The sequence below is a fragment of the Lithobates pipiens genome, unplaced genomic scaffold, assembly GCF_037356315.1.
Source record: "Lithobates pipiens isolate NorthernLeopardFrog02 unplaced genomic scaffold, aLitPip1_a1.2 Scaffold_19, whole genome shotgun sequence".
Taxonomy (NCBI): Eukaryota; Metazoa; Chordata; class Amphibia; order Anura; family Ranidae; genus Lithobates; species Lithobates pipiens.
In genome coordinates this window covers 454,070,213-454,358,570 of record NW_027507764.1, presented here as the reverse complement: position 1 = coordinate 454,358,570, position 288,358 = coordinate 454,070,213, and positions in this window count along the sequence as shown.

The following is a 288,358-nucleotide window of genomic DNA, read 5'->3' as shown; positions in this document are numbered from 1 at the left end:
AGAGCCACCCTTTGCTGCGATTACAGCTGCAAGTCGCTTGGGGTATGTCTCTATCAGTTTTGCACATCGAGAGACTGAAATTCTTCCTTGCAAAACAGCTCGAGCTCAGTGAGGTTGGATGGAGAGCGTTTGTGAACAGCAGTTTTCAGCTCTTTCCACAGATTCTCGATTGGATTCAGGTCTGGACTTTGACTTGGCCATTCTAACACCTGGATACGTTTATTTGTGAACCATTCCTTTGTAGATTTTGCTGTATGTTTGGGATCATTGTCTTGTTGGAAGATAAATCTCCGTCCCAGTTTCAGGTCTTTTGCAGACTCCAACAGGTTTTCATCCAGAATGGTCCTGTATTTGGCTGCATCCATCTTCCCCTCAATTTTAACCATCTTCCCTGTCCCTGCTGAAGAAAAGCAGGCCCAAACCATGATGCTGCCACCACCATGTTTGACAGTGGTAATGGTGTGTTGAGGGTGATGAGCTGTGTTGCTTTTACGCCAAACATATCGTTTTGCATTGTGGGCAAAAAGTTTGATTTTGGTTTCATCTGACCAGAGCACCTTCTTCCACGTTTGGTGTGTCTCCCAGGTGGCTTGTGGCAAACTTTAGATGAGACTTTTTATGGATATCTTTGAGAAATGGCTTTCTTCTTGCCACTCTTCCATAAAGGCCAGATTTGTGCAGTGTACGACTGATTGTTGTCCTATGGAGAGACTCTCCCACCTCAGCTCTAGTTCTCTGCATTTCATCCAGAGTGATCATGGGCCTCTTGGCTGCATCTCTGATCAGTCTTCTCCTAGTCTGAGCTGAAAGTTTAGAGGGACGGCCAGGTCTTGGTAGATTTGCAGTGGTCTTACACTCGTTCCATTTCAAAATGATTGCTTGCACAGTGCTCCTTGGGATGTTTAAAGATTGGGAAATCTTTTTGTATCCAAATCCGGCTTTAAACTTCTCCACAACAGTATTATGGACCTGCCTGGTGTGTTTCTTGGTCTTCATGATGCTCTCTGCGCTTTCAACAGAACACTGAGACTATCACAGAGCAGGTGCATTTATACAGAGACTTGATTACACACAGGTGGATTCTATTTATCACCATCAGTCATTTAGGACAACATTGGATCATTCAGAGATCCTCGCTGAACTTTTGGAGTGAGTTTGCTGCACTGAAAGTAAAGGGGCTGAATAATTTTGCACGCACCACTTTTCAGTTTTTTATTTGCTAAAAAAGTTTAAAATATCCAATAGATTTCGTTCCACTTCACAATTGTGTCCCACTTGTTGGTGATTCTTCACAAAAAAATTAAAATTTGATATCTTTATGTTTGAAGCCTGAAATGTGGCAAAAGGTTGAAAAGTTCAAGGGGGCCGAATACTTTCGCAAGGCACTGCCACTGGGTTATTTCCAAGTCAAAAGGGTAAGTGAAAACTAGCACAACCCAACTGAACTGGTACAGAAAACAGAACTTTGAAACAATTAGCCTGAGCCAAACTGCAGCTTCAGACTACCTAAATTTAAAAAAAAAAAACAATACCATCTGCTTATTAGGAGCAGGGCGCTACATATATATATATATATATATATATATATATATATATATATATATATATATATATATATATATATATATATATATATGTAGCGCCCTGCTCCTAATAAGCAGATGGTATTGTTTTTTTTTTTTAAATTTAGGTAGTCTGAAGCTGCAGTTTGGCTCAGGCTAATTGTTTCAAAGTTCTGTTTTCTGTACCAGTTCAGTTGGGTTGTGCTAGTTTTCACTTACCCTTTTGACTTGGAAATAACCCAGTGGGAGTGGTTCACCCGCTGTGCATTCTGGGTAGGGTTATTTAAGGTACTGACTCCATTTTGAGGGGTTCTTTTACGGGGTTCGCTATGCCGACCTCATGGCCCTCTTGGCCTGGGGTGTGTGCTGCCTGTTCCTGTGCCTCGGGGGCTGGCTGGCCCGAGGCTTTGCAACTGAGAGAGTAGGCCCAAAAGTCTTGGGGTCTACTGATCCAGGGGTGGTCCTGTGCTGTCTTGCCTACGGGGAGAAGCCAAGCGACTGGGGGATCCAGGGGAGGACTTTTTCAGGAGAGGACCGAGCTCAAGGCTGGTATCTCTGGAGGACCCTGGAGACTCAGTTGGAGGAAGCAACCCGGGTCACTAACCACACAGTATCGCCGGATCGGCTGAAGGAAACTGGTACTGTGTGACAACTCTTTAATATTTCTCAAGAAGTTCATTCAAATTCACAAGTCTGTGGCAGAGACTTTGTTTGAGCATCCCACTGGCTGCTAGGTCAGTGAGAGAGGCCTATCCGGTGATTGCTAGATCCAGTCTGTGGAAGCTGTTTGTCCTCTGGATCAAGAAAATACCTTTAGCCCGCACTTACCAGGTACCTGAACTCCCCTTAACCCTCTATCACTCTATTGTAAAACTTTTTTCCTATCGCAAATAAATCTTGGAAAAAGGACTAAGTGTCATTGCTAACATTCTTTGGGTTCACTTTCCAACGGGACCCCTGAGACAGAAAAGCGAGCAGGTGAGGTAATGGTAAGCCCAATAAAAAAACAGCAGCTCCTTGGGGGGTCAGTGTTACATTGAGTTCACCAGAGCTTCACAGGTTGCCACTGGAGTCCTCTTCCACTCCTCCATGACGACATCACAGAGCTGGTGGATGTTAGAGACCTTGCGGTCCTCCACCTTCCATTTGAGGATGCCCCACAAATGCTCAATAGAATTTAGGTCTGGAGACATGCTTGGCCAATCCATCACCTTTACCTTCAGCTTCTTTAGTAGGCAGAGGTTGTCCTGGAGGTGTGTTTGGTGTCTTTATCATGTTGGAATACTGTCCTGTGGCCCAGTCTCTGAAGGAATGGGATCATGCTCTGCTTCAGTATGTCACATGTTGGTGTTCATGGTTCCCTCAATGAACTGTAGCTCCCCAGTGTCGGCAGCACTCACGCCGCCCCAGAGCAGGACACTCTCACCACCATGCTTGACTGTAGGCAAGACACACTTGTCTTTGTAGCAGACCCCCGAAGGAGCTGCTTTTGATTATTGGTTCAATCCGTTGCTCTGCCTCTCAACCCCAAAGAACTGTCCCAGCCCCTCTGGCACACCTAACAAGGTGATAAATAGAATAACCTGATAATAATACACAACACAGTGCTGTACTTCAAGTTTACGTGGAGTAGAATAAGGTTTAAAGTCAGCCAAGGCCTCTGTAAATAACCCGGACTTGGTTGAAACAGTAAGAAAAAAAAAAGCCAGTAACACTATGCAACAAATAAAAGGGTAAATAGCAATATGCACAGGTTAAGTAGGTTCCCCTAAACAGGCTATTGATGTGTGACAAATGTTATGGGTAAAGGGGAACCCCAGGCTGGCCTATAACACTTCCATTCCAGTACACACAAGGAATAGATTCTAAACAACTGGGAACTTTTTTTTTCTTCTGTACCTGTGTTTACCTGATGTTCCTCTATGTTTTCTGTCTGTGTATTCTGCGGATATGGGCGGGTATTTTGCGGGGCATTCCGTCATTTCCTTTCAGCGGCACTGGCTCCTGGGAGCTTCTGTCATTGTTCCCAGTAGTCATTGCAGAGGCCTGCTGCGAGTTATCACGGGATTTCAAAATCGGAAGTGATGCAATTACGACAGTGCCTTTGTTTTGTACACTTGTTGTGTACACTTGTTATGTACACCATGAACTTTGCGGCGCTCCACGTAGTTACTATTGAGCATGAGTAGGAACGAGCAAGGAATGCTGGTAGCTCAGCATCGATGGAAGAAGGAAGTAAACGCTTGTGGGCTTCAAATGCCAACAAGCAAGATGAAAACAGTCTTCCTTATTTTATCTAAGTTCATCTTTACAATGGAAACGAACATCGGACAAGCTAATTCTCCAAAACAGTGAGTTTTCAAGTGTCAATGTGTGATTGTTTTTTTTTTGCAGTAACAGTAACAGTAACACAGATAGTGAACCTTGGCTATAAGAGTTACCTCAGTAATGTACCCTGAGCAAAGCTTTGCATTTAGTCTCTTCGCTGGATAGCTCTGTGGATAAAAGGTCTCTCAACATAGCAGAGTGATATGGAGCAATGTAAGCAGCTGGTGCTGTGATGTAACTTTCCTTTATGTGTTCCAGATAACAGGGCCTGTACACAGAATTCAAGTGTGGTATCTTACGGAATGCAATAAAGTTCCTGGGCAAAGCCCTCTCACCAATACTTTACACAATCAGCGTTCCTCCACAGAGCAATCGATCAACTCTCCTGGCTGCAGGTGTGTCACAATGGCATTTTGTTTTTCTGAGCTGTTGAAACGTCCCTCCTGTGAAAATTCTCAGTGGCTACAGAGCGTCTTGCTGGAGCATGCAGGGTCTGTTCCTCTGGGCTGGGCTGCAGACTGTGGGGGTTATTTACGAAAGGCAAATCCACTTTGCACTGCAAGTGCACTTGAAAGTGCACTTGCAGTGCACTTGGAAGTGCAGTCGCCCTAAATCTAAGGGGTAGATCTGAAATGAGTGGAAGCTCTGCTGATTTTATCATCCAATCATGTGCAAGCTAAAATTCTGTTTTTTATTTTCCTTGCATGTCTCCCTCGGATCTACAGCGACTTTATTTCCAAATGCACTTTCAGTGTACTTTCAAGTGCACTGAAAGTGCAAATTGGATTTTCCTTTAGTAAATAACCCTCTGTGTGTCACTGGGCAGTCCGCAATCCCCCTCACACACAGCAACAGAGGGGTTGCTATCCTCATGGGATGCAGAAAAACGAGGCTCTGGCCTAGTCCCTCCCTGTCCTTTGTAGTCTCTCCCACAATCCTCCTGACTCTGAGCGATGCATCCTGAGATTTATAGTCTAGTCTCTTAAACAGTCAATCAACTTACCTTGTGTTATGACTTCATATCCCACACTTCTCTACTGCTGCTTCCTGGTGATTGGCTGTCAGTCTCTTCCAATAGGAAGGCTAAAGAGCAAGCAGTTCTGTGTGTGAGAAAGGAGATAGAGGGGTGAAAAAGCCCACGCAGCTGCCAGCAGGCCTGAAGAGGTACCCACTACATATATGTGTGTATATATATATATATATATATATATATATATATATATATATATATATATATATACATACACACACACACACACACACACACACACACACACACACACACACACATATATATATATATATATATATATATATATATATATATATATATATATACTTTGTCATATGCATAGCATGTAAAAAATTCTTATTTGGATGCTGATTTTATCAACAACTGAAAACTGTAATAAAATATGTATATCAGTCTTTCAGTCCACACCAGCACCACTATTTATTCCCATCGGTTTTTATAAATAAATAAAAAAGACTGCATATAAACTGTACAAGTGGCACAATTAACATGATTTTCATGCTAAAATGCACTTATTTTTATATACATTTTATTACAGAGAAAGTGAAAAAGATGAGAAGAATAGAAGTGTCACAAGATTTAATACTGTTGGCCAATTGTATAAAAATTCATTACTGAACCTTTTTCATCTGGTGCAGCTCTCAGCAGCTGAACACATACTTGCTGTATAATATTGACATTCTCTTCATATAATTTAAAATGAAACCTTTTATTAGTCTAGAGGTGCCTGGGGCTGGAAACAATAGTAGCTCAGGGAGAGTAATTATTTCAGTGCTATTGTGTGGGATGTTTAAGCCTTTGATTACTTGCACTATACTTATAACTCACTAACTCTGGTAGGATTAATAATAATATGTAAAACTAATATGAGCATTAATTGTGTTCTTAGAAAATACAGCTTGCATTTGTTATTACAAGAGCTTAATGCAAGTATAATAAAATAATACCCAATTGTGCCTGAGTAGTAATACATATTTTACTGTTTGTAATTTTATCTTTGATGTTTTTTTTTGTATTGATGAGGATAGGGTTGCAGAGCAAGTCTCAATATGTGCATTTTCACTTGATATATTATTTGACATACAGTTAATTTGTTACTGCGTTGCACTTGAGTAAATAACAAATTGAGTAAGACAATTTCATCCACATATACACTTCATTATCAATACAGGTAGTTATATTAAAGCATTTTTTTTTCGTTAAAATAAAACATATGTTTTACATACTATTGTATATATACACATTTTGCTGGGTGATTGTTTCAAATGCCAGCTTCTTAGGGTTAGGTGACGGTTGTAGTGTGAGATAGTGTGAGATTCAGGCTATAACAAGGACATGCACAGAAAAGGCACTCTTCTACTGTGGAGGTCTTCTGTGGCCATTCGATGACGTCACCCGGAGAGCCCGCTCCCATGTAAGAGATGCCACACAGCAAGTGACAACACAGCAGAGGAAGACCGCCACAGAAGAAGAGCGGCTTTTTTTTTATTAGCGGGTAACCGGCGGTGCGGAAGAACACAGCAGGTGGAGAAAGCGGCAGCGGCAGGAGAGATGGCTCTGGGAGAAGACAGCTTGGGGAGAATATGGAGGTGGGAGAGTCAGCAGCAGGAGAAGACAGCTCAGGGAAGAAGACAGCTCAAAGTTATTTTACAACAAAGGACTTGTCAAAAACCAGCTATTTTATTTTACATTTCACTGCTTTTTTTTTGTGAACGGGTAGGGATACGATGTACCCAATACCCATTCTAATAGGGGGGGGCAAGATCTGGGGTTCCCCTTGTTAAAGGGGGCTTCCAGATTCTGATAAACCCCCTGCCCACAGACCAACAACCTCTGGCCAGGGTTGTCGGGAAGAGACCCTTGTCCCCCAACATGGGGACAAGGTGCTTTGGGGGGCATGTGGCCTGGTACGGGTCAGAAGGGGAGGGTGTTTGCTCATCCCCCCCCCCATGCTGACCGCCAGGCTGCATTACACACAATAATATTATTGAATAAGTGTATACCATTACATGCATTTGAAGAGTTAAAATATAGAATAAATAAAACTGATGTGCGTTGGCTAATTATGCTGCTGAGTACATTGCACGTTTCCAGGAGGTGATACTGTCAGTGGGATTTGAACTCAACCCTGAAACCTCAAACCTTTGAAGGTAACAGGGCATACCACTATGCTACAGAGCTGAGCACATACATTAGGAGCCGCGGATATTGTGTTTCCGGCACGATGGGATCATGGTGGAAATCACTGCTGAGGGCTGTAATTCTCATGCTCGCCTCCCCCACGAGATGCCGTGCATCCATAGGAATGTATTGGGGATGGCGAGTGGGAGGAGCTACATAGCTTGTCACTGGCTCCCGCGAAGTTCCCCTTAAAATCCATACCAGACCTGAAGGGTCTGGTATGGATTTTGAGGGGGACCAACACGCCATTTTTTAAAAAAAAATGGCGCGGGGTTCCCCTTAATATCCATACCAGACCTGGAGGGCTTGGTATGGAATTTAAGGGGACCCCCACACATTTTTTTTTTAATTTTGGTTCGGGGTTCCCCTGTGGGGAAATTCTGTGCCGTTTTTATTTATTGAACTCTTATGTGTATTGTCGGACCGACAATTCATTATAGCCTTGAGAAATGTCATTTTGCTGTCAGACTGTTCTAAACACAGGAAACATGCACCCCTTTACAGGCATACTATAGACACCCCCAGGTATGAAAGTTAAAGGAATATTACACTTTTATTGTTTCACTTTAAGAATTATTAAAATCACTGCTCCTGAAAAAACAGCCATTTTTAAAACTTTTTTTTTGCATTGATACATGTCCCCTGGGGCAGGACCCAGGTGCCCAAACACTTTTTATGACAATAACATGCATATAAGCCTTTAAAATTAGCACTTTTTATTATTCATGTTCGTCTTCCATAGACTTTAACAGTGTTTGTGTGTTCGAACACATTTTTTGCCTGTTCGCATGTTGTGGATGCGAACAAAACGGGGGGGGGGGGGGGGGGGTGTTCGGCTCATCTCTATCCATCTCGGCTCATCTCTTCTTACTACAACATTGCACTGGTGACAGTGTTTGCTTCTGACTAGTGGACTCCACCGTGCTGCGCTGGGGTTTTTTATTATAGAAAAATGCATCGAAAAGGGAAGGTGATGCCATTTTACAGAGGACAAACACTGAACAAGTGTCAACCTTACAAAACTCATGCACTTTCCCCCACCCCTCTTGTCTCCTATGGGATAGGGGATATATGAGGATCATTCTATCAGGCGTGACTCTGAGTGATTGTGATCTCCAGGGCCTCTCCTCCAACCCTGTCTACCCTGGCAAGGCTGCATTAATGGGCACTGATGAGCCAGGCAGCAACCAGAAAGTGTTCTTTACCCCTTAAGTTCTGCCCTAAGCCAATGGCCTTTGGCCCACTTAAAATCACCCCTGTCAGTGGCTAAATGAGGGTGTTTGAAGTTGTCATTTACGATTTTGGGAGAAGATGGCCTTGTTGTCTCCCCTGCTGGGGCATGGGTGAGGGTAGCCTCCCTTTGTCCCCACTGCTGGCTGTAGTCTCATTTGATTGTGCTTCCCTATTGAAAGAAGAGTAAAAAAATTGGTAAAAAAAGGGCAAAAAACAAAAAAATATGTTTATATCTGCTTTAAATTATCTTTAAAAAAAAATTCAGACAAAGATTAGAGAAAACATTTCAAATTCTCAAAACCTACTTGGAGAAAGGACATATACAGATAGCTAATTTACACATATACATATTGATTAGATACAAACATTTCTTACTTTTTTGATTATGTGCTGGATAGACTCCATTTGCTCTTGCTTGTGGTGCTTTAGATCAGACAATCGCTTTCGGATTCGGTCCTTCGTTCGCTGCACCAAAAATTCTCCCTCCAAAACGGTAATGACCTTCTCCAAATTGAGGTTCTTTAGTCTGTTGGGCCTTTCGTAGTTGCGCAGGATGCAATCATAGTCGTGCTTCTCAAGGATGCGCACCATCTCCACCATCTAACCTTTGCTCATGGGCGTGGCTTTGGGCCTCCTATAAGCTCCACCACCGCGGAGCTGCATAGAATTAGCAGAATCCAACATGTTGTCCCTCCAGAATGTTCCGCCGTGTGTGTTGCATGCAGAAGAGAGATTGTCACACCCCAGCATCATGACGCACTGAAAGTGGAGTTTGCCGCATGAGCAGTGTATATAAAGCCATAACTTGCGGTCAATGTAATGGCCATAGGAACGATCTGTGAGTGGAGGATGAATGATCGACATTGCCAAAAGGAGAAATAAAATGAGGGTACAACTGTAAGTTTTATCATCAGTGGTTAGTGGCCTATACTGCTTAGATTGAGGTCTATATTGGGCCAGATTATTTATGACTGCCTTAAAAAACGAATTTCCCTCCACCTCCAGTGCGGTTCAGGGCCCATTGGCCCCAGTACAGACACCCCAGGTGGACAAATTTAGACATTCTGTTCAGACAGTAGGGGGAACAGCCATCTGTAACAATTTTAACTACGGGTCGTGCAATTTCAACCAATGCCGCCTGCTCCATGTCTGTATCATATGTCACATTGTGCATCCAAAAATACTATCTCAGGTCAAGCAGCAGAAAAAGTCATGACTAGGCCGAGTAAATGTCCTATGGCGGGGCTCTACCTCACCTCACACCCCACTCCCTCTCTGGCCACCTTCCTTATCCAAGGATTTACAGCAGGGTTTCATACCGGCCCCATCTCTCTGCCCCACACAACTTACAAAGAACTTCCGTTCAGGGGCCACAGATGGACAGGCCATAGACCAGCTGTTACAGGCCGAACTGGACTGAGGCTTCATAATAGACCCCTTTACTTAACCCCCTTTCAACACCTGGAGAGTTGGCCCTATTGGGGTTGTCAAGGGCAAGTTCTCAAATAAAGTTTGTTTGGTATACGACCTGTCTGTGCCTCATTCTTCCCACATTCCCAACCTGAAATCCCTAATTCCTTCAGAAGAGTTCTCCCTGAAGTATGCTTCCATAAACATGGCAATACAGGCCATTATCAAAGCAGGTACAGGTACCTGGCTCTCCAAGGCTGACATTTTGGATGCTTTTAAGCTTCTGCCTATCCACCCTTCCTTCTGGTGTTGGCACAGCATTAAGTGGAAAGAGGTGTACTACTTTGCTACCAAACCAACCTTTGGCTCTAAGAGTAGTCCCTGGCTCTTCGACACTTTTGCACAGTCCCTCTCCTGGATACTTTTGCATCAAGCTCAGTGTCAAGAAGTCATCCATTACTTGGATGACTTCTTGTTAACCACTAGCCGACCGGGCCATAGCCGAAAGATGGCTACATCATGGTCGGCTTATTCTGGGTGCACGTCCGTGGGACGTCCTCCCGGAATGTTGCTCTCATGCACCCCTGTGCACCCCCGTGCACCCCCGCATACATCTGTGACCGCTGAGTCCGGAAGACCCGGAGCATCATGGATCGCTTTAAATGGGCGCTTGTAGCAGCCGTTTACCATGTGATCGCTCTGTCAAATGACCCCGGTTCCTCCCTCCCCTTTCTGTAACAATTTGTACAGTGCGAGGGGAGAGGGGGAGAGATAGTTTTTAGCAGTGCTGTGGGCTGGATCTGTAGTGCCCACAGCACTGCTCTGTGCCCATACTGTGCAATACTCTGCAATAACATCTATATACTGTTCCACATAGTAAGGTACTCTTCCCACATCTATAGGTCCGCTACTGCTGCGGTGTCTAAGTTAAGGATCTGATCGGGGTCCTGTGTCTGGGAGAGAAAGACCAGAAGGCGTGACACAAAAGATCGACCTTGGGGAATGGTTCGCATTGTGAAATTGAGCATTCCCAAGAGAGATTTAAGCTGCTTCTTAGTACACCCCCTTGCACGGGTGTAGTCTCGGAGGGCTGACCTGATACGGGTCCGCTTGTTGAGGGGGAGACTGGCATGCATCAAGCAAACGTCTAGGTTGACTCCGGGGAAGGTGATGGAGTGTGCTGGTCTGTCTACCTTGTGTTCTGCAATGGGAACATTGAGATTCCCAAAGACAACTCTCAATTTGTCGAGGTCTCCTGGGGGCACACCGGACTGTTCAATTAACCACTTGACAACTGGCCACTTAAACCCCCTTCCTAAGCAAACCAATTCTCAGCTTTCGGTGCTCTCACATTTTGAATGATAATTACTCAGTCATGCAACACTGTACCCATATGAATTTTTTGTCAATTTTTTTCATACAAATAGAGCTTTCTTTTGGTGGTATTTAATCACCGCTGTTTTTTTTTTTTTATTGCGAAGTTTCTGCTCAAATTTTCGAGGGAACCGGTCAGGGTAGTGACAGTTCTTCCCTATTGGCTGAAGAGGCCATGGTTCTCGTGGGCAATGAGCCTCAGCGTACGCCCTCCGGTCAAGATTCCAGTATTCCCGCAGCTGCTCTCACAAGGAAAGTTTTTTTCATCCAGCCCCACACAAGCTGAACCGACATGCCTGGATCTTGAACAGAAAAAAAAACAATCCCTAGGATGTTCAGCAGGCGTAATTTCAACCCTATTAAAGGCTACAAATTACATTTACTTAAAGATATGGGATAAGTTCAAACAGTTTGCAGAAGACAGACAGTCTAACCCGGCTAGGCCGTCCACCACAGTAATCTTAAAATTCTTACACTCAGGCTTGGACCTGGGACTCAGCCTAAGCTCACTAAAGGTCTAAGTGACAGCAATTTCGGCGAGTATCCAGAAAAGATGGGCAGAAGATGCACTCATTGTACAGTTTTTTAAGGCAGTCAAGAAGATTCGCCCCCGCTAAAGCATTCCTTTCCAGCCTGGGATCTACCTCTGGTGCTAGAAAGTCTAATGGCTCAACCATTTATTCCATTGGATACCGCTTCACTTTGGAACCTGACCCTGGAAACTGTTTTCTTGGTGGCTATTACTTCAGTAAGAAAAGCCTCAGAGTTTCAAGCGTTGGGGGCAGAAAAAGAGTAAATAGCCTTTTTCCCGGCAGGGTAGAGCTACGAACAGTGCAAGGAAGCGTCCCAAAAGTTTCTTCCCGTGCCACACTCTCTGAAGCCTGGGCAATGCCAAACTTTACAGACCCACACTCTGGGGCACTACAAGAATTGGACATTTCAAAAGTTTTAATAAGGCTACTTACAGGTCACAAGTCCCTTTAGAACCTCGAATAGGCTATTCATACTACCATGGGGTAGGAATAAAGGGAAAGAAGCCACATCTAGGACTATCGATTCTTGGATCTGTAAGTTAATTCAAAAGGGGTATAGGGCGAGAGGGTTGGATCCGCCGGCGGTCAGAGCCCATTCCACAAGAGCTGTCTCATCCTCATGGGCGGCAAGGGCATGCGTATCCTTAGAGACTAGAGACGTCTTCAAATACGTTCATGCGTCACTACAGAATTGACCCAGGAGCACTCACTTCGGTGGAATTTGGAAGAAGGACTATTGAGTCAGCCCTTGCATTTCCTTAAATAAAGTTTTTCTTTGAAGCATTACCCACCCTGGTCTTAGCTATTTATTGTATCACTGGTATGCTGCCATGGAGGCATCAGGAAAATGGAAAATTGTTTCATACTTACTTACTTACCTATCCATGGCCCTCCCTTGGTATTCGATATAATTGGAGAATGCTAGGGGGGGATATGGGGGTCCTTTTTATAAGCTATTAACTATCCTGAGGGGAGGATTCCGGGGAGGAGTTATCACTGGTATGCTGCCATGGATAGGCACCAGGAAAGTAAAATTACAGTAAGTATGAAACAATTTTCAATTTTTTTGACTGGAGCTACACTTTAAAAATGTACTAGTTCAAAATTACAAACAGATTCTACTTAACACAACAAACCTACACAGTCCCTGTCTTGTTTGCACTGCCTGTATACGGCTGTTCTGAGTATATAGGGCCTGGGGGCCCCACGCCTTTCCTTTTTTTAATTTGGGTACGGGGTTCCCCTTAATATCTGTACAAGACCAAAAGGGGCTGGTAATGGGCAGGGGGGGCTACCCATGCCATTTTTTTCTCAATGATTTTCATCCGTATTGCCAGAACCAGACATTACATTAAAACCGCAAACAGTTTTAAATTACTTTTTTTCAGTTAAATGTCATTTTGTGCAGGGACTGTTCTAAACACGGGAAACGCGTGCCACTTCACAAGCATACTATAGACACCCCCCAGGCACGAAATTTAAAGGAATATTTTTCACTTTAATCGTCATTAAAATCAGTGCTCCTGAAAAAACAGACGTTTTTAAAAAAAAATTGGCATTGATCCATGTCCCCTGGGGCAGGAGCCGGGTCCCCAAACCCTTTTTTAGGAGAATATATTGCATATTAGCCATTAAAATTATCACTTTTTATTTCAAATGTTCGAGTCCCATAGACTTCAATGGGGTTCTAAAGTTCGTACAAATTTTTGGTCCGTTCAAAAGTTTTGGTGCGAACCGAACCGGGAGGTGTTCGGCTCATCCCTACTGATGGGTGACGGCTGATGGCTGGCGGTCACTGATGGATGACGAGTGATGGCTGACGGTGACTGATGGGTGATGGCTGACGGTCAATAATGAGTGATGGCTGACGGTCACTGATGGGTGACAGATGATGGTTGATGGTCACTGATGGGTGACAGGTGATGGCTGGTGGCCACTGATGGGTGATGGCTGACAGTCATTGATGGGTGACGGGTGATGGCTGACTGCCACTGATGGGTGATAGGTGATGGGTGACAGATGCACTGCTGACGGTCACTGATGGCAGTCTCTTATGTGACAGGTGCACTTTATGGGGTGACTGTTGGGTGACAGATGACAATGGGGGGGTGATGGGACAAGTGTGGTGTTGGTGCAGACACTACAGAACACAGATCGGTAACTCACTGCTCCTGGCTATTCAGCTAGTTACCACTCTGTATTTACATTTAGTGATCGGCTGCGAAAGGATCACAGCCGATCACGTGGGTAAACAGTTGGCTGTTTACCAGCGTCGGTGATGAGCAGTGTTCCCGGGAACATGCCGCCATGGATGTGCACACGCAGCACTATCGTGCGCATGCGCCATGTACATTGGGGTGGAACCATCTGTGATTGGCTGTGACTTCATCACGGCTGATCACGTAGTAAACAGCCATGCCCAATGGCTGTTCCCCCCCTCAGTGGCGAGCAGTGTCTCTGTGACACGCCGCCACCAAAAGGAAACAGGGATGCACTCACATGATCGTGCACATTCCAGGTTTAAATGGGAGGACGTCATATGACGCCCTCCCGCAATGAGAGCCGCGCCACCTGGCCGTCATATGACAGCTAGCGGTCGGCAAGCAGTTAAAGTGGTTGTATACCCCAATTTTTAAGTTTCCATGTAATCATGTCTCCTCATATGCTTAATGTATTGCAATGTGTTTTTTTCCCCCTCACCTTCTTCCTTACTCTGTGCTCGCTATATTCCTCAGTGTGTACATCGATACACGCATGCGCCGTTCATAGGCAAATTTGGCAAGCCGAGACCCAGACGGAAACATTATTTCTTTATGTTGGGGCTGCGTCATTTCCTGTTGTAGACGCCAGCCCCGACATCTCGCGATGCTTACACAGAATTTTCCTCCACCAAGAGAACGATGGTTACCCTGTGACTCCTACGTCACAGGGTTTAAGGAGACAGATGTCTTGTTACCATAGTAACAATAAACGAAGAAGAGGCTTGAATCTAGTGTTAATGTGCACGCGCAGGATTCCACAGCATTGGAACTAACTGTGGGCAGAAATAGGTATGAAAACAAACGCGGAAGACCACAGTGAAAATGGCGTGGATACAGATCGATACATTTTTATAAATTAACTTCTGTAAAACTATAAGTAACACTAGTTGGGAATAACAATAGCGCTCAATCGATTTAGATATATTTCATATTTACAACCATAGGAATAGTTTAATTTGGACCGGAGGGTCTACAACCACTTTAAGAAACCCTACACGTAGCCGTAGTATTAGCCACTCACTCGTGCCTCTATCATACCAAACATTTCATTATTTTATGTACCTCACTCCGATTCAAATCGGCACGTCAGCATCACACCAGTTCATTCAGGCGTGTCTCACTTGTTTTTCATCTCTATACCATGCTCCACAGACAGGTTTAGTGTCAGACGCAATCACAGCACACCGATTCATGACTTTGTCATGGCTAAATCATTTCAATCATTTCACTCATTTCACTGTCACGTACCGCACTCCGATTAGAATATAGTCGCATCCGTGATGCACGATTCGTCCCGGTGTGCCCCAATTTTTTCATTTCAGTACATGCTCCTAAGTTCGGTTCATTGTCAGTTGCAGTTGCGGCACACCGATTCGTGCCTCTGTCATGGCAAATCATTTCACTCATTTTACTGTCACGTATCACGTTCCAATTCAAATCCAGTCGCATCCGTGATGCATCGATTCGTTCTGGTGGTTCCAGATCATGTCATTAAGAGACTAGGCAGGTGGAAGTCTGCCTCCTTCGCACGGTACATCTCCAATCCTCAGGTGGAAATGGCACAACCATTCACTAAACTTGCTCAGTAAATAAAACGAATGGCACGTACATGCGATCGGAAATTCGGCCAGCAAAAGATCGATGGGAGCTTTTGGTCGGAAAATGCGATAGTGTGTATGCTCCATCTGACTTTTGCTGGTGAAATTTCGGCCAGCAAAAGTTTTAGAGCATGTTCTCAATTTTTCATTCAGAAAAAGTTGCTATCCGAAAATTCGTTCGTGTATATGCAATTCCGACAAGCAAAAACTCATGCATGCTCAGATTCAATTACATGACGGAAGCGATTGCTCTGGTAAAACTATCATTTCTAATGGACATAGTACATTCGTCTCGCTGAATTTGTCTTAATAGTTTTATGCAGCGCATTCTTTTCTTTTTTACAATGCTAGAAGGATGAAGTTGTTTTGCTGCTCATATTCACACAAACTTCTTTCTTCATTATTTCTCCTGATCTCACAAATAATCCTTTTTGTTTTTAAAGCCAGATCTCCATAATAATGTTTGGATTTTTTTTTGTGTTTTTTTTTTTTTATGAAGAACTCCTTTTTTTGTAATATTTTGAAATTATTTTCTTGTCATCTTTATAATTTTTTGAATGTCAAGTTTACACAACAACATTATTATCTTGTCTTTTTAAAGCTCAAGGAGGTTGGTTGATGTCCCTTGTTAATTGGACATTGTATTTTTTAAATGTACCTGTCTACTCACAAACAAACTGCCCTATTTGAAGAAAAAGGCAACGCTGGGGAAACTGATGGAATTTGCAAAGCCTTTCAACCCCAGGGCACACATCAACTATTTTGAAAATAAAATTGGTAGCTTGAGAAGTCCATATAATGGGGAGCACAAACTGGTCTAAAAATAAAGTAGTAGGTATTTCTGTGCTACTATGATATAGGAAGAGATAAACAAGAGATATAAATTGGTTGCAGCAAACCACCGACCGGGGTGCAAACCCCACCCAAAAATAAATCAAGAAAAATCAATATATGGTGTTGTGCTCCAATTATATAAAGTGCTAAGGTGCTAAGGTGCTAAATGTGTAAACAATAGCACAATGAATGATAAAATAAAATCACAGTGCCAAGACAGCTAGATTAATTATGTGCATCAAACTATTAAATTATAACAAATAGTGTGAATCCACTGTGCTAGCATAAATTTAAGTGCATAATTGCCATAAGTATAAATCAACAACACTATAAAATTTGCTGAAAATTAGACATAAAGTGCATACATAACAAAGTGCCACTGCAAAACAAAAATTAAATACAATCCGTGAATAAATTAATAAAACCAGTGTGCAGTATCTTTATAAAGCAAAGAGATATGCTGGTGCTGGTGGTTATATCCAAACAAACGATAATAAAGTGACTGAGTGATCTTGTATCTTCAGTGTGCCCGCAACCAGCAAGTGCAGTGGCTCCTTACCTTACTGCTGTAAGGTAAACAGCATAGAATAGTGTCCAAGGCACTGTATCCTACAGATGGTGGTGCTTTGTCTGTAATCTCAGGGCTGAAAATTTGGCTTCCATTTGTCCTGTCTCTTAAGGCAGTATATCACATGGACCGAAAAAGAAGACGAACAAGGAGCCCCAATAGTGAAGTATGCCAACACAAATTTATTGAACTAATAGGCATATGGTGGTTCTCACATACAACATAATGGAAAAGGTAAAACAAAATGAGCACCACGCTCATGCTCAGGACCTCACTTCTGATGACCATATATTCCTGTGTATTCCTACGCGTATCGTCACCTATCATGTGACTTCATCAGGGAATTGTCAGGAACCATGAAACAGACAGAGACAGAAGTACAATCAAATCACACTTGTTTATTAATAAAAATAAAAAGGTAAATAGAAAAAAGCGTAGTCAAGCATAGCCAGAGTCCAGTAGCCCGATCGGGTAGTGAGCCAGTCCAAAGTTCATTAACCAGATCGGGAGATCAGCCAGGCCAGAAGTCTGGGATCCAAGGAGAGCAACTGCAAGCAAGATAAGAAGCCAGGGAGGATGTCAGCAAGCCAGTCTTAAAACAAACAGCAGGAGATGGTTCCTTGGGATTTGACCAACGTGAAGGCAAAGCAAAAGTGAGATGGAAGGCTTTAAATAGGCAGGTCAGACGAGCATCACCAGGAACAGCTGGTAACTGTGGAAAGAGAAGAGAGCTGGCAATTAGCTGACAGCTGAGTGGCCAGCCCAGAGGAGGAAGGGCTAAGCCAGCCCTGACAGGAATCAAACTGGTCAAGGACTCCCAGAGATCATGAACAGCAGCAGATGACATATATGTCCCCAGGTTGTGGTACTACAACAACTTTCTTGTCTTCCTTGCAGCCTTCCCTGCAGCTTTCCTTGGAGGCTGGGGATCTGGAGGTGAACTTGTGGCAGGAGGAGGAGGGGGAGGAGGGGGAGGAGGAGGAGGATGGGCGAGCATCCTTAATGAGGCCCAGTGCGGCCTCCTCCACATTACTCCCCTTCCTGGTCCTTTTTGTTGGAAGGCGCAGGGGAGGTACCTGGGATTAGGTGAGGCTACAGGGCCCTGCCACCTACTGGTTGACACTTACCCCGCCTCCTCCTGGCTGCCACTTACCCTGCCTCCTCCTGTCTGCCACATTCCAGAGCCTCGTCCTGGCTGAGGTCTCCCTGTGTATGAAAAAGGGACATACTTTTAGTTTTTGGTTCATCAATCACATCCAAATTTCAGCTCATGACTGTTGCAAATTGAATGTTAATAAATAGAAAACACCCCAGCATTTTTCATTCTTGTCACACTCATTTTTGGCCCCTACAGTTAATTGATATGTCAAACACTTTTTGTTAAATCATTCATTTGTTAGCAAGAATAACATCTAGTTAACAACAATCATTTTAGCAGAATAAATATGTTAAAAAATACTATACCTGGCTCCAGCTGGGCTCCTCAACTTCTTCCAGGATGGAAGTCCCAGGTTGGTCCTCGGAAGCCTCAGCTGGAGTTGAGGGAAGGGTGGATGGAAGTGTATAAAGGATTCCCTGGCTTCCATCTGGTCTTCCAGAAACCACATCCTGCTGTAATACCACAAACTGGGTACATACACATCCTCTGCTGCAGCTCCTGATCTCATGGAAGCCTGGACCTTATTAAGTTCCTTCCTGTATGTGCTTCTCAAGCCACCAATTTTCCTCTCCACAAACTCGATGTCTGTGCCAGGGACCTGCGTCTTCACATATTCCTGCAGTTTCTCCAGGGATGCCTTCCTAGCTGGTTTATTTTGATATAAGGGGTTTATAACCTCCCACAAATTTCACATATCCCGGTATTTGTCTATGAAGTGGCTCATGAATTCAGGGTCTTTGAATTGTTTCATATATGCTGCAAGACAAAAAACAAGACAAAAACACTAAATATCAGGCTAAACTCTCCTAATCTTAACCCAATATAGGCTTCAATATAGAATCAGTATAGGCCACTGATGTAACAAAGTTAATATGTTACCTTGGTTAGAACGTTCGTCCTCCTTCCTCAGCACACCGAACATACGTATGACACACGCATATATACACTGCACATACATAAAACTCCATCTCCCGCTCCTGACTTTCTTTCTAGAAGATTCCCCACCCCGTCTCTTTCGTTGCAGAGGGAGAGGAACATAGCAGGGACACAGCAGGTGGTTACTACTACTAGTTGTATAACGTGGAGGAAAGCCCGGAGGTCAAAACGTCCCAATCAGGGAGGAGGTTTAAGGCCTACAATATGTCCTTTGAAGAGATGGAGGAGATGGTCCACATATTGAAGAGGGCCGACTATGATGGCAAGAATGGGCCGTACCCAAACCCCAATCTGCAAAAGGCCAAAATCATTACGAAAGTGGTGAAGAGTCTGTGGCGGAAATTAGGGAACGATCCAAAGAGCAATTAAGGAAACGCTGGTCAGACCTAAAATTAAGGGAGCAGGATCAGTACAGAAGGATAAAGAAAGTGCTTAAAAAAACTAAGTACTTGTTGTGTGTTCCTATTATGATTATTAACTTGCATGCTGCTCCATGTGCTTTTCTTTACTGTTATACAGTTTAAAATGGCTGCTTTCATTTTCGTGGACACAGTAATCATTCGTAGGAAACATTGTTCATTTGCCAACTAAATACAATGTTTTTAGCTGATACAGGGTTAACTACATTTGGTCATGCTAATTTGAATTAAAAGAAGTTTAGGACAGTTTTGTCTAGATGTCTTTGAAACTAGAATGAATTGCAAACTTGATTCAGTTTAATGTAAGGAGAGGACACTCAGCAGTTGTTTACAAACCTGGACTCAGGAGCACTAGTGTGGGACACCAAAGCACATTTTTTAGAGTGACCCACACAGGTGCTTCAGTGGATACTTGGAGTGTCTCCATGTGTGAAACGTCCAAAAAAGGTAAGTATTCCAGCTTGGTTAAGGGAATTAATCATGTCTTCAGTTTGGAACGCTGCCAAAACAGACAATTGTACACCACTTCCAAGCAATGTTTCACGTTCATATTTCTGGCCACAAATATCTGTGTGCGAAGTATACCTTTTGTTTCATTCTCATAGGGGGAAAAGACTTGCTCTGTCGGAGGACAACATGAACCCCCCACCTCCTCAAGAAGAGGAGAAGAGTTTTTTGGTACCTCAGGATGTGGAGGAAGGAGAGGTGGAAGAAGTGCTGGAATTTGGCATCACAACACGTCAGTGTCGGACACCACAGATTCAGGTAATAGATGTTAGCCTGCATATTTTTGCATATTTTTAATACATGGTGTGTATTTTTATTTTAGGTGATGTTCAGGTTGTGGTACCAAAATCCAGTCATTTCACCAGTGACAGTACACAGTGGCTTATCCAGGAAATCATGTCTTGTAGTCAGGATTTGGACCTTATCAAAGAAAAAACCAAGGAGATTGAACAAAGACTGAAGAACATGATTGATGTACTAGGGAGAATCTAAATCCTAAAAAGATTCCTGTTTTTTTTTTTCCTAAAAATATTATATAAAGTTTTAATACAGTTTAAAATTAAAAAATTTAAAATACAATTCCAAATTTGAAAGATGCACACAGTGGTGCTGATTTACGGTTTGCGCCATGAGTTGTGGCGCACACTGATGCACAACGGGTGTTTTTGTATTCACAAAACATTTGTGCCTGTAACACAGTGCAATTCCCCATTTATTATGATATTGCCGGCGCAAGGGAAGCGGTGATTGGTGCGCCGCTATAGACATGGCACCCGGCATCTTCAATTCAGAATTTAAAGAAGGTGAAAGTGTGTGATGTGTGTAAGTATAGTTATAACCTTCCAAGTAACAAATATGCCCAAAATAGAATGGAAAAGTAACTTTCTCTGAACAAGCCTGCTGCGCCTGCAAATACACTTAGAACTGCGCAAGGTCAATTTATGCACTGCACATGCACAAGCGGGATTTGCGCACGTTCCAATTCTTTGGTTCACTGCGCCGGCAAAATCTTAGTAAATGTCAAGCAACGTAAATGCATTTGCATAAGTGGAACGGGCGCACCTGTCAACTTGACTTTTTTTTTTTTGCGCTGGTTCACTTTTATGTTTTTTTTTTAAAGCTATTTGCACACAGGTTATGTTAGCATTAAGAAAAAAAAATTAAGAAAAAAAAAATGTGTGGGGGGTTCCCCGAAATTCCATACCAGGCCCTTCAGGTCTGGTATTGATATTAAGGGGAACCCCGCGCCAAAAAATAAAAATGCCGCGGGGGTCCCCCTCAGGCCTTTCAGATCTGGTATGGATTTTAAGGGGAACCCCAGGCCAAAAAAAAACAAAAAACAGTGTGGGGGCCCCCCTCAAAATCTATACCAGACTCTTATCCAAGCACGCAACCTGGCAGGCTGCAGGAAAAGAGGGGGACAAGAGAGCGCCCCAGCGAACCGTACGTTTTGTGGTGTGGGAGTTCCCCTTAAAATCCATACCAGACCGAAGGGCCTGGTATGCTCTTGGAGGGATAACCCAAGCTGTTTTTTTTTTATTTGCTGTGGAGTTCCCCCCTAAAGATTCATACAAAACACAAAGTGCCTGCATTGTCGGGATCAAAGTCGGACCCCCATTCATTGAAGTCGGATGGATGTCGGACTTCAAGTCGCGGGGCAAAGTCAGATCCAGAGTTGTGCAAAACGGATATAAAAAGACATCCAGGGGGCGTGGCCTACAGAGGAGCCGGATGGTGACATAATCCCAGAGCTCCATCGACACAGGGACTCAGTGGCACACAGCAGCCCATCCAAGGCACCTCTTACCCCCAAATTAATGGCAAACCAGACCAGGACACCACTGGGAACATGCCCAACAAACAGCTCAACGATAGATGTCCTCAGCGTCTGACAGACTTCTTCTCCCTGAAGGACAATGGAGGTAGGCAAGATGGCGCTGAGGCCTACACTCCTCCAGCAGCCTCAGCTCACAAAAATGCCTCAAAAAAGGGCAATCATCCTCCCAAAAGCACATCACCTAATAGCCAACACTCTTATCCTCCCACCCCCTCATCAAATAGCTCAGCCAAGTCCAGACCCAGGCTAGATGGCACCGGATTAAGTCTGGCAATGAGCCCAGCATTAGATTCAGGGGAAGACACAAGGGAAATGCCTGAATCTATCAAATACTTTCCCACACAGAACCAGCCTGTGCTTGATACTGTGTTAAAAGACATGCTACTGTCTCTGAGGAGCACGATCCAACAAGATATGGCCTCATGTATGCACAGAGTCAATAGAGATATCCAGGCAATGGGGGACAGAGTGAACCACATTGATGTTAAGATGGGAGAGTACGCTGACACCATAAATGATCTTGTTGATTTCTATTAGGGATGAGCTCGGTGTTCGACTCGAGCGCATGTTCGACTCGAACATCGGCCATTCGTCTGTTTGGCGAATTCAGAACTTTGTGGACCATTCGCACCAAATTTATGTGGCACGAATAGCCCACAATGCACTACGCCATCGCAGTGCATTGCTGGGTCATGATTGGCCAAGCATGCAATGTGACCTCGTATACTTGGTCAATCACAGCGCCGTCAGCGAGGAGAGCCTTAATTGGCCACAGGCAGGATGCCTGTGGCCAATTATAGCTCAGGGGGTTTAGTACACGCCACACACTATATAAGACCACCAGAGCGGCGGCCTTGTGTAGTGTGTTCCGGCGTGCAGGGAGAGAGCAAGATAGACAGGGACAGTGTTCTTTTCTCAGGCATCTGCAGGAGCTAAAGTGTGAAACCAGCACAGTATACACCTGTATCTACCCTTTTTTGCTGGTGTTCTCTAATACAGGCATCTGCAGGAGTTAGTGGGTGTTGTGTGCCTCCAGCACAGTATACACCTGTAGCTACCCTTTATTGCTGGTGTTCCCTTATACTGGCATCTGCGGGAGTTAGTGGGTGTTGTGTGCCTCCAGCACAGCACAGTATACACCTCTATCTACCCTTTATTGCTGGTGTTCTCTCATACAGGCGTACGCAGGAGTTAGTGGGTGTTGTGTGCCTCCAGCACAACACAGTATACACCTGGTTCTACCCTTTATTGCTGGTGTTCTCTAATACAGGCATCTGCAGGAGTTAAAGTGGGTGTTTTGTGCCTCCAGCACAGTATACACCTGACGATACCTCTTATTGCTGGTGTTGTCTGTTGCATATCTTGCATGTTAGCCTTTAAAATGAGCACTTTGATTCCAAACGTTCGAGCTCCATAGACTTTAATAGGGTTCTAAAGTTCGTACAAATTTTTGGTTCGTTGGAAGGTTCTGGTGCGAACCGAACCGGGGGGGGGGGGGGGGGGGGTGTTCGGCTCATCCCCAATGTCTATGAAAAGGAGGGGGAGAATGAGTGGATCAAGGCAAAATTAGCAGATATTAAAGATAGGTCGAGAAGAAACAACCTGAAAATAAGAGAGATACCAGAATATGTGCAAAAAACCAACTAGGCCCATATGCGGCTACTTTGTTTAAAAACCTCATAGTCTCACTGACTTAGATGTTACTATTGACATGATCCACTGCCTGCCCAAGCCATACCACTTGTCTGATCACATTCTCAGAGATGTTAAGAGGGGCCAGGCGCTACCTTTAGTGACTAGGAAGGGATGTGTGCAAGTATGTGTAAAGACATAAATATGTAACCACACATACAGCACCACCGGCTAGAAATTGCCGATAATTATTGATGGTGGGACCCCTCACCATCCTCTAAATAGATGCAGGAAAGAGGAGTAGGCAGAGCAAGTGACAAGCAAGGCCATATAATTTTGCCCCAATGGTGTATAACAAAGTTCAATATTAATAATTAGTGTATACTACTGTCTACAGTATATTAAAAATAGCCCAAAAAATGGGTGGATATGCCAAGCACATGAGTACATGTATAAACACTAATATCAACTTATATAGCCATGTGCCCAATAAGCAGGTTGATCACAACAACAAATATGTAAACCTAAATGATATTGTGCAAGCTTATAAAGTGCTAGAGATTATATATATATATATATATATATATATATATATATATATATATATATATATATATATATATAACAGGAAGTGCTATGATACACAAAAAAGTGGTAAAAGCCACTGAGTGCAATAAGAGCAAAAATGTGCAAAAGATGCAAAAGTGTGCAAAAATGTGCAAAAGTTGCAAAATGTTGTGCAAGCAACCAAATATTATGATAACAAGTGAGAAAAAACAACAAAACCAAAAATAAGGGTAAAAATAAAAATATAAATAAACTTAATACATAAAGTCCATGGATAAATTCATATATAATCCAAATGAAGTCCTATAAAATGCAGTCCACAACAGGTGAGAGGTGTGTATCCTCAAATTCTTCAGGTAAGTGCTAGTTAAAGTGACTGGTGCTCAGATATATATAATTCAGGTGACTTCCGTGCTCCCCCCTTCAGCTCCCCACTCACCAGAACTTTAAGCCCACGCAGGGCAGTCAGGCCTGTAGGTCTCAGACAGCAGGGACTGGTCCACAGAGGGAAGATCCAAAAGAAGGCAGTTATCCACTCTCTTCTCCTTTCTTGGTGTATAAGGAGGGCTAGTGTTGATAGATTGAAGTGTCCTCAGGAAGAAAAAAGGGGCCTCATAGTGTAGTAATTCCAGGTCTCAAAAGGTTAATTTTTTAAAACCATAAACTTTATTGGTTAGCACACCAGAGGAAAAAAAATTTTTTTAAAAACAAATGACATGACCCCTAGGGGGGTAATATACATAGAAGGTACAGTCCCAGACAAAATAAATGATCAAAGTCTTTTTACAGGGTGATAAAAAATTGACACTGTAAAATTTAGACCATAAAAAATATAAAATAAAAGTAAAAAAAAGAAATAGAAAAAAAGAGGAGGAAAAATGAGAAGGGCGATTGTATTTGCACACCTTCTCTAATAAAAACGTATGTGAGCAGAGGTACTTCTAGATGAAACAGGTATAAGCAGGGGGAGAGGATCCTAGGTACAACTGTCTTTGCTGTGGGGTCACGGTAAGACGACTCCCAGACGTGACAGCCTAAAGGAGAGTCATTAGCTGCCGATCCTTTCGGAGGATAACACCCTCCAGACCGAACTAAGGCTAACAGTCCCGGCAAAAACAATAAACGGCACGCGTACGAGGAGAATTAGCGTGCGCTCCACCCTGCGTTCCACCTAAGCTCAATACAACCCGGAAGTGGTGTGCGTGATACGACAGACGCGTTTCGTCATAGGACGTCTTCAGCGATCGTCGCCTTAGTTCGGTCTGGAGGGTGATATCCTCCGAAAGGATCGGCGGCTAATGACTCTCCTTTAGGCTGTCACGTCTGGGAGTCGTCTTACCGTGACCCCACAGCAAAGACAGTTGTACCTAGGATCCTCTCCCCCTGCTTATACCTGTTTCATCTAGAAGTACCTCTGCTCACATACGTTTTTATTAGAGAAGGTGTGCAAATACAATCTCCCGACTCATTTTTCCTCCTCTTTTTTCTATTTCCTTTTTTTACTTTTATTTTATATTTTTTATGGTCTAAATTTTACAGTGTCAATTTTTTATCACCCTGTAAAAAGACTTTGATCATTTATTTTGTCTGGGACTGTACCTTCTATGTATATTACCCCCCTAGGGGTCATGTCATTTGTTTTAAAAAAAAAAAAAATTTTCCTCTGGTGTGCTAACCAATAAAGTTTATGGTTTTAAAAAAATTTACCTTTTGAGACCTGGAATTACTACACTATGAGGCCCCCTTTTTTCTTCCTGAGGACACTTCAATCTATCAACACTAGCCCTCCTTATACACCAAGAAAGGAGAAGAGAGTGGATAACTGCCTTCGTTTGGATCTTCCCTCTGTGGACCAGTCCCTGCTGTCTGAGACCTACAGGCCTGACTGCCCTGCGTGGGCTTAAAGTTCTGGTGAGTGGGGAGCTGAGGGGGTGAGCACGGAAGTCACCTGAATTATATATATCTGAGCACCAGTCACTTTAACTAGCACTTACCTGAAGAATTTGAGGATACACACCTCTCACCTGTTGTGGACTGCATTTTATAGGACTTCATTTGGATTATATATGAATTTATCCATGGACTTTATGTATTAAGTTTATTTTTACCCTTATTTTTGGTTTTGTTGTTTTTTCTCACTTGTTATCATAATATTTGGTTGCTTGCACAACATTTTGCAACTTTTGCACATTTTTGCACAATTTGGCATCTTTTGCACATTTTTGCTCCTTTTTGCACTCAGTGGCTTTTACCACTTTTTTGTGTATCATAGCACTTCCTGTTATATATATATACCTACATATATATATATATATTTATGGTCGGAGCCCTCCACTCTAAGAGATATGAAAGAACACATAAACACGTCACAAGACTAACAACATAAAATAGACCTGAATTGTGCCCTTGGTCTGCTGTAAGGTAAGCCCTGGTGAGCTGGGCGGTGAGGCCTGGTCTGCTGGGCGATATGCTAAGAGAAGGCCGCATACCTTAAGAAAGTAAATGGATGTTTCTGTAGAGAAACGTGTTTTAAGTGAAGTACTCTGAGAAGGGAAATGGGTGGGTGGGTACCTTGCACTGGAACCGACACAGACCGTTGTGGTTAGTCTGATTATATACCCTCCGGGCTCCTCCCATAATTACGGGCCACCATACTGGCCCTCTTATTTATGGTCGGAGCCCTCCGCTCTAAGAGATATGAAAGAACACATAAACACGTCACAAGACAAACGACATAAAATAGACCTGAATTGTGCCCTTGGTCTGCTGTAAGGTAAGCCCTGGTGAGCTGGGCGGTGAGGCCTGGTCTGCTGGGCGATATGCTAAGAGAAGGCCGCAAAAGACTTGGTTTAGGGAGGTAATTATTAATTTATGTACAACAAGACACTACGGGGCAAAGTTGCTGAAGGCTCAGGACATTTCCACTTGTGGATTGGAGATGTATCGAGTAAAGCAGGTGGATTCCCGCCTGCCCATCTTTGATCGCGTGGACTGGGACCCCGTTTCGTGAGGCTGCTGATGCTGCTCCAATGCAAAATAATGTCCAAGAAAATGACCAAGGTCCTGGCCTAATTTGCTCAAAAGGAACCTGATGTGACTAATGAACTGGTTGCTGCCTGGGGTACTAATCGGGAAGGGTAGTAATGGGCTGTCCTGCAAGGGATCAAACATATGGGCCAAAAATTGATCTAGGATGAACACGGGGCACCAGGCTTTGAGAGTTTGGAAAGGTTTGATGTCAACTCCTGGACCGGACTATTGTGTTTTGGACACCCTGAGGAGCAAGATGAAGTAAGTCTGATGGCGTGTGAGGTGGCGTCTACGTAACACTTTAAAACTGGGATGGTGACAGTTTTCACTGGGGCGTAAGAAGCTGTAGAAAGCCAGGTAGGTGGCTGCTTGAACGACCAGGCTGAATTTAGCCAAAGGTGAATGTGACAGGATGAAAGACACGTCTCGGAATATGGCGCTGGTGACGGGTAGCCGTTTGATACTGATTTGGGGTCATTGCCTGTGAATACCACACAACATGGTCTTGACTGTATGGGCGGCAAACAAGACGGTTTGTTAGGATCTCATAAGGGGATGAAATACTGGATGTCAGCTGAGTGGGGTCTAAGGTATTGTGTGACAATGCCAACTGTGTGTGGTGGCATAATATGAAGACCAGGATGTGATGGAGAACTCTTGGTATTGCTCTGGGGTTTGAGGCTAGTAACCTGACATAGATCCTCTAGGCTGCACGGTAGGCCTTCAGGGTGTTGTGAGATAGTGAAAAATTAATAAGGCAGGTAGCGTCGTGAAAGTGTTGTTTGAATCCGAGGTTAGCTACGACCAGTGTGGGATAAGAGACATGGTCGGGTCGGTTCCAGGTTCCTGCAAAAAATAACGAAGCAAAGTTAACGGGTAGTGCGTCGGCCAGATTATTGCGTTTGTCTGGGATGTGGACGCATAGGACGTTAAATTGGTGCTGTGGGGATAGTGGTACCAGCCCGTGCAGGAAGGCCACGATGGCCGGCTACTAGGACCTCCTTTATTCATAATGCTGGCTGTGGCTTGGTTGTCTGTGGCGAACGTCACTGTTTGTCCTGCCCAGTTGTTGCACCAGACTTGAGCTGCTGCGACAATGGGGTAGAGGTCAAACAAAGAGGAGGACTAACTGAACCCAGGAATCAAGAGGATTTCTGACGGCCATGGCCCTATGAACCCAATTTGGCCAAAAATTGAGGCGAGGACCTGTGGAGGCTGTGGTGACCATGACTACCTGAGATGAAGAGAGAGATGCTGAGGGAATACACACTGGCATGCCATTCCAATTTGTGAGAAATTCGACTCCCATGGGCAGATCTGCTATAGCTGGCACATCTTAATTTAAGGATTTAGTCAGGGTCTTTACCTGGAAGAGAAACACTAAAAGATGGGAGGTAAAGGATCCCCTTGAGTCTGGCTGCTGCCTTGGCTGAAAATGAGCGGTGATAGTCAAAGGATGGGCACCCTGCGTACTTGTGACCTGATGCATGCAGATACGGGTCCAATTCTACCCTCTTGCTGGGGTTGCTCTGCCTAGCATGTCTCTGACTGTCCCCAAGGCCAGCACAAACTCTGTGACAGTGAGCTTGCGATTAAGTAAAGGGTCTCTGGCCTTCAGGATGACGGAGACATCTCCCCGCGAATATGACTTGTTCTAGGCCAAGTTGTGTACTGCTATGAGGAGGGATGCTAAGTTAACGTCGTTGTCATCCAAGATGTCCTCCTAGATGCCCTGCTAGGACAAGGTGTGCAGGGAAGACGATGGTGCAGAAGTTGGGTGTATCTGTAAGTGAAGGTACGGGAATGACGGTGGTGACTGGAGCTGGTAGGGGTACGGCTGGGCGTACCTCCAGGGCTGTCACTCTGCTTGGACTTCGGCGACTGCTGTTGACAGTGTGGTTACCCAGGAGTAGTGATGGACGAACTTCCGACGGGACGTTTCGCGAACGCGAAACGCGAACGGACACAAACGTTCGCGAAAACGACCGTTCGCCGCGGGCTCCATTGACTTCAATGGGAGGCGAATTTCGCAAACCTTTAGGTCGAATTTGCGGCCACGGGGTAATTATTAGGGGGTAGCACGTAGTCCCACCACCTGGACAATAGCATAATACATGTATGAGGTGAATTTGGGATCGATAACTACAAGCATTTTTTTTTTATTTGGGAAATTGTTCTGACAATTCAGGACTATGGAGCTAATGAAGGCAATGGAGGAGAGGGAAGGTCAGGGACCAGGGTAGGCAAACAAGAGGGTGCAGGAGATACAGAGCACTGACAGCAGCACCGTAATACAGAGCACTGACATCAGCACCGTGACATACAGCGCTGACAGCAGCTCCGTGACATACAGCGCTGACAGCAGCTCCGTGACATACAGCGCTGACAGCAGCTCCGTGACATACAGCGCTGACAGCAGCTCCGTGACATACAGCGCTGACAGCAGCTCCGTGACATACAGCGCTGACAGCAGCACCGTGACATACAGCGCTGACAGCAGCTCCGTGACATACAGCGCTGACAGCAGCTCCGTGACATACAGCGCTGACAGCAGCTCCGTGACATACAGCGCTGACAGCAGCTCCGTGACATACAGCGCTGACAGCAGCTCCGTGACATACAGCGCTGACAGCAGCTCCGTGACATACAGCGCTGACAGCAGCACCGTGACATACAGCGCTGACAGCAGCTCCGTGACATACAGCGCTGACAGCAGCTCCGTGACATACAGCGCTGACAGCAGCTCCGTGACATACAGCACTGACAGCAGCTCCGTGACATACAGCGCTGACAGCAGCTCCGTGACATACAGCGCTGACAGCAGCACCGTGACATACAGCGCTGACAGCAGCTCCGTGACATACAGCGCTGACAGCAGCTCCGTGACATACAGCGCTGACAGCAGCTCCGTGACATACAGCGCTGACAGCAGCTCCGTGACATACAGCGCTGACAGCAGCTCCGTGACATACAGCGCTGACAGCAGCTCCGTGACATACAGCGCTGACAGCAGCTCCGTGACATACAGCGCTGACAGCAGCTCCGTGACATACAGCGCTGACAGCAGCTCCGTGACATACAGCGCTGACAGCAGCTCCGTGACATACAGCGCTGACAGCAGCACCGTAAGCAGCCCCAGGAGGAAGTCAGCACAGCACAGGGATGGTGTGATCCCCTCATAATAAGAACCCCCAGGAGGAAGTCAGCACAGCACAGGGATGGTGGGAGCCCCTCATAATAAGAACACCCAGGAGGAAGTCAGCACAGCACAGGGATGGTGGGAACCCCTCATAATAAGCAGCCCCAGTAGAAATATGACACCGCTCAACCTCTTCAAAGAGGAGGGTAGGGGCATATAGTACGGTGTGCTTTTTTGGGTCAGGGAAGTGAGCCAAATGAATTAAGAAGGTCTGTGTGCTTGATTCCAAAAATTGTTTATAGACATATACATGGTCTACTGATCACATGTGTTGAATTCCTCCGAGATCCATGCCTCATTCATTTTTAGAAATGTGAGGTAGTTAACACTGTGGTGAGCTAGGCGAGTACGCTTATCGGTCACAATCCCCCCTGCTGCGCTGAACGTCCTTTCGGACAGGACACTGGATGAGGGGCAAGCCAACAGTTCGATTGCAAATTGGGCAAGCTCTGGCCAGAGGTCAAGCCTGCCCACCCAGTAGTCTAGGGGTTCATCACTCCTCAGAGCGTCCACATCGGCCGTTAACCCAATGTAGTCGGACACCTGACGGTCTAGGCGTTCCCTGATGCTGGATCCGGATGACACCTGTCGATGGGTCGGCTGAAAGAATGACCTCATATCCGAAGTCACCAACACATCTTCAAACCGGCCTCTTCTTGCAGGCGCTGTTGGATTGGTACCCGCAAATCCTTCTCTGGGAGTGGGAATTGCTCCTCTGCCAGCGCACGCAAAAGCAGAATGCAGCATTTCTCGAAGCAAGGCCTGGAAGTGCTGCATTCTGACAGCCCTCTGCGACGGCGGTAACATTTCCGCCATTTTGTGTTTGTACCGGGGGTCTAAGTACGTTGCCACCCAGTACTGGTCCTTGACCCTCATGCTTTTTATACGGGGGTCCCTATTAAAACACTGGAGCATGAAGGCCCCCATTTGCACTAAAGTGGAAGCGGTGTGGTGGCCTGGCTCCTGCTCATCATCCAGGATAATGTCGTCCTCTTCATTCTCCTCTCCCCATCCTCGCACAACAGGGATCCCAGAAAGGTTTAAAGCATGCTCTTCTTGCTCCTGCTCATCCGCCCCGGCACCATCCTCCTCTGACTCCTCATCAGACTCCTGTTGTTGACTTGTCTCAGATAGAGTAGCCCCCCCTGGGAATTCATCCAGCATTGCGACTTCCTCATCTTCCCGCTCCTGCTCCTCCACAGCCTGATCAATGACACGACGCAATGCACGCTCCAGAAAGAAGGCATAAGGTACCATGTCACTGATGGCGCCATGGCTGCGACTGACCAGTTTGGTGATCTCCTCAAATGGCCGCAGAAGTCTGCATGTGTCGCGCATGAGCAGCCACTGGCGCGGTGAAAAAAAACCCAGCTCCCCAGAACCGTTTCTTTCGCAGAGTTCATACAGGTAGACGTTAACTGCACGTTTCTGCTGGAGCAGCCTATCAAGCATATAGAAGGTTGAGTTCCATCGCGTCGGGCAATCGCAAATAAGACGTCTGACCGGCAGATGGTGTCGCCGCTGAATGTCAGCAAGGCGAGCCATGGCCGTGTAAGATCTTCTGAAATGGGCCGAGATTTTCCTTGCCTGCCGCAAGATGTCCTGGACCCCAGGGTATTTGACAAGGAATCGCTGCACGACCAAGTTTAAGACGTGTGCCATGCACGGCACGTGCGTGATTTTGCCCTGTTTCAATGCGCTAAGCAGATTGGCACCGTTGTCACACACCACTTTACCAACTGTCAAATTGAGCGGTGTTAGCCACTCATCTGCCTGTGAACGCAAAGCTGAAAGGAGTGCCGGGCCAGTGTGGCTCTTTGCTTCCAGGCACAACAGACGCAGCACGGCATGGCAACGTCTCACCTGGCATGTGGAATAGGTTCTGGGGAGCTTGGGCGGTGCAGTGGAAGAGACGCTAGCAGCGGAAAAGGAGGAGGCAGCTGAGGAGGAGAGGGAGGAGGATGGAGTAGGAGGAGGAGAAGAAGAGTCAGGCCTGCATGCAATCCGTGGCGGTAAAACCAAATCTACACGGGTGCCACGGGTTACATGCTTGACGGCCGTCAGAAGGTTCACCCAGTGGGCAGTAAAACTGATATACCTTCCCTGCCCGTGTTTGCTAGACCACGTGTCTGTGGTCAGATGTATCTTGGCACCGACACTGTGTGCCAGAGATACATTCACTTGCCGCTGAACATGGCCATATAGCTCTGGGATGCCCTTCTCTGAGAAATACTTCCTTCCTGGGACCTTCCATTGTGGTGTTCCAATGGCCACAAATTTGCGAAAGGCCTCCGAGTCCACCAGTTTATATGGCAGTAGTTGGCGGGCTATGAGTTCTGACAAGCCAGCCGCCAACCGTTGGGCAAGAGGGTTATCCGGCGTCATCATTTTTTTACGCTCAAACATTAGGCCCACGGAAGCCTGCCTTTTTGCAGAAAAATGTGAGCTTGGCGTGATGGAAGGTGGAGTGGAGGACAATTGTGAGGAGAGAGGAGAAGGAGAAGTAGAAGACGAGGCTGGACGGTGAGAGCCTGCAGTGTGGCTTTGTGTGTTCCGTTGCTCCCACTGGGCTCGGTGATGGCTGCTCATGTGCCTTCTTAAGGCGGTCGTCCCTAGGTGAGTATTGGGCTTACCGCGACTAACGCGTTGACTGCAAAGATTGCAGATGGCAACGCTATTGTCAGCAGCGGACACGTTAAAAAAAGCCCACACTGCGGAGCCATGTGCCGGTGTCCTGGGAGCGCCAGATGTGACCGTACATGGTCGATGACTCGCTCCTGATACATTTGCAGTCTGCTTTGTCCCTGCTGTGCAATGTAAGTCATTGCTGCTTCTCCTCCCTATCTGCTGGTCCATATCTCCCTCTGAACTCCCCTCCTCTTCCTCTCTTGTGGGCACCCACGTGACATCACTAGACACGTCATCATCAACGTCACCTTCCCCACCGCTATAAGTAGAGTAGGCAGCAACACCGGGGACCAACCTCCTCCTTGGGCTGATCTGGGTACTGGCGTCAGACTGCTGAGTAGCGCTTGTTGCTACCTCCTCTTCCTGATCCAATACCAAGAGTGGCTGCGCATCAGAAATGTCCTCTTGATATGGATCGGAAAATAATTCCAGTGACTCAAGCGGAAGGTATGTGGTGGTGGTGGTGGTGGTCGTGTTGTTGGTGGTAGTGTCTTTGGGGGTGCACATAGCAGAGAGTGAAGAAGAGGGTGCAGATCGAGAGGATGAGGAGGGTGCAGAAGAGTAAGGCTGAGCGAGCCACTCAACCAAGTCTGGTGCATCCTTTAAAGTAATTGAACGCACCTTCTGCAACTTCCCACTTTGGCTCAAGCCTGTTGCTCCTGCCCTACCCCTACCACCCCTGCGGAAGGGCCTGCCTCTTCCTCTGCATGTCATTTTTTAAATGACCCTGTGACAAAACTCTTAGTCCCTATACCGCTGAAGGACTGCTGCAGTATAGGTGAGCGGTCAGCAGTGGTGCACGTCAACCCTATCTATTGTGGACCGATAGCGGTCCTTACAGAACAGCAGACTGTACCGCACTCAAGCCTATGTACCGTAGCACCCTATACCAAGTTACCAGTCCTTATAAGAACTTTTGTGGACCAAGCAGGTTGTGTATTAGTGTTTAGCAGACTGTACGTCAGTCCCTATACCGCTGAAGGACTGCTGCAGTATAGGGCAGCGGTCAGCAGTGGTGCACGTCAACCCTATCTATTGTGGACCGATAGCGGTCCTTACAGAACAGCAGACTGTACCGCACTCAAGCCTATGTACCGTAGCACCCTATACCAAGTTACCAGTCCTTATAAGAACTTTTGTGGACCAAGCAGGTTGTGTATTAGTGTTTAGCAGACTGTACGTCAGTCCCTATACCGCTGAAGGACTGCTGCAGTATAGGGCAGCGGTCAGCAGTGGTGCACGTCAACCCTATCTATTGTGGACCGATAGCGGTCCTTACAGAACAGCAGACTGTACCGCACTCAAGCCTATGTACCGTAGCACCCTATACCAAGTTACCAGTCCTTATAAGAACTTTTGTGGAACAAGCAGGTTGTGTGTTAGTGATTAGCAGACTGTACGTCAGTCCCTATACCGCTGAAGGACTGCTGCAGTATAGGGCAGCGGTCAGCAGTGGTGCACGTCAACCCTATCTATTGTGGACCGATAGCGGTCCTTACAGAACAGCAGACTGTACCGCACTCAAGCCTATGTACCGTAGCACCCTATACCAAGTTACCAGTCCTTATAAGAACTTTTGTGGACCAAGCAGGTTGTGTATTAGTGTTTAGCAGACTGTACGTCAGTCCCTATACCGCTGAAGGACTGCTGCAGTATAGGGCAGCGGTCAGCAGTGGTGCACGTCAACCCTATCTATTGTGGACCGATAGCGGTCCTTACAGAACAGCAGACTGTACCGCACTCAAGCCTATGTACCGTAGCACCCTATACCAAGTTACCAGTCCTTATAAGAACTTTTGTGGAACAAGCAGGTTGTGTGTTAGTGATTAGCAGACTGTACGTCAGTCCCTATACCGCTGAAGGACTGCTGCAGTATAGGGCAGCGGTCAGCAGTGGTGCACGTCAACCCTATCTATTGTGGACCGATAGCGGTCCTTACAGAACAGCAGACTGTACCGCACTCAAGCCTATGTACCGTAGCACCCTATACCAAGTTACCAGTCCTTATAAGAACTTTTGTGGACCAAGCAGGTTGTGTATTAGTGTTTAGCAGACTGTACGTCAGTCCCTATACCGCTGAAGGACTGCTGCAGTATAGGGCAGCGGTCAGCAGTGGTGCACGTCAACCCTATCTATTGTGGACCGATAGCGGTCCTTACAGAACAGCAGACTGTACCGCACTCAAGCCTATGTACCGTAGCACCCTATACCAAGTTACCAGTCCTTATAAGAACTTTTGTGGAACAAGCAGGTTGTGTGTTAGTGATTAGCAGACTGTACGTCAGTCCCTATACCGCTGAAGGACTGCTGCAGTATAGGGCAGCGGTCAGCAGTGGTGCACGTCAACCCTATCTATTGTGGACCGATAGCGGTCCTTACAGAACAGCAGACTGTACCGCACTCAAGCCTATGTACCGTAGCACCCTATACCAAGTTACCAGTCCTTATAAGAACTTTTGTGGACCAAGCAGGTTGTGTATTAGTGTTTAGCAGACTGTACGTCAGTCCCTATACCGCTGAAGGACTGCTGCAGTATAGGGCAGCGGTCAGCAGTGGTGCACGTCAACCCTATCTATTGTGGACCGATAGCGGTCCTTACAGAACAGCAGACTGTACCGCACTCAAGCCTATGTACCGTAGCACCCTATACCAAGTTACCAGTCCTTATAAGAACTTTTGTGGACCAAGCAGGTTGTGTATTAGTGTTTAGCAGACTGTACGTCAGTCCCTATACCGCTGAAGGACTGCTGCAGTATAGGGCAGCGGTCAGCAGTGGTGCACGTCAACCCTATCTATTGTGGACCGATAGCGGTCCTTACAGAACAGCAGACTGTACCGCACTCAAGCCTATGTACCGTAGCACCCTATACCAAGTTACCAGTCCTTATAAGAACTTTTGTGGAACAAGCAGGTTGTGTGTTAGTGATTAGCAGACTGTACGTCAGTCCCTATACCGCTGAAGGACTGCTGCAGTATAGGGCAGCGGTCAGCAGTGGTGCACGTCAACCCTATCTATTGTGGACCGATAGCGGTCCTTACAGAACAGCAGACTGTACCGCACTCAAGCCTATGTACCGTAGCACCCTATACCAAGTTACCAGTCCTTATAAGAACTTTTGTGGAACAAGTGAGTTGTGAATGTTTAGCAGACTGCAGCAGAAGGGCAGCAGTCAAGTATAATATCCTTTCTATATTTGGAAGAAAGAATATTATACATGTACAAGCCTATTACTGTACCACTGATACCAGTCCTGAAAAGAACCTTTGTGGAACTAATAATAACAGCAAGTCTTTAAAATTACCCTCACTGCCTGACAACACTGCTTCCTTCCTGTCCCTATACAAATTGGCAAAAAAAGAGAACGATTAGTGGTTACTGGAACAGCTCTTTTGTGGACCTTGATAGTAACAGCTAATGATGATGATGATGATGATGATGATGAAAGACTAATCTGGCTGTCCCTGTAGCATACACCGTCCTTTCCCTTTCTCTAAACTAACAAAAGACACTCAGGCTGCTGCAAGAATCAGCAGCACAGCAAACCTATCAACACCTAACACCTATACCAGTCCTGAAAAGAACTTTTGTGTACCAAATAGCTAGTGGTTTATCTCTCCCTACTCCACACAGGAACCTGTCCCTATCTTAACAGAAGAAAGAATGTAAAATGGCCACCGGATCGGGTGTATTTATAGGTTAGGGGGAATGTACAAGTGTCCATGTGCTGTCATGTCTCAATTGGCTGTCCTGTATCACATGATAAACGTGTCACCAAAGGTTAAAGTTCTTGTATACATTAAACACGTAAGTCCGCCGCGGCGAACGACGGAAAAAGGCGTTCGAACGTGCGGACCGCGAATGTCGGAAATTCGCCGCGAAACGACCGCCGGGCGAACCGTTCGGCCATCACTACCCAGGAGTGCAGCTGAGTAGTCGCAAAGAAGATAGACTGAAGTGGTGCCTGGAAGGGCTGCCACTGGCGGTGGGAACAGTAGCCTAAAGGCTTGGTTTCCTGGCTGCGGCAGGGTAGGATTTACTCCTGCGACACCGTTCTGCTATGAGTTTTTTTTTTTATATTGGTCCAAGCTCTTGTGAGACTGTAAACCGCCGCTTGCTGAGCCCGTAAAGGGTGATGGCAGGGCTGAGGCAAAGTCCTCACTGTCTGCCTGCGACATAGCGTCAACTAAAAGCAAGGGGGGGTGCGTATGTTTGAGGTAAGTTGCCAAGGTAGGAGGGGATAGTTGCGTTGGGTAGATAAGATGAAAGGCGGAAGGAAAACAAGAAGAATAGGACAAGGAACGACAGCCATAGTGACAGTTGGTTTGCGCTCGAGCGCTGTTGAGTGTGACTTTAGAAAACTCAAAAGAATGCGTAACAACCGAGGTGAGCCAGGAGGTGACTGGCTAGGTCACCGATAGCTCGGGTGTCAGTCTGTGCTCGGCACAGACTAATGAACCAGAGCGCCCCAGGGCGGACTGGGGTGGGTAGCTGAAGTCTGGTATACTAAGTAGGAATGTTGCGATCTGTAGTTAATTGACGTGGGTTCAGTCTACTAATGCTTGCACAGCCAGCAAGTATGGAGATTAGGCGACTTTGTCTGCGTATTGAAGGCTTGTGCTTCGAAAACAGAGTGAAGTGCACAGAAGTATGTGACAGTTGCTAACGCCTCAGGAGCAGGTCAAATTCTGTATGTGAAGTAAAAATATGTAGTGAAAGAGTGTTTAAGAGAAAGGGGGAATCCCATTGAACTAAACACCTGACTTTATGCACTAGTTGTGAAGTCGACTGGTTGGGGTCGAGAACTGAGTTGACCGGGAGCCTGTAGTAAGGCGACATGAGAATTTTGTTTTGACAAGGGGGATTGCAAAGAGCTCTTTGGGGCAAAGCTGGCCCCCTGGTGAAGATGCAAGCCCTCGACAATGTTTTTTTTTTTGGGAGATACTGTCCAAACCTGGTGCAGGGTGGACTAACTGGTGTTCTAACTGGCCTAAAAAGGGGAAAGTGACAGAGAAAATGATGAGCAGCCGTGTTGCTACTGGAGATGATGAGTGGCAGTTTGAGCCCCTTGCTGAAATGCTTGCAGGGATTGCAAGGAAACGTACATATTTAAATTATGAGGTGAGAATGAATGAATGGATGAATGAGGTGAGCAGCTGTGTTGCTACTGGAGATGAGTGGCCGTATTAAGCTATTGCAGAGATGCTTGCAGCGATTGCAAGAAAGCAGCTTTATTTGAATCTATAAATTAAATTATAATTGTGTAGGAATGAGGAGAGCAGCCGTGTTGCTACTGGAGATGAGTGGCCGTATTGAGCCATTGCATTGATGCTTGCAGCGATTGCAAGGAGCTTTGTTGAAAGGCGAAAGAAAAGGTTATAGAGGAAATGTGATTATGTAGGAATGACCGTGCGCAACACTGAGCAAATTGGTGGAGACTGGAGAGAATTTGTGTATGATCATGTATGGATAGACTGAGAAAGTCAAACGTAAGTACTGCTGAATTCGTACAGTCGATGTGACTAGTTTGAACTGGGTTATAGCTATGGAATAGTCTGCAAAAGATTTGACTCATTTGAGTCGGAGATGCAACAGGATTCGGCTTGGTTGTTAGAGTTGCATTTGGCAAGGACTGGAATCGTTGCGCCGATGCTGCGACTAGACTTGAATCCTCCGTAGATGCGACTGAGAGGTTCGTATATGGGATCCGACCGTATCGCTGAGGATATGGCTGGGTTCAGATTGATTGAATCGTGATGGTGGTTGACGGGGCTGGTGATTGCCAATGATCCGAAACATAGAAGCGAAGTTGCGACTAGATTCAAATCGGCCGTAGATGCGAGGTGACTACAGGGCTCGTATGACAGATCTGCCCGTATTGCCGATGATATGGCTGGGTTTGAATCGACTAAATGGTGATGGTGGTTTGAAGGGGCTTGTGATTGCCGAGGATCCGAAACATAGAAGCGAAGTTGCGACTAGATTCGAATCGGCCGTAGACGCGAGGTGAGTAAGGGGCTTGAATGTCGGATTTGACCGCATCGCCGTGAAGTGAATGGCTCGAGTAAACCCGCGTTGGGTAGAAAGCATGAAATACATGAAAGATGACATAGAAAGACTTGGCGTAAGTGCGACTTTTTGCAAAGCGAACATGATAAACGAACATGATAACGTACCTACTAGAGTTTAGGGGAGCGGTAACAACAAAGTCCTACCTGCAACAGCGAGTGTGTAGCGGACCGAGCGTGGGACAATCGATGAAGATATACGACCGATCTCAAAAGGTACAACTACGTGGACACGCAGTGAGTTGGCAGAGTCAGCCTGTGCAATGCATTTGACACGAATCAGCTTAAAAAATGTATGAGATGAATCTGATATAAATTGGCAGTAAGGAGTATCTGATACGAATTGGTTGTAGAGTGTATGCCATTCCTTACTGTGAAACCAAACACCTATCAACCACCCATCCCCCCAGGCTAGTCAAGTGCAGGAAAGACATCAGGTGGGTTTAAATACACCTCAATCAGCCACAGAAACCCATACAAACAATACCTGTTTATCTCAAAAAAGGATGAGAACAGTGAATCTTATAACTAGTGAAGCCTATGGCGGGTGATATTGGAGAACGACCGACAGCGACTCGGAGGCTTGGATCTATGAATGAATCGTATGTTTGGTAGAAGGAATTTACAAATGTACTATGCCTGTGCCGAAAGATGTCGGGACATGAGTGTCAACAACTCAAAGGTAGGTTTTGTGAAAGGGGTGCAGGATAGTAAGCATGATAAGCCGCAAGTTTGCACATGATATGAAAAGATTCGGATACTACTTATCTGCGACCATGAGCGGGAACCGCCGACGAAGACCATGAATGAAGAGCCGAAGTGCACCTGCGTTTGGACGCACAGATAGTCGACCGTGAGGGAGCTGAGAAGAGTCGGCCCCTTGATGTGCAGTACCTTGCACTGGAACCGACACAGACCATTGTGGTTAGTCTGATTATATACCCTCCGGGCTCCTCCCATAATTACGGGCCACCATACTGGCCCTCTTATATATATATATATATATATATATATATATATATATATCTAGCACTTTATAAGCTTGCACAATATCATTTAGGTTTACATATTTGTTGTTGTGATCAACCTGCTTATTGGGCACATGGCTATATAAGTTGATATTAGTGTTTATACATGTACTCATGTGCTTGGCATATCCACCCATTTTTTGGGCTATTTTTAATATACTGTAGACAGTAGTATACACTAATTATTAATATTGAACTTTGTTATACACCATTGGGGCAAAATTATATGGCCTTGCTTGTCACTTGCTCTGCCTACTCCTCTTTCCTGCATCTATTTAGTGGATGGTGAGGGGTCCCACCATCAACAATTATCGGCAATTTCTAGCCGGTGGTGCTGTATGTGTGGTTACATATTTATGTCTTTACACATACTTGCACACATCCCTTCCTAGTCACTAAAGGTAGCGCCTGGCCCCTCTTAATATAATTATTTGATATTTGCCATTACTTGCGATCCTTCTTAGGACTGCAAGGTATAGGGGTGGCGACACCGTTTTCTAGTGTTCTGTTAGTTTATACTGTGGTCTGCCAGTACCTCTATAGCGCGGTCTGGTTCCGTGAGACCTGTGTTTACTATTCTCAGAGATGTGCTCCTACGCTTACACTTCTTCCATGCAAGATCAAATCCCAACACAGTACCAAAGCTTACAATTTTTTGTGGATTTATCGCAATACATGCTCCAGAAAAGGAAAAATTTGAATACAGTAATCACAGTAATAAAGAACCACAATATTGCATATAGATGGCATACAGAATTTGAATACAGTAACCAAAGTGTTAAAGAACCACAAAATTGCATACAGATGGCATACAGATGGGGATACCCGACAAAAATTGTTGTGACCAGAGAGAATCATACTTATGTGATATCCTCCTTGAATACGGGGATTACTCTCTTGAAGGAATGGGGTGTTCTTCCAGAGCCAGACGGTGAAAACCCCACTACCAGCACACAGTGCCAAATTGAGCATGAGTGTAAGGAAGTTACTGCTAGAAATGCGAAATCGCACTCCTGAATAGGACCGGATGGTTCTATTTTAGCTCCCTAGTCCCTGTGAGAACAAAGCCAGGGACTGTTAGGTTGAACTAATCCCCCCAATATAACCTAGCAGCACTCAGCTGCCCATAGGTGCCCTGCACCTGTTCTTTTAGTTAAACTTGTTATACATGTTTCATTGTTTTTCTCGCTTTCTTTTTTCAGTTTTCTTTTTACTTCTCGGAATGTTGGTGGAACCAAGCCCTTGGAAGGACTACTTTAGAGACTGTTGGAGCTATCCATGAACTGCCACAACAAGACTTTCCCTTGGACTGCCTCCGGAGGTATAGTCAGCAAGCACAATATTCACAGTGAGTATATTGCCAAATTCATTCAATATGGAACTTTATAAATTGTCCAAATTGCAATCATTAATAACAGAAAAAGGTCACAAAACTCAAAGAAGGATCCCTATAGAACCTTAACATGTACACTTCCTACAAGATATGGCACTTAATGTTCTATCAATGCTAAAGGGCTCAACCACCCTGTGAAACATAAATCTCTTTGGAAGGAAGCTCTTCTGCATAACAGTGACATGCTATGTGCGCAAGAGACTCACTTCAGCTCATTGGCTCCACCTAAATGCACGCATAAGAATTTCCCTTTTATCTTCACTGCAAACGCAGACTGTAAAACTAAAGGAGTTCTTATCGCCATTAGAGACACAATAGCGTTCAAGCTCCATGAGGAAATAAAGGACCCACAAGGTAGATTCCTGATACTTATTTGAGAATCAGCAGCGTGACATACAGCAATGACACCTGCACCGTGATAGAGTGATCTGACACCAGCACCGTGATAGAGAGCACTAATATCAGCAGAGTGACATAAAGCACTAACACCAGCACCGTGATATACAGCACTGACAGCAGCACCGTGATAGAGAGCACTGACATCCGCAGCGTGACATACAGCAATGACACCTGCACCGTGATAGAGTGATCTGACACCAGCACCGTGATAGAGAGCACTGACATCAGCAGCGTGACATAAAGCACTAACACCAGCACCGTGATATACAGCACTGACACCAGCACCGTGATAGAGAGCACTGACACCTGCACCGTAAGCAGCCCCAGGAGGAAGTCAGCATAGCACAGGGATGGTGGGAGCCCCTCATAATGAGCATAGCACAGGGATGGTGGGAGCCCCTCATAATGAGCATAGCACAGGGATGGTGGGAGCCCTTCATAATATGCACAGCAGAGGTACAGCCCCAGGAGGAAGTCAGCACAGCACAGGGATGGTGGGAGCCCCTCATAATAAGCAGCCCCAGGAGGATGTCAGCTTAGCACAGGGATGGTGGGAGCCCCTCATAATAAGCAGCCCCAGGAGGAAGTCAGCATAGCACAGGGATGGTGGGAGCCCCTCATAATAAGCAGCCCCAGGAGGATGTCAGCATAGCACAGGGATGGTGGGAGCCCCTCATAATATGCACAGCAGAGGTACAGCCCAAGGAGGAAGTCAGCACAGCACAGGGATGGTGGGAGCTCCTCATAATAAGCAGCCCCCAGTAGAAATATGACACGGCTCAACCTCTTCAAACAGGAGGGTGCAGGCATATAGTACGGTGTGCTTTTTTTGGACAAGGAAGTGAACCAAATGAAGAAAGAAGATCTGTGTGCTCGATTAAAAAAATTGTTTATAGGGGGCGTGGCTTGCCGGCTCGTGCGGATGGTTGACTGACTCTCCAGCTCCGGAGAAACCCAGCCACAGCGACATCCAGAACGGCTCTAGAGAAGGGAAAAACAACCATAGAGCATCCGAAGGTTCTACACAGTGAGCGGTCATGCTCAAGAGAAGAAAGAGATCCTCTTTGCCTAGAAAACTGACGGATTATTTTCCCTCACCTGAAGCACTGAGCAGCCAAAATGGCGGCAGTGGCGCCGGCCGAGATTCCTCAGCGCGGTCCTCCTCCTCACACGCGCTTCAGAGTTCCCTGCTGTCCTCGGGACCCCAGCGTCTACACACCGCACAGGGTGAGTGTTCACCACCTAACTCTCCCACCACTTCCAGCCCTGCTAAGTCCAGGCTCAGGACGGAAGAGCCATTACAGCCTCCCTCAGCTCCCAGCTTGTTCTCCCTCCCCCCACCTCAACAAGCCTCTGTGTTAGAGACTTTCCCTGCCTCAGACCAACCACTGTCAGAAAGCACCATGAAGAACATGCTGCTCTCACTGAGGCAAACACTATATTCTGACATATCCTCAGCAGTCTCATCCCTCTCCATTGTAGTGAATCAACATGACACTGCTATCACACATATAGAGGCTAAATTGGGAGACGTGCTTGCTGCGCACAATGAATTGGTTGACGGCTTTGCAGACCATGAGGATGAACTACAATTAATCAACCTTAAAATCGCAGATTTGGAAGATCGTTCCAGAAGGAACAATATTAAATTTCGCAATGTCCCAGAATCGATCCAACAATCCGAGCTTATACAATTTATACAAGCATTGATGCAGGCTCTTTTACCTGACCTGACTACCCGAGATCTGGAAATCGACAGAGCACACAGACTCCCCAAGCCGTCGCACCTTCCTGACTCTACTCCCAGGGATGTATTGGCGCGCATCCATTTTTTTTCTGTCAAAGACAGAGTCCTAAACGCAGCCAAATGAGCAACAAATCTCCCTGACCCCTTCATCAACATTGCGTTGTATGCGGATCTCTCCGAAGGACGATGGATAATCGCAGACAGCTGGCGACCATCACTAAAGCGCTTCGGAATCATAATATACCCTAAAAATGGGGCTTCCCTACTAAGCTTCTTATCACACATCAAAACAAGACCCATGCAGTGCGTACCCTCCCTATGGGGCTTTCTCTCCTGAAGCAATGGCGCATCATTCCAGAAGACTCACCGAACCCTCCTGCCCAAATGCCGACTCTCATGGAAACCGGAGGAGATCCATCTGCTGGACATCCAGCGTAATTTTTACCCTTCTCTACAAATTCATTATGGCTGGCTAACTGCAGCCTTCCTATCCAGCACTTGCCTGCCTGTTCAGAGATACCTGTCCCACGTTGTGGACGTAAGATCTCTCTACCCCACTTTCTTTTTTGCAGTAGTGTCTGCACATTGAGCTCAGACCCTTTTTTGTTACTGGGCTCTAATTTTTTAATCCCTACCCCTTATCCATACCCAGCACCAGTTACTCTTCTCCCACTTCTCCTAACAAGTTGCATCAGGCACCTACCACTATAACTTACAGCGAACTTCCTGTATAGCCGGACTGGCGAAACAGCCCAACATATCTTACTACTCTGCTTTATTTACGGACGTCCACACTATTCTCCAATCCTAAGAATGGCTTTCAAACTAGTCTCTATCAATGCTAGGGGCTTAAACTCCCCTCAGAAAAGATCTGCACTCATTAAAGAGGCTACCAACCAAAAAGCTGACATCCTCTTAGTGCAAGAGACTCATTTCGCTGCTGCAAAATCTCCTACACTCAAGCTGAAAAACTACGACCAAATTTTCTTAGCCTCAGGGCCCAAGAAGAGAAATGGTGTCCTCACTGCTATACGAAACACTATACAGTTTACGCTACATCAATCAATTGTCGATCCACAAGGCCGATTCCTGATTATCATCTGTGATATTAACCAAATTACCTACACCCTGGTAAATGTATACGGTCCAAATACACATCAGTTACGATTCCACAATCGACTGTACAAAAAAATCATGCAAATTTGAAGGGGGAGGCTCCTCATGGGCGGAGACTTTAACATTGTTGGGGATTCTTCTTTAGACACTACCTCTACGCCCAAAACTCAACGCTCCATCCTAAATCCCTTTCTTCATACAAATGACCTCTACAACCCTTGGAGGTGCCACCACAGCAATGAACGGGACTTCTCCTACTTCTCCTCATCCCAACTTTCCTATTCCAGAATTGACTTCTTTGTTGTTGATAGACTCCCCCTGCAAGATGTGACGAAATCTGAGATTGGCAATATCACGTGGTCGGACCACGCACCTGTCTCCCTTACTGTGGGAAACGGCAGACTTAACACTAATCGGTTGTGGAGACTTGACTCTTCTCTCCTCTCGGATCCCAAGGTTATTCAACTTCTCACTACTGAACACCAACTGTATTTCCAAACCAATGACCAACCGAACACTGATAAGTTTGTACTGTGGTCAGCCTATAAAGCTTACATGTGTGGCATTCTAATTAAGCTACATAGTAATGTTAAATACCAGAGGTCTAAGCAAGTTGACGAGGTCCTCTGCCAAATTACTCTCCTGGAACATCAAAATAAAAAGAACCCCTCCCAAAAATTAACTACTGAGCTCCTAGAACAGAGACAGAAACTCCGATCCCTTTTACTTTCTAAATTCGAGAACAACCTCAAACTGACCAAAGCCAAAAACTACGCCTTAGGCAATAAAGCTGGAGCTCTACTGGCCAGGCAGGTCAAAGCCCAACGCCTTAAAAATAAGATAAGTTCCCTCCGGCACCCTGCCCCCAACACACTCTTGACAAATCCTCAGGATATCGCTAATGCCTTTAGCGACTATTATTCTTCTCTCTACAACCTGTCCAAAGATGCCGATACCCCCCAACCAAATGACCAAATTATCCAAAATTTCCTATCCTCACTTGATCTTCCAGCTATAAATTGCAACCAATTAGAAGAGCTCTCTCGACCATTCTCCCTAGATGAAACTTTAAAGGCCATCAACTCTCTTCCGATTCACAAATCTCCAGGTGAAGATGGATACACTAACGAATTCTATAAATCATTTGTCTCCATTATTGCCCCCCATCTTACGGACCTCTTCAACTCTGCTGCCACCTCTGGTTCTCTACCGATAGATATGCTGCGTTCCACCATCACCACTATCCCCAAACCAGAAAAGGACCACACTTCCACAAAGAATTACAGACCTATCTCTCTCCTCAACACAGATATAAAATTATTTGCCAAAATTATTGCTTCCAGACTTTTAGACTACCTTCCTGACCTTGTACACCCTGATCAAGTTGGCTTTATGCCAGACAGGCAAGCCCCGGATGCCACTAGACGGGTCCTTAACCTGATTCACCAAGCCACCCAAACTCGAACGCCTTCTCTGCTATTGTCGCAGAGAAGGTGTTCGAAAGGGTACATTGGGGTTTCCTCAGAGAGGTACTATCCAAATTCGGCATCACAGGATGGTTCCAAGCGGCCATACTCTCATTGTACTCAAACCCTTCAGCCAGAGTACTGACTAATGGTACTCTTTCTAATCCCTTCAAGATTTCTAATGGTACTCGCCAAGGATGCCCGCTCTCCCCTCTCATCTTTGCCCTGATAATGGAACCTCTTGCGGCAAAGATCAGAGGGGACAAGCGCATCTCAGGAATTATACATAACGACATAGAACATAAAATCAGCCTCTTTGCTGATGATGTCATTTTAATGGTCACGAACCCGACTATCTCCATGCCCGCAATCCAAGACATCATTAGCCAATTTAGCTCTGCCTCCTTTTACAAACTTAAAGCGGAGGTCCACCCTAAAGTGGACCTTCCGCTCATCGGAACCCTCCCCCCCTCCGGCGCCACAATTGGCACCTTTCAGGGGGGAGGGGGGTGCAGATACCTGTACAGTACAGGTATCTGCACCCACTTCCGGGATAGCTCTCTGCGGAAAGGGGCGTAGATTACGCCCCTTTCCGCAAGTGCCTGCCCCTTTCCGCAAGTGCCCCGCTGCCTGCTGGGAAACACACAGATCCCAGAGGCAACGGGGACCATCCTTATTGCGCAGCGCAACTCGCGCATGCGCAGTAGGGAACCGGGAAATGAAGCCGAAAGGCTCCATTTCCTGATTCCCATACCCAAGATGGCGGCGGCAGGACCCGAGAGACGATCTAGAGATCGGCTTCGGGTGCCGACATCGCGGGCGTGCTGGACAGGTAAGTGTCACTATTTTAAAAGTCAGCAGCTGCAGTATTTGTAGCTGCTGGCTTTTAAAAAAAAAAAGAAAACGCGGAGTCCCGGCGGACTCCCGCTTTAACACCTCTAAATCCCTAATACTTCCACTTAATCTCCCACATAGACAACAATCTCTCTTAGAGAGTACTCTCCCCTATTCTTGGACTAAAAACTCCCTCTCATTTTTAGGAATAAACTTAGCCCCTACCCTATCCCAACTTTATGACCTCAACTATCGTGCCTTCCAAAGGCGGCTACCCCAACTGTTAACTCAGCTGCGCATAACTGGTCTCTCCAAACTAGGTCGCATCGCATCTTTTAAAATGCTAATTCTCCCCAAGCTACTTTTTCGGACTGTAATATCACCAATACCCCACTCCTTCTTCACCTCCATTCAAAAACAAATCTCCAGATTTGTTTGGGACACTAAACCACCTAGATGTGCCCAATATATCCTAACCAGGCATCATAAAAAAGGAGGGACCAGCCTTCCTCATATTCAGAACTATTATTACGCCTCCATTCTAGACCAACTATACTATTGGTGGCATCCAAACCCTAATAAGGCTTGGTCTGTTTTAGAATCCTTGTCATTCCATCCAAACACCCTACATGAATCACTGCTCGCTACTTCAGCAGGCTTCCCTCTTCCTTCACTACATAAATCCCCGGCCATAATGGCCTCTTTAATAGTCTGGAAGAAAGTCACCCAGATGAAAATCTTAGATCAACCGTATCACATACTACAATTTCCACTTAGATCGTTAATGTCACAAATACCCAACCTAAATTTAAGCAATTGGTTGAAACGTAAAATATCTACTTTATCAGATCTATACCACGCTAACCACAACTTGAAAACCTTCACTACTCTCCAAAACGAATTTGGCCTTCCCAGCACCGAAACCTTCACATATATTAGGATCACACACCTTCTCCGCCAAGCCAAACTTTCTACAGTAACAACTATCCCTGAGAAATTCCACAACTTTTACGCCAACTCGACATATCCTAAACGTGGTATTTCATTGATGTACTCTATCCTGAATGATAATCGGCCTTATTCGCAAATACCATCTCTATCCAGATGGACGGACGAACTAAACACTAAGATCACATCTGACATGTGGACTCGTGCCTTTAGATTCACTTACACAGCCTCCCACTGCTCTAATCACTGGGAGTCTTATCAAAAAACACTCCATAGATGGTATCTCACACGTTATCGTCTCTCTAAATTTTTCCCAGACCATCCTTCTACCTGTTGGAGGTCATGTGGAAGTACCGGTACCATAGCACACATCCTATGGTTCTGTAAATCTTTGAGCTCCTTCTGGAAACAAATTTTTGCTTTGATATCCAACATAACACAAATCCCAACATCCCCCGACCCTTCATTGGCTCTTCTACACCTTGGCGTTGACAAATTTCCGCCAAACACACGAGTAGTGATCATCCACCTACTTCTTGCAGCGAAATTGAACATAACTAAACTTTGGAAAGCCACTACTTTTCCTTCTCTCACACACACGATTTCTGATTTAAACTTTCAATGTGAGATGGAAAGGCTAGTAGCTCGGAAACACTTAAGTATGAAAAAGTTTTTTTCTGAATGGCGTATTTGGCTTACACACCCGAAATGTACAGTAACTACATAATATTAGTTCCTACTTGCTATTCTTTATCACTATTATTGTGCGACTGATGTACTTTCCTCTGTAACCATCCCCTCTGATGTAACCATTATATTTCCTAACTGGTGCTCTCCTATCTATACCCTCCCCCCCGACTGGAGATATTGCATTACTATTTTATTGTTCTAATATCTAACTCCAATTTTATTTTACTTAGTCTGCATAATGGACTGGTTTTGCGTTACTTTACTCTACTTTGTATGATCTGCATCTGTTTTCTCCAGTCGGAACATCCGATATGCTGTTACAATTGTTTATCTTGTTTCAAACACTGAAAATCAATAAAGAAATATTGAAATATAAAAAAATTGTTTATAGACATATACATGGTCTACTGGTCACATGTGTTGAATTCCTCCGAGATCCATGCCTCATTCATTTTTAGAAATGTGAGGTAGTTAACACTGTCGTGAGCTAGGCGAGTACGCTTATCGGTCACGATCCCCCCTGCTGTGCTGAACGTCCTTTCGGACAGGACACTGGACGAGGGGCAAGCCAACAGTTCGATTGCAAATTGGGCAAGCTCTGGCCAGAGGTCAAGCCTGCCCACCCAGTAGTCCAGGGGTTCATCACTCCTCAGAGCTCCCATCATCGGCCGTTAACCCGATGTAGTCGGACACCTGACGGTCTAGGTGTTCCCTGATGCTGTATCCGGATGACACCAGTCGATGGGTCGGCTGAAAGAATGACCTCATATCCGAAGTCACCAACACATCTTCAAACCGGCCTCTTCTTGCAGGCGCTGTTGGATTGGTACCCGCAACTCCTTCTCTGGGAGTGGGAATTGCTCCTCTGCCAGCGCACACAATAGCAGAATGCAGCATTTCTCGAAGCAAGGCCTGGAAGTGCTCCATTCTGACAGCCCTCTGTGACGGTGGTAACATTTCCGCCATTTTGTGTTTGTACCGGGGGTCTAAGTACATTGCCACCCAGTACTGGTCCTTGACCCTTATGCTTTTTATACGGTGGTCCCTATTAAAACACTGGAGCATGAAGGCCTCCATTTGCACTAAACTGTGGTGGCCTGGCTCCTGCTCATCATCCAGGATAATGTCGTCCTCTTCATTCTCCACTCCCCATCCACGCACAACAACATGGATCCCAGAAAGGTTTAAAGCATGCTCTTCTTGCTCCTCCTCATCCGCCCCGGCACCATCCTCCTCTGACTCCTCTTCAGACTCCTGTTGTTCACTTGTCTCAGATAGAGTAGCCCCCCCGGGTATTCATCCAGCATTGCGACTTCCTCATCTTCCTGCTCCTCCACAGCTTGATCAATGACACGACGCAATGCACACTCCATAAAGAAGGCATAAGGTACCATGTCACTGATGGCGCCATGGCTGCGACTGACCAGTTTGGTGATCTCCTCAAATGGCCGCAGAAGTCTGCATGCGTCGCGCATGAGCAGCCACTGGCGCGGTGAAAAAAAAACAGCTCCCAGAACCTGTTCTGCCACAGAGTTCATACAGGTAGACGTTAACTTCACGTTTCTGCTGGAGCAGCCTATCAAGCATATAGAAGGTTGAGTTCCATCGCGTCGGGCAATCGCAAATAAGACGTCTGACCGGCAGATTGTGTCGCCGCTGAATGTCAGCAAGGCGAGCCATGGCCGTGTAAGATCTTCTGAAATGGGCCGAGATTTTCCTTGCCTGCCGCAAGATGTCCTGGATCCCAGGGTATTTGACAACGAATCGCTGCACGACCAAGTTTAAGACGTGTGCCATACATGGCACGTGCGCCATTTTGCTCTGTTTCAATGCGCTAAGCAGATTGGCACCGTTGTCACACACCACTTTACCAACTGTCAAATTGAGCGGTGTTAGCCACTGATCTGCCTGTGAATGCAAAGCTGAAAAGAGTGCCGGGCCAGTGTGGCTCTTGGCTTCCAGGCACAACAGACGCAGCACGGCATGGCAACGTCTCACCTGGCACGTCGAATAGGTTCTGGGGAGCTTGGGCGGCGCAGTGGAAGAGACGCTAGCAGCGGAAAAGGAGGAGTCAGCCGAGGAGGAGAGGGAGGAGGATGGAGTAGGAGGAGGAGAAGAAGAGCCAGGCCTGCATGCAATCCGTGGCGGTAAAACCAAATCTACACGGGTGCCACGAGTTACATGCTTGATGGCTGTCAGAAGGTTCACCCAGTGGGCAGTAAAAGTGATATACCTTCCCTGCCCGTGTTTGCTAGACCACGTGTCTGTGGTCAGATGTATCTTGGCACTGACACTGTGTGCCAGAGATACATTCACTTGCCGCTGAACATGGCCATATAGCTCTGGGATGCCCTTCTCTGAGAAATACTTCCTTCCTGGGACCTTCCATTGTGGTGTTCCAATGGCCACAAATTTTCGAAAGGCCTCCGAGTCCACCAGTTTATATGGCAGTAGTTGGCGGGCTATCAGTTCTGACAAGCCAGCCGTCAACCGTTGGGCAAGAGGGTTATCCGGCGTCATCATTTTTTTACGCTCGAACATTAGGCCCTTCCGCCTGCCCTTTTGCAGAAAAACGTGAGCTTGGCGTGATGGAAGGTGGAGTGGAGGACAATTTTGAGGAGAGAGGAGAAGGAGAAGTAGAAGACGAGGCTGGACGGTGAGAGCCTGGAGTGTGGCTTTGTGTGTTCCGTTGCTCCCACTGGGCTCGGTGATGGCTGCTCATGTACCTTCTTAAGGCGGTCGTCCCTAGGTGAGTGTTGGGCTTACCGCGACTATAGCGTTGACTGCAAAGATTGCAGATAGCAACGCTATTGTCAGCAGCGGACACGTTAAAAAAAGCCCACAATGCGGAGCCATGTGCCGGTGTCCTGGGAGCGCCAGATGTGACCGTACATGGTCGATGACTCGCTCCTGATATATTTGCAGTCTGCTTTGTCCCTCCTGTGCAATGTAAGTTATTCCTGCTTCTCCTCCCTATCTGCTGGTCCATATCTCCCTCTGAACTCCCCTCCTCTTCCTCTCTTGTGGGCACCCACGTGACATCACTAGACACGTCATCATCGACGTCACCTTCCCCACCGCTATAAGTAGAGATCTCAGAGTAGGCAGCAACACCGGGGACCAACCTCCTCCTTGGGCTGATCTGGGTACTGTCGGCAGACTGCTGAGTGGCGCTTGTTGCTACCTCCTCTTCCTGATCCAATACCAAGAGTGGCTGCGCATCAGAAATGTCTTGATATGGATTGGAAAATAATTCCTGTGACTCAAGCGGAAGGTATGTGGTGGTGGTGGTGTTGTTGGTGGTAGTGTCTTTGGGGGTGCACATAGCAGAGAGTGAAGAAGAGGGTGCAGATGGAGAGGATGAGGAGGGTGCAGAAGAGTAAAGCTGAGTTAGCATCTCAACCAAGTCTGGTGCGTCCTTTAAAGTAATTGAACACACCTCCTGCAACTTCCCACTTTGGCTCAAGCCTGTTGCTCCTGCCCTACCCCTACCACCCCTGCGGAAGGGCCTGCCTCTTCCTCTGCCTGTCATTTTGACCCTGTGACAAAACTCTCAGTCCCTGTACTGATAAAGGACTACTGGAGCAGTAGGGCAGCAGTCAGCAGTAGTGCACCTCAACCCTATGTATTGTGGACCTATACCAGTCCTTAAGGAATAGCAGACTGTACCTCACTCAACCCTATATACTGTAGTACCCTAGACCTTACCAGTCCTTATAAGGACTTTTGTGGAACAAGTAGGTTGTGAATGATTAGCAGACTGTACCTCAGTCCCTATACTGATAAAGGACTACTGCAGCAGTAGGGCAGCAGTCAGCAGTAGTGCACCTCAACCCTATGTATTGTGGACCTATACCAGTCCTTAAGGAATAGCAGACTGTACCTCACTCAACCCTATGTACTGTAGTACCCTATACCTTACCAGTCCTTATAAGGACCTTTGTGGAACAAGTAGGTTGTGAATGATTAGCAGACTGTACCTCAGTCCCTATACTGATAAAGGACTACTGCAGCAGAAGGGCAGCAGTCAAGTATAATATTCTTTCTATATTTGGAAGAAAGAATATTATACGTGTACAAGCCTATTACTATACCAGTCCTGAAAAGAACCTTTGTGGACCTAATAGTAACAGCTACTGATTAAACTGACTGTCCCTCACTGCCTCACACACAGCTTCCTGCCTGTCCCTATTTAAACTGACAAAACAGAGGCTGCTGGAACAATAACTTGAATAGCACTTTTGTGGACCTAATAGTAACAGCTAATGATTAAACTGACTGTCCTTGCAGCACACAGCATCCTGTCCCTTTCTCTACACTGACAAAAGACACTCAGGCTGCTGCAACAATGACTTGAATAGCAGTGCCTCAAACCTATATCCTGAACTACACCTAACACCTATACCATGATACCAGTCCTTAAAAGAACTTTTGTGGACCTAATAGATAGCGATTTGGGTCACTGAAGTCTCTCCCTGCTCCACACAGCAACCTCTCCCTATAGTGACAGAAGAAAGAATGTAAAATGGCCGCCGGATCGGGTCTACTTATATTCATCATAGGTCAAAGTTCTTTTACACAGTAAACACGGAAGTCCGCCGGGCGAACGGCGGCAATAGTCCGCCGATCGAGCGGACGGCGAACAGCCGAAATTCGCAGCGAAATCGACCGCCGGGTGAACCGTTCGGCCATCACTAGCCACTACTATCCAAAATGCTGGGCTACAGAGATCTGTACTGTAGTGTGGGCTCTTTAAAAAATATCTTCTGCCAACAGCACTGTTGGGATGTATGGCTCCTGCTGCCCCAGCCACAACATCTGCAGCTTCTAGTAACAGGAAGTGTCTCACAAAGGTTTTCAAAGATGTAAGATATGTCAACTCAAGAGTGGAAGATGGTCATTGGGCCAAACTGAGTAGGGTAAAGGGAAGGCCGGAAACCGCATCACAATTTTCCTACATCAACCCTACCATCTTCACAGCATTTTTCCCAAGGTAAGTTTCTTTTCTGCAGCTACAGAAGCATTAACTAAGGGGATTTGGCAATTTACAAGGTAATGAAGCTTACACATACTTACATTTGCAAATGTTGTGCAATTAAAGCTTCTGTTTTTAATGCAAATTGTTAGGCAGTATAATTTTTTTGTCGTTGTTGGCTAGCTAATAAGTATGCAAGGAAAACATTTTTTTTTTGTTTTGTGCTGTGCAAGGCCCATTCATGTGCACCTTACTTTAAAAAATAGTTATAAATTGGGATGCTTGCCATTTTTGGTTTTGCTTGCTGAAATTGGAGTGGGGATATATTGAACGCCTTTAGCTGCTATTGTGCTGGTATGTCCCTGTACCTTTATGGGGATGTTTCACCCCTTAAAGACCCCCGTAGTTTTATGTTGATGAAGTGTTGTCCTCTCCTGCAGTCAATTTGTGGCAGATGGGTTATTTTTCTGCTGAAATGGCAGGGATCCCACATTACTGGATTCAAATACAAGGATAAAATCATGATCTACTGTCATTATCCCAGAGGGAACCCAAAATGCAGCTCTTTGAGGAGATGCTACACAAGAACTTCTTTGCTGAATTTCCTAATGGTGGCAAGATCCCCTTTCATGAACAACTTGTCTCCAATCCAATGATCCCTGAAAAGTGAAGAGCAGTGGAAGCATCTGCTTCAACATTTTTTTTTCATTTTTAAGTCATAACTACCAGGCAGCATTCACAGGCAGCTCCTATCCCACTTGATTGCCTACTATAGCAGGTTAAGAACTGATGTGCACACCCCAAGAAGTTAGAACACATGGATCTGTTTACAGGCTGGACCTCTGACTAGAATTTGCACAGAATGTGCTGGAACATCTTGCTTGCCCTGCAGACAGTGTAATGTCAGAGAGGGTCTTCAGCACAGCAGGAGGTCATGAAGACTCGATTTACATAAAAATACAGCTCACAATTTACATATTAACCACCTCAGTACAGTGCAGTTACACCCCCTTCCTGACCAGACCAATTTTCAGCTTTCAGCGCTCTCACACTTTGAATGACAATTACTCAGTCATCCAACACAGTATCCATATCAAACTTGCGTCCTTTTTTCCACACAAATAGAGCTTTCTTTTAGTGGTATTTAATCACTAGTGGGTTTTTTATTTTTTGTGCTATAAATAAAATAAAACGTAAATTTTGTGAAAAAAATGCCTTTTTCTTCGTTTCTGTCATAAATTTTTGCTAATTAGTAATTTTTCTTCATAAATTTTGGCCAAAATTTATACTGCTACATATCTTTGGTAAAAATAACCCACATTAGTATATATTATTTGGTCTTTGTGAAAGTTATAGAGTCTACAATCTATGGTGCCAATCACTGAAAATTCATCACTTCTGATCAGGCCTTCAGTACATCAGGTGTATCTCATTTCTTGAGACTCTAACTAGTCAGGAAAGTACAAATACCCCCCAAATGACCCCTTTTTACAAAGTAGACATCCCAAGGTATTAAGTAAGTAGCATGGTGAGTTTTTTTAAGTTGTAATTTTTTCCCACAATTCTTTGCAAAATGAAGATTTTTTATTTTTTTTTATTTTTTTTTACTAAATTGTCATATTATCAGGTTATTTCTCACACACAGCATATGTATACAACAAATTACCCCCCAAAATACATTCTGCTACTCTTCCCGAGTACGGCGATACCACATGTGTGAGACTTTTACACAGCCTGGCCACATACAGAGCACCAACATCGATGTAGTACCTTCAGACGTTCTACGAGCAAAAATGACGCATCTCATTTCTCAACCACCTATTACACTTTTGAAGGCCCTGGAGTACCAGGACAATGGAATTTCCCATAAAATCACCCCATTTTGGAAAGCTAACACCCCAACGTATAATCTGTGAGGCATAATGAGTCTTTTGAATGGTTAATTTTTTTCCAGAAGTTTTTGGAATATGTGGAAAAAAATTAAAACGCATTTTTTTTTACACAAAATTGTCAATTTATAAGATATTTCTAACACATAGCATGTATATAGCAAAAATTACACCCCAAAATACATTCTGCTACTCCTCCCGAGTATGGCGATACCACATGTGTAGGACTTTTACACAGCCTGGCCACATAGATGGGCCAAACATTGAAGTAGTACGTTCAGGCGTTCTAGGAGCATAAATGACACATCTTATTTCATTCCTACCCATCACACTTTTGAAGGTCCTGGACCACCAGGACAGTGAAATTACCCACAAAATGACCCCATTTTGGAAAGTAAACACCCCAACGTATATTCTATGAGACATGGGCTGCAAATAGGTACTCGGGTACTCTGATGGGCTGGAGATAGGTACTCGGGTACTCAGGTGGACTGTGACAGGTACTCGGGTACTCAGATGGACTGGAACAGGTACTCGGGTACTCTGATTGCCTGGTGACAGGTACTCGGGTACTCTGATTGCCTGGTGACAGGTACTCGAGTACTCTGATGGCCTGGTGACAGGTACTCGGGTACTCTGATGGCCTGGTGACAGGTACTCGGGTACTCTGATGGCCTGGTGACAGGTACTCGGGTACTCTGATGGCCTGGTGACAGGTACTCGGGTACTCTGATGGTTTGGTGACTGGTATTTGGGTACTCTGAAGGGCGGTGACAGGTACTCAGATGAACTGTGACAGGTACTCGGGTACTCAGATGGGCTGTGACAGGTACTCGGTACTCTAATGGACTGTGACAGGTACTCGGTACTCTAATGGACTGTGACAGGTACTCGGTACTCTAATGGACTGTGACAGGTACTCGGTACTCTAATGGGCCGTGACAGGTACTCGGTACTCTAATGGGCCGTGACAGGTACTCGGGTACCCTGATGGGCCGTGACAGGTACTCGGGTACCCTGATGGGCCGTGACAGGTACTCGGGTACCCTGATGGGCCGTGACAGGTACTCGGGTACCCTGATGGGCCGTCACAGGTACTCGGGTACTCTGATGTGCCGTGACAAGTACTCGGGTACTCTGATGTGCCGTGACAGGTACTCGGGTACTCTGATGTGCCGGGACAGGTACTCGGGTACTCTGATGTGCCGGGACAGGTACTCGGGTACTCTGATGGGCCGGGACAGGTACTCGGGTACTCTGATGGGCCGGGACAGGTACTCAGGTACTCAGATGAACTGTGACAGGTACTCGGGTACTCTGATGGGCTGGGACAGGTACTCGGGTACTCTGATGGGCTGGGACAGGTACTCGGGTACTCTGATGGGCTGGGACAGGTACTCGGGTACTCTGATGGGCTGGGACAGGTACTCGGGTACTCTGATGGGCTGGGACAGGTACTCGGGTACTCTGATGGGCTGGGACAGGTACTCGGGTACTCTGATGGGCTGGGACAGGTACTCAAATACTCTGATGGACTGTGACAGGTACTCTGATGGACTGTGATTGACAGGTACTATGAGGGGTGGTGACAGGTCCTCTTTATTGGGGGGGGGGGGGGCAATCAGTATGTTTGGTGTACACTGTATGCGGTAACGAGATGTTACCGCAATCTCCTCCTCACACACGATCGGTGTGTGAGGAGGAGAACCCGGTAACATCCCGTTACCGCGGTTTGTTTACATTTTAGTGATCAGCTGTGAAAGGATCACAGCCGATCACGTGGGTAAACAGCCAGCCAATGGCTGTTTACCAGTGTCGGTGACGAGCAGTGTTCCCGGGGAACACGCCGCCACCGAGTGCACGCGCAGCGCGCTCGCGATCGCGCGCATGCGCCGTGCACGTAGGGGGTGTGACCATCTGTGATCGGCCGTGACTTCAGCACGGCCGATCACGTGGTAAACAGCCATAACGAATGGCTGTTCACCCCCTTCGGTGGCGAGCGGTGTCTCCGTGACACGCCGCCACCGAAGAAACAGGGATGCGCGCGCACGATCGCGCGCATCCCTATTTAAACGGGAGGCCGTCATATGACGGCCTCCCGCCACAATAGCTGCGCCGCCTGGCCGTCATTTGACGGCCGGCGGTCAGCAACTGGTTAATCATGTACACACGCGCAACAAACACATTAATGACTTAGTAGGCTGGGCATATCTCGAGGTTGAGTGAGTGTGAAAATTAAAATATCAACGACACATCCAAAATTGTGATGCCTGAATACAGTGTTGCTGTAACACCACATATGCTTAAAGGCATCTCCCAATGTAATTTAAAGGATTGCAGGTTTTTCTATGTTGACCTTGAAGTCACAACAAAAGAACTGTCTCCTAGCTGTATGGAATTGTTTAATTTATTTTTTGCTTTGGTAAATGTCCCCCAAGACAGTGCCCAGCTCCTGATGCAATTTTATAACAATACCTTGTTATTAGCCTTTGTAGTACGGGTCTATATTCATAATTGATTTACAAAGAACTTGGTATTATGAGTTATTAACTATGATAGTTTTAAGGTGGTTACTTCTATATATGTAAATATGTATGTTTCTGCATACATCAATCTCTCTGAGCTCACAGATGGTCAATTGTCTCAGGACCATTATGGCTAGTCTTTTGTTAGTATCAGATAAAACCAGCTTCTTCGCTCCTTCTTTCAAACCTTTAAATGGTTAGACAATAGAGAATAGCGGGGAACTTCTTCCAGGATATGAATGTGCCTGGACATTGAAGAGACTATCGACTTCCAGAACTTTCTGACGATTTCATAAGTTGCGGGGTTCCCTGGACTGAATGCTGAATTTATCCTGTATTGTATCATCTGTAATACATATTTAATTAAAGCTAAGTAAATCCCCTTTATTACATTCTTTATGTGTTGTGTGGTTTAATCCTTGCATTTACTGACCAAATATCTGAAAGGGTAAATATATGAATGAACCTATGATTAAATGTAACATAGAATTTAACCCCTTATTACATAATGGAGCTGTGAGAAGGATATTTAACCCTTTCAGTGCTGGTTTGAAGTGCAGTAATTCTAGTAATACTGTTATGAATTGTAATGTTTTTTGACAATTGGGAAACTGTATTATTAAGGTTGAATATATATTTATTAGTAAAATACAAAATATAACATTGTGGAAGAAAGGAGGATGAGGGTACAAAATAAAGAGGGTTAAGGGTAAGGGATAAAGGAAGGGGGTGGTGTTCACATGCCATCTCGTGTACCATTAAACATTTAACAATTATACATCTTTATAAAGCTTGTCTGTAGTATATTGCATTCCATATCCATCCACATGGCGCCATCTATCTCCACACCACCTGGGAAATGTGCTCAGTTCGACAAGTAAATCCATAGAGGGAGGTGCAAGACTGATATAGGGTGGGGCAAGGAGGTAAAGATAGGATAGGTTGAAGGAGGGGAATAGGTGGGGGTGGTAAAAAAATGGGCGGGGTACTCAGTATAAGCAGTCCTATAAAAGTTCAGCAGTTATATCCATCCTAAGGTACAATGAGAACCTCAAAGTTTGAGGTTGTGTGATAATCTGTCCCTTGACATTTCATAGTAGTGGGGCCCCTTTCTTATGCAGATATGCTGCCGAGAAAGGGGTCCAACATGGAAAGCAATGCAATTTGTGGCAAAGGTATCATGGAGACACTGTATAAATCATTGTAAATACTAAATACCTTGTCCTAGAAGGGGCGAACCCGGTCACAGTCCCACCACACGTATTTTTACTTTCCCTCTCCTCCGTGACAACGCCAACATCTGTCCGTGGTACCCGGATACATCTTGCTCACCGAGACTGGATCTCTATACCATCGTGCTAGCAATTTGTAGTTTTTCTCTTGTGCGAACCCGGATATGGAAGATTTGTGTGTAATTATAAATGAGGTATTCCATTGTGCCGGAAAGACCTCTAATCCCAGGTCTCTTGACCATTTTTGTGTGAAATTAGGTAGAGTGTTATACGTGTGGGATTGTATGTCCCTGTAAATCAAGGATATCGGATGTTTAGGTGTCTGAGAAAGACCACACATATCCTCAAAGGAAGTGAGAGTTCTATGGGCCTGTCCTGAAAAGTGAAGTGTCTTACAGTATTGTATTAGAGTTAGCATGGAAAGACAGTCTATTGAGGAGGATGAGTGAGCGGTCTGTTGGGGGTAGAATTGGCCTGTGGAGGGCTGGATATATTGTCTGGCTGTGGGTCATTGTTCCCTAGAGTATGGACTGCATTGCCCTCTGGTGTTGTACACTGGGAGCGCTGGGTTGTCAGAGATGTTAGAGGGCTCCGGTCTGTGGAGAGAGAGGGGGCGGAGTGTTTATGGTACCAGATGGACAACGCCGCCACCTTCAGTGGGGATATGTTTTTTATAGATCGGAATTTTCTATTGTACCCCAAAAGAAGAGCCCTAATGCCGCGTGCACACGAGCGGATTGTATGGCATACTTAGTCCGTCATACAATCCAACGGACAGTCCGTCATACTTTCCACTGAACGGACTTGACCACACAAGGATACCCAAACAGTCCGACGAAAGCTTGCGCGATGACGTGTACAGCGTGTACGACGGGACTAGAAATAGGAAGTCCAATACACAGAAAAGCACCTTTCCGCCGTGTAAATCCTTTCTGAGCATGCGCCATTCTTAGTCTGTCGAACTAGCCTACTGACGAGCGGATTGTCCGCTGAAACCAAAGTACGACGGACAGAATTTCCAAAAATCCGAAATACTTAGTACACCAGACTGCACGCTGAAAAAGTCAGCTGAAGCCCACACACGAGCGGACTGTCCGCTGAAATGTGTTTCGGCGGACTAAGTAAGCCATACAGTCCGCCCGTGTGTACGCGGCATAAGGTCCACTTGAGCCATATCCTGTTCTATAGTTGTAGCTGGCTTAGTTAGGGGGTGTGGGAACCACTCAAGGAGCCTCAAGATTACTGTTGATATGTGATATAGTTGGAAGTCTGGGAGGCCTATGCCCCTCTACTTTTAGGAGCACAGAGTATTCTATGTTTAAGTCTAGAGGAGTGGTTTTGCCAGATGTACTTAACCGCTAAGGAGCGAATCATGTGAAAGAAGGTGGTTGGGAGGATTATGGGCAATGTTTGAAACAGATACAGCAACTGCGGGAGGATATCCATTTTAAGAACACACATACGTCCCCAACAGGATAGTTTGAGATGGTGCCATGATTCTGGCGAATGTCGGATTTTCACCAACAAAGGGCCATAATTCAAGGCATAAGTGTCCCATATGTTTCTGGGAATCTCTGTCCCCAAGTATTTAATCGAGTGTGGCTGCCATTGAAATGGGAACCGTTTTTTAAGAAAAGACAATGTGTTTGGGTTCAGGGATTTGTTCAGAGCCTCCGTTTTAGTAATATTTAGTTTGAAATTGCTGTGTGCTCCAAAGCGGTCAAGCTCCTGAAGTAAGGGGGGGATAATAATTTGTGGTTGCGAGTAAGTCGGCTGCGTATAATAGTTTGCAGTGGGCCGAGGGTGTAGGAATCCCATGTATGGTGTTGTTGCTGCGGATAGCTTGAGCGAGATGTTCAACTGTAAGCGCAAATAACAAGGGTGACAATGGAACCCCTGTCTTGTACCGTTTCTGATTTCAAATTGTTCTGAGGTCTCCCCATTGGCCATTACTTTAGCTGAGGGGTTAATGTAAAGGGACATAATTTTAGCCAGCATTTTTGGTCCCAGACCTATCTGGTGAAGTGATGCATAGAGAAAAGGCCAGCTCATTCTATCAAATGCCTTCTCAGCGTCGCATGGTAGAAGGCAGGTGGGTATGTCGTGTTGTTGAGCATAGGAAATGAGATGTAGGGTCTTTGTCGTGTTATCACGGGCTTCTCGATTTGGTATAAAACCCACCTGGTCACCATGAATGAGGGATGGGAGTAATGGAGCTAGGCAGGTGGCTATAATGTTAGAGAATAACTTGAGGTCAACATTCAATAGCGAGATGGGCCTGTAGTTGCTACATAGGGTGGTCTTTTCCTGGCTTGGGTAGCACCACAATCTGTGCTTGGAGGATTTGAGGAGATAAAGGGTGTGTGTCATCTATCTCTTCAAAGGCACAAGCCATTATAGGGGCCAGTTGTGTGAATGTTTTGAAAAATTGAGGGGTATAGCCATCTGGGCCCGGGCTCTTACCAGCTTTAAGTGTCTCGATTGCCATTAAAAAGTCATATGTAAGGATTGGGGATTCTAAGTTTTCAGCTTCTGTAGAGGGGGTGGTCGGGAGAGCTATGTCTTGGATGTATTGATGTAGGTCTGTAGAGACCTGAGCTTGTTGTAAGCCCTTCGCACCACAAGGTGGGAGGTTATAGAGAGTAGAGTAATAATTCCTAAATTCGGCGACTATCTCAGAGTTTTTGTGTTTTTTCTGTTTGGTCGGGGACATTAAATAAGGTATATTTTGTCTTTGTTGTCTGGGGTGTAGAACCCCAGCCAGGTGTTTCCCGTACTTATTTGCTTGTGAATAGTGTATATGGCGGCATTTGTTCTGAGCAGAGAGTGCTTTATCTGTGAAAAGTCGTAGTAGGTCACGGCGAGCATTTGATAGTTCCGCTAATGTTTTTGGGTCAAGGGTTCGCTTGTGTGTTGCCTTCAGTGTAGCTATCAGCCAAAATAGACATTTTCTGCAGCCGTGTTGGCTAAAGATCCCTCTAAGTACGCATTTAAGGGTTTCCCATCGGAGGGGGTGATGTGTGGCTTACCAGTGGAAGAGTCCAATCTCAGTATAAGGGGAGCATTGAGATCTCCTCCAAGGATCAGGTTAGGTGATCTGAAGGTCTTCAAGCGGGTCGCCGCGGAGGAGAGGAAGTGGAGCTGATCCTGGTTTGGGAGATAAACATTAACAATTGTAAAAACAGCCTGTTGGACTGCGCTTTTCAAGAACAGATACCTCCCTAAGGGGTCTATTTCTGAGTCAATAATATCAGGGGAGAAAGAGCTATAAAAAGCAATTGACACTCCTTTTGTTTTAGAAGTGGGATTAGTGCTGTGATACCATTTGGTAAAATGTTTTTCAGGAATCACTAGGATGGAATCCGATCGGAAGTAATAGTATTTGATTTTTAGATTTATGAAAATGATGTAGTATTTGTCTGCGTTTTTCAGGTGTGTTGAATTCTCTACAATTTAGCGAGGATATCTTGAGTTCTAAGGTGGATGCCATAGGGTGGATGTGTAAGAGTTGCGTGTCGGATGATACAGGTATGTGGAGTCTGAGTGTACCGTTGGGAGAAACAGTGCTGAGGTAGGAAAGGGAAGGAAAGAAGGGTAGGAGGGGGAGAGAAACAGGGGGAAAGACAGAGCATTGTATTTAAGTGGTTGCATGTTGCAGTTGGATGCCTCTGTCAGGGGAGCATAGTGTCCAAGGGGAAGGTGCATAGAGGAGCTATAGGGGTATATGTAGAGTTGTGTATAGCAAGGTGTACTGCGATTGTATGTAGAAAAATAGCTGCCTCTAGTGACTGTATAAAAGTAGGGGAGATGGACACTATCTAATAAAACTAAAGTTATCAGCCAGTACAGGGGCAATAAAGCCTCTGCTAGTCCTATGGGTGGGGACGTGGTTGGTCTAACATAGGGCATCCCTCTTCCCGTCTATGATTTAACTAATAGCAATATAATAGCAATATAACCCAAAACTAATTAGGTGGTTTAGAACCACAGCACTAAGTGCCAATTCAAGTAAGAGCTTAAATAACGTATGCACTACTCATGAAAAACTGAGAAAATAATAAAATAGAAAAACATTTCCAACTTCATGAAAAAATGAAGGCATCTGAGGTGCATTGCAAACTAAGTAAAAATGTCAAGCAGAGTCATCAATAGTGATGGCCGAACGGTTCGCCCGGCGGTCGTTTCGCGGCGAATTTCCGACATTCGCGGTCCGCACGTTCGAACGCCTTTTTCCGTCGTTCGCCGCGGCGGACTTACGTGTTTAATGTATACAAGAACTTTAACCTTTGGTGACACGTTTATCATGTGATACAGGACAGCCAATTGAGACATGACAGCACATGGACACTTGTACATTCCCCCTAACCTATAAATACACCCGATCCGGTGGCCATTTTACATTCTTTCTTCTGTTACGATAGGGACAGGTTCCTGTGTGGAGTAGGGAGAGATAAACCACTAGCTATTTGGTACACAAAAGTTCTTTTCAGGACTGGTATAGGTGTTAGGTGTTGATAGGTTTGCTGTGCTGCTGATTCTTGCAGCAGCCTGAGTGTCTTTTGTTAGTTTAGAGAAAGGGAAAGGACGGTGTATGCTACAGGGACAGCCAGATTAGTCTTTCATCATCATCATCATCATCATCATCATTAGCTGTTACTATCAAGGTCCACAAAAGAGCTGTTCCAGTAACCACTAATCGTTCTCTTTTTTTGCCAATTTGTATAGGGACAGGAAGGAAGCAGTGTTGTCAGGCAGTGAGGGTAATTTTAAAGACTTGCTGTTATTATTAGTTCCACAAAGGTTCTTTTCAGGACTGGTATCAGTGGTACAGTAATAGGCTTGTACATGTATAATATTCTTTCTTCCAAATATAGAAAGGATATTATACTTGACTGCTGCCCTTCTGCTGCAGTCTGCTAAACATTCACAACTCACTTGTTCCACAAAAGTTCTTATAAGGACTGGTAACTTGGTATAGGGTGCTACGGTACATAGGCTTGAGTGCGGTACAGTCTGCTGTTCTGTAAGGACCGCTATCGGTCCACAATAGATAGGGTTGACGTGCACCACTGCTGACCGCTCACCTATACTGCAGCAGTCCTTCAGCGGTATAGGGACTGACGTACAGTCTGCTAATCACTAACACACAACCTGCTTGTTCCACAAAAGTTCTTATAAGGACTGGTAACTTGGTATAGGGTGCTACGGTACATAGGCTTGAGTGCGGTACAGTCTGCTGTTCTGTAAGGACCGCTATCGGTCCACAATAGATAGGGTTGACGTGCACCACTGCTGACCGCTGCCCTATACTGCAGCAGTCCTTCAGCGGTATAGGGACTGACGTACAGTCTGCTAAACACTAATACACAACCTGCTTGGTCCACAAAAGTTCTTATAAGGACTGGTAACTTGGTATAGGGTGCTACGGTACATAGGCTTGAGTGCGGTACAGTCTGCTGTTCTGTAAGGACCGCTATCGGTCCACAATAGATAGGGTTGACGTGCACCACTGCTGACCGCTCACCTATACTGCAGCAGTCCTTCAGCGGTATAGGGACTGACGTACAGTCTGCTAATCACTAACACACAACCTGCTTGTTCCACAAAAGTTCTTATAAGGACTGGTAACTTGGTATAGGGTGCTACGGTACATAGGCTTGAGTGCGGTACAGTCTGCTGTTCTGTAAGGACCGCTATCGGTCCACAATAGATAGGGTTGACGTGCACCACTGCTGACCGCTGCCCTATACTGCAGCAGTCCTTCAGCGGTATAGGGACTGACGTACAGTCTGCTAAACACTAATACACAACCTGCTTGGTCCACAAAAGTTCTTATAAGGACTGGTAACTTGGTATAGGGTGCTACGGTACATAGGCTTGAGTGCGGTACAGTCTGCTGTTCTGTAAGGACCGCTATCGGTCCACAATAGATAGGGTTGACGTGCACCACTGCTGACCGCTCACCTATACTGCAGCAGTCCTTCAGCGGTATAGGGACTGACGTACAGTCTGCTAATCACTAACACACAACCTGCTTGTTCCACAAAAGTTCTTATAAGGACTGGTAACTTGGTATAGGGTGCTACGGTACATAGGCTTGAGTGCGGTACAGTCTGCTGTTCTGTAAGGACCGCTATCGGTCCACAATAGATAGGGTTGACGTGCACCACTGCTGACCGCTGCCCTATACTGCAGCAGTCCTTCAGCGGTATAGGGACTGACTTACAGTCTGCTAAACACTAATACACAACCTGCTTGGTCCACAAAAGTTCTTATAAGGACTGGTAACTTGGTATAGGGTGCTACGGTACATAGGCTTGAGTGCGGTACAGTCTGCTGTTCTGTAAGGACCGCTATCGGTCCACAATAGATAGGGTTGACGTGCACCACTGCTGACCGCTGCCCTATACTGCAGCAGTCCTTCAGCGGTATAGGGACTGACGTACAGTCTGCTAATCACTAACACACAACCTGCTTGTTCCACAAAAGTTCTTATAAGGACTGGTAACTTGGTATAGGGTGCTACGGTACATAGGCTTGAGTGCGGTACAGTCTGCTGTTCTGTAAGGACCGCTATCGGTCCACAATAGATAGGGTTGACGTGCACCACTGCTGACCGCTGCCCTATACTGCAGCAGTCCTTCAGCGGTATAGGGACTGACGTACAGTCTGCTAAACACTAATACACAACCTGCTTGGTCCACAAAAGTTCTTATAAGGACTGGTAACTTGGTATAGGGTGCTACGGTACATAGGCTTGAGTGCGGTACAGTCTGCTGTTCTGTAAGGACCGCTATAGGTCCACAATAGATAGGGTTGACGTGCACCACTGCTGACCGCTCACCTATACTGCAGCAGTCCTTCAGCGGTATAGGGACTGACGTACAGTCTGCTAATCACTAACACACAACCTGCTTGTTCCACAAAAGTTCTTATAAGGACTGGTAACTTGGTATAGGGTGCTACGGTACATAGGCTTGAGTGCGGTACAGTCTGCTGTTCTGTAAGGACCGCTATCGGTCCACAATAGATAGGGTTGACGTGCACCACTGCTGACCGCTGCCCTATACTGCAGCAGTCCTTCAGCGGTATAGGGACTGACGTACAGTCTGCTAATCACTAACACACAACCTGCTTGTTCCACAAAAGTTCTTATAAGGACTGGTAACTTGGTATAGGGTGCTACGGTACATAGGCTTGAGTGCGGTACAGTCTGCTGTTCTGTAAGGACCGCTATCGGTCCACAATAGATAGGGTTGACGTGCACCACTGCTGACCGCTGCCCTATACTGCAGCAGTCCTTCAGCGGTATAGGGACTGACGTACAGTCTGCTAAACACTAATACACAACCTGCTTGGTCCACAAAAGTTCTTATAAGGACTGGTAACTTGGTATAGGGTGCTACGGTACATAGGCTTGAGTGCGGTACAGTCTGCTGTTCTGTAAGGACCGCTATAGGTCCACAATAGATAGGGTTGACGTGCACCACTGCTGACCGCTCACCTATACTGCAGCAGTCCTTCAGCGGTATAGGGACTGACGTACAGTCTGCTAATCACTAACACACAACCTGCTTGTTCCACAAAAGTTCTTATAAGGACTGGTAACTTGGTATAGGGTGCTACGGTACATAGGCTTGAGTGCGGTACAGTCTGCTGTTCTGTAAGGACCGCTATCGGTCCACAATAGATAGGGTTGACGTGCACCACTGCTGACCGCTGCCCTATACTGCAGCAGTCCTTCATCGGTATAGGGACTAAGAGTTTTGTCACAGGGTCATTTAAAAAATGACAGGCAGAGGAAGAGGCAGGCCCTTCCGCAGGGGTGGTAGGGGTAGGGCAGGAGCAACAGGCTTGAGCCAAAGTGGGAAGTTGCAGAAGGTGCGTTCAATTACTTTAAAGGATGCACCAGACTTGGTTGAGTGGCTCGCTCAGCCTTACTCTTCTGCACCCTCCTCATCCTCTCGATCTGCACCCTCTTCTTCACTCTCTGCTATGTGCACCCCCAAAGACACTACCACCAACAACACGACCACCACCACCACCACCACATACCTTCCGCTTGAGTCACTGGAATTATTTTCCGATCCATATCAAGAGGACATTTCTGATGCGCAGCCACTCTTGGTATTGGATCAGGAAGAGGAGGTAGCAACAAGCGCTACTCAGCAGTCTGACGCCAGTACCCAGATCAGCCCAAGGAGGAGGTTGGTCCCCGGTGTTGCTGCCTACTCCGAGATCTCTACTTATAGCGGTGGGGAAGGTGACGTTGATGATGACGTGTCTAGTGATGTCACGTGGGTGCCCACAAGAGAGGAAGAGGAGGGGAGTTCAGAGGGAGATATGGACCAGCAGATAGGGAGGAGAAGCAGCAATGACTTACATTGCACAGCAGGGACAAAGCAGACTGCAAATGTATCAGGAGCGAGTCATCGACCATGTACGGTCACATCTGGCGCTCCCAGGACACCGGCACATGGCTCCGCAGTGTGGGCTTTTTTTAACGTGTCCGCTGCTGACAATAGCGTTGCCATCTGCAATCTTTGCAGTCAACGCGTTAGTCGCGGTAAGCCCAATACTCACCTAGGGACGACCGCCTTAAGAAGGCACATGAGCAGCCATCACCGAGCCCAGTGGGAGCAACGGAACACACAAAGCCACACTGCAGGCTCTCACCGTCCAGCCTCGTCTTCTACTTCTCCTTCTCCTCTCTCCTCACAATTGTCCTCCACTCCACCTTCCATCACGCCAAGCTCACATTTTTCTGCAAAAAGGCAGGCTTCCGTGGGCCTAATGTTTGAGCGTAAAAAAATGATGACGCCGGATAACCCTCTTGCCCAACGGTTGGCGGCTGGCTTGTCAGAACTCATAGCCCGCCAACTACTGCCATATAAACTGGTGGACTCGGAGGCCTTTCGCAAATTTGTGGCCATTGGAACACCACAATGGAAGGTCCCAGGAAGGAAGTATTTCTCAGAGAAGGGCATCCCAGAGCTATATGGCCATGTTCAGCGGCAAGTGAATGTATCTCTGGCACACAGTGTCGGTGCCAAGATACATCTGACCACAGACACGTGGTCTAGCAAACACGGGCAGGGAAGGTATATCAGTTTTACTGCCCACTGGGTGAACCTTCTGACGGCCGTCAAGCATGTAACCCGTGGCACCCGTGTAGATTTGGTTTTACCGCCACGGATTGCATGCAGGCCTGACTCTTCTTCTCCTCCTCCTACTCCATCCTCCTCCCTCTCCTCCTCAGCTGCCTCCTCCTTTTCCGCTGCTAGCGTCTCTTCCACTGCACCGCCCAAGCTCCCCAGAACCTATTCCACATGCCAGGTGAGACGTTGCCATGCCGTGCTGCGTCTGTTGTGCCTGGAAGCAAAGAGCCACACTGGCCCGGCACTCCTTTCAGCTTTGCGTTCACAGGCAGATGAGTGGCTAACACCGCTCAATTTGACAGTTGGTAAAGTGGTGTGTGACAACGGTGCCAATCTGCTTAGCGCATTGAAACAGGGCAAAATCACGCACGTGCCGTGCATGGCACACGTCTTAAACTTGGTCGTGCAGCGATTCCTTGTCAAATACCCTGGGGTCCAGGACATCTTGCGGCAGGCAAGGAAAATCTCGGCCCATTTCAGAAGATCTTACACGGCCATGGCTCGCCTTGCTGACATTCAGCGGCGACACCATCTGCCGGTCAGACGTCTTATTTGCGATTGCCCGACGCGATGGAACTCAACCTTCTATATGCTTGATAGGCTGCTCCAGCAGAAACGTGCAGTTAACGTCTACCTGTATGAACTCTGCGAAAGAAACGGTTCTGGGGAGCTGGGTTTTTTTTCACCGCGCCAGTGGCTGCTCATGCGCGACACATGCAGACTTCTGCGGCCATTTGAGGAGATCACCAAACTGGTCAGTCGCAGCCATGGCGCCATCAGTGACATGGTACCTTATGCCTTCTTTCTGGAGCGTGCATTGCGTCGTGTCATTGATCAGGCTGTGGAGGAGCAGGAGCTGGAAGATGAGGAAGTCGCAATGCTGGATGAATTCCCAGGGGGGGCTACTCTATCTGAGACAAGTCAACAACAGGAGTCTGATGAGGAGTCAGAGGAGGATGGTGCCGGGGCGGATGAGCAGGAGCAAGAAGAGCATGCTTTAAACCTTTCTGGGATCCCTGTTGTGCGAGGATGGGGAGAGGAGAATGAAGAGGACGACATTATCCTGGATGATGAGCAGGAGCCAGGCCACCACACCGCTTCCACTTTAGTGCAAATGGGGGCCTTCATGCTCCAGTGTTTTAATAGGGACCCCCGTATAAAAAGCATGAGGGTCAAGGACCAGTACTGGGTGGCAACGTACTTAGACCCCCGGTACAAACACAAAATGGCGGAAATGTTACCGCCGTCGCAGAGGGCTGTCAGAATGCAGCACTTCCAGGCCTTGCTTCGAGAAATGCTGCATTCTGCTTTTGCGTGCGCTGGCAGAGGAGCAATTCCCACTCCCAGAGAAGGATTTGCGGGTACCAATCCAACAGCGCCTGCAAGAAGAGGCCGGTTTGAAGATGTGTTGGTGACTTCGGATATGAGGTCATTCTTTCAGCCGACCCATCGACAGGTGTCATCCGGATCCAGCATCAGGGAACGCCTAGACCGTCAGGTGTCCGACTACATTGGGTTAACGGCCGATGTGGACGCTCTGAGGAGTGATGAACCCCTAGACTACTGGGTGGGCAGGCTTGACCTCTGGCCAGAGCTTGCCCAATTTGCAATCGAACTGTTGGCTTGCCCCTCATCCAGTGTCCTGTCCGAAAGGACGTTCAGCGCAGCAGGGGGGATTGTGACCGATAAGCGTACTCGCCTAGCTCACCACAGTGTTAACTACCTCACATTTCTAAAAATGAATGAGGCATGGATCTCGGAGGAATTCAACACATGTGACCAGTAGACCATGTATATGTCTATAAACTATTTTTTTAATCAAGCACACAGACCTTCTTAATTCATTTGGCTCACTTCCTTGACCCAAAAAAGCACACCGTACTATATGCCCCTACCCTCCTCTTTGAAGAGGTTGAGCGGTGTCATATTTCTACTGGGGCTGCTTATGATATCCCTGTGCTGTGCTGACTTCCTCCTGGGGGTTCTTATTATGAAGGGATCACACTATCCCTGTGCTGTGCTGACTTCCTCCTGGGGGTTCTTATTATGAGGGGATCACACCATCCCTGTGCTGTGCTGACTTCCTCCTGGGGCTGCTTACGGTGCTGCTGTCAGTGCTGTATGTCACGGTGCTGCTGTCAGCGCTGTATGTCACGGTGCTGCTGTCAGCGCTGTATGTCACGGTGCTGCTGTCAGCGCTGTATGTCACGGTGCTGCTGTCAGCGCTGTATGTCACGGTGCTGCTGTCAGCGCTGTATGTCACGGTGCTGCTGTCAGCGCTGTATGTCACGGTGCTGCTGTCAGCGCTGTATGTCACGGTGCTGCTGTCAGCGCTGTATGTCACGGTGCTGCTGTCAGCGCTGTATGTCACGGTGCTGCTGTCAGCGCTGTATGTCACGGTGCTGCTGTCAGCGCTGTATGTCACGGTGCTGCTGTCAGTGCTCTGTATTACGGTGCTGCTGTCAGATGCCTCTATCACGGTGCATGTGTCATTCCGGTATGTCACGCTGCTGGTGATCATCTCCTGCACCCTCTTCTTTGCCTACCCTGGTCCCTGACCTTCCCTCTCCTCCATTGCCTTCATTAGCTCCATAGTCCTGAATTGTTAGAACAATTTCCCAAATAAAATAAAAATGCTTGTAGTTATCGATCCCAAATTCACCTCATACATGTATTATGTCATTGTCCAGATGGTGGGACTACGTTTTACCCCCTAATAATTACCACGTGGCCGCAAATTCGACATGAAGGTTTGCAAAGTTCGCCTCCCATTGAAGTCAATGGGGCCCGCGGCGAACGTTCGGTTTCGCGAACGTTTGGGTCCGTTCGCATTTCGCGTTCGCGAAACGTCCCGTCGGAAGTTCGTCCATCACTAGTCATCAAACTTGTTCCTGAGAATCGTGAACCGAGAAGGTCTAGAAGAGTAGGAACCCACCAGCCAGCGGGGTCTAAGGAGGTTCAGCATGCTGGGGATTTGGAGGTCCGAGATCGGGAGCCTTTCTTCTTGGAGAACATCTGCCATCTGGAAGAGATGGGAAGCCCAGGTGATGCGGGACACAGCAGCCAATCAGGGATCTGAATTTGAGGAAGTTCAAAAGTTCCAAGAAAAGTAGCTAGATCACCTAAAGTGCGGAAAATCGCAGATTTGCCATTTTGAGACGCAGATAGCTGGAACGGAAAACCCCAGAGATATTTAATCTGTTTAGATTGAAGGACATCTGTGAGGGGTTTCAAGGCTTTTCTCATAAGCAGAGTCTGCTTAGAAAGATCAGTCAGCAGCATGATGGGGGTATCATTAAACATGATGGATTCCTGTGAGCGAGCTGCTTGCATGATATCAGACTTTACATTAAAAAAGTGTATGCGACAAATTACATCTCTGGGATAAGCAGTGTTGGGATTGCAGGGCCCCAGTGACCTGTGGATCTGATCGATTTCAAACAGGGTGTCAGCAGCGTTATTCAGCAATTGATTAAAGACTTTGATGGCCGCCCTTGTAAGATCCTTATTTTCAGCGGTTTCTGGAATGCGGATGTTATTGCGTCGACTTCTGTTTTCCTGGTCATCCAAACCATAAAACAGTTGCTGAATTTGGTTAGTGTGCTCATGGATTATGGCCTCATGTTCTGAAATTTTAGATGTGGTTTCTTCCACAGTGTGCTCAATGTCCTCAAATCTGTGGCCAATGTCCTGGCGGAGGTCATTCATTTTCCTTTCATATGATCTCTCCAGCCTGTTAATGTAGGACTCTATGTCCTGTTTAGTGGGTAGGGCTTTAATATAAGTTTCCATGTCCCAACTGCCCTTTTGTGAGTAGTGAGGAGGAGATGGGTTCTCCGGGTGTGTTGGGCTCCTTAGGGGGTCTGATTCAGGGTCCGAGGACCGGGGGAGTGAGCCAGCGAGAGTATCTTTGCTGCCGCCTGTGTCGCGTGTGCGGCAGCCGAGCGGGTTGCCGCCATCATGGGCGTCTGTGCAGCCCTGTGTCTGGCATCTTTTTCTGGGAAATAGCTCCATATTTCCCCTGATTTGGTGGTCCCGGAGATGCGGGGGGTGCTGCTGGGTCCTCTCCGGCTCATACTGGAAGCTGGGGAGGTCTCGGTCCGTGCTGCTGTGAGTGGAATAACTGACGGGAGCGGGAGAAGGTCACTCACGCGTCCTTCTTCGCCATGCACTAGGCCATGCCCCAGGAAACTGTATTAGCTTTGCTTTGGTGGCGTTATAGTGGTTTAGCACGTGGTGTACACATAGTGAAGAAGGAGGATGTTTAACTGGATAAAAAGAGCAAGGGGGAGACAGTTGAAAGAGCCCCATCCCAGAGTGGGCAGATTCTATACATTGGTTTACTCTGGCTCGTGAATTGATCAAGTATCAGGATGCATTTAAAGTAGAAGACCTCCGCCATTGTCTCCTAAATCTTGATTTGTCTCAATATTCAAAATCAGAGCAGAAAGCTGCATTTTTATTATGATGGATATTTTTGCAGGTGCTCGTAGATGAGACAAAAAAGAGGGAGGCTGTTGATGTGGAACTACAGGCAGTAACAGATCAACTTCAAATCCTAAAGGAATGTTTTAGATCTTCTGAAAAACACAAGGAAGAAATGGAAACACAGTTTTCAGAGTAAGTAATGAGAACTGTGAACAAGCAGTGTAGAAAGAAAGGTAGAAGATTACCGAGAAACAATCTTGCAGTGAAAGTACGCACCCTGGTTACCAGGGGAGATTGGGAGGAATTAACATATTGGTCATTATCAGACACACATGAAGAGATAGAAATTGATGAGTTAGAAGAAGGCAAGGCTCGTTCAGTTACGAGAGGTAACTGAACGAGCTACTTCAAGTGGAAGTAATGTTCTTTCATCTGAAGATTCATCACGCCTAGCACAGGCAGCTGAACAACAATATACAGAAGAGACGAGGTCTTACACAGCAGGGTAGATTACGAAGCTAGGACAGAAATTTGCGCAGAGACCCAATGAATTCTTATTGTCATGGGTTTTACGTGTGTGGGACTTGGGAGGGGATGGAATACTTTTGTCTAACAGAGAGGCAGTGGGGTTGGGCAGCATGGCCAAAGACCCCAGAGTAAGACTTTATCTGCGCAGAGCTAGAGACACTAATGTTGTATTCTCCCTATTGCATCTGATAAGAGATTATATAGTCCAAGTTCATGATACTCCTACAGAACTTATGGATTTATCTCCTTGGCTTACAATAGGGAAAGGAATTCACAGGCTACGAGAATATGGGTGTGTAAGTGGATTGATTGCAGACCCTCTAATAGAAACTCCTACTGTGCATGATATTTAGACAGGACCTGATATGGCTTTGTTCATGGCACACATGAGGAATAAATTGCTTGCTAATTCCCTGTCCCATTTAAAGACTCCATTGTTTACAATGTTGAGTGCTATTGATGCAAAGAAGGAGAAGGTTCACGAGGCAGCTGCCTTACTGGGACCATTAGGAGAATTGGAGAGGGTCAGAGACAGGGTTAAACAAAGGAGTGTGGAGGAGAAAGATCCTGTAGAGAGGTTGAAGATTACACAAAAGCAGTTAATTTTAAATCTCATGCAGAGTAATGTACCAATATCAGATATTAATGGCATATGAACAAGCTCTCTATTAAAATTATGGAAAGAATTAAAATCACAAATCTAGCTTGCTTAAGAGGGTGGAAACCAATGATGTGGAGGATGTCCCTGTGTTCCCTTCTGCCCCTTATGTGGATTGAAAGTCAAACCCTTATGGGGTAGCGCCAGAAGAGTTAATGAAACACAAAAAGAAATTTGGGAGCAGAGGAGGGGAAGTGCCCACTCCTCTGGAATGGCAGGAGGGCGGATCCTCTGTGCCACTGGTTTGAGTTAACATGCTGAAATCAGAGGAACGCCACCCATATGTATCAGTTGCAATATATTTGCATGGACAACATAGACGAAAAAGGGCTACTGCATTGTTAGACACAGTAGCTGAAGTGACTTTGTTTTACAGTATCAAAGTAAAAAACATCAGAGCACAGGGTAGTGGCAGTTGAAGGGCTGGGAGGACAACACACATGGGTGCACAAGGTATACTGCAGATTGCAAATTGGAAAAGGCCCCATATTTAAGGCACAAGTTTTAATATCTGAGTTACCTGATAACATACTGGGAATGGATATCTTGAGGGGTCAGACAATCCAAACTGATGCAGGTGTGTTTTCATTTGGTAACTCAGTGCGTTCATTCTTTGTGTCCGCAGTAAAACCTATCATCAGTGGACATGCAAAGTGGATGCCAGTGTACATCCCTCCACCCAAACACCCTGTCAATCTCAAGCAGTACCGTATACCTGGAGGACACCAAGAAGTGACTGACACAATAAAGGCCTTGCTGGATGTAAGAGAATTCAGGCCTGCGGTGAGCCCCTTTAACTTGCCTATTTTTGCTGTAAGGAAACCGGATGGAAATTATAGGATGACTATAGACTATCAAGCACTAAAAAAAGTGTCTCCACCTCTTGCAGCAGCTGTCCCAGATATGGTGTCACTTGTAGAGACTATTTCTCAAACTGCTGGAGAATGGCATGTAGTACTGGATTTAGCAAATGCATTTTCTCCATTTCTATTGATGAGGAATCACAAGATCAGTTTGCTTTTTCTTGGGATGGAACAGTGCACAGCCAATGTTGTCCCTCAGGGCTATTTGCATAGTCCAACAATTTGCCATGGTGTGGTAGCCAGAGATCTGGCTATGTTACCAAAACTGGACTGTAAACTGCATCATTACATTGATGATATCATGCTCTCTGGTAATACAGAAGGACAAGTAAGACAAGACTTGACTACAGTGCAGGCCCATATACAGAAAAGAGGCGGGGCCATTAACCCTACAAAGATCCAAGGACCAGCTACAAGTGTCAAATTTCTAAGAGTGATTTGGTTTGGGCCCATCAAGACTATTCCACAACCTGTATTAGACTCTATTGCAGCACCGAAGCCTCCCAAAAATGTGAAAGAGGCTCAAAGTTTACTCGGGTACTGGGTTTTTTGGAGACCTTTCATTCCTCAATTGGGCCTGATTCTGAGGCCAATCTATAATGTCACTCAGAAAAAGACTGTATTCTTATGGGGACCAGACCAGCAGTTGGCACTAGACACTACCAAAGAGACTGTAACAACACAGCACTCTTTAGGCCTCTTGAAACCAGATCACCCTTTCATCCTAGATGTGACTCCAACTGAACATGGGATGTCGTGGGGTCTGCGGCAGAAAGGCCAAAATCCAAACAGTCCAAACAGTTCATCGCTGCACAGAGAAAGCACAGCCCTTTGGAGAAGCAGTTGCTGGCTGCCTTCACTGCATTACAACATGTGGAAGTAACAACAAAGCAGCAGTTTGTGACAGTGAGGACTGACCTACCCATTTCCGGGTGGGTGAGACAAGAAGGCTTCCAGGCGCACACAAGTGTGGCATAAAAGCAGACACTACAGAAATGGTACTTAAGTGAAAGGGCTAAAATTTAATCTCAGGATCCCAGTCAGATATCACAGCAACTGGCTGGACAGGTGGACTTTGAATCAAAGGTTCCTGAGTTGCCTCCAATGCAAGTGGAAGAATCGCCTTTTTAGGGAAACACCTCTTTTTGTTGAGCTGTCAGATTAAGACAAACAAAATACTCTGTTTACAGATTGATCAGCCAAAATCACCCCTCAGGGTAGAGTAGGGACTGCAGCAGCTTTCCAGCCAGGTACTGAAATGATGATTCACCAAAGTGGTCAGGGTGGATCAAGTCAATATGCTGAGCTCCAAGCTGTATGTATGGTGGTGCAAGATATACCAGGAAATTTGATCATCTATACCGATAGTTGGGCAGTATTTAAAGGACACACTACTCGGCTAAGAGCATGGAAACAAGGCAACTGGCAAGCAAATGGAAAATAACTGTGGGGTGGGCCTTAAATCTGGGAGTTTTTGTGGCAAGAAGGTCACAATCAAATTATTCAAATTGGACATGTCCACGCCCATAGGGGGGATCCTAAAAATGATACAGTTAACGGCCTGGCACAAGTGTCTGTTGCTAACCAAGAGAATGACACTATTCTGGAAATCTTGGGAAAATGGGCACACAGTCAATGTGGACACAGAGGTGCACAAAGCACGTGGCAATGGGCGAAGCAAAAAGGCATACCATTATCTCAGACATAGGCAAAAGACATTGTTGCCCAGTGCCCCCTCTGCCATGAAGCAAAGAAATTACCACAAATGACACCCATGCCAGGAAACATTTACAGAGGTCAGCAACCAGGAAAAGTCTGGCAAGTAGACTTCATAGGTTGCCTGCCGGGAGGAAGAGGTAGATTGAAATATTGTGCCATGGCTGTGGACACATATAGTGGACTTTTGCAAGTTTCTGCTACTAAGCATGCGGATCAGAAGACAACCTTAAAACAAATGCAATTGCTGGCACAGCATTATGGAGTGCCTCAAGAAATCCAATCAGACAATGGCACACATTTTACAGGACAAGCCTTTAAACAATGGGCGGAGGAACATGATGTAAACTGGGCGTTTCACATTCCCTATCTTCCACAAGCAGCAGGTTTAATTGAGAGAATGAATGGTTTTCTTAAATAGCAAATACGGAAATCAACACTTACACACACACTCAGGGGATAAGATAAGGTGATACAAGAAGCAGAGTACATTCTAAACAACAGATTGATAGGACAGAACACTCCTATGCAGCGAATGTCGGGAAGTGGTGTTGAAAGTGCAGGAGAATGGATAGTCACTGTAACTACTAAAGGTCCAACAATTCCTGTAACTCAACCCATACCAGTTACAATGCTCCAAGATGTGGAAGTAAGAGGGGGTGAGGGGGAAGTGAATCCTAGCCCTTACTCCCACATATCAGTACCCACTGGCATTTTACAGTAGATCCCACATGTTATTTACAGTTAATTGCAGACTCTAAATTGACTAAGTGGTGTGAGTGGGATACAGAAGTGAAAAAAGATGCACTGGGAGAACATTGTGTTACTCTAGTACCTTTAGAAATGGGATGTCTGAAAAAGGGACAACAAATAGGACAGATAATAACTATACCTAAACGTCTATGGGTACATGGGAAAATGTATTCTGCCCAATTAGGTACCAAGGTGTAGATAGCCTTAAGTGTAGCTGAGAGGGGAAGAGCTAAAGGAAGGAAGGGAGAAATTGTGGCCTGGGGAAACCGGGGTCCCCAGCTTTAGTTTTAATTGAACTGGAAGACTAACCTATTATGTTCCCATCCACAGATTGTTGCCGTTGCCATGAGGAAAATACTATGGTTTCAGATGATGACTAGCCTCGTTTTCAGTGGAACAGCACAGAAGAACTTCTTCCATGAGATTCTGAAAGCAACAGCTCATGTTTTTAACGTTACAAACTGTTGGGTGTGTGGACAAACACCCCGTGCTGCACCTGAGGGCATACCATTATATGGACTACCAGTTAACATTAGCTGGTTGCCTTTGGATGCTCCTTGGAGAATAGCAATAATGAATAGAGCTATGGATAGTTTGACTAATCCATCATGTAAAAACATGCCAACTAATTTTGGCCCAGAGGGATATTCTATAAAGTTATCCCATAAAGCCACTGGTGTATTGTGTGTACAAAGACCTATTACCAATGACTCATATTCCATAGAATTGGGAAATAGTAACTGTGTTTATGTAGTAACAGATCATTGGAATAATATCTCTATGGTGCAGGTGGTGGGGAGAGGAGAAGTATTTCATTTTGTAGATGGCTACCGCATAGGAGGATCTGCATTTAAAAATGATACACATGTGTGTGTGGCCAAAGATAGTGCTCTTATTAGCTGTGTAAATCTATCTAAAAATCAAACACGAGCAGATAAGTTTTGGCAGTACTGGATTCACCAAACTACTTGTACTCCATTGCCTTATCAATTCTATTTTATATGTGGTCTGAACGCTTATAAATGACTACCACCAAATTGGTCAGGGAGCTGCTATATTGGACATATAGTACCAAAAGTCTGTGTAGTTTTTAATAATCCACCTGGGAGGATAAGGAATTGGAAAAGGAGCATAGGTTCCATAGAAATACAAGATATACCCGAGGGACGGGATATCACTGAAGGAGATAGATTGGCTATGATTATTCTTCCTCAGTATGGAGTGGCTCGGACAGTGCAAATGCTGAGGAGAATGTCTAAAATCATAGAATATGCATTCAACAAAACATTTGATAGTATTGATGCTCTTACAGAAGAGGTTAGGCAAATGAAATTGGTGGTACTACAAAACAGAGCTGCTCTAGATTTTATTCTTGCTGCCAAGGGAAGGGTATGTGCTCTAATTGGGGATGAATGTTGTTCCTATGTTTCAGATAATTGTGAAAACATTGAGTCAGAATTAACAGTGGCCTGCAAAGCTGTTGATAAACTTCATTCTATCTCTAACAATGGAATATTTGCTTAGCTTGGTCAATTGATGCAACAAGTGGTTATGTATATTGCATGGTTTATTTTATTAGCATTAGGAATTTTTATTATAGTGAAGATTATTTTTGTCTGTATTAGTAAATGTTAGACATGTGCACACTGAAATATTTCATTTCGGAATTTCATTTTCGTCCGAAAAATAAATTTATTTAGTTACTCCCAAAATTCGTTTTTATATCTTTTGTTAAAAAATGCATTCATCCGAAAATCAAAAATAATTAAGGTTGAATCTGTCATTGAAGGCTTATGGCGTCTGTCGAATGTTCTAAGAAGATTCGATGGAGCAGCTAAACTGTACGACGCCGCATAGAAATTGTACATTTCGGGTCAAATGTTCAGCCTACAAGCTATAGTAGAATTCTAATGTTTTATGACACTAGTAATAATTATATTTATTAATTATTATTACTAGTCAACCAACATTAGAATTCTTCTATAGCCTATGGGCGAAGCATTTGTCCATAAATGTCTACTCGCGTTGACTGCTTCGTCGAATCTTCATGTCGAATCTTTTCTCTCTATGTCGACTAATCTTGGACTAATAGAGTTAGGTCAGGCACATTCAATCTTTTTTGCTATTGTCTCTATAATGTCAAATCTTTTCTCTCTATGTCAAATCTTTTTTCTCTATGTCGAATATTCTCTCTATGTAGAATAATCTTGGACTAATAGAGCTAAGGTTAGGCACATTCGACCACAGGTTCTATGGACACAGATTGCTATTGTCAGCGTCATGTCAAATGTCCTATCTATATCGAACTGTTGTCACAATGAAAATGAAAATAAAGCATTTGTTTATGTCAGATCTTTCGGTTTTTGGATTCTGCACGTTCATTATAGTTTGTTATAGCGATAACAAAAATACCTGAAATTCGGACGAAAATATATTTGGATGAAAATGAATGCACTTGTCTAGTAAATGTACAACAGCTACTATTTAAGCTTCACCTATACGTAAGTCTATAAATTATGTCTATGGCCTGAGTTCCTTGTGAATCAAGGGGTGGAATATAGTATGGGACTATATTCAGAACTGATTTACAAAGAACTTGGTATTATGAGTTATTAACTATGATAGTTTTATGGTGATTACTTCTATATATGTAAATATGTATGTTTCTGCATACATTGATCTCTCTGAGCTCACAGATGGTCACGTTGTCTCAGGACCATTATGGCTAGTCTTTTGTTAGTACCAGATAAAACCAGCTTCTTTGCACCTTCTTACAAGCCTTTGAAAGGTTAGAGAATAGAGATTAGTGGGGAACTTCTTCCGGTATATGAATGTGCCTGGACATTTAACCCATTTATTACAGCCTTGAAAACAGAAATAATTTAGTCACAAGATTTGCCCTCTATAGACTTTAACAGGGTTCATTGCTAAATTCGGGTTTTGTGGACTTCGACCAGGATTAGATAAACCTCCCATCCATTCCTGACTCAAACCTGTACAGATTTGTTCACCTCTACTTCTGGCCTACATTTATAAACCCCCCTAAAATCAGACAGATATTAAAGATACATTGCTGCAACTCTGTATTCATTAATACATCCTTAAGACCCCTTTCACACTGTGTCACCCATAGCGTCGGCGATAAAACACTGCTATTTTTAGCAGCGTTTTACTGTTGGATTTGCGGCGCATTTCAGCCAATAGCGGGGTGCTTTTAATCCCCACTAGTGGCAAAGAAAGGGTTAAAACCGCCCACAATGCACTGCAATAGTGGTATTTTGCCTGCGGTATAGCCGCACAGTCCCATTAATTTCAATGGACAGGAGCGGTGGAGGAGCGGTAAACACACCGCTCCAAAGAAGCTGCTGGAAGTACTTTTCCTGACGCCCTGCCAGCGCATTGCTCCTGTGTGAAAGCCCTCAGGCTCTCACACTGGAGACAATGGAGCTGCTGTTTGAGGGCAGATTGCAGGTACTAATTTTAATGCTATAGCGCCTGCAAAACACCCTCAGTGTAAAAGGGGGCCTAAATCATTTTTAAAGTAAGCCGTGTAAGTAACTGAACTTGAATGTAAAATGGGAAGGGAGAAGCAGCAAAAGAGCTGCACTGACCTGTGCAAACAAGGAACATGCTGATAGTAGGAGTGACAAAGCAATGAGATCATTAGTGTGTTACTTTTCTTTTTCCTGTACAATCACATGGATAGGGAAATACAAGAGCTGAATGGTAACTTAACTGTAGCAGAGAAAAAATAGGTCTTCTCCCCTGTTAAACTATATCATGCTATGCAGAAATACATGGACAGAAATACAAATCCTTTGACAGGCAAAAATGTCCTTAATATGTATTTAATGTGTGTATTTAGCTGTTTGCTTATATATGGTTCTGCTTTAAACAAGACTCTCATAATACACCAAGGCCCTCTTTACTGAAAAAGCCTAATGTCTACCTTTCCTACTAACTTACCTTACAAGACTACTTCTACTATTACTACTACTTTGATGATTGAAATAATCTGAACACCCTTCACCACATTCATAGTCATAGAATAAATGTGATTTTATTTTTCATTTCCTATTCTCATTTCATCTGAATAATATATGATTTGTATACATATGATTTATTCATGGTGACATAAAAAGGGCCTTTGTAACTAAATTTTCTGGTGGGCTTTTCAACCTACAGCTCTTTATCAGCTTAATACAAGCATGACCTTTGCAGTCTTCAACACATGTTTGCAGTGTCTTCTTAATAGTGAGCTAGTTATTTTCTTGGTTAGGTACATTTGATCTTGGCTAATTGTTCGGTAGCTACCTCTCTTACAATGACCATCTTTTTAATTTTTGAAGCTTCTTAGAATCTTTTATTATGACTTCTATGTTTGGCAGTTCCCTGAATGTGCATTACACATGCAATAGCACATCAACCAGACAGTCTGACTGCATGAATAAATAAACCAGAATGTAGCAAAGAGCTATTTTAAATGCTGGCATCACATTCCATGCATATGTGAAACATCAAAGATGATTAGTACAGACAGGAGATCGGAAAACTGAGAAGGGTTTTAAAAAACTTGATAGGATCTGACTCTTTTTATGTGTGCATATAGTTCTACTGACATCACTTTATTTTAATTTAATATTTTGTTAAAATACACCTTCTATTTGTCAGATTAAATAAGCTTTTAGCTAAAAAATCATGTTTAACACTTTATAAAAAATACTTTGGTATTCAAAAAAAATAATCCATTCTTTATAAAGTTTTGAAAAACTTTGAGGTGATTCATGAGCTGTTGTGTTTTTTTAGACATGATGCCAGTTCTGTTCAGCTTCCTTCAACTAAATCCTAAAGATGTAAATACATCTCAGTGTAACTCTTAAAAAAAGATGGAAAGCCAAGAGAAAGGTTGGCAGTATGATGAATTGAAAGCCATAGTCCACAGGCAAGTCAAAGAATGCTCTATGTACTTATTGACTAGTGAATTGTAAATATGGCCTAATGATCCACATACTGTGACATTTTTTGGGAACTTTGGATCAGTAGAACAAAACATATGGGAACTATCTTTTCCGCTGTAAAAAAATACACACGTACCAAATGTTTCCATTGGATTTTATGCAATACAAAAAAACTTGTTCCTTCCTTAATGTTAGTAAACTGGTGCCTCTTGGTGTCTAGAAGCCTGTTTAATTTCTAGCGCACCCTTGGAGTTCTAAAACCTGATTTGTCTATTACACAAATTTCAACCACAGCTTTAATGATCAAGCTCCACCCCCTGAATCTTTTTTTGATTCATCATGTTCTAAATATGCTACAGATGCAACACTTTACAGGCAGGCTAAGGGGTCCCCCAGACACTATATTGAAAGTAATTTTTCATTTTTATTGTTGCACTTTAAGCATCAATAAAATCACTGCTCCTGAAAAAATAAGAACTTTTTTAAAAATTTTTTGCATTGATACATGTTCCTCAGGGCAGTACCTGGACCCTCATACCCCTTTTATGGCCAATTACTTGCATATAAGCCTTCAAAAAGGGCAGTTGTCTTGTTCGGCTCCCATAGACATCAATGGGGTTCGGCATTCATGTTAGAACTTTTCCCCTGTTTGGGAGTTCTGCTGCAAACTGAACAGGGGGTGGTTTGGCCCATCTCCAGCTGAGAGCAATAGAATGTACTTTTTGAGTTAAGAGTACTCATACATAATTTAATAGAATTGTTTTTTTATGGACACTAATTAGTTACTAGAATCTAATTCTTTGCTTAATTTTACAATATAAAGTTTTGCTTGTGTAATATCTTCATTAGATATTCCAATGAATAGGATTTTTTTTATCCAAAGGTATTTTTTTTGTATCAAAATGGGCATAAAGTACCAATATAAAAGTTGACTAAGATGGGCACACAAGTTGTACATATTCAGTCAAAAGAATAGATAAAACAAGGACTCTGCAATATAGCATATATAGAAGGAATGTATTACACAGACAATTATCAAATTGAAATAAGAAACCTAATCACATACTGTTTGCAGGAATAAGTGCAGGATAATACAGCAAAGTCCATATTATTGGAGTATAATCAGTTAAGAAACTATAAAAACCTAAACTAAAAGTGTCCTCTACCATCTCAAATATAGGGTTATTTGAAACTTAGCAGTACCCTTACACATAACAGATTACAAATAAATGTATAGCACTGCAGTCTGAGTGCACCAAAATTAAACACATAAAAGTTACTGTTCAAAAGCAAGTTTGACAGCAAGTACAAGATCCTGCCTGCTACATACCACAAATTTTCTAAATGATTTTCAGACAACCTCTGTAGATCAGTTTCTAATATTTATTGTTGTATTATAGGCACCCTAACTTGGATCAACACTTTAGCTTATTGGCAGTAAACAATACCTCATTCAAAAAAGTGTGCAATAAATGTTTACTTCTAAAGGCTGAGGAAGATTATGCAAGCATAGTTGAGGACTTAGTTGTGCCAGAGAATCCATGATGCCATGTAAAATTTGTATTATTTGTTTCCAGTGAGCCTGTGTCTCTGGTAAGGATCAGAGCAGGTGGAAAAGGGGATCAGGGGCCCCTTTACACTTAACCCCTTCATGCCTAAGCCTTTTTCTAAAAGTTGTTGCTTACAAGTTAAATCCATATTTTTGCTAGAAAATTACTTAGAACCCCAAAATATTATATATATATATATATATATATATATATATATATATATATATATATTTAGCAGAGACCCTACAGAATAAAATAGTGATTGTCGCAATATTTTATGTCACTCTATACTTGCGCAGCAGACTTTCAAATGCAATTTTTTTTAGAAATACACTTTTATGAATTAATAAAAAAGGGTAAAATTAGTCCAATTTTTTGTATAATGTGAAAGATGATGTTACACCAACTTAATAGATACCTTAACATGTCATGCTTTAAAATTGCGCACACTAGTGGAATGGCGACAAACTACGGTACTTAAAAATCTCCTTGGCGATGCTTTAAAAATGTCTACATGTTACCTGTTTAGAGTTACAGGGGAGGTCTTGTGCTAGAATTATTGCTCTCGCTCTAAAGATCATGGCGATACCTCACATGTGTGGTTTAAACACTGTTTACATTTGCGGGCGTGACTTACGTATGCATTTGCTTCTGTGCGCAAGCACAGAGAGATAGGACACTTAAAATTATTTATTTTTTTACATTTTTTTTTACACTGTACCTCTAAAATAAAAAATCTGATCACTTTTATCGCCCGTCACAAGGAATGTAAACATCCCTTGTGACAGTAATAGGCAGTAAACGAGTACTCTTTATGGAGGGATCTGGGGTTTATAAGACCCCAAATCCTTCCTTTGGACTTAAAAGCATTCAAAAGCCAAGTTTGGCTAATTTGAATACAGTACCGTATATACTCGAGTATAAGCCGAGATTTTCAGCCTCTTTTTTGAGGCTGAAAGTGCCCCCTCGGCTTATACTCGAGTCACCGCTGTCTGACTGCTCGATCAGCGTATCGAGCAGACAGACGGCGGACATTAAAATTCAAAAGCCGCGCCTCCTTCTCCGCCTCCGCCTGTGATAGGCGGAACACTGAATTTCCCAGCAGTCAGTGTTCCGCCTATCACGGACATCCGCTCATTCTCATACTACGGACGACGATGAGAGGATGTCCGTGATAGGCGGAACACAGGCTGCTGGGAAATTGAGTGTTCCGCCTATCACAGGTGGAGGCGGAGGCGCGGCTTTTGAATTGTAGAATGGCCGCCGAGAAGAGCGGCGATCCATCGGCACGACACGGGACGGAGGAGGCACGGGACGGAGGAGGCACGGGACGGAGGAGGCACGGGACGGAGGAGGCACGGGACGGAGGAGGCTCGGGACGGAGGAGGCTCGGGACGGAGGCTCGGGACACAGCTAGGCTGGACACACACACAAGGCTGCACGGACACACACACAGGGATGGATGGATGGACACACACACACACACACACACACACACACACACACAGGGATGGATGGATGGATGGATGGATACACACACACACACACACACACACACACACACAGGGATGGATGGATGGATGGATGGATACACACACACACACACACACACACACACAGGGATGGATGGATGGATGGACACACACACAGGGATGGATGGACGGACACACACACAGGGATGGATGGATGGATGGACACACACACAGGGATGGATGGACGGACACACACACAGGGATGGACGGACACACAGGGATGGACAGCCATGTCTCACCCTCGGCTTATACACAAGTCAATAAGTTTTCCAGTTTTTTGGGGGTAAATTGGGGGCCTCGGCTTATATTCGGGTCGGCCTATACTCGAGTATATACGGTAATTTTTTAAATTTGGCACCTTTAAATCTTCTGTAAACTGCAAGTGATGTCATGACATCGCTTCTGGGTTACTAGATCCGAGACCCGAACAGAGCTGATTCAAGGGGAGGTGTAGTGGGAGGGGGAAAGAATTCTTGTTCACAACAGAAAGAATTTGCAAATCAGATGTGTTTCCATAGAAGATTATGTGCCTTCAATTCGCATGGCAATGCCCAGAAAACGCATACTTTTTTGTGCGAATGCAATGCACATATGTGAACCAGCCTCATTCAAATGAACAGATTTTAGAATGTCCTGCGAATTGTATGTAGTGGAAGCGGCATCCAATTCGCATAGGTGTGAACCCAGGTGTGAATGTTTAAAAAAAAAAAACACATTTACCCCAATTTTTTTGTATAATCTGAAAGATGATGTTAACCTGAGTAAATTGATTTCTAACATGCCACGCTTTAAAATTGAGTCTGCCTGTGGAATGGCCGCAAACTATGGTGTAAATTTCCCATAGGCAATGCTTAAATACCTATACACTCTGGTCTGGTGTTAGAAGTATTGTCCTCATTCTGACATTTACGACAATACCTCACATGTGTGGTACGATTACCATTTACATATGCGTGCGGTGTAATGTATGTGTTCACATTTGCGCGTAAGCACGTGGGGACGGGCGTACTTGACATTTTTTTAATTAATATTTTTATTTTTATACAAACCTTTTTTTTTTACACTTTTTTTGGGGGATTAACGTTATTGCTATCACAAGAGGTGTACAACATCCCTTGTGATAGCATGGACCTTGACAGGTCTTCTTTATGGAGATATCTGGGGTCTATTACACCCAAAAGCTCTCCTCTGGCCTCCAGTGCAGCCAATCAGAAACAGATCAGTCTGATCGGCTTGTTTTCTGGCCAGTAATAGCCAGGTCAACAAAGACGTGGAACTGGAAATTATGACATACTTTTTCGCTTCCGGTTTCACATAGAGGTAGATGCTACATCAGTTCCCCCTTTCTCTGTTCTGTGCAACCATCGCCGCCGGTTGCATCGCTCCTGGGCTCTGTGATCAGAGGGCAGAGCTGGGAAAGGCAGCACCAGGAGGAAGGTTGGACCCCGTTCTGACACTCACAGAAGTTGTTTGAGTGGCTATTCAGCCACTCAAATCACTTCTGCTGGAAAGAGGATAACTGGCAGAAAAATGTCATACCAGGATGATGCCTGTAGGTGCAGGCATCTTCTCAGAATAACCACTGCAACCCAAGGATGTCCATGCTACTGGCAGGAACTAGTTAAAGCATATTAGGTTATAAATAGCTTATATCTTGCTAAGTGAATTGGCTTCAAGTGGATAGGATACAGTATAAATTGGATGAGCTTATCAGTAAGTATCAGTGGCTGTTTAGAACCTCGTCCTGGATCTCATCATTAGTAGAATCCAAATCACTCTAACCATAGCGGCAGCCAAACAATTATCTGAAAGTGCGAGTAATATGGGCCAAGATTGCCTGGTGACTGCATGTCTAAGCTGAAGGTATCAGAAAAGCACAGAATTCAGCAAATTACATTCCTCTTTTAGATTTGAAAATTGAGTTGCACACCAGTTTCCCCGCATTCAGTTCGGATGACAGGATAGTATAACTGGCTCTCAGTGGCGCTTGTTCACACATCTCTGGGGCGGCTGCGGAGAGGTCCTGTGCATCTTTGGCTCAGTTTCAGGTCTGAATTCAGGCAACAATTCAGGCCTGATTCATCCCTGAAACGGAGAACAGGGATGCACTGGACCCCTGTTGTCTTAGGTGTGCACCTAGCCTTTAGCTTTTAAGAAGTCAGATTGCACCTTCAAATCTAAAATTAGTTTCTTCTTTAGAAGACTAAACAAGGAAAAATTTGACACTTTTTTGCTGCATATCTACTATATTAAGCCTGTACAATTTTTGAGCGATTGAACAGGTATTTAACATTCATATACAGCGGAAAAGTATACAGGTTTGCACCACAGGTAGAAAGCCTGTTTGGCAAGTTCTTAGAGCTTAAGCAGGCATTTAGCAGCTGAATCAAAAGAATTGTGACTTTTTTTGGACACTTTGTATAGCAGCATTTTTAATCGGGGGGGGGGGGGGGAGGTGGTGTCACATGCACTAGCAGATTTAGATTCACTAACAAATTGTAGCCAAACTCTAGCTCACACTTTATAAGCAGTTACATCACTTTTTTTTACATTAAAAAAAAAAGTTGGTCATTGTAAGAATCCCTGTCAGTGGTAAATGGTTCGCCCCATCCCTCTAACTGCTACATCTACAAGAGAGCAGGTTATTTTAAAAAACATCAGACTTACTGGCCAGATCGCCAGTTGAAAATAAAAGCAAGCCTAAAAAAAAGAAGACTAATGGGAAAAAATGGGGTGGGGGCACAATTCATTTGGGCCCACTTTTCATGGGTTTGCGGCTGCTTTCCTAATGCTTAAAATGGCAACAGCCTTTTGTTTCAGCATTACTGTATTTTTTTATTGCCCATTTAAGTATGCTCCTTAATATTTAAGGTGGCATTGACTTCTGCCTCAGTTGTACTGTATTATTTCTATTGCCCTTTTAAGACAGCTTCAATTTTTTTTCCAGGACTGTCCTGAATCTGACAATTCCCTATAAAATGGGCTTCTCTTTAGTGGTCTTCCCTCAGAGTGGTTGACACTACAAGGTTTAGCGTACTTATATTCTGCTCATCTGAATAATGAAGACCCTGATCAGAGAAGAAGACTGCTAGAGAAAGCTGAGAACGCTATTGGGAAGGAATAGCTAATACAGTGCCTGGAGAGATCAATGAGGGACAAGACAGCCAGCTCGGGGATGATGCCAATGATGAATAGCACAGAGAAGGAACAGTGGTTAATACCTCACAGCAACAAGCTGAATCTGCCTGAGGAGGAGCCAGACCAAAGCCATCATTGCAGGTCACTGCAGAGTCTCCCTCCCGAGTGTCCTCAGGAGTACCTCTACCTCTAGAGTACCTCTACAGCCATGTCTGGGAGAGAGGAGGTACAGCAGCAGAATCCGAAGGAACAGGTCTCTGTGAGCTAGCAAGGTAAACAAAAGGAGGCAGCCTTTCTCTTCCTCCCCTGTTCGTAGGAGAAGTAAGCGGTCCAGAGCGTAGCTTATTCTCCCTGTTTATATTCCTTCCCCTTTGAACTCTAATCATTACAAGTCCATTTGACACGCTGTAACCCAACCCCCCCCCACCCGCTGGATGAAAATCAGACTTAAGCTTCAATACCTCAAATGATTTCTCCAATTCCTATACTGTAGGTGAGCAAGCTGTTACTGATAACCCTGTTAACATTTATTTTTTATCTAAACTTGTAGATTCTTTATCTAAAATAGCAGAAGCCTTGTCTACTTCCAAAACTGGCTATGCCAGCAATTCCTGCTACTGAGAATATTGCTATTCAGAATTATTCTGCATACGTTTGTTCTAATTTAAACCTGTCTAATCCAGTTGTGCTAGTAAGTAATACCTTCCTTTTCAGTTCCTGAGACTTGTTTAAAGAAAAGGTATCTCCTCTTGGGTGAATATAGGGTAAATATATTGACATCTTGTTACTTTTACAATTTTCTAAGGAATTTACTTTGAAGCAGGAAAACAGGAGTGATGATAAATTAGAGAAAGATCAGCATAGACTCATCGCCAAAACCTACCATAACAGTTGCATGCCTTTTGCATATTTTATAGTATTTATAGTGTCTAGTACCCTAATAAATGTAGTGGTTTATTCCAACATTTGGAGATAGTCTTGGAAGTGTTTAGAACTTTTGTTGTTCTAGATTGGTTTAATTATGACGAGTCTTACCATCAAAAGTTGTCTGTGTACCCAAATTTACAGTGGGGTATGAAGGACGTAGGATTATGGCTGAATCTAATTGTACCTTAATGATCACATTTTGTTAAACAGCCGACCACCAATCCCAATATTGCTTAATAATAATAATAATAATAATAAAAACTCAATAAATATGAGTCATAATGTACATGTAAATAGCATCTTGGAGGTATTGACAGGATTGCTCATTGTGTGGTGGCACTCATTCACTTTCCAAATGGTTTAAGAGATCCACTATGACTACCCCCACACAAAAATATATTTTTCCAAAGGCTTGCATACCTGTGAGGCCGGGAAATATGCATTAACGGTTATGCCTTTATAGAAACAATTAGATGTTTCTTATTCTTACATTTTTTTCTGAATGCTTTCAGCTCTCTATTTATGAAGGCTGTGGTTGTTCTTCAGTTTAAAATCTAAACTTTAGTTTAAAATCAGTTAAAAAGTTTATACACATTGTTAGAGAAAATTTTAAAAAAAATAAATAAAGGAAGGGCATATGGTTCTTTTTTTATTCCCTCCTTTTCAGAATTTTCAGTTATCACCTCTGGAAATAGTCCCCAAAAAAGAGCCAAACACCTTTAAGCTCACCCATCATCTTTCATACCCCAAAGGGGACTTTCTTAATGATCAAATTGATAGCTAATTTTCATCTGTCGGTTATTCAAATTTGATGATGTCATTAGCAAGATAAGAACATTTGGTCCTGCTAAGGCAGTTATCAAATCAGCTTTCCAATTGTTACCTATTGCATATGAATGTTTTATCTCCCTTGGTTTTTACTTGGAATGCCAATTTTTCTGCTCGCTGTCTTGCTCCTATTTTGAAACCTTCATTGTTCATGAATCCAGTTTTGATATACCTGTATATAATAAATAAATATAATATATATTATATAATATTTTATATTATTATATATAAAATATAATAAAATATATTAAATATAATCCATTATTTAGATGAATTTATGTTTTTTGGCCCTCCTCATTCTTCACTTTCACTTTTGTTTTTATTTACCAAGGCTTTTCTTTGTATATCAAATCATTTTGGTGTTCCTTTAGCTTTTGAGAAAACAGTTTTTCCCACTACTTCATTGGAGGTTTTAGGAATAACTATTGACACCTCTTTATTGGAATTCAGACTACCTGAAGTTAAAAAGAGAGAATTAGGTTATTCTGTTCTGTTTTTTCTTTTGCAAAAAAAATGTTGCTAACCACTTCCGCCCCGGAAGGATTTACCCCTTTTGTGACCAGAGCATTTTTGCGATACGGCACTGCGTCACTTTAACTGACAATTGCCCCCAAACAAAATTGACATCCTTTATTTGATCACCTCTGCGGTTTTTATTTTTTGCCCTATAAACAAAAAAAGAGAGCGACACTTTTGAAAAAAAGCAATATTTTTAACTTTTTGCTAAAATAAATATCCCCCAAAAAATTAAAAAAAATTCTTTCTCAGTTTAGGCCAATAAAATCACAATAAGCATACAGTCAGGTCCATAAATATTGGGACATTTACACAATTCTAATCTTTTTGGCTCTATACAGCTCACCGGTGCACTTGCTTCACTGATAGTGACAGCTCTTTGGATCTCATATTGAGAGTTGACAGCAACAGATTCCAAATGCAAATAGCACACTTGAAATCAACTCTGGACCTTTTATATACTCCTTGTAAATGGGATAATGAGGAAATAACACACACCTGGCCATGGAACAGATGAGCAGCCAATTGTCCCATTACTTTAGGTCCCTTAAAAAGTGGGAAGCACATATACAAACTGTTGTAATTCCTACACCGTTCACCTGATTTGGATGTAAATACCCTCAAATTAAAACTGAAAGTCTGCAGTTAAAGCGCACCTTGTTTGTTCCATTTCAGATCCATTGTGGTGGTATATAGAGCCAAAAAGATTAGAATTGTGTAGATGTCCCAATATTTATGGACCTGACTGTATATTTATTTGTTTGCAGAAAAGTTATAGCATCTACAAAATAGAGGATAGATTTATGGCATTTTTATTATTAATTTTTTTATATTAGTAATGACGGTGATCTGTGATTTTTATCATGACTGCGACATTATGACGGACATATCGGACACTTTTGACACTATTTTGGGACCATTGTCATTTATACAGCGGTCAGTGGTATAAAAATACACTGATTACTGTGTAAACTACACTGGCAGGAAAGGGGTTAAACACTAGGGGGCAATCAAGGGGTTAAGTGTGTCCTAGGGAGTGACTATAACTGTGGGAGGATTGCCTCACTAGAACATGACAGGGATGTACCTGTACGCCCATTTGCCTAGCCATGCCATTGCGCCGACGTATATCATTGTGCACTGGTTGGCATGTGGTTAAGAGAACTTCAATCCCTTTTAAGGCTTTTGGCATTTGCCTCCAGGATTCTGTCAGTAATTTTTATTTATTTTTTTACAGACGTCTTTTCCTGACCTTTTCTGGATTGAAATCACCTTTTTTCGCATGTCCAGATGACACAGGATCTTAAGGAAGATCTGATCATCTGGTACCAATTCCTTGATAACTACAATGGTAGGTCCTATTTTCAAAAAGATTTTGTTTTTGACTCAGAATTGCAACTTTATACAGACGCAGGGGGGTCAAAGGGCTTTACAGTAATCTTTGAAACACACTGGTGCTGTGGTGTCTGGCCCTAATTTTGGATAGTTAAAAAAGCTACAAAGTGTATTTTGCTATTGGAGTTTTTTCCAATAATTGTAGCTTTGGAAGTGTGGGGTCATTTATTTTCTAACAAGCGCATTATTGTCCAAACGGATAATAAAGGCGTTATCTTTGCAATAAATTGTTTCATTTCCAAATCAGTCTCTGTTATGAAATTATTGCAATACTTTGTTTTTCTATGCCTAAAACTCAACATTTGGGTAAAAGCAAAGTTTATCCTGGAAAACTGAACAATATTGCAGTTGTTCTGTCTCTCTTACAGATTTTACAGTTCAAGCAGTTGCTCCCAAGTGCATATCTAGACAGTGTTGTATGCCCTGAATAGTGAATATCTATGGGACTTGATATGACCATTGTCAGCAAGGCAATACAAAGTTCTATAGCAGCCAGTATATGGACTGAATACTTAGTCGCATAGGAGAAATGGTTACCGTATATACTCGAGTATAAGCCGAGATTTTCAGCCTCTTTTTTGAGGCTGAAAGTGCCCCCCTCGGCTTATACTCGAGTCATCGCTGTCTGCCTGCTCGATCAGCGTGTCGAGCAGACAGACAGCGGACATTCTACCCTTCAAACGCCGCGCCTCCGCCTCCGCCTTCGCCTGTGATAGGCGGAACACTGAATTTCCCAGCAGCCTGTGTTCCGCCTATCACGGACATCGTCTCATCCTCGTACTACGGACGAGGATGAGACGATGTCCGTGATAGGCGGAACACAGGCTGCTGGGAAATTCAGTGTTCCGCCTATCACAGGCGAAGGCGGAGACGCGGCTTTTGAATTTTAGAATGGCCGCCGAGGCGCCGACGAAGAGCGGCGATCCTGGCAAGGCACGGGACGGAGGCAAGGCAAGGCACGGCACGGGACGGAGGCAAGGCACGACACGGGACGGAGGCAAGGCACGGCACGGGACGGAGGCAAGGAGGCAAGGCACGGCACGGGACGGAGGCAAGGAGGCAAGGCACGGGACGGAGGCTCGGGACACAGGCTCGGGACACAGGTAGGCTGGACACACACACACACACACACACACACACACACACGGACACACACACACAGGGATGGATGGATGGATGGAGACACACACACACAGGGATGGATGGATGGAGACACACACACACAGGGATGGATGGATGGATGGAGACACACACACACAGGGATGGATGGATGGATGGATGGAGACACACACACACAGGGATGGATGGATGGATGGACACACACACACACAGGGATGGATGGACGGACACACAGGGATGGACGGACACACAGGGATGGACGGACACACAGGGATGGACGGACACACACACAGGGATGGACAGGCATGTCTCACCCTCGGCTTATACACGAGTCAATAAGTTTGCCAGTTTTTTTGGGGGTAAATTGGGGGCCTCGGCTTATATTCGGGTCGGCCTATACTCGAGTATATACGGTATATTTTAATATGATTTGTGGCTTTGATCCACATGAGCACACAGTTTTAGCCTATGTTATTTAATGTAGCAAAATCTATTTCATAGTCAGGTGATTAAAATTCTAGTAGGAATTTCATTCTTCTTTAAACTTTGTCATGTTCCCGCTTGTAGCAGCTATTTCTCCATTAAACAAGCATTCAAAGGATATAGAAAGGCCTTCTTGTGGCTGATGATAGGCACCTTATTTCTTTGGATAATATGAAAAGGTGTTTCTCATTTACTCATTTAGTTTGCTTCTCTTCTTATGAAGCCTTGTTATTTAGAATAACTTTTGTTGTGGCCTTCTTTGCAGCATTAAGGCTATCAGAATTGATACCAAAGAACAAAAAAATGGTGGGTCAGGATTGGGTTTTAACGATATAGGTCTTCTACCCTCTAGTTAATATTCTGATCAAAAAAATCCTAAACTGACCAGCTGCATAAAGGTAATTGTCTCAATCTCCAAGCTTGTGCTGACCTTGATATTTGCCCAGTTAAACTGATCTCTGATTTTATTCAATCCAGACCTCTTGGTGTGAATAATTTTTTAATTCATAAAGATTCCTCTCTGGGCAGAAACTATCAATTGAATTCTGTTTAAAAAAAAATGTTTGTGTAAAATTAGGCCTTCAGGGTTTCAAATTGTTATCCTATTCCTTTCTATTAGGCGCAGCCACTGAAGGTGCTATATTGGGCCTTGAAGATTCAATTACAAAAAAGATGGGGAGATGGTATTCTCTGAGATTTAATCTGTATATTTGCCCTAAATTGTGTCTTTGATTTTTCAGATACTACTATTATTTTTTTCTGAAATTATTCCCCGATTGATCTGGTATTCTCCTGATTGAAAACCCTTTGAGAAGATAAGAAAACAAATTATAAGGTCCATCAAGAAAGTCATACCTCTCATCAATGGCTTCTCATTTTCAGAATTTTGAATTAGAATTTCAGACCTGTATAGACAGGATGGTATCCATCTGTCCAAAATTGGTCTCGATATTCTTAATTCAGGATTACAGTCCTGCAAAGAAATGGTCGCGGTTATGGGGAAAGCCAGTCTGTGTCTTGCCGAGCAAGTCCCAGCTAGGTGAGGGACTGTTGTTTAATAATTTTGATTATATTTATGCTTGAGTCATGAGGACTGAGCAGATTTATTGCTTCAAATACAAATCAAACCAATAAAGGGCCGTGGCCATGTTTACGCCATTCTTTTGGTTTGTTTGTCTTGCTTGGAATATTGCAGCCTGCAATCCCATGCAGCAATCACATCTAAGAATTGATAAGCTGCAATATAATAAATATTTTCTTTTGGTTTCAATACCGCTTTAAGGTAATAAACACCTTTTCAGCATACCTACTGTATCAAGTCTATACATTTTTCGAGCAATTAAACAAGTATTTTACATCCATACACCACCAAAATAGCATACAGGTTTACACCACAGCTAGAAAGCATGTGTCATGTACCAGGTGTGAGGGAGAGATGCCGAGGGGGCTCCCCTTGCAGCTAAGTGCAGTGCTTCCCTGAAAGTAGTACAAGGAGAGCAGTGCCCAGAGAAGCACGGTTTCCCAGGTACTGAGATGAAATGAACTGGTCACTGTGATGTAGCAGGAACAGTCTGGATGAACTGTAATGCTGGTGTGCTTGTGGAGTACCAGGTAAGCTTGACAGAGTAGCAACCAGAGACAGAAATGAAAGCCAGATCGGGGGTCATACACGGTAAGATCAGTTAAGATGATGAGATTGAAAAGCTGGGGTCATACACAGGAAGATGGATCTGTAGCAGAGAGTCAATAAGTCAAGCCAAGGTCAGACATGGTGGAGCAAGCCAGAAAAAAGTCAGAAGTACAAGCCAAGGGTAAATCAGGACATCAGGATCACAGGTCAGAGCAAGCCGGGTCCATAACAGCAGTTCAATCAGGATACACAGGAACACAGGATCAAGGAGAAGCTGAAGATAATCCAACAATGAGCAGCTCCAGCGGCAGGCTTAAATAGACCAGGAAGTAGGTCATGTGATCTGTTCCGGTTACAAGGAGGAAGTACTGCCCACATTAGTCAGACTGTGTACCATGGCGGCCATGATTGTCTTGGCTGGAATTGCCAGTAATTCTTCGGCCATTTCCCTGACAGTGCCCCCTCCAAGGGGCAGCCTCCAGATGCCTAAAAAAACCTATTTCTCAGGATGTCTATCCCGGAACTCCTGTAGTAGTCTAGAGGCATGTATGTTACCCGCTGGTTTCCAAGCGGTCTCCTCTGCTTAATACCCTTTCCATTTAATAAGAAATTGGTTTTGCCTACCTCTCTTCCGACAGTCCAGGATAGCTTCTACCTCAAATTCTGGTTCATCATCCACAGAGACTGGAGGAGGTGGCACTTCATCTGTCCCAGGAAAAGGGCTTGGCGTGACTGGTTTAAACAGCGAGACATGAAACACTGGATGAATCATTAACCACTGGTACTGAGGCTTCGGGTATGGTGTTTGGCAGGAATGAAGGATGAACCCCATAGTTCGCCCAAAAAGGTGACTGATTGGTTGCTGCATGAACAGGGTTATTGTATAGAAATTCAGCACATGGAAGTAAGGAAAACCAGTCATATTGGGAAAAAGAACAAAAGCACCTTAGATACTGTTCTGAAATTTGGTTGGTTCTCTTGGTTTGCCCATTACTTTGTGGATGATAGGTGGAGGACAAGCAAACATCTCTTGCCAAACTTCTGCAAAGACGTCTCCAAAATCTTGAGGTAAACTGGACCCCTCTGTCTGAAAACAATGTTATCAGGAAGGCTGTGTAGTCTGGATACCTCTCTAATGAAGATATTTAATGTATCCATAGCAGAAGGTGTGTCTATCATAGGCAGGAAGTGAGCCATTTTAGACAGGCAATTCACTACTACAAAAATAGTTGTGTACCCTTCTGATGGGGGTAAATCTACTATAAAGGCCATTGACATTTTCTTCCATGGCTGCTTCTGGACTGGTAATGGCCTCAACAAACCCCAAGCCTTGGTGTTGGACCCCTTGTTGCGCTGACAGATGGCACAGGACTTCATATACCTCCTACAATCCAATTTCAAGATGGGCCACCAAAAGGACTGCTGAATGAGTTCTGTTGTCTTTCGAACCCCAAAATGCCCAGCAAGTTGATGATCATGGAGGGTCTTTAAAGCCTGTAACCTGTTTTGTTGAGGGACAAAGATCTTATCCTGATGCCACAAGAACCCTTCTTGACTTCATAGAGAGGAAGCCTCTGATTTTGTGCATTGGACGGAGGCTTGTTCAATAGATCCTCTTAAAACATGTTGAAGTAACAAGAAGTTCTGGCTTGGCAGAATTGTGTCAGGTATTGTTACCTCTTGGGTGTCAGGACTGTTCCCGTAGCTACTTCTGAAGCGCCAACCTCCAAAACATAAAGTAAAGCAGTACCAGGGTGCTGGAGAACTGGAGCAGAAGTAAACAGGGATTTTAGTTTTTTAAAGGATGCTTGGGCTTCAGGCGACCACTGAAATTGGTATGCTGGTGGGTGACTTGGGTGACTGGTAAGATGATGGCAGAAAAGTTCTTTATGAATCCTCTGTAGAATTTTGCAAATCCAACAAACCTTTGTACCCCTTTTTATCAACAGGAGCGGGCCATTCCAGATTAGACTTGACTTTTTGTAGATCCATGGCGACTCCTTCTGTAGAAATGATAAGCCCCAACAACTCCATAGACATTGTTTCAAAGTCACACTTTTCGGTTTTTATATATAGTCCATGTTTCTTTAAAGTTGACAACACTTTCTTCACATGTGACCTATGAAGCTGTAGGGTAGCTGAAAAAATGAGAATGTCATCAAGGTAGACAACAGAAATGATCCAGGAACTCCCAAAAGATGTCATTCACCAGGTGCTGGAACGTGGCTGGTGCATTACAGATAACAACAAAGTCTGGGGAATGTCCAGGAAAAAAAACAAAGCATACTTACCACCAGCTCGCAGACAACCAAATCGACCTGGTCTAACAGTATGCATTAAAAACAGGGGTTAAGTCCACACGCGTTTGCAAGCGCATGCGTGAGCCACAGTGCCACGTCACGGCACCCTGGTATCTGTGGTCCTAACACTAAAATATGAGTGTCCCCACAGTGGAGGCACATGTATTCTGATGGATAAATGAAAGCAGGTGGATTGAAGGGGAGCCCACCCCTCCTTAAAAGTACAGGAGCACACCAAACACCCAGCAATAGCACAATGACTGCAAAGGTGTTGGTGCGTTGCTGGACCAATACAAACACACACGTGATAACAAAAGCTTGCCACTGCCCTCATCTATAGCTGGCTAATGATCCAGGAACTCCCAAAAGATGTAATTCACCAGGTGCTGGAACGTGGCTGCTGCATTACAGAGTCTGAATGGCACTACGAGGTATTAAAAGTGCCTGAATCGTGTTCTGAACGGCGTCCTTCATTTGTCACCTTTGCAAATGCAGATCAGGTTGTAGGCACCTCGCAGATCTAGCTTCATGAAGACTCTGCCACTGAAAAAGTTCTGGAATAAGAGGGAGCAGGTAACTGTAATAGTGATTTTGTTCACCTCCCTGTAATCCACACATGGTCTGAGGGTCTTATCTTTTTTTTCCATGAAAAATATGCCAGCTTTGGCAGGAGAGGAAGATGGCTAGATGAATCCCTTTTCCAAGTTCTCATCACGGTACTCCCATATCAGGTGTGAGGCCAAGATGCTGAGAGGGCTCCACTTGTGGCTAAGTGGAGTGCTTCCCTGAAAGTGATACAGGGAGAGCAGTGTCCAGGGAGAGCAGTGCCCAGAGAAGCACGGTTTGCCAGGTACTGAGATGAAATGAACTGGTCACCATGATGTAGCAGGAACAGGCTGGATCAGGGGTCTCAAACTGACGGCCATCCAGCTGTTGTGAAACTACAAGTCCCATGAGGCATTGCAAGGCTAATAGTTACAAACATGAATCCCACAGGCAGAGGCATGGTGGGACTTGTAGTTTCACAACAGCTGGAGGGCCGCTAGTTTGAGACCCCTGGGCTGGATGAACTGTAAAGCTGATGTGCCGACTACCAGGTAAGCTTGAGAGAGTAGCAACTGGAGACAGAAACGAGAGACAGGCCGGGGGTCATAAACAGTAAGATCAGTTCAGATGATGAGGTTGGATTGCCATGGTCATACACAGGAAGATGGATCTGTAGCAGAGTCGATGAACCAAGTCAAGGTCAGACACGGTGGAGCAAGCCAGGGAGAAGTCAGAAGTACAAGCCAAGGGTAAATCAGGAGATCAGGATCACAGGTCAAAGCAAGTCGAGTCAATAACAGAAGTTCAATCAGGATACATCCAGAAATGAGCAGCTCGAGCATCAGGCTTAAATAGACCAGGAAGCAAGTCATGTGATCTGTTCAAGTTACAAGGAGGAAGTATTACCCACATTAGTCACACTGTGCACCATGGCGGCCATAATTGTCTTGGGAGGAATTGCCCATCATTTTTCGGCCATTTCCTTGACAGCCTGTTTGGGTAGGCTGCAATTTCTGAGAACTTTCTGAAATCTCTGAGAAATTAGGCAGGCATTTAGCATTGGTAATAAAAAAAAGCACTAGTGCCTTGAACACAGCTCATAGAAACAGCATACAGGTTTGCACCACAGCTAGATAGCCTGATTGAACAGGCTGACATTTCTGAGAGACAGAATAAGCATTCGGCATCAGGAAATAAACAATTAAACTTAGTAATGTTGCAAAGCTACAGTATGCTTTTTCCATTGTAACAAAGCCATGTGGAGAGTTTGTAATTTCGGAATTAGAGAGCAGACATGCATTTTACACCAAAATATTGTAAAACAGTGTTTTTGTTGTGGACACTGAAGATAAAACAGTACACATATTTGCACCACATCTTTGAAGCCTTCATTGTGAAAGCCACAATTTATAAGGGAAAGAGTAACTTGGCTGGAACTTTCCCCCAAAAAGGTGCTTCCTTTTTCAACCCAAAACCAAAAAATGTAATATATTGCAGCCTAAACATGTGCATCGTTTTCAACCGAATGCATTTTCGTCTGAATTTCAGCTATTTTCGTTTTCGTTTTGACAAACGATAACGAAAGTGCAGAATCCAAAAAACAAAAGATCCGACATAAATAAATGCTTTATTTTCGTTTTCGTTGTTATAACATTTTGTTATAGAATTGGAGATTCGACGTGACTCTGACAATAACAATCTGTGATTATTAAACCTGTGGTCGAATGTGCCTAACCTTACCTCTATTAGTCCAAGATTATATAGAGAATATATTAGACATTCCACAGAGAGAAAAGATTCTAAAGTGCTAATTTTAAAGGCTAATATGCAAGTTACTGTCCTAAAAAGTGTCTGGGGACCTGGGTCCTGCCCCAGGGGACATGTATCAATGCAAAAAAAAGTTTTAAAAACTGCAGTTTTTTTGGGAGTGGTGATTTTAATAATGATTAAAGTGAAACAATAAAAGTATAATATTCCTTTAAATTTCGTACCTGGGGGGTGTCTATAGTATGCCTGTGAAGGGGCACATGTTTCCCGTGCTTAGAACTGTCCCTGCACAAAGTGTCTTTTCTGCAGGAAAAAAAGTATTTTAAAATCACTTGCGGCTATAATGAATTGTCGGCTCCCGTAATACAGACTTTTTTTTCCTGCAGAAATGACACTTTGTGCAGGGACAGTTCTAAGAATGGGAAACATGCGCCCCTTCACAGGCATACTATAGACACCCCCCAGGTACGAAATTTAAAGGAATATTACACTTTTATTGTTTCACTTTAATCATTATTAAAATCACCACTCCCAAAAAAACTGCAGTTTTTAAAACTTTTTTTTCCATTGATACATATCCCCTGGGGCAGGACCCAGGTCCTCAAACACTTTTTAGGACAGTAATTTGCATATTAGCCTTTAAAATGAGCACTTTAGATTTTGAACGTTGGAGTCCCATGGACTTTAATAGGGTTCTAAAGTTCACACAAGTATGCTATATAGAGTTTAGCAGCTCCGTCGAATTTCTTTATATATTCGACAGACACCATAAGCCTTCAAAGACAGATTCGACCGTAATTCATGTGGATTTTCGGACGATTGCAATTTCTGAACGAAAAACGAAATAAATAAAAATGAATTTCGGGAGTAACTAAATGAATGTATTTTTCGGACGAAAACGAAATTCCGAAACAAAATATTTCAGCAGATTTAGATGCACTAACAATTGAAGCCAAACGCCAGATCACACTTTATAAGCATATAAGCATATATCACTTTTGTTTACTGGGATAAATAAAATTTAAAAATAGTAATTTTAGGAATCCCTGTCCGTGGCAAATGGTTTGTCCCATCCTGCTACATCTACAAGAGAGCTTGTTCTTTTGGAAAACAACAGATTTACTGGCCAGATCACCAGGTGAAAATAAAAGATCCTAAAAAAGATGACAAATGCACCCATCTGTAATTGCAATAAGGGAGGTAAAGAATGAGACTGGCCCATTTTAATATAAAGCATCACTGTTAGCCCTCATTACTTCAAAGATCATGTATTCCACATTTTACAGCTGGGGAGCAACATGAGTAAAATACAGTAGTGTGTTGTGTCTTTTTATTCAAAAATGTATTGCTAACGCAGTATTTACGCATGCCCAAAAACTGAACAATTTCTACTTCCATAAAAAATAAAGCCGCGTACACACGGGCGGACTGTATGGCCAACTTAGTCCGTCAGACAATCCGACGGACAGTCCGTCCTACTTTCGAATGAACGGACTTGACCACACACGGATGCAAAACACTCCGTCGAAAGTTTGCGCGATGACGTGTACAGCACATACGACGGGACTAGAAATAGGAAGTCCAATACACAGCAATGCAACCTTTCGCCGTGTAAATCCTTTCTGAGCATGCGCCATACTTAGTCCGTCGAACTAGCTTACTCACGAGCGGATTGTCCGCTGAAACCAAAGTACGACGGACAATATTACGGAAATTCCGAAATACTTAGTCCGCCAGACTGCACGCTGAAAAAGTCCGCTGAAGCCCACACACAAGCGGACTGTCCGCTGAAATGTGTTTCGATGGACTAAGTTGGCCAGACAGTCCGCCCGTGTGTACGCGGCATAACGTTTTGTGTATTTCATGTAGAGACAAAGCACTATAAACTTACATGAAAATTCTTGCAAATGAGAGGATCAACCATGACTAAAAATTGTATGTTTTGTGCTACTCTCACATGGCAGGCAAAAAATTGAGTGATGAGTGTTGGTGGTGTCCAAATACTGTAAGCCCACAGAAAATCTCCTGCAGAATGTAGGATGGACCCTGTATTTATAAACAGTGTTTATAAACATTTACGTATGTGCAACTGTGACACTGCTGTAAAAAATAGGTTTGGGGTGTTGATGCTGCCCAAACAACATAGCTCCACAAAAAAGTTTCTGAAGAGCACAGGATGCTTTAACAAACTTTTACATATGTGCAACTTTGACACGGCTATGAAACAATTTAGTTTTGGGTGTTGGTAATTCCCAAACACCCTATAAATGATTCATGCAGAGCACAGGAAGGTCTAGGTCCCATCCCTACTGTAATTGTAATGTGGATCAAGGGTGGTTGCCAACCAGCAATGGTCTCACTCCTTAATGCAATGAATCCTGGGGTACCTTTGCAGACCCTGAAGCATGGGGAACCCATGTATCACAAATTAATGGAGGCACTGCAATCCAAGTCCTCGTGGTTGCTGAGGTTAACCTCAACTACCTCTCCCCTGTCACATACCACTCCTGGAATTTAGGAGGCATGAAACCCACCCCTGGAAGACTGCTCTGTGTCATCTTCAACCTCAATGTCCCGGGGCAATCATAGTAATCTTCCATCTCTTTGTACTATTCCTGCTGTGGCCTCATAGGAACAGTATGTGGATACAGTGAGCCCTGATAGGCAAGGATGTTCTCCTCTTCTTCCTGCTTCTCTGCCTCAAATGCAAAATGTAGAAGTCATTTATATCTTGTCAAAGCTTTCTATATTTATATAAGCCCCAAACAGTGATGAAAATTTGCATCATTTATATAATCAATTGGCACAACAAGTAATAAGAGACTGATATAGTTAAACGTGTAGTTAAAATTAACAAGGATAAGATGAAATATGCACTAATACTGTTTTTTATTAATTATTGTTTACAGAAAAATTGGGGGTAAACTTGAAAAGCTTAGGTTGCTGCAGTATATATTTCACACTTTATCAATAATGTATTCCCTGTATACCTAAACTGTCTAGACCAGCCTTTCTCAACCTTTTCAACACAGAGGAACCCTTGAAATAGTTCTACGGTCTCGGGGAACCCCTGCTAAAAATTAGAAATCTACAACGCATGATACAATAGTGTAATGGTCAGTAGGAAGAATGGTCCTTACACTTGTGGTCATTGGGAAGAATTACCCCCTTACAGATAGCTAAAAAGATCAATGGTGTCAGTGGGAACTTATCTGAGATGCAGAAATTGCCCAATGCTGAAGGAACCCCTAGCAATCTTTGGAGGAACCTTAGGGTTCCACGGAACCCTGGTTGAATTCTAGAGATCACTGATCTAGACTTATACTATTTTATAGGATTATAATTAGCTAAGACTGTATTGTGTTACTTTGGTTATGCTAAATGTGTATATAATGATAACTCTACAAGACTCTCTAACAAATAAAACTAGAGTATTAAAACATAATGACCAGCACATATTACCAATAGAGAAAAAGTATAACTAGATATCTGTATACTGTATATTCCACAATTTGCAGTAGCAGTTTAGGAAAATGGATGAACAAAACAGAAAAAGAAAATCCTGATCTATAAGATACTCAATATTATAATTCATGCATTTACTCTCAGTGGGAGTACTAAGCCTGGTTGTTAGTGATGGCTACTTTACTCCTAATATTTAAAGCAGAAATTTATAATCTCTTCTATGAAATATGCCAATTGGCTGGTCTCCACGCTAAGCCAATGGCTTCTTTTTTTTCACCTGAAGCAAATATGCAGGGGTTTTGATTTCACTTTTCATGTTTCTTTTGGGTCAGTAACTCAAAGCATTTAAGCTGCTTTCACTCTGCAGCTGCGGCCGCGTTGGTGTTAAAGTGCTACTACTTTTAGCGGCGATTAACCATAGATAGCGGCCCAAGAAAGGGTTAAAAACTCCCCTGTTGCGGCCCTTCCGAGGCTCAGAAGCACTGCACATTCATTCCATTTTGCAGAGGCTGTTGCAGGACTTTTTTTCCCATCCCGCAAGTGCACCACCCCAGTGTAAAAGCACTCTTTCACACTGAGGAGGCAAGAGAAGCCGTTTTCACGCACCTTACAGGTGCTATTTGTAAAGGTAAAACGCTTGAAAACTGCCTCAGTATGAAAGGGGTACTAAGGAAAATAAAACAACCAGAAAAATACAGCACACCAAAGAAACTTATGATGTGATAAAACATAAATGTCATTTATTAAATAGTGGATTAAAAAAAAAGTCAAAGTGAGAGAACAGGTTATTCAGGACTTTAGTTCATCCTGCCTTTTCACAAAATGGATGGAAGTGCAGGACAAAAATATAAAAAAAGATGAAGATATCATGATTTGCAAAAAAAATAGCAAACTAGAGAGAGACATTATGGACTACAGATCGGGCCACATTTTTGAATGGAAAAAGAGAATCATAACCCCTCCAATAAACCATATTCAGCCCCAATCTGGTAATGACCGAGCCCCTACGAATCAAAAAACTGAGGCCCCGCACAATACCTTTAGGAATAGAACCAAAAACAACAAGATGAATAGGAGTAGTAGAGAAAAGAACCTCACTACCACTAAGGGAGCCAAAAAGAACGGTAGGCCCAACCAACCCAAGAGTGGTAAACATGGGTATCAGAAGGAGGCAGGTACTGCCCCCGACCCCTTCTGGGGCCGGAAAGAACATTAAATTACCCATGAGGCCAAAAAGAGCATAGGTCACACTCCTTACACAACAGCTGATTCCCCAACATTTGATACCTCATCTAGCATTCCCATACTCTCCACAGGGCCATTTGAGCAATCTGATGTAAACAATTGCAGATTGCACATTTTCTCTGTAGCCACATTCAACAAATATAGCCCTTTAGCAAATGATTTGGACAGGTACATTAAAGAAGGAGCCCGCCCAAAATCCAGTGAAATGGCATGCGTTCCTAATGAAAGCAAGATTAAAGATAGTACCTCAGAAACACCTCCCAAACTGGAGGAAGGTTTTTTAGTCCTATCTCCAAAGGGAGTTACATTTGTGAAAGAAAAAAGAAAACTAGAAGAGGCTGTAGAAAAGGGCGAAAATACAAGGCAAAACAAAAAGGAATGGGTAGAGATTCAGTAGAACACGGTACTATAAAAATCTTTAATTTGTCATCACACACCCTGACCCCATATGAATTGTCCTTACTGAAAAAAAGGTCTGAGTTTCTCTCCATCCATTGGGCCAAATAAATTTGCCCCTTTTTAAAGATCTGAACAAATTTATTTGGTCCCTCACCTTAAAAAGGTATGTAAAGAAAACTACCAACAATAAAAGAGGTGATCTGATATCGGAAGCCGGCGAAGTAAATACAACCACCACCCCCCAGGATGATATTCTAAGAATCTTGGAAGAGTTGTGGAGTGAAAGCAACATTGTTAGTCAGACACAGTATCCCTTCGTGGAGCCAGCTGTGACACACACTAATCTAAAACCACTTTCAATCCAACTCAGTCCAAAGGACCATACATAGAAAATTTCTATCAAGCTGTTTACTAAGAACTCATTGAGTTATGTAACTCCACCAATAACAGGAAACAGGCAAATCTAGACAGATTAGAACAACAGGCCCTTACAGACCTCACTACAAACAAAGAAATCATGATCAAACAAGCTGACAAAGGGGGTAGCTTGGTCATACAGGATATGGGCGATTACCTCAGTGAAGCCCATCGTCTGTTATCTGACACAACAACATACCAAAAACGTACAACCGATCCCCTTCCAATTTACCAGCGTGATCTGATTATTATGATTGAGAGAGCCCAAAAGGATGGAGTGCGGAATTCAAAAGAAAAAGGGTTTCTTCTCCCAAAAGTATGCAGCACCCCATACTTTTACCATCTTCCCAAGGTTCATAAGTCCCTGACTAACCCTTCAGGGAGACCAATCGTGGCCAGTATTAATAGCTTTACTAGTGGTCTATCGGCCTACATAGACCATATTTTACAGCCTCTTGTTGTACAACTTCCCTCATACATTAAAGACTCAGGCCATGTGATTGAAATCATGGAAAATTATAGATGGTCTGATGATTACATGTGGGCCTCTTTAGATTTTAATTCCCTCTACATCTCCATACCCCATGAGGTTGGGCTTGCCGCAGTACAACATTTTTTGAGCACTAATGAAGATATGAACTCTAAACAGACTGAATTCCTACTATTTAGTATAGAGTTTTGTTTGAGACACAATTATTTTACTTTCTTGGACAAATTTTACCTCCAGCTCCAAGGCACAGCCATGGGAGCCAGTTTTGCTCCAGTATATGCAACTCTTACCATGGGTTTTTGGGAAGAACAAAAGATCTGGAGAAACAACCCTTATTCCAAGTTTATTGTGTTTTATGGTCGATATATAGATGACATTCTGCTCATCTGGAGTGGCAGAGCTGAGACATTCTCCTCCTTTGTCACCTTTTGCAATGACAACCGTATGGGTTTATCCTTTACATCGGTCATAGACCAGAATCATCTGGTCTTCTTGGACCTTGTCTTATCCCAAGATAAACAGAATGTCACCACCAGCAATCAAACCAAACCCACGTCCGGCAACTCCTACCTTCATTATAAGAGCTGTCACCATCCAGTATGGTAGAACAACATCCCCAGTGGTCAATTTCAGAGGTTACGCAGAAACTGCATCTCGACCAATGACTATATTCAACAAGGCCAACACATGGCAAAAAAGTTCAAGGAAAATGGCTACCCAGGGGATCTAATTACACAGGCCTTTACAAAACACACAACTAAGCATTCACCCACCAAAAAGCGTTTCAAGAATTCCACAAACGAGATTACCATAGTCAGGTTAATTTCTACCTTTAATACACAATATAAACATATATCCAAAATAATTTTTAAACATTATAATATTCTAAAGCTTGATCCAATCCTAGCGCCATCTCTCCCGTCTAAACCTCAAATCACCTTTAGACGATCCCGCACAATAAAAAACATCATTGCTCCTAGAAAACTCACCAAATCTAATAGAAACCACAACAAAATATTTTCCGATATTAGGATGTATTTTGACAACAGACACGGGATCTTCCTATGTCGCAAAAGAGGTTGTTTAACTTGCCAATCCATCCCAAACAGTCAATCTACCATCACCACACCTAAGGGCAAAACTTTCGAAATAAAACAATTTATCGCGTGCTCCACGGAGTACGTGATTTATGTCTTACGTTGCACCTGCGGTCTCCTCTACGTAGGTTGCACCATATGGGCCTTACGTGTCAGAGTGGGAGAACACCGCCGCCTGACCAAAAAGGGTTGCATTAAACACAGCTTTCTGTGCCATTTTCGCCAGTTTCATGATAGAGATTTAAAAAAAATTGAGGTCTTTGCAATTGAGGCCACCCCAAATGGAAACCCTAACAGACAACGAAAGGTTTTCACCTTCATTGTCAGAGGGAAACTTTTTGAACATATCTGATGGGTTCCCTTTTGCCGGACGGCCTCAATGAAGAAATTGATGTTCTCAACATAACCACTTGACATATGTCATCCAGATATAACGCTATCCACTGTCTGTGATCCACATTTGATTCTAACATAGCATCCTTTTTAGCAGTAGATAGGTCCGACAGCTGGAGTGTCCTTATCATAGGACTCTCTCTAAAATGAGCCCCACGCACCATACGCGAATGTGGGGCCTTTAATTTATTCTTTCTTTATTTTTAATTATTAATTTTTAATTTTTACGGGCCTTCACCATCATCATTTTATCAATTCATCATCATTCTTAATCTCATCCTCATTTTTATCTTCACTCTTCATCTTTCACTGTTCACCAACTTTTCCCTTCACCATAATTCTTTTTTTATATATATTATATTCTATTTTACCTTATTATATATTTTATATTTTTCATTATTCTTTTTTGATTTTTCACCATTTATTTTCATTCTTATTTATCATTTTATATTTTTTATATATTTTTATTATTTTTCATTTTTATTTTTATTTATTATTTTTTATTTTTTATTTTTATTTTAGTTTATTAGTTCTTTATTTGTCATCTTCATTTTTATGTTTAATTTTCCTTTATATTTTCATTTTTATTTCCACTTTCATCCTTATTCAGCCATTAATCACTTCTTATTATTGCCATGTTATAGTTTCATCCCTATTTTCATTTTCCATTCCCATTGACATTTTCTTTTCTACTACCATCAGCTTTCCTTTTTTCCCCCTTTGCCATCATCTATTTCCATCTGATACCTCATTAGTACCTTTCCATTCATACATACATATTCATGCCCAATGCTTTGAAGTCTCTCACAAGGGGTTAACTAGATTCAGCCCGTTCCCCCCGCCCCCTTGTACAACCCAAAGCTTCTTATTCCCTGGTTGCCGTATGCCGCTTCAGCTTTGAAAAAGCGCATGTGCGCGAAACATGTAAGCGGCCAGTCGGCAAGGCAACCCCCCTCAACACGAAATCTTACACGTAACATCCAGCCACTCTGGCAGGTGGCGTCACACGTCAGGCCCGTGCATTGTGTTCCCAGCCTCTCTCCACGCCGGATGAACACCACCTTGTGCCCTATCACTGGACTTCACTAGCCAGCGTGCACCACATTGTTCCTTCAGAGCCTTAACCAACATATGGGCACGTATCCAGGAGTAGGACACCCCCTACAGGCTAAGAGCAGCGGCGTCTCAGTCTTATCGTCCATCTACTAACAGTGAGTGGTTTTTGGAATACAGTTCCTCATACCTGCACTTTGCAAGCATTCTTCCACCAAGCACCGTCACTTTCCTCCCCTATTTGAGGAATTCATGTGATTACTAATCCCCCGTGCTCCAGCTGGTTGGCGGTAGTGCAGTTGTGTTGCCTTATAACCACATACACAGACTATAGGAGAGGTTTATCACAAAAAATCTGCTATGTAATACTGTGACTCTATGTTACAATTGATTGATTTTTTGCTTTTAAGATCCCAGGAGGATCGGATGTCTTTTGTTTTTTTAATCCACTATTTAATAAATGATGTTTATGTTTTATCACATCATAAGTTTTTTTGGTGCGCTGTATTTTTGCTGGTTGTTTTTGTACCTTATCCCACTAAGTCCAAAGTGTTTAAACAGCGGCACATTGATACGGACTATAGGACATCAATTCAAACAGCTAGTAGTTTTTCACATGGTGCACTACTACCTCCAACGAAAGAAATGTTCATTTGTGCGCTAATAACTCTTTTTGTTTACCTTACTAAGGAAAAGGCTGCCAGTTTACCACTTTCAGACCAGACCAATTTGCTGGTCAAAGACCAGACCACTTTTTGCGATACGGCACTGCGTCGCTTTAACTGACAATTGCGCGGTCATGCGACGTGGCTCCCAAACAAAATTGATGTCCTTTTTTTCCCACAAATAGAGCTTTCTTTTGGTGGTATTTGATCACCCCTGCGGTTTTTATTTTTTGTGCTATAAACAAAAATAGAGCGACAATTTTGAAAAAAACGCATTATTTTTTACTTTTTGTTATAATAAATATCCCCCAAAAATATATAAAAAAAAATTTTTTTCCCTCAGTTTAGGCCGATACGTATTCTTCTACATATTTTTGGTAAAAAAAATCGCAATAAGCGATTATTGATTGGTTTGCGCAAAAGTTATAGCGTTTACAAAATAGGGATAGTTTTATAGCATTTTTATTAATCATTTTTTATTATTTTTTTTTACTAGTAATAGCGGCGATCAGCAATTTTTATTGTGACTGCGACATTGTGGGGGACCCATCGGACATTTTTGACACATTTTTGGGACCATTGTCATTTATACAGTAATCACTGCTATATAAATGCAGTGATTCCTGTGTAAATGACACTGGCAGTGAAGGGGTTAACCAGTGGGTGGAAGTGTAGGGGTTAAGTGTTCCTAGGGGCATGTTACTAACTGTGGGGGGGTTGGGCTTTCATTTAGTGAACACTGATCTCTGCTCCAATCACATGGAGCAGAGATCAGTGTCACTAGTTGCTAGGCAGAATGGAGAAATGTTGTTTACAACAGCACTTCTCCATTCGGCCACTCCGTGAGACGATCGCGGGGATGCCCGCGACGATCGAGTCCACGGGTCCCGCAATCGGACTCACGGGGGTCCCGACCAGCGCGGGAGCGCGCCGCCAGCGGCACGCTCCTGATGGCAGGGCGGCAAATTTAAAGGGACGTACATGTACGCCCATTTGCCTGCCTGTGCCATTCTGTCGACGTACATCGTCGTGCGCTGGTCGGCAAGTGGTTAAGCAGCATTATCAGAAGTCAGCAAAGGCAGCCTGTATGTTACTTGCATAATGTATGGGCTTAAAAGGTTCTATAAAGGTTTCTAGTTAGTTTTATTATTATTACTTATTTATTTATATTTTTTAAACCCCCCAAAATGTATTATATTACAGCTTACCAAATCTTAGATACAGTGGCTGCATTTGTTTTATTTTTCAATTTAAAAAAAAATCATTTCACCTGGTGATCTTGCCAGTAAGTCTGTTATTTTTCGACATCCAATAACAGACAAGCTGTCAAACAAAAGTGGCAGTTAGACGGTTAAGACAAACAATTTAACTCCGACAAGGGTACTTACAGTGGCTGACTTTTATTCATGTATACAAAAACTTTAGCCCAAAAGAAATATAAAAAAAACAAAAAAAAACTGTTGCTGTAACTACCAAAAAATTGTTGGCAGAAGTTCTGCTTTAATTTGTTAGTCAGTTCCATCCAAATCTGTTAGGGCATCTAAAGCCCCATACACACTATCAGATTTTCTGCTGATTTTTCCTTCAGATTTACCAAAACCATATAATATGAGGTCAAACCTTAGCAGTTTCAATTTGTACGCAATCAGGCAGGCCCTTGCACTACATGGTTTTGGTAAATTTGAAGACAAAAATCAGCAGAAAATCTGATAGTGTGTATGGGGCTTAAGACGCGAAGGGGTTAAACAAGCCCTACATCACATAGTTTTTTGTAGCTCTTGTGCTGTTTCCAGGCCAGAGCCCCATTATTGCTACATAACCCCCTTTTGCATTTTACAACATAATTAGCCACTTGTCGTCCATACTATAGCCGATTGATGGCCACAGTGCAGACATGAATTTCTAGGAGGCCGTCATATGACGGCCTACCCTTTGCACGCTCCCTGCACGCGCCCTGTCACTGAGACTCGGGTGAACACAGATCCAAGTAAGGGGCCAAACCCGCCCCCTTACCACGTGATCAGCTGTCAGCCAATGATGTAAACAAAAGCACGGTAATCTTTTTTTTCTCCTCACGCTGACAGTGTGAGGAGTAAAAAAGGCAATTACCAGCTTATCTGCAAGGGACATCGGTCCCAAAGAGGAAGAGGCAATTATACCTCATCTATGCCGAACAGTACCCCCTGCCAGTGCCACCTGCCATTGCACCTACCAGTGCCACCTATCAATGCGCATGAGTGCCACCTATTGATGCCCATGAGTGCCACCTATCAATGCCCACGAATGCCACCTATCAATGCCCACCAGTGGTGCCAATTAGTGCCACCTAGCAGTGCTGCCTATCAGTGTAACCGATCAGTGCCCATTATTGCCACCCATCAGTGCCCATAACTGCCACCTATCAGTGCCCATCAGTGCCGCCTCATCAGTGTACATCAATGAAAGAGAAAAATTACCTGTTTGCAAAATTTTATAACAAAATATAAAAAAAAAAAAAAAATTTGGTATTTAAATTTTTTTTAACAAAAAATAAAAACCACAGAGGTGATCAAATACCACCAAAAGAAATCTATGTTTGTGGGGAAAAAATGCTAAAAATTTAATTTGGGTACAGTGTAGCATGACTGCACAATTGTCATTCAAAGTACATCAGCACTGAAAGCTAAAAACTGGTTTGGACAGGAGGGGAATTTAAGTGTCCAGTAAGCAAGTGGTTAGAGGCCAGTGGGAATGAAAGCCTGGGGGTGTTGGGGGCTGTAACCATTTCAGAAATTCAGTCAGAGTGTAGTATGCAGGATGCCGGCTATTGCCAGCTACTTTGACAACTGTCAAAATCAGATCTTTTCCTGCCACCTATAGGTTATGCACTGCCAAGATGCACTTATAGCTCTGCAGTTGTTTAGTTTACTACCTATGCAGGATGTCAAGATTTTAACATGTAAATGTACTTTCTTGATCATACATCACGGGACACAGGAGCTCATTACATAGTGGGTTATATAGTCACCTCTGGTGATTGGACACTGGTTAACCCCAATTAAGGAGAATTCCTCCCCTATATAACCCCTCCCATATGGGAGGCACCTCAGTTTTTTCGCCAGTGTCTATGGTGGTTGGTCACGTAAAACATGTGCTATGAAGAAAGCGCTGTGCAGGTCCCTGCGGGGCCTAAGGGCTACAACAAACTGGATCCATATCTCGGCCCGGTATTTGACTCCCAAGATGGTATGGTACCCGGGTCTCGTCATCCGAAGAAACGAGGTTTGGCCTGTAAGTCCAGTCCATTGGAAGACTGGGCTCTGGGAAAACCAGACTTGGTGTACTGTTTACACAGAGCGCATGAAAGTTTCTGGCAGAGTCTTTTACAAGGTCCAGGTAGGAGGTTCTTCTGAGAAAGAACCCCAGATAAACCTGAAGGTTGGCTAACTCTTCCCGCCATGATGGGTGGAGGCTGGAATCTGTCTGTTTCAGCAATTCCTGTGGCGAGGACAGGTAAGGGAAGTTAATCCTATATATATATATATTTATATGATGGATTTCTTCATTTTGAGTAGTTGTATGTCTTACCTGGTTTCCACCACTAGAGGCAGTAAGCATCCCAGGGGATTGGATCCAGGCAAACCTTAGACACCTACTCAGCATCAGGTTGTGCAGTATTAAGCATATATATGTTATTGTGAGACTTTTAGCACAACAGTGATTGCACTTTGTATTAGTACCTTTGCTTTGTAGCTTAGGACTGTCTCCTCGTAAGAGGGTCACAGGGGGAGGTAACAAGGGCACTGGTAAATCACCGCCTAGGTCCAGGGGTTCCAAAAATGCCTGTAAGTTACCATCCCCCCTGCAAGACTGGAGCCAGCCTCACAGGACGAGTCAGTGCCCCTGTCAGGATTTGCAGCCTCTCCTAATGTCCCAGCCCCGGTATATGTCACTGAGGACTCCCTTAGGGCTACATTGGAGGGTTTTGAATCATGGATTTTATTTCTGCTTCCCTGAAAGATAGCAGGAAAAGGGGTAGATCCCCTCCCTCTGCTGACATTCCTCTCTCAGATGACACTTCTGACAATGAGGAGAGATCCCTATCTTGGGACAGGGATCTTGAGCAATCGGATGAATCAGAGGAAGAGGAGAGAGTCCCCCCCTCCCAGGCGCTCAGAAAACAGGTGCAGTATTACACTGAATTGGTGCGTACCACATTCAGAATGCCTGCTGCTGAAGTCACTACGTCCTCTGTTTCTTCCCTAGGAGTCAGGAAAGTCCCACAGACTGCTTTTTCCTTCCCAATTCATCCCTTAATGGATAAATTGATGTATGAGGATTGGGGACATCCCGATAAACTGTTTACTCCTCCTAAAAGGTTTTCTATGCATTATCCTCTGGAGGAAAGTTTCACCAAGAAATGGGGGGTCCCATCTGTCGATGCGGCTGTTTCTTGTGTGAATAAAAACCTGACCTGTCCGTTGGATAATGCTCAGGTATTTAAAGATCCAACTGATAAGAGGTTGGAAACATTATTAAAAGCCTCCTTTTCCATGACTGGCGCTGTAGTGCAACCTACAGTCGCAGCCGTGGGGTTGTGTCAGTTCCTCAAGGAACAGGTTAAGCAGATGCTTGGCCTCCTTCCCAGTGAGGAAGTGGAGAATTATGCAGAAATACCTCAAATTCTGTGTTTCATGATTGATGCGATTTTGGATTCTCGTTTGTCTCTCCTGTTGGTACACATGCGAAGGGCCCTAAGGCTAAAGAATTGGGCAGCTGAGCTGTCATGCAAGAAGCATTTGATTGGGTTCCCATTTAAAGGGTAATGTCTGTTTGGAGAAGAATTAGACAAATTCGTCCAAAAGATTTCAGGGGGTAAATCTACTCTCCTTCCAGTCAAAAAGAGCAAACGTCCATCATTTAGGCGTTCGCTCTCTCCCGGAGCATCAAGCTCTAAGCAGTGGCGATGGCCTTCTCAACCCTCCTCTACAGGAAAGGCTCAGGGCCGGGCCCAAGGGCAGAAAAAGACTTGTGGGCGGGAGCCCAAAAGCTTCCTTGTGAAGGGGCGCCCCCGCTCGGCCGAGTGGGGGGAAGGTTTAGGCAGTTTGCGGAAGCCTGGCGGGAAGAGATCCGGGACAAGTGGGTGATCTCTTCGGTATCTCTGGGCTACAAGCTAGAGTTTCAGGAGATTCCACCTTCTCGCTTTCTAAGGTCAAGGATCCCCAGGGATCCAGTAAAGCAAAAAACGCTATTTCTGGCCTTAGATCACTTACTATCCCAAGGGGTGATAGTAGAAATGGACCCAGAAGAACAGGGTTCAGGGTTTTACTCGAATATCTTCACCGTTCCGAAGCCAAATGGAAGTGTCAGACCTATCCTGGATCTCAAGGATCTGAACCGTTTTTTACGCATCCGGGCCTTCCGAATGCAGTCAATTTGCACTGTGGTCTCCTTCCTGCAAGGGGGAGAGTTTATGGCATCAATAGACATCAAGGATGCATATCTCCAATTTTTCCCACACACTAAAGGCATCTAAGGTTCGCGGTAGAGCGGCGCCATTTTCAATTTGTGGCCTTGCCGCTCGGGCTCGCTACGGCCCCTCGAGTCTTCACAAAGATTCTGGACCCTCTCTTGGCAAACCTAAGAGCTCAGGGTATGGCCATCATGGCTTATCTAGACAACTTGTTTCTCATGGAGAAAACAGTAGCGTTCCTGAACCACAGTGTTTCCAGAACACTAGAACACCTGGAACGCCTAGGTTGGATTATAAACCTAGAAAAGTCGTCCCTACAGCCTGCTACCAGGTTGGAATACCTGGGTATGTTTATCGACACCGCTCAGGGCAAGGTGTTTCTTCCAAGGCCAAAAGCCTTGGCCATCGGGGATCTGGTGCGCCTAATTCTGGGCAGGAGATCTTCCCCCATTCGGTTATGCATGAGACTGTTAGGGAAAATGGTCGCCTCCTTCGAGGCTGTTCCATTTGCCCAGTTCCACTCAAGGCCTCTGCAAAGATGCATCCTTGCGGCCTGGAACAGGAAGCCCCAATCCTTGGATCTTTCTATGCGTCTATCCCCAGGGACATGCAGGAGTCTCGTCTGGTGGTTACAAACCGAGAATTTGCTGAAAGGCAAAACCTTTCTTCTTCTTCCATGGAAGGTTATTACGACAGATGCCAGCCTGACAGGCTGGGGAGCAGTGTTAGAGGAGACATGCTCGCAGGGGAACTGGTCTGCGATCGAGAAGCTATTGCCCATAAATGTCTTGGAGATCCGGGCAATTTATATGGCTCTCATAAGGTGGTCTTCCAAACTACGGGGTCTCCCTGTTTGGGTTCAGTCCAACAATGCCACAGTAGTGGCCTATATCAATCACCAGGGCGGTACCAGGAGTCTGGTAGCGCAAAAAGAGGTGAATCGCATACTTGTCTGGGCAGAAAAGCATGTTCCATGCCTTTCTGCAGTCTTCATTCCAGGAGTGGAAAATTGGCAGGCGGATTTTCTGAGCCGCCAGCAGTTGTGCCCAGGAGAATGAGCTCTGCACTCCGACGTGTTTTTGGACATATGTCGCAGGTGGGGTACTCCAGACGTAGATCTGTTTGCGTCCAGGTTCAACAGAAAACTGGAAAAATTCATATCAAGAACAAGAGATACACTTGCTCAGGAGTCAGATGCTCTGACAGTTCCCTGGGATCAGTACAATCTGATTTATGCCTTCCCCCCGTACCCGCTCCTGTCGCGGTTCCTGGGAAGAGTCAAGAGGGAAACAAAGTCGGTTCTTTTGGTAGCCCCGGCTTGGCCCAGGCGACCGTGGTACGCAGAGATCATGAAGTTGGCAGTAGGCAGGCCATGGATCCTTCCTCTCCACCAGATCTGCTCTCACAGGGTCCAATTTACCATCCTGCTTTACACAGTCTGAATTTGACGGTTTGGCTGCTGAGACCCACATTCTGAGAGACCGTGGGCTTTCTGGGACAGTCCTTTCTACTCTGGTTAATGCCAGAAAGCCGGCCTCCAGGCTTATTTACTACAAAATCTGGAGGGCATATGTTTCCTGGTGTGAACTCAGGGAATGGCATCCTAGATAGTATGTCATTAGCAGGATCTTGGCCTTTCTCCAGTCAGGCCTAGAAATGAATTTGGCCGTAAGCACTATCAAGGTGCAGATTTCGGCCTTGTCAGTATTTTTTCAGAAGCCACTTGCATCGCATTCCCTGGTGCGGGCTTTCATCCAGGGGGCTATGCGGATAAGGCCGCCAGTCAAACCTCCAGTATGCCCATGGGATCTAAATTTGGTTCTCTCGGCTTTGCAGGGGCAACCTTTTGAACCTTTGCATCTGGCTTCATTAGTTCTTTTGACCAAAAAATTGGTTTTCTTGGTAGCCATTTCCACGGCTAGAAGAGTGTCAGAACTAGCAGCTCTCTCCAGCAAAGAGCCGTATCTAATTATTCATAAGGACCGGGGTGGTCATGCGCCCCAACAGGTCCTTTCTACCTAAGGTGGTTTCGGGATTCCATTTGAATCAAGATGTAATCCTACCATCCTTTTTTCCGGACCCACAGTCCACAGAAGAAGAATCTTTGCACACTTTGGATGTGGTTAGGGCAATCAGTATCTATCTTCAAGCAACAGCTCAGATAAGGAAAACTGATTGCTTATTTATTTTGCCGGAAGGCCCTAGGAAGGGCCAGGCGGCATCAAAATCCACTCTCTCAAGGTGGATTAGACAGATTATCTCTCAGGCCTATAATTTTAGAGGGAAAATCCCTCCTTTTCAAGTGAAAGCGCACTCTACTAGGACTGTAAGTGCTTCTTGGGCAGTGCATCACCAGGCCTCCCTGGCTCAGATTTGTAAGGCTGCAACTTGGTCATCAGTCCACACATTCACCAGATTCTATCAGGTGGATGTCAGAGGGCAAGAGTATATCGCCTTTGGGCGCAGTGTACTGTAGGCTGCAGTTTAGGTCCTCCGGCCCATGGTGGTCTATAATTATGATCTGTGTCTCCCTCCCCTCAATCTGAGCATTGCTTTGGGACATCCCACTATGTAATGAGCTCCTATGTCCCGTGATGTATGATCAAGAAAATAGGATTTTTATATACAGCTTACCTCTAAAATCCTTTTCTTGAGAGTACATCACGGGACACAGGGCTCCCTATTGCTTTGCTACAAAACTGAGGTGCCTCCCATATGGGAGGGGTTATATAGGGGAGGAATTCTCCCTAATTGGGGTTAACCAGTGTCCAATCACCAGAGGTGACTATATAACCCACTATGTAATGAGCTCCTGTGTCCCGTGATGTACTCTCAAGAAAAGGATTTTACAGGTAAGCTGTATATAAAAATCCTATTATTTTTATTGTTGAATACATATGGATACTAATGAGGTTCCCGTGCTGCTATCTTCTTGTTGATAGAGATACAGATGCTCCAAAAAATATTATTGCTATAATTGCATGTAAATTATTCATGCATCCCCTACTTTTTGTCTGATATTTTTTGCTTTAGTAATATGCTGTTTATTTTTACCTAATAGCGTTTAATAGTATAGGTTCTGAATTATAGAATTTCTCTGAAGAATGAACACATTTCCACTCTAATCCATTTGTCCTTTACAGAAACAGCAGCTCACTTTGAGAAAAATGAATGTCCCAGTGTTGAGTCAGCAAACTTCGGGTTATAGAATTAATATACAATAAATCAGAAGCGTTCATGTATCGCCATGATTTTATGTGTTATGCAACAAAAGATCTAACCTATATTTACCGTAGCAGTGTTCATATATAAAAAATAAACTAAAACAGGTTATCAATCTTGATTTTTGACACATAGGTTTTCTAGCATATACATACTCTAATGGCTCAAGTGCTGTACTGTTTTGATTTTTTGAGCAACTTAACCATTTTTGCTTTCTAAAAAATGTTGTAGTAATTATCAGAAAATTTCTCTATGATGCCTGCTTAGGTGACATTTGCATGAGAAAAATGCAAGGTTTTGCTTTCTGTCTCTTGAATAATAAAAGGTTAGGGATGAGCTTGGTGGCTAATGATTGGCCAAGCATGCATTATGACCCCGCATGCTTGGCCAATCACAGCGCCGGCATCGAGGAGAGCCATAATTGGTCACAGGTAGGATGTCTGTGGTCAATTATGGCTCAGGGGGTTCAGTACACGCTCCACACTATACAAGCCTGCCAGCGCAGTGGCCTTGTGTAGTGTGTTCCGGCGTACAGGGAGAGAGCAGGATAGGCTGGGACAGTGTGTTTTTTCTTGTGAATCTGCAGCTCGTCGCGGCCGTTTACCACGTGATCGCTCCGTCAAATGACGGAGTGATCACTTGTAAACAAACCGGCGTCATGTTATGACGCCGGTTCCTCCCTCCCCTCTCTGTACCGATCAGTACAGCGGAGGGGAAAGAGATCGGTGTCAGCAGCGATGTGGGCTGCATCTGCAGTGCCCACATCGCTGCTCACCGAATTTAACCCCTCAATTCCCTGACAATACTCTGCAATACCAGTGCATACTCTGCAGTACCCTGCCATTACTCTGCAGTACCCCCCATTACTCTGCAGTACCCTGCCTTTACTCTGCAGTACCCCCCATTACTCTGCAGTAACCCCCATTACTCTGCAGTACCCTGCCATTACTCTGCAGTACCCCCCAATACTCTGCAGTACCCGCCATTACTCTGCAGTACCCCGCCATTACTCTGCAGTGCAGTACCCTGCCATTACTCTGCAGTACCCCGCCATTACTCTGCAGTGCAGTACCCTGCCATTACTCTGCAGTACCCTGCCATTACTCTGCAGTACCCTGCCTTTACTCTGCAGTACCCTGCCATTACTCTGTAGTACCCCGCCAATACCCTGCCAATACTCTGCAATACCAGTGCATACTCTGCAGTACCCTGCCATTACTCTGCAGTACCCCCCATTACTCTGCAGTACCCTGCCTTTACTCTGCAGTACCCTGCCTTTACTCTGCAGTACCCTGCCATTACTCTGCAGTACCCCCCATTACTCTGCAGTACCCTGCCTTTACTCTGCAGTACCCCCCATTACTCTGCAGTAACCCCCATTACTCTGCAGTACCCTGCCATTACTCTGCAGTACCCCCCAATACTCTGCAGTACCCGCCATTACTCTGCAGTACCCCGCCATTACTCTGCAGTGCAGTACCCTGCCATTACTCTGCAGTACCCCGCCATTACTCTGCAGTGCAGTACCCTGCCATTACTCTGCAGTACCCTGCCATTACTCTGCAGTACCCTGCCATTACTCTGCAGTACCCTGCCTTTACTCTGCAGTACCCTGCCATTACTCTGTAGTACCCCGCCAATACCCTGCCAATACTCTGCAATACCAGTGCATACTCTGCAGTACCCTGCCATTACTCTGCAGTACCCCCCATTACTCTGCAGTACCCTGCCTTTACTCTGCAGTACCCTGCCTTTACTCTGCAGTACCCTGCCATTACTCTGCAGTACCCCCCATTACTCTGCAGTACCCTGCCTTTACTCTGCAGTACCCCCCATTACTCTGCAGTAACCCCCATTACTCTGCAGTACCCTGCCATTACTCTGCAGTACCCCCCAATACTCTGCAGTACCCGCCATTACTCTGCAGTACCCCGCCATTACTCTGCAGTGCAGTACCCTGCCATTACTCTGCAGTACCCCGCCATTACTCTGCAGTGCAGTACCCTGCCATTACTCTGCAGTACCCTGCCATTACTCTGAAGTACCCTGCCATTACTCTGTAGTACTCCCCAATACTCTGCAGTACCCTGCTATTACTCTGTAGTACCCCGCCAATACCCCGCCAATACTCTGCAATACCCTGCCATAAATTGCCATACCCAGCCATACTCGGAGATACCCAGCCATACTCAGTGATATCCTGAAATACCCAGCCATAGACGCCCCCCACCCCTCACCGCCCTCCGATGCTGTGTTGTGTTCCTCCAGCACAATATACACCTGAAGCTACCCTTTATTGCTAGTGTTCTGTAATACAGGCATCTACAGCAGTTAAATTGGGTGTTTTGTGCCTTCAGCACAATATACACCTGAAGCTACCCGTTATTACTGGTGTTCTGTAATACAGGCATCTGCAGGAGTTAAAGTGAGTGTTGTGTGCCTCAGCACAGTATACACCTGAAGCTACCCTTTATTACTGGTGTTCTGTAATACAGGCATCTGCAGGAGTTAAAGTGGGTGTTGTGTGTCTCCAGCACAGTATAACCTGAAGATACCTCTTATTGCTGGTGTTCTGTAATACAGGCATCTGCAGGAGTTAAAGTGGGTGCTGTGTGCCTCCAGCACAATATACACCTGAAGCTACCCTTTATTACTGGTGTTCTGCAGCTGCTTTGCTAGTACCCTGAGCCTGGGTGAGAGAGGATGAGGAGGATGAGGAGGGCTTGGTCATCCACTCTACCAAGTCTTTGGCATGATGCGGCTCAACGCGTCCAGCTGCTGAAAATAAGGACAAGCGTGTCCCATGGCCACGTGCTGATGACAATGCACCACGTCCATGACCAGCACTGTTGTCTCTAGACACAGAGCCTGCTTGCCCTCTTTTATTGGCCCGTGACTGTCTGCCTCTCCTTGTTGGCCTTCCAGACATAGTAATGGCCTGCAGGGAGATGGGAAAACCAGCAGATGCCTGTATTACAGAACACCAGTAATAAAGGGTAGCTTCATGTGTATATTTTACTGGAGGCACACAACACCCATTGTAAATGCTGAAGATGCATGTATTACAGAACACCAGTAATAAAGGGTAGCTTCAGGTGTATATTGTGCTGGAGGCACACAACACCCCCTGTAAATGCTGCAGATGCAACAATGGCACCAACCTCCTCTCCGCGCTCCTACAGGGACAACTGACCCCTGTGCCCTGTGTGACTCATGTCCTTAACCTGGTAGTGCAGTGGTTCTTGGGCAGGTACCCGGGCTTACAGAATGTCCTGAGGCAGGCCAGGAAAGTCTGTATGCATTTCCGCCAACCATTTAATGCCAGTGCTCGGCTGGCTGAGCTCCAAAAGGAGTTGAACCTGCCCAAGAACCGCCTTATATGTGACATGCCCACCAGGTGAAACTCAACGTTGGCCATGCTGCAGCCACTGCACACACAGCAGAGGGCCATCAATGAGTACCTGTGCGACTACGGCACCAGGACAGTGTCAGGGGAGCTTGGTTTTTTTCATGCCTATGCCAGTGGGGCATGATCAGGGATGCATGCACTGTCCTGTCAATATTTGAGGAGGCCACGAGGATGGTGAGCAGTGACAGTGCATGCATCAGGGACACTGTACCTCTTGTCCACCTGTTAGAGCATACGCTGTGTGGAATAATGCCTTAAATCTCCTCCGGGATCGTGACGTGGTTCCAGGCTTTTGTCATTGCTGCTCTCCTCTGCAGGCACCTGTTGTCTCTCCGCCTGTCAGACTTCACGTACCTGACTGTTGAGCCCAAGATAGCAGAGGAAGGCCTCCCTTACGTGTTTGGTTCGTGGTCCCTGGTAGTATGGACAGAAGGCACGGAAGCACAGATTGGTATGAGAGCCTGGCGGGTTGTTGCAGGAGAAGAGGCCCAAAGGGTCTGATGCAGGGTCGGTGGTCTCCAGGCAGCTGGATGTTGGCAGCAGATGCAGAGCAGGAGCTGGTGAGGCAAGTCCAGTCAGAGGCACGGTCGGCAACAGACAGGCGGTGCAGTACAAGGGATCAGGCAAGTTCAAAGTCCAGGTTACAGGCAGGGTTGGCAACAGGCGGGCAGCGTGGTACAGTGGAGCAGGCAGGTTCAAGGTCACAGACAGGCTGAGGTCAAGGGCAGGCAGCAAACATGACAATTCAAAAGTCAAGCCGAGTAGTCAGGAAATCAGGGCTTCAAACGAGGTAACAGGTACTAGGACACGGGGAGCTGCAGATCGGACAGCACTGAGCACACTGCAGGGACAACCTAAATAGGCTGATTTACGCCAAGCGCCATGCGCGCGCACTGACACGCACAGGTGCACACACACCGGCGCACCCCAGAGCGCCCAGTAGCATGTCCGCTCCGGGCATTTCCCTGAAACCGACATGTGCTCTCCCACTGCGCCAAAATAGAAGGGGCGGGGAATATACTAGATAGAAGGTCAGGGGTGGGCGGATTTTTACGCATGCGCAGTGTATATAAAGTGTAACATGCATGTGTCATACGTATGAACTGTGAGCGGAGGAATGAGTAGCGGAAGCACCGATCATGATAACGAAGGTGCAATTTTTACTTGGGCCTATACTGCTTATAGATTGAGCCCTATATTGGGACAAGATAAGGAGAGTTTAGCCTGACATTAAGGTTTGTCTTGTGTTGTGTCTTGCAGAGAAAATGGATCTATTGAATGATTGGGACCTTATTCCCATATTCATTGATATGTATAGGGAGCTGCCATGTCTGTGGGAGGTAAACCACCCCTTTTATAACAGTAAAAGAAAGAGGCAGGCAGTGCTGGACCAATTTTTGGAAATCGTGAAGCCACAGATCCCCATGGCAAACATCAATTATTTGAAGGCCACAATTGGTGGCATGAGGAGCACATATAATAGGGAGCGCAAGAAGGTCCAGGATTCAAAGAGGTCAGGACCTGCAGCAGATGACATTTATGTCCCCAGGCTGTGGTACTATGACAGACTGCATTTTCTGGCAGACCAGAGGGAACCCAGGCCAGCACTCTCCAGTCTTCCTTCAACACTTCTTTCCACCCCAGCTGAGGCTTCTGACATCCAACCTGGGCCTTCCAGCCAGGAAGATGTGGAGGAGCCCATCTTGAACCAGGTTTTCCATATTTCTTGTCCAAAAATGTATGATGTTAACTAAATGTTATTATTGATCATTAATTTATGATTTAACAAAGTGTTTTACATATCAATAGACAGTAGTGGCCACAAATGATTTGAACAAGAATGAAAAATGCTGGGGTCAGAATGATAGTCTTTTCAAATTGTTAACATTCAATTTGCAACAGTCATGAGCTGAAAATTGTGTGTGATTGATGAATGAAAAACTAAAACTACGCCGCTTTTCATACAAAGGAAAGTCTCAGCCATGAGGAAGCTATGGAAAGTGGCAGCCAGGAGGTGGCCGGGCCCAGTAGCCTACCCGAATCCCAGGTCCCTCCCCTCCGCTTCCAAAAAAAGGCCCAGGAAGAGGAGTAACCTGGAGGAGGCTGCACTTGGGCTATTTTGGAAGGCTACTGCTGCCCTCAAACCCCCCCCCCCCCCCCCAAAATTCAAGAGGACTATGCCTGCATGGCAGCCTGAAAAATGCAGGAAATGGAGGAGAGCCAAAGGCTCTTCTGTGAGGAAGTCATTTTACAAGCCCTAAATAATAGGGTTGAGGGGTGAACTCACAAGCCAAAGCAAGGTTTGTGAGTTCAACCATCGTCCTCCTCCTCCTCCACCTCCTGCCACAACTCCAACACCAGAGCCATAGCCTGGAAGCAAGCATGTAAGGAAGACAAGAGAGTGATGGCCTGGGTTTAGTCTGGTCTGACAAAAGATACAGGCTGTTGTATGACCACAGCCTGGGGACATATATGTCATTTGCTGCTGTTCCTGATCTCTTGGAGTCCTGGACTGGATTGTGCTCACTATTATATGGACTCCTCATGCTATCAATTTTGGATGTAAAATAGTTGTGTGCCCTGGGGTACAAAGGCTTCGCCAATTTCACCAGTTTATCCAGTGTGGCCTTCCTCTTTATTTGGTTATGACCAAAAATAAATGGCTATTTTTTAATAGCCATTTATTATTGGTAAATTATTATTATTGTTGGTTAAAAAATACTTGGCTATGCATTTTACTGATTGGTTGCTAGAGATTACAGCAGATTACTACTGTTCATTATTGGTTTCTACAGGTTAATGCACATCATTACTACTCACTGAGCAGTGGAGCAATCCCAAATGATTGAGCAAGTAAAGCGGCACATTAATACACATATTACAGGAGAGGGTCAGAGAGTGCAGATATACTGCAGGGGAGCATCCAAGACTGCAAACATACTGCAGGAGAGGGTCATAGAATGTGGACATACTGCGGGGGACAAATCCGAGACTGCGGACATGCTACAGGAGACAAATCTGAGACTGCGGACATGCTACAGGAGACAAATCTGAGACTGCGGACATGCTACAGGAGACAATACTGAGACTGTGGACATGCTACAGGAGACAATACTGAGACTGCGGACATGCTACAGGAGACAATCAGAGACTCTTGATGTACTACAGGAGACAATCAGAGACTGTGGACATGCTACAGGAGACAATCAGAGACTGCCAACATGCTACGGGAGACAATCAGACTGCAGACATGCTGCAGGAAGCAATCAGAGACTGCGGACATACTACAGGAGACAATGAGAGACTGCAGACATTATATAAGAGATGTTCGGAGAACTTTCAGCAATGCACAGCTTTCCAGTTGAATAACACAGCTCAGGGTTTCAGCAATCCAGGCATTATATGGGTGTTATGGGTATTTTAAGGACGTACCTGGCCAGCCAAGCTCACTACATACATTCAGAGGTCCATGAGCGGGGCTTCTACTCTCTGCTCTCATTTCAACTGCTCCACCCTGAGCTTACAGACTGCATGGGGCAGGGTTAGAGCATCAGTGGGGCTCCTGGCCCTGCCCCCAGACCACTGTATTCCCCAGCCAGTATAGAGGAGTCGGGGCTGGGAGCTCCACTGATGCTACCACTCTGATCACTGCTCTCACTACAGCCACTCTGATCAGAGAATACAGGCTGCATGGGGCAGGCTCAGAGCATCAGTGGAGCTTTGGGCCCCACCCCTCTCTTCTGGCTAGTTTGGGAATACAGCCTCCCGTGTCCTTTGTGAGATCTGCAAAGCTGTCATCAGGGCCCCAATTCGCAGTTAGCGCGGGCCCCCCAACAAAGATTAGGCCTAGGGCAGGTGCCCCGTTTGCCCTGTGCTAAAGGTGGCCCTGGGTTCATCTCGATCCCAAGCTGGACCTGAACCGGAATCTCTTCCCGTATATATAGAGCAGGTAAAATAAGTATTCAACACGCCACTGTTTGTCTAGGTAAATATATTTCTAAAGGTGCTATTCACTTGAAATGTTTACCAGATGTCAATAACAACCCATCCCATCCATACATACAAGAAACCAAAAAAGAATAATTTCAAAAATTAAGTTATGTGTACTATAATGGAATGACTCAGGGAAAAAGTATTGAACACGCTAAATTAAATTTAATACTTGGTACAAAATCCTTTGTTGGTAATTACAGCTTCAAAACGCCTCCTGTATGGAGAAACTAATCGGCTCAGGTGTGAGTTTGGGCCATTCTTCCACACAGATAGTATTCAAATATTAAAGGTTCAGTGGGTCTCTTCTATGACATCTGATCTTTAGTTCTTTCCATAGATTTTCTATTGGATTCAAGTCAGGTGATTTACTGGGCCATTCTAGCAGCTTTATTTTCTTTCTTTGAAACCAATTGAGAGTTTCCTTGGATTCATGATTGGAATCATGTCTTGGTACATTTTTCCATTCATTCTTCCTTCAATGAGATGAAGTTTGCCAGTACCGTATGCTGAAAAACAGCCCCAAACCATGATGTTCTCACCTCCACACTTCACTGTTGGTATGGGGGGGTGTTTGTTGGGGTGATGTGCAATGCCATTTGACCTCCAAACATGGCGTGTATTATGGTATCCAAAGAATTCAATTTTGATCTCATCTGACCAGACTATATTCTCCCAGTATTTCACAGGCTTGTCTAAATGTTGTGCAGCAAACTTTACATGAGCTTCAACATGCTATTTCTTTAGCAATGGAGTCTTCTTTAGTGAGTGCACTTATTGTTTTATTTGAAACAATTATACCTGCTAATTCTAGGTCTTTCTGAAGCTTTTCACAAGTGGTCCTTGGCTCTTGGACAACTTTTCTGATAATTCTTTTCACTCCTCTGTCAGAAAACTTGTGAGGGGGCGCACGCGCAGCTTCGAACGGGATGGACGCCTGAAACTTTAGCTCCGCTCCGTCCGGGACTTTTGTTCTGCTCCGAGGGCCATAAGCACCGCACACAGCATCTACTTTATCACCCCTCGAGCCGCGGAACCTCGGTGCATGCCGGCGAAGAAGAAAAAAGCACGGGGCCTCGCTCAAAAGACGCTCACACATTACCTCCTCTGTTCGCAGGAACAGCCCAGCATGGCGACAGGAGAAGTCTCTCCCCGGGTCCCGTCACCTCACCACGTCCTCCGTGGCCTCCCTCTCTCACTCCTACTTCTAATTGTGAGTACCCTGGCTCTCTCTCCAAAGCTGATCTCGAAGACAGCCTAGAGACTATGTATAATAGACTAGCATCTAAATTTCAATCTGAATTGCATAAAACCTCTCATGCCCTGTCACAGGAGATCTCAGTCCTGGGAGCCAGAATGGAGAGATTGGAGACAAAACATGATGAGTTAGCCATTGCACATAATGACCTCAGCAGGGAGCATGAAGCATTGTCTTCTGCATTTAAACTGATTCAAACACAAATCGAAGACCTTGACAACAGAAACAGGCGCAATAATCTGCGCCTCCGTGGAATTCCTGAGTCTGAGACTGAGCTCATTCCTGCGGTCATTAGACTGTTTAAATCCCTGCTTCCAGACCATGACTCAAACATGTTTAAATGTGACCGCATTCACAGAGCTCTCCATCCCAAACCTCCAGAGGACAAACCCCCTAGGGATGTCATCCTTTGTATGAAGGACTTTCTGGTCAAGGAGGAAATCCTGAGAGCTGCCCACAACAAGCAGAGGATAACCCTCGATGACCAATACATCCAGATTTACACAGATATCGCTCCGGCGACTATGGAGAGGAGAAGGGGCCTGAAAGAGATCACCACCGTATTACAAACAGCCCGTATCAGGTACCGGTGGGGATTTCCTTTTCGACTAGTGATCCCCCACAATGGCACGACCTATTCCGCCACCATGGTCCTGGAAGGACAGGAGATCCTGGTAAAGCTCGGCCTTCTGGATGCTGCTGCAATTCGCAGGCTGCCCTCCACCCCTAGAGCTACACCTATATGGCAAACACCCCCGACCAGGAGAGACAGACGTAGGATCCGGTATGATGTGGGTGATCGTGTAGAAGACAGCCCTCGTTAACGGTTCCATATCCCGGCTCATCTCAGGTTTGGTATGCGGCTAGCACAGACTTCCCAGAGGAAAATGAAACCCTGTTTTTCTCAGGATAAACTCCTTTTTTCTTATTTTTTCTTTTTTTTTTAGTATGCACTTTTTGCTCTCCCCTCTGGGTTTTCGCCTGTCCCTAGGAGCTGCGCCATGGCTCCCCCCCCCCAGTGGTTGGTTGCTTCTCTGGTGGGTAATGTCTACCATTGCGCAGCCTTACTGGGTACGAGACCTGGTTGTCTCGGTCTATGACTTTTTCTGGGAATGTTCTCCCACGAGTTCCTGTTTTTCCCACTAATGTCGATCCCCAAGGATGTGTTAGAGACTGGGATTGTTTTTTTCAGTTATTATTTTTCTTCTACCACTTTTTCTGGTTCTTTTTCAGGTTGGTCGATCATTTTGCAAACTATATGATACTACTGCTGTATGGGTTCTAGCTATGTTATTTGTCTTTGAACTATTCCTACCTTTAGTGTTACTGGTCTGCTCCCAGATCCTGTTGACCTTAGGGAGGGGTATGTCGGCCCCCCTTACAAATTTGGCTTTAAAGTATAGTTGTATTATTTCTCCCTTTCCCCTTTTCTTCACTGGGTCTAAGCCCCCAACTATCTCCCCGTTATATTACTCGCCATGGCAATAACCTGTATTTCACACAATGTTAAGGGATTCAACTCCCCCACCAAACGGAGTAAGGCCTCCGCCTTTTATAAACAGCTTGGAGCTAAGATTCTCTTACTCCAAGAAACATATTTTTCCCACTCTTCCCACCCCAAATTTCTTCATAAGAATTTCCCTCAAGCCTTTTACTCACTCCACCCAACCAAGGCCAGGGGCGCCGCCATACTCCTCCACTCCTCCTTCCTGATGGAGGTTAAACAAATGTTCAGAGATACTGAAAGTCGCTATGCGATTGTTAAAGGGATTGTTCACAACAGGGAGCTCACTATTGCCAGTATTTATGCACCCAACGACTGCCCGGCCACTTTTTTTAGGTCATTTTTTGAGAAACTGGCTCACTACCACTCCCCCCATGTGATCATAGGTGGGGACTTTAACTCAGTGGCTAACGCCAACTTAGACCGTTCATCAGCCACGGTTGCCTCTCGGGCATTCCCAAAATCTCTCACCAACGGCTTACAAGATCTCCAACTCACTGACACCTGGAGGGCACATAATATGGGTTGCAAGGAATTCACCTTTTTTTCCCACCCTCACAACAGTTATGCGAGGCTGGACTAAATATAGACATCCCAATCGTACTTGCAAATTCATTAGATGCCTCTATCCATCCCTGTGTATGGTCAGATCATCAGGCCACATCCTTTACCACAGGGTTTATTAGACTTGCCCCTACGCCCCATTCCTGGAGATTGAATGAATCCATTCTCTCAGATCCTGCAATTGACTCCCAAATAGCTCAATCTATAGAAGAATATTTTACTCTTAATGCCCAGCCAGATATGCAGCCTTCACTTCTCTGGATGGCTCATAAAGCCGTCATTAGAGGTAAAATCATACGTTTATCCACCCCCCGTAACAGGAACAACAAACTTAGAATAGTGGAGTTAACCAAGGAGCTCTACAGTTTATATAAAAATACACCTCTGTTACATCTAGATTCCACGAGACATGCTATTGAACAAAAACGTTTGGAACTTGACTCCCACTTATCAGCTAAGGTGGAAAAGGCACTCCGATGGACTAAGGCCCGCTACTTATTATTTAACAACTCAGCTTCGACAATTTTTGCCAGAAGGCTGTCAAATTCGAGTCGCCATCCTCATCTATATAGACTGTCTAACAAAGAAGGATTAGTGTCCTCGCACCCCAAGGAGGTACTTAAAATATTTGAACAATTTTACACCAAACTTTTGGCATCTCCTCACACTCCCCCCTCCCCAGAGGATTTAACATGGCTCCATAACATCCCCATCCCGGCCCTCTCCACCTCACAAATTGATGAACTTAATGCCCCTATCACAATTCCTGAAATTTTAGGTGTAATTAAATCCTTTAAAACAGGTTCTGCCCCAGGCCCTGATGGCTTCTCGGCCTTGTATTACAAAAAATACTCCATGATCTTGGCCCCAAGAATGGCCCACCTTTTCAATTCAGTCCTACTAGGCAATCACTTCCCTGAGGAAATGTTATTGGCCAACATGTCCCTAATCCCAAAACCAAAGAAGAATCACACTTTGTCCCAAAATTATAGGCCCTGTCACGGTCGTTCCACCACCCCGGTCACCCAAATAAGACTTACCCGCAGGTTCCCGGTACGAGGGGATCGTCGGTGCCTTCGGACGCGGGTTGGCGCTAACGAACGCACGCGAGTGCACATAGTCCCCAACAGGCGCACGCGGGTGCGCGTTGACACGAGCGGGGGCACGTGCGCGACGAGCCGAACGGGCGTACGCGGGTACGCGGGGTCACGAACGGGAGCACGGTCACCCGCGGGGGTACGTAGACGTACCGTGCGACCGTTCTTGGCGCCCAGTTGCCTACTTAAGGGACCTGCTCCTGCTCCTCTGTGCTGTCCCGTCTGCAGCGTTCCCGTGACTCCTGCTATCTGTTCCGGTGTGTTTGTTCCTGATTCTGTACCCGGCCTGTTCCTGGACTTTGCCTGTTTGCCGCCTGCCTCCGACCCTTTGCCTGATTGACCACGCTTCTGCCTTCTGCCTTGTACCTCTGCTGCCCGATTGTTGCCGACCCAGCTCGTTCCTGACTACTTCTGCCAGTCTGCCTACGGACCTGCTCTGACTACTACTTCCGCAGCTCCTGCCTGTTCGCCTGTGCCAGCCGTCCAGCAGTTCCTGTCCAGCATCCTGCGCTGGTTGCACCTTCCGCTCCGGTCCACCATCTGCTCCGGTCTCTTCTACCAGCTGACCAGTCTGGCACTTGTGCCCTCCGGACTCCTGAATCCCTGTTCCCATCTCCAGGGGCTCTCGAGCCGGGGCTTACGAGGCGCCGCTCCCTGCACGCTTGGGCTCTCCAACCAGGTACGTGACAGTACGGGACAGCCATGTCCGAGCCCTCGCAGGGAGCGTCTCCGATGGATGAACTGTGCCACCATCTAGCCGGCCTCACCCAGGCCGTGAAGAACCTGCAAGAGGGTTATGGTCGTTTGGAGGAACGGGTTCAAGCCCTATCTGCCGCAGCTCCAGTTGCCTCCGGATCTCCAGGTCCCCCTTCAGTGGTCATGTTGCCGCCAGAGCCAAGGGTCCCTACACCAGACCGTTTTTCCGGTAACCGGAATAAGTTTAGAGCCTTCCGGAATTCCTGCGAGCTCTTCTTCGCCCTTCAGCCCCGGACCTTTTCTCTTGAGGCTACGAAAGTAGGGTTCGTTATCTCCTTACTTACCGACGAACCCCAGGCCTGGGCACATCGCCTCCTTGAACGAAAAGACCCCTGTCTGGACTCCTTAGATGTCTTCTTCCAAGCCATGTCTCGTCTTTATGAGGACCCCCAGCTCGCAGCCACCACAGAAGCGGCTTTGCATGCACTCCAGCAAGGTCGCAGGCCAGGCGCTGGAGCGCCGACACAGAGTGGAACAGCTCAGCTCTCCGTTACCAGTTCTGCATGGGACTCTCGGAGGCTTTGAAGGACGAACTGGCCCGTGTAGGAACTCCTGAGACCCTGGAAGCGCTCATCGACCTCTCTGTCCAGATCGATAGGCGGTTAAGAGAGCGTCGTCTGGAGCGCTCTTCTTCCACCTCTCGCCCAGTCTGGATGATGCCACGGGTTCCAAGTGCCAATCCACCGGTTCTTCCTGGTCCTTCTTCTCCGGATTTATCGGAACCCATGCAGCTGGGATTACTACGTTCACCTCTGACCCCCGAAGAGCGCCAACGCCGAAGATCTGGTAACCTGTGCCTCTACTGCGGAGGATCTGGACATTATGTTCGCACTTGCCCCGCCAAGTCGCGTAAGTGCCTGCTTATACCTCCCGCCTCTCCTCCTACTCCGCCTAGTACCAGTACCATCTCTCACCTGGCTGTGCCTCTTCTTTTACAGTTCTCCGGCAAGACTATCCGCGTCAACGCGATCATTGACTCTGGGGCCTGTAGCGGTTTTATGGACCTATCCTTCGCCCTGAGAAACAACATTCCCCTTCGGCCCAGGGCCAAGGAACTTCCAATCTATTTGGCCGACGGTTCCTCTCTGAAATCCGGACCTGTAACCCAGGAAACATCTCCCCTTCTTGTCACCATCACGGGGGACCACCAGGAGCACCTGTGTCTGGACATTATCGAGTCTCCTCTCTTTCCCATAATTCTTGGCATACCCTGGTTGAAGGCCCACAATCCCCTGATAAACTGGTTCACTGGAAAGATCGAGTTTCCATCTGCCTATTGTCATCAGTATTGCCTTCCAGCCATCAAGACGGACCCTCCTTCCCTGCTCTGCTTGGAGACAGACACCGAAACCCGACTGGCAGTGCCCGAAGTCTATCACCAATTTTTGGATGTTTTTAGTAAGAAGGGCGCAGAGACTCTACCTCCCCACAGAGTATATGATTGCCCGATAGACTTGCTTCCGGGAGCGGAGATTCCCTTCGGGAGAATCTTTCCCCTATCTGAGACCGAGCTGGGAGCTCTAAAGACCTACCTGGATGATAATTTAAAGAAGGGCTTTATCCAACCTTCCACTTCCCCGGCAGGTGCAGGGATTTTCTTCGTCCAGAAGAAGGATCACTCCCTACGACCATGTGTAGACTACCGGGCACTCAATAAGGTTACTGTGAAAAACCGCTACCCTCTACCGTTGGTGCCTGAATTGTTCCAGAGACTGGGGTCGGCTAGGGTGTTCTCCAAGCTGGATCTGCGGGGCGCCTACAACCTGGTCCGTATCCGCAAAGGCGATGAGTGGAAGACCGCCTTTCGTACCCGCTTCGGGCATTATGAGTATCTCGTCATGCCCTTTGGACTCTGTAATGCCCCTGCTACATTCCAGCATTTCGTCAATGATGTCTTCAGAGAGTACTTAGACCTGTTTGTTGTTATATACCTTGACGATATACTAATCTTTTCTTCCTCCTTAGCCGAACACCGGGAGCATGTGAAGATTGTCCTGGCTCGTCTCCGTCTCCATGGCCTGTACGCCAAACCGGAGAAGTGCGTCTTCGAGCAACAGAGCATTCAATTCTTGGGCTTGATCATTTCCGTAAAAGGAATAGAAATGGATCCCCAGAAAGTCTCAGCCATCCTAGACTGGCCTGCTCCCTCGGACCGGAAAGGGGTCCAACGGTTCGTGGGATTTGCCAATTTCTATAGAAAGTTTATCAGAGGATTTTCATCCATTATCTCCCCCATCACGGAGCTGACCAAACAGGGTCAAAGATTCCTGTGGACTCCCAAGGCGCAAGAAGCCTTTGAAACCCTGAAGAAACTATTTGTTTCAGCTTCGATCCTGAGACACCCCGACGCCACGCTGCCCTATATCCTGGAGGTAGATGCCTCGGAAGTAGCCGTTGGGGCGGTATTATCCCAGAGACAGGGGCCTAAGTCACTTTTGTACCCAGTGGCCTTTTTCTCCCGTAAGCTCTCAGAAGCTGAGCGGAACTACGACGTCGGAGACCGGGAATTACTGGCAATCAAGGCGGCGTTGGAGGAATGGCGCTACCTCCTTGAAGGTGCTTCCCACCCGATCCTGGTTTATACGGACCACAAGAACCTGGAGTATCTTAAATCTGCCAAACGACTGAAGCCAAGACAGGCCCGGTGGGCACTTTTCTTTTCCAGGTTCGTGTTCCATATCACGTACAGGCCCGGGTCGAAGAACGTGAAGCCCGATGCTCTTTCCCGGATGTACAATGAGCCAGTGTTATCTCCTACGCCAGACACCATTCTTCCCCCAGGAAACTTTCTCCTGCTCCAAGAAGATCTCTTGTCCCGAATTAAACAGGCCTCCAGTGATCCGGCTCTATCTTCTGACACCTCTTTAACCTCCAAGGACGGTCTTCTCTGGCACCAGGATAGAATCTTTGTCCCCCAGGAGTTACGTACTGCGGTCCTCAGCTCCTGCCACGACCACCCATTGGCCGGTCACTTTGGGGCATTCAAAACCTTAGACTTACTTCAACGCACGTTTTGGTGGCCCCAGATGAAGAAACACTGCAGGGAATATGTAGAAGCGTGTACCACCTGCATTAGGAATAAGGGGAGTAAGTCGAAGGTTTGGGGCTTGCTGAGGCCATTACCCATCCCGGATAGGCTGTGGAAGATGATATCCATGGATTTTATCGTGGAACTGCCCCCCTCTGAAGACTTTTCCTCGATTCTGGTGGTGGTGGACAGATTTACTAAAATGGCTCACTTCTTACCCATGAAGGGGACTCCATCGGCCACAGAGATGGCCAGGACTTTTATTAAAGAAGTAGTAAGGCTCCACGGCATTCCTGCTGACATCACCTCTGACAGGGGAGTTCAATTCACGTCCAGGTTTTGGAAGGCTCTCTGTGGGGCCCTGAAAATTGAGCTTCGCCTATCTTCGGCCTACCACCCTCAAACCAACGGCCAGACCGAGAGAACCAACCAAACGCTGGAGCAGTATCTGCGTTGCTTCTCTTCCTTCTCCCAGGACGATTGGGTATCGCTTCTACCTTTAGCGGAATTTGCATATAATAATTCCGTCCATTCGGCCACCAAGCAGTCCCCCTTCTTTGCAAACTTCGGTTTCCACCCACTTTTTCTGCCCGGTAATCTTCCTGAGTGTTCAGTACCGGCGGTCCAGGAGGACCTTAACTTCTTCAGGAATAATAACAGGATCCTTCAAGAAACGCTGGCTAAAACCCAGGAACACTATAAGGAAGTCTTCGATAGGAAGAGAAGGGGCGAACTTAACCTCCAGGTCGGGGACCAGGTCTGGCTGTCTACGTTAAACTTGAAGTTGGCCTGCCCTTCCAGGAAGCTGGGTCCGAAGTTTGTGGGTCCATTCCCCATTCTGAGGAAACTAAATGAAGTAGCCTTTGAGCTGAAACTCCCGGGGTCATTCCGGATCCACCCGGTTTTTCATGTTTCATTGCTCAAGCCTGCGGTTCCGGACCCCTTTGCCGACCGGAGTACCAACCCCCCAGAACCCGTGATGATTGATGGGGAATTGGAATTTGAGGTTGAAGCTATCTTGGATTGCAGGAGGAGACGTAACCAGACCCAGTTTCTGGTTAAATGGAGGGGATATGGCCCTGAGGAGAATTCATGGGAACCGGAGTCCAACCTGCATGCCGAAAGACTAATCCATGCCTTCAAAAGAACTCACCCGGATAAGATGGCACAGTTGGGCATCCAGAGGTTGCCCCTTGGGGGAGGGCAATGTCACGGTCGTTCCACCACCCCGGTCACCCAAGTAAGACTTACCCGCAGGTTCCCGGTACGAGGGGATCGTCGGTGCCTTCGGAAGCGGGTTGGCGCTAACGAACGCACGCGAGTGCACATAGTCCCCAACAGGCGCACGCGGGTGCGCGTTGACACGAGCGGGCGCACGCGGGTGCGCGATGAGCCGAACGGGCGTACGCGGGTACGCGGGGTCACGAACGGGAGCACGGTCACCCGCGGGGGTACGTAGACGTACCGTGCGACCGTTCTTGGCGCCCAGTTGCCTACTTAAGGGACCTGCTCCTGCTCCTCTGTGCTGTCCCGTCTGCAGCGTTCCCGTGACTCCTGCTATCTGTTCCTGTGTGTTTGTTCCTGATTCTGTACCCGGCCTGTTCCTGGACTTTGCCTGTTTGCCGCCTGCCTCCGACCCTTTGCCTGATTGACCGCACTTCTGCCTTCTGCCTTGTACCTCTGCTGCCCGATTGTTGCCGACCCAGCTCGTTCCTGACTACTTCTGCCAGTCTGCCTACGGACCTGCTCTGACTACTACTTCCGCAGCTCCTGCCTGTTCGCCTGTGCCAGCCGTCCAGCAGTTCCTGTCCAGCATCCTGCGCTGGTTGCACCTTCCTCTCCGGTCCACCATCTGCTCCGGTCTCTTCTACCAGCTGACCAGTCTGGCACTTGTGCCCTCCGGACTCCTGAATCCCTGTTCCCATCTCCAGGGGCTCTCGAGCCGGGGCTTACGAGGCGCCGCTCCCTGCACGCTTGGGCTCTCCAACCAGGTACGTGACAGGCCCATTTCGGTCATGAATAACTATATAAAAATCTTTAGTAGAGTCTTAGCAGACAGACTGGCCAAGTTCATCCCCTCCTTGATATCCCCCTTCCAATGAGGGTTCATTCCACATCGCCTAATAACTGACAATATACGCTTAGCAACTGATATTATTCAGGATGCTAATCTACTTTCCCGCAAACTCCTTTTGCTAAGCCTCGACATACAGAAGGCGTTTGATAGCGTCTCATGGGACTATATTAACACTCTTCTACCGCGTTTGGGCTTTCATGGAGAGTTTCTAGTAGGTTTCCAGGCTCTTTATCGTAACCCTAAGACCCATATTAAGCTCCCTGGTTGTTGCTCTGAGTTTTTTCCAATAGGTAGAGGCACCAGACAGGGGTGTCCCCTCTCCCCCTTAATTTTTGCCTTAGCCCTTGAGCCCCTCGCGATTGCCCTTTTGAGAAATCCTGACGTCACTGGATACACTAAAGTCAATGCAACGTACAAATTTTGCATGTATGCAGATGACGTCTTGATGTTCTTGACTAACCCCCATATTTCGCTCCCCAACCTTTTTGGGACACTATCGAGTTTTGCGAAGGTCTCTGGTCTTTCTATCAATGTCTCCAAATCTGTTGCCCTCCCTGTAGGTTACTCTCCCACTGACCTAGCCTTCATTAAACGTAATTACTCCTTTACATGGGCTACTTCACACCTGTCCTATCTAGGAGTGAACCTGCCCGGAGACTTTCACAAACTCTTTAGTGTCAACTATCCCTCACTGATTACGAAATTGAAAAGTACGCTTAAGAACTGGCTTCCTTTACATATTCCCTTTATCGGTAGAATCACTGCCCTCAAGATGGTCATTCTCCCCAGGCTGTTATATTTGTTTCGCTCCCTACCAGTCAAACTCTCTAAATCCTTTCTACTCAACCTCCAATCCCATTTTAATAAATTTATTTGGAACAATAAATCCCCCAGATTCGCTAAGGAAGTTCTATACCGCTCTATGAGACAAGGAGGTCTGGGTGTCCCTCAAATTTGGTTGTATTATCTGGCGTGCAGATTCACACAGCAAGCACAGTGGTCGATCCTCAACTCAAGGGTACCCTGGGTACGATTTGAAAGTGACTCAATAACATCTTTTTATCTCCCTGGACTTATGTGGTCCACTCATCAACCACACACTGCACTACGCACAATGAACGATATAGTGGCAGATAGTTTGCAGTCATGGCACCGCTACAAAAGCAAATACAATCTTACTTCTGAGAGTTCTATGGGCGCCTCTTACTTGGGTGATCCTAGATTCCCCCCCAGCGTATTTTCACCCTGAGGCGTTCCAAATATGGGTTCACTGCAAGCTTACCCAGTTAAGGGATTTTGTGACGGGTTCTGGATTTATCCCTTTCTCGATATTACAGACCCAGCACCAAATCCCTGAAGCGGAATATTACAGATATCTGCAAATTCGTCACTTCTTCCTTTCCCGCTACAGAATTCAGACCCCAGACCAGGTTACCCTCTTCGAGGACTTATGCTTCAACTACCCACGCCAAGAAGGGCTTATTTCCCTGGTCTACAAATCCCTTGAAGGATTAACGGACTCCCACGCACTGAAATATAGATCCCAATGGGAACGAGAACTGGAATTGGGAACTGACGTGATAGATTGGGAGGAAAATTGGAATAATATGTCTAAATGCACCAGATCTTTAACAATTAGGGAAACTGCCATTAAAGTAATGACCAGATGGTATTACACCCCAGTACATTTGCACAAAATTTATGCTCATACTTCCCCTAACTGTTTTAGAGGCTGCAACCACCCAGGCACCTTTGCCCACATTTTTGGGGAGAGTGAGCTGATTCAACCAATTTGGCAGGAGGTGTGGAAAATGTTAGACAAGCTAGCTGGCCGTGCATTATCCTTAACTTATCAACACTGCCTTCTCTTCCAAACCCCCCCTGACACACCTAAGCCGCTGGTGAGGCTGGTTCACTCCATCTGTGTATCTATGCTTTGGACAATAGCACTACACTGGAAATCCCCATTGGTCCCACTAGCTCAGGTTCTCTCACGCACAGATCATGTGATGCTAACAGAAAAGATTTTCCATACCCTGCATGACACGACTCATACATATGACCTAAAGTGGAATCCCTGGTTTCTATTCAGACTACAAAAATGACCAAACCTCATGTCTTTTGTTGTATGTTTTAATTTTCCCCCCTTTTCCCTTTTCTCACCAACTTTGGATTGATGTAAGAAAAGTATCAATGTTTGTTACCATTGTAAGGTCCTTGAAGTGATATAGTCTGTCTACCAGCTTATTACAACCTTGTAATCCAGTTCATTACCATATAGATGTCATCTGATCCTTTTTGAGGATACTGTTTTCTGTTCATTACTTTAATAAACTTTTTTGAAAACAAAAAAGAAAACTTGCGAGGAGCACCTGGTAGTGGCCGGTTTATGGTGAAATTATTTCATTTTGTTTCCAGCATGCTCCCAGAACAGAGACTGGGGTCTCACTAAGAGCCCCGGGTCCTGTTCTAATGATTGGGAAGTGTAACGGCCGGTTCTGGGTCACCTGATCGCTGTGGCAGCCTCTGATTGGCTATCAAAGTGGTCAGTCACTATGAAGCCCTCCCCCATGTTTTCTGTCTCTGTGAATGGATGAGTGTGATATATTGTAATGTTCTATGTCCTTGCAGAGATAGAAAAAAAGTGTGTGAAGAAAAAAAAAACCTAAATCAAGGTTTGATCAAGGTCAGGGTAAGTATTTTTTGGACAGGGTTTTTATTTTTTTTAATTAGTATTAGTGCCACTCAGGCCGCGTACACACGCGGGGACTGTTCGCTCAACTTTGTTCGTCAAACAGTTACAGCGGACAGTCCGCTCAAAATTAGCATGGACGGACTTGCCCACACACGACGAACGAACAGTCCGCTGAAACCGTGCGCGATGACGTGAACGGCACGTACGACGGGACTAGAAAACGACGTCCTATACACTGCAATGCAACCTTCGGCGTGTAAATTCTTTCTGAGCATGCGCGAGACTTAGTTTGACGAACAAGCTTACACACGGGCGGACTGTCCGCTCAAACCAAGTTTCAGCGGACAGTTTTTCGGAATTTCCGAAAAACTTTGTTCGTCAGACTGTCCGCTGAAACTGTCCGCTGAAGCCCACACACGCGCGGACTGTCCGCCGAAACACTGTTCAGCGGACAAAGTTGAGCGAACAGTCCCCGCGTGTGTACGCGGCCTTAGAGTCAGTGTGTTATAGGTGGGATTAAAAAAAAAGCAGAGCAAAAAAAATTGTTTCTGGGCTGTACTACGGGTACAAGCAACATACACATATGTGGTATTGTTGCGATCATCAGGAGCAGGAGAATTTATTTTAAACTGTTGTTCTTTGGTGGTATATTATGGTAGTAGCCAGAAATATACAGTTGAACATAGATAAATTATTTTTCTTTATTATTTTGAGCCAGTTTTCCTTTGATAATAAAGAAAAAAAATCAAGAGATCTCCATTACCATTTAACACCAAAAAAAAGCCAAATTTGTCCTGAAAAAAAACCAAGGCATAAACCAACTGCATGCACAAAGTAGTTGTGATGATATGTACAGTTTTACTAACACATATCACTAACAAGGGGCAGGGTTGCTTTCTAATTACTGATATATTTCAGCTGGTATCTTGGCTTCCCATGCCTTTTTTTGCACCTCTCTTTCTTCATGTGTTCATTACTTTTTCCATGTGACATTCCATTTTATTACACATAACCTAATTTCTGAAATTATTCGTTGGTTTCTTTGTATGTATGGATTGTATAGGTTGTTACCAATATGTGATGAAAATGTCATGTCAAAAACACTATTAAAAATATATTTACCTAAAAAAATAGTGATGTGTTCAATACTTAATTTACCAGATGTAAATATATTTATATTTATTTCGGAAACCACCTATAGTTTCCATTTCATTCTTCCACACTGAAGGAAAACAAAATCTTTGAAATGCTATGATGACAACCCATTTTACTTTTTGATCTACTGTATGTTAGTTGTTTTTTAAGTTATCTTAGTCAATTACAATTATTATATCCTACTGAATGTACTATGTTTAGATTATAAAATGCAAACTGTTAAGTTATTGCTATTAGCATCAATTGCAGGTTACGTTCTCAACTCATTTTTTTTATAACATCTGTGTTATTTTCTGTCATTATTACTTAATAGTGTTTCATCGAAATATATCTTTTTTGAATGAAAGTGACTGGCATTCATTTGAACCTAATTAAATTAGCTTGAATATTTTTATATTGCATTCAAGTGTGAAGTCAAATGACATACAGATGTTTTCTTGGCGCGTTTTCCAATACCTTTCTAAACAGTTTTTATGTCTTTAGTAAAACTTTTCCTTTCCACAAGCTAATATTTAACACTGTCAGCAATCTGTGTTTTAAACTATTTATGACTGGTGAAAAGAATAATCTACAAGCCAGATTGTGTTCTCGTTCTCCTATCCATATACTTTAATAGTTTTCCTTTTATAATTTAAAAAGTTAATCTTATCATGAAACACAAGAGTGAGTTTATATGAGATAAAAATCACACATAAGTATTGTGAAGTTACTTGCTACATATTCTTCCCATTACATCTGGCAGTTTCATTAATCATACTGAACATTTTACTATTAGAAGTTGCTAAGGAGATGAAATCTCATATTTTTTTTCTTTCTTCAGTTGATAACTGTGTGTTTTTAGCATAGAGATAAAATGCAATCCCAGTGTGAAAAAGTCCCCAGAGAATTCTTGCATATTGTCAGCTACAAAATTCTATTCCATTTGCAATGCAAAAGACTCAGGAAAATACATAATTTCCTCTTCCTTTTCAGCACAGTATAGGATTAAGTAAAACACATATGTTTGGATAATGCTGTAGAGGTCATTTAGACATAAGTGCCTGCAGACATAAGTCATGTTTTACTACTACGAGTATTTCTGAGTACATACTGAAATGATTAGGTGTGAATGAACCTATTCAGAAAAAAGCCATAGCCTTTATAATTACATTTATAACTTGTCTAATTGTTACAAACATTACTTGAAAGATTGACATGCACTTTTATCAGTTTAGTATTTCTTATATTTTTTTTTCTATATAAAAAAATAAAAAAGTTCATTTGATAATACATCAGAAATAAATGCACTTACCATTGTTATTAAAGTTAAAAATTAAAATCATTTATTACAATTATAAATATTATCAAAGCTGGATTTAAAAAATCCAGTTGTAGATTACACTTAAATTATACAGTGTAAACCCAATCACTAAAATATCATATAGGCAGTAATATTTGCATGCAATTTCAAATGTAATTGCAAACCAGCCATACAAACTCCTTCAGTTGGCATCCTTGGGAGGATCTTCAGTTAAGAAACTTTGCAACAAATTTAGAAAGAATAATTTGCTTATGAAAACTGTATACAGTGGGATCAATTTACTAAAGCTGGAAAATGCAACATTGGGTGCATTTCTCCATAGAAACCAGCTTCCATTTTTTTGTCAAAGCTTAATTGAACAAGTTGAAGTTGGAAGCTGATTGGCTACCATGCACAGCTGCACCTGACTTTGCAATCTCCAGCTTTAGTAAATCAACCCTATTGAGCTATGATACCAGAAACTCTACTATTTTTGCTTTTGGGTGGAGTGATGTAGGGTTCATGAAGAAACTTTAAAGGACTCATGGTGATCTATCCAATTACTTATAGTATAAGTTAAAATCAATAAGTGGTGCTGCGCTCCAAGTGATAAAAAAACAAATAAAGTGCTAAGTGACTACTATAAAGTGTAAAGTATTCAGAATAATGAACTCAAAATATATCCAAGCTAATACACTAAAAAGCACAATATAATTCCAAAATAATAGTAGACAATCTTAAATGCTATCTTAAAATTAAAAGTGCTAGTGCCAAAAAAAGTCCAAAGTGAGTATGAAACTTCAAACAGATGCTGGTAAATACAGTGTAAAGTGCTGAATTCCAACTGACATACTGTGTTGATGTGGTGGTGTGAATAAGTGGTCTTTTTTTTCAGTGCAATCTCACCTCTTAGTGTAATTAATTTATTATTATTTATTTATTTTGAGCATTCAGCACTTTAGATCATCTACTATGTGTATTAACTTGAATATTTTTTGAGTTCATTATTCTGAACACTTTACACTTTATAGTAGCCACTTAGCACTTTGTTTTGTACTGTATATGTTTAAAAAAAACTTCTCACCCCTATTAGCTGTGATTCTACCTGATTTGAGATGTTGGCATCAATCCTTTACTTGGTTTGGCAGAAACAATATTTTAAAAATGAATATTCTCTTTGTGCTCCTGTGCTGGTGTACTACGAACGCTCCCAGTCCATATTCCTGGGGCTTTTTTATGCTCTGTTAAGGATGAGTTAATTAATTTCCTCTGGTCTTCATGGGGCTAGGAGGATTTCATATCAAATATTGTTACTCCCTAAGGTGTGGGGGTTTTCTGACCCCTTTAAATATCATCAAGCAGTGCATATGAGTATTGTCCTTCATTAGATTAAACACAGTGCTCTAAATGACTGGGTTGGTTTGGAAAAGGGCATGGCCTCTCATTCCTTACTGACCTTATATTGCCAGTTTTCATTGCTCCCTTTTGAGGTAAAGGCACATCTACTAATTGTCACTCTCCTGGTATGTCTCTAGTCGTTGGTTCTTCTGGCTTTGCTCCTAGTCTCTAGGATCTATGTTTCAAGACATTTTGACCTCTAATCAATTCCGGCTTCTGAATTTTGTGGACAAACCTAAATGCAAATCTATCTCAGACAGTAAATCCATGATAAATCTCCTGTTACCATTTTAGCTGGCACTCCATCGTAAACATTTTCTCTTTTCCATTAAGTTGCTTACAATTGATGTAGGGCAATACTTACCTTTTAAACACTTCTGCTCTGATGTGCCCCCTCTCCAACATCCTATCAGAGTCCTATAAGCTTCTCCTGAGTCCCGTTATGGATTTTATTTTTTGGGGGAAAGTGGGAATTTGACCTTGGCCTCACTTTGTCAAATGCACAGAAGAATCATATTTTTTTTTTTCCACACAAATTAACTATGGCAAACAGGTTTCAAGAGGCTAGTTACATGTTACTAACCAGGTGGTACAGGGTGCCCACCTTTTTAAATAAAATGTTACCTTCTGATTTACCGATGTGCTGGAGATGTCTGTGGGAATCAGTGCCTGTTAATATGCCCATTGCAAAAAGGTGCAGAAGGTGGTTCTGAGCTTTAGAACATCCAGCTATAAAATTGTCCTGAGGTGTTTTTTTACACTTGGCTGTACTACCTAAGCGCCACTATTAAAAAAAATTGCTTCTAGCACACCTAATCAATGTGTTCAGGCTTTTTATACCTCAATACTGGAAATATACAGAGCTCCCCTCACTTGGATACTGGTTTTCTGTTATTGACGAGACGCAGAGGATAGAGGAGCTTACAACAGCTATTAAGCGAAAAAAGGAACAGCAGCAGAAAACTTTTTTTTTTTTTTTACTATACGGATACAATTAATCTGAATACAATTTATTTAAATGGTGAGAGAGCTCAACCAGTAATAGGGTGTTATTTGTCAGTTGGGACGGGATACCTTCAAAGCAAATAAATCACCGGAATATAGGAAAGAGGATTTGGGATAAAGAGATCAAGAAAGCAATAATGAGAATCCACCATGGTATATCATTGGAAATATCTAACAAGCTTTATTGATCTTTAAATAGTATGTTTAAAACCACTAAAAAAGGACAGAAATAGCATTAATGTGGAGTAATTTACCCAAATACCCAACAATAAAAAGAAACACACACATACAATTGGACAACGTTGTCACAAAATGGCATCACAACATGAATCCCTATGCACACTGCACATGCACACCCAGTACACAATGTTATTCTATGTCTATGGTGCTGCTTTGGTATTAAGCCAAGACTATTATATATATATATATATATATATATATATATATATATATATATATATATATATATATATATATATATATCACTTGGATAATATGGAGCCTAGATATGCCAGTGTGCTCATAGGTAGATATCCATTAAAGACTAAATATTGGGACCAGTGTCCGTTAGTTGATGGGAAGCCTGGAGAGTTAATAAATTAGAGTTGGAACAAAAAGATAGAGTAGTTGTTGTAGGCTGATCGAATGTTATGCATAGATAAGTGTCCTGGATCTAGGATATAGTAGTAGCTGTAGGCTGATCGAATGTTAAGCATATATAAGCGTCCCAGATCTAAGACAAACCAATCAGAAAATCAGATGAACAAGTTCTTTAAGCACAGTAATTCATGCAGTACTGCAAGTATAATTAGGCACATTAACACAGCTGATAGGTGCACGGTATATTTGAATGTATTTCAGTGTTCATTTCATATGTAATGCCGCGTACACACGGGCGGACTGTATGGCCTACTTAGTCCGTCGAAACACATTTCAGCGGACAGTCTGCTCGTGTGTGGGCTTCAGCGGACTTTTTCAGCGTGCAGTCTGGCGTACTAAGTATTTCGGATTTTTCTAAATTCTGTCCGTCATACTTTGGTTTCAGCGGACAATCCGCTCGTGAGTAGGCTAGTTCGACGGACTAAGAATGGCGCATGCTCAGAAAGGATTTACACGGCGGAAGGGTGCATTGCTGTGTATTGGACTTCCTATTTCTAGTCCCGTCGTACGTGCTGTACACGTCATCGCGCAAGCTTTCGATGGACTGTTTGTGCATCCGTGTGTGGTCAAGTCCGTTCATTCGAAAGTATGACGGACTGTCCTAAAATATATAATGTGGAAAATGGACCCTCGCGCCACTAAGTGCTAAACGTGAAATAAATCTATGGGCAAGAAAATGGAAAATATTACAAAGTATAATGAAACAACCTGTGGGATGAAGAAAGTGCAAGTGCTGCTAAATAATACAGAAAGCAGCGGGACAAAAATAGTAAACACAAACTATCACATAAATAAATAAAAATAAAGAGTCCTGCGCAAATCGTGCCACTGAAAAAATGGATGATATATATAAATGTGAAAAACAAGAGTCAATGGAAAACTCATATAAATAAATACACCAATAAGTGTAGGTGTATGGTGAAAAAACTTGAGAAAGAACAGGACCAAATGTTCCAAAATATCAGGCTCTCAGAACTCTCACCTCAAAGAAGGAATAATCAGGCAAAATAAAGATGATCCCAAAAAACTTCTCCTTTACTTCTCTGTGCACAATAACCAAGTGGTATAGACTTCTGCCACTAGAGGGCCAATTCAACCTCTTGTATGTAATACTGCAGCATTTGTATCCTCGTGGTATAAAACTTAAAGAGAACACAGAGGGGAGGAGGGAAGGGAGAGAGAGAGGGGACTCCAATAGTGTAGTGGTTTCAATAACTAAATAAGTTTATTAAGAGAAAGCAATAGACTCTCACATTTAAAAAGAAAGTTCAAACAGATAGAGATCTGGCGTGTACCGCCAGTCTTACGTTAGTTCCGGTTTGTCCTACGGCCACTCCCTACGCGTTACGTCACCACGTGACTTCTTCATGGGGATCCCCATGAAGAAGTCACGTGGTGACGTAACGCGTAGGGAGTGGCCGTAGGACAAACCGGAACTAACGTAAGACTGGCGGTACACGCCAGATCTCTATCTGTTTGAACTTTCTTTTTAAATGTGAGAGTCTATTGCTTTCTCTTAATAAACTTATTTAGTTATTGAAACCACTACACTATTGGAGTCCCCTCTCTCTCTCCCTTCCCTCCTCCCCTCTGTGTTCTCTTTAAGTTTTATACCACGAGGATACAAATGCTGCAGTATTACATACAAGAGGTTGAATTGGCCCTCTAGTGGCAGAAGTCTATACCACTTGGTTTTTGTGCACAGAGAAGTAAAGGAGAAGTTTATTGGGATCATCTTTATTTTGCCTGATTATTCCTTCTTTGAGGTGAGAGTTCTGAGAGCCTGATATTTTGGAACATTTGGTCCTGTTCTTTCTCAAGTTTTTTCACCATACACCTACACTTATTGGTGTATTTATTTATATGAGTTTTCCATTGACTCTTGTTTTTCACATTTTATATATATCATCCATTTTTTCAGTGGCACGATTTGCGCAGGACTCTTTATTTTTATTTATGACGGACTGTCCGTCGGATTGTATGACGGACTAAGTAGGCCATACAGTCCGCCCGTGTGTACGCGGCTTAAGGGGGAATGGTTATGGGGGGGGACGGCAAACGCATGATACGGCCCCGGAGGCTCTCACCACTCCATTATCGTGTCTGAGGCCGTCTCCATTCAGTCCAGTCTGTGCTTCCCCAAGAATCACTGAGATGAAGGTGAATGTTGCTGCATTCGTTGACATTTAAAAAGTGTCCATGCAAGGCTGTGCTATCCTTATCCGTAGTGTGCTGATTGTGCATAGGAGTTGTCAAATTAGCTGACTGGGGAGTGAACTACGGTGGCTCGTGAGTTCAGTAATTAGCAGACTTGTCCATAAAAAGCAGAGGAAGATGACGGTGCGGTGAAGACACACAAAATTGCTGCGGCTTATGGCAGAGCATGATGCTAGTCTGGAGCTACCTCCGTCGATGCATTTCGCACACACCCGTGCACTTTTTCAAGTCTTTTTTCAAGGCTTTTTAAAGATCAATAAAGCTTGTTAGATATTTACAATGATATACCGTGGTGGATTCTCCTTATTGCTTTCTTGGGATATCTCTTTATCCCAAATCCCCTTTCCTATATTCCAGTGTTTCTTTTTTTTAATGCCTGCTCATTCTCCCAGGCATTTTACACTCATCTGGGGCAATAATTCCTAGCCAGTCTGGTTTATGCAGGTTCAGGAACCTTATGGGAGATAGTTCACAGTGGATTCCCCTCCTCTAACCTTCCCTCATCCCTCCTTTTGTTCTCATCCATCCATACTAGTGTAAGGTTTCATTGTATTTTGTTGCTTTTACTTTTGTGTGGACAAGGGGTTAGCCTACCAACACATCCCCCCACTTTTTGATAAATAACATTTTTTTTGAGTCCTTCATGGTAGTTGACCAGTAGGGGATTCCCTTGACTTCACCACAGGTAATCTCTGGTTGTGCAAACAGTCATAAATAGCTGCAGCTGCCACGCCCATAAGGTGCATTGACAAGTTGCATGGCCACCAACAACCTGTCATTGCACTGTATGGGCTCAGTAGCCAATACTAACTGTGCACAGATGTCATTCCCAGCCACAGGAATCAGTGGAATCTTGCTGCTGGGATTTACAATGTGGCTAAACACCCATATAAATGCAGCTTTGAGGCCCATTCGAGTGGTGAGGATTTTTTCAATGTCATTTTCCTTGGAAATGGTTCAGATAAAGTAAATACAGTTTCCATGAGTTAAGTAAAAATGTGTTCCTTTAAAAAATCAACCTCACTGTACTAACCTAAATTCTTTCCTAAATGTAGATAATACTATTATTATTATTATACACGATTTATATAGCACCAATAGTTTACGCAGTGCTTTACAATGTATGGGGGGGACAACACAATTACAGTACAGTTTGATACAAAAGGTACAGGAGGGCCCTGCTTGTAGAGCTTACATTCTAAAAGGGAGGGGGTAGTACAAAGCATAATAGCTGCAGAGAATGATTTGATGGGCGTGGCTCGGGGACAGTTAGGTGGGTGTGGGAAAAGCTTCCCTGAATAAATTAGTTTTCAGGGATCTCCTAAAGGTGGACAGGGGACAGGGTAGGGGCTGATCGGACAGACTGGAGCAGGGAGTTCCAGAGGAAGGGAGAGGCTCTGGAGGAGTCTTGAAGGCGAGCATGGGAGGAGGTAACAAGGGAGCTAGAGAGCAGGAGGTCCTGGGAGGAGCGGAGGGGACGAATTGGGCGATATCTGCAGATGAGGTTGGTGATGTAGATGGGGATGATGTTGTGAATTGCCTTGTATGTTATGGTTAGCATTTTAAATTTTCCACGGTGGGGTAGGGGGAGCCAGTGAAGGGATTGGCAGAGAGGAGCAGCAGTCACTGATCGATTAGTGAGGTGTATTAGTCTAGCAGCAGAATTCATAAAAGACTGAAGGGGGGATAATATAACTGTGTACTAACGTTTATAGGTAAAGTTGATCCAGGGAATATTCTATTGCCTCTCCGGGGATGAGGAAGGGAATTTTTTTCCTTTGCTGTAGCAAATTGTATCATACTTTGCTGGGATTTTTCACCTTCCTCTGGATCAACTGGGGGCAAAGGATTGTGTATATGGGATTGCATGATTTTTTTTATTGGTTGATAGGCTTGTGTCTTTTTTCAACCTGACTAACTATGTAACTAAATAAACAATGGTGGGTATCAGAATATCACCAGACATTTGGATTCTTCCTGATCACCAGTATATTTAGAATGTTACTACTTAGGGACCAATAACAATATGTCTGTTGCTTCTAAAAACTATACATGATTGAACACATGTAATTTTTATTATTGTACTATTTAACCACTTACAGACCGGACCATTTTGCAGGTCAAAGACCAGACCACTTTTTGCGATTTGGCACTGCGTCGCTTTAACTGACAATTGCGCGGTCGTGCGACGTGGCTCCCAAACAAAATTGGCATCATTTTTTTCACACAAATAGTGCTTTCTTTTGGTGGTATTTGATCACCCCTGCGGTTTTAATTTTTTGCGCTATAAACAAAAATAGAGCGACAATTTTGAAAAAAACGCATTATTTTTTACTTTTTGTTACAGTAAATATCCCCCAAAAATATATATAAAACATTTTTTTCCCTCAGTTTAGGCCGATACGTATTCTTCTACATATTTTTGGTTAAAAAAAATCGCAATAAGTGATTATTGATTGGTTTGCGCAAAAGTTATAGCGTTTACAAAATAGGGATAGTTTTATGGCATTTTTATTAATAATATTTTTTTTTTTACTAGTAATGGCGGCGATCAGCGATTTTTATTGTGCCTGCGACATTGCGGCAGACACATCGGACATTTTTGACACATTTTTGGGACCATTGTAATTTATACAGTAATCACTGCTATGCAATGCAGTGATTCCTGTGTAAATGACACTGGCAGTGAAGTGGTTAACCAGTGGGTGGCAGTGTAGGGGTTAAGTGTTCCTAGGGGTGTGTTACTAACTGTGGGGGGGCTGGGCTTTCATTTAGTGAACACTGATCTCTGCTCCAATCACATGGAGCAGAGATCAGCGTCACTAGTTGCTAGGCAGAATGGGTAAATGCTGTTTACACGGCATTTCCTCCATTCAGCCGTCCCGTGAGACGATCGCTGGTATGCCCGCAGCAATCGAGTCCGCGGGACCCGTGACAGGACTCATGGGGGCCCTGACCGGCACGCGAGCGCACTCGCGATGGCAGGGCGGCATTGAAGATTGGACGTACCTGTACGCCAATATGCCTGCCTGTGCCATTCTGCCGATGTACATCGGCGTGCGCTGGTCGAGAACCGGTTAATAAATCTTAAATGCTTTGTTCAGGTGCTCTTTAAGGTGTGTGTATCAGTATAAAGCACGATTTTACTTTATCTATGCTTGCCAACACTTAAAAATCCTAAGGCCTCATGCACACAGGGCATTATATAAAATGAGCTGCAAAGCCACTACCAACACCAGGAAAAAGTGGCTGCAAAAATGCGCTTTTAGTAGCTTTTTGCATTGGCATTAATGAGCATTTAGCCGCATTAGCTTTTAGCAGCTCTCTGCTTCTATTCAGAATCAATGGTTCCCTATGAGAGCCGTCTTAACTGATTGAATCTTCAGCCCATTGATTTGTATAGAAGTCGCAACCAAGATCCGACTTGTGGTGTGACTTCTGCTCTTAGATTCTCGAAGGAGAACCCACGGCAAAAAATTAAATTCAATTATGAAATGGTGTGGGGTTTGTTAGGCCCTTTTGAGTCTGATAAGGGATCTTTGATCTTGAAATGGAAACCCCACACCTAAAGAAAATCCGAGCATGCAGCCTAGCAGGTCTTGTCCCCATGTTATTAAGGACAAGGGCCTCTTCCCAAAAATCCTGGGCGGTGGTTGTGGGAGTCTGTGGGCAGGAGGTTTATTGGAATCTGGAAGCCCCTTTTAACAAGGGGGCCCACTCTCTGCCAGTTCTTATATAGCCATGAGGTGTGGCCATCCATTGGCGTCACCATGATACCCTGCCCCTTGTGACATCATGGGAGATGGCATTGGAGGAGGATCTGGTCAGCAGTGGAGAAGAGAGCAGTGGTGGACAAGACAACAGCGGCAGAGAAGACCAGGGGAATAACACGGGAGGAAAATTTAAAAAAAAAAGGACTTGTCAAAATCGTCTCTTGTTTTTATTCACAACATACTGCCTTTTTTGGGGGTGAATGGGTAGGAGTACAATGTACACCATACTCACTCAGAGGGGGGATGGGATCTGGGGCCCCCCTTGTTAAAGAGGGCTTCCAGATTCCGATAAGCCCCCCCTGCCTTCAGACCCTCACCACCACCTCCCAGGGATGTTGGGAAGAGACCCTTTTCCCCACCAACATAGGGATAAGGTGCTTTGAGGTGGGGGGGCACAGACCCCCCCGCCTCAAAGCACCCAGCCCCTTATGTTGAGGGCGTGTGGCCTGGTATAGTCCAGGAGGGGTGGGGTGCTCACCCCCCTTTTCCTGACCTTCCAAAAGCTGCATACTCGGATATGGGTCTGGTATAGATTTAGGGGGGACCCCACACCATTTTTTTTATTTTGGCATGGGTTCCCCTTTAAGATCTTCAAAGCACAAGTCGCACCACAATTCAGATCATGATGATCTGACTTGGATGCAACTTCCATTCAAATAAATGGACTGAAAGTCAGATCAGTTAAGACAGCTCTCATAGGGAACCATTCATTTTGAAATGTCAAAAAAACAAAAAAAACGCTTGAAGCATTTTAACCACGTAAGCCCCGGACCAATTGTCAGCCTAAGGACCAGAGGTCTTTTTACAATTTTGCACTGCACTGCTTTAACTGGTAATTGCGCGGTCATGCAATGTTGTACCCAACCGCAATTTGCGTCCTTTTCTTCCCACAAATAGAGCTTTCCTTTGATGGTATTTGATTGCCTCTGCGATTTTTATTTTTTATGATATAAATTGGTAAAAGACCAAAAATTTTGAAAAAAAATATATTTTCAAATTTTTGTTATAAGAAAAATCGAATAAACTCAATTTTAGTCATACATTTAGGCCAAAATGAATTCAGCCACATGTCTTTAGTAAAAAAAATGTCAATAAGCATATATTTATTGGTTTACGCAAAAGTCATAGTGTCTACATTTTCTGGAATTTACACAGCTTTTAATTTATGACTGCCTATCTCATTTCTTGAGGTGCTAAAATGGCAGGGCAGTACAAACCCCCCAAATGACCCCATTTTGGAAAGTAGACACCCCAAGAAAATTGCTGAGAGGCACGTTGAGCCCATTGAATATATTTTTTTGTCCCAGGTGATAGAATAATGACAAATTATATATACATGCTCACACATGCCATGGTTATATGTGGAATTGCACCCCAAAATACATTTTGCTGCTTCTCCTGAGTATGGGGATACCACATGTGTGGGACTTTTTGGGAGCCTAGCCGCGTACTGCCCCCCGAAAACCAATCACCGCCTTCAGAATTTCTAATGTCACGTACACACCAATCGTGTTTGGGCTCCAGCGGACTTTTTCATCGTAAAGTCTGGCGGACTTAGAAAGTAGTTTTGACTCAAAATTTGTCTGCCGGACTTGGCTTTCAGCAGACAATCCATTCGTCAGTGTGCTAGTCCAGCGGACTAAGAATGATGCATGCTCTGAAGCAAGTACGAGAAGGAAGCTATTGGCTACTGGCTATTGAACTTAAAATGTCAAAATAGCACAAAATCCCCCCAAATGACCCCATTTTGGAAAGTAGACACCTCAAGCTATTTGCTGAGATGCATGTTGAGTCCATGGAATATTTTATATTTTGCCACAAGTTGCGGGAATATTACAAACTTTTTTTTATGTTGCACAAAGTTGTCACTAAATGATATATTGCTCACACATGCTATGGGCATATGTGAAATTACACCCCAAAATACATTCCGCGGGATCTCCTGATGGGGATACCACATGTGTGGGACTTTTTGGGAGCCTAGCTGCGTACGGGGCCCCCGAAAACCAAGCACCGCCTTCAGGATTTCTAAGGGCATTCATTTTTTATTTCACTCCTCACTACCTATCACTACCTATCACAGTTTTGAAGGCCATAAAATGCCAAGAATGCACAAACCCCCCCAAATGACCCCATTTTGGAAAGTAGACACCCCAAGCTATTTGCTGAGAGGCATGTTGAGCCCATTGAATATATTATTTTTGTCCCAAGTGATTGAATAATGACAACAAAAAAACTAAAAATGTTTTTTTTACAAAAAGTTGTCACTAAATGATATATTGCTCACACATGCCATGGTTATATGTGGAATTGCATCCCAAAATAAATTTTGCTGCTTCTCCTGAGTATGGGGATACCACATGTGTGGGACTTTTTGGGAGCCTAGCCGCGTACGGGACCCCAAAAACCAAGCACCACCTGCAGGCTTTCTAAGGGCATTAATTTTTTATTTCACTGAGCCTGAATCTGACAGATGAGTGACTTCCTCTTCACTATCTGTCATGCTCAGAAACGTGTAGGCCTCTTCACTAGTGTACCTTCGCTTTGCCATTTTGGGCTCTAAATTTAGTGGTACACTAGTGAGTTTCACAGGTAAAAAAGCACCTAGGCTGTCAGCGACTGTATAAAACGCTACCAAAAAAACTGTTAGCGATCGCAGGGATCAGGTCTGACTCTGCAAACGCTGCAGTTATGTGTTTAGTGTTTTGTAAGTGACAGTGATCGATCGATACTGCACTTGGGTGAGCTGGGCTGGGCTGGGCTGGGCGGAGGGGTAAAACGCAGGTGCTAGCAGGTATCTGGACTGATCCCGCTAACAATGCATTTTTTGGAACCCTAAACTGCTGGAGACACTAATATAGATCTGATCAGATCAGATATTGATCTGTTCAGATACTATACCACTAAGGGAGGTGTATGCTTTGTGCGTGGGTGTTAGCGTTACTGGCACTAACCTAGCACTGCCTGGGGCGACACAGACCCTATCTGACCCTAAAACCTAATTGATATCACCCGCCGGGTGATCAGGGGGTTAAACCTTTATTGGGTAATAAATGGCGGGCGCCCTGATGCTATAAAAAGCAAACTAACTAACCAGCGTCACCCGTAACACTTATACGGTGATCACTGGTGATAGGGGGCTACCCTGGACCTTAAGGTGCCTAACACTAACTGCCCTGACACTTTTTACAGTCACAACCGACACTAAATGCAGTGATCAGTAAATAAATGATCACTGCAATCAGTGACACTGTGACTGGGGGCAATTGGGGGGGTGATCAGGGGGTGACTGGGGTGAAAAGTGTGCTTATGTGTACCTACGTGTCCGTGGACTGTTGGTGCACTTACTATGATGTCTTCTCTCCTCGCCGTCCAGTCAAAAAGACCGCCATGAGGAGAGTGACATCACTTCCTCCTGCCTGTGTTTACACTACACAGGCAGGGGAAGCTTCTCATTCGCCAGGAGCGATCGCAAGGGGATGGCCAGAAACCAAAGGCCGTCCCCTCATCACGGATCGCTCCTGAAGTGAAATGGACCACCGCAGCCAGAAGGTGGGGGGTCCTATCGGACCCCCCACCCGCTGGAAGGCAGGCACGTACGGGTACGTGCTTGTGCCTGTCCGTGCCATTGTGCCAACGTATAATTACATGCGGCGGTCCTTAACTGGTTAATATATGAATCAGATATTTTTACAGCTGTAACGCTGATCTTCAGAACACACTGGCCCTGGGTTTGTTTTGCAGCTTGAAAACGCCTATGGCACTTACAGCTCCAAAAAGCCTGTATGTGCATGAGGCAAAAAAATAAAGTCTGATGCTGGTAAAAGGAGCTGTAAAAACACCCTGTGTGCATGGGGCCTAAAAGTAAAGCTAAAAATTTCACCTATGTCTGAATCGGCACCACACTTTTGCAAAAATTATGTTGTAATTGAATGCATGTTGCCATTTGCACCCCATATATGCATTGTCTGTGACAATTCTTGTTGTTGTTTGTTTTTAGAAATTAAATTCTTTGATTCCAAACTTGAACCATTTCATCAATTCCTAATTGATGCAAAACAGACAATAATAGTTCTCATCAAGGCAGTAACTAAATTGTACAAATAATACTGAACAGTAGTTAAACTATAAAGGACTAATAAAACACATCATTAATTATTTTTAAAATATGAATCCTGTGTACATATGAATGCAGATTATAAGTTTTTCTTATACCTTCGACTGTCACAAAACAATATTATAGAGCAAAAGCTAATCAACTATTTATTAGCCGTGTTCAGAAAAATTTCAGTGAGAAACAGGGACATATTAGTAAATTTATTTTTATTTTAATCAGATTTAGTTTATTTCAGTCTTTGTAATATTTTTTGTAATATTTTTAAACCTATTTTCTGTCATGAAGCATGTTGTGTGAAAGGAATCTCATTATTTTTTAATGTATGGCTATTTATTAATGCATTGTTTATACAACACACTGTGGTTTTCTGGAATTGATGAATATATTTCCATTCACAGGAGACCATGAATTCCCTTAAGGAAAGCCTTTATATTTTGCATCTTTCAGTTCAAAATGTGTTACCTATTTCTTTGTAGTGTTTGCATTTTCTATTCTTCCAATTCATTTATTTCAAGAAACATTTTTCATTTTGTATTCTGTGATTTAATTGCTATTATAGTTATAAATTCAGCTGCCCTCATTAAATCTTATTTTATTATATATTTTAGAAACAACATAAAGGGAATTGATCTATGGTTTATTTATAATTTTACTAATTGTTTTTAAATAGAGAAAAAAATATATTTTTACCTACAAAAAGAAATATACATTTTATTTTAAAAAATGTATACTATTGTATTATGACATACATTATAGTTATTAGTAATTCGATTGTAACATGTACTGCAACCCATTGTTTTTGACAAATTAGTAATACATACCATGTAACTAGGGATGGCCATACATACAATTTTCTTATTCAACTTCCTTTAGATTTACCTTCAACTATGTAGTACAAGGGCCTGCCTGATTGCATACAAATTGAAAGTGTTTAAGTTTAGGTTTGACCTCATATTATATGTTTTTTGTAAATTTAAAGGAAACTTGTACAAGACAATTGTGTAACGTATGGCCAGCCTTAGCTTTCTGATTACATACTAATCGGGATGATTTGTCTTTCAGCAGTAGCTGAGTGCTTGAAAGAGGACTCCTCTGGCTTGACTGTGGGAACATTCTGTTGGGTTGGAGCAGAAGAACCCATCCTTGCCTTTTTTAGGGAATATATTTTATTTTTGTGGTTGTTTTAAGATCTGGAAAACTGGATGGCTGGATAACTGGATGGGTGTGCTAGGTGGCTAGATGACTTGATGGCTAGATAGCTGGATGGCTAGATAAATAGACAGCTGAATGGCTAGATAGCTTGACATCAATATTATCATTCAAGGCAAAAGATGCAACAAGGTTTCTGCGAGTTGTTTTTATAGGGCACAAGATAATTCCTTAATTAGTTAAGGTCTGAGATTGGTTATTTAGGCTGTGGGTAGATTTTATCATTTCCACCTGTGGAAATGAACTGAAACAAAGGGTTTTGCATTATGCAAATAAAAAAGAAGAAATCATTCTTTGGCCAAAATAAATTTGCTTAGATGTCCTAGCCTTTTTTTTCTGGGAAATGTGAAATTGTGTGTGCATGTACATGATAACGTACCCAGCACCTACTTAAAGTGATTGTGAATGATCACCTTGTAAAACAACCCATTCAGTTTGAAATGGAATTGAAAGTCAAAACATTTTTGTATAGATATAAAAAAAACATTATAAAACCTTGTTTCCCTTTATTATCATTGTTCTCAGCTGCATAAGAGATGGGGGAAGGAGAAGCTGCAGGGCAGACACTGAGCTTGCCAGTGAATGTCTCAGCAGCGGGGGGGGGGGGGGGGGGTGTCCTCATTGGAGGAGAGTACACTGAGTTCCCAGCATAGCTAGAGAACTGACCATGGTGTGCTTGCCTGCTTAGCGTGGTCAGTTTTTAATAGTAAAGCAAGGGGACTACCAGGAGGAACACAAGGGATTTCACATAAAGGAAGTGATACAAAGTACATGGTACAGCATGGTAGCTCACAATGGAGGATGAACGTTTGTTTTTTGTCCTAGCAGGGCTTGCAGAAGCCATTACAGCCCTGGTCATAGAAGAGAAGGTGGAGAGCAATGCCCCCTCTCCCCACCTCAGAACCCACCAATCATGGTTGTTTCCAGAGATAACTTGTTTGGATACTATGCAGGATACAGTGGCCGAATTATAGGGGTCGCTGAGATTGCCATGGCAACCGAGCCCCTTGCTGCAGGGGGCCCTTGAGGGCCCCCTGTACTCTTCGATTAGAAAGAACGGCAGGGGCAGCTGAGAGGAGCTCCTCAATCGTCAGCTGATTCCGAACTGTAATCGGCACTGTGCAGGGAGCTTCTCACATTAGCCTAAAGTGAAAGCAGTGTGTGCTGTGCTCTTTGTCTCCCCTACAGTGCAGTACCTGGCAGGAAGAGCTAAGGTAAAGGACTGCCATTTTTTTTATAAGACTATCTATCTACTGTATGTGTGTTTATATGTGTGTGTGTGTGTGTGTGTATGCATGTGCGTGTGCATGTATGTGTGCATGCGTGTGTATGCTTGCGTGTGTGTGTGCATGTATATGTATGTGTGCATGCATGTGTGTGTGTGCATGCATGTGTGTGTGTGTGTATGTGTGTGCATGAATGTATGTGTGTGTGTGTGCGTGCATGTATGTGTGTGTGTGTGCGTGTGCGTGTGTGCATGCCTGTATGAGTGTGTGCATGTATGCATATAGGCATGCATATGTATGTGAATGTGCATGTGTTTATCAGTGGTGATGCGTCCATAAGGGCGCACAGGTGCCGCCCCCTCTCTCCAGCCACTCCCTCTTTGACCAATGGATAGGTACACTGGCAGCATTTTATGGGCACAGTGGTGACATTTGATGGCACAGTGGTGGCATTTGATGGGCACAGTGGTGGCATTTTATGGCACAGTGGCTGCAATTGATGAGCACAGTGGCTTCAATTGATAGGTTTTTTTTTCAGAACTTTTCAGTTTGCTTGCGCCCCCCTAAAAATTTTGAGCACCAGCCGCCACTGGTTTATAGCAAGCATATGTGTGTGTGTGTGTGTATATATATATATATATATATATATATATATGTATATGTGTATATATGTATGTATGTATATGTGTGTGTTTTTTTTCATATATGTGTGTGTATGTTTATATATATGTGTGTGTGTGTGTTTATATGTATGTATGCACATTTTATGTAAAATGCTGTTCCTCCAAAAAGTGATCCATGCTCAAATCACTTTTCAGAGGCATTTGACAGCCGGTAGAGAGGCAATATGTTGCCTACTGACCATCTCTTTTAACCCCTTAAATGCATCATCACTATGCTGCAACTGCATGCAATGCACACAGTTGCAGGGAGGTTGCAGTGCAGCCCCATTCACCCCATTCATACTTCAAGGGTGCCCTGACTGGAAAAAGATTGTGAAACACTGACATAGAGGAACTCATCTCTCCATTTTCCTTCTGCAGCCGCTGAATGCCTGTGGGTGGGAGAGGAGGAGAAGCAAGGGGAAATGGAGAAATCATTCCTTTATATGCAGCCACCCACGTGTGACCGGACCCTGGTGTTCCGCCATCGGGCTCAGAGAAAAGATCTTTGTCCGGAGGTCAGTTGGGCCCTCCATGGTTTCTTGCATCGGGGCCCTGAGGGTTCTAGTTATGCCACTGGCAGGATAACATTATCCATCACAGATTCTGTCTGAGAAGAGCATCTATTTTGCACCTGTATAGGCTTATAGATGAAAAAGATAACAACCAGCATTCCACTCAGCCATGCATTTCCAGGGATGGGGGGGTTGTTAGTGATCCTTTGTATTTTGGGCTGTTGCTCCTTCAAGACTGCCTCTGGCTGAGCCAGCCCAGAATGTGTTGGGTGTTGATGCAGGTCATTGATGCTGTTATTCACCTTGTGCCCCAATATGTCTACATTCCACAAATACAGCATCAGTGGACAGACCTCAAGATGAGTTTTTCTAACAGCAAGCTCACTTCCCAAATGTTCTGGAGGCAATATATTGCACTTTGAGGCCACCTAGACACAGTGATGTCAGTGTCTGCTCCTCCAAGCAATACCACTCTCTAAATGTGCAACTAGTGTATGACACCAGAAAGCATATCTGCATGGACGGTTTTCCAGGGTCATGTCATTATGCCTTCATCTTTCATCAGCTCTTTTCCAAAACTTTGAGTAAGGACTAATGCTTTCTGTCAGGCTTATTGGTAAAAAGAAATGTGGCTACTTTAATACAATAAAGAGGAATATTGTGGCAAATTTATTTATGGCCGAATATTGAAATAGAAATAACAAGGGAACAAAAATTCACTTGTCACCTTACAGAATGCATACTAACTTAGGAAAAAAAATCTGAAGCCATTTTAATAATGATTAAACCTGACCAAACATCTGACCATAATGTCCAGAAAATCTACAGTCAATTTTTCGGAGGGGATGTTATGATTTACCAATAATGTGTTAAAAATAATCACCTTTTTTGTTTCCTTTCCAAGCGGATGCAGGCTATCCACAACTTGTGTGGCTCATGGCTCCTATCAGACACTAATGAGCTGCATTAGAATATGCTTCTCTGCCTGGCCCAGCCTTGGGTTAAGCTTATCCACTGAAGGCTTCCAGGATTATTCTGGCTGGATTTGTATTTCATAACATTTGTATTCTGCAGCACGATTCCTTGGAGCTGACTGAGGATGTGCTTGCTGCCTGTCCCCACAGGGTAGAGATTGGCTAGCCTAACAGGCCACAGGACCGAGGCTTGCTAGGGTGAAGCTGATTGCTAGCTTCTTCATACATAAATACTGATTTTAAGCAGCTTAGGTTAAACATTATCAAACACCAAAAACCTTTGACCTAGCTAGGTTGAAAATACTTCATTTTTGTCTTTTTACATTCTAACAGGTTATTCTCTCTAACTCTAGGGTGTTGATTTACTAAACGGAAATTCACTCTGCACTACAAGTGCACTGCCAGTGTACTTGAAAGTACACTTGTAAGTGCAGTCGCTGTAGATCGCTGTAGGTCTGAGGGGAAGCTCTGCTGATTTTATCATCCAATCATGTACAAGCAAAAATGCTTTTTTTTATTTTTTTGCATATACCACTCAGATCTACAGTGACTGTAATTGCAGTGCACTTGTATTGCAAAGTGGATTTGCCTTTCGTTAATAACCCCCGCGGTTTCTCCCTCTCTCTCTCTAGCTCTAATTTTCTCTCCCACACTCTCTCTTGTTCTCATTCCCCCTCTCTCATTGCTAAAACACTAATGCCACGTACACACGACCGGACTGAACTCCGAAGGAGTTCCCGCCGGAGTTCCCATCGGAGTTCCAACAGAGTTCCGTGGAAACGGACTTGCCTACACACGATCACAACAAAGTCCGCCCGTCTGGTACGCGGTGACGTACACCAGGTCTGACGGAAGTTCAATACCAAGTGTGCCACCCTTTGGGCTCCTTCTGCTAATTTTGTGTTTACCTCGTGTTAGCAGCAGTTTGGTGAGAGACGATTCGCGCTTTTCAGACTCGTATTTTTCAGAACGTTTAACTGCTTTTCAGTTTGTGCTTGTGAGGTTTGTATCTGTTTTTTAGTGCGTGTAGTCAGGTCGTCTCCGTATTTTGCAGTGCGATCTGCTGCGCTCGTTGCTGACTTTCAGCTCGCTCTTCACAGGCCTTGCTGTTCTTCAGTGACTTCTGTTAAGTTCGTTCTGACAAGCCGACCGTTTTGAAGCCATGTTGCGTGTACGTACTCGTCGTCGAGTTCGTGCTTTGCTTGTGCTTGGTGTTGTAGTTCATTCTTCAACCCAAGACCAGTCCGTGAACAGGGTGGGGAGGAGTTCATGGACGAAGAATTGGTTACTCCAGCGTGACCAGTTCTCTCACATGCCTTTGCTTCGTGAGATCCGGGAGAATAATCCTGATGATTTCAGGAATTATCTCCGGATGACGGACCCCATTTTTCACCGTCTGCTGGCTTTGCTGACCACTTATATCACCAGGCAGGATACCTGCATGCGGCAAGCCATCACTCCGGAGCAGAGGTTCATCGCCACGTTGCGCTATTTGGCGACAGGGAGAAGCCTTCAGGACCTCAAGTTCTCCACAGGCATCTCCCCCCAGGCTCCGTGGATCATTATTCCAGAGACCTGTTCTGCCATCATACAGGTCCTGCAGGAGGACTATATTAAGGTAAGATTTATCATTTAACATCACATTTTATTGTCTTTAACCACTTGGGTACCGCGCTATTGCCGAATGACGGCATTAGCGCGGACCTAGATTTCCGGGACTACGTCTATTGACGTCGTCCCGGTTACGAGCGGCCTGTGCGCCCCCTGAGGGGCGCGCGCGGCGCGCTCTGTGATCGGCGAGTCCGTGAGACTCGCCTGATCACCGATCCGTGTAAGGGGTCGATCCCGACCCCTTATCACGTGATCAGCTGTCAGCCAATGACAGCTGATCATGTGATAGAACGGAGCCGGTAATCGGCTATTATTCCTCCTCGCGCTGACAGCGCGAGGAGAAAAAAAAAAAGCCGATCACCGGCGGCCGTGATCGGGACATCAGTCCCGATCACGGCCAGCAATGCAAGGCACCACATGCCACCTGCCAGTGCCCACCTGCCTCCCGCAGTGCCATCCTGAAGAATAACTAAAAGTAAAAGTAAGTGCCCCCCGTCTGTGCCCATAGTGCCCACAGTGCCACCCACAGTGCCACCCACAGTGCCACCCCACAGTGCCACCCACAGTGCCACCCAATCTGCCTCAAAGGTGCTGCACCCCAGTGCCGCCCATCAGTGCCCAGCAGTGCCGCCCATCAGTGCCCAGCAGTGCCGCCCATCAGTGCCCAGCAGTGCCGCCCATCAGTGCCCAGCAGTGCCACCTATCAGAGCCACCTATCAGTGCCACCTATCAGTGCCCATCAGTCCCATCTATCTGTGGTACCTATCAGTGCCCATCCGTGCCACCCATCCGTGCCACTTATCCGTGCCACCCATCCGTGCCATCTTATCTGTGCCCATCTTTGCCCATCAGTGCCGCCTTATCTGTGCCCATCGGTGCCGCCTTATCTGTGCCTATCAGTGCCCACCAATGCAGCCTATCAGTGCCCACCAATGCAGCCCATCAGTGCCCACCAATGCAGCCTATCAGTGCCGCCTTATCAGCGCACTTCAATGAAGGAGAAAAATGACCCGTTTGCAAAATTTTATAACAAACTATTAAAACATGATTTTTTTTTTTTGCATCTTTTTTTGTTTGTTTAGCAAAAAATAAAACTCCGAGCTGTAACTAAATACCACCAAAAGAAAGCTCTATTTGTGGGAAAAAAATGATAAAAATTTCATTTGGGTACAGTGTTGTATGCCCGCGCAATTGTCATTCAAAGTGCATCAGCGCTGAAAGCTGAAAATTGGTCTGGGACTGAGGGGGGTTTAAGTGCCCAGTAAGCAAGTGGTTAATGTTTGCTAATGTCTTGTATTTCTTTCCTCAATCTCTAATTACCATGATTGCAATATGCTGTGAATGTCCCCTTTGTCCTCATCCATGCTGTAATCTTTTAATGCTCCTTTTTTGTCTTTCATACATATTTGCCTTCAATAAACCTCACCAACATGCTATGGTAGGCCCATATCCACCTAGTCTAGTCACTTAAAATGTCTTTTGTCAGCTCCATTGTATTGCTTTATCCTAAAACCAAACATTTAATATTATTCCAAATGGTCTGTGTGTCCTTAACTGAATCCCCCCCCCTTAATAGTATCCCAAATGGTCTGTGTGTCCTTAACTGGATCCCCCCCCCCCCCTTAATATAATTCCAAATAGTCTGTGTGTCCTTAAATTAATGTGGAATTATATATTGTATTTTTAACCCACTTCAACCCTGGAATGATTTTCCCCCTTCCTGACCATCAGCAATTTTTGTGATTTGGCAGTGCGTTGCTTGAATTGACAATTGTGCGTCCTTGTAACATGGCTCCTCTAGTAAATTATCATCATTTTATTAGCAGAAATAGAGGTTTTATTTGGTTGTCTTTGATCACCTCTGCTTTTTAGTTTTTTGCGATTAACCACCAACAAAACCAAACCGCATTTTAAAAAATATGCATTATTTTTCAGTTTTCGCTATAAGAAATATACCCCCAAAAATATATTAACCAGAATTTTTTGAACATCATTTTATGCTGATACATATTCTTAAACAAATTTGTTGATAAAATGAATCGCAATAAGCGTTTATTGATTGGTTTGTGCAAAAGTTCTAGCGTATACAAAATATGGTCTAGTTTGATGGCATTTTTAATCTTCCAATTTTTGGAAATAGTAATGGCGGTGATAACCGATTTTTTTTTTTATTGTGACTGCCACATTATGGTGGACACATCGGACAATTTCCATACATTTTTGGGACCATTGTCATTAATACAGTGATCAATGCTCTAAAATTGTATTGATTACTGTAAAAATGTCACATGCAGTGAAGGTGTTAACCACAAGGGGGCGGAGGAATGGTTAAGTGTGTTCTGGAGGAGTGTTTATAACTGTCTGGGGGATGGGCTAGCAGTGACATGACCCTGATCACTGCTCCCAATGACAGGGAGCAGACGATCGGTGTCCTGTCACTAGGCAGAAGCGGGAGATGCTGTTTACATCGGCATCTCCCCGTTCTTCAGCTCCGTGACAACAATTGTGTGTATCCCAGCGACGATCGAGTCCGCGTGTTCCACAGCATGGTCACGGAGCTTGCGGCAGGTGTGCGTGCCTTTCCAAGTAATGTATGGCGACGTTAATTTGCCGAGCCGAGCCATTATGCCAACATATATTTGCCAACAGCAATTGCCAAGTGGTTAAATAAGCTTTTATTAAAAAGGTTAGACTGATGTTGTTAAAGAATGTTTTTGTTGTAATGTACAATGTTTAATGTGCAAAAGTACTTATTTTGTTTTTTTATGCTTTGCCCCCCCCAGTTTCCTTCATCGCCACAGGAATGGCAGACTGTGGCATCCCATTTTGCCACCCGTTGGGACTTTCCCAACTGCGGTGGGGCGATAGATGGAAAGCACGTCCACATCATGCCACCACCCCATTCGGGGTCATACTATTACAACTATAAGGGGTTTCACAGTATTGTGTTAATGGCGGTGGTGCCGGCACAATATGAATTTATGTATGTGGACATGGGGAAGAATGGGAGTATGTCAGATGGAGGAGTCTTCGCCCAGACGGAGTTCTACCAGCGTCTACAGACAGGTGGCCTGGGATTGCCACCTGATACAGATAATGTGGAAGGACTCCCCTTCGTCTTCATAGCTGATGAAGCTTTCAGTCTGGACGAGCACATGATGAGGCCATTCCCCCAAAGAACCCTCACCCCGGAGAGGAGGGTTTTCAACTACCGGCTGGCCAGAGCGAGAAGAGTTGTTGAAAATGCCTTTGGAATAACGGACAGCCGGTTCCGCGTTTTTCTAACGCCCATACACATGGCGGAATACAAACTTAATCATCTTGTCCTTACATGTTGCATCTTGCACAACTATTTAAATAAGAACTCTTCAAATTATCTATCTTCATTTGGGCCTGAGGCTGGACTTGTTCCCGAAAATATGACAGGCCTGGATACTGGCCGTACTGGCTTGGCCCCCCAAAGTGCCCGTGAGGTTCGGGAAAAATATGTGACTTATTTTAACGGTAGGGGGGCCATTGCAATGCCACACAATGTTTAATTTAATAAATTAAAATAATAAAAGAAGATAAAATCAGGAAATGTTTTTCTTGCTTGCTTTTTGTTTGGGCTGTCTATGTTATTCTAGTGCACTTGTAGTGCCAAGTGTATTTTCATTAATTAAATAAGGCCCATTGTCACTGGAAACACAAAATCACTTTTCCAAAACTGGTATTGAGCATTGAAAGAAGACGCCACGCATTGTTGATTATTCCAATTTTTAATTTGGCCACATTCACATGTGCCTTTTAATATTTATATGTAAAATATATATTTTTGTCTTAAATTTTTTTTTGATTTTAAAAACATTTTCTTTGACATTTTTTTTTTTTTATTAACTTTTTTATATATTTTTTTTTTTAATTTTTTTTCGCTTTTTCGTTAAAATTTAGAAAAATGGAACAACAATCAGCCCCAATATTTATAAGTTTGGAAGTTCCAATCTTAATAAAAACAACGGAAATGAAGAACATGATCGATATTCTGGAGAAACGGATTATATTCTCCCCAAAATATTGATCATGTTCTTCATTTCCTGCTGCATATTGTCAAGCTGATTCTTCATGAGATCCAGGCTAGTTCGCATGGCATCTATTTCCCCATTCCAGCCCATTATCTGGCCAATCAGTCTTTGTGCGCTGTCACTGGAAAACGGGGCCCTTTCCACAACCAGAACATCACCTACAATAGATGATAAAAAATGTTGTAAAAAATATGCAGTCATACATGGATTAAACCAAGCTGGGGTGTCAGACACTCACCTGGTGGGGTGCCCATCTCCCCTACTTCCTCCACCTCTCCTTCCTCCACATCCTCGGGGGGGGGGGGGGGGGGGGGGGCACTGGTGCTTGGAAATGTGTCCCTTTCCCCAACCAGAACATCACCTAAAATAGATGTAAAAACATGTGTTTCGAAATATGCAGGTATACATCGATTACCTGAAGCTGTGGTGTCAGACACTCACCTGGTGGGGTGCCCATCTCCTCTCCTTCCTCCACCTCTCCTTCCTCCACATGCACATCCACGGGGGGGATGGGGCTAACCTCACATTCATGCTGGCAAGGGCGGCGGTCCCTGGGATCCTGCTTTGTGAGTCTTTTCTCCCCTATGAGAATTTAACAAAACAAAAAGGTATACTTAGCACACAGATATTTGAGGCCAGAACTAGGAAGATGAAACATTGCTTAGAAGTGTTGTACAATTGTCTGTTTAAGAAGAGATGCAAAAGTTGAAGACATGATAAATAAATTCACTTTGCAAACAACTACAATACTTACCTTTTTGGGCCAAGTTTCACAGATGCTCCCCCCCCCCCCCCCCCCCCAAGTATACCAAGGAACTTCTGTGTGGTTTACCTTAATAAATGTTCTCTGGTGTCCCACACTTTTGCTCATGAGTGCAGATGTGTTAACCAGCTGCCAAGTGTCCTCTCCTTCAATTTCACTGAATGTTCTTTTCTAGTCATTGTAGTTTGAAACACATCTAAACAACAATGCCCTAATCTTTTTTTTATTAAGACGAATTACACCGAAAAAAAAATGATGATTAAACCCTGTATCATAAACGATGTTTCACACGAACAACGAACGAGGGTTTGTTATGAACGATACGATTACTGTATCCACCAACATGAAAGCACCAATTTTACATTGTACAAAGGTAAAGAAAAGCATATGGATCAGTATGCAATAATCATAATAGGAACACACGACAAGTACTTACTTTTTTTAAGAACTTTCTTTATCCTTCTGTACTGATCCGGCTCCCTCAATTTAAGGTCGGACCACCGTTTCCTCAATTGGACTTTTGACCGTCGTACCCCAAAAAGATTGTGCAGGGTCTTTACAACTTTGGCCATGATTCTGGCCTTGCGCAAGTTCGGATGGGTGTATGGTCCATGCTTCCCATCATAATCCTTACTTCGCAAGATTGCCACCATCTCCACCATCTCTTCAAAGGCCATATTGGAGGCCTTAAATCTCCTCTTCCCGGATTGGGACGTTTGTGGCTCCGGGGATTCGTGACTACTGGAGTCATTTATATGAAGCACCTGTTGTGTTTCCGCCATGTTTCTCCTACTGCGCACCGTAGAGAAAAAGGGGCGGGAAATATTCTTGGAAAAGAACGTCATGGGCGGGCAACGCAGGCGTGGTTTTACGCGTGCGCACTGTATATAACGCCAACATGCACATGTCGTACGTGCTTACGTATGTTATGTGCGCACAAAAGGGCGGGAAAAAAGACTTGACCAAAAGAACGTCATGGGCGGGCAACGCAGGCGTGGTTTTACGTGTGCGCACTGTATATAACGCCAACATGCAAATGTCGTACATGCTTACGTACGTTATGTGCGCACAAAAGGGCGGTAAAAAAGACTTGACCAAAAGAACGTCATGGGCGGGCAACGCAGGCGTGGTTTTACGCGTGCACACTGTATATAACGCCAACATGCACATGTCGTACGTGCTTACGTACGTTATGTGTGCACAAAAGGGCGGGAAAAAAGACTTGACCAAAAGAACGTCATGGGCGGGCAACGCAGGCGTGGTTTTACGCGTGCGCACTGTATATAACGCCAACATGCAAATGTCGTACATGCTTACGTACGTTATGTGCGCACAAAAGGGCGGTAAAAAAGACTTGACCAAAAGAACGTCATGGGCGGGCAACGCAGGCGTGGTTTTACGCGTGCACACTGTATATAACGCCAACATGCACATGTCGTACGTGCTTACGTACGTTATGTGTGCACAAAAGGGCGGGAAAAAAGACTTGACCAAAAGAACGTCATGGGCGGGCAACGCAGGCATGGTTTTACGCGTGCGCACTGTATATAACGCCAACATGCACATGTTGTACGTGCTTGGAGAAAATAGGAACGGAAGTTGTGAGCAAGGAAAACGAAGGTAAGTTAAAAAAAAAAAATCAGTGGCATATACTGCTCATAGATTGAGGTCTATATTGGGCTAAGATTAGGAGAGCCTGGGCTAACATTATTGTTTTTGGCTTGTGTATGGTCTTTCAGAAAAATGAATACCGTATATACTCGAGTATAAGCCGAGATTTTCAGCCTCTTTTTTGAGGCTGAAAGTGCCCCCCTCGGCTTATACTCGAGTCATCGCTGTCTGCCCGCTCGATCAGCGTGTCGAGCAGACAGACAGCGGCCATTCTATGATTCAAAAGCCGCGCCTCCGGCTCCGCCTTCGCCTGTGATAGGCGGAACACTGAATTTCCCAGCAGCCTGTGTTCCGCCTATCACGGGCGTCGTCTCATCCTCGTACTACGGACGAGGATGATACGACGTCCGTGATAGGAGGAACACAGGCTGCTGGGAAATTCAGTGTTCCGCCTATCACAGGCGAAGGAGGAGGCGCGGCTTTTGAATTTTACAATGGCCGCCGACGAAGAGGGCACGGGACGGAGGCAAGGCAAGGCACGGCACGGCACGGGACGGGACGGGACGGGACGAAGGCAAGGCAAGGCACGACGGCAAGGCACGACACGGGACGGAGGCTCGGGACAAAGGCTCGGGACACAGGTAGGCTGGACACACACACACACACACACACACACACGGATGGAGACACACACACACGGATGGATGGATGGATGGATGGAGACACACACAGGGATGGATGGATACACACACACACAGGGATGGATGGATGGATGGAGACACACACACACAGGGATGGATGGATGGATGGATGGAGACACACACACACAGGGATGGATGGATGGATGGATGGATGGAGACACACACACACAGGGATGGATGGATGGATGGATGGAGACACACACACACAGGGATGGATGGATGGATGGACACACACACACACAGGGATGGATGGACGGACACACAGGGATGGACGGACACACAGGGATGGACGGACACACAGGGATGGACGGACACACACACAGGGATGGACAGGCATGTCTCACCCTCGGCTTATACACGAGTCAATAAGTTTGCCAGTTTTTTTGGGGGTAAATTGGGGGCCTCGGCTTATATTCGGGTCGGCCTATACTCGAGTATATACGGTAAGACATTTAAAGATCCAGAATTCTTGAGCCTATTTATAGATAAGTACAAGGAGCTGAAAAATCTGTGGCAAGTAAAGCACAGTGCTTACTATAATAAACAAGTAAGGAAGGCAACGCTGAAGAGACTTCTGGCATTTGTGCAGACTTGGATCCCAGAGGCAAACGTGGACTTTCTGGAAAAGAAAATTGACATATTGAGAAATATGTACAGAAAGGAGCAGAATAAAATCCTTCAATCCATCAGATCAGGAGCATCCGCAGATGCTGTACATGTACCCAGGCTGTGGTACTTTGACAAACTACGTTTTCTTGGCGACCAGAGTAAGGCCAGGGAATCGCTTTCAACCCTTCCCTCCACCCTTCCCTGCAGCATTCCCTCCACCCTTCCCTCCACCCCAGCAGAGGCTGATGAGCAACCTGGGCCTTCCATCCTGGAAGAAGCAGATGCACCCAGCTTGAGCCAGGTTTATTGTTACAATAAATATTTATTGTCATAATATTAATGATGTTAACTAGATGTTATAATTTAAACAATATTATTGATGTTACAAAAAAAAAGATTTTGACATATCAATTTACAGTAGTGGCCAAAAATGTTTGTCACCAGCAGAAACAATAAATACTGGGGTCAGAATGATACTCTTTTATATGTATTAACAGAATTTTAAAGTCAGGAGCTGAAAAATGTTTATGATTGATGAACAAAAAACTAAAACTATGTCCCTTTTTTATACACAGGTTGAGCTCAGCCAGGAGGAAGTTGTTGAAAGTGGCAGGCAGGAGGAGGCTGGGCTCACTGTCAGCCAGGAGGTGGCCGGGCCCAGTAGGAGCCTCACCCAGTCGCAGGTGCCTCCCCTCTGTCTTCAGGCAAAAAGGCCCAAGAAGGGGATGGTCACACAGGAGGAATCACTGCGCCTCATTAGAGAGGCTACAAATGTCTTAAGGAGCCCCCCCGAAGCTGAAGAGGCCTATGGCTGCTATATAGCCAGCCGGTTGCAGCAATTAGAGAAGGGCCAACGCCTCCAATGTGAGCGAATCATTTTCTCGGCCTTGCAGAAGGGGCTGAGTGGCGAGTTAACTGCTACAAGCGAAATCGTGGATCAAGTTCCTCCTGTTCCTCCTCCTCCTCCTGCCACAAGTACACCACCAGAGACACAGCCTCAGAGGAAGGCTGCAGAGAAGTCTGCAGGGAAGGGTGCAGTGAAGGGTGGAGCGAAGAGAAGAAAGTGATGATCTGGCTTCAGTCTGGTCTGACCAAAGACGCAGCCTGTTGTACCACAGCCTGGGGACATATATACCATCTGCTGCTGCTCTTGATCTCTGGGATTCATGGATCAGATTGTGCTCCCCATTATATGTACTTCTCAATATCCCAATTTTCTTTTCCACAGACTTTAATGTTTGCCCTGGGGCCAAAAGGCTCACAAGTTTCTCCAGTGTTGCCTTCATCTTTATTTTTTGAACCAGAATAAATGGATATTTTATTTTGAAAATATACTTGCCTATGTGTTTTTAGTCAAATACATTCCTAAAAGATAATGTGAAATGAACAAGGGACACCAACCTCCTTGAGGTTCCAAAAAAATAAAATAAAATGTTATTGTGGTAACTTGTCACCAGAATAAAAATAAAAAGGTTATTGTGGTAATGACACACACAAAATAAAAAAGGTTATTGTGGTAATGACACACACAAAATAAAAAGGTTATTGTGGTAATGACACACACGAAAAAAAAAAAAAAGTTTTTTGGTGTTAACTTGACAGAATAATTAAATATGGAGATCACTAGAAAATAATTTGGAAATCATTATACTAAAAATATGGATGAAAAAAAAAAAAAAAAAAAAGAGGACTACCAAAAAATATTTTAAAATACATTATTACTGAGATGGGGCTTTAAACTAAAAACAATATCATTCATGAGATGAGGAGAAAAAATCCAGAAATGTGTTTGTGAGAACTCTGTGTGAGTGAATATGAGCAGCAAAGCAACTTCGTTCTTCTAGCATTATAAAGAAGATGCGCTGCATTTAAACGAGCACAGAATTTGAAGCATGGCGAATGTGCTACTTCCAATACGAACTGGAGTTTTACAAGACCGAGCACTTCCGTCTCGTACTTGCTTCAGAGCATGCGTCGTTTTTGGTCTGCCGGAACAGCATACAGACGAGCGGAATTCTACATCGGAACTGGGTCCGGCGGAGTTCCGTTGGAAAAATTTGAAACATGTTCCATTTCTAAAGTCTGTCAGACTTTTGCAAATCAAAAGTCCGCTGCAGCCCACACACGATCGAATAGTCTGCCGGAATTGTTCCATCGGACCTTTGATGTTGAAAAGTCCGGTCGTGTGTACGTGGCATTAGGGGTTTTGTATACATTGGATTGTGTTGGGGAGGAGCCCTATGACCTTATTTAGGGGTACAGGGTAGTATAAATAAAATTGGAGTTAATTCCTAGAATATGTATCTGTGAGGACCTGGGGTGGGAACAGGAAGTAGTGAAACTAGAAAAAAGGTTCACATCCTGTTCACTGCTGGCTAGGAATAAACAAGTTCTCTACAAGATTCTTTTGACGACTCTTCATTTCTTCCACAAAATCTACATGGTGACAGAAGTGAGATTGCTGAAACATCATGGCTCACGTGACTCTACGTGACATACAATGCCTAATCTTTGATAATGATATTGCTAACGACTGGCTAAAATTCAAAAGAGAATGGGATGTGAATAGCAAAGCAGCACTCTCAAACAAGTCAAAAAAGGTACAAGCTTACAAGTTTCTCAATTTTGCTGGTTCAGGTGCAGTAGATAAATATGAGTCATTTTATTTTCATGACAATGAGAACAGAGAGGAGACTGATGTCTTAATCAAGAAATTTGATTAGATATACTTACCACAACGTAATGTGATAATAGACAGACATGCATTTAACTTGATGCTCAGAAACCTGAAGAAGAAATACAATCATATGAAACCACACTCAGACTGCTGGCTAAAAAAAAATATATATATTTTGGTGCACTAAAAGATGAACTGATACGTGACAGAATTGTATGTGGTATCCATACAGTTTGTGCTCAGTTGTTCAGGGAGAAAGATTTAACAAGAATCAGCCATCAGAATATGTATGTTGTTTGAACATTCTTATGATCCACTAAGGAACTAAAAAGAGAGGCAGAAGTGTTTGTGGTGCAACAGAACAAAAAGCAATGTTACAATTGTGGTAGTGATCACGATACTGAGTGCAATAAGTTTCCGGCTTTTAACAAAAGGTGTAACTCATGCAACAAATTAAATCATTTTGCTAAATATTGTAGGTCCAAGGCTCAAAATAGAGCTGTGTGGATGACACCATCTAGTGACATTAACCACTTGCTTACTGGGCACTTAAACCCCCCTCCTGCCCAAACCAATTTTCAGCTTTCAGCACTGACGCACTTTGAATGACAATTGTGCAGTCATACAACACTGTACCCAAATTACATTTTTATCATTTTTCCCCACAAATAGAGCTTTCTTTTGGTGGTATTTAATCACAGCTGGGGGTTTTTATTTTTTGCTAAACAAACAAAAATGTTGGAAAATTTTGAAAAAAAAAATAATGTTTAATAGCTTGTTATAACATTTTGGAAACTTTGGTAATTTTTCTGCTTCAATGATATGATAAGGCAGCACTGGTGGGCACTTATAGGCTGCACTGATGGGCACAGTTAAGGCGGCACTGATGGGGACAGATAAGTCGGTACTGATGGGCACAGATAAGTCGGTACTGATGGGCACAGATTAGGCGGCACTGATGGCTACTGATAAGATGGCACTGATGGGCCCTGATGGGTGGCATGGATGGGTGGCACAGATGGGTGGCATGGATGGGCACTGATGGGTACCACTGATAGATGGCACAGATGGGCACTGATAGGTGGCACTGATGGGCACTGGTAGGTTACACTGATGGGCACTGGTAGGTGACACTGATAGGCACTGATAGGTGGCACTGATGTGCAGCACTGTTCAGTCCAGAAGTTAATGCAGTACAACGGGGCGTGGCTTGGATGGATGACAGCACACTAGGTGAGCTCCGTCAGACACACGGCCCAACGGCCTGAACACCCACCGCACAGCCGTCAATGCTGGGCAAAAAACACTGCAGCGCAGCACCCTCTCGCCCCTGTCGTGGCCAGCCCTCCGCGGCAGCGAGAAACATCTCGGAGCTGTTTAAACATAGCTCAGCCATCAGGAGCAGCGCGGCCGAATCCAAGATGGCGCCGACACCCCACCATGAGGTGGAACCCAGCGGAGACTCGGACTCAGCCACGGAGGCCCCAGGTAGGGGGAAAACTAAGTCAAACAAACCCCTGACATATGCAGATATGTCCTGCTTCACAGCGGACATTAAATCTACCTTCTCAGCCGCAATCACTGACCTGAAAACGAACCTGGGGGTTCTTACTGAGAAGCTGGCAGCCACAGAGCATGCAGGCAGGCAGAGGGACAAGGCCCCTCATAGATTGGATGAATTTGCAGTTGCACATGCACAGCATTTTATTGAAATGAACGGACACTTGGAAGATCTTGACAACAGAGGCAGAAGGAACAACATCAGGGTGCGGGGTATACCCGAATCTGTGGACACTGACCAAATAGCCCCCACACTACAGAGTGTGTTCAATAGCCTCCTAGACAGGCAAGAGAATACAGAGATAGTTTGTCCGGGCGCACAGGGCCCTCAGACCGAGGGGTTTGGACACTGCACCGCCCAGGGATGTGATTTGTTGTCTTCAAAACTTTCAGTTGAAGGAGGACATAATGCGAAGGGCACGGAGAAATGACAGGATTTTCTTTAATGGTGAGACCATCATGTTTTTCCAGGACTTGTCGCAGATCACTCTCGGAAATCGCAGAGCTTTACGTCCACTACTTGAGCAACTGAGAGAAAAGGACTTAAAATACACGTGGCGTTTTCCCTTTGCACTTATTGTGTCAGCTAATGGCCGCCAACATGTCCTGCGATCCCCACTAGATCTGCCTGTCTTCTGCGCAAATTTGGGTCTGGACGTTGTGGAGTTACCGGACTGGTATGCAGAGTTTGCCCTACCCCCTAAAAGCAAAAGCCAAACTCGCTCACCATTCTCTACCCCTGAGAAGCCCAGCAACAAGAAACTGAAATATGGCAAAGCTGGAGGCTCAAAAGCTTGCACACCAAACCAGAGAGGTACTCCAGAGAGGGATAGGTCAGTTGACTAATGTTTGTCGGGCTCCCAGCAACACCGCCTCCAGCATTTGAAACTTTTAACAAGCATGGAAGCGTTCAACGTTGAATTGACTGCCCCACAGTGGTGACCGGCAGCCTTTACCCCCTTTTACCTCTCTCTAGAGGTTACCCAGCCTATCACTACATCCTCGCGGACGGCTCCAGTAGGCTTCGCCTTCACACACCGGGGCAACCTGCTTCTATCCATCTGCACATGGAGTTACTACTCTACACCCCAATCCGGCAAGCTGGATGGTTCCCCATGGGACTGAGATGGTTCATCACATAGGGGGTTACCGTATACACTTTAGTAAAGACATCATAAGTGCACTATATTGACTCGGGCTACTGCTCAGCCTTTAAACACTCAGTTTATTTGGGATGTGGTTGGACAGGCATCCACTGGTGCCTAGGGTGTTCGGAAGGATGGGGCGCCGCCATGATGCTTGGAAGGCAGTGGTTGCTGCAGGGTTTAATATGTTTAATATGTTCATTTTGTTTACTTTGTTTGCAGTGTTACATATGTTCTACAAATCAGGTGGAGGCCAGGATCCGGCGTCTCACGGGTGTGGGGCGTAGGATCTCGCTCTCTTAGAGTTCATTAGTGCACATGTCTAATAAGAATTCTATATTTGGGCCGTGTGTCGAGTGAAGATGTCTTGCAATAGTAACAGACCTATTTACAGTGCGTAGGTCTTAGTATTAGTCTTAATACACTTACAGAGTTGCCGTCTCCCTATCTCCCCCACAAGGTGCTCTGGTTCTTCCAGGGCCACCACATTGCTACTAGATAGGGATCTATCTAGTGATAATACTCTTTATCTCTTTATCCTAGCCTCAAATCTCTAATTCCTTAGGGGCTTTGGGTCAACCTCTTGGGTATATTGCTTCAGATTGTCTACTGTTTTGTTCGCACTTTAACCATTACCCTCTGGTACATCTACTTTTCTTTCCTTATACAGAGTCCTCGGGGACCTTAAGCCTCCTGAGCACGCATCATGGCCTATGGTTCCCTGGGCAGCGAACCCACTGTAATCTCACACAATGTAAGGGGACTGAATTTTCCTTAAAAAAACGCACCACGCTATTGAGAGAAATCAAGAAGGGTAAGCCACATTTTGTGTTACTGCAAGAGACACACTTCAAAACCCATAGTGTGCCTAGACTCACTGACTCGACCTACACTAGGGCTTTCCACTCCACGAACAACCTAGCTAAGTCCAAAGGGGTCTCAATTCTAATCCATAAGAACGCACCTTTCAAACTGGTTGAACAATTGGTTGACACAGAAGGGCGATACATATTCCTTAAAGGGAAGTATGGCGGAGTACCCATTACTATAGCAAACGCATATTTCCCAAATAAGGCTCACTTAACATTTAGTAAGCACTTAGTCCATCAATTACTGGGTTTTTCAACAGGTTGTCTGGTTCTGGGCGGGGATTTCAATATACCTTTGAGTCCCCTACTGGACACCTCCACGGGCAAAACCAGTGTGTGATATAAAACCTTTAAAACATATTAAAAAACTCCTAAAATCCCTGCAACTGGTGGATACCTGGAGATTTCGTAACCCGAACGGTCGCGACTATACATTCTATTCCGCCCCACACAGAAAACACATTGGATTAGACTACCTATTTGTATCCCGGAATGACCTAGCCAAACTAACAGATGCCCGCATAGGACTGCAAACGATCTCAGACCATGCGCCCATCGCTCTTACCCTGAACGTGACCAGATCACCCCCAAAGGCCCAATTCTGGAGACTGAATTCCTCCTTACTAACCGACCAGGCGCTACTGCCTAAATTAAAAGAATGTATCGCACATTTCTTTGCGCACAACAACACTCCAGATGTAGACCCTCTGGTTATCTGGGAGGCTCATAAGTGTACGTTGAGAGGAGTGTTGATGAAAATGGGGGCCCAACGTAAAAGGCAGGAGAGACAGGAAATACTAGCACTGACAGACCGCATTAACAAACTAGAGACATTTCATAAACAGTCTCTTTCAATAGACTCAGCAAAAGAACTACTGGACCTGAGGAAAACACTCCAACAGATTTTTGAAACTAAATCCAAATGCTTCTTATTCTTTAGAAAAATAATTTATTATGAGTCAGGGAACAAGACGGGCAGGACGTTAGCCAGAGCTCTCAAAGAGCAGAACTATAGCAACACCATACTAGGCATCAAACAGACAAACGGCTCACGAGACATTACCACAGAAGCCATAGCAGGCCATTTACATACCTATTATTCCAACCTTTATAACCTCCCACAACATAGACAACCTGAAATGGTGGGTGACAGAGCCCAGATCATCAAAGACTTTCTTAATAAGAGTGGTCTCCCCTCCCTTGATAATTTAGAAGCCAATTCCTTAGAACAACTGATAGGAGTGCAGGAGATCAACTCACTGAAATTGGGCAAAAGCCCGGGACCGGACGGTTATACTGCGATCTATTACAAGACCTTTCTTGACCTCTTAGAATGTCCCCTGGGGAGGGCCTTGAACTCCTTGCCCCAGTCCAAAGAAACGTCGCCAGAATGGCTTGCGGCCTTCATAATGGTCTTGCCGAAACAAGGGAAGGACCCCTCAGGATGTGCAAGCTACCGGCCAATTTCGCTTTTAAACCTAGATTTGAAAATCTTCGCTAAAATACTGGCAGACAGACTAAAACCATTCTTGCCTAAATTGAAAGGACAGGTGGGCTTTATGCCTGGGCGGGAAGCCAAGGATAACATTATCAAGTCCCTGCTGCTGATTCACGTGGCGGAATAGGGCGCTGTCGAGGGCCTTCTCCTGTCCACGGATGTGGAGAAGGCCTTTGACAGGGTGGCATGGGATTACATGCTAGCCGCGTGCAGGCATGTGGGCCTGGGCACAAATATGCTGGCGTGGATCTCGGCTCTCTACCAGAGTCCCACAGCAAAACTGAAAATAAATGGCACACTTTCCGAGAGGGTCCGTATTACTAATGGAACGAGGCAAGGGTGCCCTTTGTCTCCACTATTATTCATCTTGACCTTGGAACCGTTTATCAGGATGATCAATTCGGATCCTTCCATATGTGGTTTCAGGGTGGCGGGCAGGGAGTTCAAGGTCGCAGCCTATGCAGATGACTTGCTTTTTTTCCTGACCTCCCCACACACTTCTCTCCCTAATCTGACAAAAGCTTTTAAACAATACAAGTACATATCCAACCTAAAAATAAATTATACGAAATCCAAGGCTATGAATGTGACATTACCGACCCATACTCTTAACCTGATGAAAACCAACTCCCCCTTCAGATGGGAACCCCATTCCCTGAACTACTTGGGAATTAAATTGACTCCACGGGTCTCACATGTCTACGAGCAAAACTTTACGCTAATACTCAAGTCCATCGAACAAGACCTTAACAAATGGCATGCAGGAAACTTCTCATGGTTCGGTCGTGCAGCGATCATTAAAATGACCATTCTCCCCAGGCTTCATTACTTAATCCGCACACTCCCCATTAAGATTCCGAGACGAATGTTTCATGCCCTTCGTTCAATGATCATGAAGTTCATTTGGGCACATAAAAAACCAAGAATCAAGTACGAATCTTTAATTGGGTCAAAGGAGCTTGGGGGAATGGGAATACCAGACTTTCGCAATTATTACGTGGCTTTACATGTGGCAAGGATCATAGATTGGCATTGCCACGGTGACACTAAAGACTGGGTTGCTTTGGAAACATCGATCAAGTCAATTCTATTGACTTTTGCCCCCTGGGTGCCCTGGGCGGCATATCCAGATGACCTGAAGCGTCACCCCCTAACTGGGACGACGCTTAAACTGATACAAGGTCTTCCCAAACAGACTGAAATTACGTCAAATAGAGGACCTCTGACCCCACTACAGGGCAACCCAGACTTTATACCGGGGCTCGGAAACACACAGCTCAGAACTACCAACAGGGACAGACCCTTATTAGCCAGGGACTGTTATACACACGCCAAGTTGAAAGACCTTCCCGAGCTGAAAGGGATATCGGGTTGCCCGAGTTGATATTCTGGACCTATCTCCAATTGCGGAGCTACCTCCAAAAGCACGGGAAGCTGGGTGAATTTTCTAGACGCTTGACAGGCTTCGAGTCGGTGTGTCTTTCTGGTACACAAATAACCAGGGCTACCTCAATAGCTTATGAGTGGTTGCAGAAAGCTAAACAACCAACAGGTGATGGACTCAGGAGGCGGTGGTCAGAGGGTTTACAGGTAACAATCAGTGTAAAACAATGGAAGAATGCTTGTGTTTTAGCTCATAAGTGCTCAATTAGCACTAAGATTCAAGAATCGGCTTATAAACTGCTGACACAATGATATCTGACGCCCAAAAAGCTACATAAATGGAGTCTGCAGGTCTCCGAGCTGTGTTGGAGGTGTCAGGGAGATGTGGGTTCTTTACTGCACATTTGGTGGCATTGCCCGCTGATTATTCCCTTTTGGGACTCGGTATAGAAGCTCATCAAAACCATAACAGAAACCACTTTGACCCTGGATGCCGCTGGCTGCTTGCTGCATATATCCAACTGGTCCTTGAAAAAATACAAGCACTCTCTCACCATACACTTACTAAATGCAGCCAAGTCATTGATTCCAGTTCACTGGAAGTCCTCACTGGCTCCGTCCATAAGGGACTGGCTCCATAGAGTTGCTAAAATTTCCGAAATGAAAAATACAAGGGCACAAGCTAATGAAAAGGTGGAGAGTTTCTTGGGAACCTGGCAACCATGGATTATATTCAAACACTCTGAGGCCTTCACAGATTTTGTTATGGGCTGAGTCGGAGCAGTACACCAGCCCAACGGCTCCCCCCACATTTCTGGAAGTTGCATGGTAGCAAAGCCTTTGGTTATGCGGGTTGACCCTTAACCTCTCTTTTCCTTTCTACTCTCACTTCCCCCCCTACCACCTATCTGCTCTCTCCAATCTCTCTCACCCTCCCCATGGTCCTGATCCCCCCTTCACTCTCTACTACTTATTCTCTCTATAAATCTCTCTTGAGGCTCTCTTATTCCCCAAATTCCTATCCTACACAATGGGGACCAGTAATTCGGTTAATCTTACTTGAGGTATTCAAATTCCGTTTTCTAATCCTATTCAGTTGTATTGTCATGGGATCTTGGACTAGCAACTTGAGGGAAAAATATTTTGTTAAGTTGACATCCAACCATATTTTGTCACTCTCTGCTCGTGCTCATAGTATTATGTATTTGTGGTTGCGTGGATAACGTTCATTTGAATATGACTGTACAAACATGGATCACATTGTGTTTCTTTCTTCTATTGTATTGTCTTTTGCTTCAATAAACTCTTTAATGATAAAAAAAAATGCAGTACAACAACCGGCTCCTGAGATGACTGCTTACAAGGACTTATTTCGGACTGACACTGTTGGTAAGCTTCCAGTCACATATCTCTTGCGATTAGATGAAACGGTACAGCCTACTGTGTGTGCCTCTTGAAGGATCCCACTGTCTATAAAAGGCAAAGTCTTGCAAGATTTGGAGATGACTAGACTAGACTAGGCATCATTGCACCAGTGCAGGAGGCTACCCCCTGAGTGTCTGCCATGCCAAGGGAGCAGTAGTCAAGGAAGATGACACTGTCTGCATATTCATTGATCCTGTTACCTCAATAAGGCTCTCCTGAGGCCTTATCACCCAATAAAAACTGTAGAGCAAGTAATCACTGATATGCCAAAGGCAAAGGTCCTTGACATTCTTTTTTTGTTCCAATAAAAAAAAAATGTAAAATATAAATGTAAGCCACGTCAATAGTGTGTAAGTACTACAACAAAGAAGAAACAGGAAATGCACATTACAGATATGATATCTGGACAGCAATAATATATAACATCAAAAGGAGCATACGCTGATACATAATTGGGATAAGTCCCGGCGTACAAGTTTTCAATCAAAACCTTCAGGATATGTAACTGAAGCCTCATTCCTGTGTTAAAAAAAGGAAATATTGATCAATAAACCTGAACGGATCAATGTTCAGATTTGTTTGAGCTTGAGAAGTATCAAGCTTCAGCAGATGAGGTCCTAAAGTGGGGGGGGGGGGGGGGTAAACTAGAGGGAAATGTAGTAGAGAAGAGAAGGTGAAAGAGAAAGTGTAAGGAGGTCGAGGGGGGTAAAAGAGAGTTAGGAGTAGAGGAAGAAGATATTACTCCACAGCCTTCACTGCAGACATAAATATGTTTTCTAGTTATTATTCTTATATATCAACTAGGGGATATTTAAATGCATTCAAGTTACAGAACCTATATTTATGTTCAAAAGGCTCCATCAATCTGAATCCAACCTGACTAGCCCCTTTTATGAAAGGGGGGGGGGGGCATTGACAACAGCAAGATGTATGACATTAGGGGGGGGATCTTGGTCTATGATACTTAGTTACTTATGGAGACGTACTTGTCTGGTTTATTCAAATTATCTGCTGAATATGAATATGCCCCTGTTAAAGACATACTTTGTCGAAACGCGTCGGGCTTGCATCTGGCACCCCACATTGCTTTTATTCTGTTTTTTGTGATCACATGTCATAACTTTTGTCCATTTTTATGACCTTTTAAATAAAACCTAATGGTTATTTTTTGACCTGCACAATTTGGAGCTTTCTTTTTTCTTTATTATATTTTTGTGAACCCTCTCCTATATTTGGGGCTGGAACCCCAAACGGGCCACATCTGATCCGGACAACCTGAGGAATACTCAGAGAGATGTCCTCCATGGGCTTCCATCGTTTGAAGTCTCCCCAGCATCCGGTTTGACTATCTTCAATTCATCATTTGGTTCCATGTTTGGATCCCAAGCGTTTCTGACTCAACTGTCGTAAGACTGATGAGTCCACCTTCTCTGGTAAGAGTATTCTAGATCACTTCAGACAAGTTGATACATCTGGTTATACTTGATCAGTGAAACTCCTATTCTTTATTGAAGAAGATCTACCACAACATTTGTGCACTAGTTTATTCAAGTGGACTTTGTCTACCGTGTTTCACTTGTTTTAAGTTTTCACGATTCTTTATATATTGTCAGGCTAGGTGCAGATAACAAGTAACAGTTCAGGTGTGCTGATTATACAAAGAGTTCAAAGCACATACCATGAGCAGGTCTAGGCAGAGCAGGTCAGCTGGGACTTGTAGTACACCGCTGCAGACAAAGGTAGATGATTGCTGGACCTTGTAGTTCACTGCTGTAGGTGAGGATAGATGATTGCTGGACCTTGTAGTTCACTGCTGTAGATGAGGATAGATGATTGCTGGACCTTGTAGTTCACCGCTGCAGATGAGGGTACTAGTAGAATCAGGCAAAGCGTAGTCTAGGCAAGCTGGGTCATACACAGGCAGATCGGAATCCAAACGGTACAGAATCAGAAGCAAGTAAGAAGGGTCAAACAAGCCGGGTCAAACACGAAGGTCACAGAGCAAATATCAGCTGGATCAAACACAAGTGAACTCTAACACGAGCACTGACTGAATGCTGATACAGGCGATTTAAACGTGAGCTGGCCAATCACTGTTGTTTCCCAGACACAGGCTGTGTCAGGTGAGTTGTGCTGGGTCCTAAAGGGATTCTAGTACTGACAGTACCCCCCCTTTCTCGAGGGGTTGCTCCTGCACCCCCAGGCTTACTTGGATAACGGAGATGGAACTTCTTCTTAAGTCGATCAGCATGAAGATCACGAGCTGGTACCCAAGATCGATCCTCTGGGCCAAACCCTTTCCAATGAACAAGATATTGTAAGGAATTGCGCACTCGTCTGGAATCAAGAATAAATGCCACTTCATATTCTTGACTGTCCAACACATCCACAGGTTCTGGTTCATTTACTAGGAGGCTGGAATGAACAGGTTTCAACAATGAAACATGAAAGACATTTGGAATGCGCATGGATGGGGACAGTTTTAATCTGTAGGACACAGGATTAACAATCTCCGAGATTTCATAAGGCCCGATGAATTTTGGGCCAAGCTTTTTAGATGGAACATGCAGGGACAGATTCCGAGATGATAACCACACTTTGTCACCAACTTTATATTCTGGTGCCTTTAAGCGCTTCTTGTCAGCAGTTTTCCTAAAAGCCTGCACAGAGCGGGAAATAGCATGATTTACATCGGACCAGATTTTGGAGAAATGTTCAATCGTGGTGTTGGCATCTGGAACATCAGAGGGCGGAAGATCAAAGGAGCACACACGAGGATGCAACCCGTAAACACAAAAGAAAGGAGAGGTCCCTGTAGATGTGCTGGCACAATTATTAAAGGCAAACTCTGCCCATGGAAGGATGTTGACCCACTCCACCTCATCTTTGGCCATCAGACAACGTACCATCTTCTCTAGAGTCTAATTAGTCCTTTCTGTTTGGCCAATAGTCTCAGGATGATATGCTGAAGAATATGATAATTTAATCCCCAGCTGAGAGCGAAGGGCCTTCCAAAACTGGGCTATAAACTGAGAGCCACGGTCAGAGACAATGTTAACTGGTGCCCCATGGAGCCTGAAAATGTGCTTAATGAATAAAGATGCCAGTTCTTTAGCAGATGGAAGCTTCGGAAGCGGAACAAAGTGGGCCATCTTACTGAACCTGTCTACCACCACCCAGATCGTGGAACATCCCTGGGACAGAGGCAAGTCTGTGATAAAGTCCATAGATAAATGGGTCCAGGGACAGGTAGGTATTGGTAGAGGACGAAGGAGACCGGGGGGCTTAGAGGTACTGCTCTTGCTTCTGGCGCAAACTTCACAGGCCTGGACAAAGGCTAACACATCCTGCCTAAGCGATGGCCACCAGAGGTTGTGAGAGACAATCTCAAAAGTTTGTCTAAACCCTGGATGTGCTGCAGGTTTTGATGCATGTACTTGTTGCAATACCTGCAAACGAAGAGCCAGGGGCACAAAGAGCATACCAGAGGTAGTGGAGGGAGGGGCTTCAGCCTGTGCTGGTAACAAGGCCTCAGAGATGTCAGTCTGGGTAAAAGCCAAAATCCTATCCTCAGAGATAATGGGTTGAGGAGGAAGAGGAGGAGGAGACTCTGATAAAAAGCTGCGAGACAAGGCATCGGCCTTAATGTTTTTTGGACCTGGTAAATAAGAAATTGTAAAGTCAAATCTGGAGAAGAACAATGACCACCTGGCTTGACGCGAGTTCAGTCTTTTAGCAGAACGGATATATTCAAGGTTTTTGTGGTCAGTCAGAACTATGAATGGATAGCGGGCTCCCTCCAGCCAATGTCTCCACTCCTCTAAAGCTAGCTTTATGGCTAAAAGTTCTCTGTTGCCTATATCGTAATTGCGCTCTGCTGGGGAATATTTACGGGACAAGAAGGCACAAGGGTGGATGGCAGCGCTTACAGGATCTTTTTGTGACAAAAGCGCCCCCACTCCTACTTCAGATGCATCTACCTCTACAATAAAAGGTAGCTCAGGAACAGGATGGCGTAGAATTGGTGCAGAGGTAAAGGCTTTCTTTAACTGGGTGAAGGCTGCCTGGGCTTCAGTAGTCCATTTAAATGTACTAGGAGTCTTCCTGGTGAGAGAGGTGATGGGATGTGCAATGGTGGCAAAGTTCTTAATGAATTTTCGATAGAAATTTGCAAAGCCCAGGAAGCGTTGAACTGCCTTCAGGTCTGAAGGTGGTGCCCAGTCTAAAATGGCTTGAACCTTGGCTGGGTCCATGGTGAGGCCTGTGTCAGAAATTAGGTAACCCAGGAAAGGTACTTGTTTAACATGGAAAATACATTTTTCAGGCTTTACAAAAAGGGAGTGAGTCTTTAGTCGGGCTAATACCGAGCAGACATGCTTCTGATGTGTTTCAAGATTGGGAGAGTAAATCAAAATATCGTCTAAATAAACAAGCATGAAGCGACCCATCATGTCACGGAAAATGTCATTCATGAAGTTCTGAAAGATGGCTGGTGCATTCCTGAGGCCGAAGGGCATGACAAGACATTCGTAATGACCATCCTTGGTGTTAAAGGCCGTCTTCCATTCATCGCCTGCACGGATTCGCACCAGATTATAGGCTCCCCTTAAATCCAGTTTGGAGAAGATTTTGGCTCCCTGGATTTGAGAGAACAACTCTGTGATGAGAGGGAGAGGATACCGATTGGGAACGGTTATTTTATTTAGACCTCTGTAATCAACACAAAGTCGCAGTCCTCCATCCTTCTTCGGGACAAAGAAGCATCCTGCTCCTGCGGGAGAAGTGGAGGGACGGATGAAACCCTTAGCTAGGTTTTCCTGGATGTATTCTTGCAAAGCAAGATTCTCTGGTTCAGACAGTGGAAAGACTCTCCCTCGAGGAGGTGTAGTGTCAGGCAAGAGGTCAATGGGACAATCATAACTGCGATGAGGAGGTAAAGTGTCAGCAATTCCTTTAGAAAACACATCCCGAAAGTCCTTATAACAAAGTGGAATCTGTTCTATTCCCACTTGACAGGTATCAAGTCAAACAAGGTGTTGGATGCAGCTCTTTTTACACTGATTGGACCAAGCCAGAATATCTCCTGTTGGCCAGTCAATTACAGGATTGTGCTTCTGAAGCCAAGGAAGGCCTAGGATCAAAGGAGTGGATGGAGAGTCAATGACAAGACAAGAAATCTTCTCCCAATGCAAAGCCCCTAATTGTAACTGGAAAGGGTTGGTGGATTCAAGCACTAGGTCTTGTGAGAGAGGCCGATTATCCACGGAAATCAGGCGGACTGGACAATCTAGAGCATGAGTTTCCAGGGACAAAGAGGTGATCAGGGTTTTATCAATAAAATTCTCGGCTGCTCCAGAATCCACCAAGGCCAGCAGTTCATGAGCCCCTGTCCCAAAGTGAATGACAGCGGGTAAAAGTATACGATTGTCCCCCTGGGGAGATGAGAGTAGACCTAAGGTGACCTCCCCGCAATCACCTAGGTCCTGGCGTTTCCTGGACGTGTAGGGCACGAACGGAGCATATGACCCTTGAGGCCACAGTATAAGCAGAGTCCCATATTACGCCTGCGTTTGTGTTCCTGGGCAGATAACCGGGTGGAGCCTAACTGCATAGGTTCTTCCTCAGATTTGGCACTGGAAGCGGAATAATCAGGTGGTAAGGAAGGTATATAGTTTGTCACAGCCATTGTTTGTTCTCGCCTTCTCTCTCACTGGCGGCGGTCAATTCTAATAGCTAGACACATAGCCTCCTCCAGTGAGGCTGGGTAGGAGAAGTTGACCAGAGCGTCTTTAATAGCATCTGAAAAGCCAATTCTAAACTGGCTGCGGAGAGCTGCATCATTCCAGCCAGATTCCGGGGCCCACCTGCGAAACTCTGAGCAATACATTTCAGCTGTGGTAGTTCCTTGTTTTAAGTTACGCAGGGTCGATTCTGCAGTAGCAGCACGATCTGGATCATCATATAGCAACCCAAGGGCTTCAAAGAAGGCATCTACTGTTAGTAAGGCTGGATGGTTAGGTTCCAGGTTAAAGGCCCAAGCCTGGGGGTCACCCTGAAGTAGAGAGATAATGATTTGAACCCTCTGAGTTTCAGGGCCAGACGAGGATGGCCTCAACTTGAAATATAATTTGCAGCTGTTTTTAAAGTTGCAAAACGCTTTACGGTCACCAGAAAACCGGTCGGGCAAAGGAATTTTTGGTTCAGATGGAGTTTTAGTAATGGTGGTAGTAGAAGGAGATTGCACCTTGGTGAGCTCTGTGGCCATTTCCTGAACTTGATGTGATAAACGGCAAAGTTCTTGTGTAAACAACTGAGCCTGTTCAGGATTCATGATAGGTTTCCCTGTATGTATTGGCTCGTGTTAATGTCAGGGTAGGTGCAGATAGCAAGTAACAGTTCAGGTGTGCTGATTATACAAAGAGTTCAAAGCACATACCATGAGCAGGTCTAGGCAGAGCAGGTCAGCTGGGACTTGTAGTACACCGCTGCAGACGAAGGTAGATGATTGCTGGACCTTGTAGTTCACTGCTGTAGGTGAGGATAGATGATTGCTGGACCTTGTAGTTCACTGCTGTAGATGAGGATAGATGATTGCTGGACCTTGTAGTTCACCGCTGCAGATGAGGGTACTAGTAGAATCAGGCAAAGCGTAGTCTAGGCAAGCTGGGTCATACACAGGCAGATCAGAATCCAAACGGTACAGAATCAGAAGCAAGTAAGAAGGGTCAAACAAGCCGGGTCAAACACGAAGGTCACAGAGCAAATATCAGCTGGATCAAACACGAGTGAACTCTAACACGAGCACTGACTGAATGCTGATACAGGTGATTTAAACGTGAGCTGGCCAATCACTGTTGTTTCCCAGACACAGGCTGTGTCAGGTGAGTTGTGCTGGGTCCTAAAGGGATTCTAGTACTGACATATATTTATATTTTGTTCTTTCACAATTCTATTTATATAGATTTGTTATACAATTCAGCGCTACACTATTTGTTGTTTTATATTTGTTGGACTTTGTTTTGTTTGAAGTGTTGGCAGCTGTTTTTTCACTTTTTTTTTGTGTTGGTTTAGCATAGCGCGGTGTTTTCCCCCCCTTTTTTATTCACATTATCAACATGTATTGAACCCTTAGTTAGGAAATGGGTCCAGCAGGCCCAGGTGCGTGAAAATTTGGAAGGGGAATCGTGTGCTATACAGATCAACTCTTATATCTCTTTTTTATGTTTGTGTTGATTTGCCCTGTTGCGGTCAGTTGCTGCATCAGTGGCAGAATGTATGTTATTTGATGTGCCCTTTTGTGGCCTGTTGCCGCATTTGGAAGTTTGCCCCTGTGTGGGAAATGTTTGGCCCCTGCATGGGCAATTCTGCATGCCAAAGAAAAACTCAATTAAAAAAAGATAAAAAAAAAAATCTCTGCAATTTTACCTATGCACTTGAGCCATTCAGGTATGGACGGAACATGAGAGGAGCTCCAGTGTAAAGAAAAGCAAAGTTTAGTGGCATTAATCATGTGTATAACCAATGATTTGCGTTAGGACTGGATAGGAAGAGCTGGAAGGAAGAGTGGTGGAGAAGGAACTGAGCTAGGGTACCTTCAAAGGACATTGTGGTAACTTGTGGAGTTATATCATGCACCTCAGTCCAAAACAATTGAAGTGAAGGCAGGAGCATGCCCGGTTCCTTAGAGCATCTCCAGCACATATTGGAAGTTTCTGGATGATATTTGTGAAGTATTCCTGGGGTTCAGTACCATCTCGTTAATATATTGTAACTGTTTTTTTGAATTGACACGTTTGTGGACCCCTTAAGTGTAGCAATGTAAATATGTTCCCAATGCTCACTTGATAATTTGAGTGGTAAATATTTTTCCCAGGCTTGACAAGCTTTCCCTGAGTTAGGTAGTTTAGAAGCAAATAGCATATCATGGACATCTGAAATTACATGTCTTTAGAATAAGGATTGGGAACATAATGATTCAAAAGGAGTGAATTCTTGAGATTGTCAGGAAAAGTTTCACATGCTGGTGGCACTGTCAGATCTTTTGGCTGCAGTACTGATGTCCACCAGCGGGTGTCTCCTAGCAATCTGGAGTCCCCATCATCTCCTGCAATCAGGCATCACCTGAGACTGGTTGCAGGAGATTGTATTTATACCCAGCAAGCACTCACACACTTGCCTTGGTATTGTCCTTGAGCCCTGACCTTTGATCCTGTGAACCTGAACCTGTTCCTCCTGAAATCCTGTTATCCTGTACCCCTGCCCTGCAGCCTTATCCCTTCTACCTTCTACCTGTCCTGTCTTGCTCCTTGCCCCCATCTGCTGATCTCCCGTATATATGACCCTGGCCTGGCTACCATTATGATTCTGGTATTCCCATCTGCTGTATATACTAATTTAGATTGTTGTTCTTTGTGAATCACTGTTTGGTTGTTTGATTTATTTTACACTGTTTGGTATTGGAGGTACGTTGATATCTGTGTTGACGTATCCTAATAAAACTAAATTACTTTTTCACCTTACATACGTTTTGGTTCACTCTGTTGCAGTCCACACAGTTCTGGTCACACCTGTTTATGACAGAGATACTGAAGAGGAGCGGTCAATATCTTGAAGAAAGTGGCATATTTGCATGTACGTCCAGAAAGGAAATGGGTTTCTTATCATATGGGGGGACAGAGTGCTGAGGTCTAAAATTGGACCATCCTGGAAGACTTGGTGAGCTTGGATAGTAGGGTGGGGCCAGATGTTAGCTACGAACTGAGTGGATTGTCCATGAGAGAAGGCTGGGTTAAGTTTGATGGGTGTCAGTGGTTTGGGTGAAGAGGATAGGGGATGTTTCATGCAAACCTCTCTAAAACTACACAGGCTAGGGCTAATGAGGGGGTGTTCAAGGTGTATGTTTGGGATGTGGCGTGGAACTATCCAGAGAAGTGAACTCAGAGGGAGGGAGGAGAAAGAATTTTCAAGGCTCACCCAATTTTTAATCTGTTCATGTGTTTACCGGTCAATAACAGACAAGTGACAAGCCCAGTAACAATTTTGGATGTCAGGTAAGCCAATCACACCCTTCAGTTTGGGTCTTGTTAACTGTAACTGATTCTCAAGTGTTTCTGATTCCATAGAATTGTACGCAAGCTTGCTTATATGCTCGGAAGAAGATTGGGGGAGGCCTAATAGGGACTGTCTGTAAAACATATAAGATTCATGGAAGAATATTCATTTTTAGTACCACTGCACCTCCAAAACAGGAGTAACGAGGTTTGTCCCATTTGCACGGGTTGTAGACCGAAGGATTGGTAGGTAGTTTTTTGAGTATAAATTTGACAGTCGTGCAGGTAGTTGAATACCTAAGTATTTGATCGCATCTGATTTCCACTGAAATAGGAAATTGTTTTGGCATTGCACAACTAAATTTGCTGGGAGGGAAATATTGAGAGTAGGCGATTTAGCAAAATTTATTTTCAGATTTGACAGATATTGGAACAATTTCAAAATCTTTTAGAGGGTTTGGAAGTGTAATATTAGCTTCCCTTAAGAAGAGCAAAATATAATCGGCAAAACCTGACAGTTTATAGGTGCGTGTCGTGACAGTCAAGCCTTTAAGCTATTGTGTAGGTGACAAAGCAATGGTTCTAAACTAAGCACAAATAGGATCGATGAGAGTGGGCAGCCCTGTCTCATACCATTATGGATGGACAAGGCATTTGACAGGTTGCCATTGATACGCACTCTAGCAGTTGGTGTTGTATACAAGGACATAATGAAGCCTGTCAAATATCTTCTCCACATCCAAGGATAAGAAGAAGCCGACATGCTTGAGCCAGTGATGATCAGGGCTTTGATAGTGTTGTCTCTGGCTTCTCAGCCTGGGACAAAGCCAACTTGATCCTTTAACAGACAACTGGACAAAACTTAGGCAAACAATTTTATAGCTACGTTTAGTAGGGAAATTGGCATGTAATTGGCTACTGACGTGTCATCTTTACCTTCTTTCGGGATGACCATGATATGCGATTCGAGCAATCTATGGAAGTGAGGTGGGGGAGAGGGAGTTGAACGCACATAGGTACGGGGCCGTAAGTATCTCTTGAAAGGTTTTGAAGTATGCTGCCGAAAACCCATCCGGACTAGGGCTTTTGCTTGTTTTGAGTTGCTTGATTGCTTGTTTAAATTCTTCTTCTGAGATGGAGGTTTCTAATTGACGTGCATCGGCTCTGGAGATGGGTTTGGAGCAGTATTTGTTTAAAAAGTTTTTAATGCATGTGGCTCGGGATTGGTTCCCATCAGGTGAATTGGGCTGTTGAGGTAAATTATATAGCTCTGAGTAGAAGTGTTCAAAATGAGATGCAATGTCAGTGGTCTTTATGTGAATTTGGCCAAGTGAATCTTTGATGAGATGTATTGTAGTGCTCACTTTTTTTGCTTGGATAGCTCTTGCTAGAAATATTCCACATTTATTACTATGCTCAAAGAATTTTTTTTTTTAAAAGAGCAAATTTGCGGCAAACTTTATGGCTTAATTCCTCACATAACAGTGTTCTAGCCTGAAGGAGGTCCTGGTATGTTTGCTGAGCTTGTGACTGTGGACTAGCTCTAGGGATCTTATTTTTTGCAGAAAGTCAGAAAGTGTAGTTTGTTGTGACAACATTTTGGTGACAAATTTTGGTAAAAAGCATTTGTTCTGGAAAGGACAAAGGGAGGATGATCAGGTGATGATCTGAAAGAAAAATTTGCTCGATAGTTACAGCTGTAAGAAAGGGAAGGTCTTTCTGGGATAGGAATAGATAGTTAAGTCTTGAATACCTATTGTGAGGGGCCGAAAAAAAAATGTAGTCCTTATCACTGGGATGTAGGGCACGCCAGGTGTCATGTAAAAGAAGGTGTTGTAAATGCATTTTAACCACTTAAGCCCCGGACCATTTTGCAGGCAAAAGACCAGAGCACTTTTTGCGATTCAGCACTGCGCCACTTTAACGGACAATTGAGCGGTCGTGCGATGTGGCTCCCAAGCAAAATGTACATCCCTTTTTCCCCACAAATAGAGCTTTCTTTTGGTGGTATTTGATCACCCCTGCAGTTTTTATTTTTTGTGCTATAAACAAAAAAAGAGCGTCAATTTTGAAAAAAAAAGCATTATTTTTTACATTTTGCTATAATAAATAAAATATCCCCCAAAAATATATAATAATTTTTTTTACTAGTAATGGAGGTGATCAGCAATTTTTATCATGACTGCGACATTATGGCGGGCACATTGGATATTTTTGACACATTTTTGGGACCATTGTCATTTATACAGCAATCAGTGCTATACAAATGCACTGATTCCTGTGTAAATGACACTGGTAGTGAAGGGGTTAACCACTAGGTGGCAGTGTAGAGGTTAAATGAGCCCTGGGGAGTGTTTCTAACTGTTGGGGGTGTGGCTGTGTATGACACGTCACTGATCTCTGTTCCAATCACAGGGAGCAGAGATCAGTGACACTGTCACTAGGCAGAACGGGGAGATGCTTGTTTACCTTAGCATCTCCCCATTCTTCCTCCCCGTGAGACGATCGTGGGTAACCCCGCGGCAATCGAGTCCACGGGACCTGTGATCGGACTCACGGGTCCCGCTGATTGCCTGTCCATGCCATTCTGCTGATGTACATTGGCATGCGACAGTCCGCATGTCGTTAATTTGGCAAAGAGCTTTATACTGAAGGGAAGAGGAACAGGTGGATGTATCAAGCAATGGATGTAGGGTGAGTTTAAAATCACCTCCCAGTATGACTAGTCCCATTTGAAATCCTACAAGAAGTTGTGCAATCTTTCTGAAAAATCTGATCTGGGCCGTATTAGGGCTGTAAATGTTAGCAATGGTTACAGGCCTCCCTTGGAGACTTCCACTAATGAACACATACAGTAGCTATCCTCCACATCAATAAGGGAATCTGTAAGTTGCCAACTGAGATGCTTAAAAAGGAGTATCGAAACCTTTAGCTTTGTAAAGGGGATTTGTAGCATGGTAGAACGTTGGGTAAAAGTGGTTATATAGCTTGGGGGTGGCGGCCACGAGAAAATGCATTTCCTGAAGATCTGCTTTGAGGTTGCGCATCATAGCTAAAATGTGACTCCTTTTCTCAGGAATATTTAGGCCTTTAACGTTTAATGACACTAACTTAAGGCCGAGGCATTTCACAGTAGGGTTAGGGGAGGTCATACTTTCAGTATGCTGAGGAGAGGGATGAAAATTGGGCTCAAAAATTAGTTTCAGGTAAAGCAGGGGGGTACCCAGGAGGGCAGCAGCATCAAAGGGAACAGAATAAGAGCTTAAATGTGTCTGTGGAGTGATGGAGGCTGAGGAGGGGGAGGGACAAAAGGGGAGTAAGAGGCAAGGAAGAGGGGAAAAAAGTGGGGTAAGAAGAGGAGGAGAGGAGAGGGAAGTGGGCAGGAGAGGAGGAGGGGAGGGGCACTAAGGGGGAGAGTGGGTAAGAAGGAAGGGAAGGTATAGGATAAGGAAATGTATTTCAAAGGGAGGAATAGACAAGCTAGCCTACCCTATAGGGAGGAACAGGATCCAAAATGGGTCAGCAGGAGAAGTGTCAAACCTGCTGTGTAGAGGCGTGGGAGGTGATGGTCGAGTATAAGTGATTATCTCCAATTCACCTGAGGTCAAAAGGGAGCTAAAGGAGAGATAAACATGTACAGGGTAAAATAAAGAAAGCACATATGCGTCTGATGGGGATTTCGCTGTATGAAAAGAAAAAAGCTTATGAATGTTTGAATATTTAGAATTGGTAGGAATGAGCCTTCAGTTATTTGTATATGTTGCTATAAAATATACATAATACCACATTGATAACATTTCTAAAGGATATAGAGGAGCAGGCATCAAGAGAAGTTTCTCATAATCTCTTAACACAGTACAACAAGGAACCAACATTAACTCAGTGATAATATCAACCCACGCATAAACTGTATTCTATTGTGAACATTTATATTCAACATTTTCTGTGCCATTAGATGTGCCCAAATCGCATGTGGGAGGTATGAAGAGGGAAATTATCACTGTGAAACCAATCAGATGATTTCCATTATGAGGCCGATAAGTGGCTCATCTTGTATACCATGTATGTGGAAGTGTCGAGTCTGCATGTGTGGGTCAGGCACACACCGCATAGCACATAGCAGACTATCTGGCGGACTTAGTCTGGCGGACTTTCCACCGGACTGTCCGCCGGACTTTCCGAACGAGCTACTTGCCCACACACGGCACTTTTTTCAGCGGACTAATACGGCATACTAAGTCCACCGGACTATCCGCCGTACATTTTCAGCGCGTCTCCAGGTAGCCGAGGCCAGCGAAGGAGGCGTCGCTGGCACCGTCACCTGGTATGGACTTAAAGGGGAAGCCCTACGCCGAAAAATCTGCGTTGGGGTGCCTCCCAGGTCCATATCAGACCCTTATCCGAGCACGCTACCCGGCCGGCCAGGAAAGGGGGTGGGGACGAGCGAGCGCCCCCCCCTCCTGAGCCGTAACCAGGCCGCGTGCCCTCAACATGGGGAGGTGCCTTGGGGAAGGGGGGGCCGCGCGGGCCCCCCACCCCAAAGCACCTTGTGCCCATATTGATGAGGACAAGGGCCTCTTCCCAAACAACCCTGGCCATTGGTTGTCGGGGTCTGCGGGCGGGGGGCTTATCGGAATCCAGGAGCCCCCGGATACCGGAACCCCGCCCTATGTGAATGAGTATGGGGTACAATGTACCCCTACTCATTCACCTGTGAAAAAAAGTAAAAAAAAACCACAACACACAAGGGTTGAAATAGTTTATTGCACAGCTCTGGGGGTCTTCTTCTGTCTTCGGGGGTCTTCTCGCTGGACTCCTCCCGCTATCTTCTGCTCTTTTGCTAGCTCTTTCACTAGCGGAGGAGCCCGGCTTTCTTCTTCGCCGCCACCCTCTTCTTCCAACTTTGGGGGTCTTGTCCCTCTCTTCAGGGGTCTTGTCCCCCTCTTCGGTTGTTCTTGGCGGGCCACCGTGCCTTCTTCTAGCTCTTTTACAAGCGGTGGCCTGGTCTTCTGTCGCCGCTGTCGCTGTATTCTGTTCTTCTCTTCTTCTGTTCTTCTCTTCTGGAGATGTTGCCTCGTCGCTGCCTCCGGTCACAATGGCAGGGACGCGGCACGCAGCGACTTATATAAGGACATCACCGGATGATGTCCCCGCCCATTATGATGTCACAGTCCCAGAGGATGCTGGTGTTCTATAGTAAAGGCATCTGCAGGAGTTAGTGGGTGTTGTGCCTCCAGCACAGTATACACCTGTATCTACCATTTATTGCTGGTGTTCTATAATAAAGTCATCTGCAGGAGTTAGTGGGTGTTGTGTGCCTCCAGCACAGCACATTATACATCTGTATCTACCCTTTATTTCTGGTGTTCTCTAATCCAGGCATCTGCAGGAGTTAAAGTGGGTATTGTGTGTCTCCAGCACAGCATACTCCTGTATCTACCCTTTTTTGCTGGTTTTATCTAATACAGGCATCTGCAGGAGTTAGTGGGTGTTGTGTGCCTCCAGCACAGCACAGTATACACCTGTATCTACCCTTTTTTGCTGGTGTTTTCTAATACAGCATCTGCAGGAGTTAGTGGGTGCCGTGTGCCTCCAGCACAGAATACACCTGTAGCTACCCTTTTTTGCTGGTGTTCTCTAATACAGGCATCTGCAAGAGTTAGTGGGTGTTGTGTGCCTCCAGCACAGCACAGAATACACCTGTATCTACCCTTTATTGCTGGTGTTCTCTAAAACAGGCATCTGCAGAAGTTAGTGTGTGTTGTGTGCCTCTAGCACAGTATACACCTGTATCTACCTTTTTTTGCTGGTGTTCTCTAATACAGGCATCTGCAGGAGTTAGTGGCTGTTGAGTGCATCCAGCACAGCACAGTATACACCTGTATCTACCCTTTTTGCTGGTGTTCTCTAATACAGGCATCTGCAGGAGTTAAAGTGGGTGTTGTGTGTCTCCAGCACAGTATACACCTGTAGCTACCCTTTTTTTGCTGGTGTTCTCTAATACAGGCATCTGCAGAAGTTAGTGGCTGTTGAGTGCCTCCAAGCCCAGCACAGTATACACCTGTATCTACCCTTTATTGCTGGTGTTCTCTAAAACAGGCATCTGCAGAAGTTAGTGTGTGTTGTGTGCCTCTAGCACAGTATACACCTGTATCTACCTTTTTTTGCTGGTGTTCTCTAATACAGGCATCTGCAGGAGTTAGTGGCTGTTGAGTGCATCCAGCACAGCACAGTATACACCTGTATCTACCATTTTTTGCTGGTGTTCTCTAATACAGGCATCTGCAGGAGTTAAAGTGGGTGTTGTGTGTCTCCAGCACAGTATACACCTGTAGCTACCCTTTTTTGCTGGTGTTCTCTAAAACAGGCATCTGCAGGAGTTAGTGGGTGTAGTGTTCCTCCAGCACAGCACAATATATACCTGTATCTATCCTTTTTGCTGGTGTTCTCTAAAACAGGGATCTGCAGGAGTTAGTGGGTGTTGTGTGCCTCCAGCACAGTATACACCTGTATCTACCCTTTTTTGCTGGTGTTCTCTAAAACAGGCATCTGCAGGAGTTAGTGGGTGTAGTGTTCCTCCAGCACAGCACAATATATACCTGTATCTACCCTTTTTTGCTGGTGTTCTCTAAAACAGGGATCTGCAGGAGTTAGTGGGTGTTGTGTGCCTCCAGCACAGTATACACCTGTATCTACCCTTTTTTGCTGGTGTTCTCTAAAACAGGGATCTGCAGGAGTTAGTGGGTGTTGTGGGCCTCCAGCACAGTATACACCTGTATCTACCCTTTTTTGCTGGTGTTCTCTAATACAGGCATCTGCAGCCTTTACAGTGGGTATTGTGTGCCTCCAGCACAATATAAACTACCCATTTGCTGGTTTTCCAATCTCGCTGCAGGCCATTACTATGTCTGGAAGGCCAACAAGGAGAGGCAAACAGTCACGAGCCAATAAAAGAGGGCAAGCAGGCTCAGTGTCTAGAGACACCAGTGCTGGTCATGGATGCGGTGCATCGTCATCAGCACGTGGCCATGGGACACGCTTGTGCTTATTTTCGACAGCTGGACGTGTTGAGCCGCATCATGCCGAAGACTTGGTAGAGTGGATGACCAAGCCCTCTTCATCCTCCTCATCCTCTCACCCAGACTCAGGGTACTAGCAAAGCAGCTGCCAACACGTCCTCTTCCCTCATCTCAATGTCATCAGTCACTCCTTCCCTAGACCTACCATGTCCTCCCCGAAATGTTTGGACACAGTGTTGGGTACATGCTCCAGGAGGAAGCCCAGTGTTTTGAGGGCTCTGATGATGATACCCAGCTAGAGGAAGGCAGTAGCATGAGCGCAGAGAGAGGGGATACTCAAAAAGGACAGCAATCTGGCAGTCATGTTCCACCCAGCTGCAGCATACTGCCAGGTTTGCTCCAGTGATGAAGAGGGAGGGGATGATGAGGTCACTGACTCTACGTGGGTGCCTTATAGGAGAGAGGAGGAGGAACATCTCCAACAAGGCAGGATGCCCTCCGGGGGCCAGCTTAGGGGCAGCACACCGACTGAATCACACCGCAGAGCTCTGCCTGTGCAGGGCGCTGCCTCTGCGTGTTGTTTCAAAAGTTATTTGGTGTGGGCCTTTTTTGAGACCAGTGCATCAGATCGCACAGCTGTTATTTGCAACATATGTCTCAAGCGTATCTCTCGTGGCGAAAACATCTGCCGCTTGGGTACCACATGCTTGACCAGACATATGTTGACCCGCCATGTAGGTCATTGGCAAGCGTACCTTAAAGACCCACACCAAAGAACAAAGCGGACCTCTCCTTGCTCCTCATCAGCTGGGATCTCCAACCCCACTAGACCTTCAGTCCTCTCTGAAACCTGCACTGAGAGGAATGAAGTTGTAGAATTAGGTGTGTCACAGCCAAATACTTGCAGGCACTCTGTTAGCAGTACACCCAAGTCTGATTGTAGCAGGCAAATTTCTCTGCCCCAGCTGCTGAACCGTCGAAAAAAGTTCAGTCCCAGCCATCCACATGCCCAGCGGTTGAATGCTAGCTTGGCTAAATTGCTAGCACTTCAACTGCTGCCTTTTCAGTTGGTACACTCGGCCCCCTTCCGTGAGTTTGTGCAATGTGCGGTTCCTCAGTGGCAGGTCCCCAAACGCCACTTTTTCTCACGGAAGGCGATTCCGGCTCTCTATCCGCATGTGGAAGGCAATGTCCATGCCTCGCAGTGGTAAGGTGCATATTACTAGTGATGGACGAACTTCCGATGGGACGTTTCGCGAACGCGGACCACGAACGCGGCCGATAGTTCGAGAACCATAACGTTAGCGGCGGGCCCCATTGACTTCAATGGGAGGTGAACTTTGCAAACCTACAGGTCAAATTTGCAGCCACAAAATAATTAATAGCTGTGCAAACATAGTCCCACCACATGGCCAATGACATAGCACATGTATGAGGTGAATCTGGGATCGACAACTACAAGCATTCTTTTTTTATATGTGAAATGGTTGTGACAATTCAGGACTGTGAAGCGCATGAAGGCAATGGAGGAGAGGGAAGGTCAGGGTAGGCAAAGAAGAGGGTGCAGGAGATGATCACCAGCAGCGTGACATACAGCAATGACACCTGCACCGTGATAGAGAGCACTGACATCAGCAGCGTGACATACAGCAATGACACCTGCACCATGATAGAGTGATCTGACACCAGCACCGTGATAGAGAGCACTGACATAAGGAGCGTGACATAAAGCACTAACACCAGCACCGTGATATACAGCACTGACAGCAGCACAGTGATAGAGAGCACTGACATCAGCAGCGTGACATACAGCAATGACACCTGCACCATGATAGAGTGATCTGACACCTGCACCATGATAGAGTGATCTGACACCAGCACCGTGATAGAGAGCACTGACATAAGGAGCGTGACATAAAGCACTAACACCAGCACCATGATATACAGCACTGACAGCAGCACCGTGATAGAGAGCACTGACATCAGCAGCGTGACATACAGCAATGACACCTGCACCATGATAGAGTGATCTGACACCAGCACCGTGATAGAGAGCACTGACATCAGCAGCGTGACATAAAGCACTAACACCAGCACCGTGATATACAGCACTGACAGCAGCACCGTGATAGAGAGCACTGACATCAGCAGCGTGACATACAGCAATGACACCTGCACCGTGATAGAGTGATCTGACACCATCACCGTGATAGAAATTACTGACATAACCAGCGTGACATAAAGCACTAACACCAGCAACCTGATATACAGCACTGACAGAAGCACCGTGATAGAGAGCACTGACATCAGCAGCGTGACATACAGCAATGACACCTGCACCATGATAGAGTGATCTGACAACAGCACCATGATAGAGAGCACTGACATCAGCAGCGTGACATAAAGCACTAACACCAGCACCGTGATATACAGCACTAACAGCAGCACTGTGATAGAGAGCACTGACATCAGCAGCGTGACATAAAGCACTCACACCAGCACCGTGATATACAGCACTGACACCTGCACCGTAAGCAGCCCCAGGAGGAAGTCAGCATAGCACAGGGATGGTGGGAGCCCTTCATAGTAAGCAGCCCCAGGAGGAAGTCAGCACAGCACAGGGATGGTGGGAGCCCCTCATAATGAGCATAGCACAGGGATGGTGGGAGCCCCTCATAATATGCACAGCAGAGGTACAGCCCCAGGAGGAAGTCAGCACAGCACAGGGATGGTGGGAGCCCCTCATAATATGCACAGCAGAGGTACAGCCCCAGGAGGAAGTCAGCACAGCACAGGGATGGTGGGAGCCCCTCATAATAAGAAGCCCCAGTAGAAATATGGCACCGCTCAACCTCTTTAAACAGGAGGGTACGGGCATATAGTACGTGTGCTTTTTTTGGACAAGGAAGTGAGCCAAATGAAGAAAGAAGGTCTGTGTGCTCGATTAAAAAAATTGTTTATAGACATATACATGGTCTACTGGTCACATGTGTTGAATTCCTCCGAGATCCATGCCTCATTAATTTTTAGAAATGTGAGGTAGTTAACACTGTCGTGAGCTAGGTGAGTACGCTTATCGGTCACGATCCCCCCTGCTGCGCTGAACGTCCTTTCGGACAGGACACTGGATGAGGGGCAAGCCAACAGTTCGATTGCAAATTGGACAAGCTCTGGCCAGAGGTCAAGCCTGCCCACCCAGTAGTCCAGGGGTTCATCACTCCTCAGAACGTCCACATCGGCCGTTAACCCGATGTAGTCGGACACCTGACGGTCTAGGCGTTCCCTGATGCTGGATCCGGATGACACCTGTCGATGGGTCGGCTGAAAGAATGACCTCATATCCGAAGTCACCAACACATCTTCAAACTGGCCTCTTCTTGCAGGCGATGTTGGATTGGTACCCGCAACTCCCTCTCTGGGAGTGGGAATTGCTCCTCTGTCAGCGCAAGCAAAAGCAGAATGCAGAATTTCTCGAAGCAAGGCCTGGAAGTGCTCCATTCTGACAGCCCTCTGTGACGGCGGTAACATTTCCGCCATTCTTGTTTGTACCGGGGGTCTAAGTACGTTGCCACCCAGTACTGGTCCTTGACCCTTATGCTTTTTATATGGGGGTCCCTATTAAAACACACCAAGATTTTCCTTGCCTGCCGCAAGATGTCCTGGACCCCAGGGTATTTGACAACGAATCGCTGCATGACCAAGTTTAAGACGTGTGCCATGCATGGCACGTGCGTAATTTTGCCCTGTTTCAATGCGCTAAGCAGATTGGCACCGTTGTCACACACCACTTTACCAACTGTCAAATTGAGCGGTGTTAGCCACTGATCTGCCTGTGAACGCAAAGCTGAAAGGAGTACCGGGCCAGTGTGGCTCTTGGCTTCCAGGCACAACAGACGCAGCACGGCATGGCAACGTCTCACCTGGCATGTCGAATAGGTTCTGGGGAGCTTGGGCGGCGCAGCGGAAGAGACGCTAGCAGCGGAAAAAGAGGAGTCAGCCGAGGAGGAGAGGGAGGAGGATGGAGGAGGAGGAGAAGAAGAGCCAGGCCTGCATGCAATCCGTGGCAGTAAAACCAAATCTACACGGGTGCCATGGGTTACATGCACGACGGCCGTCAGAAGGCTCACACAGTGGGCAGTAAAAGTGATATACCTTCCCTGCCTGTGTTTGCTAGACCACGTGTCTGTGGTCAGATGTATCTTAGCACCGACACTGTGTGCCAGAAATACATTCACTTGCCGCTGAACATGGCCATATAGCTCTGGGATGCCCTTCTGTGAGAAATACTTCCTTCCTGGGACCTTCCATTGTGGTGTTCCAATGGCCACAAATTTTCGAAAGGCCTCCAAGTCCACCAGTTTATATGGCAGTAGTTGGCGGGCTATCAGTTCTGACAAGCCAGCCGTCAACCGTTGGGCAACAGGGTTATCCGGCGTCATCATTTTTTTACGCTCGAACATTAGGCCCACGGAAGCCTGCCTTTTTGCAGAAAAACGTGAGATTGGTGTGATGGAAGGTGGAGTGGAGGACAATTGTGAGGAGAGAGGAGAAGGAGAAGTAGAAGACGAGGCTGGACGGTGAGAGCCTGGAGTGTGGCTTTGTGTGTTCCTTTGCTCCCACTGGGCTCGGTGATGGCTGCTCATGTGCCTTCTTAAGGCGGTCGTCCCTAGGTGAGTGTTGGGCTTACCGCGACTAATGCGTTGACTGCAAAGATTGCAGATGGCAATGCTATTGTCAGCAGCGGACACGTTAAAAAAAGCCCACACTGCGGAGCCATGTGCCAGTGTCCTGGGAGCGCCAGATGTGACCGTACATGGTCGATGACTCGCTCCTGATACATTTGCAGTCTGCTTTGTCCCTCCTGTGCAATGTAAGTTATTCCTGCTTCTCCTCCCTATCTGCTGGTCCATATCTCCCTCTGAACTCCCCTCCTCTTCCTCTCTTGTGGGCACCCACGTGACATCACTAGACACGTCATCATCGACGTCACCTTCCACACCGCTATAAGTAGAGATCTCGGAGTAGGCAGCAACATCGGGGGCCAACCTCCTCCTTGGGCTGATCTGGGTACTGTCGTCAGACTGCTGAGTAGCGGTTGTTGCTACCTCCTCTTCCTGATCCAATACCAAGAGTGGCTGCGCATCAGAAATGTCTTGATATGGATCGGAAAATAATTCCTGTGACTCAAGCGGAAGGTATGTGGTGGTGGTGTTGGTGGTAGTGTCTTTGGGGGTGCACATAGCAGAGAGTGAAGAAGAGGGTGCAGATCGAGAGGATGAGGAGGGTGCAGAAGAGTAAGGCTGAGTGAGCCACTTAACCGAGTCTGGTGTGTCCTTTAAAGTAATTGAACGCACCTTCTGCAACTTCCCACTTTGGCTCAAGCCTGTTGCTCCTGCCCTACCCCTACCACCCCTGCGGAAGGGCCTGCCTCTTCCTCTGCCTGTCATTTTTTAAATGACCCTGTGACAAAACTCTCAGTCCCTATACTGATAAAGGACTGCTGCAGTATAGGGCAGCGGTCAGCAGTAGTGCACCTCGACCCTATGTATTGTGGACCTATACCAGTCCTTAAGGAATAGCAGACTGTACCTCACTCAACCCTATGTACTGTAGCACCCTAGACCTTACCAGTCCTTATAAGGACCTTTGTGGAACAAGAAGGTTGTGAATGATTAGCAGACTGCAGCAGAAGGGCAGCAGTCAAGTATAATATTCTTTCTATATTTGGAAGAAGGGATATTATACGTGTACAAGCCTATTACCATACCAGTCCTGAAAAGAACCTTTGTGGACCTAATAGTAACAGCTACTGATTAAACTGACTGTCCCTCACTGCCTCACACACAGCTTCCTGCCTGTATCTATTTAAACTGACAAAACACAGGCTGCTGGAACAATAACTTGAATAGCACTTTTGTGGACCTAATAGTAACAGCTAATGATTAAACTGACTGTCCCTGCAGCACACAGCGTCCTGTCCCTTTCTCTACACTGACAAAAGACACTCAGGCTTCTGCAACAATCACTAGCACAGCACTGCCTCAAACCTATATCCTGAACTATACCTAACACCTATACCATGATACCAGTCCTTAAAAGAACTTTTGTGGACCTAATAGATAGCGATTTGGGTCACTGAAGTCTCTCCCTGCTCCACACAGCAACCTCTCCCTATAGTGACAGAAGAAAGAATGTAAAATGGCCGCCGGATCGGGTCTATTTATAAGTTAGGGGGAATGTCCAAGTGTCCATGTGCTGTAATGTCTCAATTGGCTGTCCTGTACCCCATGATGGATGTGTCATCATAGGTCAAAGTTCTTTTACGCAGTAAACACGGAAGTCCGCCGGGCGAACGGCTCCAATAGTCCGCTGATCGGGTGGACGGCGAACAGCCGAAATTCGCCGCGAAACGACCACCGGGCGAACCGTTTGGCCATCACTACATATTACCGCTGACTCATGGTCCAGCAGGCTTGGACAGGGACATTACCTATCTTTCATGGCCAATTGGGTCACTCTTCTGGCAGCTGGGAAGGATGCAGGACAAGGTACAGTAGGGTTGGAGGTTGTTCTGCCACTACACCTCCAAAATGCTACTACTAGTTGTAACACACCTCTCTCCTCCACCCCCTCCTCTTCTTCTTCCTCCATGGCCTCTTCCAGTGCTCTCTCCTCGGAACCAGCGGTGCTCTGTAGGCATTCAATGGGCTACGCAAGTATGCAGGCAAAAAGAAGCCATGCCGTGCTTGCGCTAGTTTGTTTGGGGGACAGGAGCCACACTGGGGCAGATATTTTGTCAGCTCTGCAGGGGCAGGCCAAGAGGTAGTTGACGCCACACCAGCTTAAGCCAGGAATGGTGCTTTGCGACAATGGCACCAACCTCCTCTCTGCCCTCCAACAGGGACAACTGACCTATGTGCCCTGTGTGGCTAAAGTCCTTAACCTGGTGGTGCAGCGGTTCTTGGGCAGGTGCCCAGGATTACAGGATGTCCTGAGGCAGGCCAGGAAAGTCTGTGTGCATCTCCACCAATCATTTAATGCCAGTGCTCTGCTGGCTGAGCTCCAAAAAGGAGTGGAACCTGCCCAAGAACCGCCTTATATGTGACATGCCCACCAGGTGTAACTCAACGTTGGCCATGCTGCAGTGGCTGCACACGCAGCAGAGGGCCATCAATGAGTATCTGTGCGACTACGGTACCAGGACACCACCAGGAGCTCGTTTTTTTCACCACACTAGTGGGGCATTATCATGGATGCATGCACTGTCCTGTCACCATTTGAGGAGGCCACGATGATTGTGTGCAGTGACAGTACATGCATCAGTGACACTGTACCTCTTGTCCATCTGTTGGAGCATACGCTGCATGGAATAATGGACAGGGCACTTGAGGCAGAACAGAGGCAGGAAGAGGAGGACTTCCTTGTCTCTCAAGGCCCCCTTTATCCAAACAGTGTTCCTGCTGTCCCACCCATCACACGGGAAGAGGAGGAGGAGGAGGCATGTGCCAGCATGGAGGTGGAACCTGGCACTCAGCATCAGCAGCAGCAGTCTTTTAAGGATGATTTACAGTCCCAAGAAACACGTGGACTTGTACGTGGCTGGGAGGAGGTGGCTGTGGATCATGTTGTCCTTAGTGACCCAGAGGACTCCGGACCAAATGCCTCAGCTAAATTATGCTGCATGGCCTCCCTGATCCTGCAAAGCCTGCGGAAGGATCCTCCTAGTCTTCGGATCAAGGAGAGGGACCCTTACTGGCTGGCCACTCTCCTTGATCCACGGTACAAGGGTAAGGTTGAAGACCTTATCTTGCCGTCGCAGAGGGAGGGTCAGAAACCATGAATCAGACTGAGACAGAAGTACAATCAAATCACACTTGTTTATTAATAAAAATAAATAGGTAAATAGAAAAAGTGTAGTCAAGCATGGCCAGAGTCCAGTAACCAGATCGGGTAGTCAGCCAGGCCAGAAGTCAGGGATCCAAGTAGAGCAACAGCAAGCAGGATAAGGAGCCAGAAGGGATGTCAGCAAGCCAGTCTTTAAACAAACCACAGGAGATGGTTTCTATTGATGTGAACAAGGCGAAGGCAGAGGTGAAGTGAGCTGGAAGGCTTTAAGTAGGCAGGTCAGATGAGCAGCATCAAGAACAGCTGGTAAATGTGGAGAGAGAAGGGAGCTGGCAAATAGCCGACAGCTGAGCGGTCAGCCCAGAGAAGGAAGGGCTAAGCCAGCCCTGACAGTACCCACTCCTCAATGACCCCTCTCCCTCAGAGGGCCACCGGGCTTGAGGGGAAACCGTCTATGGAACTCGCGGAGGAGGACAGGGGCATGTACGTCAGAGGATAAAACCCAGGAGAGTTCCTCCGGACCGTACCCCTTCCAATGCACCAGGTACTGTATGCGCCCACGGAACCTACAGGAGTCAACAATGGATTGTAAAAAGAAAAAAAGAGAGATTGTGCTATGGATAAAGCAGTAGTATGAGCTGCCTCTACCTAATATAACCACCCAATGGGTGGAAATAAATATGAAGAAAAGAGAGAGTAGATGTGGTGCTATACTCAGAACTTATTGTAAAAAATGAATTACAAAAATATTACCAAAAAAATTAAGTTAAAAAATGTAATAAAGACAGGGGTCATAAATGTTATCACCGTGCTTAAAGATCTAATGTGGTACTGGTGAACTACCAAGACATCTATAAAAGTGAATCCCTTGTATATGTGTGGCCTTATGTGAAAAAGTGCGACAAATATATAATATCACAATAGTGTAAATTATAATGCCAGTAATCGCAAAGTGAAAAAATGTTAAAAATTATGACCTAATATTCAATTATACCATGTGCCAAACTGAAGGAAAAAAATAAATAAAACACACACCTAATGTGCTGCTATTCCTACCTAAATCAATATATAAAATTCATACAGGATTTGCTTAAACGAATAATTGAGCGATATATATATATATATATATATATATATATGAAAAAATATATAAACATAATGTGACACTCAAACTGAATGTGACAGTCAGATTATGTAGTAAAAAGTTCCACTTAAAGTAGAAAAACGTGACTGGTGCAGAAAGATTATTTATGTTTTTCTTCAGAAAACCAAACCTTCTGCCGGTGCGCTTTTCAGTGAATAGTAATGTGATTACTAGACTTGTGCACAACGGAAAATTTTGTTTAGTTTCGGTTCGTTGTCATTCGTAAAATACATCATTTCGTTCTATTATATTCGTTATGTTACGTTAATAAGTTTTCGGATAATTCGTTATTATTCGTAGAGTGTCGCATTCATTCGTTCGTATTCGTTGAATAGGGTGAGGACGTGGCACCGAGGTGGTAAATCGGTTACAGACCAATGGTTTCAATAAGGAGACATGAAACACATTTGAGATGCGCATACTAGGAGGAAGATCAAACACGTAAGCCACTGGGTTAATCCTGCGAAGGATACAGAAAGGCCCAATAAACCGAGGTGCAAACTTCAGTGAGGGAACACGAAGCCGGAGGTTGCGAGATGACAGCCAGACCCTGTCCCCAACCTGGTAGGAAGGCGCAGGCGGGCATCTGCGGACAACATGGAGTCTGTACCTATCATTAGCATGATGCAAAGCCTCCTGGACTTTTACCCAAGTGGAACGAAGACCACGGAGATGCTCCTCTAACGCAGGAATACTCTGCGGAACAAATGAGTCAGACAACATGGAAGGTTGGAAACCATAATTCGCTATTAAAGGAGACAATCGGGAGGCAGAATTCAAGGCACTGTTGTGAGCAAACTCTGCCCAAGGTAATAGATCAGACCAGTTGTTATGATGGTCAGAAATATAGCAATGGAGGAATTGCTCCAAGGACTGATGGCCCCATTAGACTGCGGGTGATACGCAGAAGAGAACGCAAGCTGGATTCCCAACTGTGCGCAAAAGGCTCGGCAGAACCAGGAGACAAACTGACTGCCCCTATCCGAGACAATCAACTTGGGTAGCCCATGTAAGCGAAAGATGGAAGCCAGTTCCTTAGAGGTGGGCAACTTCTTAAGTGGAATACAATGACACATCTTAGAGAACCGGTCAACCACCATAAGGATAACAGTGTTGCCTTGGGAGTTGGGAAACTCCACAATGAAATCCATAGACAGGTGAGTCCAGGGCCTCTCTCCATTGGGTATGGGTTGTAGGAGACCCACTGGAGGGTGTTGTGGAGTATTACTCTGAGCACACACGGGACAGGCAGCTACGAAGGCAGTAAAATCATCCCGTAAGACTAGGCCACCAGAATTGTTGGGAAGTGGCCCAAATGAGTTGATTCTTCCCAGGATGGCCAGCTGCCTTGGGAGAATGGTAAGTCTGGAGCACAGCAGTACGGAGACTCTCTGGGACAAAGCAGCGGTCACAAGGTTTATCAAGAGGAGCATGGACCTGAGCAGCAAGAATTTTGTCACCCAAAGGAGAAGTAAGACTGGTGCAAACCATAGCCAAGATACAATCTGGAGGAATCATAGGAACTGGAACCGACTCTGACTTGGAAGTGGAGGAAAATTGTTGTGACAAGGCATCAGCCCTTACATTCTTAGTACCGGGTAAGAATGAGACAATGTAATTAAAGCTCAACAAGAAAAGAGCCCATCGCGCCCTTCTGGGGGAGAGTCGCTTAGCCTCAGACAAGAATGTAAGATTCTTATGGTCAGTAAGAATAAGAACAGGCACAGTGCTATCTTCAAGGAGATGTCTCCATTCTTTCAGGGCTAAAATTATCGCCAACAGCTCTCTATCATCAATCTCATAATTGCACTCAGCAGGTGACAATTTTTTGGAAAAGTAGCCACAAGGATGCATAGCGCTCTCAGAGTTAGGACGTTGAGACAGAAGGGCGCCAACTCGTCTCAGAAGTATCAACTTCTAGGATAAAAGGCAACGTAGGATCAGGATGTGCCAACACATGAGCAGAAGCAAAGGCAGCCTCGAGAGGCTTAAAGGCCTTAATGGACTCCGGAGACCAACTCTGTGGGTTACCGTCCTTTCTGATCATATCAGTCAGGGGCTTGACCAGAGACGAGAAGTTACAAATAAACTTCTGATAGTAGTTGGCAAAGGCCAGGAAATGCTGCAGAGGACGTAAACCCATGGGCCAAGGCCACTGCAGGACTGCTGAAAGTTTCTCTGGGTCCATCGAAAAACCATCAGTGAAAATGACATAGCCCAGGAATGTAACCTGTTCACGATGGAACTCGCACTTCTCCAGTTTACAAAAGAGATTGTTCTCTCTTAGTTTCTGAAGCACACGACAGACATCTGTGTGGTGGCTCTCTAGGGATTCGGAAAATATGAGGATATCATCGAGCTAAACCACCACACACAACTGCAACAAATGTCGGAGGATATCGTTAATATTCCTGGAAAACTGCCGGGGCGTTACAAAGGCCAAAAGGTATTACCAGGTATTCATAATGGCCTATTCTGGTTTTAAACACAGTTTTCCACTCGTCACCCTCCTTAATGCGCACGAGATTGTATGCCCCTCTCAAGTCAAGCTTCGTGAAAACCGTTGCTCCCTTGAGGCGGTCAAATAACTCTGTAATCAATGGAATCGGGTAGGCATTCTTAATTGTGACACGATTGAGACCCCTATAATCTATACAAGGTCTCAGTTCACCACTCTTCTTTTTCACAAAGAAGAAACCAGCACCAGCAGGAGACAAGGATTTGCGGATGAAACCTTGAGAAAGTGCATCAGCAACATACTCCTCCATGGCCTTATCCTCCAAGACCGACAAAGGGTAAACCTGGCCACGAGGAGGTATGGTACCAGGTTGAAGGTTAATTGCGCAATCATAAGACCGGTGTGGAGGCAAACTACCGGCTTGACCTTTATCAAAGACATCGCTAAAATCACGGTACTCCTCTGGCAGGGAGGGAAGTGAAGAGGTGCACAGGACCTTGGATACCTTCAGGAAGCATGTCTCACTGCATTGTGGTGACCAGGAGAGAACCTCAGCACAGAGCCAATCAAAAGAGGGGTTGTGCCTCTGTAACCAAGGATAACCAATAACCAGCAGAAACCTGGGTGAGGAAATAACTTGGAATTGGATTATCTCATGGTGAAGAGCCCCTACGGCCATGGACAACGGAACCGTCTCATGAGTCACATGGGCAGGCTGTAAAGGTCTCCCGTCAAGAGCCTCAATGGCAAGTGGAGTTTCACGCAGCTGCAGCGGAATCAAGTGCTGCAAAACAAATGCAGCATCAATGAACAGGCCTGCAGCCCCAGAGTTGATTAAAGCCTGTATCTCGATGGACGACTCAGCCCAAGAAAGGGTAACCAAAACCAGGGGCTTATCCTTCAGAATAACTAGGGATGAAACAATGCCACCCAAGGTCTGTCCATGACAGGACCTCAAGGTTCGGGTGTTCCCTGGACGGGTAGGACAAGACTTCAAAAAGTGACCCGCCTGGCCACAATAAAGGCACAATCTCTCCCTCCTCCTAAAGGCTCTCTCATCCGCAGAGAGACGCGTGAAGCCCAGGTGCATGGGTTCATCTTCACTGACCAACTCGGTACCAGGAGGCATGGGAGGTGAGGGAGGCATGGGTGGGACTACAAAGCTCGGAGGCAAACATACAGGAGGCTTCCGCAAGCGCTCCTTAAGAGAAAGTCTTTCTCTGAGTCTGGAGTCAATGAGGATGGCAAACGAGATCAAGCTCTCCAGCTCAGTGGGTATATCACGGGCTGCTATCATCCTTGATGGAATCTGACAGACCATGAGAAAAAGCAGCCACGAGTGCCTCATTGTTCCAGGCAACCTCTGCTGCCAGAGTACGGAATTCAATGGCGTAGTCGAAAACAGTTCTCGTACTCTGTTTGATGGACATGAGGCACTTTGCAGCAGAAGCGGAGCATGCAGGAACGTCAAATACCCTTTTAAAGGAGGCCACAAACTGAGAATAACTCAAGACAACAGGTTTTTGCGTCTCCCATAGAGGGTTAGCCCAGGCCAAGGCTCTCCGAGAAAGCAAAGATATCATGAAACCTACTTTGCTTCTGTCCATGGGAAACACCTGGGGCAGCATCTCGAAGTATATCTCAATCTGATTGAGAAACCCTCTGCATTGAACTGGATCGCCCCCAAATCGATGGGGAAGCAGAGCAGAAGCAGACATACCTCTTATCGAGGTAATACTCGAGGTGGGTGCCTGCACAGAGACTGATGCAGCAGCAGGGACAGCCTGCGACTCAGGTTGTACCGGAGCAGCCACCGTGGGTGATTCCAGGTGAGCCGTGCAACTCAGGAGCGTTTGTAACACTAAGGCAAACTGATCCATGCGGTGATCTTGCTCATCCAATCTGGAAAAAATATTACCAACAAGTGGATTGACTGTATCTTCTGAATTCATGGCCTTCGCCTTCTGTCAGAAACCATGAATCAGACTGAGACAAAAGTACAATTAAGTAACCAGATCGGGTAGTCAGCCAGGCCAGAAGTCAGGGATCCAAGTAGAGCAACAGCAAGCAGGATAAGGAGCCAGAAGGGATGTCAGCAAGCCAGTCTTTAAACAAACCGCAGGAGATGGTTTCTAGTGATGTGACCAAGGCGAAGGCAGAGGTGAAGTGCTGGAAGGCTTTAAGTAGGCAGGTCATACGAGCATCATCAGGAACAGCTGGTAACTGTGGAGAGAGAAGGGAGCTGGCAACTAGAAGACAGCTGAGCGGCCAGCCCAGAGAAGGAAGGGCTAAGCCAGCCCTGACAGGGAGCAGAGGATGAAACATCTCCGGGAGGCCTTGCAGAAAGGTCTGTGCAACGCATTCCCAGAGACTGGGAGGTTACAAACTCCTCGTCCTGGACAATGTTTTACTGAGGCTTGACCGATGCGTTCAGACAATTTTTTAATCCGCAGCCCTAAGGTATGATCGGTTCCAGCAACCATCGCCAGCGTCTGATTTACATGGTGCAGGAATACCTAGGGGCAAGGTCAGACTTGGACACCTTTCCCACCGAAAATCCTCTGGCTTACTGGGTCTTGAGGATGGATCACTGGCCAGAGCTTGCACAGTATGCAATTGAGCTACTGGCCTGTCCTGCATCCAGCGTTCTTTCGGAATGCACCTTTAGGGCTGCTGGTGGCTTTGTAACTGATCACAGGGTGCGCCTGTCCACCGACTCGATTGATCAACTGACCTTCATAAAGATGAATCAGTCTTGGATCACCACCAGGTACCGAGCACCTGAAGCTGATGTAACCGAATATTTTTTTTTTTTTATTTCACATCCCTTCAAGACTGCCTATGCTGATGCTGAGTGACTATCCTCTTCCTCCTCAATGATCCTGCTGATATCTTGGAAGAACATTTTTGGTTCTGGGTGATGCCACCAGCCCAATTTTTCAGCTCCTGTTTAACAGGGGTGTGTAATTACAATTTTTGATGCAATGCTTTGCAGCAGGGATCATTCCTGCACTCCCACTAGAGTATATGGGAGAGGTTGAAGTGTCGTGGCACCAGAGCCAGTGCCTAATGCCCAATTTGTTAGCCCCTGTTTAACAGGGGCATGTAATACAATTTTTGATGCAATGCTTTGCAGCAGGGCTCATTCCTGCACTCCAACTAGAGTATATGGGAGAGGTTGCAGTGTCGTGGCACCAGCACCAGTGCCTAAGGGCATGTAATACAATTTTTGATATAATATTTTACAGTAGGGCCCATTCCTGCGCCCACCGAGAGTAACTGTGAGGACTTATAGTGTTTTGGCACCAGCACCACCACCACCAAAACCACCAAAGGCCCAATTTTTCTACCACTGTTCAACAATGGCATGTAATTGCAATTCTTGATATAATCATTCACAGCAGGGCGCTCCAGCGCCCACCAAGAGTCACTTTGAGGGCTTACAGTGTTAACTTGTGGCAACACCAACACCTTAGGGCCACATTTCTGCAGAGCATATAGGGCAGGCCCCTACTTTCAAATATCCAACTTACAAACGTCTCCTACTTGCAAACAGAAGGAGACCACAGGAAGTGAGATGAAAAAAGACAGACGGCCAAAAAAAATTATACAGGGTTGATAAACCTTCCCTATGTTTTCCAAAAAGCTTAAAAATTGATTTTTTTGACTGGAGCTACACTTTAAAAATGTACCAGTTCAAAATTACAAACAGATTCTACTTAAAACAACAAACCTACACAGTCCCTGTCTTGTTTGCACCGCCTGTATACTGCTGTTCTGAGTATATAGGGCCTGGGGGCCCCACGCCTTTCCTTTTTATTAATTTGGGTACGGGGTTCCCCTTAATATCCGTACAAGACCCAAAGGGGTTGGAAATGGGCAGGGGGGGCTACCCATACCGTTTTTCTCAATGATTTTCATCAGTATTGCTGGAACCAGATGTTACATTAACCACTTGCCGACCGCCGCACGACGATGTACGTCGACAGAATGGCACGGGCAGGCATATGGGCGTACTCGTACGTCCCTGCCTTCCCGCGGGTGGGGGGCCCGATCGGGCCCCCCCGTGCCTGCGGCGGTCGGTATTCGTTCGGGAGCGATCCGGGATGAGGGCGGCCATTCATTCATGGCCACCCCCTCGCGATCGCTCCCGACGAATGAAAATGCTCCGTGACATCACTTCCTCTCCTGTAATGTAAACACAGGAGAGGAAGTGATGTAATCTCTCCTCCGTGTCGGTATTTTTTGTTCCGACACCGAGGAGAGAGGATCGGTGAGTTGCACCAACACGACACTACACAGTAGAACATGCCAGGCACACTCACACCCCCCCGATCACCCCCCCAATTACCCCTGCCCCCCAGTCACAGTGACACCAATGTAATTTTTTATTTTTTATTTTTTTTGCATTGGTGTCATTTGTGACTGTAATAACTGTTAGGGCAGTTAGGGTTAGCCCCCCTTTAGTTCTAATGTACCCCCCTAACCCCCCCAATAAAGGTTTAACCCCGTGATCACCTCCCGTCGCCAGTGTCACTAAGGCTGGGTTCACATTGCAGCGGTTTATGAGAACGAATGTGATTTGCACCGCACTGCAGTGCAAATCACATCCGATCTCTGTGCGATTCGAGTTCAGCCATACAGATAGTATGGCTGAATTTGCGCCGCACCCGCCGCAAATTCGCACGGGACCCTTTTTTTGGTCCGCAGCAGAATCGGATCGCATGGGTGTTCACACCATGCGATCCGAGTTTGCAGATCGCACTGCGATATGCGAACTGATCTGGGGGTGTCATTAACATTTCACTGACACTCCCAGCAGTTCGCATAGGGCAGTGTGAACTGCCGCCGGGAGGCATGCGATGCGGGAACCCGCCGCGGATTCGTGGCGTTCCCGCATCGCTCCAGTGTGAACCCAGCCTAATAAGCGATCATTTTTCTGATCGCTGTATTAGTGTCACAGGTGACGCTAGTTAGGCAGGTAGGTATTTAGGTTCGCCGCAGCTTTTTATAGCGCCAGGGACCCCCATGTACTACCGCATAAAGCCCCCTGATTGCCCCCTAGTTAACCCTTTCACCAGTGATCACCATATAACTGTTACAGGTGACGCTGGTTGGTTAGTTATTTTTTTTTATAGTTTCAGGGCACCCGCCATTTATTACCTAATAAAGGTTTAACCCCCTGATCACCCGGCGGGTGTCATTTGTGACTAATAACTGTTAGGGCAGTTAGGGTTAGCCCCCTTTAGTTCTAAGGTACCCCCCTAACCCCCCCAATAAAGGTTTAACCCTGTGATCACCCCCCGTCGCCAGTGTCACTAAGGCTGGGTTCACATTGCAGCGGTTTATGAGAACGGATGTGATTCGCACCGCACTGCAGTGCAAATCACATCCGATCTCTGTGCGATTCGAGTTCAGCCATACAGATAGTATGGCTGAATTCGACCGCACCCACCGCACCCGCCGCAAATTCGCACGGGACCCTTTTTTTGGTCCGCAGCAGAATCGGATCGCATGGGTGTTCACACCATGCGATCCGAGTTTGCAGATCGCACTGCGATATGCGAACTGATCTGGGGGTGTCATTAACATTTCACTGACACTCCCAGCAGTTCGTATAGGGCAGTGTGAACTGCTGCCGGGAGGCATGCGATGCGGGAACCCGCCGCGGATTCGTGGCGTTCCCGCATCGCTCCAGTGTGAACCCAGCCTAATAAGCGATCGTTTTTCTGATCGCTGTATTAGTGTCACAGGTGACGCTAGTTAGGCAGGTATGTATTTAGGTTTGCCGCAGCTTTTTATAGCGCCAGGGACCCCCATATACTACCGCATAAAGCCCCCTGATTGCCCCCTAGTTAACCCTTTCACCAGTGATCACCATATAACTGTTACAGGTGACGCTGGTTGGTTAGTTATTTTTTTATAGTTTCAGGGCACCTGCCATTTATTACCTAGTCTCACTAGTGTACCCCTAAATTTAGGGGTGTCTACTTTCCAAAATGGGGTCATTTGGGGGGGGGGGGTTTGTGCCATCTTGGCATTTTATGGCCTTCAAAACTGTAACGCCCTTAGAAAGCCTGAAGGCGGTGCTTGGTTTTCGGGGCCCCGTACGCGGCTAGGCTCCCAAAAAGTCCCACATATGTGGTATCCCCGTACTCAGGAGAAGCAGCAGAATTTATTTTGGGGTGTCATTTCACATATGCCCATGGCATGCGTGAGCAATATATAATGTAGTGACAACTTTGTGAAAAAAAAAAAAAAAAAGTTTGTAATTTTTCCGCAACTTGTGGCAAAATATAAAATATTCCATGGACTCAACATGCCTCTCAGCAAATAGCTTGGGGTGTCTACTTTCTAAAATGGGGTCATTTGTGGGGGTTTTGTGCCATCTTGGCATTTTATGGCCTTCAAAACTGTAATAGGTAGTGAGGAGTGAAGTCAAATATTTACGCCCTTAGAAAACCTGAAGGCGGTTCTTGGCTTTCGGGGCCCCGTACGCGGCTAGGCTCCCAAAAAATCCCACACATGTGGTATCCCCGTACTCAGGAGAAGCAGCAGAATTTATTTTGGGGTGTCATTTCACATATGCCCATGGCATGTGTGAGCAATATATCATTTAGTGACAACTTTGGGAAAAAAAATAAAAAAAATTAAAGTTTGTAATTTTCCCGAAACTTGTGGCAAAATATAAAATATTCCATGGACTCAACATGCCTCTCAGCAAATAGCTTGGGGTGTCTACTTTCTAAAATGGGGTCATTTGTGGGGGTTTTGTGCCATCTTGGCATTTTATGGCCTTCAAAACTGTAATAGGTAGTGAGAAGTGAACTCAAAAATTTACGCCCTTAGAAAGCCTGAAGGCGGTGCTTGGTTTTCGGGGCCCCGTACGCGGCTAGGCTCCCAAAAAGTCCCACATATGTGGTATCCCCGTACTCAGGAGAAGCAGCAGAATTTATTTTGGGGTGTCATTTCACATATGCCCATAGCATGTGTGAGCAATATATCATTTAGTGACAACTTTGTGTAAAAAAAAAAAAAATTTTTTTTTTGTCATTATTCAATCGCTTGAGGCAAAAAAATAAAATATTCAATGGGCTCAACATGCCACTTATCAATTTCCTTAGGGGGTCTACTTTCCAAAATGGGGTCATTTGGGGGGGTTTTGTACTGCCCTGCCATTTTAGCACCTCAAGAAATGAGATAGGCAGTCGTAAACTAAAAGCTGCGTAAATTCCAGAAAACTTACCTTAGTTTGTAGATGTGACAACTTTTGCGCAAACCAATAAATATACAGTTATTGACTTTTTTTTACCAAAGACATGTGGCTGAATACATTTTGGCCTAAATGTATGACTAAAATTGAGTTTATTGGATTTTTCTAATAACAAAAAGTAGAAAATATCATTTTTTTTCAAAATTTGCGGTCTTTTTACGTTTATATCGCAAAAAATAAAAATCGCAGAGGCAATCAAATACCATCAAAAGAAAGCTCTATTTGTGGGAAGAAAAGGACGCAAATTTTGTTTGGGTACAACATTGCATGACCGTGCAATTACCAGTTAAAGCAGCGCAGTGCCAAATTGTAAAAAGACCTCTGGTCATTGACCAGCAAAATGGTCCGGTCTGAAAGTGGTTAAAACCGCAAGCAGTTTTAAATGACTTTTTTTCCGTTAAATGTCATTTTGTGCAGGGACTGTTCTAAACACGGGAAACACGTGGCACTTAACGGACATACTATGGACACCCCCCAGGCACAATATTTAAAGGAATATTTCACTTTTTTTTCACTTTAATCGTCATTATAATCAGTGCTCCCGAAAAAATTGAAATTTTTAAAGACATTTTAGGCATTGACCCATGTCCCCTGGGGAAGGAGCCTGGTCCACGTAAGGAGGAAAAAAGTGCATAAATGTAAATAAATGAATGAAAAATGGGCTAGCTGCACACCCCTAAGTATTCGAGAGAGAATAAAAAAAATAAGAGTTCCCCTTGGGGTTTTCAGGCAGCAACAAGAAGCAGAGATAAATCCGTGAAAAGTTATATTTATTTTATTATTTCAACGGCTTATTTGCCATCATAGATTTAAAAATACAGGCTCTGGTATATAATATTATAGCATATCAGTGGATAAACAGTATATGCAACATTTAATACAAAATAGGTTACAGGAACAATTTACAAGTACAGCACTTTTTCAAAAGTTGCAAAATAGCACCCGGGCTGCCCCAATGCATTTTGACCTTCAGGGAGTCAGGGTCTTCTTCAGGGGGTAAAAAGCAACAAAGCCCTGGCGAAAGGAGTAGTTATATTGTATATTCTGCAGGTAATCAAAGAAAAAAAGGCTTTTAATATAATAGGTTTTAACCGAAAAATTAATGCAATATCAAAACTTATTTCGATAATATTTACCAGTTCCACCGAACCAATGCTTTTCAACCAGAGACTTCTAATAAAATCTGAAAAACGGAACAGTGCCTTCCCTCAAAGGGTCATCCTGGATCCGCTGCCCTACTATTTTGACCCACCTCAACCACCCACCAAGATGGGCACAGGGGGGGGGGGGAGGGGGGACAAAAGAAGGGGAGAAAAAAAGGCGGAACACGACTTCACGGGGCATCAAACGCTAGCTTACAAGAATTGACAGTGTCTGGAATTTCCCCAGGGTGATCAGAGGAACAGAGGAGGAGGTTCTTGGCACACCCAAGGTGGCCACACCTAAAAATAATGAAATACAATATGATATGATATGGAGCAAATACATCACAAAAAATGTATATTATAACTAGTTGTTTGACTGGAGTATTGCGTATATTGTGTTAATCTACAAAAGCATAGATAAATGGGAATAGTGAAATGAGAGGAAATGCCACTTTGTTTCCCAAGTAATGTTTAAACAAATAATAAACAGGTGTGATATTCCATATTGTGACAATCGGTATTATGCTGAATAATGTGAATGTAGTTGACAATAATAATAATAATAATAATAATAATAATAAACTAGTGATGCAAATAAACCAAAAATGTGTGACTGTGTAAAAGAAAAGAAAAAAGAAAAAAAAAAAAAACATAAATGTGTGTATTGAATCAATGACCCCATAAACATGTGGTGATGCCTAAAAAAGTGATAGTATGAATAGTGATAAAAAATATATTAAGAGCATCAGTGAATAATAATGTATTACCTGTGTATTGTATCTGCCGCACTTATATTGTAGTCTGCAGATAAGTAAATAGCCCCTTAAAACGAATAGTGAAAAGCCCCCAGTGCCTCAACGGCCCTAAAGCTAAATCAAAAGTGATAAAGTTACCAAACTTCATATTGTATCAATAAAAAGATGCAGCGAAAAGAGATATCTCTCTTCAGCATACTCCATACCTGTTTCAATGATCTGTTTGAGTGGTGTTCCAGGACTCAAATGAAAAGGTCCTGGCTAATACACCTTATTTATAGCACTTACTTGTTTGTTAGATTAGATACAGGTGGGATTCTCCTCCTATTTATGGGTGTGTCAGCTCTCCACCCATCTGCTGCTCTCAACCATCAGAGCCATATTTATGGCTCCTGTCAATTCCTCGGCGTTCCGGAAGGCACATAATGCCTGGGAATTCCCGTCGCCTCCGATGCAACCCGCATGACGTCGCGATGATACGCACACGCCTGCGCAGTGCAGAACCCCCCATAGGACCCGGGGAGAGCCCGCGCAGGCGCACTACGCAGACCGCGACGTCCGGCGGCGATCACGGAATGCCGCCGGCATGGGATTTACCACCCCCAGCCTAGGGAAATCAGGGACGGTAAGCAATAAAAAAATGCTCCAACGTCCCCTCCCCGTGCTGGGAAGCCAGCGAAACCCCCGACATGGTCCAACCCCAATCAGAACAACAGATCCATAAACGCCCAAGGGGAATTACATAAAGTGACAGTACATCAATAATACAATATAGCTATCGCTAGTGATAAATAGTATTGTCGGAATAATAAATACCATCATTATTGTTTCACTGCTTCATGCTATGGTATAGATTAATAATAATTTGGTTATGATCCTGGGAGAGAGGGGAACGAAGGGTAGGGAGAGGGCCAGGACAAAGGATGAGAGGGGGGAAGGGAGGGGAGAAAGGGAAAGCAGATTCACTACTCCCATTTATCTATGCTTTTGTAGATTAACACAATATACGCAATACTCCAGTCAAACAACTAGTTATAATATAAATTTTTTGTGATGTATTTGCTCCATATCATATCATATTGTATTTCATTATTTTTAGGTGTGGCCACCTTGGGTGTGCCAAGAACCTCCTCCTCTGTTCCTCTGATCACCCTGGGGAAACTCCAGACACTGTCAATTCTTGTAAGCTAGCGTTTGATGCCCCCGTGAAGTTGTGTTCTGCCTTTTTTCTCCCCTTCTTTTGTCCCCCCTCCCCCCCCCTTGTGTCCATCTTGGTGGGTGGTTGAGGTGGGTCAAAATAGTGGGGCAGCGGATCCAGGATGACCCTTTGAGGGAAGGCACTGTTCCGTTTTTCATATTTTATTAGAAGTCTCTGGTTGAAAAGCATTGGTTCGGTGGAACTGGTAAATATTATCGAAATAAGTTTTGATATTACATTAATTTTTCGGTTAAAACCTATTATATTGAAAGTCTTTTTTTCTTTGATTACCTGCAGAATATACAATATAACTACTCCTTTCGCCAGGGCTTTGTTGCTTTTTACCCCCTGAAGAAGACCCTGACTCCCTGAAGGTCGAAATGCATTGGGGCAGCCCGGGTGCTATTTTGCAACTTTTGAAAAAGTGCTGTACTTGTAAATTGTTCCTGTAACCTATTTTGTTTTAAATGTTGCATATACTGTTTATCCACTGATATGCTATAATATTATATACCAGAGCCTGTATTTTTAAATCTATGATGGCAAATAAGCCGTTGAATCAATAAAATAAATATAACTTTTCACGGGTTTATCTCTGCTTCTTTTTGCTGCCTGAAAACCCCAAGGGGAACTCTTCTTTTTTTATTCTCTCTAGGAGCCTGGTCCAAACCCTTTTTAGGACAATATCTAGCATATTAGCCATTAAAATTAGCACTTTTTATTTCAAATGTTCGAGTCCCATAGACTTCAATGGGGTTCTAAAGTTTACACGAATTTCCGGTCTGTTCGAAAGTTCTGGTGCGAACCGAACCGAGGGTGTTCGGCCCATCCCTGGTCACTAACACACTGGGTCACTCTGAACCGATTGTTAATGCGAGCATAGCGAGCACATCACTTATTTCATCTTCATCCTCCCAGGCAAGCACTTGTAATGACGCATACACACGATCAAACAATCGGGTGGAAAATCCCCCCGTGTGTAGCCTCCGGCGTCCTTTTTTTACCCAAAAGTACGGCAGACTTAGAAAGTAGTTTTGCACTCCAATCTTCCCGCCGGACTTGCATTTCGGTGGACAATCCGACCGTGCGTATGCCAGTCCGCCGTACTTTCAAAATGAACGGACTTTTCCCGCCCGGAGAAAAGTCTGCTCATTTTGAGCATTTCTCCAAGTAGGTGGGGCCTACGAAGGATGCGTCGCTAGCCCCGCCACCTGGTATGGACTTAAAGGGAAACCCCAACGCCGAAAAAATCGGTGTGGGGGTTCCCTCCAGGTCCACATCAGACCCTTGTCCGAGCACGCTACCCAGCCGGCCAGGAAAGGGGGGGGACGAGCGAGCGCCCCACCCTCCTGAGCCGTACCAGGCCGCGTGCCCTCAACATAGGGGGGCTTGGGAAAGGGGTGGCCGCTTGGACCCCCACCCCAAAGCACCTTGTCCCCATGTTGATGAGGACAAGGGCCTCTTCCCGACAACCCTGGCCGTTGGTTGTCGGGGTCTGCGGGCGGGGGGCTTATCGGAATCCGTGAGCCCCCTTTAATAAGGGGGCCCCCGGATACCGGCCCACCCACCCTATGTGAATGAGTATGGGGTACAATGTACCCCTACCCATTCACCTGTAAAATAAAGTAAAAAAAACACAACACACAAGATAAAATAGTTTATTGCACAGCTCCGGGGGTCTTCCGTCTTCGGGGGTCTTCTCGCCGGACTCCTCCGCTATCTTCTTCTAGCTCTTTTACTAGCGGAGGAGCCCGGCTTTCTTCCTCGCTGCCGCCCTCTTCTTCCGACTTCTTGTCCCCCTCTTCGGTTCTTCTGCCGGGCCACCGCGCCTTCTTATAGCTCTTTTACAGGCAGTGGCCCGGTCTTCTGTCGCCGCTGTCATCGCCACCTTCTGTTCTTCTGTTCTTCTCTTCAGATGTTGCCTCGTCACTCCCTCTGCTCACAATGACGGGGACCGTGCGCACGGCGACTTATATAGGGACATCACCGGATGATATCCCCCCTATTATGATGTCACAGTCCCAGCATCCTCTGGGACTGTGACACCATAATGGGCGGGGACATCATACGGTGATGTCCCTATATAAATCGCCTTGCGTCGCGTCGGAGCCATTGTGAGCAGAGGATGCGACGAGGCAACATCTGAAGAGAAGAACAGAAGAACAGAAGAACAGAAGGTGGCGGTGACAACGACGACAGCGGCGAGAGAAGACCGGACCACCGCCTGTAAAAGAGCTATAAGAAGACGCAGTGGCCCGGCAGAAGAACCGAAGAGGGGGAGAAGACCCCTGAAGTCGGAAGAAGAGGGCGGCGGCGAGGAAGAAAGCCGGAGTTGGGGTTCCCCTTTAAGTCCATACCAGGTGGTGGGGCCAGTGACGTCTCCTTTGCGGGCCCCGCCTACCTGGATACGCGCTCAAAATGAGCAGACTTTCCTCCGCGTGTGTGGGCGAGTCCGTTCATTTCAAAAGTACGGTGGATAGTACGGCGGACTTAGTACGCCGTCCTAGTCCGCTGAAATAGTGCCGTGTGTGGGCAAGTAGCCCGTTCGGAAAGTCCAGCGGACTAAGTCTGCCGGATAGTCGGCTGCGTGTGTATGCGGCATAATGGTAATCAGTCGGATTTTCATCCAGCACCGATCTTTACACAGCTGGTACACGATATGAGAAAAACTCAAATGTCAGAGGTGATATCGCAGAAACAACACAGAGGTTTGAAGTAATCAATTTGTCAGACATCCCTTTAACAATTGGTCAAGTTTCTGTCTTGGATGTAGGTTTAACCTTTTGTCCAACACAGAAAATTGATCAATTTGAATTAATTAAAGATTTAAATCTTTTTGCACGAAAATTAATGTTGCGTATTCTATATGACAAACCTGAAGCCCCCAGTCAGGCCCGATCCTTAAGTGATCCCACTTGGAAGTATCTAAGTATTGATGATATCAAGGCCCTTGAGAACTTGATGGAATTGTGGGATGAAGGCCATATTGATGAAACAGAATATATTGAGGCAGAACTTCTTCATTCTGATATGTTGGGTGCAACAGAAAAACAAGCATCATTCCCTATAATTTCAAAACCAAGAGATTATAAACGAAAATCAAAGACCTTCCCCATGCTACAAGGTAACCCCAATGTTTGGGCCTTTATCAAGGTCACTGAGGAAATTCAAAGCATGAGATGGAAAAACCCTATTCATTCCAATTTAACAAATGCCCAGAAAGAAGCCCTAACCTCCTTACAGACAGAAACCCTTCTAGTGATAAAACCATCAGACAAAGGGGGAAACCTCGTAGTAATGAATAGACAACAATATGAAATGATGGTTATGAAGCTGTTACAAAATAAAGAATGGTATAAAAAGGTATCTGAAAGCCATGTGAAACACATGACAATCAGATATAAACATTTAATTTCTATGGCCTTCCATGAGGGTTTAATAAACAAAAAAAGTGGGAATTCCTTAATGTTGAATCCCCCAAAACACCCACACTAAACGCCCTTCCAAAAATCCATAAGGATTCAAAGAATCCTCCAGGATGGCCTATAGTGTCAGGCAATGGATGCCTAACTGAAAGGGCAAGCTAATTAATAGACAATTTCCTCTGACCTTATGTTGAGGGATTGTCGTCATACCTTCAAAGCACTAGTGACCTCCTTAGAGCACTAGATGGAGTCACAATGCCAGAGGGAGCTTGGTTGGTGGCTTTAGACGTGGGGGCCCTCTACAACTCCATCCCCCATGACAAGGGGGTGGAGGTGGTAGAGGGCTTCATTATGGCAAATGACAGGGTGCCAAGGCCTTATAATAAATTCATTTTGAATCTCTTGTATTTTATTCTAACAAATGATATTTTTCTGTTTAATCGCTCCCACTACCTCCAGATGCAGGGGGTAGCCATGGGGACCAAGTGTGCCCCCATGTATGCCCATCTGCATCTGGGGGGTGGCAGCTTGACCTGTTTTCAAGGGAGGATTTACACATTTTTCTTGATTGTATACCACTTTGTAAAAGATACATCGATGATGTTGTTTTTGTATGGACAGGGAGTAGAGAGGATTTAACATTATTCTTCAATAAATTGATACCTAATCAATATGATCTCTCATTTACAATGGAAGCTAATCAACACAGATTGGCTTTTTTAGATATAGAAATTTTTGGAGATCAAGATGGCTTAGTTGGAACTACTCTATTCTGTAAACCATCTGCAGGTAACTCTTTATTACACGCCCGTATATGTAAACGATGTTAAAATCACACATGCGTGGTATTGCCGCGATCGTCAGAGCGAGAGCAATAATTCTAGCACTAGACCTCCTCTGTAACGCTAACCTGGTAACCGTAAAAAACTTTAAAGCGTCGCCTATTGAGATTTTTAGGTACCGTACTTAGTCGTCATTCCACGAGTGCGTGCAATTATAAAGTGTGACATGTTTGGTATCTATTTACTTGGCGTAACATTATCTTTCACATTATGCAAAAAAATTGGGCTAATTTTACTGTTTCTTTTTTTTTAATTCATGAAAGAGTCCCTTTTCCCAAAAAGTTGCGTTTAAAACACCACTGCGCAAATACCGTGTGACATAAAATATTGCAACAATCGCAGTTTTATTCTCTAGATTCTCTGCTAAAAAATATATATATAATGTTTGGGGGTTCCAAGTAATTTTCTAGCAAAAAATATGGATTTAACTTGTAAACACCAAATGCTAAAAATAGGCTTAGTCATGAAAGGGATAAACAAGGCCATAAACTGTTTGTTGTGGATGCTCTTTCATGTGCACCAGAATAGACAGAAAATGCAGCGCCCAGTGGGACCAGCAATATAAATGGATTGTAAATAAAGTGAAAAATCAAGTTCATTTATTGGATGCACATAAAAATAAAAAGCAACAGCTGGCAATAAAATAATAAAATCAAACTAATTAAAAAAGAATCATTGTCAGAACTGAAGTACTCTAAATAGTAATAAAAACCTTACCGCCATAACACCAAATTGTAAGGGGTTAATGTCAGCAAGTATGCTTTATGTAGCATTCCTCAATAGTGGACCCTGTGGATGGAGTATGGACAAAGTGGAATAGGAGAGACACCACTCTCTGCAGTGCAACAGGTGGCTAGATGTACTTAGGATCCACCCAGCATTTGCCTTCTCCAAATTTACTGCTTTGACTGTGGTTCCTGGCTCTTGGATTCACTGTGTATCTTTTACAGGGCGTGCCTGAAAGCAAAGTCTTAGCTCACCTGATCAGCCAGCCTGACTGTGGGGATTCCATGATGTGTTCTAACGGTCATATCCTGGTCACAAAGAGTCCAGCAATCTACATCTAGCCACCTGTTGCACTGCAGAGAGTGGTGTCTCTCCTATTCCGCTTTGTGCATACTCCATCCACAGGGTCCGCTATTGAGGATCAATACATAAAGCATAATTGCTGACATTAACCCCTTACAATTTTGAGTTATCGAGGTATCGTTTTTATTACTATTTGGAGTACTTCAGTTCTGACAATGATTCTTTTTTAATTATTTTGATTTTATTCTTTTATTGCCAGCTGTTGTTTTTTATGTGTATGTGCATCCAATCAGTGAATTTGATTGTTCGCGTTATATACAATCCATTTATATTGCTGGTCCCATTGAGCGCTGCATTTTCTGTCTATTCTGTTGCTTACTTCCTTCCGGGAGTTAGCAGATGCACTGGGTTCTAGCCATTTCTTTTAACCACTTGACCACTGGGCACTTAAACACCCTTAATAACCAAACCAATTTTCAGCTTTTGGTGCTCTCACATTTTGAATGACAATTACTCAGTCATGCAACACTGGACCTATATGAAATTTTTGTCCTTTTTTTCACACAAATTGAGCTTTCTTTTGGTGGTATTTAATCACCGCTCGGTTTTTTATTTTTTGTGCTATAAAAGAAAAAATACAAAAAATTCTGTAAAAAAATGAATTTTTCTTTGTTTCTGTTATAAAATTTAGCAGATTAGTCATTTTTTCTTCATACATTTTGGCCAAAATGTATACTGCTACATATTTTTGGTAAAAATAAGTACAAATTGGTGGATATTATTTGGTCTTTGTGAAAGTTATAGAGTCCACAAGCTATGGTGCCAATAGCTGAAAATTGATCACACCTGAAGTACTGATGGCCTATTTCAATTCTTGAGACCCTAGCATGCCAGAAAAGTACAAATACCCCCCAAATGACCCCTTTTTGGAAAGAAGACATTCCAAAGTATTTAGTAAGAGGCATGATGAGTTTTTTAAAGTTGTAATTTTTTCCCACAATTCTTTGCAAATCAAGATTTTTTTTCCTTTTTTTTCACAAAATTGTCATATTATCAGTTTATTTCTCACACACAGCATATGCATACCACAAATTACACCCCAAAACACATTCTGCTATTACTCCCGAGTACGGTGATACCACATGTGTGAGACTTTTACACAGTATGGCCACATACAGAGGCCCAACATGCAGGGAGCGCCATCAGGCGTTCTGGAGCACCCAGGACAATTCTGATATTTCTCTCCTACATGTAAAAATCATCATTTATTTGCTAGAAAATTACATAGAATCCCAAAACATTATATATGTTTTTTTAGCATATACCCTGGAGAATACAATGGTGGTTGTTGCAACTTTTTATCTCGCACGATATTTGCGCAGCAATTTTTCAAATGCTTTTTTTTGAAAAAAAAAACAGTTTTGTGCTTAAAAAAAAACACAGTAAAGTTAGCCCAATTTTTGCATAATGTGAAAGATGAAGTTATGCTGAGTAAATAGATACCTAACATGTCACTCTTCCAAATTGCACACACTCGTGGAATGGCGCCAAACGTCGCTACTTAAAAATCCCCATAGGCGACGATTTAATTTTTTTTTACTGGTTATATGTTTTGAGTTACAGAGAAGGTCTAGGGCTAGAATTATTGCTCTCGCTCTAACGTTCGCAGCGATACTTCACATGTGTGGTTTGAACATCGTTTTCATATGTGGGCGGGACTTACGTATGCGTTCGCTTCTGCATGCGAGCACATAGGGACAGGGGCGCTTTAAAAAATATATATATTTTATTGTTCATTTTACTTTATTTATTTTAGTTTGACATTTTTTTCCCCAAAAATACATTTCAGATCACTTTTATTCCTATTACAAGGAATGTAAACATCCCTTGTAATAGGAATGTGGTATGACAGGTCCTCTTTACAGTGAGATATGGGGTCAATAAGACCCCGCATCTCACCTCTAAGCTGGGAAGCCTGAAAAAAAAAAAGTTTCCTTCTTTGATCATATTGGCGAGTCGGTAGAAGCACCGGAGGGCGGCGGGAGGGGGGGATGTCTATGGCTGGGTATTGCAGGGTATCACTGACTGTGGCTGAGTATGGCTGGGTATCTCCGAGTATGGCTGGGTATCTCAGAGTATGGCGTTGCAGAGTATTGCGTTGCAGAGTATTGCAGGATATTGGCGGGTGTTGCAGAGCATTGCAGAGTGTTGCAGGGTATTGGTGGGTGTTGCAGAGCATTTCAGAGTGTTGCAGGGTATTTGCGGGTGTTGCAGAGCATTGCAGAGTGTTGCAGGTTATTGGCGGGTGTTGCAGAGCATTGCAGAGTGTTGCAGGGTATTGGTGGGTGTTGCAGACATTGCAGAGTATTGCAGGGTATTGGCAGGTGTTGCAGAGCATTGCAGAGTGTTGGAGGGTATTGGCGGGTGTTGCAGAGTGTTGCAGGGTATTGGCGGGTGTTGCAGAGCATTGCAGAGTGTTGCAGGGTATTGGCGGGTGTTGCATGTGTGAGGGGTTAGCTCGGCAGCGGGTGTGTGTGACCCCCTGGATGGGTTCACAACACAAAATCGGGCACAGCAGACAGCTTTGTAGGTGCAAAAAAACAAAAGAAGCGGTTTATTTATGCTACATGCAGTGATACATATAACAGCCAAACAAAAATAAAACATGAAAATAAATCCTGGTCAGCTCGACCTCTAACTACACACTTAGATTCCCTGTCTAACAACTGAGTGCAGCCTTGTGCTGCACCAGTCCCTGTCCCTGTTGTAGAGGTTTGCCACACAGGCGTTAACTCACCGCACAGAACAGGTGTCACACTCCCCAGTCTATACAACACAAAACTGGTTCCAGGATGGAGCATCTCCCTAAGCATGCTGGGGTTTTTTGTAGAGGTCTTAATGAGCCCATTTACTTCAGCTGGGCTCATTAACTCTTCCCCTCTAGTTGTACAAGTCTGCATAAAGCCTGAATCTAGGGCACACATATTTCCCATCCTGGATACAACCAGGTGACTTTACCTGCCTGCTGCCACATATGGTATTGGCGGGTGTTGCAGAGCATTGCAGAGTGTTGCAGGGTATTGGCGGGTGTTGCAGAGCATTGCAGTGTTGCAGGGTATTGGCGGGTGTTGCAGAGTGTTGCAGGGTATTGGCGGGTGTTGCAGAGCATTGCAGAGTGTTGCAGGGTATTGGCGGGTGTTGCAGGGTATTGGCGGGTGTTGCAGAGTGTTGCAGGGTATTGCAGAGTGTTGCAGAGTGTTGCAGAGTGTTGCAGAGTTTTGGCAGGCAATTGAGGGGTTAAATTTCGGTGAGCAGTGATGTGGGCATTGCAGATGCAGCCCACAGCCCTGCTGACACCCATCTCTTCCCCCTCCGCTGTACCGATCGGTACAGAGAGGGGGAGGGAGGAACCGGCGTCATAACATGACGCCGGTTTGTTTACAAGTGACCACTCCGTCATTTGACGGAGCGAACACGTGGTAAATGACCGCGATGAGTGGCCGTTTACCGTGATCCGTGATGCGCCGGGTCCTGTGGACCCGGCGGTCACGGATGCTCTCGAGTGCGCGCCCCAGGGGGGCGCACGAGAGCGGAATTCTGGGAGGACATCATATGACGGACTCCCAGAGTTAAAGAACCGCCCTGTAGCCATCATTCGGCTATGGGCCGGTTGTTAAGTGGTTAAACATCATCATGGTATGACAATGCTTTTCAATATGTGTCAGTTTTAGCGCATAAGGACCTATTGTGTGTTTTTTCTGTTTCACGTGCACACCTCCCTACTTCTGGTAACTCTGAAGCTATTGAGGATTATGATGTGTAGGCTCTGGATGGGTTATTTTGTCATTCAGAAGGACTCGGGAACTAAAGCAAGAAACACAGGTGGTTGTTACTTGATCTGAAAGAGTGTTTAAACCCAATCCAAAGTTCCAAGACTTTATCACACACTGGCTCTTACCCAATATTTTGTTTTATATTGTAGTTTGTTATTGTTGCTTACTATGCTGCACTCCTTATTGGTTCTATATTGCACTTCATTTATATATACATATATTTTTTATAAAAAGGGGAAAGATGTAAAATATGTGGGTAGGGAGGGGTTGTTTTGAAATGAAGAAAAAGCAGTGTTAACGTTGGTTTCTAATTTTCGTGTTAGGCTAATGCGTTCTCTTTTAATCAGTGCCATTTGTCGTTGGATTAATCCTGTACCACTGGCTTATGCGATTCCCATAAGATAAGTGGAGAAACCTCTTGGTTAGTGTTATATTCTAGATAGTCTTTAATACCTTGTTCAGTATTTTGACATTGTAAAGGGTTTTTAAGTATGATGTCAGGGAGGTACCATGTTGAGTCATAGGCTTTAGGGATGGTAGAGGATATTGTGGTGTATACTGAATTGTGGTCTGACCAGGGGATGGGGATTGTGTTGGATGTAAGAATTTCCGGTATCATAGCTGTGGTTAGAAAAATGTGGTCTATACGCGTGAATATCTTATGTGGGTGTGAATAGTAGGTAAAGCTTCTTTTGGATGAATTACATTCTCTCCAGGAGTCTACTAGATTATATCAAGAGAGTAGTTTAGAAAATGATTGACTGCTTGAGATGCGAGAGGGCTATAAGGTGATTTGTCTAGAAATGGGAGGAGGACCTGGTTGGAGTCAGTACATATGATGACCGTACCCATTTTGCAATAAGTGTGAACAAAATTGGGTTGGTTGTCTATTAGGAGTGAAATGGATATTTTATAGATAGGCAACTCCTATCCTCATATTGATTAGTGGTTCCAAATTAATAATAACTACTGCAGTAGGGAAGAGACACAAAAGATACGCTCAGCATCTTTCCAAATAACTGTTCTTTATTATGACACATTTGAAGGTTTTTATACACATGATTATGTAGGTATCACATTAATATTACAATTGTACGTTTATGGTAACAAGGGGCGTTACATAGGCAGGCTAATTCTAATCAGGACTTGAAAGAATGCAAAACACGTACTGAAAACATTATTAGTGCCATGTGCACAGTGAGGCCATCGTGCAATACATATAAAATAGAATACAATTATATACAGAACTTACAAATTTCCATTACAGAAGTGTAGTATGATACTATCGTTACTGCACTATCCATAATGTGACCAGTGATAATGAATTAACGCCCCTCTAGGTCTTTAATTTCTGATTAGATTAGGAACACAGGTAGATCTATGGAAGGCTATAAGGGTTCCTCTATTTTTGACGCTGGCCGAGGCTGTAAAGACTTGAGGGTAAAAAGGACTCTATATTTAGGAGTAGAATTTTCTGTAAAGTGAGTTTCTTGTAGGCATATTATATGAGCCTTCTTAGCTTGAAAATAACTAAATGCTTTTTTTCTTTTTTGTGGTATGTTGATTCCCTGAACATTCAGAATGTTTAAGGGTGCCATAATAAATGATTCGAAAGATAATGCTCACCATTGTCTGTTAGTGTCTGGCTGGATGAATCAACCTGTGTGGAGCCAAAGAGGGGATGGGGAAGAGGGACTAAAGCTGTTAGCAGTATAGATAGATAGAGAAAAATAAAAAGGATAAAGTTAGACAAGATGCATAAAAGCATGTAATGAAAAGTAAGGTTTACTCGTGATGGGGGGAATAGGCCACCATCAGACAAGGAGGGTCAATTGGGGCACACTGAACTTCAGTGTGAGGTGGAAAAGCCCTATTAATATTATTTAAAAGAAAACAAGAAACAAGAAAATACAGAATGATTTGATGTAAAATTAAACAAATAAATCCCACTTGGTGTTGGGTTATATTATTCCTAGAATAGATGGCATAATATGAATCTCAATTAAGGTAACCATCTAATAAAATTAGAATATACTAGATCAGAACAGAACCTAGATCTCATAGTAAATCTTAATAACTTTGTAAAATAAGAAGACCAGTCAGTAACCTTAGAAGATGAGTTTAAAGATAAATAAAATAAAATAAAATAATACTAAAATAATAATACCTACAATGTTGTCTTTAAAAGTCTAATCACATGAGGGGGAAGGGGGGAAGGGAGACCAAATATATTAGAACAGAGCTGAACAAAAATCTCTTATTTAATCTTATTAATAACTTAGTAAAATGAAAAGACTGGTCAGCGACCTTGGATGATGGCTCTTTTCATTTTTCATTATTATTTTTCCCCCTTTTCTTTTCTTTTTTCTTTTATTTTCCCTATTGCTATCCCTTTCTCTCCTCCCCCTTTTTTCCCCCTTTTTTCTTTCCTTTTTTTTCTTTTTTGTTTATTCCCTTCCCCCACCCCCGAAGTAAAATATAATAGAATAAAATCAAATAAGACCTTCCAATTAGTCTTGAAATGATTGGTAACACGAAAAAAAAATTGTAATATAAGGGGGGAATGGGGGAAAGGGTGATCAAATAAATGTAAACATAACATTAAACAAAATAAACGTTCATTTAGATGATCATTTTCATAATTGAGCCTACTTATATGTTGCTCTACACATATATGAATATACTTAAATATATAATCATGTTCTATATCATAACAAGTAGACTCAGATTAGGCGTTGCTATATTATGTTTTGAATTTAGGAAGTCAAATGAGTTTTCATCTAGGTTGCAAAGATAATGGGTATGCGAAAAGGTGAATAATGGGTGGGTAAGTTATGATTTAAATATAATAGAAAGTCAGTGGAACAGCTTAAATTGTTCAGTCCATGGTTTCTTCAATTTGCTGTGGAGGGGAATCCAAATGACTTCTTTTATGAGAATGGGAATTATTTGCGTTGTTTTCACAAAGATTGGAGGATTTTTGTGAAGAAGATGATGACGCTGATCTTCTGCATGGGGGAATCAGGATCAGAAATGGTATCCATTAAATTCAGATTTTTTAGAGTTTGCTGTAGTTCTGCCTCTGATCTGCAGATGAATTTTGAGCCTTTGCATGTGAATCATAATGAAAAGGGGAAACCCCATTGGTAATTTTTGTGATAAATTAGTAATATCAGTAGTAGGGATTTCATTGCTCGACATTTGTTTATAGTGAGTTGGGAAAGATCAGCAAATAGTTGGTACTTCTGTCCTTGAAAAGATAGTTAATTTCTTTCTCTTGCTGCTGCTAGCAGATTCTCCTTAGTGCGATAAAAGTGAAACTTCACGATTATATCGCGTGAGGGACCTTCTGCTTTTTTAGGTGCAAGAGTGCGATGGATTCTATCCATTTCAAAACATTCTGCTGACAATGTAGTTAGAAGTTCCTGAAATAAGGCAGTAATGGTAGTTTGCAGGTTGGGACCCCCGTGAGTCTGGTCGCGGGACCCGGGGACTCGATCGCCGTGGGCATACCCGCGATCATCTCACGGAGCGGCCAAATGAAGAAATGCCGTTGTAAACAGCATTTCTCCATTCTGCCTAGCAACTAGTGACGCTGATCTCTGCTCCATGTGATTGGAGCAGAGATCAGTGTTCACTTAATGAAAGCCCAACCCCCCCACAGTTAGTAACACACCCCTAGGAACACTTAACCCCTACACTGCCACCCACTGGTTAACCCCTTCACTGCCAGTGTCATTTACACAGGAATCACTGCATTTATGTAGCAGTGATTACTGTATAAATGACAATGGTCCCAAAAATGTGTCAAAAATGTCAGATGGGTCCCCCACAATGTCGCAGTCACAATAAAAATCGCTGATTACTAGTAAAAAAAAAAAATAATAAAAAATTATTAATAAAAATGCTATAAAACTATCCCTATTTTGTAAACGCTATAACTTTTGTACAAACCAATCACCCTTAACTGACAATTGCGTGGTCGTGTGACGTGGCTCCCAAACAAAATTTACGTCCTTTTTTTCCCACAAATAGAGCTTTCTTTTGGTGGTATTTGATCACTCCTGCGGTTTTTATTTTTTGCGCTATAAACAAAAATAGAGCGACAATTTTGAAAAAAACGCATTATTTTTTACTTTTTGTTATAATAAATATCCCCCAAAAATATATAAAAAAACATTTTTTTCCCTCAATTTAGGCCGATACGTATTCTTCTACATATTTTTGGTAAAAAAAATCGCAATAAGCGATTATTGATTGGTTTGCGCAAAAGTTATAGAGTTTACAAAATAGGGATAGTTTTATAGCATTTTTATTAATAATTTTTTTTTTTTTTTTTACTAGTAATGGCGGCGATCTGCGATTTTTATTGTGACTGCGACATTGTCGGGGACCCATCGGACATTTTTGACACATTTTTGGGACCATTGTCATTTATACAGTAATCACTGCTAAATAAATGCAGTGATTCCTGTGTAAATGACACTGGCAGTGAAAGGGTTAACCAGTGGGTGGCAGTGTAGGGGTTAAGTGTTCCTAGGGGTGTGTTACTAACTGTGGGGGGGTTGGGCTTTCATTTAGTGTACACTGATCTCTGCTCCAATCACATGGAGCAGAGATCAGCATCACTAGTTGCTAGGCAGAATGGAAAAATGTTGTTTACACAGCATTTCCTCCATTCGGCCGCTCCGTGAGACGATCGCGGGGATGCCCGCGACCGGACTCACGGGGGTCCCGACCAGCACGGGAGCGCTCCGCCGGCGGCGCGCTCCCGATGGCAGGGCGGCATCGAATATTGGACGTACCTGTACGCCAATATGCCTGCCCGTGCCATTCTGTCGACGTACATCGTCGTGCGCTGGTCGGGAAGTGGTTAAAAATATATATTTTTATCCATTACAATTAAAGCATTTGAATAAATAGTACCCCTGACTGTGATTCTAAGAGGGAAACAAACCAAATAAAGAGATACTTTAATTTAGTCATTTTTGCAGTGTCTGGTGTGGATCCAGGTGACTTTTCCCTAAATGTTTGTAAACTGTACATGAAATTGACGCTGTATTGTGTCTCCAATCATTTCCTTATATTTAAATGTCTCTGAACAATCCATAAGTCACCTGGCTTTAGATTATGAGATCCTTTATGAGTTAGGATCTGGAATTGGGGAGAAAACACATAAATGAGTTTGTCAAAAACCTTAAGAGATCAGCAACATTTTCTGTGAGATCCAAGTGGAGGCCTTCAGCTTCTAAGAAAAATATAAGCAAGAGACTCCAATATCTCTTTAGGGGTTTAAATAAAATATTAGAAGACATTCAGGCTATAGTTTTCTAGTTTCTGACATCCCCTTAGCTACTCTACTTTTTCCACTACATTGTAGACGGTAAGGGTGTAAAATAAAACCTCAACCCTCCTTGTAAGAACTCCCATAAAATGAGTTACTCTATTACTCTATCTAGCTTTAGCTTTCTGCACTTAAGGAGAGAGCCTTTGGTTGTTTCCATGTTAATAGTATTGCCTTAAGGGCATAAAAGATCAGCAGAGCCTATAAGAGATTTAGTTGCTGTGCAGTGCGCCAGAGTGCCCACCAGGCCTAACAAACAAACCAATATGGTCTGTGGGATTGGAATTGTTAATAGCGAGGTTATAAACTGCACTACATCCTCACAGAAAGAGCGCAGTTTGGGACAGGACCATAACATATGACAGAAGATTACATCTAGATTACCACACTTCAAACAGATAGGGTAGGATACAGCTGTTGCACAGCTGAATAAAATGTAGATCACCTGATGTAGAAGCCTAAATTGTATTAAGCAGTCATTTATCACTACTAATTGAAGAAAGGGGTATTCCCACGTGTCTTCCCAATCTTCCGTATCTAGTTCAAGGAAGTCTACCCACCACTTGGCATGTAGAGTTTGAATACCAAAATGTATTGATGGCAGAAGTGCCTTATATATGGTATATAAGTCCAATTTATAAACATTTGATTGTAGAAATGAACATCATCTCTCTTATGGCAAAAAATTGCGGAATATTAATCTGATTCTTCTAGTATTAACACCACAGTGAGTTCAACAAAACAAAAAAGAGAAAACCCAGCGCTATTTCAAAAATGAAAAAAGTGAGGAAAAGTAGTGGAACTACAAAATTACTGTGAGGAGCACAGCCCAGCTGCTAGCACACAAACAAACCAAGTTCACATTAACATATATAAATGAGTGCAGCGCTCAAACGCTGCACTAATTTATATATACCACAGTGAGTTCGTTCAACAAAGTGTGCCACCACCTTTAGTAAAACTCGCTTACCAGATGGCAAGCAAAACCAGGCATGTGGCTATAGCCCAGCCAAGGCCTTTGCTTGCACAGAAGATCATGGAAATAAGCTCTGGACGGTTGGTTGCATAGATATATCAAAACACCGATGACACCGCTCAATCCAGGACCATTAATTCAGCAACCCACTCAGCAGGAAACCCAGAAAGAGAGAACTACCATAGTGTAATATTGCCTAACTGGATATTTATCAATGCAAAAGATGTAGGGTGTGCTCTCTGAGTAGCTGTGTCCATAGAAGAACCACCAAGTTTGTATGTACAAGCACTCAGACGCAGCACACAACAGTGGGAGTAGTTTATTTACGTTTTCCATCAGATTTTCAGACGCACAAAGTTTGAGAGCAGGATCTAAAATTTTCCCACAACAAAATCCGATCGTTTAAATTCCGATCCTGTGTAGACAATTCTGATGGACAAAGTGCCACGCATGCTCAGAATAGACTAAGAGACGAAAGCTATTGGCTACTGGCCTCTTTATAGTCCCGTCATACGTATTCTACATCACCGCGTTCTGAACGATCGGATTTTCCGACAACTTTTGCGACTGTGTGTATGCAAGACAAGTTTGGGCCAACACCCGTCAGAAAAAATCCGACAAATTTTGTTGTCGGAATGTCCGACCGTCTGTATGGGGCATAATGCCCTATACACACGGTACAGAGGCTAGTAGCCAATAGCTTTCGTCTCTTAGTCTATTCTGAGCATGCGTGGCACTTTGTCCATCAGAATTGTCTACACACCATCAGAATTTAAATGATCGGATTCTGTTGTAGGAAAATTTTAGATCCTGCTCTCAAACTTTGTGCTCTCAAAAAACTTTAAAACAGTTGGCTGCGGGTGGCATCTATCCTAAGAGGGTGTGTGTCTGTGTGTCAAAATCCAACGGAAAAAGACAGATGGAGCCTACACACAATCGGATTTTCTGACAACATGATCCGATCGCACATTTTCCATCAGAAAATCCCACTGTGTGTATGGGGCATTAGAGTTGTACATAAACAACAATACAAATTTATATTTTGTGATCCTTTCATTGGACAAATATTAAGCTTGTTTCTTTGCAATATTTGCTGCACAGAATGTGGGACCATTAAATAATTGACCAAAATAATGTCTGTAACTTTGTCTAGTAGCACCTTGCATGCAGTTACTACTCTGATATAGCTGGGTAAACCCTTCATTACTGGGTCCAGCTTGTATGAAATATATCTCAACAGCTTTTTTTTTTCTATCATGCTCTTTGTGTAAGAACTTCAGTTTCATGTTTTAAAAAGACAACCTTTCCCTGCCAATATTATTATTTGTCTTTGCTTGCTCTGTTGTTAGTTTTAGCAAGTTCTTGATGTCACAACAGAATATTTTGTAACAATTATGTGCGGTCATGCAGAGATATCCATAAATCCAAGGTTTTCTTCAGCTTACCATTGCACTTACAAGGAAAAGACACATCATTTCACAATCCACACATTCTGCTTTGGATTTCAAAACTAAAAATAAATAAAAGCAAAAAGTACCAACAATCTGTATATGTAAGAACAGAAAAATCTGTGTGTGTGTGTGTGTCACATAATGGAACGCACATCAAGTTATTATCAGACCTTCATATTTCATTTCAAGGTTATTTTGTATCCCGTCTATCTAGGCTCTGTTAAGTATTATACAGTATAACCACCTAATTTTAATTTACAGTAACCCCATATTACAAATTTTCCCAATAACCTGTTCTTCATTTCAACCAAAGGCTGTCCAAACCAATTAAAATATATCTAAATCATTAGATAAAATTGTTTACATCATATCGGAAATGAAGGATGTGATGCACACCGCACTGCAGTGCAAATCTCATGCGATCTCTGTGAGATGCAATTTCAGACATACAGATAGTATGGTTAAATTCGCATTGCATTCGGACTAAACAGGTGATATCGGTGGTTTATGCTTCTTAAGGGGGTAGTGTCCCAGTAACTTCTAAAACACTTAAGAGCACTAGACATTGTGCACATTTAAAAAAGAGTGTATTTTAAGACGTTTTTTTTTATAAATCTGAAGTTTTTATGCATGTTGCACAATGATGGTTCTTTCTATGTCTTTTTGAGCACCTGATATCCCAATTAAGAGGAATTGATTTATGAAGAGTTTTGGTCATTTGAGCTGTTATCCTTCAGAGTCTTTCTTCATAAGAATCTGCAGCCATTACTTTTACTGGTCCCAGGATAAAGGGCAAATGCGCTTTTGACCTATTAACATACAGGTCAATGAATGGAGGGGAGCTGTTACGATTAATAGTGGTGGAGTCACAATAAAAAGGAAGATTGCACAGTTTTGAACTGCAATTTACATATATGCATGGAGTCAGAAAAAAAGATATACACATTGAAGTTTTTGTTTGGACTGGTGTTTCATAAATCGTTTTAACAAATTTATGATCTATAGAGTACACAAGGGGGTTGCACCATCCCTGTTTGGTTATCTATTCCTTTGATTATATTGATTGCTTACAAATACTAATGTTCACTTGGGAAATATTATATTAATACACCCTCCAGAGGGGGTGCTATCACTAAGGGGTCACCATTATGTAGAGTTTGTTTCACTTCAAAATATTTAAAATATAATTTCTTTCACATTTAGGCATTTTCTGCAGCCCTACAATTTTTTCTTTGATAAACTTGATTCAGGTGTGGGGACACATATCATTATTGGCAGCTACCTACAGGGTAATCAAGAGATTAGATTGAGGTGATTGCGTGGTTAACTTATAAAATGAATCTTAGTTTAATGGAAGACCTAACATATATGGCTAGGGGTTCAAGCTGGTTTGAGTTTAAAACTATAACTGTACTTTGATATAATTCAGACCTCTAATGGTTTTTCATTTTTAATGGATTTCAATCTTGAATGTTAATGAGGTTAATTTTTGACTAAGCATATAGTAATAGTATAAGCATATAGTAATAGTATTATTATTCACGTTTTATATAGAGCCAACATTTTACACAGCACTTTACAATGTATAGGGGGGACAGCACAATTACAGTACAGTTCAATATAGAATGGGCTGGAGGGCCCTGCTTGTACATTTTACATTCTAAAGGGAGGGGGTGGTGGTACAAAAGGTACTAGATGAATAGATGCAGGGAACGATTTGATATGGGGTAGCTCGGGCACAGTTGTTAGGTGGGTGTTGGATAGGCTTCCCTGAATAAGTGAGTTTTCAGGGATCTCCTAAAGGTGCACAGATTAGGGGCTAATCGGATATACCGGGGAAAGGAATTCCAGAGGATGGGAGAGGCTCTGGAGAAATCCTGAAGGCGAGCATGAGAGGAGGTAACAAGGGAGCTAGAGAACAGGAGGCCCTGAGTGATATCTGCAGATGAGGTTGGTGATGTAGGTGGGGGCGATGTTGTGGATGGCCTTGTATGTTTGTTGTTTGTAATATCTTATGTTTCTTTTCATTTTTTAATTTCATACATTATGTTTTGTATTGATTTCTATTTGAATTCACTAAAAAGTACACTTGCTTTTTAACAATTACAGCATATAGCTTTTTAAATCATTATCTTTCCAGCTGACACCGCTAATTGCGGCTCAAAGTGGGTTAATTGTATCCTCTATATAAATGTGATGTGACTGTTAGAGGATCAGCTGATGAAGAAGGCGAGGTCGGCTCCAGCACGTGGATCCCTCAATAGAGACTTTCCGGCGGTCCTCCTGTGCTCCCGTGACTGCATGTGGAAGCTCCCACCCGCTCTTACACTCTGCAAGTGCTCCAACATTTTTCATGCAAGTTTTTAGTGTTGCTTTATACTTATATACTCAATAAATTCTAGACATGTGCATTCATTTTGGTCCGAATGCATTTTGGTCCGAATTTCGGGTATTTTCGTTATCATTTGAACAAATGATAAGGAACGTGCAGAATCCGAAAACCGAAAGATCATACATAAACAAATGCTTAATTTTCATGTAATTGTGACAACGGTTTGATATAGAGAGGAGATTTGACATGACGCTGACAATAGCAGTCTGTGTCCATCGAAACTGTGGTCGAATGTGCCTAACCTTAGCTCTATTAGTCCAAGATTATTTGACATAGAGAGAAAAGATTTGACTTGAAGATTCGACAAAGCAGTCGCTGCGAGTGGACATTGATGGTCAAATGCTCCGCCCATGGGCTATAGAAGAATTCTAATGTTGGTTGACTGATTAATAAATATAATTATTACTAGTGTCATACAACATTAGAATTCTACTATAGCTTGTAGGTGGAACATTCGACTGGAAATGTACGATTGCAGTGTTGTACAGTTTAGCTGATCTGTCGAATCTTCCGCCTACAAGCTATTCCGTTGAATCTTCTTAGAACAATCGACAAACACAATTTTTAATGAAACAAAATAAATAAAAACAAATTTCGCGAGTAACTAAATACATTTATTTTTTGTACGAAAACAAAATTCTGAAACAAAATATTTCAGTGTGCACATGTCTAGTCATCACTTCACTCATTCACAGGTATAGGCTCATTTCATTAATTCAACACATTCATTTCATATGGTTTTATTTTCCTACCCTTGCAGAGCAGTGTGGACGATTAAGCATACACCAGATTCATATGGTCATGACATGGTCACCTGGTCTTCACCTGGTTGTTGTCTCTGGTCTGGATGGGACTCCTCACCTCAGCCCCGGGGGAGATGATCATCCTTGCCCCTCTTCTCTTGGATTTAAGGTTGGGCGTCACCATTTGGCCATACTGTAAGTTACACACCTTTATTTTGAGAGATTGTTCTCCGTTTAAAGGATATCACTGATTTAATTTCAGAGCATTTTACTCCTGATGATTGGCGCGAGCCATGAAACGTGCGTCGAGTTACATCAAACTGATGCTTAGAAAGGATATCACTGATTTAATTTCAGAGCATTTCACTCCTGATGATTGGCGCGAGCCATGAAACGTGCGTCGAGTTACATCAAACTGATGCTTAGACAATTTTGGCTCAGCATGAAAAATTGATTATGTTCATTGAACTTTTATGAATGGATGAGTGTCATGTTGTAACTATTTGTAACTTTTTTTTTTATCTTTTTTTTTTTTACAATTTTTTTTGCCACCTCAGCGAAGTTTTGAGAAACTTGGATCAGCTTATCCGTTCATTTTAGTCCTTTCTCTTTTTCACATCATTGTGGCATTTATCATTATTTTTACATACTTATACGATTTATTAGACACTTTTTTTTTTTTTTTAATTTACCTTATAACAAACATTTTCCTCAAGTATTACATTACCTTTACTACTCCCGTCCTCCCCCCTTCCCTCTTTCTTCCCTTCCCAACCACCATAAAAAAGATCTCCACTCTTCCTTACTAACATTATCCTATCTCCTTAGACTTTCCACATAACATTTTTTTAAACTCTCTCCATGACTCCCATTTTTCCTTCAACCCCATACTCTTTTCTTTGATTTTGCATCTCAGACATTCCATCTTATATACTCCTTCAACTTCATCTATCCACTTCCATATTTGTGGGCTTTCAGTTTCCTCTCACTTTTTCGGTATAAACCTCTTAGCCGCATTTAGCAGGTGTGGTGTCAGTGACTTCCTATACTGTTCTACTCCTTGTTCAGTTCCATGTAGTAGAATCGCCCATGGATCTTCTATCATATCTTCTCCAGTAATTTCTGTTATTCATTTTAAGATCTCCTGCCAGTACTTTTTTATTTTGGGACAATTCCACCATATGTGGGCCGTTGTCCTGATTTCCTTACATCCTCTCCAGCACTCTGGAGTTTTACCAGGTTGGATTTACTCATTTTATCTGGGGTAGCATACCATCTACTTAAACATTTGTAATTAATTTCCGCATTCTTCACATCTATTGCTGAATTATGTGTTAATTTAAATATTTTTTCAATATTATTCTTATCTCCCAGTGCTCCTAATTCCCCTTCCTACTTCATAATATATGGCAGGATCTCCAATTCCTCCATCTTCAATACTAGTTTATATAACTTTGATAGTGTGCCTTTTGTATCTTTGGCTGTCATCACCCGTTCCAACTGGGTCAAATCTCCACTTGATCTTATTGATTGTGGGAGATTTTTAACAAAGTGGCTCAATTGGAGGTATCGCCATTCATCTATAACCAATAGTTCCCTGTTACATTTTAGTTCTTGAGGTGTCACTATATTCCCCTTATCCATTATGCATCCTAATTGTGCCGTGTCTCTCTTTATCCAGTTTCCTCCTATTTTTATTTTCCCTGATGCAAAATAATCATTTTCTTTTAACACTATCAACGGTGAGTTATATTCCCCATTTAGTTTTTTATATATCTTATCCCATATTTTGAATGTGTTCCATGTCAACTCCTGTGTATTCTCATCTAAGTTTCTGTACTGTGGCGGGTTCCATATCTTGTTCCCCAATCTTGCTTTACTAAGTCCATTTTCCAACTCCACCCATCTTTTTTCTTTTTTATCCCTAACTCATTCTGCTGCCCTTGACAAAGCTATAGCTTCATAGTATTTCTGGATATCTGGGACTGAAAGTCCATCCTTTTTTTCTCTTGTTTTAATACCTGAAAAGATACTCTAGGCTTTTTATTTTGCCACACAAAATTCATCACTATTGATTTCAGTTTTCTGAGATATACTTGGGGTAAGGCTATCGGTATCATCTGGAACTTATATGTAATCTTAGGGAGCAATGTAATTTTCATTGTGTTAATTCGCCCTATCCATGATATTGGCCTATACTTCAGGTTTCTACATTCTATTTTTATTTCATCCAATAGGGGTATATAATTCATTTTATATATTTTTTCCATGGAGTTTGCTAATTTTATTCCCAGATACTTGAGTTCTTTTTGCCAAGGGAAATTAAATTCACCCTGCAATGTTCTTTCCTCTGACTTACTTAAGTTTATGTTTAGAATCTCTGATTTTCCTGGGTTTATTTTGAGGTTTGAACTTTTGTCACTATAATGCTTATTATGTTTTATCTCACTCTGTGTAACTATTACATATTTATGCAAATGTATTACATTATACTGTGTCCTGTATGTCAGATTGACACCCTCTATAATGTGATTTGTTATTACTAAATATTTTTATAAATGAATTGAATAAGGTATGCATTCAGTGACTGGCCTCATATAAAGTCCCATTTCTTTCCTCCTTTTGTTGTAAAGCTGTGGGACGCCTGGGGCAGCATCTCAAAATATATCTCAACCTAGTTGAGAAACCCTCTGCATTGGACTGGATCGCCCCCAAATGGCTGGGGAAGCAGAGCGGAACCAGATATGCCTCTTACAGAGGTAATATTCAAGGTGGGTACCTGCACAGAGACTGGAGTAGCAGCAGGGTCAGCCTGCAACATAGGTTGTACTGGGGCGGCCACAGCGGGAGATTCCAGGTAAGCCGTTCGACTCAGGAGAGTTTGTATCACCATGGCAAACTGATTCATGCGGTGATCCAGTTCATCCAATCTGGAAAAAATATTACCAACAATTGGATTGACTGCATCTTCTGAATTCATTGCCTTTGCCTACTGTCAGAAACCATGAAATCAGGCAGAGACAGGAGTACAGTTCAATCACACCTTGTTTAATAATAAAAGTAAAAAGAACAAACGTAGTTAGAACATAGCCAAAGTTCAGTAACTGGAACGGAAAGTCAGCCAAGCCAGAAGTCAGGGATCAATGTAGTGGAACAGCAAGCAGGATCTGGAGCCATTAGGGATGTCAGCACAGCAAGTTGCAGGCAATGTGTGTATATCTAAAAACTTCTGCGCTCTATGGAAAAATGGGAAGTAACTAGTGGAAAAAAGCAGCAATCACTAAATGAGTTGTCTCTCACTACTGGAAAATAAAATAAAGAATGTGATGCGCTAATTTCAAACCATAAAATGATCGTAGTAAGCCACAAATATGCAATTATACAATACTACAAAGTGCAACTGTGCATAAATTAGTCAAATGATGCTTCTGTGCATATATAAAAGTGATAGCTAGTGCATAAACCATAAGGTGACTCTATGTGCAAACAAACGCAAATTTGTCATATAGACCAAAATACATATATGAAGTGTGTACACTTATTGCAAAATGTATATAGTGAAGCAAAGACAAGTTCGGGGTATACGTTGAAGTGATAGCTAGTGCAAGGACCATAAAGTGACTAAATGTGCAAAAAACGCAAATTTGTCATACAAAACCTAAAAAACGAAAACATATAAAGAGTGGATATACTTAAAAAGTGTATAAAATGAAGCAAAACCAGGTACTAAAATAACAGAAAAATATAAAATGTTCAATTCAAGTGACCAGCGTGATTGAAGATAAAATGTCCCATACACAGTCAGATCATGCAATTCGGTAAATGCACTAAGTAAAACGTGCAGCGTGCTGGGCAATCAATCCATCCGTGATGATCCGTGCAATAGAGTGCAAATATTATGCAATTACCTCACTGCTGTGAGTAAACAGCAATATAAATGATGAACACCAGGATGATTGCAGAAAACGGCTGGGTAACACAATCTTTAGGAGACTTCTCTAACTTCCTCGTGAATGGCAGGTAAACTCAAAGGAATAGATTAAAAGAGACCGCCATAGTGTAGTATTTAAAACATCTAAGTTTCATTAAACAAGTTTTTGAAAAAACTTGTTTAATGAAACTTAGATGTTTTAAATACTACACTATGGCGGTCTCTTTTAATCTATTCCTTTGAGTTTACCTGCCATTCACGAGGAAGTTAGAGAAGTCTCCTAAAGATTGTGTTACCCAGCCGTTTTCTGCAATCATCCTGGTGTTCATCATTTATATTGCTGTTTACTCACAGCAGTGAGGTAATTGCATAATATTTGCACTCTATTGCACGGATCATCACGGATGGATTGATTGCCCAGCACGCTGCACGTTTTACTTAGTGCATTTACCGAATTGCATGATCTGACTGTGTATGGGACATCTTATCTTCAATCACGCTGGTCACTTGAATTGAACATTTTATATTTTTCTGTTATTTTAGTACCTGGTTTTGCTTCATTTTATACACTTTTTAAGTATATCCACTCTTTATATGTTTTCGTTTTTTAGGTTTTGTATGACAAATTTGCGTTTTTTGCACATTTAGTCACTTTATGGTCCTTGCACTAGCTATCACTTCAACGTATACCCCGAACTTGTCTTTGCTTCACTATATACATTTTGCAATAAGTGTACACACTTCATATATGTATTTTGGTCTATATGACAAATTTGCGTTTGTTTGCACATAGAGTCACCTTATGGTTTATGCACTAGCTATCACTTTTATATATGCACAGAAGCATCATTTGACTAATTTATGCACAGTTGCACTTTGTAGTATTGTATAATTGCATATTTGTGGCTTACTACGATCATTTTATGGTTTGAAATTAGTGCATCACATTCTTTATTTTAAGTTGCAGGCAATAGTGTCTGTGATGTTGACCAATGCGAAGGCAGAGCCCCTCTGGATTGGACGGCTTAAGTAGGCAGGACTGACGAGCAGGATATCATCAACAGCTGAGTAACTGTGGAGAGATAGGAGCCAACAGATGAGCGGCCAGCTCAGTGTATTAAGGGCTGGGGGGGGGGGGAGAGACATGCAAGGAAAATAAAAAGAAGCATTTTAGCTTGCACATGATTGGATGATAAAACCAGCAGAGCATCCCCTCATTTCAGATCTACCCCTCAGATTTTCAGCGACTGGACTTCTAATTGCATTTGTAGTGCAAAGTGGATTTGCCTTTCGTAAATAACCCCCATTGTCTTTATATACCAGAATCTACTTGAATAGAAGCCCCCAGGTTGGTTTATGAATAGACTTGCTGGGCATTTCAAGGTTTCTAAGACAGAAGAACATTTATCATGTTCCTTTCAGTGGCCCAGTTACAAGAAGGGGTGCTAGAAGGACACTACAAGCTTTTCTTAAACACTGGGTACCATCCTGTTTTTATTACTGATCTCCAATTTAGATTTAAATTCCTGCTGTTACTGACAGATTAACTTCTTTACAGGAAATTCTGTAGAAATTGGTTGATACTTTGAAGGAGCCTCAGTAATATCACAAAAAGGCTGCTGACATACATTGCAGATCACGCCTTATTTTTCTTGCATGTGACAAAGTTTTGTTATCTACCAAGAATTTGAAGGTTCTGTTTTATCTGCTAATTTGCAGATTTCTACTCTAATCAATACAGTCAACTTTCAATTTAAACTTCCGTACAGTATGAGGATTCTTCCTGTTTTTCACATGCCTTTATATTTCTTTCTTTAGGAGAATTCTCCCATCCCCTCCACCCATCGAGGTACAGGAGAAGTAAATATTTGTGTTTGAAAAAAATGCTTGATTTCAGGATCTTTAGGAACAAATCACAATTTCTGGTTCAGTGGGAAGGATAGTGACCAAATGGAAATTCTTGGAATCCTGTTACCCATTCATGCCCCCATATTGAGTAGAGACTTCTATCTGAGGTTTCCTCACAAACATTGCCCTAAGATGTCCAGGATCTTGGAAGGAGGGGTGTACTGTCAGGGCCTGGGTCTAAACCTGCATCCACTGCAGTGTCTGACTGTGGATTGCCTAACTGTGACATCTCCCTGAATAAATCCTTAGACAACTTTATCGGGTGTCTTGTTTCTATTGAACCTTGAACCCTTTGCTCCTTGCACAAACTTCCTGATGTGTCTCTGCATTTCATGTTTTCCAGATTATTGTGCTCCTTGTATACCTGCTGCTGTCCCTGTCTTTGCTGCCACTTGTTACTGTTCCTTGGCTTGTTCATTGACTATGCTTCTATTAGATTGCATCCAACTACTACTTGTTACTGACCTTTGGCTTGTTTACTGACTATGCTTCTGCTTGATTCCTACCTGCTTTATCTACTACTGGACTTTGACTTACTCACCTCCTGGTGGGATGATCCTGAAGACCTTAACCTGGTACTAACACACAGCAAAACCCATCTGCACCATCAGGAGCTTTAGTGCTTAGAACTCATGCTTCAGGTGATCTACTAGGGGGTTCTGTTTGTGCTTTTCCTGCTGACTACCTGTGAACCCGTCTCCTGCTACAGCCACTGGTCTCTGAGCCTGACCTGAGACCATGACACTAAGATCAGGGCCTGGTATAGATGAAGGGAATGCCTAGCTGTTTTTTTTACAAACAGAATAAAGCGACTTGGAAATGTAGTTTAGTGGCTTACATACATCCTACAGGTGGATTACGTCACAGGTACTTTTAGGGTATTCCCCAAGCATGTTACCCTCACATATACTGAGTAAAGGGACTAGCCTCAGGTGACACACAGAGATGAAACAAATCCTCCTACATAAATTGTACCTATTTATCTGTATTTATCTCTTCTTTACATGTACTTAAAATCCAGAATTGAAATAGCTTGTCTAAGCTGACAGTAAAAAAGAGGGAGGAGAGCTGAAGTTACACTCAGCAGAGCTCAGTGAGGAGAGCTCTGACAGCTGATTGGAGGGAAAGGACCCTTCACACAGCACACAGGAATGGAGATGATGCTGTCAATCAGCTGGAGATCTCTCCCCTGTCATCTTTTTTATCTTATGCCATGTACGCACGATCGGAATTTTGGTTGGAAAAAGCTATGATGGTTTTTCCGTTGGAATTCCGCTTAAGCTTGTCTTGCATATACATGGTCACACCAAATTCCAACTGTCAAGAATGCGGTGACATACTACACATACGACGGGACTAGAAAAAGGAAGTTCAATAGCCACTGCGCCCCCCTTTGTGCTCCTTCTGCTAATCTCGTGTTTATCTTGTGTTAGTAGAAGTTTGGTGAGAGACAATTCGCTCTTTTCAGACTTGTGATTTTTTTTTTTTCCTTAATAAATTTTCTATTCAAGTTTCCATTATACAATACACAATCAGGATTGGATGTACAGCAGTAGGTAACGTACATTGGTAATACTTATAGTAAATCAAGTCAACAAAAGCGGGATTGCTAAGATAACTCAAGAAATGGTAACATGTGAGTATACATTTGAGGATGTGATTGTACGCCTTGCTAATAGAGAAAAGCAACAAAAAGAACAGACTTCGAACAAAAGAGAAGACAATAAAACAATAACTTATTCCACATGCAGAAGGATGTTAGGAAGTCGAGATAAGTGTCGACCGCTATGTAAATTATAAGAGCGGAAATACTGAAGGACACACACAGTGGCAGAATCAACACCTCTATGAAATAAAGTAGAATCACGGGTCCAGCTGGAAGGCAAGTCGTGTGGAAGACTGGGTCAGTACCGTCTGCTAAGTTCGTCTACTACATCAGAGAGAGAGAGGATGTTCCACCCGAGCACCCCCTGAGGGATCTATTCTGTGCTCGAGCAAATCCATCCCCCCCTCCGCCTATGGTTGGCGTTAGAACTCATTTCAAAGATTAAGGGGGGAATAGTGGGGTCAGTTTAGGGGAGCTGATCCAGTCCTTCCATTGTTGACAGTTAGAAAGAAGTCGGGTTTTGGGGCCCCGTCTGAGTGCGAGTACTGTTTCATGAATGTAATGTGCGTGGGTAGTGTGAATTACTTCCATTAGGGTAGGTGGATCAGTGTCCTTCCACTTTCGTGCTACATTCAAACGAGCTGCTAGGAGTATGTGGATTATGACATTTCTGGTCGGGTTAGGGAATTGATCAACAGTCAAGGATAGAAGGGCGAGGTGGGGAGATTCTGTGGCTGATTGTTTGGTAACATCAGTGATCAGATTGAATACTGAGTGCCAGTAACCCATGAGTTTGGGGCAGTTCCAAAAGATGTGCAGTAGGTTTCCGTGATGGCCACACTTCCGCCAACATGTACCGTCGTTAGTCAGGTCAAATTTGGAGATTATGTCGGGGGTCAAATACCAACGGTACGTCAGTTTATACGTTAATTCCCATAGGGAAGCGCAACATGTAGCTTTATAGGTAGATTGGTAGGCCTGTTCCCATTGTTCCAATGTGAATTTGCGGTCTAGAACTGTTTCCCAGTGTAGATTGGCTGCTGAGCGTGTAAACGTGGAGTAATTTGTAGAATAGAGAAATACCTTTTTGGCGAACCAGGGAGGATTTGAAGAAGAGCCAAGCTTCGTGGGGGAGTGTGCACTTCCATGTGTTAAGGGAAGCGAGGCAGTGTTTGGTGCGTAAATATAAGAAGATATCAGAGTTTGGTAGCATGTATTCTTTTTGAAGTGTCGGAAACGATTTTACGGCCTCGTTATCAATTAGATCTGATAGTGAAGTTATGCCCTTTGATTTCCAACGATCGAATGATGTTGATTGCATCAGTAAATGCAGGGTCTCTATAGGAATAGGGACTGTCACCCCCTTAGATTGGGCGGATAGCGGTTGGAGAAACCGCGTCCACGTTTTAATAGTTGCCACTATGGTCGGGGATAGTTTACTAGGGGGTTTTGCTCCTAGGATTGTTGCAAATAGCCAGAAGGATAAGTTTCCCCCTGGGATTAGGGATGTTTCCATTTTTCCCCATATGGTGAAATTAGGAGAGATTGGGGACCATGCCTTGGTTTGTGTGAGAATGGAAGCCATGTAGTAGTCTTGGAAGTCTATATAGCCAGTGCCGCCAGCCATTCGATGTTTAATTAGTTGGGCGTGTCTGCATCTAGTTTTCTTACCTTGCCAAATAAATTTTGATAGAATTGACTGGAGAGATTTGAAGTAGCTAAGGGGAAGTGGGATGGGTAGGGTTCGGAATAGGTATAGTATTTGGGGAAGGTGCAACATTTTAAACGCCGCTAAACGTCCCGTCCAAGAGAATTCGAAGGACGCTAGCCTGGTGAGGTCGTTTTGTAGCTTTGTGCGTATCGGTATATAATTAGCTGCAAACAGAGATTTCGTGGTTTTAGTTAGTTGGATACCTAGATAAGTTATGCTATTCTCCGCCCATGAGAAAGGAAAGCGTTCTTTAAGTCGAGCGCTCGTGGACGTGTCTAGTCCTAAGTCTAATATAAATGATTTGGATTTGTTTATTTTGTAGAATGAAACAGAACTAAACCAGGCGAGCGTCTTCTGGATTGCGGGGAGGGAACCTTCAGGATCAGTGATCATTAGGATCACGTCGTCCGCAAACAGACACATTTTGTGGTCTATACCAGCGAGGGGGATACCAGTGATGTCGGGATTGGATCTTATTTTTTCAGCCAGGGGTTCCATGACTAGATTGAAAATTATAGGCGAGAGGGGACAGCCCTGCCGTGTGCCGTTCGAAATATGAAAGGGTGAGGACAGAGCGTCTGCTGAGAACACTCGGGCCGAGGGAGAAGAGTATAAGGCCATGATAGCATCATGTATGGGTCCAATGATTCCAAATTTGTTTAGTACTTCCGACAGGTAACCCCAGTGGACCCTGTCAAATGCCTTTTCGGCGTCGAGGGACAGGAGAATCGAGGGGAGTTTAGTCGATTCGGCATGATGGATGATATTTAGTAGTCGTCTAGTGGCATCTGAGGTTTGGCGTCCTTTGGTAAATCCCGATTGGTCCAGGGAAATTAGGGAGGGTATAATGTCTTCCAATCTATTGGCTATCAATTTCGCATAAATTTTTAAGTCAAGGTTCAGTAGTGAAATGGGGCGGAAGTTTTTAGGGGATGTAGGATCTTTACCAGGTTTGGGTAGAGTTACTACCATGGCAGTAAGCATCTCTGTCGGGAAGGAGGCGGTTGCGGTTGCTAGATTGAATGTTTGGGACAAAGTGGGGCTAGGATGTCCTTGAATTGTTTGTAGTATTCCCCAGTGAAGCCGTCCGGGCCTGGGGATTTGGAGCAAGGAAGCTTATTTATTACTGATACAATCACGGCGATCGTAAAGGGTGCATTTAAATCTGAGAGCTGTTCCTGAGATATAGACGGGAGGGATAGGTCTTTTAGGAAAGTTTGGATTAATTCAGGGGAAGGTTGGGTGGTATTTGGGTCCCCTTTAAGGTTGTAAAGGTCTCGATAATATGCGCTAAAGGCATCAGCTATGGATTGCGGTTTAAGGAGCTTTTCGTTGGTGTGTGGGTGATAGAGGAACGGGATTTTTGTTTTGTTCCTATGTCCTTTAACTTTAAGTGACATCATTTTACCTGCTTTGTTACCTATGGAGTATGATGTGGCCTTGAGTAGTTTGTAAAATTTTTCATGTCTCTCTAGGAGAAGTGACCTCAACTCGTTGCGTAGGGTAAAAATCTTAGCTTGAAGGTACTGGGAGGGGTTAGATTTATTGAGGGCTTCAGTGGTGGCGATGTCAGTCGTGAGTTTGTCCAGTCTCTGGGTTCTTTGTTTTTTGGCTCTAGCGCCCATTTGGAGGAACACTCCTCTCATGACTGCCTTGTGGGCATTCCACACCACCGCCGGGTCGGATACCGAAGATTGGTTAATTAGAAAGTATTCTTCCAAGTGTTGTTTGATAGGGATAATTGTTCACTCTCCATATAAAGGAGTCTGGTTGATGGGTATCATCAGAGATGTTGATGTTGATGGGGGCATGATCCGACCAGGTGGCGGTGTGGATGCTGGAACCCAAAGTGCTCTGAAGTATTAGTTTGTCTGCTAAAAACAAGTCGATACGTGAGTAGGTGTTGTGACGCGGCGAGAGGAACGTAAAGTCCCTCTCACTCGCATGACAACACCTCCATACATCATATAAATCGTTAGATGCAATAAAAGACTCTAAAGGAGAGGCAAATCTTTTAGACCCTGCAGTGGAGTCCATAGTAAAGTTTGGTACTAGATTAAAGTCTCCGCAAAGCAACAGGAGTTTTCGCACTCTCTTCAATGTTTTCTTAAGGAAGCGCATTTGACCTTGGTTAGGAGCATAAACGGTAACAAGGGTGTAATGTACCTGGTTGATTGTACAGTTCAAAATAATATATCGACCGTCCGGGTCGGCAATAAATTCCTGTAAGGTAAACAGTACAGTATTCTTTACAGCTATCAGAACTCCGCGCTTCTTCTGAGGGGAAGAGGAGTGAAAGGTATGTGGGAACATTCTGTGTTGACAGTTAGGAGTGGCGTCTGCGGCAAAATGGGTTTCCTGGACACATAGGACATCACAGTTATGTGCCAGTGCTGATTTCCAAAGGGAGTTACGCTTCGCAGGGTGGTTGAGCCCATTCGCGTTAAGGGAGAGGATAGTGATTCCCATGGTGTGCTGGTAGAAAGTATAAAAGCAGAGTGAGTACTTACAGTGGTTGAAAGTCCCGACTTAGATCTCAGGATACCAGCCGGAACAGGTGAACCTTGTAAGGACCAAAATCGGAAGTCCAGGTAAGACGAGAGAGAAGAAAACGGTGTTACAGAGATAATGAGAAGATCCGTTAAGCTTCTTGGGAGACAAATTTCTGTAGATTGAGGCTGTGTGTGTCTAACACTTTTGGGAGACTCGGTATAGCGGCAGCTATGAGCTGAAGGTAACAAATCAGAAAACAAAAAGAACAACAAAGTATAACAAAGTATAAGAGAGAACAAAAAAAAAAAAAAACACGAGTATGTCAGTAAGTAACCGCTCTTACGAGCAACTGACTAAGTTGTGGGGAAAAGTTCAACAGACAGGTGTGTAGTCGCAACTCCAGACCGGACTAAGATGTTTGTTAAGCATTGTAGTACGGGCCGAACGTTCATCTATGGGTGTTCTTGAGTTTCTCCCGGGAGGGGCCAAAGGTAAACGGATTGTGCTGACCGTCAGGACCCAGTGGACGTTGTGGGGGATCAGGTAGAATTCCCCATGCGTGGAGGAGCTTCAAGCCCCCCTCCAAGGTGGAGATGGTGTGCGGAATGCCATTATGGGTGGCCAAGATGGTTGCTGGATGGCATTTGCAGCGTATACTGTGACAGGTCTGCGTATAGTTGGATATTGGAGTATGGTGCAGGTAGAGGAGAATGCTCCCTAGCCTTCTGGAGTATTTGTTCTTTCGCCTGAAAGAAGTGAACCCGTAGTAGCACGTCTCGGGGTATATCCGCCTCAAGATGGCGTGGTTTTGGTAATCTGTGTATTCGATCAATAGTGAGCTCAATAGGGGTGAGTTCGGGAATCATACTGGAGAACATAGTAGTCGCAAAGTTATGCAGCTCTGTGGGCTGAATGGACTCTGGGATACCGCGTATTTTGACGTTATTTCTTCGGGAGCGGTCCTCGAGGTCCGCGAGTTTAGCGTTGATCCAAAGAGTTTCATCTCTTTGTTCAGAATATGCGTCTACTAAATCATTGACCGTGTCAGTACATTCTCCCATTTTGTTCTCCATGAACTGCATTCTATTGTCCATGTGTTTCAATTCCAAGGAGAATCTATTGATCAGGGATGACAAATTGGACATAAGTGACGATTGCAAGGACAAGAGCATATCCTTCATCGTTGTATCAAGCACAGGTTGTCCCGCAGTTGGGAACTGTGCTATTGATGATTGCAAGTCAGATATAACAGATTCGTTATGGAGGCCTGTACTCACTGTGTCTGAGGCTTGGTTGTTAGGATCCATCCGCATCCTCGATTTTACTGGGCTCTGGGAGGCTCTGGGAGGCCGGAGTTGAAGGAGACGTATCAGGCGAGTAAGCTGTATGCAGATCCGCTTGTATGTCCCGAGGATGAGCGTCGGGGAGATCCGTGTAGCTCAGTGAGGTCCGCGCTGTGCCGGCGGCGCCATCTTGGGCCTTGCGGCGGGGCTGGAAGGAGAAGGACTCCAGTCTCTTCGGACCTCTTTCCTGGATCCGTTTGCGGGACATCGTTGTGGCGGTAGATCGGGAGGATCACGCAGGGCACTTTAGGGCTGATAACGGCGGAAAGAGCTCCCGTTCGTCGCTGTTTGTCCGGTCTGGATAGCGGAGCTCTCTGCTCAGGCGTCCATCACTGTGCGCGCGCAAGCCACGCCCCCCCAGACTTGTGATTTTTCACATAGTTTTACTGCTGTTCAGTTTGTGCTTGTGTCACGTACCTGGTGATGGAGCCCAGAAATCAGTGTGGCCCCTCGTATGCCTCTGGCTCGAGAGCCCCTGGTAGAGGAGACAGGGACTCAAGAGTGCAAAAGAGTGCAAAGGAGCACAAGTGCCTGACAGGTGGCAGGTGCTTGGGCTAGTCCGGACCTCTGAAGTGGCTGAAGAGAGACTGACAGGAACAGCGGGTTAGAACAGATCACTGGAACATAGCAGACAGCCGGGAGGAGTTCTGTGGCACAGCTGGAGCAACAGGTAGCACGGAAGTGTTCTATAGATCGGCAGGAACATTGGAACAGCAGGCTGCAAGGAGGTGCACTTGTAGCTAGGCAGGAACATTGGAACAACAAGCGGTAAGGAGGTGCTCTGTAGCTTAGCAGGGACTCTGGAACAGCAGGCAGTGAGGAGGTGTTCTGTAGTTCGGCAGGGACACTGGAACAGCAGGCTGCAAGGCGGGGCTCTGTAGCCTGGCAGGAACACTGGAACAGAAGGCTGTGGGGAGATGTTCTGTAGTTCAGCAGGAACACTGGCACAGCAGACAGCGAGGGGGTGTTCTGTAGTTCAGCAGGAACACTTGGCAAAATCAGGCAGGCCGGGTCAAACACTGGTGGGCAGAGCAGGTACCAGATGGAAGCAATAGAGTAGTCGGGTGCAGGCTGGGTCGGTAACAAGCGGGCAACGATCAAACCAAAGAGAGAGGCAAAAGAGTAGACTGGCAGCAAACAGGAGTAGTCAGGAACAGGCCAGGTAGACAGGAATCAAGTAAGTAGGTAACGAGTATCAAGGGTCTCAGAGAACGCTGTAGACAGCAAGAAGGCATGGTGACAGTCTCCTTTAAATAAGCTTCTTAGCATCAAGTGCTGTCACATGGCGGGTCTGCGTGCACCCGGGCACACTCGTGCGCACCCACACACACTTGCAAGCACCCGTTCGCACTATTGCGCACCTGCGGGGGGGGGGGGGGGTCTGATAAGTGGACCTTATACTTTTGGCTTTAAATACTTTTAAAATAAATGTTATACTGATGTTGGCCAAGAATGTTTGCGTCTAATCTGCTTCCGATATTTATGTGCAAAATTACTTTTTTTTTTCTTGTTTGACCCCACAGTTTCCTTCAACGACACAGGAATGGCAGACTGTAGCCTCCCACTTTACTCATTATTGGGACTATCCCAACTGTGGAGGGGCAATCGATGGGAAGCACGTCCACATCATCCCACCACCCCACTCGGGGTCATACTATTTTAACAATAAGGGGTTTCATAGTATTGTGTTAATGGCGGTGGTGTCTGTATCTGCCCAAAACATTGTATTTAGTTGGCAAACGAACAATGTTTCTTGCAACTGATTACTGTGCCCACGAACATGAAAGTAGCCATTTTAAACTGTACAACAGTAAAGAAAAGCACATGGATCAGCATGCAAGTAATAATACTAATAGGGACACATGACAACTACTTACTTTTTAGAAGAACTCTCTTGATCCTTCTGTACTGATCCTGCTCCCTCAATTTCAGGTCTGACCAGAGTTTCCTCACTTGCTCCTTGGATCGTTGTATCCCAAAATTCCAGCGCAGACTCTTCACAACTTTAGTCATGATTTTGGGCTTTCTCACATTTGGGTTTAGGTATGGTCCATCAAAGTCGGCCCACTTCAATATGTCGACCATCTCCACCATCTCACCAAAGGACATATTGGAGGCCTTAAATCTTCTCCTGGATCGGGACGTTTCTTGCTCTGGGCTTTCCTGCTCGTTACTGCTATTAACCACCTGCTGTGTCGCCACCATGTTCCTCTCCCACTGCGATGAAAGAGAAGGGGCGGGGAATATTCTAGAAAGAACATCAGGGGTGGCGACGAAGGCGGAGTTTCACACATGCACAGTGTATATAAAGCTAACATGCTTGTGTCGTACGTACGATCTGTGAGTGGAGAAAGCATTGAACATTATAACAAAGGTAACATTTTAACTTGGGACATCAGTGGCCTATACTGATTCGAGATTAGGGCCTATATTGGGATAAGATTAGGAGAGTTTATCCTGTTATTAGTGTTTTGATCTTGTGTTTTGTGTTTCAGCAAATATAAAACAATTCAAAGACACTGAATTCATGGGCCAGTTCATCGACAAATACAGGGATATGTGAAATGTGTGGGAGGTTAAAAACCCCTTATATTGCAATAAACCAGCTAAGAAGGCATCACTGGAGAAAATGCTGCAATTTGTGAAGACGCAGGTCCCCGACGCAGACATTGAGTTTGTGGAGAAGAAAATTGGTAGCTTGAGAAGCACGTATAGGAAGGAGCTTAATAAGGTCCAGGCTTCCATGAGATCAGGAGCAGCAGCAGAGTATGTGTATGTACCCAGTCTGCGGTACTACAACAGGATGTGGTTTCTGGAAGACCAGATTGAAGGCAGGGAATCACTTTCTACACTTCCATCCACCATTTCCACAACCCCAGCTGAGGCTTCTGAGGACTAACCTGGGCCTTCCTTCCTGGAAGAAGTTGAGTAGCCCAGCTGGAGCCAGGTATAGCATTTTTTAACATATGTATTGTCCGAAAATGATTGTTGTTAACTAGATGTTATTATTGATAACAAATGAATGATTTAACAAAAAGTGGTTGACATATTAATAGACAGGAGTGGCCAAAAATGATTGTGAATTAAAAATTCTGGGGTCAGAATGATAGTGTTTTCTATTTATTAACATTCAATTTGCAACAATCATGAGCTGAAAATTGTGTGTGATTGATGAACCAAAAATTAAAACGATGTCCCTTTTTCATACACAGGAAGACCTTAGCCAGGACGAGGCTCTGGAATGTGGCAGACAGGAGGAGGCTGGGGTAAGTTTCAGCCAGGAGTTGGCGGGGCACTGTAGCCTCACCCAATCCCAGGTGCCTCCCCTCCGCCTTACAACAAAAAGGCCCAGGAAGGGGAGTAACGTGGAGCAGGCAGCACTGGGCCCCATTAAGGACGTTAATGTAGCCCTGAAATGTCCCCCCAATGCTGAAGAGGCCTATGGCTGCTATGTAGCTGCAAAATTGCTGCAAATGGAGGAGAGCCAACGCCTCAGGTGTGAGAAATTTCTTTTTGAGGCCATTCAGAAGGGGTTGAGTGGCCAAATGAGTGAAAACATGCACTTATGTGTGCTCGCCCATCCTCCTCCTGCCATAAGTCCACCTCCAGAGCCACAGCCTCCAAGGAAGGCTGCAGGGAAGCATGGAGGGAAGGCTGCAGGGAAGACAAAGTGATGGCCTGGGTTCAGTCTGGTCCCACAGAAGACGCATGCTGTTGTAGTACCACAGCCTGGGGACATAGATGTCATCTTCTGCTGTTCCTGATCTCTGGGAGTCCTGGACCAGATTGTGCTCCCCATTATATGGACTTCTCAAGCTACCAATTTGTATTTCAAAATAGTTGATGTGTGCCCTTGGGTACAAAGGCTTTGTAAATTCAAGCAGTTTCTCCAGCATTGCCTTCCTCTTCCTTTTGTCATCAACCAGAATAAATTGATTTTTTTATATGAAAATACTTGCCTATGTGTTTTTCCTCAAATAGGATAGTTTGTTTGTGAGTAGGCAGGTACATTTCAAAAATACAAGGTCAAATTAACAAGGGTCACCAACACCAACCTTCTTGAACTTTAAAAATAATAAGATAATAATAATAAGATAATAATGTTGTTGTGGAAACTTGACATAAAAAAATTATGGAGATGACTAGAAACTAATTTAAAAAGAATTAATAATTAAAAAAAAGAGTTCTTGATTAAAAAAAATAAAATAAATGACAATAAAAAATAATTCTAAACATTATTATGGAGATCTGGCTTTAAAAAAAAAAGATTATTCACGAGATCACGAGAAATAATAAAGAAATAAGTTTGTGAGAACTCTATGTGAATATGAGCAGCAAAACAATTTCATTCTTCTAGCAATAAAAAGAAGAAAAGAATGTGCTGCATTAAACTATTTAAAACATTTCAGTGTGACGAATGTGCCATCTCCTTTTACGAACGGTAGTTTTACCAGACCAAGCACTTCAGATTCTCGTACTTGAATCTGAGCATGCAGGAGTTTTTGCTCATCTGAATAGCATACACACGAACGCATTTTCAGATAGGAACTTTTTCTGACTGAAAAATTGAGAACCTGCTCTCAATCCTTTGCTGGCAGAAATGCCACCAGCAAAAGTCAGATAGAGCATACACATGGTCGCATTTTCTGACCAAAACATCAGATCAGTCTTTTGCTGACGGCATTTCCGATCGTGTGTACGTGGCATTAGTGTCAGGAAAACTTGTCAGAAATGACTCATGCTAATAACAAAGGAATGAAACAGCAGACAGAAATAGCACTTAGTGCTCTTAACCACTTGCCGACCGCCGCACGACGATATACGTCGACAGAATGGCACGGGCAGGCATATGGGCGTACCTGTACGTCCCTGCCTTCCCGCAGGTGGGGGGCCTGATCGGGCCCCCCCCGGTGCCAGCGGCGGTCGGTATCTGTGCAGGAGCGATCCGGGATGAGGGGGCGGCCATTCATTCATGGCCACCCCCTCACGATCGCTCCTGACGAATGGAAGTGAAGCATTGCATCACTTCCTCTCCTGTAATGTAAACACAGGCAGAGGAAGTGATGTAATCTCTCCTCCGTGTCGGTATTTTTCGTTCCGGCACCGAGGAGAGAGGATCGGTGAGTTGCACCAACACGACACTACACAGTAGAACATGCCAGGCACACTCACACCCCCCCTTCACCCCCCGATCACCCCCCAATTACCCCTGCCCCCCAAGTCACAGTGACACCAATTGCATTTTTTTTTTTTTTTTTGCATTGGTGTCATTTGTGACTGTAATAACTGTTAGGGCAGTTAGGGTTAGCCCCCTTTAGTTCTAATGTACCCCCCTAACCCCCCCCAATAAAGGTTTAACCCCGTGATCACCCCCCGTCGCCAGTGTCACTAAGGCTGGGTTCACATTGCAGCGGTTTATGAGAACGGATGTGATTCGCACCGCACTGCAGTGCAAATCACATCCGATCTCTGTGCGATTCGAGTTCAGCCATACAGATAGTATGACTGAATTCGCGCCGCACCCGCCGCAAATTCGCACGGGACCCTTTTTTTGGTCCGCAGCAGAATCGGATCGCATGGGTGTTCACACCATGCGATCCGAGTTTGCAGATCGCACTGCGATATGCGAACTGATCTGGGGGTGTCATTAACATTTCACTGACACTCCCAGCAGTTCGCATAGGGCAGTGTGAACTGCCGCCGGGAGGCATGCGATGCAGGAACCCGCCGCGGATTCGTGGCGTTCCCGCATCGTTTCAGTGTGAACCCAGCCTAATAAGCGATCGTTTTTCTGATCGCTGTATTAATGTCACAGGTGACGCTAGTTAGGCAGGTAGGTATTTAGGTTTGCCGCAGCTTTTTATAGCGCCAGGGACCCCCATATACTACCGCATAAAGCCCCTTGATTGCCCCCTAGTTAACCCTTTCACCAGTGATCACCATATAACTGTTACAGGTGACGCTGGTTGGTTAGTTATTTTTTTATAGTTTCAGGGCACCCGCCATTTATTACCTAATAAAGGTTTAACCCCCTGATCACCCGGCGGGTGTCATTTGTGACTGTAATAACTGTTAGGGCAGTTAGGGTTAGCCCCCTTTAGTTCTAAGGTACCCCCCTAACCCCCCCAATAAAGGTTTAACCCCGTGATCACCCCCCGTCGCCAGTGTCACTAAGGCTGGGTTCACATTGCAGCGGTTTATGAGAACGGATGTGATTCGCACCGCACTGCAGTGCAAATCACATCCGATCTCTGTGCGATTCGAGTTCAGCCATACAGATAGTATGGCTGAATTCACGTCGCACCCGCCGCAAACTCGCACAGGACCCTTTTTTTGGTCCGCAGCAGAATCGGATCGCATGGGTGTTCACACCATGCGATCCGAGTTTGCAGATCGCACTGCGATATGCGAACTGATCTGGGGGTGTCATTAACATTTCACTGACACTCCCAGCAGTTCGTATAGGGCAGTGTGAACTGCCGCCGGGAGGCATGCGATGCGGGAACCCGCCGCGGATTCATGGCGTTCCTGCATCGCTCCAGTGTGAACCCAGCCTAATAAGCGATCGTTTTTCTGATCGCTGTATTAGTGTCACAGGTGACGCTAGTTAGGCAGGTAGGTATTTAGGTTCGCCGCAGCTTTTTATAGCGCCAGGGACCCCCATATACTACCGCATAAAGCCCCCTGATTGCCCACTAGTTAACCCTTTCACCAGTGATCACCATATAACTGTTACAGGTGACGCTGGTTGGTTAGTTATTTTTTTATAGTTTCAGGGCACCCGCCATTTATTACCTAGTCTCACTAGTGTACCCCTAAATTTAGGGGTGTCGACTTTCCAAAATGGGGTCATTTGGGGGGGGGTTTGTGCCATCTTGGCATTTTATGGCCTTCAAAACTGTAACGCCCTTAGAAAGCCTGAAGGCGGTGCTTGGTTTTCGGGGCCCCGTACGCGGCTAGGCTCCCAAAAAGTCCCACATATGTGGTATCCCCGTACTCAGGAGAAGCAGTAGAATTTATTTTGGGGTGTCATTTCACATATGCCCATGGCATGCGTGAGCAATATATAATTTAGTGACAACTTTGTGAAAAAAAAAAAAAAAAAGTTTGTAAATTTCCCGCAACTTGTGGCAAAATATAAAATATTCCATGGACTCAACATGCCTCTCAGCAAATAGCTTGGGGTGTCTACTTTCTAAAATGGGGTCATTTGTGGGGGTTTTGTGCCATCTTGGCATTTTATGGCCTTCAAAACTGTAATAGGTAGTGAGGAGTGAAGTAAAAAATTTACGCCCTTAGAAAGCCTGAAGGCGGTGCTTGGTTTTCAGGGCCCCGTACGCGGCTAGGCTCCCAAAAAGTCCCACATATGTGGTATCCCCGTACTCAGGAGAAGCAGCAGAACTTATTTTGGGGTGTCATTTCACATATGCCCATAGCATGTGTGAGCAATATATCATTTAGTGACAACTTTGTGAAAAAAAAATAAAAAAAAATAAAAGTTTGTAATTTTCCCGCAACTTGTGCCAAATATAAAATATTCCATGGACTCAACATGCCTCTCAGCAAATAGCTTGGGGTGTCTACTTTCTAAAATGGGGTCATTTGTGGTTTTTTTTTTTGCCATATTGGCATTTTATGGCCTTCAAAACTGTGATAGGTAGTGAGGAGTGAAATTACAAATGTATGCCCTTAGAAATCCTGAAGGCGGTGCTTGGCTTTCGGGGCCCCGTACGCGGCTAGGCTTCCAAAAAGTCGACCACATGTGGTATCCCTGTACTCAGGAGAAGCAGCAGAATGTATTTTGGGGTACAATTCCACATTTAACCATGGCATGTGTGAGCAATATATCATTTAGTGACAACAATTATTCAATCGCTTGAGGCAAAAAAATAAAATATTCAATGGGCTCAACATGCCTCTTATCAATTTCCTTAGGGTATCTACTTTCCAAAATGGGGTCATTTGGGGGGGTTTTGTACTGCCCTGCCATTTTAGCACCTCAAGAAATGAGATAGGCAGTCATAAACTAAAAGCTGCATAAATTCCAGAAAACGTACCTTAGTTTGTAGATGTGACAACTTTTGCGCAAACCAATAAATATACAGTTATTGACTTTTTTTTTACCAAAAACATGTGGCTGAATACATTTTGGCCTAAATGTATGACTAAAATTGAGTTTATTGGATTTTTCTAATAACAAAAAGTAGAAAATATCATTTTTTTTCAAAATTTGTGGTCTTTTTATGTTTATATCGCAAAAAATAAAAATCGCAGAGTCAGTCAAATACCTTTAAAAGAAAGCTCTATTTGTGGGAAAAAAAGGACACAAATTTTGTTTGGGTACAACATTGCATGACTGCGCAATTACCAGTTAAAGCAGCGCAGTGCCAAATTGTAAAAAGACCTCTGGTCATTGACCAGCAAAATGGTCCGGTCTGAAAGTGGTTAATTGAGACAACTACACATTATAGAAAGATATGTTTGTTTATATTTCCTGTCTAAAGTTTACAACCACTTTAAAGGATTTGTGTATTTATTTTGTACTTATTAAAATAGCTGCTTTCTGCTGAATGGAATAAAAAAATGTATTGGTAAATGTCCTTAACAGCAGTGACTTGATCCCTAGGTCCTTTGTTTTGATTCTAGGTTGAAAAAAACAAACAAACACAAGAAAAAGCCAGCAGGGAAATGTCATTTATCTGCAAATTATATATTTTTTCTTTCTAAATGCCACAGGCAGATTTAAGGCATCTTCAAGCATGTTATTCAAAGGAATTCTGCATTTTTAAAGCCTTTTTAAAAGAGCTGCTCACAGATTTTTTTTTAGTTTGTTGCATTGTCTAGCTTCCCATGCCCTTTCTTTGACAATACATTGGATATAATTAATTTTCAAGATCCCCCCCCCCCCCCTTGACTTCAATAAGGTTCACATTATAGGCTATGTTTGCCTTTTGTGCAAATAAAACATGCATTTATATTTGCAGAAAAAAATGTGCATTTATTTATTTTTATTTTGAAAAAAAGCCTTCAGAGCATTACAACCACAATCATTGTGTTACAGGTGCATTGCCAGGCTTCTGCAGACTCTTCCACCAGCTCTATGTCCATACAGAGGTATTAACTCTTAGTTGGACTGCACTGCCCCTGTGTTCCATTGAGAATTACAAGTCCTTCTGCTGTGGTGGCAGATGGGAATTAAAGTTTATTCACAAGATAGCTCTGAAGCACACACTGACCAGTGTACACTCTGGTGCTAACTTCTGACAGATATTTCCACAGGGACAGAGTGATCCCTTGGGTGTTTGCACCCAGCTGTGTTTGGGGTCACTAGACACATTTGTTTTGGTATCTGCAGTTTGTTAGGGTTGTAGTTCATTCATTCACAGATCTCTGTGAATGGAGGGTGCTACTATGCAGGTGGGGCTCCACACAGCCACACAAATTTTAGATTTGACAGCTGCTGAAGGGGATAAAAACCCCACATTCTGTCAGAGGGGGCTTTTGTGGGTCTACCAGGCATCATCTTACATGTTGCATCAAACAGAGAGCAAGAGTGAATACTGCTTTTGGGAAAAAAAAATTGTTATGTCCATGAAAAGACCCTTGGATCCTAAGAACAAACAGTAGCCTTTTCTTCAAGTTGAGATGAAACTTTACCCCTTCTTGGCATTAGATCCCTCTGAAAAACATTGGCACCTTATTTAACCTCTTCCTGTCCAGCCCAAGGCTACAGACCCTATTGAAGGAGCCCTGGGCAGCTCTGCCACCTATCAAAGCATATGTACAGCTCATGCGCATTAAATCCCACCCGCTTTGCCACCACAAGTTGTGTTGGTCAGCAACCTGATAAATAAGCAATTGAAAAAGGACTTTAATAGCATTATTTATTATAGTATTATTGTTATTATTTTAATGAAAGCTGCAGATTTAAGAATGATTTTTGAGTTGAAGTCAACATTTTAAAGCTCATATGAGATTATAGTGAATGGGTTTACATACAGTACGCTTTGGGCTCATTTGCACGTGACTTCAACACAAATGAAAGTGCCTACAGATTTTACATGCTTTTTTGATGTGCTTTTAATGCTTCTGTAATGCTTCTATGGTGTTTAGGTGGTGTTCGTGGTGCTTTTTTGAAGCTTTAATGAAGCTTAACAGATGCCCTGTGTGTGTTGATATCTTATACCTGCAATTTTTTCAAAAAAAAAACTAAGCTAAAGCTAAATAAAAGCCTTTTAAATGCTTCAGGTGCTTCAAAGCGAGCATTGTCATAGACTTCTATGGAGGCTTTGAAGACGCTTTGAAGAACCACTAAAGAGACATGGGGTATATTTTTGGAAACCAAGCAAAGCAAAGCAAATGCAAAGTGTGAACAGGACTGTAAGCTAACCATTTTATATAGTGACAGGTGCTTTGACTGGCATTCAGAGAACTTTAAAGAAGCTTTTCCGAAGACAAGTTTTGAAACAAGTGTAAATGAGCCCTTTAAATTTTATTTAACATATTTTACAGTATATTTATTATTTCAGCTATCTATAATCACTTTAATCTACAATATCTTTCAGTGATACAAAGGTATTCCAAAATAACTAAGAATGTTTTTTCCAACTGACTTTGAATCTAATGACATATTTAGAATTCTTAATATGACAATCACCTTCATCATAAAGATAGTTCTTGGTAATATTGCAAAACATTATATGGATTGTTCTCGACATTGTTCAATGATGCATTAACCACATTTCATATGACTACTAGTATGTGTTGTCCTGTTAATCACTGGGTCATTAACCTTAGCAATGTCAATATCGTTTTGCTACCTTTTTGAACATATCATTTCTGCCTTGGGTAAGAAGATAATACGTTTTCAGATGGGGAAATAACTTATTGCATTATTAGGATCACAAGTACTGTATCCAGATTCAAATTTACAAAATGCTTTGGGCTCAAAAGAATTGACCTTCCTATAAATGTATTTCTGTAAATTATAAACTGGCTAGTGAGCATACCCCCAAAAAGAGTGAGAAAAAGGGACACATGTGTTTTAAATTATGCAGGTGAAAGAAAAAGGTGAAGGTTGAAAATAATACACACATGGTAATTATATGGCACTGAGACACATTACTCTCTGGCTGTACAATATATTGTTTCATGATGTTCAGCTCTTTCCAATCCATGTTTTATGCATGTGACCCAATTCAAAATTGCATTCAAAAATACATTTTTCTGACACTCATTCTGATCACTTATATGCTTTCTGAACTATGATATTACATTTTTAATATAAATTACAGGAAAAAGATTCAAACCTCCTGGACAACACCTAGGTAAATGCATTATTAAAAACTCAATACATCCGTCACAAACTGGACTACATAATGGGGGTCATTTACTATAGCACCAGGAAGTACTGGGCACTAATACATATAATAGCACCATTTTAGGATATTAAGATTTCAAAATCAACAAACAAATTCAACAAAGCAAATAAAAAGAATTTCTATTAGTGGCGAATATATGTTAGTAAATTCAGAAATCAGTGCTAATTAGCGATTCTGCTTATATGCAAATGCAAATTTCTACTAAGTTATTATATAGCACTGCACTGCAACCATGATACATGTATGTGAAAGAAACATTTTTATGTGGGATGCGTGGATCTATTGCATCTACCTCATGTGCATCTATTGATGTATATTGCAATTTAGTATTACAATTTTTTTTCCATCTTTTGCTAATGAATGCAGTTATGTATGATTATTACATAGTAATATCTGCTATTCTGTAAAGTTACATGTATTGAACATTTAGGTTACCTATTTGTTTTATGTTGCTTTTGTATGTTTTTATTTTTTATTTAGGTGACTATAAAGTGGTAATTATTGATGTTCATTCTATAATCATACTACACTATTATGGAGGTCTCAGCATACGTAGAACAATGGCTTGGTGGTCTGCTCTGATATCTCCTCAGCACTCACAGAATGAGTTCAAATCCCAGCCAACCTACCATCCACCAGCTGTGTTTATTTTTTCAGTGCACAAGCAAATTAAAATAAATAAACAAAGAAATGTCCCCAGAGGATACCTTATTAGGACGAAACGTTGGGACGGGCTCTGCTGATGCCACTGCATTACTTGGTTTTATCCATTTGCTTTTAATGTCTTCTCAAAGGTGAGTCACCATTTTATAATTTTTTCAATAAATGTTTTACATTTAAAACTGAATCAAACTATGTGGCCCCATGTTTCTCCTTTTGCCATATGTCATATTGTCATTGTCATATGAACCACTTATGAATTTCAGTCATTATACCTATAGTGGATACCTATTGATGTCACTACTTTAACTGATCCCTACCAGACTGGTCTATATTGGAAGCCATGGTTGCCGTATCTTTCCTTGGGTGTGTTACACCAAAAGCTTTGTTGACCCATCAGACATACACCTAGCTGGGTTCAACTGTCCAGTAAGCCTCTTTCCTTATGGTGGTGGATTATCTTCAGACAACCAGTTCACCCAGATTCACAGTCACATTATTCTTTGCCATATTATATGGACTATATGCACTTTATATGCACTAACACTGTTGGTTTGCTTACATTTTTCATTATTGTTGGGCAATCTTAATTTTTTGTATATTTATCTACACATTTATATACTGTATTCATTTTTATTGGAAATAATCTCATTGTTTATTTCATCTTTCATCAGCGCTGTACTATATTACTTTATTCATTCACTCATCTACAGATGATCTGATGTGCTGGCAGCTATCACTATTTGTATAAGACAGCACGTTTTTTTCCACATATTTTTTATAAACAAAGAAATGTAAACTGCCCATTAGCTAGTGTGTGACTGTGTGATGTTTGGAATTCCACACCATAATATTATTGAATACTTACATACCATTGCATGCATTTGAAGAGTTAATATAATAGAATCAGCCAAATTAAAGTACATTGGCCAATTGGCATACGCCTATTTTCAGCATATGCTGCTTTGGCTAAACAGCATTTGCCTTTTTTCCCCAATGCACCGCTTTAGTTTCTCCCTGTGGGATTTCAACTCCTTAACCCTTCAAAGCCTGAGTTTTAGCAAGGTAGAAGTGCCTATTGGATTTAGCTCAATTGTACATGGAAAATACATTTACTAGTGTTTGATGTTTCTTCTCACTGAGCTGTCTTCACCCCAAGCCATCTCTCATGCTGCCCCATCTTCTCCCACTGCTGTGTTCTTCCGCGCAGCCGGTTACCCGCTAATAAAAAACAAGCCACTCTTTTTCTGTGGCGGTCTTCTGTGGCCATACGATGATGTCACCCAGAGAGCATGGCTCATAGCTATGTAAGAGACACCACACAGCGGGTGACAACACAGCAGAAGAAGACCACTACAGAAGAAGAGCAGCTTTTTTTTATTAGCGAGTGACTAGCGGCGTGGAAGAATACAGCAGATGGAGAAAGTGGTGGCGGCAGGAGAGATGGCTCTGGGAGAAGACAGCTCGGGGAGAAGATGGCGATGGGAGAGACAGTGGCAGGAGAAGATGGCTCAGGGAAGAAGACAGCTCGGAGCTATTTTACAATAAAGGACTTGTAAAAAAATGCTTTTTTTGTACATTTCACTGCATTTTTTTGATGAATGGGTAGGATTACTATGTACCCTTACCCATTCACATAGGGGGGGCAGAATCTGGGAGCCTCCTTGTTAAAGGAGGCTTCCAGATTCTCATAAACTCCCTGCCCGCAGACCAACAACCACCAGGCAGGGTTGTCAGGAAGAGGCCCTTGTCCCCATCAACATAGGGACAAGGTGCTTTGGGGGGACCCCAAAGCACCCTCCCCATGTTGAGGGGATATGGCCTGGTGTGTTTCAGAATGGGAGGGTGCTCGCTCATCCCCCCATCCTGACCTCCAAGCTGCATGCTCGGATAAGGGTCTGGTATGGATTTTGGGGGACCCCGTGTCAATTTATTTTACATTTTGGTGTGGGCCTGGTGTGTACTGGGGGGGCCTATAACAATTTTTCCTTGATTTTTGGAATTCCACATCATAATATTATTGAATAAGTACGTAGCATTGCATGCATTTGAAGAGGTTAAATATAGAATATATTAATAGTAAAAAGGTCAAGTCTGAGCATGTAGGCCCTTTACAAAATAATCTGGAGTGGGTGACTGGGGACAAAGAGAAGGCTAATTTATTAAATACTTTCTTCAGCTCTGTGTATACAAAGGAGCATAGGGGAGCTCATATCCATAAAGGGGGTGGTAGTGACACAGCCCCAAATCCACAATGGCTCAAAAGTGATATGGTCTAGAAATATTTAGCCAGAATAAAGGTGGATAAAGCATCTGGACCTGATGGCATCCACCCATGGATCCCAAAAGAATTGAGCTTTGTAATTTCAAAGCCATTGTATCTAATTTTTAGGGACTCATTAATGACAGCAATAGTACCACTGGATTGGCGCAGGGCCAATGTGTTGCCTATATTTAAAAAAGGAACAAAGTCTTTACCAAGTAACTATAGACCTGTTAGTTTAACTTCTATAGTTGGGAAGATACTGGAGAGATTAATAAAAGACCACATAGAGGGGTTCTTGCAGTAAAAAAAATAGTTTAAGCAACAGACAGCATGGATTCATGAAAGACAGAAGTTTTCAGACAAACCTGATTTTTTTTTATGAGGAGGTAAGTAAAACTTTGGACAGAGGGGTAGCGGTGGACGTGGTATACTTGGACTTTGCAAAAGCTGCACACACGGCTCATATGTAAGGTAAAGTCTACAGGTTTGGAAATATCAGTTTGTAAATGGATAGAAAACTGACTAAAAGACAGAATTCAGAGAGTAGTGGTTAATGATTATTACTCTGAATGGTCTAAGGTTATCAGTGATGTACCCCAAGGTTCAGTGCTGGGACCCTTACTTTTTAACATCTTTATAAATTATATTGGGTCTGGGATCAGAAGTAAAATTTCCGTCTTTGCAGATGACACCAAGCTATGCAATGGAATAACGTCCTTACAGGATGTCTCCAATTTACAAGCCGACCTCAGTGCTCTATCTAATTGGGCGACTATGTGGCAGATGAGGTTTAATGTTGATAAATGTAAAGTTATGCACTTGGGGCCTAAGAATATGCATGCATCATACATACTAGAGGGAGTACAACTGGGGATATCCATAGTGGAGAAGAATCTGGGGGTTTTGGTAGATCGTAAGCTCAATAATGGCATGCAATGCCAAGATGTGGTTTCCAAAGTGAGCAAAGTCCTTTCTTGTATTAAGAGGCTCTGTGTCTCACGCATGTGTTTGCAAATGCGTGCGGACTAAACCCCTGTTTTTAACACATAATGTTATGCCGCGCACACACGATCGGAATTCTGGCCAGAAAAAGACCGATGAGAGCTTTTCACCGGAAAATACGACTGTGTGTATGCTCCATCGGAATTTAGCTGTCCAAATTTCCGCCAGCCAAAAATTGATAGCATGTTCTCAATTTTCCCGACGGAAAAACTTTCTATCAGTAATTCCGATTGTGTGTATGCAATTCCGACATGCCAAAAAATCATGCATGCTCAGAATCCAGTACAAGACGGAACCGCTCGGTCTGGTAAAACTAGCGTTCGTAATGGAGATAGCAGATTCGTCACACTGAAAATTTTTAAAGTGTTCAATGCCGTACATTCTCTTCTTTACATAATGCTAGAAGAATTAAGTTGTTTTGCTGCTCATATTCACACAGAGTTATCACAAACTTCTTTCTTTATTATTTCTAGCTATGTCCTGAATAATCTTTATTTTAATTTAAGCCAGATCTACATAATATATATGTTTTTTTTGTAATGTCCTTTTTTTTCATTAATATAAATTTTTGGATTATTGTATTATTTTCTCGTGCTCTCCTTTTTATTTTTTTATGTCACATTTCCACAGCACCATTATTATGTTGTATTTGTAAACCTGTTTGTTGTCGGTGTATTTTTGAAATGTACCTGCGTACTCACCCAAAAATGTCATATTTGCTATTTGAAGTAAAACACATAAGCAAGTATTTCCTTGAAAAAAATATATCACTATTTATTTTACATCATAAAAACAAAATAAAGATGAAGGCAACGCTGGAGAAAGTGCTTGAATGGATGGGGGAGCGCACACAGGTGGTCGTCATCAGTTATTTCACCACTCAACCCCTTGTGGATGGTTGTAAAAATAATCTTTTCACATTTGCGCCGTTGGCCCTCCTCCATTTGCTGTAAATTGGAGGCTATGTAGATGCCATAGGCCTCTACAGCATCGAAGGGGGATTTCAGGGCGTCATTAGCCTCCTTGATGAGGGCCAGTGCTGCCTCCTCTGTTTTAGTCCCCTTCCTGGGCTTTTTGTAAGGAAGGACGAGGGGTGGCACCTGAGACTGGGTGTTACTGGGCCCTGCCACCTCCTGGCTGTCACCTTCCCCCGCCTCCTCCTGTGTGCCACTTGCCAGAGCCTTGTCCTGGCTGAGGGCTTCCTGTGTATGAAAAAGGGACAGAGTTTTAGTTTTTTGTTCATCAAACACACACAATTTTCAGCTCATGACTGTTGCAAATTTAATGTTACTAAATAGAAAGGACTATCATTCTGAGCCCAGCATTTTTCATTCTTACCCCAATCATTTTTGGCCACTACTGTCTATTGATATGTGAAACACTTTTTGTTAAATCATTCATTTCTTATCATTAATAACATCTAATTAACAATCATCATTTTCACATAAAAAATATGTATAAAAATCCTATACCTGGCTCCAACTGGGCTCCTCAATCTCCTCCTGGATGCCTCAGCTGGGGTTGAGGGAAGGCTGGATGGAAGGCTGGAGGGAAGGGGTGCTGGAAGAGTCGAAAGTGATTCCCTGGTCTCAATCTGGTCATCAAGAAAGCGCATCCTGTTATAGTACCACAGACTAGGTACCTTATCTGCTGCTGCTTCTGACCTCAGGGATTGCTGGACCTTCTGATACTCCTTCCTATAGGTGCTTCTCAAGCTACCAATTTTTGTTTCCAGAGACCTCATGTCTGCATTGGGGGCCCGGGTCTTTACAAATTCAAGCAGCTTCTCCAGCGTTGCCCTAGCTGCTTTGTTATGATATAAGGGGTTTTTCACCTCCCATAGATTTCTCATATCTCTGTATTTATCCAGGAATTTGCCCAGGAATTCTTGATCTTTAAATGGATACATATTCTCTGCAAGACCAAACAAAAGACCAAAAAACTCATCTCAGGATAATCTTAAAAGCCAATATAGGCATCAATCTAGATTCAGTATAGTTCACACATGTCACCAAAGTTAAAATCTTACCTTCGGTCTAACGTTCGTTGCTTCCATTCCCCCTTCCTCTGCACACAGAACTTAGTTACGACACACACGTGTTTAAGCTTGATATACACTGCGCATGCGTGAAACTCCGCCCGCGTCACCCGCCCGCATCACCCGCCCCTGACGTTCTTTCTAGAACATTCCCCGCACACAGAACGTAGTTACGACACACACGTGTTTAAGCCTAATATACACTGCACATGCGTGAAACTCCGCCCGCGTCACCCGCCCCTGGCGTTCTTTCTAGAATATTCCCCGCCCCGTCTCTTTTGTCGCAGTGGGAGAGGAACATGGCGGAGACACACCAGGTGCATACTAATAATAGCAGTAACGAGGAGGAGGAGGAAAGCCCGGAAGCAGGAACGTCCCGATCCCGGAGGAGAGTTAAGGCCACAAATATGTCCTTTGCTGAGATGTTGGAGATGGTCGTCATCTTGAGGAAGAACGACTATGACGGGAATTATGGTCCATACCCAAACCCAAATCTGAGAAAGGCCAAGATCATGACTAAAATTGTGAAGAGTCTGTACAGGAATTTTGGGGTATGATGATCCAAGGATCAATTGAGGAAACGCTGGTCGGATCTCAAATTAAGGGAGCAGGATCAGTATAGAAAGATCAAGAAAGTTCTTTGAAAAAGTAAGTATTTGTCATGTGTTCCTATTATTATTAATATTGCATGCTGCGCCATGTGTTTTTCTTTATGGTGTTGTACATTTAAAAATGTCTTTCATGTTCATCCGCACAGTAAGCGGTCGTAGTAAACATCGTTTGTTTCCTAAATAAATATGCTGTTTTCCCAGATCCCTGATTAAATACATTTGTTCGTGTTATTTTTGAATTTAATAAAAGAGGTTTAGGACATTGTTGTCTAGATGTGTTTGAACCTAGAAGGAACAGCAAACTAGATTCAGTGTATTGTATGGAGATGACAGTCAGCACCTGTCTACACATCTGGACTCAGGTGCACTAGTGTGGGACACCAGAACAAACTTTTTAGGGTGTCAAACACAGGTAGTCCATTGTATACTTGGAGGCCCATAAAAGTGAAGTATTCCAGCTTTAGTAGGGCATAAATCATGTCTTCAGCTTGTAATTCTGACCAAACAGACAATTGTACCCCACTTCCAAGAAAAGTTTATCATTCATATTTGTTGCCTCAAATATCTGTGTGCTAAGTATACCTTTTGTTTCATTCTCATAGGGGAGCAAAGAATCTGGAGATATCAGGTCACCAGGGACCCCTCACCTCCTGAACAAGGGGAACAGAGGTCACAAGCTGAGGATGTGGAGGAAGGAGAGGTGCTTGAGACAGAGACCACAACAGGTGAGTGTCTGACACCCCAGCTTCAGGTAATAAGAGATGTATGCTTGCATATTTCTAATACATGGTGTGTTTTTTTGAGTTTTAGGTGATGTACAGGTTGTGGAAGAACAATCATCAGCTAATTTGACCAGTGACAGCGCCCAAAGGCTAATCCAGGACATCCTGTGGTGCAGTCAGGATTTACATGTTATAAAACAGAAAACTATGGATATTGAAGTAAAACTTAACAACATGATTGATGTCCTAGGAAGAAGTTAATTTTACCAAAAATTGGCACTATTTTGCACCAACATTTTTTAAATAAAAAAAAAGCCTAATTTTGAAGATGCACACACAGAGGCGTAACTAGAAACCTCAGGGCCCCGATGCAAGAAATCAGGAAGGGCCCCCCCCCCCCGAAAAGCATGATTTTGATACTATATTTTTTTCCACTGTAGAACAAAGTAAAACATTTCTGTGCAGCCTGTGTCCCGAGTGAAACCTGTGTCACCAGTGCAGTGGTGGTACTGGAGGGGGGTGGCGGTGGTACTGGAGGGGGATGGTGGTCCTGGAGGTGGGTGGCGGTGGTGGTACTGGAGGGGGATGGTGGTCCTGGAGAGGGGTGGCAGTGGTACTGGAGGTGGTGGTACTGGAGGTGGGTGGTGGTGGTGGTACTGGAGGGGGGCTGGTGGTGGCACTGGAGGTGGGTGGCGGTGGTGGTACTGGAGGGGGATAGTGGTCCTGGATAGGGGTGGCGGTGGTACTGGAGGGGGATGGTGGTCCTGGAGAGGGGTGGCGGTGGTACTGGAGGTGGGTGGCGGTGGTGGTACTGAAGGGGGGTAGCGGTCCTGGAGAGGGGTGGCGTTGGTACCGGAGGTGGGTGGCGGTGGTACTGGAGGGTGGGTGGTGGTACTGGAGGAGGGTGGCGATGGTACTGGAGAGGCATGGTGGTCCTGGAGAGGGGTGGCGGTGGTACTGGAGGTGGGTGACATGGTGGTGGTACTGGAGAGGGGGTGGCGGTGGTACTGGAGGGGGGGTGGCAGTGGTCCTGGAGGTGGGTGGTGGTGGCACAGTCTGGAGGGGGGATGGTGGCATTGGAGGGAGGGGTGGCGGCAGTCTGGAGGGGTGGTGGTGGCACAGTCTGGAGGGGTGGTGGTGGTGGCACAGTCTGGAGGGGTGGTGGCAGTCTGGAGGGAGGGTGGTGGGCTGGTGGCACTGGAGGGGGGATGGTGGCATTGGAGGGAGGGGTGGCACTGGAGGGCGGTGGTGGAACAGTCTGGAGGGGGGGTGGTGGAACAGTCTGGAGGGGGGGTGATGGTGGCACAGTCTGGAGGAGTGGTGGTGGTGGCACAGTCTGGAGGAGTGGTGGTGGTGGCACAGTCTGGAGGAGTGGTGGTGGTGGCACAGTCTGGAGGGGGGGTGGTGGTGGCACAGTCTGGAGGGGGGGTGGTGGTGGCACAGTCTGGAGGGGGGGTGGTGGTGGCACAGTCTGGAGGGGGGGGATGGTGGCATTGGAGGGAGGGGTGGCGGCAGTCTGGAGGGGTGGTGGCACAGTCTGGAGGGGTGGTGGTGGTGGCAGTCTGGAGGGGTGGTGGTGGTGGCGGCACAGTCTGGAGGGGTCTGGAGGGGTGGTGGCACAGTCTGGAGGGGTGGTGGTGGCACTCGAGGGGTGGTGGTGGCACTAGAGGGGGCAGGTGGCACAGTCTGGAGGGGGGATGGTGGCATTGGAGGGAGGGGTGGCACTGGAGGGCAGTGGTGGCAGTCTGGAGGGGTGGTGGTGGTGGCACAGGCTGGAGGGGTGGTGGTGATGGCACAGTCTGGAGGGGTGGTGGTGGTACTGGAGGGCGGGTGGTGGCACTGGAGGGGTGGTGGCACAGTCTGAAGGGGTGGTGGTGGCACTGGAGGGGGGGTGGTGGGCTAGTGGCACTCGAGGGGTGGTGGTGGCACTAGAGGGGGCTGGTGGCACAGTCTGGAGGGGTGGTGAAGGCACTAGAGGGGGGGTGGTGGTGGCACTGGCACAGTCCGGGGGGGTGGTGGCACAGTCTGGAGGGGTGGTGGTGGCAGTCTGGAGGGGGGGCGGTGGGCTGGTGGTACTGGAGGGGGGGTGGTGGCACTGGAGAGGGGATGGTGGCATTGGAGGGAGGGGTGGCACTGGAGGGCAGTGGTGGCAGTCTGGAGGGGGGATGGTGGTGGCACAGTCTGGAGGGGGGGTGGTGGCACTGGAGGGGGGATGGTGGCATTGGAGGGAGGGGTGGTGGGGGCACTGGAGGGGGGGGGGGTGGCACAGTCTGGAGGGGTGGTGGTGGTACTGGAGGGGGATGGTGGTCCTGGAGAGGGGTGGCAGTGGTACTGGAGGTGGTGGTACTGGAGGTGGGTGGTGGTGGTGGCACTGGAGGGGGGGTGGTGGGGGCACTGGAGGGGGGGGTGGCACAGTCTGGAGGGGTGGTGGTGGCACAGGAGGGGGGGGTGGGCTGGTGGCACTATGGTGGCACTGGAGGGGTGGTGGTGGCATTGGAGGGAGGGGTGGCACTGGAGGGGCGGTGGTGGCAGTCTGGAGGGGAAGTGGTGGAACAGTCCGGAGGGGGGTGGTGGAACAGTCTGGAGGGGTGGTGATGGCACTGGAGGGCGGGTGGCACAGTCTGGAGGGGTGGTGGTGGCACTGGAGGGGGTGGTGGGCTGGTGGCACTGGAGAGGGGGTGGTGGCACTGGAGGGAGGTGGTGGCACAGTCTGGAGGGGGATGGGGTGTAACAGCCTGGGGGGGGGTGAGGTGGAACAGCCTGGGGGGGGGATGGGGTGGAACAGCCTGGGGGGGGGATGGGGTGGAACAGTCTGGGGGGGGTGGGGTGGAACAGTCTGGGGGGGGGGGTGGGGTGGAACAGTCTGGAGGGGGATGGGTGGAACAGTCTGGAGGGGGATGGGGTGGAACAGTCTGGGGGGGTGGGGTGGAACAGTCTGGGGGGGGGGATGGGGTGGAACAGTCTGGAGGGGGATGGGGTGGAACAGTCTGGGGGGGGGGGATGGGGTGGAACAGTCTGGGGGGGATGGGGTGGAACAGTCTGGGGGGGGATGGGGTGGAACAGTCTGGGGGGGATGGGGTGGAACAGTCTGGGGGGGATGGGGTGGAACAGTCTGGAGGAGGATGGGGTGGAACAGTCTGGAGGGGGATGGGGTGGAACAGTCTGGGGGGGGGGGATGGGGTGGAACAGTCTGGGGGGGATGGGGTGGAACAGTCTGGGGGGGGGGGGTGGAACAGTCTGGAGGGGGATGGGTGGAACAGTCTGGAGGGGGATGGGGTGGAACAGTCTGGTGGGGGGATGGGGTGGAACAGTCTGGGGGGGATGGGGTGGAACAGTCTGGAGGGGGATGGGGTGGAACAGTCTGGAGGGGGATGGGGTGGAACAGTCTGGGGGGGGATGGGGTGGAACAGTCTGGAGGGGGATGGGGTGGAACAGTCTGGGGGGGGATGGGGTGGAACAGTCTGGGGGGGGGGGGGGGTGGAACAGTCTGGGAGGGTGGGGTGGAACAGTCTGGGGGGGGGTGGGGTGGAACAGTCTGGAGGGGGATGGGTGGAACAGTCTGGAGGGGGATGGGGTGGAACAGTCTGGGGGGATGGGGTGGAACAGTCTGGGGGGGATGGGGTGGAACAGTCTGGGGGGGATGGGGTGGAACAGTCTGGGGGGGATGGGGTGGAACAGTCTGGGGGGGGGGGATGGGGTGGAACAGTCTGGGGGGGGGTGGGGTGGAACAGTCTGGGGGGGGGGGATGGGGTGGAACAGTCTGGGGGGGGTGGTGGGCTGCTGGCACTGAAGGGGTGGTGGTGGCACTGGAGGGGCACTGGAGGGGTGGTGGTGGCACTGGAGGGGCACTGGAGGGCAGGTGGTGCTGTGGTGGCACTGGAGGGGGGTTGCGGGCTGGCACAATCTGGAGGGGGGATGGCGACTTACCGCCAATCAATCGATGATGATCGATTCCCCCTCCTCAGAATCCTGCAGACTGCAGAGTGACACAAAGGTCCTCCAAGAAGCGTGCCTCCGCTCCTCCAGGAAAGCCTTGCTTCAGAGAGCTCCTCCCCCGCCTTCACTGAATTGGCTGTTTTTTTTGTGTTCGCCCCGCCTCCCTTACAGTCGCTCTGGATAGGCGGGGGCGGAGCCAACGGAGCACTTCTCTCACGCTGGTGAAGGAAGCCCCCCCCCCCTCTCACCACGGCATGACAAGCGACAATGAATAACACCACACACGCACACCCCCGGCCGGACAGTCAGGTGGGCCCCTCGGGCATCGGGCGTCGGGCGGGCTGCCGGTGGGCCCCCTGAAGTGGCAGAGAATTACAGGGCCCAGTCGCACTGATAATTCCGCCACTGTGCACACAGTATGTCAAGATGTGCTATCTACCATCAGGGGGATAGCAATGTATGCGTTTTGGGCCTGTAACCCCTTCCTCAAAACTCAAGTAGGTGAGAGGACCCCCAAAACACGTCCATTTCTCCCCCATGATGGGAGATAGCACATGTTGACATTAGGCATGGGATCAGAATGCAAATCCCCACTTTGACTCCCAATTTGTGTGCATCTTCAAAATTAGGCTTTTACAGGGGTGACTTCACCCCATCTGTGGAAGGCAAGATCCACATATTTTGGACAATATAATGTGTGATCTTGCCATTTAAGTTTGTAGCTTAACTTTGTAAGTTCCATAGTCGTGTATGTTCTGTTTTGAAACATGGCTGTTTATGTAACCTTAAACCCAAAAAATATGTAGCTAACTCAAAATGTTATATTTTTTTACCAAAAAAATTTTTTAAAACACACATGTGAATGTGTACGGAGTAAAATAATTTGTACTCAACCATATGTGGCTTCTTCTTTCAATAATCAATAAAAAAAATTGTGTTTAAATTGGTGTTTACAGTGTCAATGGGTTTAGATAATAATGTACAAACCACTTGGTACTGCAAGTGCACTAGGAGACAGAAAAAAGAAACACAAGCAGGAATTCAAAAATCCAAATTTTTCCAGCATTAAATGTAAAATGTAATGGCCCCCCGCCCCGAAAAATATTCCAAATAATTTTTGCGCACTTCACGGGCACTTTGGGTGGGGCAAGCCAGGACGGGCCACTTCCAGGGATGTCATTAATTGTGGAAGTCCAGCGTCAGGCCCAACTGTCACCACATAATTTGGGTTGTTTCTTTTCATAAAGTTATGCAGGATGCAACAGGATAAAATTATGGTATTCAGTTTGTATTCCGCCATATTAATGGCCATTTGAAACAGGCGGAACTGGCTGGCCAGAATCCCGAACACGTTCTCCACAACTCTTCTGGCTCCGGCCAGCCGGAAATTAACCACTTGCTTACTGGGCACTTAAACCCCCCCTCCTGCCCAGACCAATTTTCAGCTTTCAGCGCTGATGCACTTTGAATGACAATTGCGCGGCCATATAACACTGTACCCAAATGACATTTTTATCATTTTTTTTCTCACAAATAGAGCTTTCTTTTGGTGGTATTTAATTACAGCTGGGAGTTGTATTTTTTGCTAAACAAACAAAAATAAATGCAAAAAAAAAAAATCATGTTTAATAGTTTGTTATAAAATTTTGCAAACAGGTCATTTTTCTCCTTCATTGAAATGCGCTGATGAGGCGGCACTGGTGGGCACTGATAGGCTGCACTGGTGGGCACTGATAGGCACAGTTAAGGCGGCACTAATAGGCACAGATAAGGTGGCACCGATAGGCACAGATAAGGCAGTACTGATGGGCACAGATAAGGCGGCACTGATGGGTGGCACGGATGGGTGGCACGGATGGGTGGCACGGATGGGTGGCACTAAGGGGCACTGATAGGTACCACTGATAGATGGGACTGATGGGCACTGATAGGTGGCACTGCTGGGCACTGATGGGCACTGGTAGATGACACTGATGGGCATGGATATGTGGTACTGGGGTGCAGCACTGTTGTTGAGGCAGATTGTGGACACTGACAGGTGGCACTGTGGGCACTGATAGGTGGCACTGTGGATACTGATGGGTGGTACTGTGGGGCACTGATGGGTGGCACTGTGGGCACTGATGGGTGGCACTGATGAGGGGGCACTTTTTTATTATTTGGGTGGCACTGGCAGGGGGCAGGTGGGCACTGATAATAGCCGATTACCAGCTCTGTTGTGTCACATGATCAGCTGTCATTGGCTGACAGCTGATCACATGGTAAGGGGTCGGAATCGACCCCTTGCTCCGATCTGTGATCAGGCGAGTCTCATAGACTCGCTGATCACAGAGCGTGCCGCTCACGCCCCTAAGGGGGCGCGCAAGCCGCTCGTGCACGGGACGACGTCAATAGAAGTCGTCCCGGCAAAGCAGGTCCGCGCTGTAGCTGTCATTCGGCTATAGCATGGATCTCAAGCGGTTAAAAACCCTCTTCTCAGGGGTGAGGGTCCTCTGGGGGAATGGCCTCATGATATAGTTTCCCAGACTGAAAGCCTCATCTGCTATGAACACAAATGGCAGTCCTTCAACGTTCTCCTCCGGGGGTGGCAATCCCAAGCCACCACTCTCGAGACGTCGGTAAAACTCGGTAAAACTCGGGTAAATACTCCTCCATCTGACATCCGGCCATTCCTCCCCACGTCCACATATATAAACTCATATGTCGCCGACACCACCTCCATCAACACGATACTATGAAACCCCTTATAGTTAAAATAGTATGACCCCGAATAGGGTGGTGGGACGATGCGGATGTGCTTCCCATTGATTGCCCCTCTGCAGTTAGGAAAATCCCACCGCTGAGCAAAGTGGGGGGCCACAGTCTGCCATTCCTGTGGCGTTGAAGGAGACTGTGGAGTCAAACAAAAAAATATAATTAGTTATTTTGCACAAAAACATTACAAGCAGATTATACACAAACATTGTTGGCCAACATCAGTATAACATTTCTTAGAAAGAGTATTTAAAGGCTAAAATATAAGGTCCACTTATCAGATTCATCACCCCCTCTGATGGCCCCTTGTAAATACCCTCTTCACTACGTAATGGAGTAATAACAAAGTAATGTGTGGCCAGCCCCTTCTTAATTACACTATTGGCAGCCCACCGGACAGGTAATAAGAAGTGTCATAAAAAAAATGTATAAATGGAAGCACATTTGTAGATTCTGCAATTACCTAATAAGATAATAATAAGAGAATAAAAATGTGTACAGTAGCATTTGAAAGTATTGAGGCAGGCCCTTGCACTACATGCAAGGGCCTGCCTCAATACTAACAATAGTAACATGGGCTACTCTAGAGCCCAATCTCTCAATTTTCAACTTCTCCATAATTAACTAGTCCTACCCGAGCTATAATATACTATATATAACAAACTCAAACATTGAACATTCTCCTCTCTTCCATACCAGGGCTCGTATTTTAAGCTCATATGCACTAAGAAATGGGGAAAACGGTGTTTAACCACCTGAGATTACTTAAATGTAAAAAAGGGAGTGCATAAGGAATACTGACTTTGAGCTGGCTGCACACCCCAAATACATACGACATTGAATACAAAGTTCATATGAAGAGATGACAAAAATAATAATAATAACTTGTTTTTCTCGCAATTATACAGTTGTATTCTTATATTTTTATCACCGTTAATGGCACATTCTTAATATTGGGCACTCTTTTAAATATTAGTATTTACCATTACTCACTTCTATTGTGCACATTAGTTTATCACAAGTATTGTTTAGTTTATATGCACCTTTTCCTCACTCAGTCAGATGCACAGCATACTACATCTTTCTTATCACAGGACTATTCAGTCCCTTCATCACCCTTCTTTCCTTATAACAATGTTTTTTTGACTAATGGAAAATCACAAATATATACAACCCTAAGGATATACGGTATTAAATGTGATTACGTAATATATATAGACAAATACATTTATATTCACTATTTCCTATAGAGAAAGTGTTGAATATATGACTTAAAAGTAATTTTGACATATTACTACTCTCAGGTGCAGCTAAAAAGTGGGAGATACTGGTCTCCCCTGCTTCCCCCGGAGAACTCTAATGCGCTGTCATCGCTTGTAAGCCTATGTTTCTTATACGCCTCTGTGAAGCCCCCCCCCATTTCCTTTTTCCCTTCCCCCTCTCCCCCTTCCCCCCATTTTGGTGGGAGGGATGAGCGGGAGGAAATATCACTGTGGCAAACCAAGGATCTCCCTCAGGGAGAAAATATAGTCTTTTTAATTCGTCATAGTCAAAGTCTCTGGTTCAAGCGCATGCGATTGGTGCAAACGGTAAATACTGTATGAGATTTATATAAACAATAACTATTAACCACTTCAATACAGGGCATTTATACACCTTCCTTACCAGACCAATTTTTAGCTTTCAGCGCTCTCACACTTTGAATGCCAGTTACTCAGTCATGCAACACTGTACCCAAACAAAATTTTTATCATTTTTTTTCATACAAATAGAGCTTTCTTTTGGTGGTATTTAATCACCACTGGGTTTTTTATTTTTTGCGACATAAGTGAAAAAAGAGCGAACATTTTGAAAAAAAACACTTTTTTTTTAGTTTCTATGATAACATTTTGCAAATAAGTCATTTTTGTTCATAAATTTGTGCCAAAATGTATACGGCTACATCTCTTTGGTAAAAATAAACCAAATTAGTGGATATTATTTAGTCTCTTTGAAAGTTATAGAGTCTACAAGCTATGGTGCAAAATTGAAAATTGAACACATCTGATCACACCTGATGTACTGATGGCCTATCTCATTTCTTGAGGCTCTGAAATGCCAGGAAAGTAAAAATACCCCCGAAATGACCCCTTTTTGAAAAGTAGACAGTCCAAGATATTTAGTAAGAGGCATGGTGAGTTTTTTTGAAGTTGTAATTTTTTCCCACAATTCTTGGGAAAAAGAAGAATGTTTTTTTTTATTTTTTTTTATTTTTACAAAATTGTCATAATAACAAGTTATTTCTCATACACAGCATATGCATACTTCCAATTACACCCCAAAATACATTCTGCAACTCTTCCGAGTATGGCGATTAAGGATGAGCCGAACACCCCCCTGTTCGGTTCGCACCAGAACCTGCGAACAGACCTAAACTTCATGTGAACATTAGAACCCTATTAAAGTCTATGGGACTCGAACGTTCACAATCTAAAGTGCTAATTTTAAAGGCTAATATGCAAGTTACTGTCCTAAAAAGTGTTTGGGGAACCGGGTCCTGCCCCAGGGGACATGGATCAATGCAAAAAATAGTTTTAAAAGCGGACGTTTTTTCAGGAGCAGTGATTTTAATAATGATTAAAGTGAAACAATTAAAGTGTAATATTCCTTTAAATTTCGTACCTGGGGGGGTGTCTATAGTATTCATGTGAAGGGGCGCATGTTTCCCGTGCTTAGAACTGTCCCTGCACAAAGTGTCATTTCGCAAGGAAAAAAAATCTTTTAAAATAATTTTCCATTTTCGGCTCCCGTAATACAGAGAACACTCAATGAGCCGACAATTCATTCATTGATAAAAAAAATAAAAAATAAATAAATAAAAAGCGTGGGGGTTCCCCTAAAATCAATTACCAGGCCCTTCAGGTCTGGTATGGATATTAAGGGGAACTCAGCATCAAATAAAAAAAAAAAATTGACGCGGGGTTCCCCTAAAAATCCATACCAGACCCTTTATCCGAGCACGCAACCTGGCAGGCCGCAGGAAAAGGGGGGGCGAGAGAGCGACCCCCCCTGAACCGTACCAGGCTCCATGCACTCAACATTGGGAGGATGCTTTGGGGGTCTGTGACCCCTCAAAGCACCATGTCTGCATGTTGATGTGGAGAAGGGCCTCATCCCACACAACCCTGGCCGGTGGTTGTGGGGGTCTGCGGGCGGGGGGCTTATCAGAATCTGGAAGCCCCCTTTAACAAGGGGACCAGCAGATCCCTACAAAAGTACCCCTACCATTTCACAAAGAAAGTGTAAAAATGGTTAAATAAGACAAACATACTTTTGAAAAATTCCTTTATTACAAATAAAAAAATTTAAAAAAAGATTCCAGCGGTGGTAATCCACTCTTGCTATCCAGCGACGAATGATCATCTCTCCGGGGTCCAGCGATGGCTGATCTGATCCAGCGACGGGTGATTTTCAGTTCAGCGCTGTCCATACATCCGTCTTCTGTCTCCACTGCGGAGACACTGCGGGGATCCCAGCGCTGATGTTTCTTATATTAGTTTCCCAGACTGAAAGCCTCATCTGCTATGAACACAAATGGCAGTCCTTCAACGTTCTCCTCCGGGGGTGGCAATCCCAAGCCACCACTCTTGAGACGTCGGTAAAACTCGGTAAAACTCGGGTAAATACTCCTCCATCTGACATCCGGGCATTCCTCCCCACGTCCACATATATAAACTCATATGTCGCCGACACCACCTCCATCAACACGATACTATGAAACCCCTTATAGTTAAAATAGTATGACCCCGAATAGGGTGGTGGGATGATGCGGATGTGCTTCCCATCGATTGCCCCTCTGCAGTTAGGAAAATCCCACCGCTGAGCAAAGTGGGGGGCCACAGTCTGCCATTCCTGTGGCGTTGAAGGAGACTGTGGAGTCAAACAAAAAAATATAATTAGTAATTTTGCACAAAAACATTACAAGCAGATTATACACAAACATTGTTGGCCAACATCAGTATAACATTTCTTAGAAAGAGTATTTAAAGGCTAAAATATAAGGTCCACTTATCAGATTCATCACCCCCTCTGATGGCCCCTTGTAAATACCCTCTTCACTACGTAATGGAGTAATAACAAAGTAATGTGTGGCCAGCCCCTTCTTAATTACACTATTGGCAGCCCACCGGACAGGTAATAAGAAGTGTCATAAAAAAAATGTATAAATGGAAGCACATTTGTAGATTCTGCAATTACCTAACAAGATAATAATAAGAGAATAAAAATGTGTACAGTAGCATTTGAAAGTATTGAGGCAGGCCCTTGCACTACATGCAAGGGCCTGCCTCAATACTAACAATAGTAACATGGGCTACTCTAGAGCCCAATCTCTCAATTTTCAACTTCTCCATAATTAACTAGTCCTACCCGAGCTATAATATACTATATATAACAAACTCAAACATTGAACATTCTCCTCTCTTCCATACCAGGGCTCGTATTTTAAGCTCATATGCACTAAGAAATGGGGAAAACGGTGTTTAACCACCTGAGATTACTTAAATGTAAAAAAGGGAGTGCATAAGGAATACTGACTTTGAGCTGGCTGCACACCCCAAATACCGTATATACTCGAGTATAGGCCGACCCGAATATAAGCCGAGGCCCCCAATTTACCCCCAAAAAAACTGGCAAACTTATTGACTCGTGTATAAGCCGAGGGTAAGACATGCCTGTCCATCCCTGTGTGTGTGTCCGTCCATCCCTGTGTGTCCGTCCATCCCTGTGTGTCCGTCCATCCATCCCTGTGTGTGTGTGTCCATCCATCCATCCATCCCTGTGTGTGTGTGTCTCCATCCATCCATCCATCCATCCCTGTGTGTGTGTGTCTCCATCCATCCATCCATCCCTGTGTGTGTGTGTGTGTGTGTGTGTGTGTGTGTGTGTGTGTGTCCAGCCTACCTGTGTCCCGAGCCTTTGTCCCGAGCCTCCGTCCCGTGCCTTGCCTCCTTGCCTCCGTGCCTCGCCGCCGTGCCTTGCCTCCGTCCCGTCCCGTCCCGTCCCGTCCCGTCCCGTGCCGTGCCTTGCCTTGCCTCCGTCCCGTGCCCTCTTCGTCGGCGCCTCGGCGGCCATTGTAAAATTCAAAAGCTGCGCCGCCGCCTTCGCCTGTGATAGGCGGAACACTGAATTTCCCAGCAGCCTGTGTTCCGCCTATCACGTACATCGTATCATCCTCGTCCGTAGTACGAGGATGATACGATGTCCGTGATAGGCGGAACACAGGCTGCTGGGAAATTCAGTGTTCCGCCTATCAAAGGCGAAGGCGGAGCCGGAGGCGCGGCTTTTGAATTATAGAATGGCCGCTGTCTGTCTGCTCGACACGCTGATCGAGCGGGCAGACAGCGATGACTCGAGTATAAGCCGAGGGGGGCACTTTCAGCCTCAAAAAAGAGGCTGAAAATCTCGGCTTATACTCGAGTATATACGGTACATACGACATTGAATACAAAGTTCATATGAAGAGATGACAAAAATAATAATAATAACTTATTTTTCTCGCAATTATACAGTTGTATTCTTATATTTTTATCACCGTTAATGGCACATTCTTAATATTGGGCACTCTTTTAAATATTAGTATTTACCATTACTCACTTCTATTGTGCACATTAGTTTATCACAAGTATTGTTTAGTTTTATATGCACCTTTTCCTCACTCAGTCAGATGCACAGCATACTACATCTTTCTTATCACGGGACTATTCAGTCCCTTCATCACCCTTCTTTCCTTATAACAATGTTTTTTTGACTAATGGAAAATCACAAATATATACAACCCTAAGGATATACGGTATTAAATGTGATTACGTAATATATATAGACAAATACATTTATATTCACTATTTCCTATAGAGAAAGTGTTGAATATATGACTTAAAAGTAATTTTGACATATTACTACTCTCAGGTGCAGCTAAAAAGTGGGCGATACTGGTCTCCCCTGCTTCCCCCGGAGAACTCTAATGCGCTGTCATCGCTTGTAAGCCTATGTTTCTTATACGCCTCTGTGAAGCCCCCCCCCATTTCCTTTTTCCCTTCCCCCTCTCCCCCTTCCCCCCATTTTGGTGGGAGGGATGAGCGGGAGGAAATATCACTGTGGCAAACCAAGGATCACCCTCAGGGAGAAAATATAGTCTTTTTAATTCGTCATAGTCAAAGTCTCTGGTTCAAGCGCATGCGATTGGTGCAAACGGTAAATACTGTATGAGATTTATATAAACAATAACTATTAACCACTTCAATACAGGGCATTTATACACCTTCCTTACCAGACCAATTTTTAGCTTTCAGCGCTCTCACACTTTGAATGCCAGTTACTCAGTCATGCAAAATTTTTATCATTTTTTTTCATACAAATAGAGCTTTCTTTTGGTGGTATTTAATCACCACTGGGTTTTTTATTTTTTGCGACATAAGTGAAAAAAGAGCGAACATTTTGAAAAAAAACACTTTTTTTTTAGTTTCTATGATAACATTTTGCAAATAAGTCATTTTTGTTCATAAATTTGTGCCAAAATGTATACGGCTACATCTCTTTGGTAAAAATAAACCAAATTAGTGGATATTATTTAGTCTCTTTGAAAGTTATAGAGTCTACAAGCTATGGTGCAAAATTGAAAATTGAACACATCTGATCACACCTGATGTACTGATGGCCTATCTCATTTCTTGAGGCTCTGAAATGCCAGGAAAGTACAAATACCCCCGAAATGACCCCTTTTTGAAAAGTAGACAGTCCAAGATATTTAGTAAGAGGCATGGTGAGTTTTTTGAAGTTGTAATTTTTTCCCACAATTCTTGGGAAAAAGAAGAATGTTTTTTTTTATTTTTACAAAATTGTCATAATAACAAGTTATTTCTCATACACAGCATATGCATACTTCCAATTACACCCCAAAATACATTCTGCAACTCTTCCGAGTATGGCGATTAAGGATGAGCCGAACACCCCCCTGTTCGGTTCGCACCAGAACCTGCGAACAGACCTAAACTTCATGTGAACATTAGAACCCTATTAAAGTCTATGGGACTCGAACGTTCACAATCTAAAGTGCTAATTTTAAAGGCTAATATGCAAGTTACTGTCCTAAAAAGTGTTTGGGGACCCGGGTCCTGCCCCAGGGGACATGGATCAATGCAAAAAATAGTTTTAAAAGCGGACGTTTTTTCAGGAGCAGTGATTTTAATAATGATTAAAGTGAAACAATTAAAGTGTAATATTCCTTTAAATTTCGTACCTGGGGGGGTGTCTATAGTATTCATGTGAAGGGGCGCATGTTTCCCGTGCTTAGAACTGTCCCTGCACAAAGTGTCATTTCGCAAGGAAAAAAAATCTTTTAAAATAATTTTCCATTTTCGGCTCCCGTAATACAGAGAACACTCAATGAGCCGACAATTCATTCATTGATAAAAAAAATTAAAAAAAATAAATAAAAAGCGTGGGGGTTCCCCTAAAATCAATTACCAGGCCCTTCAGGTCTGGTATGGATATTAAGGGGAACTCAGCATCAAATTAAAAAAAAAAATTGACGCGGGGTTCCCCAAAAAATCCATACCAGACCCTTTATCCGAGCACGCAACCTGGCAGGCCGCAGGAAAAGGGGGGGCGAGAGAGCGACCCCCCCTGAACCGTACCAGGCCACATGCACTCAACATTGGGAGGATGCTTTGGGGGTCTGTGACCCCTCAAAGCACCATGTCCGCATGTTGATGTGGAGAAGGGCCTCATCCCACACAACCCTGGCCGGTGGTTGTGGGGGTCTGCGGGCGGGGGGCTTATCAGAATCTGGAAGCCCCCTTTAACAAGGGGACCAGCAGATCCCTACAAAAGTACCCCTACCATTTCACAAAGAAAGTGTAAAAATGGTTAAATAAGACAAACATACTTTTGAAAAATTCCTTTATTACAAATAAAAATTTTTTAAAAAAGATTCCAGCGGTGGTAATCCACTCTTGCTATCCAGCGACGAATGATCATCTCTCCGGGGTCCAGCGATGGCTGATCTGATCCAGCGACGGGTGATTTTCAGTTCAGCGCTGTCCATACATCCGTCTTCTGTCTCCACTGCGGAGACACTGCGGGGATCCCAGCGCTGATGTTTCTTATATTAGGAGGGCGGGACCACCCGTCACCTGACCCCACCCCCTCTGATGCTGATGAGGGAAGCCATGGGGTTCCCCAGTGATGTATGGGTGACCCCGCCCCCTCTAATGTAACACACCTGCGGGGTCACCCATACGTCACTGGGGAACCCCATGGCTTCCCTCATCAGCATCAGAGGGGGCGGGGTCAGGTGATGGGTGGCCCCACCCTCCTAATATAAGAAACGTCAGCGCTGGGATCCCCGCAGTGTCTCCGCAGTGGAGACAGAAGACGGATGTATGGACAGCGCTGGACTGAAAATCACCCGTCGCTGGATCAGATCAGCCATCGCTGGACCCCGGAGAGATGATCATCCGTCGCGTGGATCCGTCGAGTGGATTACCACCGCTGGAATCTTTTTTTATTTTTTTTATTTTTAATAAAGGAATTTTTCAAAAGTGTGTTTGTCTTATTTAACCATTTTTACACTTTGTTTGTGAAATGGTAGAGGTACTTTTGTACCCCCTTACCATTTCAAACAGGGGGGTGGGATCTGGGGGTCCCCTTGTTAAAGGGGGCTTCCAGATTCTGATAAGCCCCCCGCCCGCAGACCCCCACAACCACCGGCCAGGGTTGTGGGGATGAGACCCTTCTCCACATCAACATGGGGACATGGTGCTTTGAGGGGTCACAGACCCCAAAAGCATCCTCCCAATGTTGAGGGCATGTGGCCTGGTACAGTTCAGGAAGGGGGTCGCTCTCTCATCCCCCCCTCTTTTCCTGCGGCCTGCCAGGTTGCGTGCTCGGATAAAGGGTCTGGTATGGATATTTAGGGGGACCACCGCGTCAATTTTTTTTTATTTGACATGGGGTTCCCCTTAATATCCATACCAGACCTGAAGGGCCTGGTAATTGAATTTAGGGGAACCCCCATGCTTTTTTTTTTTCATGAATGAATGAATGAATTGTCGGCTAATACAAAGATCACTCATTGAGTGTTCTCTGTATTACGGGAGCCGACAATGGAAAGTGATTTTAAAAGACTTTTTTTCCTTGCGAAATGACACTTTGTGCAGGGACAGTTCTAAGCACGGGAAACATGCGCCCCTTCACAGGCATACTATAGACACCCCCCAGGTACGAAATTTAAAGAAATATTACACTTTTATTGTTTCACTTTAATCATTATTAAAATCACTGCTCCTGAAAAAACTGCAGTTTTTAAAACTTTCTTTTGCATTTATCCATGTCCCCTGGGGCAGGACCCAGGTCCCCAAACACATTTTAGGACAGTAACTTGCATATTAGCCTTTAAAATTAGCACTTTAGATTTCTCCCATAGACTTGTATAGGGTGTTCCGGCTTTTCGAATTTGCCGCGAACAGCCCAAATTGTTCACTGTTCGCTGGAACAGGCTAACAGGCAATGTTCGAGTTGAACATGAGTTCAACTCGAACTTGAAGCTCATCCCTAATGGCGATACCACATGTGTGGGACTTTTACACAGGCTGGCCACACAGAGAGGCCTAGCATGCAGGGAGCATCGTAAGGGGTTCTAGGAGCATAAATGACACCTCTAATATCCTAATGACCTATTACATTTGTGAAGGCCCTGGAGCACCAGGACAATGGAATTACCCACAAAATAACCCCATTTTGGAAAGCAGACACCCCAACGTATATTCTGTGAGACACAATGAGTCTTTTGAACAGTTAATTTTTTTCCACAAGTCTTCGGAAAACGTGGAAAGAAAATGAAAACATATTTTTTTTTACACAAAGTGGTCAGTTTATAACATATTTCTAACTCAAAGCATGTACATTATTTAGCATGTACAAAAATTACACCCCAAAATACATTCTGCTACTCATCCTGAGTATGGTGATACCACATGTGTGTGACTTTTACACAGCGTGTCCACATACAGAGGCCCAACATGCAGGGAGCACCATCAGGTGTTCTAGGAGCATAAATGACACCTCTAATTTCCTAGCGACCTATTACATTTATGAAGGCCCTGGAGCACCAGGACAATGGAATTACCCATGAAATGACCCCATTTTGGAAAACAAACACCCCAAAGTATATTCTATGAAGCATTATGAGTCTTTTGAACGGTTAATTTTTTTACACAAGTCTTCAGAAAACGTGGAAAGAAAATTAAAATCTTTTTTTTTACACAAAGTTGTCCATTTATAAGATATTTCTAACACATAGCATGTATATAACAAAAATTACACCCCAAAACACATTCTGCTACTCCTCCTGAGTATTGTGATACCACATGTGTGAGACTTTTACACAGCCTGGCCATATACAGAGATCCAACATGGAAGTGGTACATTCAGGCGTTCTTGGAGCATAAATTACACATCTCATTTCGTTCCTACCTATCACAAAAGTTTGAAGGTCCTGGAGCACCAGGACAATGGAATTACCCACAAAATTACCCCATTTTGGAAAGAAAACACCCCAATGTGTATTCTACGAGGCATGGGCTGCAAATAAATACTCGGGTACTCTGACGGGCTGGTGACAGGTACTCGGGTACTCCGACGAGCTGGTAACAGGTACTTGGGTACTCCGATGGGCTGGTGACAGGTACTCAGGTACTCTGACGGGCTGGAGACAGGTACTCGGATACTCCGATAGGCTGGTGACAGGTACTTGGGTACTCCGACGGGCTGGTGACAGGTACTCGGGTACTCCAACGGGCTGGTGACAGGCATTTGGGTACTCAGATGAACTGTGACAGGTACTCAGATAGATTGTGACAGGTACTCAGATGAACTGTGACAGGTACTCAGGTACTCAGATGGGCTGTGACAGGTACTCAGGTACTCGGGTATTCAGATGGACTGTGACAGGTACTCAGGTTCTCGGGTACTCAGATGAGCTGTGACGGGTACTCAGGTACTCGGGTACTCAGCTGGGCTGTGACAGGTACTCACGTACTCAGATGGGCTGTGACAGGTACTCGGGTACTCAGATGGGCTGTGACGGGTACTCAGATGGGTTGTGACAGGTACTCAGATGGGCTGTGACAGGTACTCAGGTACTCGGGTATTTAGATGGGCTGGTGACAGGTACACGGGTACTCAGATGGGCTGGGACAGGTACTCAGGTACTCAGATGGGCTGGGACAGGTACTCGGGTACTCAGATGGACTGTGACAGGTACTCGGGTACTCAGATGGGCTGACAGCTACTCGGGTACTCAGATGGGCTGACAGGTACTCGGGTACTCAGATGGGCTGGGACAGGTACTCGGGTACTCAGATAGATTGTGACAGGTACTCAGATGAACTGTGACAGGTACTCAGATGGACTGTGACAGGTACTCAGGAACTCGGGTACTCAGATGGGCTGTGACGGGTACTCAGGTACTCGGGTACTCAGCTGGGTTGTGACAGGTACTCGCGTACTCATATGGGCTGTGACAGGTACTCGGGTACTCAGATGGGCTGACAGGTACTCGGGTACTCAGATGGGCTGACAGGTACTCGGGTACTCAGATGGGCTAGGACAGGTACTCGGGTACTCAGATGGGCTGGGACAGGTACTCAGGTACTCGGGTACTCAGATGGGTTGTGACAGGTACTCAGATGGGCTGTGACAGGTACTCAGGTACTCGGGTATTTAGATGGGCTGGTGACAGGTACACGGGTACTCAGATGGGCTGGGACAGGTACTCAGGTACTCAGATGGGCTGGGACAGGTACTCGGGTACTCAGATGGACTGTGACAGGTACTCGGGTACTCAGATGGGCTGACAGCTACTCGGGTACTCAGATGGGCTGACAGGTACTCGGGTACTCAGATGGGCTGGGACAGGTACTCGGGTACTCAGATAGATTGTGACAGGTACTCAGATGAACTGTGACAGGTACTCAGATGGACTGTGACAGGTACTCAGGAACTCGGGTACTCAGATGGGCTGTGACGGGTACTCAGGTACTCGGGTACTCAGCTGGGTTGTGACAGGTACTCGCGTACTCATATGGGCTGTGACAGGTACTCGGGTACTCAGATGGGCTGACAGGTACTCGGGTACTCAGATGGGCTGACAGGTACTCGGGTACTCAGATGGGCTAGGACAGGTACTCGGGTACTCAGATGGGCTGGGACAGGTACTCAGGTACTCGGGTACTCAGATGGGCTGGGACAGGTACTCGGGTACTTAGATGGACTGGAACAGGTACTCGGGTACTCAGATGGGCTGACAGGTACTCAGGTACTCGGGTACTCAGATGGGCTGACAGGTACTCGGGTACTCAGATGGGCTGACAGGTACTCGGGTACTCAGATGGGCTGTGATGGGATGTGACAGGTACTTTGATGGGTGGTGACAGGTCCTCTTTATTGGGGGGGTAATCAGTGTGTGATTTGTGTACACTAGGTGGTAACGAGATGTTCCCGCTATCTTCTCCTCATACATGATCAGTGTGTGAGGCGGAGAACCCGGTAACATCTCGTTACCGTGGTTTGTTTACATTCTGTGACCGGCTGTGATTGGACACAGCCGGTCACATGGTAAAGAGCCAATTTCATTGGCTCTTTACTGAGATCGGGGTTGGTCTGTGTCAGGGTGACAAGCCGCATCCCTGATCGGCGCTCTGCCAGGCGCCCTAGGCGAGTGCACGAGCACTGTAATGGCGCAGTACATGTGGCCGGCTGTGATTGGACATGGCCGGTCACATGTATCGGGGGGTGTGGATGGAGATGGAAACCACACAGATCGGGGATGGGCTGTGTCAGAGGGACACACCTAATTCACAATCGCCACGCTGCGGGCCCACGGGGGCCCCTGGGGGCCCGCAGGAGCGGCGAAATACCGAGGCCGTCATATGACATACACCCACGATGGTAGATCCCATCTGTGGCCGTCATATGACTATGGCCCGGTATTGAATTGGTTAAACTAATTTCTTTATATATTTTGATTTTTTTTTCTTTTGATATCCCCCAGAAATGTGATAAAAGTCGCCCTTTTACAATACTGCCCCCCCTGAAGAAGACCGTAATTTTTAGAGGGTCGAAATGCATTGGGGTAGCAGGGTGCCTTATTCTGTATGATCTAAAATTCGTGAAAAAATTCTGAAGATTTTTGTAATCTCTTCATATGAACTTTGTATTCAATGTCGTATGTATTTCTATTTACTTAGCTGCTTCAATACATGTACACCAGAGTTTGAATTTTAAAATCATTGTGATTACAATGCTTTTTGGGTCAATAAAATAAATATTTTTTATCTAACATTGTCTCTGATTGCTGCTTAAAAACCCCAAGGGGAATTTATTGTATTTTTTGTGTAATTCTATTCGGGGTGTGCAGCCAGCTCAAAATCAGTATTCCTTATGCAATCCCTTTTTTACATTTAATTATTCAAATTTTGACCTCAGCATCAGTTTGACTGGACTATAGGGTGTTCAGCCTGGCCACCGGGGGCACTGTCTCTTCTGGTAGGCATGGAACCACAGTCTGGTTGGGTGCTTTAAGGTTACTTTCTCTCGGACCCGCCCAGTGGGAGTGTCACTGGGCTGCTGTGCTTTCTGGGAGAGGGTACTTAAGATGCGTATGTCC